The 202913-nt window shown below is 42.6% G+C and overlaps 1 long non-coding RNA gene across 3 annotated transcripts; it reads left to right on the forward strand.

The window, feature by feature from the left end:
- The first annotated feature begins 42254 nt into the window (after positions 1 to 42254).
- Positions 42255 to 166952, forward strand: LOC309841137. Of its 3 annotated transcripts, XR_014298970.1 has the most exons (9): positions 42255 to 42473; positions 106498 to 106629; positions 124124 to 125696; positions 127690 to 127805; positions 133838 to 134002; positions 147097 to 147182; positions 158405 to 158579; positions 164702 to 164761; positions 166835 to 166952. It is a non-coding gene; the product is annotated as an uncharacterized lncRNA (long non-coding RNA). The 3 variants fall into 3 exon arrangements; XR_014298971.1 differs by lacking the exons at positions 42255 to 42473; positions 124124 to 125696; positions 127690 to 127805; ... (3 more) ...; positions 164702 to 164761; positions 166835 to 166952 and adding exons at positions 103987 to 104113; positions 111303 to 111465; positions 115456 to 115529; XR_014298972.1 differs by lacking the exons at positions 42255 to 42473; positions 124124 to 125696; positions 127690 to 127805; ... (3 more) ...; positions 164702 to 164761; positions 166835 to 166952 and adding exons at positions 103987 to 104113; positions 111303 to 112083.
- The last annotated feature ends 35961 nt before the right edge of the window (positions 166953 to 202913 follow it).

Genomic DNA, 202913 nt, shown 5'->3' on the forward strand with positions numbered 1-202913 from the left:
GCTCTACAATGAAGAAATAAACTCTGCTTTTGGCTCTGGTTCAGCTAAATCCAGTTTTCTTCCTATATCCCACTGACACAAGGACAGTGGTATCTGTGCATCCTCTGATGGGGCACCAAGGGCTTTCCTGTGCGAAGGATGTTGTGTGCAACACCGACGCTGGACTGCTTTGCCCTTTCGACCAGCATCTGAGGAGGCATCTGCGACAGTCTTCTCGTGAAAGCAGCTGGCTAGAGCCACATGCTTCTGAGAAGTAGCTGGGATTTGATGCTTTTTGCGCAGTTAAAATGAGGACCCCATGAGACGGGTGATGGCCTTGTGCCCACTGGTAAAACCTGCGCATGTGCACGTGTGTGTGTGTGTGTGTGTGTGTGTGTGTGTGTGGTTGTGTATTCGGGAGGTATTTGGGAGGTCCTCAGCTGGTTTGGCTGTAAGGTTGTGGTCTCATGGAAAATGAACAATTACTGTTTTTGTGATCTTGGACAGCAGCTTAAACTCTCTGGGCCTCAGCTGTTCCATGATATGTTGAGGGTAAAAGTAACTCAGGGTTATTTTGAGAATTAAGTAAGCAAGCTTATGTAAGCATATCTCAAAAGGTGTATTGCACACAACAGGCACTCGGGAAACATTTGTTCACTTACTCTACAAACACTACACACCTGGGTCTACAATGTGCCAGACTCAGGGTTATAAAGATGAATGAGACACAGAAGCTAGTCGGATGAATGGCCAGTGATTCGAGGTCTTTCCGTAGCACTCATAGCCACAGCCGTTTGCAGCCGTGATTTTACCTGTTCTGGGAGTACCTTGCACATTTGTATTGTTTTAGGAAAACTTCTTATTTATTCTGATTTCATTCCCCCTACAACTTCTTGTCTTTCAACTTTATCCTAATTTTTATTTTATTTATGATTTTATTTATTTTTTTGACAGAGAGAGCATGAGCAGGGGAGGGGCAGAGGGAGAGGGAGAAGCAGACTCCCCCGAGCAGGGAGCCTGACAGGGCTCGATCCCAGGACCCTGGGATCAGGACCTGAGCTAAGGGCAGATGCTTAACCCACTGAGCCACCCAGGTGCCCCTTAACTTTTATTTTTGTATCACACCCTATTTTTGTGCTTTGTTACTTTAATTGCTTATGCTCTTTTTATTTCACAGTTCCAAATCTGACCAAAGTCATCCTTTAGATCTTATCCTTAGTGTTCCTTTAGTATTGGTCATTTTAAATTTTAATTCTTTTATTTAATTTTTTTTTCATTTTAATATGTATCTTAATATGTTTTTATGTCTTATAATTCTTAAAGCTTTCTTTGCCATTTCACCTTACTCTTTCTTTTCGGAAAGTGTGATTAAATTGAGTTAATTAAATTCATGATTTCCTTTCCCAACAACAAGGAGGGGTCGTGGGAGAAGCCCATAACACAAATAAAGAGAAGCTGAAAGTCTTCCTCCCACCAGTTCTCTGTAAAAACACGCATCCAGCTATGGTCCAGTAGAGGTTCCCACAGGCTAGGTAACTTGTCCAAGGAATGCCCTGTGGTACCGCCGTGAGTGGTAGGCAGAGCTCATGAGATGAGTCAGAGATGGGCGGCTTTGGAGTATTTAATGACCCCAAGGTGTTCCTCATTCTCCTATCCACGTCTCTCTACCATCCAGCCTCCCTTTAACTGACAGATAATTAACTGTATTCCATAGTAAGCCAGTCATTATCTAAAGGCAGAATTTGCAATTATTGTAACTTGACAAGTTCCCAGGTGTTCTGTGAAGTTCTGTTGGTAGTGGGGAGTTCTCTTGAGCTTTTTTTCTTTTTTTTCTTTTCTTTTTCTTCTCTTTTTTCCTTTTTTTTTTTTTTTAAATAACTATGTTAGGAAATAAGTAATGCCTGCTTATATTATTTCTCAGCTGGAGTGTGAAACTTTAGGGCTCCGATAATGTAAATTGTCCATGTTTTGAGGCAGATCCAGACTCTATCTGGGAGAAAATTTTGCCTCGTCTGCAAGTGTTCCCTCAGCCAACTTCTCTTCTTATGCAGTGACGAGTCATTAGGAACAGGTCATAAACTTAATGTTTATAACAATGTTTATAACAACCCAAATTTTCAGTTGATTGTTAAAATACTATTGGTGCTATGGAGAGTTTTTTTTAAAAAATATTATTTCACTTGCAGGCGACAGAAGCCCAGTTTGAACTGACTTAGGAAAAACGGGATTTAGAGAAGAGTGTGGCAAATTATATTTTAGATCACTGAGGCCATCTTTATGGCGACAGTGATTTATCTCGCCATTCGCACGTACGCATCTTACAATGTGATTGACACTCTTCCTGTCAAGGATGGGATTTTATATTCTATTCCCTTGAGTCAGAGCTGGAGCTTATGGTTGACCCAAGCAGCAGAGCGTGGCAGAATACTATTTGACGTTGAAGACTAGGCAAAAAAAAAAAAAAAAAGAAGAAGAAGATAGAGTTTCCATCTGACATATCTGTCTCTCAGGAGCTGACATTGGAGCCCAGACTCCTGCTTCACTGAGGCTTCCCATAATTTAGCACTGGCTCTCCCATTTCCTGGGAAACTCCTCAGTTCCAGGTAAACCATGATGGCTGGTCACTCTATGTGCAAGAAGCGCACATCACATGAAGAGGTCACATGAAGGTGTTCCAACCAACTCTCCAAGCTAACTAAGGTCTCACCCACCAGCTAGCACCAACCACGAGACATGTGAGTGAATAAGATTTAGATGGTTCCAGCGTCCAGCCTCTGTATCCTCCAGCTTAGGTACCAGGCATCATGCAGCAGAGACTAGCTCTTCCTGCTGTGTCTGAATTCCTGACCTATAGCTGTCACCAGATACAATGCACAACTATTGTTGCTTTAAACCATTAAGCAACATTGTTACACAGCAACTGCTAATATACATACCGAGAGGTCGTATAGAAGTGTAACTGAATTTGAGGAATTATTAGAATAACACAAATACTATTAGGGCTATTTTCATATTCTGTGTGGGCTTCTTATTTTTTTATCTGTTACTGGTGATTCATACTCTCCCACGTACCATAAAGGATTCTCACATTTTCTATCTTATGACCTCAACCAGGATGCTTAAATCTCTGGTCCTAGAAAACAGCTCTGATCAGCCTGACATAGGATAGCTCTTTGGGACCAATCACCTATGGTTGGAGATGAGAGGAAGGAGTAGGAATAAGTTTGTATTGTGGGAAATGGTTGTCCTCAATAGCCATGCAATACAAGGAGAAGAAAGGAGCAACTTCCAAAAGAGTGCAGAGTCTGAGTAAATCCTAGGATACTAGGAATAAGCATCCTAGGATACTAGGAATAAGCATCTGAACTTCATGATGTTAATTAAACACCCATTATCAAACTTTTAGCTGAAGCTTACTTTTGAGAAAAACCATTCATAAACTGTTATCGAAAACATGAGCACATCAGCACTTTTGCTGATCAGGTTAAAAATAAATATTCTTATTTATGGAGTACGTGGCTGGCTCAGTTGGTTAAGCATCCGACCAATTCTTGGTTTCAGCTCAGGTCACAATCTCAGGGTCCTGAGATCAAGCCCCATGCTGGGGGTCCCCACTCCATGGGGAGTCTGCTTGAAGATTCTCCCCCTCTGCCCCTCTACGCACTCATGTACTCTCTCCCCGCCCTCTCTAAAATAAATAATTAAAATATTTCTTAAAAATTAAAAAAATATTCTTGGACCTCACTTCAAATTAAGCAAGTAATTAATTTTAATTTCTGAGAAAAAGAGCACAGCAGGGGGATCTGCAGGCAGAGGAAGAAGCAGCGTCCCCATTGAGCAGGGAGCCCAATGCAGGACTCAATCCCAGGACCCTGAGATCATGACCTGAGCTGAAGGCAGATGCTTAACTGACGGAGCCTCCCAGATGTCCCTCTCTTCAAATTTATAATTTCAGAACTCTGGAGATCAAACCCTAGAATCTGTATTATGAAACAGAGGTTTGTGTTTTGCACAATTTGATATTTAAAAATTGTATCTTAATAATTTTTGTGTTTTAGAAGAAAAAAAAATGCCCTGAGAATCATTTTCTTTCTTCCAAATTTTTTCCTTGAAGATCTCATAAAATCAACTCTTGGAAAACCTTCACAAACTGACACTTAACAACTCTGCCTCACAAATAACACTTTCTTGTAAACTCTGGGCAACTAACGATTTATGCCCAGAATGCAGTAACAAAGGACAATCTCATCTATTTTATTACCTTCCTCTTTCTCGGAGGAAGGCAGGAGCACCAAGTTTTTAGAACATGGTACATTTTATTTTAGTACTTAAGTTACACAACTGAATTAAAGTGGTGCAGGGCTTGTCTGAGGATATCACAGCTGTAGCAATAAATCAATAAGATATAACCTGTCTTTGAAGATCTGCTGTTTCTCCTTTATTGGTATGTTTCTAACATGGGCATAACGGTCCCAAGAACTACAAATCCATGCTTCTACTCTTCCTCTGTGACTCCTGGCCAGGGCATCCACATCAATACTTCACACAGCATTCACAGGGATCCTCTAAAAATCTAAGTCAGGCCACATCACTCTCTGGCTTAAGACCTTCCAGTAACCTCCAGTCACTTCTAAAATTATGTTCAAATTACATTTCACAGTCTAGCAAGACCTGGCCTCTTTCCAACCTTCTGACCCCTTCTCCCCCTTCTTTCATTCTGTCCTCTTTGCTATTTCTGAAACATTCCAACAGGCTTCTGCCTCAGGACATTTGCATCGGCTCTTCCCTCTGTCTGAAACCTGTTCCCTACGTATTCCCTTGACTTACTTTCTCACTTCACTCAAGTCTCTGCTAGCCTCCTATTACCTTCTTTCCTGTTACTGTTATTTTTAATTCATAGTATTTTTTAGTACCCCAGTGCCTGGAATATAGAAAGGATTCAATAAGTATTTCTCAAATGAATGGATGGATGGATGGATGGATTATAATTTAACGGCTTCTTTGCTTTGTTCTGGGGAACTCACAGTTGTATCATTTTCTATAGCCCCTAATATGCTCTCTGAAAATACCTTTCTTCAGAGACAGAGGTTGATGTTATAAAGCTACGATTCCAAATGTTCTGGAAAAGTGTGGCTGATGAAGTATGTTAGAATTTACAGTATTTCTACAAATCAGAATTGTCAAACCAGTTTTCACTAATGAAGGGTGGAATACTCCCTCAAGGCAGCGACCACAGGAAAGGCTTGGGCTTGAAACTGTGAGAATTACTTCACGTCTGTGACAAGTGATGAGGCAGGGACATTGACTTTCAAAACCGAAAGACGAAGGTGAATGATGCGGCTGTTCAGAGACTGTGTCACTCACATGTTGGGAGTCTGCCTGGTCACTAACCCAAACTGCTGTTCGAAGTTCCCAAAGTGTGCGTAGGCTTTGTTCACAATGCATCCGGCCTCAACATTTGTGACGAATATTGAGAAAGGTTGAAACATCTTCCAGGAAGGACCTAGAGTTGATGTCTCAGGAAAATGTGTCTAACATAGTATTTAAAAACAGTTCCTAGACTTTCAAGGGCAAAGAGTTAATTCACTTTGTTATACTCTGGTTCCCACTGGATGGCGAAACAGGGGGAAGCCTCGCCATTTACACACTTTGCATATTTCCTGATACCATAGAAATCGGATCAGACCACAGAAGCACCATCAGGGGTGCTGATGACTGTTGGCGCTGCCCTCTGTGTTCAAGGCTACCTCCAACCGAAATCAGAAATTTTGCAAACTGATACTACTGAAATAGAGGTGCACAGAAGTGACTGAGTCAATCCCGTGTATTTGCCTTCTCAAAAGAGGCTGTTAACTCTTACTTCTGTTCAGTGAACCCAGAAGTGTGAATACCATGCCCGGGGGCCACAAGTTCAGGTCCAATTTTAATCCAGTCATTGTTAGCAAAGCTCAGGTCACTGCCTTGGTGCTGGTTGAGATCGTAGCGTGTTATGACTGATGCGTAGTGTCAGAGGGAAATCTGGGACAGCAAAACTTCAGTGCCATCTGACAGTTCAGTAATGGTGAAGATGTTATCAGAGTTACAACAACTGTGCACTTCTGCGCTTCAATAAGATGAGAGCCCGAAGGCAGTTCTTCCCAAACTGCAGAGGACCAGCTGAGTCACAGGGACGGCACCAAGCGTTTTAAAAATACTTCTTTCTAATTTCCAGCCTCAATATTCCAATTCAGATCCAAGTCAGAGTCCAGAAGTATATACTCTTGTAGAACTTTCTAGATGACCTGGTGCTGGGACGGGTTTGGTCTTAAACTCTAGGAAAAAGAAATATGATGTAAAAAGAAAATTTTGATTTTGTTACCCTCTCTGGCTTAACTGTAAACAGTATTTCTGGGGTTATAGTAATATAAAACCCACGTTATATGTCACCAAAATTATGACATACATGAATTAGAAGGTGGGAGTGGGGAAGAGAAGTATGTGTGTGCGGGAATGTTATTGGCAGGGTTGGGGATAAAGAGCCAAAGCCTAAAATTGAAAAATTGAAAAAGCAATATAAACACACAAGTAGAAGTACAGAGTTAAGTTCCAGAAGAAATAGCTTGAACCCTTTCAAGTGATTGATTCTAGGGGACAAGTACTAGGGATGTGGGAGCTAGCAACTGTTCCTTTTCCACTGTAAACATTGTAGTTACTGATTTATCAATCTATACATAACTTCTTGAGGAAGAAGGAAGACCCATTGACCATCTCACTTGAAACAATTTTTAAAAAGACAAAATATAGGAAACGAGATTGTAAAACACTGTACATCAGGCATAGAAGGACAGTGATCCTGGAAAGACGGGGGAAAAAACAAAGTGAGCTCTCAGACCACCAAAGTCTACTGCCTGGAGACAGTTTGTAATGGCAGCACAGGTAGGAGGGGCTGAGCCGAGTCCCGCAGATCCTGGAGGTCAGGAGACAGACTTGAGAGCCTGTGCAGACGAGCCCTACAGTTCTCAAAACAAAGTACAGAGGATGAGAGTTCACAGAGGGGAGCCGTTGTTATGTACAGGGGAACCCCACATGGGATGCCACTGAATACTGATGAGCACATGCGTGTGAAGAAACCTACCCAGGGCTCAGGTAAGAACCACCTGAGGAAAGAGAAAACAGATTTCTCACCACTTTCTGTTCAACATTGTGCTGGAGGATCTAATAGAGACAGAGACAAAGGGCCAGGGGGGATGGTAGGAAGGAAGGGCATCCAAATTGGAAAGGAGGAAGTGAAACTGTCCTTATTCACAGACCACATGATAATCTATGTAGAAAACCCGATGAAATCTACAAAGAAGGTCCTAGAACTCATGATTGGGAGTAATAAGGCCCCAGGATAGAAGGTCAATGTACAAAAATCAGTTGGATCTCTATAGTAACAGCAAATGATTAAGAACTGATATTTTTAATGTATTCTTTATAATATTAAAAATATGAAATTCTTAGGAATAAATCTAACAAAAAAAAAAACATGGCATGACTATACACTGAGAAATACAAGACATTGCTGAGAGAAATTAGGGAAATCCTAAATACAAGAAGAGAAACATTACGTTCACAGGTTGGAAGACACAATTGTCAATTACCAGGTCTCCCCAAATTGATCTCTATTCAATGTCATACTGGTCCAAATTCCAGAAGTATTTTTTTGTAGCAATGACAGACTTATTCAAAAATTTATATTGAAATGCAAAGGATCTTAATTAGCCAAAAATCTTTGAAAATGAAAACCGAAGTCTCAGGATTAGCCCTAACATTACTACTTAAAGCAGCAGCAATCCAGACAGTCGTACTGGCATGCAGATAGAAAAACAGGCCAACGTAACAGACCAGAAAATCCAGAGCTAAACATGGACAACTGATTTTCAACAAGGGTGCAAGGTAATTCCTTGAAGAAAGAATAGTCTTGTCTTTTCTTCCTTTTTCTGTTTAAAGATTTTAATTATTTTTGAGAGCAAGTGAGTGAACAGAGGGGAGGGGTAGAGGGAGAGAGAGAAGCTCAAGCAGGCTCTGCACTGAGTGTGGAGCCCGACGCAGGGCTCTGTCCCACAATCCTGAGATTATGTGCTGAGCTGAAATCAACAGTCTGATGCTTAACTGACTGAGCCTCGCGGGGAACCCAAGAATTTTCAACAAATGGTAGTAGAAGAATGAGATTTTTCTTACGCAAAAAATGAAATAAGAAAGAATCTTGATGATAACTTTGTACTATGAACAAACATTAACTCAAAAGAGATTATGGAAACTGAGACTATAAATCTTATGGAAGAAAGCATAAAAAGAATTTTGCTGTTTTGGGTTAGGCAAATATTTCTTTAAGACAATAATGAAATCAAAATTCATGAAAGAACAAACCGTTAAATTGAACTTCATCAACTCAAAAACCTCTTCTCTGAAAAAGACACTGTGAAGAAATGAGAGAACCACAAGCTGTGAGAAAACACTTGCAAATTATATATATCTGATAATATACTTGTACCAGAATAGGTGAAGAACTCTCAAAAGTCAAAAACAAACAGTCTAATAAAGATGGCTAAAATATTTGAATAGACACTTTCATCAAAGATGATATATGGATGACAAATAAGTTTGTGAAAAGATGCTCAGTATCGTTAGCCACCAGGAAAATGTAAATTGAACTAAACCAAGAGACCAGCACACACCTGTTAGAACTGACAAAATTAAAGACCGTCCATACCAAGTGTTAGCAAAGTTCTAAAAGAACTGAAACTTCCATACCCGCCAGTGGGAGTGTAAAATGGTACACCCACTTTAGAAAAGAGTAGGGCCATTTTTGAAAACGTTAAAGATATACCTACCGTACCATCCATCCATTCCACGTCTAAGGATTTACTCAAGACAAGTAAAAGTGTATGGTCCAAAGGCTTGTGCATGAATCCTCAGGTCAGCTTTATCTGTAAGACTTAAAAACTGCAGATAACCCTGTAGGTTCACCAACTGATGAACAGATAAACTGTGGTACACCTGTATGGTAGAAAACAACACAATAAAGTCAGACAAAAAAGGGTACAGTGCATATTGTGTGAATTTGTTGATATAAAACTCTAAGGAATGCAAACTAGTGTGTATCTGAAGACAGATCGGTAGTTGCTTGGACACAGGGACTAGGAGAGGTGTGATTAATTTTATCTGTCAACTTGACTTTGCCACCGAGTGCCTGGACCTTGGCCCAGGTGTGTCTGTGAGGATGCTTCTGACTAAGACTAACATTTGAAGAGGTAGATTGGGTGAAGCAGATTGGCCTCCCTAATGTGGGTGGGTCTCATCCAATCAAATTGAAGACCTAATTAGCATAAAAAGGCTGAGTAAGAGGAAGCTCCTCCTATCGGAACATTTGAGCTGGGACTTCAGTCTTCACCTGCCTGAAGAATCAGCTCTTCTGGGGCTGGAGCCTGCCAGCCTTTGGCCCAGAATTGACACCATTGGCTCTCCTGGTTCTCAGGCATTTGGTCTCAGACTGGAAGTATACCATCGAATCTCCCAGGCCTCCAGTTTCCCAACGACCAATCTTAGAACATCTCTACCTCCACAACTGCATAAGCCAATTTGTTACAACGTATGTCTTATTGGTTCATTTCTCTGGAGAACCCGGACTGATAAAAGGGATAAACAGCGGGATTATAAAGGGGCACCACCAAACTTTGGAAGGTGATGGATATGTTCATGGTCTTGATTGTGATAATGGTTTCATGGGCATATACATATGGCAGACTTAACAAATTATACATTTTAAATATGATAAGTTTATCGTGTGTCTGTTAGACCTCATTATATCTCAGGAAAGTTGTTTCCAAAAAAAAAAAAAATAGCTTTTGAAAAAAGTGTATAATGAGGAACAAATCCACCTATGAAAGCATTACAACAGAGTTCCACGTGGAGTGCTCTGGGCTCCCAGAAAAGAAGTTGGTTGTGATTGAAGGTATTGAGAATACCACACATGGAGAAGATGGAGACACAGGTGTGTACCTCCAATCCCAACAACCTCTATCCAAGAGCCTCCTCTGTTTCACGTGTTGGTCCATCTTGCCTCTCTCTGCCTCCCCCTCAGGAGAATGCAGTCATGTCAAGTTGGAGCTCTCAAGTCCAATGGCTGCTGACCACTTAGGTCAGCATCTCCAGCCGTTTGTACAGTTCCCAGAACACGGCACATGGTAATGTTGGCTGCTTTTATTCATGCCTGGCCTTCCTCCGCCATCAGCCCAGAAGACTGCCTTCCAAATTAGCATCATCAACGCTCTCTCTCATTCATCATTTACTTCCTTGCTAACCACCTGCGGTGGTTAATCCACATCTCGCTCTTTTTCTCTGCTGGGCCTTGTGACATCTTTCCTCCCAAGTCCTATTTCTTAGCCACAGCATTTGCAGCAAGAACTGATTAAAAGCCATCTGAATTATTCAGTATTTGACAAACACATACAATTTGGAATCCTAATCTGGCTTTAAAATAAAAAGCGCCTGTGAGTAATTCATTGCTAAACTCAACATTGGCCAGAGCTTGCATAGATAAATGTCAAATTACCCTTGGTGATTCTTATGAAGACATATGTAAATACACACATGGGCATAGCCCGGTTATTGAATATTTTAAATTATTTTGCCCATTACTAATGAATGACTGGCCAGAATCGATTGCATACTCAAAATCAATCGTGAAGGATATTTCACCGTGATTTCCAGAATAAGCGAGGGATTTGTTTCATCACATTTCATGGTATGTCATCAGAAACTTAGTACAGGGTTTAGCAGTATTGAATCTGAAAACTAACCATGAAGGATGGTGGGAGAGTAACACCTCCTCTCAGGCTTGGCCTTGGGCCCCTACCCAAATGGCAAGATTAAGCCTTGGAGAATTGAGGAGCTGATAACATTTGAGTTTCGGGTCCTGTGACCATTTTTGGATATGTCCTCATCTCTGCGGTGCTTCCCCCTTCCCTCCTCCCCTCAGCACTCCGGAGTTTTTGCAAGGAAAAAAAAAACCTGATGTTAGCCACTTAAATTTCAGTGTGAGCAAGGCTTCATGTGTCCTTCCTAAGGGAATTTGCTTTTTAATGAGAAAATCAAAAAATGTGGAAGTTGGGAAGACTCATTGCCTACAAGAGAATTTGGGGAGAAGCATGAAGATTCTTTCCTTTCCAAAATCACAGTACTCATGTTGTTACTTATATATGTAAGAATGTCCCTGTTTCTGAATTTTAAGCCAAGCTTAAAATTGCTTGTTTTCACAGTCTTGTTTTCCTGAAAAGTTATGATTTCTTCTTATGTCCAAGGAGGAGGATTGAAAAAATTCTCAAGAGATTTCTTGAGAACGCACATACATAAATGATAGGAAAAAACCTATTAAATACTTTGGTTTTTCTAAAGTAAAAAATCAGAGATGGATTACCATGTGTCATTTAAAACTGAGCAAGATATATACCAGAGGTGAATTAGAAACATATAAATCTTGTGCCGCGAAGCCCCACTCAGTTTTCTATTATCCAGGAAGACTGGTTGCCCAGAGCCATTTCAAGTAGAATGGAATTCAGTTTGAATTGAAAAATGTAATGTACTTCTAACAAGAGAAAACACAGCCACATGAAACAACCCTTGGTAGTTCATGTCATCAGAAAAAATATATATATTTTTATAGATATTAAAAATACATGGCAGTATGACTCAGCTGAATGAGGTGAAGTCAAAAATCTGAATCTAAAACCACTTAATCACCCTTATGCACTCGTCTCTAGTGTGTGAGGGCGGAGCATGTGTCAGACACGGTGCTGGACAACGGGTTGTCAACGGAGAGTGAGCCCCCACCTTCAAGGAGCTGACCCCCCGGTGGGGACAATGGGCGTGTCAGGGACAAGATAGCACGAAAGATCTATGAGAAAGGGAAGCTCAGGGCGCCATGGGACACAGAGTAAACGTTGCGGAGTTCTAATCAGAGGAGGGAGCCAGGGTCTGTTTCTCTAGAGGGGAGGACTTGGAGAAGGGGATCCTAAAGGAAACCTTAGCCAGGAACTCAAGACACAAGGCGGGCAAGAGAGAATTTGTAAGTATTCTACGTAGAATGTCCAAACCAATGACAAGACCTAGGGTATCTATTAAAAACGAGGTAGATTGGACAACTGACGAGGCCTAAGTGAATAAGAAGAACCTGGATGGGGGGAGGGGAATCTAGCAATAGGGACCATGGACACGGTCTTGGGGAGATTCGGGTAGGCACATTCCCTTGGCCAGGAACGTTCCTCTCTTGGAATTGGAGAACATGGTAGAATATGAAGGAGCACACGCCTGTGTCACTCACGACTTAGCGTGTTTTATTTTCTTTGTGGCATTTGCCAATAACTAAAATAATCTCCTTTGTTTACTGATGCTCTTCTGTATTTTCAGTGTCTCCCCCTAGGCTGTAAGTTTTATGAAGGCCTGTTTCATAAAAGGCATCTGGCAAACATTTGCCGATGATTGTTAAATGAAGGATGCTAGAGCCAGGGGCCAGGCGGGAAGGGGCAGGGGAGCTGGGAAGACTGGCAGGTCGTTAGGGCCGTGGGATAAAGACTTTTCATTCCAAAGAAATTGAAAATTGAATTAGACTAGCATGGGCTCACAATGTCAAGACATTGGTCGATTTTAAATGTCTTTTGTTCAGATCTTCCTTACACAAAGCTGGATTTGGGGGGGGCGGCAGGGGGGGATGTTCATCTGAATTTGCTGGAGGTCTTGTGTTTTTCTTATTCAGTTGATGGTGGGTCAGTTCTAAGGTTGATCAGCCAGCTAAGACACAACTGGTCAGAAGTCAGGGTCTTTCTTCCTACCTTCCTGTGCTATCTGTCTGAGATATTGCTATGTATGTTGTGTGTGGTGAGTTCCTTTTATCTCCTTCCAAGGTATATGTATTTTAGAAGGTCACATTTGTTCTTTGGTTTGGTGAATTCCTCAGGAGAAATAAAGATCTTGTGGTGTTGGCTGTCCTTTCCTATGATATCAAGAGAGAGCTTGTGTTCTCATGATGTCTGGGATAATTCCTCAGTCTAGAGAGTGACAGACTAGATTGAATTAGCTTTGGTTCTTTCATCACTAATGAGGTGGCAAAGCAGACCTGCCTCGGGGCACACAGACATGGACTCTGTTACCATAATTAGCTTAATGAAAGGATGGTAGTGCTGGCAAGAGATGGCCTTGCATGATCTCCAGATTCAGAGTTCACATTAGACAGTGGGCCTCTCAAGGACAGGAAGGTTGCCTCATTCTCCGTGTGTTTCAGGTATGAACACAGGGTGGTTTCCAACACACGACAGGTTCCCAGCCAACATTTGTAGAATTTAATGTGTTTCTATGAAGGAAGTTTCTAGAAATACATTACTGCATTCTTCCCTTAGCCTTGTTTTATTCACTATTTTTATCAGTGTCTTAAATAAAGACAGACATGCTCATCTATTTTTAAAAGGATACAGCTGGGAGAAATAAGTAATGTGATGGTTGATGAAATAAAGCTTCAAAATTATCCCAACAGAGTAGAAAAATCGGCTACAGCCAACAGGATAAAATTTAATAATGTTACGTGGATATTTGCATACATAGGTGCAAAATATCAATTACAGCATGGTGAGGAGAAGCAAATACGATTAGCCATAGTTTATGTGGAAAAGGCCTGGACCGTCTTCTTAGTCATCACCGTAGGGGGTATTAACTGTGTGAGGCATTTGCTGGAAAAAATAAAAATAAGACAATGATAACAGATTGAATACAGATACAATGTACAGAGCCAGATAAATAATCTCACTGCATTTTGTGGTCCTCAGAACACACTTGAGGGATTTGCATAATTCTCGTTGCCGTATTTAAGACACAGTCCGACAAACTACAAACTTTAAGGCTCATGCAGACCGTCTTGTCAGGAGGGCGGGCATGGGGTCTGAGAGTCGGCGTTTACAACAGGCTCCGGGACGCTGGGGCTGCGGGACGCAGACAGCTTTTTGAATAGCAAGGAACTCGTGTCTTTCCAGAGAAGAGTCCACACCCCCTGGGGGAATTAGGAACCTCAAAGTCAGCCCGCGGTCACCGCTCAGAGAACCGGACCATTGAGCACAGAGAAGATTTGTAGGGTGGGCACCTATATTGTCCTTAAGCTTTGAATAACTTTCCTATGACTAAAGAACAGACTTGTGCTTTCTTGTCACCAAAGGCAAATGCCGAAGTGGAAGGAGTTACAGGAGGCAGATTTTGGCTAAATATAACGGAGTACATCCTAGCAGATGGAGACACTCGATGATGGACAGCCCTGCCGCATCACCTCGACACGTCCCTGCATTAGGAATGCGGGAGCGAGAGGCGCCGACTGTCAGTTCGACGGACGAGGATAATTCTTTGGTGGATGAGAGGCCGGCCTTGAGGGAAATTCAGCCGTCCTCCCAATGTTAAGACACAGTGACTCTGTCCTTATCTGTCTTCCCTGTCTTTTTTCAGCCAATCGTTCCAGACCCCTCGACGTCATGGCAGATTCTTCCTTAGGGGAAACACAACACAGTGTGTAAAATATGGGTTTATATGGAGAATTTTGTATTATCCCATTAATTTTCTTTCATTTCTACATATCTGGTTGTCAACCTCACCCGGAAGTTTCTTGGATCAAGATAGTATTCGGCAAGTGGGAGATACTTATTTGTGAGTAGGAGTCATATTTCACACTAATGAGGCTGGCGAAGGTTGTTAGAAAGTTGGCTTGGCTACAGAGCTGTTGTGGCACCTTCAGCATGTAGAAATTTAGAAGAGATCTTGACTCCTTGGGACATTTGGAGCCTCATCCACCGTGGAATCTGAGGGATAAATCCGTTGCTCCCGGGGTGCCTTGCAAACCTACCGTTGGAGAGGATGCGAGTGTATCCTGTAAAACATCTGTGTAACCTTTTCTTGTTTCCTGTTGTGTCTCTGAATTGATTGGGCAGCTCCTGAGTTTCCGAAGCTTTACATTTCAGGGCGATTTTTAGAGAATGGGCACCCGGAATCAGGCTGAGAGTACTTCATGCAGTACTCATGCTCTTATGCCCCGGGGCAGGCCTGCAGGGCCGTCTGTTTAGTGATGGGCGAACCAGAGCTAATTCAATCTCGATTGTCTCTCCTGGGACTGGGAAATTGCTCTGGACATCCTGGGAACACAAGCTCTCTCCCTCCGAGGATTATAGGATCAGGGTCAGTCCAAGAAGTCACGGGGTCAAAGCACGAAGGCCCTTGCAGGCCCCACACCTGAAAAAACCAGTATGGCTTGGTTGGTGGGAATGCATGTCACCCCAACAGTCTTCCAAAGGAAGGACAGCAGAAGCAGTGTATTCAAAATAATTTGTCACTTTTCCTTTGACGTAACGTACCTACTAGAGTCACTGTTCTCCTGGGTTTGAGACTCAAAGTTGACAATGGAGACCCCAATTCCTCACCTCCCCCGGTAAGCAGGAAGCAATGCTAGATACGGGCAGGTGTGCGTAAGAATATAGTGCGGGGGAAAAAAATTACTTTCACTTTCAGAAATCCATTTGTCTTTGTAACGACATATACAGAAGGTAACGAGGGTAGATGATCTCATTTCATTGATGAGGACACCGAATTTCAAAGAATCTAAGTGGCTTCCTCAATGTCACAGAGCTGCTAAATAATAGAGCCAGGACCCCTTTTAACTCCTAACTTAATTTTCTTTCCGTTACAATAGAAACAATTAAACGTCATATTTTCTTTGAGAACTAAAATATGCCATTAGGTTATGCCCCTATATTGCTACAATAGGAATATGTTTAAATATCTCTGCCATTAATACTTTTAATGGAGTTTTTTTTTTTTTTATTCTCCCCTTTAAAACATAACTCTCAGACACTTGAGAAAATGTTTTCTAAATACCCATGGGAGCTGGGTTCCCGCTATGGGCACTTCCTCTCTCAAAGTCCTCCCTGTGTACGAGGATCATTCCATCCTCACGAAAGCCCCATGAAATAGGAAGCACCACGTCCATTTTGAAGATGCAGAAACGACTTGGAAAGGTTGAACAGCGGAGGGTCTCACAGCGAGCGCCCCTCCCCCCTCCCGTCATGCCCCTCTGCTTGGTACAGTGAAGTCGGGAACCAAATCATCTGACCGAGGGTTTACTGCATCTGTGTATCTTGCAGTAGAATGAGAGCTCCGACGGGCAGCTGGTGGTCGTTTGACCCAACTGACTTCCGGCAGCTTAAACAATGATTATTTTCATGGTGAGTTTCGCATTTGTACCTTGCCTTTTTCTTTTTCTTTTTCTTTTTTTACCACTTTGAAACTTGCAAGGGTGAGTGAACACATAGTGTGCCGTTCTGTGTTAAACCTTGGAGAGACTGAACCAAAGGGTGACAGAGATACCAGGGTGGGGGTGGGGGGTAAAATCCACTGATCTGCTCCGTCCCCCTGCCTTGTGCCTCGCCCTGAGAGCCCATCATGAGGTGTGAAGGATGGAAATGGGACAGGAAAGACACGTGACAATTACTCTCTCCTTTGGGGCGTCCAGAAATCACACATCAGAAGTTGCTCGGTGGTCTTGGCTGAAAAATAACCTCTCCAAGCCTCAGTCTCTCGAGCTATGAAAGAGAAAGAGCACTACTAGTTAGTTCTTCATTCCCCCTTGGAATTGCTGAGAAGCAAATGCAATCAGGTCTAAAACACTTTTTGTAAACTGATGGGTATTACAAATAGAAGAAATTACATACCGTTATAAGGTGTTCCCATGTTTTGGTTTTTATTAGGGATTTTAACTGACTTGACCCTGAATCACCTTAACTCCTTAACTTACCTTCTCCATTTAAGTGCTGGTTGCTTTGGGCTGCATCCCTGAAACAGAGGATGTGGTCATAATTAAGCCAGAGAAAGGATAAGGATTGGGGGCGAGTCCTACCAGCGGTGCCTATGAGGCTGCTCTGTCGTAAGAGCAGTGTGACCCCAGGGAAGTTACTTATGTATCCTTGTCCCCCTCTGTAAAATGGGGGGATAGCACCTGCTTTTCATGAGCAGGTGATGTATTTAAAGCACTTAACCAAATTTGGGATTCTTAGGATGTCTGCCAATTGTTAGTCCATTTCCCATAGCCATCCAGTGAGCCAGTTACTTTTTAAAAGCTGTTGTGACCCGAGTCTTAGCTCCAATCCCTCGCACGCAGGGTCGGTGCCCTTGTAAGACAGGTCTCCATCTGGTTACCATACACAACTAATATGGTAAAAAAAAAAAAAAAAAAAAAAAAAACATTGCATGCTATTTCTGACTCTGACATTTATCCCCAAAGATGCCATGGGTGATTCTGAGATAGACAAATTCACATCTCTATTTCTAAACCAAGAGGCTGATATCATCTTCATTTATGCTTTTATCAGGGAGGAGAAGGAAGTGACTCGCAAAAGCTACGAAGGCCAAGATATACTAACTGCAACCAAAATTTGGTACAACCGTACCAGTACTGTTACAATTCTCCGTTGTCTTAGTCATGCATATGAATAGTAGGAATCCATGGAAAAGTTTTGAAATTTACTACTGACTGTTTCTCCCATTACAATCCTCTCCCCTTGAATTGATGTTAACTTGATGTTAATATCATTTTAGATGTTTTGCTTTCCATTAAATACATACCATCAAAGAAAGCTATACTTTCTGAGATGTGCAACAGCCCTTAAAAGGAATAGTATTGATGCTTTCCAATCAATGCCCCTAATAGTGCATACAGAAAAACAGTATAGCTCTCTGTGGGGAAGAAATCAATATATCTTAAGTAATTCACTCCAATAAGGAAAGATAGCTTCAGGAACTGGCATGTTTTTATTGTTGTTGTTAGGTTTGGGTTTTGTTTTGTTTTTTTCGTTGTTTCCTATAATTAGCTGACTGATTTTTACAGTGGATGTGATCATTATTCTACCCAAGTGGCCCATGTGAATTTACTGTAATTCCACTAGCTCCCACCAGGCGGAGACATAGCACTAGAAATGAGCAAGTTGGCCAGAGGAACCCTACCCCCCCAACCCCATCCAACTGAGTACTTTTTTTAGTGGGTTCCTACCTGAATAATTCCTGTTTTCAGTTGTGGATATTTAACTTTCCTCAAGTAGAGCAATGAAAATACACAGCTATGCAGAGACAAACACTGGCAATCCGTGTGTCTTGAAGAATCTCAGGCCACTGCATTACCTGAGTAGAAGAGCTAACTTCCCTATAACTAAACATTCATTTTTAACATCCTGTCCGTTAAAGTTCAAAAGATGGTTGGTTATAGAATCATTGCTTACAGAATGGTATATCCTATACCATTTGAAAATCATATGCAAATAAATTCTTGTCCATCATTTTAGCTAAATCCTATCCTTTATTAGGGTCATAACAAATCTTACTTCCAATAACCTCTTTCCTGATGACATCCACCACATTTCCTCTCTTCCTGTTTGGTATTTTGCAAGAGGTATTGCTTATATAGGAGAGGACACAGAAAAATAATTAAAAATTGAAGTAAGATATACCTATGTTTGAACCTTAATTCTGACAGTCACCATTCTTGTGACTTTGGGCAAATTATTTAGTCTCATCTTTGAAAGGAAGGTAGTGATCTCTATTAAGACTGTGGTTGTGAATATTTAAAAAACTAAATGCAGGTGACATATTTAGCAATGCCTAGAAAGCATAAAAGCACTAAGTATAAACTAGTACTATATAACAAAAATTTAATTAGATGACAAAGGTTGTACCCTTTCTCTGAATAAAATTTCTTTGCTAAAGAGAAAGAAGAATTTCTTACTAAATGTATGGTGGCTGCAAACCTTTGCACAGTGGCTTGGTGGGCCTCAACTAACGTGATATAAATACAAAGTCCTATGAAGACATTTTAAAAAAAAGAACAAAACAAGTGAATGATTTTCTAGTGGGGGGAAACCCAACTTGGCATGTCTTCTGAAAACATCGAGCTGACCATTACTTCCATGAGTTAACAGCTTGACAAGAGCTACCCTGAACATCCAGAGATGTTGTAAACACTATCTTCCACTCTGTACTTGTCTTTTAACTTCAAGGTATTTTCTGTCTTCCAGACAGTTTAAATGCTTGTGACCTCATTAACGGGTGGTATGCCTCATGTCAGAAGAAGTGGTCACAACATATCATATACAATAACCGTGATGACTGGCTAGCTGTCTCCCAAATTCAGTCTGTCTTGTTTCTAGGTACACTTCTTTGCAATTAGGTGTGGCTATATGATTTTTTTAAGATTTTATTTATTTATTTGACACAGAGAGATAGAGATCACAAGTAGGCAGAGAGGCAGGCAGAATGAAAAGGGGAAGCAGGCTCCCTGCTGAGCAGAGAGCCCAATGTGGAGCTCGATCCCAGGACCCTGAGACCATGACCTGAGCTGGAGGCAGAGGCTTAACCCAGTGAGCCACCCAGGCGCCCCTGGCTGTGTGATTTTATGAAGCAAAATGATCCACACTATTCCAGGCTGGGTCCATAAAAATGCCCATTTGTTTCGAGCTCTCTCTCTCTCTCTCTCTCTTTTTTTTTCCAACTTGTAGTGAGCATAATGACCCCTAAGGTCATGTTTTAAGAATAACAGAACTATAGGGGGTAATAAGTCTGGCATCCTAAAGCAATGCTTGGGAGAGAGCCACCCACCAATCAGGAAAGGCCTCTTTAAACTCCTGTTTGAGGCTTCCGTTGTGTTTCATCCTTGACCATCTTTTGATTTGTTCGCTACAAAAGCTAGCAAACCCTGACTACTTCAACTGGTCCACACATATCTGTAGTGCTTATTTGGATTAGCAAAGCATATTCTAAGGAGGGTATTGGCAAGCATGAAAAAGTTTTAGAAATAACTTAAGATACTAAAACAATTAAAAATTTAAAAATCAGCTGGAGAGATTTTTCAAAATGCATGCTTGTTAAGAATTCCCAGATGATTCTGATGTATTCTATGTTAAAAGTCATTAGTTTTGAGCCCTGACATGGAGAGAGTGATTGAATGAAGTGGGGACCGTTACCCTAGACCATAGAAATGTGATGATAGTGGTCTTCACGTACCTGAAGGATGAACATGAGAAAGATTTACATTTGCACTGTGCAGAGAGAGTGATTTATACTCGTGCTGAAGAGATTCAGCTGAATCAATGGGTGGAAGTTACAGGAAGGGAGATCTGTGTTCATGAAAGGAAAATGTTACCATAATTATAGATTTTCAAAAAATGGAGCACCTGCTTTTGAAGTAAGGGGTTCTCCCACTCTTATGATACCCAAGCAGAGAAGATATGAAAGCATCATCACTATAAAGCTCTTTCAATCACTATTTTATCTGAATTCATAACCACTCTGTGGGACAGGCCCAATTTTTATAGATGAGGAAACTAAAACCCATAGTCATTAAGCTGCCCACCTAGTCACAGGGCCAGAAAACAATACAGGTGAAGTGTTAACCCCTGTCTTCGACTCAGAAATTACTTCTTTTTTCCATTGACCATATATATGTGAGTGGTTCCTCTCAGATATAAGATTCTCTGAAAAAGATGGGGAGCTGTTTAATGGCAGAGATGTTATCTTTGTTTTTATTTATATTTTCATTTTGCTAATTATATACTATGTGCTTATGCAGGACATATTTAACTGGATTTAACTGACACCATTCTTCTAAAATAAAAATGTCATAAAAAGTAGGCCTTTTTATTCCATTTTCACATGTAGGAAAGCAAATTTTGCCATCCCAAGATAGGTATTTTCAGCATATTGATTAGTCAAAGCTGGTTATTTTTTTTTTTTAAGATTTTATTTATTTACTTGAGAGAGAGACAGTGAGAGAGAGCATGAACAAGGAGAAGGTCAGAGAGAGAAGCAGACTCCCCATGGAGCTGGGAGCCCGATGCGGGACTCGATCCCAGGACTCCAGGATCATGACCTGAGCCAAAGGCAGTTGTCCAACCAACTGAACCACCCAGGCGTCCCGAAGCTGGTTATTTTTAACACAGACACAGGACATGCTCTGAAAACCTTTTTGTAAGAGACATTTACATGTATAATGCAAATCTCCATTTATTAGGGTGTCTCCTCCAGTACGAGGAAGAGGGAGATGACTAAATCTCTAGAGAGACTCTAAATCAGTAGAGAAGGCACGGACTTACATCCTGCATAACAACCTTACTCTCCTTCACTGTGCTTTTTCTTGTAACCTCCCGTAACTGATTCCCAGCATCTTTCAGCTGGAGATGATATTTAAGGAGATAGCTTCAGCTATTTCGGGGACCAATCCTGGATCTCTCCCAGAAAATCTATATGTACAGGGGGTATACACGTTGTTAAACTTTTGTTTGATTTTCTACTGCTCAATCTGTCCCCTATCACTTTAATATTAGTCCAGCTAGAAGAACCTTGAAGGGCAGAGGAAACTTCTTCCTGCCCAACACACACAAAACCACTGTCATCGTAAATAATGTGCACGATAGGACCAGTAAAAAGAACATGGCCCATGCCTTCCAGATGAAACCCAAAAGCAAGAGTCAGATACTTATTTCACCAGTAACTAAAAATATACTTGAATTACCCTCAGAAATCACTGTAAGTTTCAGTGCTGGTCTGTAGTGCACAGGAGTAGATTCCTGGAGACCTCGGCTCTGCCTTGAGCACTTGGCCAAGTCACTTAACCTCTGTGTGCTTCTACATCCCCATCCAGGGGCCAGGCAATGATTTCCCCATGGCTAATGACACCGCAAATAGTGAGGCCAGACTTTATATATCTCCTGAATCTGATGAAGCCACTACATCAGACTATCAATTTTACAGAATTGACAGGCACATATCTAAAATAATAATAATAATGATAATGGACATAATTAGTAAAATCAGACTGACTATAGGAGATTCTACAGGCTTAGCATCTTCGTTTCTCTTCTAAAAAAGTCAAAGAAAAATAAGAGATGACAGGATACATATAAAAGATGTAAATGGCATCACAACCGATTTTAATCTTCTTTGGATCCCAACTTCAAATTGTAGGGGGAAAAAATATTTTAAGCACAAGAATGTAAATTGTGTGATTCTATCTATATAAAGTTTGAAAATAAACAAAACTCATCTGTTCCTAGAAGTTACTATAATATTTTGTTTCTTTATCTCTGCTCTCATTCTGCGGGTATGTTCAGATGAGATTTAGTGAGTTGCATAATTATAACATGTGCAGTCTTCCATACATGATCGTTCACTTTAAAGTGTTTAAATGACATAAGTCTGGGTCCTATAAAGGCAAATCATAAGAAAGCTAAATAGAAAGAACTATCAACTTCCTTTTTTTTTTTTTAAAGGTTTTATTTATTTATTTGACAGAGATAAATCACAAGTAGACGGAGAGGCAGGCACAGAGAGAGAGAGGGAAACAGGCTCCCTGCTGAGCAGAGAGCCTGATGTGGGGCTCGATCCCAGGACCTTGAGATCATGACCTGAGCCGAAGGCAGCGGCTTAACCCACTGAGCCACCCAGGCGCCCCTCAACTTTCTTTTGTTTGTCAAGGACGCCTTCATGGAATGATAGAATTGTTTAAAAACATAGAAAAAAAAGAATCTTGCTCAGTAAAACTAGATACAAAAGGCATAAGATTACATCATATGTAAGAGCAGACATAAAGGACAGAACGTTGGGAAAATGGAGAAAAAGTGAATTTCCAGGGGTTATACACACTGAGAAGGGAGGGATCAAAAAGATAACCTGTATCAACCTGGAAACTCAAGATGAAAACTAACATGACCTATAATTATATCTGTATCCATATAGACACTATGCAAAATAACCTCGTTTTACGTAGGCACCGTCCCTGCTGTGGACATTGGCTCTATTTTAAAGACGTGATGACTTTAAGTGGCTCTCACAAGGACGTTGGCTGGAGTGCAGCATTAAACGGCTGTGATCTGGCTCTGCCCCTGTGTCTTTCATAAACTGGCCTTGTCAAGATGAAAAATGTCATGCCACCCACAACCTGAAGAGGCATGTCTGAGAAAGGACAATAGGAACAGAGTCTGTCACTTCTCCTCATTATATATACAGATGGATTCTTTCTCATACTTCTAGCCAGATTGTTTCCATTCTACCCGCAACTGAGTTGTGAGCGATGCTGAAAATGTTATGCCCAGAGTACCAGAAGGCCCCCTCAGGTCAGCACACACTTTATGGCAAATAATAATTGTAGCAGTTTTCCTTTGTCATTGTAACTCTCTTTGACGTAAGTCAAGCAAGTGACTCAGAATTCTGGGCCCACATCATGGGGATGTGGCAGCAGTAAAAGAAAAATGAGCAAGGCCTGAAACAAGAAAATCTGTACAAGGACTGATTCACACAGGAAAAGCCATCTGTCAACCAAAGACCTTTCTGCCCCAGGCCTGCTGATATCAGATAGAAAACAAGGTCACAAGGCTCTAGGACTGAGATGAGCGAGACAGTCATCCGGATGCAGAATTTGCCAAGGCTTCCATCACGGAAGTGCTCAACCTCGTCCTCAGGAATCGAAATGGGCAAATACACACCTGGGAAGAAAACATATTTTCTGACCCCGGAGGAGAAAGAGGGCAATGAGGGGTTACTGTCTCAGTCTGGGAAGATGGAGAATTCTGGAGATGGGTGGTGGGTGGGTGCACAGCAATGCGACTGTACTTGATGCCATTGAACCCTACGCTTCAAAATGGTTAAAATGGTAAGTTGTCGTCATGCATACTTTACCACAGTACCAAAAAAAAATCTACAGAAAGAGTTCTGGTAACGAAGAAGTGCAGACTAAGCAACGAGGAGGTGGTCAGGCAATCCAAGGCCCATTTTTAAGAAGTCAAGAGGCCTGGCTCCCAAAGCAGACGCCTAGATTCAAATCCAGGCTTCTGACCTCCACCCTTCTTGGCTCGGAGACATTCGGCAGATCATGTAATCGATCCAAGGCTCAGTTTCCTCGCCTGTAACATGGGCTGGCGATTGCGTGTGATTTCGAGGATGGCCAAGAGGGGTAAGCCAGATAATCCACATCGATGTGTGGGTGCGAAGTAGGTGCTCAGAAACTCTTAACATGTTGTTACCATTCCCGTGCCCTTCTTACTGTTGACAAAGCGCCGCTACGGTGAGAAGCTTCGAGAAAGCCCTCAGGAGAAAGGCATGCTACGACTACACGTGCAAATCAACAGGAGATTTATTGAATGCCTGTGGCAGTGCAATGCTCTGCTAGGTACCGCGGGAAAGAGAGCGAACCCCAAACACACCAGATGCTCTGAAGAACTTACATTCTCACCGGCGAGAGGAAGCACGCGCAAGAAGCACCTCGACATCGCCGAGCGGATGCCGAGGTCCCAGCCTCCCTCTGGTGTCACACCTGAGCGAGTAGAAAGGCCTCCCACGAGCGGCGGCCTCCGCCTCTGAAAGGAAAAAAGTTCCTCTCTCCCTTCAAGGTCTTCCAGCTGGAGGAAGAATTAAATTTACATGAGACAGATGAAGAGAGGGGAAAAAACCCAAAGCTTTATTCCATGCACACACAGAGGGCAATTATGAAATTGAGACCTAAAGGAATGACCGAAGCGGCAGTTTTTATACTTTTGAGACAAAGAGACAATAAGTCTGTGAAGAATTGACAGGACAAAAAAAAAAAAAGAAGAAGAAGAAAGAAAGAGAAAAGAAAAAAGACCCTTAGCTCTGGGAGGAGGGAATGAAGGAATTCCAAACAGCATTGGGGCTGGGGTAGCAAATTAGTAAAAAAGCAAGAAGGGCTAGTTGTTGACACAAGCTCTCAATTTCCAACCTCTGGGGAGAAGGATGTTTCTTCACCTCCTGGTACAGAGTAGGTGCCTTTTACCTGGGAGACTTATTTCCTGCCTTCAGGGGACAGAGGAGGGTCTGAGTGTTCCTGCACCGGCGGGCTCTTAAGTACCTTTTATTTAAAATAATCAACATGCCAAAATGGCACACTTAGGGACAGGCTGCCTTGGTCCTCAGAGCCCACGTCCCGCCTCCATGTCCTGCAAGTGCCTTCATCTCACTGAGCCTCAGTTTCCCTGTCCACGTAACAGAGAAATTAACAGTAGCCATCTCAGAGGGTGGTTTTGATGAGGTTAATACACATGAGGAATTTAGGACAGGACTGGGCACAGATGAAGCCTTCAGTAAAAAATTGCCTTATTTAATCGATAATCAGAGGACGTTGTGTGTGCTCTGTTTAGGGTGAGGAAGGTTAAAGACTCCCTGCGAGTGTAGCCAGGACATAGCCGAGTCAGCAGTCCTACCCAAAGCAGCAGCCTCAGAAGCCTGGGCCCTTCCCAGGGTAGCATAGACACCTGTGGTGCCGGCATCAGAGGAGATCTGAGAGTAATTCCTTCCTACAGCAGAGAGTAATTCCTTCTCTACATTAGAGAAACAGAAAACACTTCATGAACGAAGTGGAACATCAGGAGAAAAAGGCAGGATGTTATTCAAATCAGTATGTGATGGGGATTACCTGCCGGTCTGTGTAAACACTTCACATGCCTCATCTCTTTTCTCTTTACGACTCTTTGAGACACGTGTTATCAACCCCATTTGACAGATGGTAAAATGAAAGCCTGGAGTGATTTAGAAACGTGTGGAATGTCACAAGGTTAGTAAGAGTCAGAGTTGGGATCTGAACCCACTTCTGTCTGATTTCAAAACCACAACCCTGGCCACCTGGGTGGCTCAGTGGGTTAAGCCTTTGCCTTCAGCTCAGGTCATGATCTCAGGGTCCTGGGATCGAGCCCCGCATCGGGCTCTCTGCTCAGCAGGGAGCCTGCTTCCTCCTCTCTCTGCCTGCCTCTCTGCCTGCTTGTGATCTCTGTCAAATGAATAAAAATATTTAAACAAATAAACAAACAAAAAACCCACAAACCTTCATCAAAGAGAAGAGCCCTCTAGATGAGGGGGAAACCCTGAGCTCCTTACCAGTTTGTTGGGTGAGTAGCCAAGGTTGTGTGTGAAGGACAAGTTCAGGCGTGTGGGTGGTCAGGCAGAGCACCACGGGCAGAGGGGCCAGGGAACAGGAGAGAGAGGGGAGGTAAGATTTCAGACAGAGGACAAGAGCTGGGATAACCTAGGAATGAGAGGATTTTTTTCTTTTGTTAAAGGGAGACTTTCACTATCACACTCCCTTTCTCCCCACAAGCTTGGACAGTACTGCTCCTCTTTTTAGACCTGTTTTTTCTAAGAATCCAATTTAACTTCTGTGACTAACTCTGGCCAGATAGTGAGTATCTGCGGTGGTCCCGAGTTCATTCACCTCATCAAAGGAAATGGCTTCATCCTAAATCAAAACTGAACCTGACTCACCACAGAATCAATAACGGGCATGGCCACGGCCAGAATCATGTCCTTGAAGGCCAGAATCCCCGACACCACCCATGAACAGGACACTAGAGTAACAGTTCAGGGATGTTACTAAGAGCCACTCTGAGAATCTGCTTAAATAAAAAGCCTCTATGGGTTTATGATGTCATCTTTACATAAGGCCTTTGAAATAAAGGAATAGCTTTTAAATATCTTTAATTTTAATTAAATTGAATCACTGAAATACAATTTATTATAAAGGACAGGAGACATATTTATTTAAATGGATATATTTATAGATTTCTGCTTTTTTAGGGGCAAGTTACTAAGCACTTCTGTCTGAGTCCTCCAAGGACAATCTTTCAGCTGACCAAGCTGTTTCTACAGACTAGTCTCTGAACACCCCCGAGGAGGAAGCCACGTCCCATGTTCTCATCCTGATCCTGAGAAAGAAGGCAGGTTCCTCCAGGAACTATGGGACATTATACCTCAGAAGGAGCCCATACGTTTTGTGAGAATTTGAGAGGAAGTGGTGAATGCCAGACTGCTTTTCTTTTTTTTCCCAGCATTGGTCTCGTTCCCCTGCAGTGACTGCCCCAAGAAAACCCCTCATCTCCAGAAGATCTCTCCCTCTTAAAAAAGTCTGATGCATTGATGCCAAAAAACCACTTGGGTACAATCTTCCCCATTGGTTGAGAAACAGTGATCAGGATGGCTAGGAGTTGGGAGTTGATTCCTGGGGATATGCACGCTGACAAATTACTTCTCTGCAATCCCAGTGGTTAAATATCCTCAAGACAACCAGTCCTTTCTGTACTGGCACATCAAAGACTATCCCCAGCATAGAGGACCAGTGACTGAGAGAATGACTAGTGCCGACTACAGTCAAAGCTTCCCTTGCCTACCTGTGGTGGCTCTCCAAACAGGAAAATAGTGCTTCTACCTCTGTTTCTTAGCTGTCTCTTCTGAGCAGTAAATTAAAATGATCTACTTCCTGATAAAGATACAAATCCAGAAGATTGGAATTGTGAAGCTAGGCTGTTCTAATTCTGTTTGCTGTGATCCTTACAGGACTTCCAGTCAGTAGAACCAGGCAAGAGCAATTCAGAGTTTCAGGTTCTGGATTTAGAATTTGGAGGGAAGAGACTTACAATCTAATTGGTTTCGCATTATGATCACAAAGCAAACGATTATTAAGTGAACCCCCCCCTTTTTAACAGTGTAAAATTATATTCTGTAAGTTGAGGTTCCACTCTTGGGATCTTGACTGTGCGTCTTCATATATATTTGTTAGGTTCATAAAGTAAGTAACATAAGGTCTACTATACAGTGTTCCTTTTAGGAGCTTTTTCTACACAGGATGAATTAGCTGAGGCTTCTTTAAATGTAATTTTGATGATACTTAAAGTGAAGATGGCTATCTTTTCTTAGTTAATATCCCTAAGCACTCTTCCTATGTCCAGAACCCTCTTAACTGTACTCAAAATTGGGTCATCTTTAATGTTTTAAGGAATAGCCACAATGTGTCATATCCATAGCCTATTCCTTACTGACATAACTGTTCTCACACTACAAACCACACGGTACTGGACATGAAATATGTGTGTGAGAAGGCACCAGTGGTTTGGAGGTGCGGTTTAGTCCTGAGACCCAAACACAAACACTGACCAAGTTGGTTAGGTCTATGAATTTAGGCTTCAGTGTTGTCCTAACCAATGTCATCAACATCCAAAATCTATGGATGAGACGCAGATACGTATGTATGTGTGTGTGTGTGTGTGTGTGTGTGTATGTATGTATGTATAGTATGGAACCCAAGTAGGAACCAAATGGTAGGTACAACCTGTTTTTTTCATAATGACTTGGTTCTTAGATACTTTAAGGAAACCCACTTTTTCAAAATTAAGAAGTGGGTTTTTTTTTAAAAAACGCATTTTAAAATATTCAGGAAAAAAATGTTTGATAAAATCAGGAGCACTAATGTGAGAATTTATTCGTTCGGTGCATGCCTATTATGTGTCGAAACTACACGACACGCTGGCAATGTAAGATGACTGTGCTTTCCCTGTTTTGGGGAAGTTGTAAGACTAAACACGCACACGTCCACACAAGCTGGTAGGTCCTTACACACAGGGGTGGAGGAGGTTTTCGCTGGGAGCGTAGAGGAGGAGGAAGAGGAATAAACACAGTGGGTTGGGAAGACACCTCCTGCCTGCCTGGTATTACCAAGCTGTGGAAATGGATTATACCCTAACCTGGAAATCAGAGAACCAGTGCATCGGCCAGAACAGTGAAGGAGCCTTGGAAATGTGTGAGACCAGCACCCTCATATTAGTACTCGGGCATAAAGAGGTTAACACATTGAAGTTTATGAGTTGGGAATTCAGAGCTTATAGTTAAGGTTCACCCAGAAAGACGAGGAAATGCGTTCAATGAGTTTAGGGAAAGCCTTCACATCAGCAAGGGCATTTTGTAAACAGGTCTGTCCACTCCAGAGGGATCAAAGGCGACAGAGAACAAAGTCCAAAAGAGATCTTTTGCAACTAAAGAGATCTCGAGTCCAAAAGTACCAAAATAAGGGCTAACACTTAACCGTGTCTCAGTCTATGTCTGTGATGAGTTCAAGGTCTCCAGAACCCTTCCAGGGAAACCATAGCTAATGAGTAAGAGTAATGCACATTTCGCCAAAAAGTGTGCCTGAACCATTGGGTTTTGCCTTGACTTATCTAATCCCTAAAACATACTAATCAAGGATTAGCAAGTAAGTTAGCTAATAAAAAGGTTTGTTTTTAAAAACAATATTATTTAATTACATGATTATGTTCGTTCATGGCTTGTGGTACATTGTTTTGAAAAGAGTTTGTCTTGCGTTTTATATATATGTTTTCTATTTATAGGTATTCTATATAAATATATATAAAACTGCTGAACGATGTGCTATTCCCTTTCCTCTGGCTACCCTGAGGGAAACTTGAATTACTGACTCATGTGGCCAAAAGTCAGACAAAATTGTTCCCCTGGTGGTGGCTGTTTGAGATGTGGAGATAATATCTAAGATGAAAGAAAACAGCCTGTGAAAGTCTAGGTCAAGGGTACAGGAACTTTCTCTTACGAGTCTGGACTGAGAGCTTCTCTTAAAGAGATAAAAGCTCTGACAAGGCCAGGCCGCCATTTCCGCATGGAAACAGATGGCAAGAGCTAGCCCCTCTAGATAATCTGAGTGCTCTGCAGACCATCTCGGTCCTCACAAGCCCAAATTACCATCCCTGGCCTGACCCTGGAGACGTTTGAGTTTGCAATGCCCGACGGAAGCTTACAGACTCTCATCCAGAGTTGCAGTAAGCATCGCACGTACGTGATGCTCTTATCCTTTGGAGGAAAATCTATTTTTATTACTTTGGAATAGACTGCATTGCCTTCTTGAAATATTTTAGTTCTTTGAATTTTAACCAGAGATTGGAACGCCAGTGGTCCTTGTTTGTACCAGCAAGCCACCTCTGGCCATCAATTTTCCTTCAGACATACTGTAAAAAGTAGATTGGAGAACCTCTGAACTCCAGTGTCCACTTGCTCACACCAAATCCCACACATTTCTGCTTTACCTTCTAGGTTAATCCAGGAGGAACGTTCACAGCAGCTGATGGAGGAGACTGGGGAGTAACTCCTTAGAAACAAGCACTAAACACCGGGTGCGCCTGCCGTCTCCAAAGCCAGACACCCCCTAACATCTGGTACCTAATGGTATGGCCTGTATATTATTGGGAAAATTAATGAGCGCATATTTCAAGGAAAATCCAGTTAGGAAATGAAAAATGTTTTGGTTCTACACCATTATCCCCAATGCAGGTAGACCGACGTGTACACAGTGGTGGAGTCAGGAACGGGAATGAGATTCACGTCACCAAGTAGGGAGGTGGTGAGAGTCAGTGCTGTAACGTGGTGCTGCCTTTGCGTGCCAGGGGAAGTTCTTAATGCCTTTACGTTTCCTGTAAAGTTGAGATCATTGTGCAGAAAGAGCCCTTAGCGTAGGTAGATGCTCGGGGATTAAGAACCTCGAACTCAGTCATTTATTTTCCTACTTGTGTTTCAGAAAATAAAACAAAACAAAAATCTTTACGTGGGAAGTATTCCAGCATAAAGGGTTAAGAAATGTGGTTTCGTTTTCCCCATATGGAGATGTCCCCCTACCTCTGGAGTATGCTGTGAGACATCGGGAACACAAATATGCGATCAAGTAACTCCTATGTAGAAATCGTTGAGGCAAATCAAGAAAAAAATTGGCTAAAACGCAAGAGGATTTGGAATCCCTGAATGTGCTCATATGAAGTTACCAGCAAACGAAATGTTCCTCTTTTGAGATCATCCTGGCATTTCGATGCCCATCCCAGACACACCTTCTCTGTCAGTTTCTCTTCAACAAAGAGGAACTTGGAGGCTCACTCAAGCATTTCGGTGACCTCAGAGGGATAGCAAGAGCCTGGGGGCTTTTTCTGAGTCAGAAGGAAACTTCTGTAGGGTGAGAGAACCCGAAAAGGTACCAACGGCGAGAAGAAGGCGGTACCGAATGGAGCAAGTTCTCACTGTTTCCCAGGGGGCGGCCTTTTATTTTCTGAAATCACAAGTGTGCGTGTGCACGAGCTAACGAGCCAAGTCCCACGGAGCCGTCCCACTGGGAGCCACGTTGGTGTGCCATGGCAAGAGCTCCGGGGGACACTCGGAGAGCAGGACGTGCTCTCCCAGCCCCCCACCCAGAGCCAGCAGCTGCACACACCGTCCCTGGAGAATCTCCAGTCCCTGGAGAAGGGGATCGCCGGGGCTCCCGGATTCCCGGCCTCGGTGGCAGCATGTCTCCGCCCCCAGCTACCTGCCGCTTGCCTGCCCTCGGACCAGGCCACTGGCTTGCAGGCTTCCTACATTTCAACAGTGACACCGTGTGGCAGTGACAACAACCCGAGACTCCCCGAGACCAAATGGATTTCTGGTTTTTTTTTTTTTGTTTTTCCTTGATATAAATCTCTGGATTGAGTAAGACCCAGAGATTCTTGTTATGAGGGGACAGCGCACCCCAGAGGGGGAAAGCAACGTCTTCTACCATAGACAAGATGCGGGCTCAGTCACCTCACCCGGACGTGGGAAGAAAATGGGACCATGTGTTGTACCCCGAAGTGCACATAGTACTTAGACGAGAGGTGACGAAAGCCCGGGCTGAGGACCGTCCCTGCAGAGCGCGGCGACAGAGGACAGGCTGCGCTTCCCGCAGCGTCACAGAACTGTGGAGAGCACGAGCGGCCATCGAGGACGAGAGACGCGCCAGGGACAGCGGCAAGTCGCCGAGGAGGGCGCCGGTGGGAAGGGGAAGGCTGCCCCGCGCCCCGAGAGGCTGCAGGGCTGGGTGCGGGTGAGAGAACGGTGTCGGGAGAAAACAGAGGTGCTGAGTGAGGCACCGGGGCCGAAGCAGGAGACAGGTTAGCAACAGGGAAGGTCTCTGTGTTCACCACGAAGAGGGCGGCCCGCGGCTGGACTGTAGATGGAGCTGAAGGTAAGGCTCGTGTCCTGACCGGTTGGCTGTGATGTCGAAGAGAAGACAAGAGCCACAGCAGGACCCCAGGAACCTTGGCCCGATCTGGAGTAGGTCAGGCCAGACTGGGCAGTCGCAACACGTGGCCATCCCCCAAAACGCCCCAAGACAACAGGTGCCTAAAAGAAGGGGTCGGATCTGGTCACTAACTGTGAGGGCGGAAGACGGGGGAAGCCAGAGGACCCCCAAAGCTCTAGCTCCGATCCTGGAAGGCCGAGGGAGCTCTGTTCCTGGGTTACACCTGCCGCTCTGTACGGCACCTGTCCTCTGAGACTAGCCACACGTACGTGTTGGGTTATCGTTCTGCTTCCCTCTTACTTGCACGGAAGAATAAATTAACTTATTTTGCTTTTATTTATTTATTTATTTGACAGAGAGAGAGAGAGAGAGAGGAATCACAAGTAGGTACAAAGGCAGGCAGAGAGAGGGGGAGAAGCAGGCTCCCTGCTGAGCAGAGTCTGATTCAGGGCTTGATCCCAGGACCCTGAGATCATGACCTGAGCTGAATGCAGACGCTCAACCCACGGAGCCACCCAGGTGCCCCTCATTTTATTTTTTTAAAGATTTTATTTATTTGAGAGAGAGGGAGCACAAGCAGGGAGCAGGGAAGAGGTAGAGAAGCAGACTCTCTGCTGAGCAGGGAACCTGACTTGGGCTCTGAAATCATGACCTGATTGACCAGAGCCGATGGCAGATGCTTCACCAACTGAGCCACCCAGGCGCCCCGGGAAGAAATGACCTTAAACATGGTGTGGGAAAGCACACTCTGTAAGGCTGCGTGAACACACACAGAGCAATTCTTACTTACCTTCTCCGCCAAGCCGTGAATTAGCAATCTTCAGCCGTCACCAACCCCATCTTCTTCATAACCTGCAGACACACATAACTGATGAATTCTACTTTACGCAGGCGTTCCTAGAGAATCCGCTCACGACCTCTGTCCCATGTCCCATACATCAGCCAAACCATTCCTAGTGTGTTCCGCCCTGCCCTCCCTCCCCCGACTTTCCCGAAAGCCAGCAGGCCAGTACAGCCTCATGTCTGTGCAAATTCAGCCTCTTTTCCGAGACTCTATTGCTTGCCTCTCCTGTCATGCTTTTTTAGGCCCTTAGGTTCTCCATCCCCGTGTCTGCACTGGAATTCCCTCTAATCCTCTTCGGAACAGGCCAACTGCATCATTCTTTATAGGGTCTCCTGGTAGGTGACGCGCCACCAGTTTTCATAATAAAACAACTTTCTTAAAAGCTCTCCCCCCATTACCCTAACACGCACACGCACACACGCGCGCGCGCACACACACACACACTCACACATCCATATATCCCCCGTGGCTGGCAGCTTGTGAAATCAGGGGTCCCACCCACCCATTCATGTTGACCGTGACATTACAGCCACACTTCCCTCCTGGGAGTGGTTACCTCAGAGAAACTGACAGTTCTACCCTATGTGCTTTTGCAGACGCCGGAGAGGTGAATCAGGATGGTGCTTTGCTCTGAAGCTCCCTGGGGACGTTCTTGGAGCTCTCCTGGCATTCTCCGTGCTCCCCTGGGTTTGGTGAGTCGTCACCCTGTTAGATGCCGAGGTTGATTTTTAACGAAATGCTGACTGTTTAGCTTGTAGGGTATCTGTCAAGAGTGACAACGATCCAAGAGAGCATGGGAAATAATTCACAAGTGAGCAATCCTGTCTTGAGTTTTCTCACAAATTGCCATACCTTGAAGCTTGTCTGGGTTGGCAATAGAAAATCAATGCACATAACAAGAGATGGTTTAATCTCCTTAGGTATGTTGTAACTCACATCACTGCACACGTCTCCATTCCTTGCAAACACACCGGAAGGTGTGGCGCGTGCACAGAACAGTTTCAGAGAACAGAGAAAAGGCAGGAATTCCACTGGCAAAAACGAAATGCCCCTCAGGGACCCATGTGCCCCCCACCCGGTGTGGCCAAGTAAGATTTGGGGGGTCTGTCTCACTAGACTGAGCACAGAGCACCCCTGCCCTTCTCAGCTGCTGAGAGAAGTAGTGGGTGAGTCGGCTGAGTGTGGAAGCTGGTTGTCTGCGCTGCTCTGGCGTGGGTGGTCCCCCATCGGTGAGCTCAGGGGTGCCAGCGCTCATGACCTCCTTCCCCACTCTAGCCAACCCTGCTTCTCTGCTGCCATGACCCAGGAGGAGACACTGTGGCAGAGTCACCGGTCTTGGATTCTGGAAAATCCAGCGGCCGTTATTCTTGGGATAAGGGGCATGATTCTTAGGAATAAAGGATCGAATACTTTTGTCTTCTGCCACCAAGATTTTCCATGGAGTAGAATACTTCTAATTCACATTTCAAATCCTGCCATTGGCCTGAGACAGTTTCAGAAAATTGTCAAAAGGTGGTTTGAAGATTAGTGAAATAAGCCAGACACAGAAAGACAAATACAGTTAGGGTTCCCATTAGATGGGGTCCATAGAACAGGTAAATTCCTATAGACAGAGGGAGAATAGAAGGTACCGGGAGCTGTGAGGAAGGTGGTGGCCAGTTACTACTTTGTGGGTACAGAGTTCTGTCAAGGGGCATGCAAAAGTTTGGAAATCGTGGTAATGATCGTGCTATGTAACAAGTGTAATAAATGCCACTGGATTTTACACGTAAGATGATTCCAGTGGGACATTGTATGTGATAAATATATTTGCTACACTAACAGATATTTTGAAAAGGGTGATCTAAAGAAATTAGGGTGGAGTTTTTCCCCTCCTCCTAAAAGAAAGGGGCTTTTTCTCCACCCCCCAAAACTAAATTATTTAAAGAGTTTGTACCATCACTCAGGAGAGGTTCAGATCCTCATGTCATCCGATGACGGAGGCATCTATGCTCCTCCTTACAGACTGGACACCAAGAAGGCTCAGAAATTTCCTTGGGATACAAATGTCATGTGTATAAATTGTTTAGCACCACAGGCTTATTCTAATGGAGAAGACCAGTTATTCGGCCAACCCATCCACGTCTGTGATGTCTTTTTCTAGAGGGCACTGCTTTTAAATGACTCTTCCGGTGGTTGTTTGTAAACCTCTACCCAGTATGCTTACAGGGCTCGTTCATGATGTGTCATCGTTAACAATTATCTGCAACGTCCTGCTATGGTAGAGGCGTCAGTGTATAGTCGTAACCCGTCCGGCTTCCTCCGCCCCCTGCCTCCCCAGCACCGTTAGATCACTGTTCTCGCTTTGCGTCTGTGACTTCCGAGTTAACCCTCCACATCTTATTCAGACGGACAATTCTCTTGGGAGCTGGTGGTCTCAGTGGATTCCCACTTTCCTTCACCTTTCAACCCCCGTTTACCCTCTGACATCTGTCAGCTCGAGCTTTCCTTTCGTGTTGTCGACGCTGAGAGCAGTTACAGTGGTTGCTGGTCATCGTTTTCACGATGATTTCTTTACACATTGATTGCCAAGGTCAATGCTAGTGAATGGCGTTTGCATGATCGTAATCACATAATATTAGATGCAGAGACGCTGGGTGTGCCACGAGTCTTCTTCTTGCTCCAAGATTGTGATGTTATAACCCCTTTGCTGCTCAGAGAATAATCCTAAAATTTAGTTCCAATGAATTCTCCTGCTTTATACCTACCGATCGCTAAAAGTCATGCCACATTTGGTTTACTGCAATTTTGGATTATAACCGTCATATGTAATTTGTTGGTTGGTTGGGTTTTGTTCACTGGAGTGTCAGAGAGCCTTACTTTTTTTTCCTTGCATTCTGTGCCCTGATCATTTCCCAGAGTTTCTCAGAGTTTCAGTCTTGTTACCTAGTCACTCCGTCATGTTCTCTTGGCTCCAAGGACATACCTTGCAGAGTCCTCCGTGTTTCTGCTGCTGTGCACACCATTGCTTTCTCAGCTTGCTGCAGAAATCCCCCTTCGCTGAGCTCAACACGGATTCCCCCATTTGTTTGAAGTTTTTACGGCTTAGCCTGACTTCCTCTGGGGTTACTTGTTTCCGGTTTTGTTTATCTTCTTGGGAGCGTAGAAAGAGGTCTTTCTTTTATGTTTCCCTATTTCCTAAGTATCTCTAGAGTCTTGATGCTCTAATCTTAATTTTAAATGAAGCAGTAAGTCCACCATGTGCATGGGGCTTGTTGGCCAGCAAGATTCACTCTGGGGTAAGAGACCCAGAGAATCCCAACGGCCAGAATTGGGAATGAATGTATATGTCCACCATGGTACCGTGTGTCTCCCTAGCAACTTAATTAAATTTTGTAATTTTTAAAGATTTATTTATTTATTTGTCAAAGGGGGGTGTGTGTGGGCGGTTCCATGGGGTAAGCCTCTGCCTTTGGCTCAGGTCATGATCCCAGGGTCTTGGGATCGAGCCCCACATCGGGCTCTCTGCTCAGCAGGGAGCTGCTTCCTCTCTCCATCTGCCTGCCCCTCTGCCTACTTGTGACCTCTCTCTCTGTCCAATAAATAAATAAAATATTATAAGAAAAAGACAGAGAGGGGCGCCTGGGTGGCTCAGTGGATTAAGCCGCTGCCTTCGGCTCAGGTCATGATCTCAGTGTCCTGGGATCGAGCCCCGCATCGGGCTCTTTGCTCAGCGGGAGCCTGCTTCTCTCTCTCTCTGCCTGCCTCTCTGCCTACTTGTGATTTCTCTGTCAAATAAATAAATAAAATCTTTAAAAAAAAAAAAAAGAAAAAAAGAAAAAGACAGAGAGAAAGAGACAGAGCACAAACGGGAGTGACAAGCTGAGGGAACAAGGAGCCCAGTGTGGAACTCGATCCCAGGACCCTGGGATCACTGACCTTGACGCTTAAGGGACTGAGCCACCCAGGTGTCCCTAATTCAATTATTAAAATAAAAACTGATTTTTTGGTTGTTGTTGTCCAGAGCTGTACCTGACCACCTATAACAAACTGTCCCCACACCCAGTGACCCTATTAACCCATTGTGTCTCCTCCATGACTCTTACCACCCTGAAAACTGCCTTATTTGTCTCCTTGCTCATACTGTCAGGAAGACAAAGTCCATGAAAGAACAGCTCTTTTCTTTCTGGTTCACTGTCACACCCTTAGTGCCTGGAAGTTATATCTGAGCGCATAGTAGATGCTCACTGAGGACGGCTGGAATTAATGAAGCAATGATCAATGAATAAAAATGTGATGTCTGGACGAGTACAATCTCAAGAAGAAAATACAGAAAGTTGCACAGCGGGAGGAGGGTAGTTGCTTGATGTCGTAGAAAATTGAGCATGCTTCCTACTTCAGGATATTTCTTTATGAAACCAGAAACAAAGCCAATCCTTAGGCCCCAATAAAAAATGAAAACTTCTGTTTGGGTGTCCCCACAGCTGGTCGTCACCTAGAGGGAGCTCATCTCTTCTCACAGTAAGTGGAGCCCAGACTCCGTAGCCCGCTCAGTGCTCACAGCTTCACCTTGGAAGAACCTCTCTTCATCTTCCCCACATCAGGCACTCTTCGGACTTTTAAATAATTCAAGAAGGAAAATTCTTACCAAGAGAGGGCTGAGATATAGATACTGGTATATCAGATTATTGCTTAGGGTTCTCCTGAGTAGAAAATAATCGAATTTTGTGGAAAGACTTTTGATTTAAGAGTGCCTCTTGGAATCTGAATTTTTCATTAACTGCTTTAAAAAAAAAAAAAAAGTACAGGTTTTCCCTCCTCTCTGAGGTAGGGCGTTCCCATGTGAGCTTTTATTAGATGAAATAATGTCAAGCGACGACACGATTGCCGTTCAAGTGTATAGAGACATTTTTGAGCATTCCCAGACCCAAACAATAACCTCCTTTAGGTTTTCCTGATACCTTAGGACACATCGAGCTCACAGTGGCACAAAATAAATCAAGATAAATCACAGATGCTCACAGACACAGTGCAAAGCCACGGAGGCTTGGTACAGAGCTGCCGAGAAGAGTTCCCAGGCCAGGAACTTGCTGGGGGCCACTCTCACGGCTCGGGGTGCAGACTCTCTTTCTAACAGCTCACTGCAAGACAAATACCGGATGCAATTTGCATTTCTTGCCTTTTTTTGGGGGGTGGATAAAAATGAATACACTCTTTGGATTTCCTTAGGTCAGTGCATACAGACACCCATGCAGGTCTTTGGTAAAAGCGATGTGCTGTATCTTGAACTTCCAAAAAGTGGGGGATAGACCAGGCAGGGAGCAAACATAAGACATTGACTGGACCATTTACTAAGACTGTGCTGTGAGGATGCTAGAAATCACTAGAAGGCGATCATCTTCTGATTGAGGCCATGACAACTAATACAGTTCATTGTGTCCCATGTTGCTTTTACTGCCTGTCCTTCCATTGTATTCCAGGAAACCACCCTCTTTCTGTTCGCTTCAGCCAACATTTAGGGCTTGCCTACTGTGGATTACAATGCAGTTATGCAATCTCTTTTCCAATCCCACAACTATCTTGGGTTTTTCATTTCCTGTTTCCACTTTAAGTGGCTTTTTCCATACGTGATTACCTCCTGAACACCGCTAAAGAGTAACTTTTTTTTTTTTTAAATCCCCCAGTTAAACTGTGGTACATCCAGGCAATGGAATATCATTCAGCACTAAAAAGAAATGAGCCATGAAAAGACATAGAGGAACATAAAATACATATTACAAAGTAAAGGAAAACCAATCTGAAAAGGCTACATGCTGTGTGATTCCTGCTGTGTGATAGTCTGGAAAAGGCAAGATTCAGCGGATGGTGAAGGGATCAGTGGTTGCCAGGGGTTAGCAACGAGTGAGTGATGACCGGAGGGAGCACAAAGAATTTTTTGGACGGTAAAAATACTCTATAGGATATCATCATAATAAATACACTTTATTATACATTTGACCAAATGCATAGAATGTTACACACCAAGAGTGAGCCCTCATCTGAACGATGGACTCTGAGCAATAATTATGGGTCAAGTGTAGTTTCATGCGTTGGTGCCTAGGTGCCCGCAGTGGGCAAGGCCGGGCCTTTATGGGGCCAGGGTTGCATAAGAAAACTCCACCTTCTGCTTGATTTTGCTGTGAACTTATGCCTGCTCTAAAAAATAGACTATTAAAAAAATCCTCAGTTCTCCCTACATAAGTCATCCCACAGTATGATTGTACGTGGTTATTCAGAACACACTCATGGAGGAAAATATTGCCTATAATTCAGTTTTATTTCTTCTGAATTCACCTTCCTTTTAGACACACAAAGGCATCGCGAGTGTGTACCTATGCCTGCTGGAGCCTGTGCTGCCCGAGCTCCCCGCTCATGGCCAGGACAGGAAAACATGTTTGCGTCTGCATCTGTCATTTTAAACTCTGGGCCAATAAACCTCCAAGTACAAAATGTACTTGTAAACCACTGACCTCTGATGAATTACTGTGCAGACACAACCTTTAAAATGTTGGAAAGCCTTTGAACTAGGGGGAAAAAAAATTAGTTGCTTAAGGCAGTGATTAATCAATAAGCCAACTAACCCAAAAGGGCATTATATTACCAGGTAAATAAATAAGCACTAGAAATTGGAAAATGTTGTACCTATTTTTACCTTGTGAACCTGAGACACAGCCAAGAATCAATAGCTGAAAAGATCACCCAAGTGTTCCAACAGTTGCATTGGTATGCAAAAGCCATATTTCTTTTTTTTTTTTTAAGACTTATTTATTTTAGAAAGAGCCACCCAGGTGCCCCCAAAACCATATTTCTATAGTATAGTGTTCTAGTTGCTTAACAGAGGAAGACATTTCCCTGAATTTCATATAACCAGAAATCAGTACTGCAAGGTGGATATTGCTGCATTTCCAGAACTAATTCTGTGTGTGTGGAATTTGAAATGGAACTCCCACACCCATTTCCCCTCTTTCTTTGATGGAGCTTCTGACTGGCTCCTGAGCCAGCCATTGAGAGCATAACACCAAGCTGTGGGGGGCATCCTGGGGTTGTTGGATTTGCAACCCAGTAACTCCACAGTAGCCTCATGTGGGCTCTGGAAGGTGGACTTGTTTCTGACAAACAAAGGTGGAAGTGAAGGGGCACCTGGGTGGCTCAGTCAGTTAAGTGTCCAGCTTGGGTTTTGTCTTGGGCTGTGATCTCATGGGTCCCATGGGTCATAAGATCCAGCCTCTCATCAGGGTCCACGCTCAGTGGGGAGTCTGCCTCTCCCTCCGCCTATTCCCACATGCTCGCTTAGTCTCTCACTCAAATATATATATTATTATATTATGCTATGTTATAATACAATAATATATGTATTATTAAGATATAGATAGATAGATACATAGATGATAGATCTTCTTTAAAAAAGGTGGAAGTGGAAACGTCAAGATTATGCATGTAACAGATAAAGGAAGTAACTCTAGGTTTCTTTTCTGGTGTAGTCCCCACTATATCCACAACTGCTTACAATTCAGGAGATTTCCTTCATCTTACTTAGTTGTAAAAAGTAAAGACCCACCCACTGCTTCCAGTAATCGGGAGTGGGACGGATCAGGAACATTGGTCCATACAGAAGAACTCCGATCAGAGCTCAGAAAATCAGGGAAGTAGGAACAGCTCGGCCTCAGAAGAACAAACACTGGAGCATCGAGAGATTTCCAACGCAGAGATATTTGGTTTTCGTTTCTGATTCGGCTAGAAGAAGAAAACACAAATCCTCTCTAAGGAATTCCTTCCTCAAAACAGGTCTCAAAGGATTTCTGTGAACTCAAAGTAAAGGAAAGAAAGAGAAGAAAGAAGGAAAGAAAGAAAAAAGGAAAGACATCATTAGTGACATTAGCAAAAATGTAGAGGAACTACAACTTCCTACATTGCTGGTTGGAATGTAACAATGGTATAGTTATTTTGGAAAACTGCTTGGCTCTTATACAGTCAAATGTACACTTGCCACACATCCAGCATCCAGACAGTTCCACTTAGGATTTTACCCACGAGTAAAGAAACCACATGTCCACTGAAAGATTGGGACTCAAATCTTCATTGCAGTTTTATTCCTAAGACCCCCAAGCGGAAAGGGCTCAACTGTCCTCCAAACAGATGAATGGGTGAACACATTCGATACAAGCATACAGTGGAATACTACTTTGCAATAAAAGAAAAAGAAATGAATTACTGATAAATACAAACATTATACTTAGTGAAAGAAGGCACAAGAAAAGAATATATCCTATATGATTCCCTTTATGTGAAATTCTCGAGCAGGCAAAATCAATAGTCCATCAGAAAGCAGAATAGGGCTTGCTCTGGGCAGTGGGTAGGGAGGGAATTAGCTGCAAATAGACTAGGGACATTTTGGTGGGATAGAAATATTCTTTATCGAGATTGTGGTAGTGATTACAGATACATACATTTGCCCAAACTGATCAAACTACATGCTTAAAACACATGTTATTTGCATTTTATTATATGTAAACATACCACAGTAATACAGTTTTTTAAAAGTAAAAAGTTTTAATTCAAAAGTAAGAAAAAATAATTATTTCATCCTTTATGAAATAAGATATTGATGGGTTCTTTGTCCTCTTTCTGATTTATCACAGGTATTTGAAAAGATACCCGTGAAAAGACTTGCTTTTGTTTTTAGCTGACTGTTCTATTTCTTTAATATTTAATGTTAAGATTAGTGGCCTTTGATGTAAATTATTCCCATGAAATGAGTAAGTCATTCCCTCAATAAGCTAGATATTAACCTCTTTGCTCTCAATTTTTTCCCTATTAATTTTTAGCCTTGGGCAAAAAAAAAAAAAAAAACAGCAAAACACAAATTATGAGTACAGTTCCTTGAGCAAAGAGAAACTGTACATTTTCCAACTAAAATTATGTATTTCGAGTCATCCAGACTGCAACATGGCTTTGGAAGGAGATTGCATTTTTTTCTCTTTAATACGTTAGATAATGAATATTTGAAAGACATAGCAAGTCGCCTTGGCACTCATCAAAACACTTACATGGTTTTTTTTACATTCCTGTGGATTGAAGTTGAACGCTTCGTTATGTATGGGCAAATATGTATCTATATTTATTTAGACTTTCAACAGCAACAGTAACATTAAAGAAGCTTCCTTCGTTCTGTAACATATGCTTCTCAGGGATATTCATAGGACACTTATTACCTATTGCATTTATTTTATTTTAAATGGTGTCATACTGACTTGTTCAGCGGCAGCCGACCGGAAGCAAATGGGCTCTGGTCGTTAGTTCTTGGTCGTGGGCATCCAGAAATCCCACCTCCAGGGGTCGCTGTTGCTGCCTCTGAGTGTCTCCCTGAGGTGTGATTCTCAGCCCCCTCAGGCCTCGCCCTGAAACCTTGGCTCTTCATCTCTGCGATGCACCATCTCCGGAAGTTCACAGTCAAGCCCCAGACACAGGGCCAATTCATGTGAGATAAGCACGGCCCATTCTGGGTGCACGTTCCTCTCCGCTGGGAGGGGACCCGACGGACCTCCTGCTGCTTGGCCTTCTGCCAGCACCCCCTCCCCGCCCCCAGGGCAGGCCCTCTGTGCGCCTGGCTCTCGCTGCTCCGGGGATGCTGAGTCATGCAGGAAGAGATCAGAGGCTGGGGCCCTTGGAGACTCCCACCACAAACAGGTACTCTCTTAAGCTCTGCTAATCCTCTCCAGTACTTGGGAATTACTGACGGTCTTTGCTGTGGGATATTTAGTGGCTATTCTGATTCTTTTCATTCCTTTACGTTTCTGATGATTAATCTAGTCTCTATCAAAGAACAGATTTCACATGAAGATAAATATGATGTATCATGATATTATGGATCTTGATCCTCATTGAAGAATTCTCAACATCTTTCTTCTCTCCCAACTCTCTCACTCTCTCCTCGACTTTCTTCAGCTCTTCTGTCTCTGCACCAGCTTCTCCTGTTCTCAGAGGCAGTACCTCCCTCTCCGCCCCTCTTTCCCTTTGACCTTCTCAAGCAGGCAATGGCGCCTACACCTCTCTGTATGAGGGTAAGGCTCCCCTCTCCACCTCCTCAGTGGGGGTCCCTCCCCAGTTCCCTACATGGGGTTAATACCCCCATTAATTAATTAATGCAGTCTAGTGACATTATAGAAAGTAGTTAATGATCAAAAAAAAAAAAAAAATGACCACTTTCTACGTATGGGGTCAAATACAACTCCTTCCATAAAAACTGTACTCCCAGGGCACCTGGGTGGCTCAGTGGGTTAAAACCTCTGCCTTCAACTCAGGTCATGATCTCAGGGTCCTGGGATGGAGCCCCGCATCGGGCTCTCTGCTTGGCGGGGAGCCTGTTCCCCCTCTCTGCCTCTCAGCCTACTTGTGATTTCTCTCTCCCTGTCAAATAAATAAATAAAATCTTAAAAAAAAAACAAAAAACAAAAAAACTGCACTCCATAGCTTCTGACACATTTCATACATGTTAAGCCCCATGTGTTCCCAGTGCCCTTCCCTGCCTCACGGGTCTCTTAGATATTTAATGCTGGAACCTACACAGAGCATGCTTCCCCACCGTGATTTCCCGTCCTAAGGATCATATCTGACTTCGGGCGCCATTTCTTTTCAATCTGGACTGTTGTGACAGATTTTTAATTTACTCTTCTCCCTTCTAAATGACATTTCACCGTCGTCTGTGATCCAAAATACTCAATAACTAATCATGTGTTTCCCATTGCTCCTCGAATCCATGGTCTGAATTCACCTCTTGTTTTCCCTCCCCCACGTTTATTTAAGCTATTCCTCCTGTTTAGAATGTTCTTCCCCGAATTAACCCTGGGGAAATTCCATTTATTTTTCACAGCTTGGTCCAAATACTACTTCCTCCATGGAGTTTAATCTCATTGACAGTTTCCTTAAGAATTCCTCCATGCCAGGGCACCTGAGTGGCTCTTAGCAAAGCATCTGCCATTGGCTCAGGTCCGAGCCCTACTCAGGTTGTGATTCAGGCTCCTGGCATCAAGCCCCCTGCTCAGCAGGGAGCCTGCTTCTCCCTCTCCCTCTGCCCCTCCCCCTACTCCTGCAATCATGGCTGTCTGTCTGTCTCTCTTTCAAATAAAAAAAAGGAACTCCTTTATGCCTACTCTATGGCCTTTTCACAGTCTGCTTTGTTTTACTATTGTTTTTATAAATTTCTTAATTCTTCTGTAAGATCGTATGACCCTGGAGGGTGCAGGACCACATGCTTCGTTCGCATTTGTATTTCTCATGCCATTAAGTATAGTGACTTCCCCATTGTAAGAGTATGTTCCAGTTTTCTTTTGTCGTGTCGCCATTAACGATACAATATATTGAAGAAAGTCCCATGGGAAAGCAGCACATACTTCTTAACTGTGTACTGAACTTCGTAACTTAAGATGCACACCATTAACCAACATTTCTTTCTGTGACTTCAGACGTTTTTAGTCACAGACCTTTTGAGAGACCATTCCATGTAACTAATTTACAGATCCCATAAAGCCAGTCATAAACTTCAGCTTAAAAATAACTGCTTTTTCATAGTTCGTTGTTATTATCATTATTATAAACATGGTCAGTTGTCTCTACAGCATGAGAGATCAGAGTGGCCCGTGTCTGGGGAAGAATTTTTCCCTTGCGGTCCAGGAGAGGGAGAGACACTTTCTTTGAGAAGAATGTCTGTCCCCTATTACCATACTGACTAACCCAGAAACAGGAAGTTGGTGGATCTGAGTACAGATCTCCAAAAGCAGCAATGCTGTGTGTAATACTATTCGCAGTTGCTGAGGTCACCATGGGGAAGCAGATCTAAGAACAGCTAACCCCTGAAGAAGGAAAGGTACAAAGTCTGACAGCCATGCTTCAGACCTACGTGAACTGTTTGCTCTTCTGATTAAATTCTAAGTCTTCATGCTGGTGTAATATTTTTCTTATTTTACATAGCACAGGTTATGTCTCCAATATTCAAAAATAATGAATAATAGTTAAGGAGATTAAAAGGGCAAAGCTTTTAATTTGGGGTATTATTTATGTAAACCAGACACTTAAGGCAAGTGCAGGCTACTGCGGAAGGTTTTCAGTTGTGTTGGCTGGGGTTATTAGTGATGTTTAAACGTATTATTAGGATAGTAATTCAATATTCACTTGTGGAATGCAATTTAGAAGAGATGCAGGATGTAATTATTAGTTACCCTGAAGCTAATTGTTTAGACAAGAACAAATATTTCATTATCAGTTAAAACGATTACACATTCATCGAGGTGGTCTATTTTAGGACATTGCTGTTTCAATTTGCCTAGACCGAGATACGCAGTTAAGGGATTTTTCAAATGTCCTGACTCAGAAATCAGAAATATGTTGGCCTTTCTACTGACAGTGTTTTTCTTCCATATATTACGGTTTTTATTAATTAATATCATCCATTTGCAAGGGATTTTATAATTTGCAAAGAACTTTCATACACATTAGTTAGCGCATTTACTCTTTTACCCTTTGAGCTTATTTTAGATGAAGAAACAAGATACGAGGTCCTATGGACTGAATTATATACCCCCCCAATTTCATATGTTGAAACTTTAATCCCCAGTGTGACTATATTTGAATATAGGGTTTTAGGAGGTAATTATGGTTAAATGAGGTCATCAGGGTAGAGTCCTAATCTGATAGGATTGGTGGCCTTGTGAGAAGAGGAAGGGAGACCTAGCTTCCTCTCTGCCATGTGAGCACATAGCAGGAAGGCGGCCTGTACCAGCCCAGAGAAAGCTCTCACCAGAAGCCAACCACCCTGGTGTCCTGACTTCCAGCCTTCTAAACTGTGAGAAAATTCACTTCTGTTATTCCAGCCAAGTCTATGGTCTTTTGTTATGACAGGTAGAACAGACTGTACACTGGGGAATTTGCCCCAAATCTCGTAAGGGGTGACACTGAGCCCGGGACCTTGATCTGCCTCTTACCTCAGGGCTGTTTGCACCAGAACATACCACCTCTGGAGAAATCATCAGACAGGCTGAGAGTGATTTATTTTTGCTCAAACTGTTACATAAAGGGCAAGAAAGAAATTTGTACTAGCATGAGAATGAAGAAATCAATGCATTGGAAAGAAAATAATAAATATTTAACTGACTGAAATCCCATGGCCTTTGAGAGATGTTCATCTTCTCTTGTGGTTTTCCTTTATCTTAGTGTGTGGTTAGGTCATGTTTCACTTTTACCAAGTGAAATATCCTTGTTGCCCCAAGGTCTCCTGATGGCCCCACTCTGCTCGAGGCCCCACCCAAGGTGGACTTCCTGCCTGAAACAGCAGCAATTTCAACTAATTTTTTTAAAACCCCAAGTTATGAAAGCATGGGGGAAGCTGTTTCTAATACAAAGGATAAGAGAAATAGTTTCAGGTCAACTATGAGAAGGCAGATTCGGGAGAGGAATTTAATAGCACTCAGGGCTGATCCTGTCTTTATGAGAAGCGGTGAACTGTCTGAAACACAGTCGTCAGGACACAGCCTTTGAGCTGGGAAGAAACATTCTCTTATTTTAAAAATGGCCCCATGGATAATTTCATCCACTTAGTGTTTGTCAGATGTTTTGTGTTTAGATGGGAGCAGGAGCCCTCCAAACTGGCCCAGTGCCCACCATCGCTTACAGACATCTGGCCCTCTTAACTTTTCTTCAGTGCTGAAGAAGAAACAAAATTCTGATTTTCTCCTCCATTCTCCAATGCACCCCCCCACCTGGCCATCCCACTCTTGCACATTTGCACATATTTGTACATATTTTTTAAACTGTGCACACTTAAGAGTGTGAGAGACACACTCTTCTTTTTGACAGAGAGAAAGATCACAACTAGGCAGAGAGAGGGGAGGAAGCAGGCTCCCCGCCAAGCAGAGAACCTGATGCAGGGGTCGATCCCAGGACACTGAGATCATGACCCAAGCCAAAGGTAGAGGCTTAACCCACTGAGCCACCCAGGTGCCCCTCCCCACTTTTTAAAAATAACTAAATGGAGTTTCTATTTCATGGCCCCAGTGTACCTGGTGGTAAACCTTGTCAGTTTTAAGGATTCTTTCTCTTAGTCCTCTTTTCCTTGAGGTTAATTTGAAGTCCTGGCATCATGGTTTTTGTCTGTAGTGAGCTCTGGGAGCACTGGCTTTGAACGTTAGTCGTGTTTGTCTGCCTGGGGAAGCATGTGCTAAGGCAGGGTCGTCCGACATGAAATGCTGGGGTATCAGGTCATTGCACAACCTGCTCTCAAGTGTGGGACTCATTCAACTCAACCCACTCTCTGTGCTCACTAGTATTTGTACCTTCTTCACAGCCCATGGGCCTGGGAGAATTGGGGTGCTCTGCTGCTTCCATGCCTTGATGACACATGATTTAAGTCACATGCCAACTTCCAGGTCTGTCTTCAGATCTCCGAATATACAGGAGGCACCAGTCACCCATCACCCGCCTCTGCTTGGCGCCTGAAGCTATTCTTTCGTGAGAGACACCCATCAGCATCTCTTTCTCTTGCCTTTTGTCTCACGTGGTCCTCAGTCCCCCAGGCTGGGGAATTTGCTTCCTTGTCCTGACCTCCCATCAATTCTGGAACACTGCTAGATATTGAGGATATTTAGGTCAACATTCTGCTCTTGACATTTAAAAAGATCCAGGATCTTGCAATTCAACCCTCTCCTGCCTTTTTTCCAAACCCATTGTCCCTGCTAGGGTCTTCAGATGTCAACTGTGACACTCAAAGCCTAAATCATACCTTCCCTGAGGAGTTTTTCTAGGAAGGAGGTATGTGTGGCTTGCCTAGCTAATTCCCAAAGTGAGGTTAAAAGGGAATGTGAGGACGGCACCAAATATATACTCAGTATATTGTCCTATCACATATGCTATTTTGGGAATATAATTATTTTGTTCTCTCCCTACCTAACACCCTCCTCCAAACACACACACACACACACACACACACACACACACAACCACCCAAAAGATGTTCTAGGCATACTTTGTCAAGAAGGGAAATGAAAGGAACTAATATTTATTTAATGTCTGCTCTATGTTCCAGGCTCTTTGTTAGCTCCTTTTATATAAATTGTCTCTTTTCTTTTTGCCAAGAGAGAAGAACTTGTTTCTACATTGTCCCAGGGTGCACTCTTCCTAGTTTTCCCTAATCCACCTCCATCCCATGAAGAAAGCCTAACATTTAGCAGAATGTCCCTACGAAAAGATGTGTATAACTCACTCTTCGTGCTTCCACATCTACTGTCCTTGTTCAAGTTTATCACTGGGATTGAAAGCAGACAGATGTTATTCCAAGAGGGCCCTATCTAGCCTGTTGAAAGCAGACAGACGTTATTCCAAGAAGGCCCTATCCAGCCCGTTGAAAGCAGACAGATGTTATTCCAAGAGGGCCCTATCCAGCCCGTTGGCCAAAAGATCTGGAAGAGACCAAGACACACCCAGCACCAGGCCAGAGGCTGTCCTGAGGTCACTTTGCATTCAAGTTAGATTCTGAAGCCACCCCAGAGACAAACTGGCATGAACATCAATTTAATTCCAAAGTTAATGCAATTATTAAGACTGTCCTCTGGCCCAAGTGGTTTCATTCATTCGAAAAATATTTCAGTGTCCACTCCACCAAGAGCTAGATAGCAGAAGTTGTCACATTAATAATACCCACCTCTTGGGAGTTCTTTGACCTTCCAAGTGATCCAGTGTGTCTGTTTCATAATTGTTTTCATCTAAACATGCCCTTTCATGTCATACACAATTGGTACATCCAAAAAAATTTTTTTTCATTTTTCTCCAACTCAATTAACTAATTTTCTGATTAAAACTTGGCTGAATTGTGAGTGATTTTGATGTAATGTGAAGACAGTCCCATAACTCCATCTCACCCATTGTCCACTCAGGAAAGACTCAGGAATGGCCAGATCCACGGCAGACACCGTAGAAGAGAAAGCAAGACTCTGTTTTACTGAGGACATTCCATGAGACTTTCCGTCATTTCTCATTGAGATACCCCCCAGTTAATTTCCCTAAGAGCTTCATAAGATAATGAATAAATAAACACAGCATTAGTGAAAAAGAAGAACAGGACCGATGTTTACTAATGCTGCTGATGGCATTTTAATTCGGGTTTTGCCATTACAGACGCTTCCTCTTATTTAAAATAAATGTCAGTCAACAGAGTTGTTGCTCTACTTTGAGAATTTTGTGGATTCCATTAATCATGTTTAATGATTTATATCTTTCTTAATGGTCCAAGGGAAATAATTTAGAAATCCATACCATAATTAAAATACTCTCTTGAGTATCCGTGCTGAGCAACTCTGAAAGATGTCTTCCTACGTTCTAACCATTAGTAGTTAAGCGATGTCTTGTCTCCCCTATTGAACACACATGTTCCTTGTCATCATCACCAAAACTTTCAGCATGAGTTGTGACCATAAAATAATGAGACTGGCTTTCCATTTCATCACCCATAATCACATTTTCTGCACTGTCTTCATTCTCCTTAATAGCAAACATCAAATAACGTAGAACAGAGAAGCGGGGATGTGTAGAATATAAAACTTGAATTGGCCACACTGCCAGATTGCAGCCTGGTATACTGAGACCATCACAGAGATTCAGAAGCAGAAGACCCAGGCTTGATTCCTAGGTCAGCCTCTAACTCAGTGCAGAGTCAAGTTGCTCATTTGGGGCTCCCCCTACCGCCTTTTTCCCTGTGAGATGAAAACAATAGCTATTTCACAAAATTCTTGTGGGAACAAAAGATTTCATTAATGGTGTGTGATGGTGTCTAGCGCCTTTTGGGTCAAATAAAAGGTATGCAATAAATGTTCATTTCCTTCCTTTCTACCTCTCTTTCTTTTTATGAGCCATGTGCAGGGTTCAAGAGATATAGCAATTAAAAAAGAATTCAATCTAGAGAAAGAAATATTCTCAACAGAGTAATGGAGCTCCCAGCATGGAGGTGTAGTGTAGGAACTGGATCTGGGGGGAGTCATGCAGGATTCATCTTGATGGAGATCTGCGGTTGGGCCCAGCCACACAACCGGTGTTTAAGAACCAGCTCCATTCCTAGGAGGTGGCCTGGCAGAAAAACATGGCAGGGTCTCAGTCGGGGAGGACACTGGGATACTAGATAGAAACCACCACTGGATAGAGAAGGGGTCAGGGAGAATGTCAGGAATATGTCTTAGAGCACTTGAGACAGAGTGGGTTTTAAAGACAAAGAGAAACCCAGTTACCAGGATTGAGACACATGAAGGAGGAATTGGGCCTTGGGAATGATAGAGGAACCCAACCACGAGTACCAAAATGTCCCCATAAAGTCACCTTGGTGGCTGGGTGATTCAGCGTTGAGTCCACAAGACAAGCAATCCTGAGCACGCAGGTGGGGACTCAATGACCCTAGCTCCGGGAGCAGATCTAGAAGATAGGCTGGACGTCAAAACCATTGTTGAGATCCAATAGAAGCCTTAAAAGCAGATTTAGGTGACTGTATTTAAATGACTTCTAAGCTTTTGTTGTGAAAAATGAAACAATGAGAGCAATACTGCTCTGGGGAAGATTTATTAGTCATGCGCTAAAAAAATAATAACTAAAGAAAAAGTTAACTTTCCATGCAAAGAGAAGACAAGCTCCACAGTGAAATGGTAGATAAAGGATTCTTGGCAGAACAGGGGATTTTGGAGTGACTTGGGCAGCAGGAGGAAAGGGTATGAAAGGAGGGTTGCTTTCTGAATATGAAATGTAGGTTGAGAGAAAGCACAAGAAACTGTAGGAAGAAGATTAAGTAAAACGGATGTTTATAAGACAGAAGGTATGAAATCAGTAGGAAATGTTCTCAGAATCAAGGTAATCTGACACCAAAAGGCACAACATCTGTCTGACAAATCCATGTAGTACAATCCGAGAAGGATTCATATTTACTTTTTTCTAGGACTGATAGCCCCCTGCATTTTTGTAGTACATATCATCCTCAAATTCTTTATATGGACTCTTTAAAAGGCAGCATATTAACAAAAGGGGGAAACCGTAATATATTCCGCACAAACCTGGTCTTAAAAGGATTTGCTCACATTGCATTCCAGGCTAACCTTCTGAGAATATAGTGTTCTTTTCATTCCTATAAAGATAGATTTAGCAGCTACATGCATTATGTACTAATTGGTCAGTTCAGGAAAAAGACATATTCATTAAAATGGTAATGTCTTTTATAGTAGAACTGTGTGCCTTTGATGAAAAGTGACTTCTCTAGGGATGACTTACAGTAGCTATTTAAGAAAGGTAAGCAATTCTTGGTTAAAAGCATGAAATTTTTGTATTTTTAGCCGGGTATGTGAAATAAATTCTGTCAAAACCTGCTAGGGCCTTCCCACTGGGGCTCCTTAAATAAGTGTGTAAGCAGAAGGTTCATCTGGGTCAAGAAAAAAAAAAAAAAAAAAGGCATGAAACCAGATACTTAAAAACAAAAGTTTTTAAATCTGAGCCCCATAAACACAAAAGTGTGATTTTTTGCTAAGTCATTTAACCTTTCCTTTCCTCTGTTGTGTGTGTGTGTGTGTGTGTGTGTGTGTGTGTGTGTTTCCCATCTACAAAATATCATGCCTCTCTGCTTTTCCATAAACCTTCTAAAGCAATATTTAATGTCTTAACTGTCTGCACTACTCCCAGAATATGACTTACACCTTGAGTCTCTTCTTCTATGTCCTCAGAGATTATCAAACTTTCCAAAAATACCATCTTATATCTTACTGTTGAAAATATAAATTCTATAAAATAAGAGACAAAATTAAGTCTTTTCTACTCTTTGAAAGACATAAGTAATGACTTTGATTTCTGTTATGTAGTAATAGAATTTTGCAAACAGATTATGGCCAGAATAAATGCTGGAGAGCTAAGATACACTAAATAAGGATTTTGACTTCAAGTATAAAGACAAAGATCCATGGAGAAACCTATAAAATTCAGGAACAGATTTTTTATATTGTTTTTAAAGCATGAATAGACTTGTAGCTGACTTCCAGGTAAATGCAGTAGATGGAGCATGCATTTATCTGTTCCTTTCTGAAAAAGGAATTCTTTTTTTCAATTAAATTTAATTTAATTTAATTTCTTTTCAGTGTTCCAGAATTCATTGTTTATGCACCACACCCAGTGCTCCATGCAACATGTATCCTCCTTAATACCCACCACCAGGCTTACCCAGCCCCCCACCCCCCTCCCCTCCATACCCCTCAGTTTGTTTCTCAGAGTCCACAGTCTCTCATGGTTCGTCTCCCCCTCCAATTTCCCCCAACTCATTTCTCCTCTCCTTCTCCCAATGTCCTCCATATTACTCCTTATGCTCCACAAGTAAGTGAAACCATATGATAATTGATTCTCTCTGCTTGACTTATTTCACTCAGCACAATCTCCTCCAGTCCCATTCATGTTGATACAAAAGTTGGGTATTCGTCCTTTCTGATGGAGGCATAATATTCCATTGTATATATGGACCACCTCTTCTTTATCCATTCATCTGTTGAAGGGCATCTTGGTTCTTTCCATAGTTTGGTGACTGTGGCCATTGTTGCTATGAACATTGGGGTACAGATGGCCCTTCTTTTCACTACATCTGTATCTTTGGGATAAATACCCATTAGTGCCATTTCAGGGTCATAGGAAATCTCTATTTTTAATTTCTTGAGGAATATCCACACTGTTTTCCAAAGTGGCTATACCAACTTGCATTTCCACCAACAGTGTAAGAGAGTTCCCCTTTCTCCACATCCTCTCCAACACATGTTGTTTCCTGTCTTGTTAATTTTGGCCATTCTAACTGGTGTCAGGTGGTATCTCAATGTGGTTTTGATTTGAATCTCTCTGATGGCTAATGATGATGAACATTTTTCCATGTGTCTGTTAGCCAAAAGAAGACATTTGTATGTCTTTTCCCCCTTTTTTAACGTGATTATCTGTTTTGTAAGTGTTGAGTTTGAGGAGTTCTTTATAGATCTTGGATATTAGCCCTTTGTCTGTACTATCATTGGCATTACATTCTTCCATTCCATGGGTTGCCTCTTTGTTTTGTTGACTGTTTCCTTTGCTGTGCAGAAGCCTTTGATCTTGATGAAGTCCCAAAAGTTTATTTTCACTTTTGTTTCCCAGACCCCAGTTTCATTCTCTGCTCCTCTCTCAAGAAGCTGGAGCACAAGTTTGTACCCTCCCAGGGGGAAATGGGAGGATTCCTGTCAACCAGCCAGGAGTAAAGGTCTGCAGATGCTCACAGGTGCAGATCTCCCAGTGAATCAGCTCAGTCCGTGCTCACCAGTCTCAGGGAGACCCGCCACTCAACACTCCCTGCTGTCCAGTTGTTTAATGTCCCACTCTGAAAGTGGACAGCCAGGTATCACTGGCCATTTGAGGAAAGGCTCTAAAAAAAGTATATTTGATGAAGGAACTTAGAGAAAGATATAAGGTAGATAGCAGGAAGAAAAAATTTAATTGAAAGTAATGTTACTTTCAGAAATTAAAAGAACACAAAGACTAAAATGAAAACAGAAGAGCTAGAATATAATATTGAAGAAATCGTGCAGAGAGTAAAACAAGAGATTGAAATTAGAGAAAATGTGAGGATCCAACCAAGAGATCACATACTGAATAATGAAAGTTTGAGAAGGAAAACAAGAGGAAATGGAAGAGAAGAAATAATGGAATTATTAATGCAAGAAAGTTTCACAGAAAGGAAAGAGATAACTTTGAAGATTGAAAGAACAAATGCAATGAAAACTGGAAACAAGGAGAGAATCCTAAAAGCTTCAAGTGATGAAGAATGGGCCGTGTAGAAAGAATTGCAATGAGAATGGCCCTAAACATCATGCCAGTGACCCTTGAGGCAGAAAGCAACAACCTAGTAATCAAGTGCAAGTAGAAAAACAACCTTGTAGATTTGGAGGTCTTCAAAAAATTTACTTTTGTCTTTTTTCAGGAAGTTGCTAGAGCAGTGGTTCTCAAGGTGTGATTCAGAGACACCTAGGGATTTCTAAGGCTTTATCAGGGGGTCCACTAGGGCAAACTGTTTTCATTACCATACTGAGATGTCACCTGTGTTTCCCCCTTATTCTCTCATGAGCGCTGAGTAGGGTTTTCTGAAGCTACATGGGATTTGATGTTACAGCGGAATGCAGAAACAGATATGAGAATCCAGCTCTCCTTTATTCAACCAGACATTAAAGAGATTTGCCGAAATGTAAAACAATAAGATGTGTCTCTCCGATTTTTGGAGATTTGAACATGTAATATGTTCCTTATCCCTATTTTGAATAAATGCATGAATATTTTTAAGTTTCTCAGTTTTAACTTCTAAACACATAAAAATTAATAACTAAACACATAATAATTAATAGACGAGAGATGTAGCTTTCTCTCATCAAGCCGGCTTTCAAGATGGCACTGAAAGACAAGAAGCAGAAGAAGTCGACTTGGAAATTTAATTTGGACCTTACCCGCCCAGTAAAAAATGGCATTTTTGATTCTGGAAATCTTGAACAGTTTCCACAGGAGAAGGTTAAAGTCAATAGTAAAACTGGAAATATGGGGAATGTTGTTCACATTGAATGCTTCAAGAATAAAATCACAGTTGTTTCTGAAGAAGGACGATCTTTCTGATTGGCTTTGTGTGGTTGCTTCCAGATTAGTTACTTCCAGATTAGTCAAGATGAAGATAGGTCTGAGTCTGAAGACTATGTGAAGCTGCCCCTTGCAGGGTTTTGCTCCCTAGTAAAACAAATGAATCATGCAAAAGAAGGAAACATCTAGAAATAGACTTTTAGCTTATTGGTGAATAAAAAGCCTTGTACTGTGTAAAAAAAAAAAAAAGAATAGATGTCACTCACGGAAACAAAAGCTCTTTGGGAGTGTCCTTAGTAATTTGCAAGAGTGTAAGAGCCTTGAAACCTAATAGGTTGAGAACTAGTGTTCTAGAGGATGCCCTCCCCCAGAGAAGGGAAGAAGAAGCCATGAGGTCTAGGAACAGACAACAGAAGAAGATGAACAGTTCTCAGCAGGACATCCACGCAACAATTTTTACTGTCCTAGTTAAAGCAGCTTCTTTAGGAAAGCTAACTGAGTTGCATACTTTCTGAGAACTTGCATATAAGAGAACACATTTATTGAATGAAAGTTTACATAAATAAACAAACAAACAAACAAACAAACAAACTTAAAAAACAACGACAACAAAACCCCAAATATTTACTAAGTGCCTGTGGTATGTCAGGAATTTAGTTTTTCTGTTTCCCTCATACCTGGAAATCCCTTTTTCACCCCTCCGAGTAAACCTGATTTTGTCGTTCCTTTGTAGAGAATCTGTTTTTTGTTTTATTGTTAAGAGTTCAGTCTCTCTATACGGCGATGTTTGTAACACTTCACTAGGCTATGTCCAAGTATGGATTTCTTTTCATACATTTTTCTCGCAACATGATACCCCAGTATCTGGACAACAAAAAGGTATCATCAAACATCACGGAATCCACACAACAGATGCGCTGCATGGGATTTGTTAAACTGTAACTCTCATGGTCTCCAGCTGCTCTCCATCCCTTCTCCTGTGGCGCTGACAGGGTAAATCCTCAACCGCAAATACAATCTGGACAACGCAGAGGTCTCATCTACTCTATGTCTGTAATTCAAGCTATTTTTATTTCTGAGGAAATAGCAGCTAAGGATGTTCTTCCGCAGTTCCATAGCTGTGTTCAAATGAAAACCAGAGGCCCCAAATGGAGTCCCTCATGTTAAGAGCCCCACAGCAACAAAACAAGACTTAACACCCAACCTCAGTGCGGTTCCGCCCAGCCTGGTCCACGCCAGGAATGCAGCCTGTAGCCAGCCCACCTGGGATTTCCTGATCAGCTCTAGGAAATTTCTGCTAGACTCTTCCCACTCCCCTTAGAAGGCCGACCTGGCCTGGAACAGTGCATCCCTTGCTGCCTGTAAAAACCATTCCCTTTCTGCAGCTCCGTGGAACTCCTTTCCTCTGGCTAGATGGGATTCCGCCCAATTCATGAATTGCTTAACAAGGCCAATTAGATCTTCAAAGGTCCTCCGTTGAATTTTTGTTATTTAACGGGTGAATGGAGACTATATCATAAATTGGAATTTAGCTTTTTGTCAGTTCTGTATTCATTCACGAGCCCATCAGTATAAACCAAGAAACCAATGTAAGGGTTCCAGCACAGAGCTGGGTACAAATTGTATCTCCACCACTCACTGTGTGACATGGGACAAAGTATTTCACTACCCCAGCCTTAATTTAAGTATCTATAAATGGAGATAATATTCTTGTTGATTTCGGGGAATTGTTGAAAGCAGGGCAGTCCCAGGGTGAAATGAGTCGAGTCCTCTGGAATACAGCGTTTAAGGAGGTCACATAGGAATTAACCCTAGTGGGTCACTTACCTAAATGCAAGAGCTAAAGCTATAAAATACTTAGAAGAAAACGTAAGAGTGCCTCTTTCTGACCTTGGGTGAGGCAAGGTCTTCTTGAATAGAAGACCAAAAGCATAAGTAACACAAGAAAAAATAAACTGGATTGAATTAAAATTTAAAAATTTGGTGGCACCTGGGTGGCTCAGTGGGTTAAGCCTCTGCCTTCCCCTCAGTCATGATCTCAGGGTCCTGGGATTGAGCCCCATGTCAGGCTCTCTGCTCAGCAGGGAGCCTGCTTCCCCCTCTCTCTTTGCCTGCCTCTCTGCCTACTTGTGATCTCTCTCTCTCTCTCTCTGGGTCAAATAAATAAATAATATTTGAAAAAAAAAATTTTTGTGCTTAGGGATAACTGGATGGTTCAGTCAGTTGAGTGTCTGCCTTGGGCTCAGGTCATGATCCCAGGGTGCTGGGATTGAGCCCTATGTCAGGCTCCCTGCTCGGCAGGAAGCCTGCTTCCCCCTCTCCCGTTGCTTGTGTTCCCTCTCTCACTGTGTCTCTCTGTCAAATAAATAAATTAAATATTTTTAAAAAAATTTTTGTGTACTTCAAAGGGCACTGTAAAAAATGAAAAGATACCTACAGGATTGGAGAAAATGCTAGCAAATCATGTCTGATAGGACTTGTATCCAGAACATACAAAGATCTGTTACAACTCAGTAATAAGACAAATAACCCAATTAAAAGAAATGGGAGGGAAGATAAATACATGAGGTGACGGGTGTGCCCTTTAACTAGGTGGGGTGAATCTTTGCACAGTGTGTTCACATTACACACCCATGTACCTTGTGTGCATAATGTGCAATTGTGATTTACAGTTTAAATCTTACAACTCTGTTAGTTATACCTCAAGAAAACAGAATACTTTTAGAAAATGGGTAAAAGATCTAAGTAGATATTTCTCCGAAGATAGACAAATGGCCAATAATCACATAAAGAGATGCTTAACCTCATTTGCATTAAAGACACGCAAGTCAAAACCACAGTGAGATACCACTTCTCACCTGCCCGGGAGACTGTTACAAAAACAGATGGAGACTAACAAGTACAGTGAGGACGCGGAGAATCCGGACAATTGCTGGCAATTTTTCAGCAAATGGTGCAGCCCCTTTGGAAAATGGTCTAGCAGTTTCTCAAAATGTTAAACACAGAGTTACCATTTCACCCAGCAATTCTAGCCTATAGACCCAAGAGAAATGAAAACATACATCTGCACAGGTGTTCATAACAGCATGATTCGTAATAGTAAAAAAAAAAAAAAACATCCAAATGTCCATGAGCTGATGAATGGATAAACAAATGGTGGTCTTCCATACAACGGAATGTCACTCGGTAATAAAAAGAATAAAATAGGGATAGAGGCTACAGAGATGAACCTGGAAAACCTTACAGTGAGTGAAAGACACCAGTCACAGAAGACCACATGTTGTGGGATTCTCTTTACATAAAATGTCCGGAATAGGCAAATCTGCAGAGACAGAAGGTAGATCAACGGTGGCACAGAGCTTGGGAGTCTGGGGGACGTGAGGAGTGACTGATAACAGGCATGGGTTTTTTGGGGGTGATGAGAAAGTTCTAAAGTTGGTTGTGATGTTTGCACAACCCTGTGAATACACCAACAGCCCCGGAACTGTGCACTTGAAGTGCGTGAATTGTACAGCGTGTGAACTTTGTCTCAAGAAGGCTGTTCGGGGCGCCTGGGTGGCTCAGTGGTTAAGCCGCTGCCTTCGGCTCAGGTCATGATCTCAGGGTCCTGGGATCGAGTCCCACATCGGGCTCTCTGCTCAAGGGGAGCCTGCTTCCTCCTCTCTCTCTCTCTGCCTGCCTCTCTGCCTACTTGTGATTTCTCTCTGTCAAATAAATAAATAAAAATCTTTATAAAAAAAAAAAAAAAGGCTGTTCGGTAGTGGATGAAGGCACTGGTTGTTAGGGCCACGCGAAGGCCGCGTCAACAGAAGGCTCTTGTCAACGCTGAGAGTGAGCACTTCCTTAAATTTTGTGCCCCACGTGCCTGCTAGCCTCACCCAAGTCTTGGCCTTGAATGTGTGACCTAACGAGACCTCGCATGAAATGTACTTAACGCTAATACATAGCACTGTTTGCTGTTGGAGGGGTAGAAATACAATTTTACCTCTCTCCTTCTGAGCCCTTGGCTGAGACCCCTGTAATGAAAGACAAAACAACAAGAGGAAAACATGCCGTTTATTAACGGGTGTACCTTGTGCGTCCTCTGAACTGCTACCTTAAATACCATCATCAGTCGAAGACAGAAGAAAGAAGCATGTGGTGAGACCAGTCATGGGGAAGTTACGGGAAAAACACAGTAACCAGGGGTGAGGTTTGTTATCTGGAGTCAAGTTGTGCCTTTTCCACTGATAAGATTCTCTTGTGATTTGGAGTCACGGCTCTTCCTGATGCAGAAAGGGAGACACGGTTACAAAAGGAGATTGGATTTGTGAATGCACATTTCCTTTACAAAACGGAACTCTTCTGTTTCCAGACATTTTCCCATGTCCGCTGTTTCTCAAAACAATCCTTATGCCAAAGAGGCATATTTTGGGGTAACATATTCTGCTTCTCTTCCCCGTTAGGATTATTAAGTATCAGGAACTTGCCAGGCTCTGGGCATATATAGATAACCAGAAGGGCTAAAATATGCGGCATCCATAGGGCCCGACCTTATACTAAACGGTTTCTGTGAAGCTGAGGCCCGAGGGCCTAGTTTATACAGTAGGAGATGGCTCAGCCTGTGGGCAGGGACAGGCAGCCTGAATCCATCCAAACCTAAAGAGTGTCGTCCAGAAGACTGTCAGAAGGAATAAGATATTATTTGTTTTAATTAATAATCCAACATGAGCCATAAATATGTGTGTCAAGGCTGGGACAGGCTAACATGGCATTAGAAATCCCTCTGCACGCAGAGAAGAGTAATTTCATCTGGGGATTTGGGCAAGACCTCAGAAAGGGTCACTGCTCCTCCCCCACCAAGACCCCCCCCCCCCCACACCACCACCACCGGGGTTGAAAAGGAGGAGTGCACTGGCTGGAGGGGACGGAGAGCATTCCAGCCGCAGTGAAAGTGAGCCACCGGAGAGCTCCGGGCAGGCCCAGGGGACACGGCTGTGCTGTGGGGCAGACTCCAGGGTCCAGACTGATCCTGGGTAAGGCGGCGGGCAGGGAGGGGCTTTCCATGCTGCATAGGAATCTGAGATTGGTCCAAAAGGCAAGTAGGACCCCGCAGAAGCCCTGAAGCAAGCATGCACCATAATCAGACGGGAGGACAAGAGAGCTTCCGAAAAGAAATTCAAAGAAAAAAAAAAAAATCAAGTCACGTGACAATAAAGAGACAATGGACATTCTTTCCTATGGTGCTGGGAAAATTGGACAGCCACATGCAGAAAAATGAAATTGGACCATTTCCTTACACCACACACAAAAATAGACTCAAAATGGATGAAGGACCTCAATGTGTGAAAGGAATCTATCAAAATCCTTGAGGAGAACACAGGCAGCAACCTCTTCGACCTCAGCCGCAGCAACATCTTCCTAGGAACAACGCCAAAGGCAAGGGAAGCAAGGGCAAAAATGAACTATTGGGATTTCATCAAGATCAAAAGCTTTTGCACAGCAAAGGAAACAGTTAACAAAATCAAAAGACAACTGACAGAATGGGAGAAGATATTTGCAAATGACATATCATATAAAGGACTAGTGTCCAGAATCTATAAAGAACTTAGCAAACTCAACACCCAAAGAACAAATAATCCAATCAAGAAATGGGCAGAGGACATGAACAGACATTTCTGCAAAGAAGACATCCAGATGGCCAACAGACACATGAAAAAGTGCTCCATATCACTCGGCATCAGGGAAATACAAATCAAAACCACAATGAGTTATCACCTCACACCAGTCAGAATGGCTAAAATCAACAAGTCAGGAAATGACAGATGCTGGTGAGGATGCGGAGAAAGGGGAACCCTCCTACACTGTTGGTGGGAATGCAAGCTGGTGCAGCCACTCTGGAAAACAGCATGGAGGTTCCTCAAAATGTTGAAAATAGAACTGCCCTATGACCCAGCAATTGCACTATTGGGTATTTACCCTAAAGATACAAACGTAGTGATCCAAAGGGGCACGTGCACCCAAATATTTATAGCAGCAATGTCCACAATAGCCAAACTATGGAAAGAACCTAGATGTCCATCAACAGATGAATGGATCAAGAAGATGTGGTATATATACACAATGGAATACTATGCAGCCATCAAAAGAAATGAAATCTTGCCATTTGCGACAACATGGATGGAACTAGAGCGTATCATGCTTAGCGAAATAAGTCAAGCAGAGAAAGACAACTATCATATGATCTCCCTGATATGAGGAAGTGGTGATGCAACATGGAGGCTTAAGTGGGTAGGAGAAGAATAAATGAAACAAGATGGGATTGGGAGGGAGACAAACCAAAAGTGACTCTTAATCTCACAAAACAAACTGAGGGTTGGTGGGGGGAGGGGATTTGGGAGAAGGGGATGGGATTATGGATATTGGGGAGGGTATGTGCTTTGGTGAGTGCTGTGAAGTGTGTAAACCTGGTGATTCACAGACCTGTACCCCTGGGGATAAAAATATATGTTTATAAAAAATAAAAAATTAATTAAAAAAAAATAAAAGAATAAAGAGACAATGGGCTGTTCTTCAAACCAAAGCTTAAGTTTCTCAAGTTTCCTGTTCAGGGTTGTTCTCAACTAATACCTGTAGGAATTGAGGGACTCTTGAGTTCCTTCATAGAAGACCTTGGAAGAAGGTCAGTTTTCCCTTCGTAGATTCATGGCAATGACCTTCATGGTTTTTATATAATTAACATAATATTTCCTATGGGGTTGCTTTTTATTTAAATCTGTAATGGAAACTCAGCAAAATGAAAAGCTTATCTCTTCGTGCACCCTTTCGTTAAGTGCTCTGTTTCAACCCCTCTCCCTTACTCCAGATGTGGGTTTCAAGTATCACTTAAATAAAATGAGTTGAATGTCAGTGACCCTCTGGGATTTTATTTGTCTTCAACCTTGCAGGTGAAACATGGTGTCTGAGTGAGCAGGCCTCTGGGAGAGTGCGTTGGGGTGGGACCCTTGTTTATCTCTTGAGAATTTCTGGCCCACACACTTGGCTGCTGGTCAGCCAGGAAATAACTATTTCTGTCAAAACCACTTGCAAGCAACAGCTCCATCCCCTGGATGTGAACCACCATCTCCTAATAGCATCTGACCTTCCGCCACCATTTCCTATGTTGTCAACAACAGATTCTCCTGGCTCCAACGCAGCTCCCTCCCCCCGGCCAGCTGGTGAGAGGTTATGCACAGAACTGGGATTTTGCATCAAGCCTTAAAGGAAGTTTGTCATATTTGTCCCGAGGCTGCTGCTTGGTATTGCCCAGGCTGATGTTCTTTCTCTGGTCTCATTGCTAAGCCCTCGAGTTCTTTCCTTATAACTTGTCCCAGAATTTCTTCTCACATTTTGCCTGAGCCATGGAAGGGAGCTACGCAAAACTGTGACTCATTTCACCCGTATTTAAGATAGTTCTTGGGTATTTTGTTTTGTTTTGTTGTCACTTGAGGACTTAAAATGTTCTTTGGAACAAGAAATGGGGTACATGTCTTGGATTCGTAGATGAGTGGGTTGTAAGAATCCCTGGAATTTCGTCTCTGGCACCCCCTCTGTGACACGTCTGCCTGGAGGCCACTGGTCCAGTCTCTGCTGCACCATTTCTCGTGATGTCACTCCTTAGCTGGCCTGCTGCAGTTTGGGATGGATCCAGCTGTTTCAAACATCTGTCTCACTCTGTTCGTTGCAGTTAAGCTTATCCTTCCATAGACTGCCCTTGAAGTATCAAAGTCTTCATAGGATGTACCCACATCTTCCCTTTCTTCCAGACTGAATTAAGGTGTCGGTCGAATCCATATGCTTTGTAGGATTACTATTATCTTTGAAGTATTGAGGCTTCCCTTCTTGCTAAAGTATCAGATTTCCTAACGTAATAAGAAACAGAGATAACAATGATGATACCTTCCATACTCTGCTGTGAAGGCCAAGTAAAATCATAAAAATGAAATCACTGTAAAGAAAATATAGGCTTCTACAAATATCATACAGAGAGTATTAGTATTAGAAACAGAAACACCTGGGATCCCAGTGCAGATATCCCATGACTTAGAGCAAAGGACTGACCAGATAGTGACCCAAAAGAAGCTGAACTTAAGGACCCAGTCTTTAACATTGGGAAAGAAGCCAAACTGTCCCATACTCTCAGTCACTTCCATTCATACAAGAGATATTTTACTGAGCCCCTACTCTGTGCCAGGCACTGTTCTAGAATTAAAAATGGAGAAATGTGCAAAGCAGACAAAGGCACTGCCCTCTCTCAAGAAATGTATATCTTGATGTGAAAGCCTGGCAATATATAAACCAGTACATCTGATATTGATGATACAGGTGGGAAAAAGTGAAATAGGATGAGGCTGTTTGTGGGTAAGGAGAGAGATATTTTATATAAGCTGTAAGGTAAGGCCTGATTCACAAGGTGACATTCAAGGTGAAATAAGGAAATAAAGGAGTTAGTCATGTAACTCTCTGTGGAAGCATGCTCAGGAATAAGAGATGGCATGTGCAAAGGTCCCGATGCAGGAGGAAAAGTGCAGCATGTGGCTGAAGCAGAGTGAACTAGACAGAAAGTAGCAGGAGCTTTAGGGCCATTGTAAGGATTCTGGATTTTGTTTTAAGTGAATTGGAAGTCATTGGAGGACTTGAGCAGGGGATAGGTTGTAAGAGAATCAGGATCCTACTCTATGATGCATAGACACCTGGGAAATGAGTTACAAATTTTCCAGTAAATTATACAAGAGATCATTATGGTGAATTGGACTAGGGGAGTATCCATGTATGTGGCTAGACAAGGTGTGACTTTGCTTATATTTTGCTTTTGTGTTTTGTTTTAGCTTGTTGTGGGGGAAAAAAATTCCCAAATTTCTTCTGCAGCAGATAGCATGAGCAGGTGGAAGTGGAGGGGTTTCTCAGTAGAGCATAATATTACAAGCTGTTAATGGCTTAACAGTGAGAAAGCCTCTGGTGATTTCTATGTACTGTCAAGATAGAGCCATCAGGATTTGCTGCTGGGGTATATATGAAATATAACAGAAACCAAGGAGTTGTGGATGCTCCCAGGTTTGGGGCCTCGGAGCTGGAAATTATAGAGTGTTTGGAAGCATGGAGAGGAGAGGAAGAAGTCGAAAATGTAAGCCGTGGTTAAACTGTAAACTTTATCTCATGCTAAGGATCCTGGACTTCAGCCTGTGGGCAGTAGGCTTCAGGCATAGGAAGCGATATGACAAGCTTGTGTTTTCTAGAAACAACTTCAGGGGTGCCTGGATGGCTCAGTCATTGGGCATCTGCCTTCTGCTCAGGCCATGGTCCCAGGATCCTGGGATGGAGCCCCAAAACGGGCTCCCTGCTCAGTGGGAAGCCTGCTTCTCCCTCTCCCACTTCCCGTGCTTGTGTTCCCTCTCTTGCTGTGTTGCTCTCTGTCAAATAAATAGATAAAATCTTTAAAAAAAAAAAAGTAAAAATAATAAAAAAATGAAAAATAAAAAACAACTTCAGAGGTACATGCAGAATAGAAAAAAAGAAAGGATTAAGACTAAAAGATGAAAGCTAATTTAGAATGATATTGAAGTAGTTCATGTGAGACATAGTGAGAGCCAGAACAGGGGCTGGGTGTGGCAGGCTGACCTCAACGTCTCCTGGCCCAGCAGTGCACTTACTGTGGAATTACTGAGGAAAGGAGAAAAACAACCTTAAAAAAACTATTTTCACCAAGTGATGGTGAGCAGACGCCAATGTGTCCTGATTTATCACCTGATCAATGCATCTCTCACCCGGAGAGTTCTAGAAAATGTAATGATGAGTTCACACTCTTCCAACTCAACCAGCATTTTTCCAGGAAGTGTTTATTGAGTGCCAGCCACTAGTTAGGTCCTAGGCCAATACCGTGTCTAAAACTATGGCTTCAAAAAATGTAACAGGTTAGAAATCAAAAGAACTTGAGTTTTAGTTGCTGTTGTGTTTCTGGCTAAATCACTTCACTCTTTTTGACCCTGGTATACTCGTATCTCACAAGGAGTTGAGTTCTCCCTCCCAAGCACCTGAATTATCCGACACCCAACTGTGCAGAATAAAAAGTTTATTGAAATATTTTTTGGTTGCCATTCATATGCATTATTATTCTCAAACCTAGGTTTCTATCCAACAAGCACTTTCAGGCATATAGTGTATGTCAAGATTGAACACATTTTGATTTGAACCTTTTGTTTAAGGGTGATGAAGTGGTAAATTGCTTTCATGTTGCAACTCAGTCAGAGTTATTTTTTCTCTTGCCTTTTGCTGAACAATGAAAATATAAACTAATCATGTAGATAACCCTTAACATTTTGTCAGTAGTCTCATATTAACAGATAAAGTCAATGGTGAGTATTTTTAAGCAGCGGGAATTCTGGGTGTGTTCACAATTTTTGTGTACTGACCCACATCCTTACCTCATCTTTCCTGCTAAAGTGTAAGCCAAAGAGCTCTTTTACTACTTTTTTAATTGAATGTTGGACTGTTGTTGTTGGTTTTTTTAAATATAATTTGTTTTTAGAGCAGTTTTAGGTTCAGAGCAAAATGGAGTGGAAGCCACAGAAATGTCTAGAAATGTATAGCACCTATCCCCACATGCACACAGCCTCCTTCACTGTCAACACCCCACATCGGGCAGTACATTTGTTACCATCAATAAACCTACACTGACACACCATCACCCAAAGTCAGCAGCTGATTCACTCTCAGGGTTATACACTCTGTGGTTTTAGCAGACGTATAATAACGTGTATCCAGCATCATAGTATCATACAGGAGAGTGTCACTGCCAAAGCCAGCTCCTGTGCTTTGCTTGTTCATCCCTCCCTGGCCCTAACCACTGTCAACTACCGATCCTTCCGCTGTCTCCGTAGTTTTGCCTTTTCCAGAATGCCATGTAGTTGAAATCACATAGTATGTAGCTATTTCAGACTTCTTTCACGTAGTAAAATGCATTTAACTTTCCTCCACATCTTTTCATGAATTGATGGCTCATTTCCTTTTAGCTCTGAATAATATTCGATTGGATGTACCACAGTTCATTAACCCATTCACCTATTGAAGGACATCTTGGTCGCTCTCAATTTTGGCCATTATGAATAAAGCTGCTATAAACATCTGTATGTACGTTTTTGTGTGGATGTAAGTTTTCAGACCCTTTGGGTAAATACCGAAAAATGTACTTGCTGGGTCATTTGGCAAGAGTGTGTTAAGTTTTGTAAGAAACTGTCAAACTGTCTTCCAAATTGCCTCTATCATGTTGCATCCCCACTAACAATGAATGAGAAGTTCACTGACAGTGAAAGAGAAGTCTGAGTGCTCCATATCCTCAGCGCCATTTTGCATTGTGTTTTGAATTTTGGCCATTCTACTAGAAGTATAGTGGTATCTCGTTTTTCTTTTTTTTTTTTTCCTTTTACTTCCAGTGTGATTTGCATACGGGGTTATATTAGTTTATAGTATACAATATAGTGATTCAACCCTTCCATACATTACTCAGTGCTCATTACGATAAGTGTACTATTTAATCCTCGTCACCTATTTCACCCGTCCCCCCACCGCCCTCCCTATGGTAGCTATCAGTTTGTTCTCTAGAGGTTAAAAGACTCTTTTTCATCTTTTTCCTTTGTTTCTTAAATTTCACATATGAGTGAAATCATATGGTATTCGTCTCTCTCTAACTGACTTATTTCACTTAGCATTATACCTTCTAGATCTATCCATGTTGTTGCAAATGAGACGATTTTGTTCTTTTTTATGGCTAAGTAATATTTCATTGTGTATATACCACATCTTACTTATGAATTCATCTATCAATGGACACTTGAGTTGTTTCCATAATTTAATTGGACTATTGTAGATAGTGCTGCAATAAACACAGGGATGTATGTCTCTTTTTGAATTAGTGTTTTCATTTTCTTTGGGTAAATACCTTATGGTAGAATTGTCAGATCATATCATGATTTTTTTTTTATTTTTTTAGGAGCCTCATACTGTCAGAAGGTTGTCTTTTAGTTTCTTTGATTGCTTCCTTTGCTGAGCAAAAGCTTTTTATTTTCATGTAGTCCCAATAGTTTATTTTTGCTTTTTTCCCCCCAAGAGACAGATTTAGAAAAATGCATCTGTGGCCAGTGTCCGAGACATTACTGTCTGTGCTCTCTTCCAGGATTTTCATGGCTTCAGCTCTCATATTTAGATCTTTAATCCATTATGAGATTGTCTTGTTGTGTATAGTGAAGAAAGTGGTCCAGTATCAGTATTTTGCATACAGCTGACCAGTTTTCCCATTTGTTGAAAAGACTTTTTCGCATCACGTTTTCTTGTCTCCCTTCTCATATATTAATTGACCAAATAATTGTGTTTATTTTATTCTGTTCTTTTGACCTAAATTTTTATTTGTACCAATACTATACTGTTTTGATTGATACAGCTTTGTAGTATATCTTGAATTCTGGGATTGTGATACCTACAGTTTTTTCTTTTTCAAAATTTCTTTGGCTAACCAGGGTCTTTTGTGGTTCCATACAAATTTTAGGATTATTTGTTCTAGTTCTGTGAAGAATGCTGTTGGTATTTTGATAGGGATTGCATTGAATCTGTAGATTGATTTGTGTAGTATGGCCATTTTAATGATCTTTGTTCTCTAATTCCATGAGCATAGAATATCTTTCCATTTCTTTGTAGCATGTTAAATTTCTTGCATCAGTGTTTTATAGTTTTCAGAATACAGGTCTTTCACCTCCTTGGTTAAGTTTACATATTGGTATTTTATTATCTTTCATGCAATTATAAATGGGATTGTTTTGTTAATTTCCATTTCTATTAATCCATTTTTAGTGTATAAAAAGGCAACAGATTTCTGTATATTGATTTTGCATCCTGTGACCTTACTGAATTTATTTATCAGTTCTAGTAGTTTTTTGATGGAGTCTTTAGGGTTTTCTGTATTTGCATCATGTCACCTGCAAATAGTGAAAGTTTTACTTCTTCCATACCAATTCAGATGCCTTCTATTTCTTTTTCTTCTGTGATTTTTGTGGCTAGGACTTCCAGCACTAGGTTGAACAAAAGGGGTGAGACTGAACATCCTTGTCTTTTTCCTGATATCGGAGGAAAAGCTCTTGTTTTTTTCACCACTGAATATAATCTTAGCTGTGAGTTTCTTGTATATGGCCTTTATTATGGTTTTTTTTTTAAGATTTTATTATTTATTTGACAGTAAGAGTGGAAATACAAGCAGGGGGAGTGAGAGAGGGAGAAACAGGCTTCCCACTGAGCAGTGAGACCAAAGTGGGATTCGATTCCAGGACCCTGGGATCATGCCCTGAGCCGAAGATAGCCACTTAATGACTGAGCCACCCAGGTGTTTTTGGCCTTTACTATGTGGAGGTATATTCCCTCTAAACCTACTTTATTGAGGAATATTCTTGTCAAATGCTTGTTCTACATCTACTGAAATGATTGTGTGGTTTTTATCCTTTCTTACATTGGTGTGATGTATCATGTTGATTGATATATAAATATTGAACTATCCTTGCATTCCTATAATAATTCCCACTTGATTGTGGTGAATGATTTTTTTTAGTGTATTGTTGGATTTGGTTTGTTAATGTTTTGTTGAGGATTTTTGCATCTATGTTCATCAGAGATATTGGCTTGTAGTTTTCTTTTTTTGTGGTGTCTTTCTCTAGTTTTGATATCAGGAATGCTAGTCTTATAGAATAAATTTAGAATTTTTCCTTTCTCTTCTATGTTTTGAGTAGTTTGAGAAGATATTAACCTTTCTTTAAATGTTTGGTAGAATTCTTCTGTCCTACACCCGTCCTCTGGTCCTGCACTGTAGTTTGTTGGGAGTTTTTTGACCATTGCTGTTAATCGATGTGTTCAAATTTTCTATTTATTCCTGATTTGGTTTTGGAGGGTTATATGTTCCTAGGAATTTATCCATATCTTCTAGGTTTTCCAATGTGTTGATGTACAATTTTTCATAATATTCTCTAATTCTTTGTATTTCTGTGGTATCAGTTAATTCTCCTCTTTCATTTCTGATTTTGTTTATTTGAGTCCCCCCTCTCTCTCTCTTTCTCTTTTGATTAGTCTGGGCAATGAGTTATCAAAATATTGGTCTTTCCAAAGAAATACCACCTGGTTCCATTCATCTATTCTATTGTTTCTTTTGATTCTATTTCAAATGTATTTCTTCTCTAATATTTATTACATCCTTCTTTCTCCTAGTTTTGGGTTTTATTTGTTCATCTTTTTCTAGCTCTTTCAGATGTTGGGTTAGATGGTTTACTTGAGGTTTTTTTGTTTTGGTTTTGGGTTGTTGTTGTTGTTGGTTGGTTGGTTTTTTGCTTCTGAGGTAGGTCTATATTGCTATAAACCTCCTCCTTAGAACACTTTTGTCAAATCTCAAAGATTGGACTGTTGTGTTTTTATTTTAATTTATCTCCATGTATTTCATGTATCTTTTTATGTCCTTTTTGATTTCTTGGTTAACTAATTCATTGTTTTTTTTTTAAAGATTTTATTTATCTATTTGACAGAGAGAGATCACAAGTAGACAGAGAGGCAGGCAGAGAGAGAGAGAGAGAAGCAGGCTCCCTGCTGAGCAAAGAGCCTGATGTGGGACTCCATCCCAGGACCCTGAGATCATGACCTGAGCCGAAGGCAGCAGCTTAACCCACTGAGCCACCCAGGTACCCAACTAATTCATTGTTTAGAAGCATGTTATTTAACCTCCATGTATGTGGTCTTTTCCATAGTCATTCTTCTGGTTGGTTTCTGGTTTTATAGTGTTATCATATAACATAACCATAACATTCATGGTATGAATTCAATCTTTTTTATTTTGTTGATATCTTTTTTAATTTGTTGATATTTGTTTTGTGGCCTAACATGTGACCTATTCCTGAGAATGTTCCATATGCACTTGAAAAGAAGTGTATTCTGCTGTTTTAGAATGGAATGTTCTGAATACTTCTGGTCTAAGGTGTCATTCAAAGCCAGTATTCCTTGGTGATTTTCTGTTTGGATGATCTATCCATTGATGTATGCAGGGTGTTAAGGTCTCCTACTATTATTATATTATTATCAATTGGTTTCTTCATGTTTGTTATTAACTGCTTTATATATTTGGATCTCTTATGTTGGATGCATAAATATTTACAATTATTATATCTTCTTGTTAGATCATTCCCTTTATGACTATTTTGTGTCCTTCCTGTGCCTATTAGAATTTTTGTTTTAAAGTCAACTTTGCATGATATAAATATTGCTACCCTGGCTTCCTTTTCACTTACATTTGCATGCTAAAACTTTTTCCATCCATTCACTTTTGTTCTGCATGTGTCTTTAAGTCTGAAATGAGTCTTTTGTAGGCAGCATACAGATGGGTTTTACTTTTTTATCCATTCTGTCACCCTGTTTTTTTCATTGGACTATTTAGTTCATTTACATTCAAACTAATTATTGATAGGGGTATACTTATTACTATTTTATTATTTGTTTTATAGTTGTTTTTGTAGTTCTTCTCTGTTCCTTTCCTCTCTTGCATTCTTCTTTCCTGGGTTGATGGCTTTCTTTGGTGATACACTTGGATTCCTCTCTCCTCATTTTTTGTTTATCTATTACTGGTTTTTTATTTATGGTTACTATTAAGTTTATAGATGACATCTTAGGCATCTAGTAGTCTATATTAAGTTGATGTTCACTTAAGTTTGAACCCATTATTTATTCCTCTCCTCATTTTAGATATATGGTGTCATCCTTTACATCCTTTTATTTTGTGAATCCCTTGACTGATTTTTATAGATATTCTTAACTTTATTGATTTTGTACTTCCTTCTTTTCTTACTTCTGATTATGGTCTTTCCTTTCCACTCAGGATCCCCTTTACCATTTCTTGTAAGGTTAGATTAGTGGTGATGAATTCCTTTAACTTTTGTTTGTCTAAGGAACTCTTTATCTCTCCTTCTATTCTGAATGATAGCCTTGCTGGATAGAGTACCCTTGGTTGCTTGTGTTTTATTTTCAGCACTTGGAATATACCATGCCACTTCCTACAGACTGCAAAGTTTCTGTTGAAAAAAATCAGCTGATAGCCTTATGGGGTTTCCCTTGTTTGTAACTGTTTTCTTTTCTCTGTCTGCTTTTAAAATTCTCTCTTTACCACTACTTTATGCCATGTTGATTACTATGTGTCTTGCCATGAACCACCTTGGGTTGATTTTGTTGGTGTTTCTGTGCCTCCTGGATCTGAATTTTGTTTCTTCTTTGAAGAGTTTTGATCAAGAAAGAATACTGTACTTTGTCAAATGCTTTTTCAGCATCTACTGAGAGTATCATATGGTTCTTGTTCTCTTTTTTATTAATGTATTTGTCTGTAGTTCTTTTTGATGGGGTCTTTGTCTGGTTTGGGATCAAGGTAATGCTGGTCTCATAAAATAAGTTTGGAAGTTTTCTTTCCATTTCTATTTTTTTGGAACAGTTTCAGGAGAATAGGTGTTAATTCTTCTTTAAATGTTTGGTAGAATTCTCCTGGGAAGCCATCTGGCCTTGGGCTCTTGTTTTTCTGGGAGAATTTTGATGACTGCTTTAATCTCCTTACTTGTTATGGGTCTATTTAGGTTTTCTATTTCTTCCTGGTTCAGTTTTGGTAGTTTATATGTCTCTAGGAATGCCTCCTTCCCAGTTGTCAAATTTGATGGTGTATACTATGTATACTATGTCTCTAGGAATGTCTCCTTCCCAGTTGTCAAATTTGATGGTGTATACTTGCTCTTAATATATTCTTATAATTGCTTGTATTTCTTTGTGTTGGTTGTGATCTCTCCTCTTTCACTTGTGGTTTTATTAATTTGGGTCCTTTCTTTTTTCTTTTTTCTTTTTAATAAATGTGGCCGGGGGTTTTCAATCTTACTAATTCTTTCAAAGAACCAAATCCTACTTCCGTTGATCTGTTCTACTGTTCTTTTGGTTTCTATTTCATTGACTTCTGCTCTAATCATTATTATTTCTCTTCTCCTACTAGGTTTAGGCTTTATTTGCTTTTCTTCTCCAGCTTCTTTAGGTGTAGTGTTAGGTTGTGTATTTGAGACCTTTCTTATTTCTTGAGAAAAGCTTGTATCACGATATACTTTCCTCTTATGGCTGCCTTTGCTGTGTCCCAAAGATTCTGAACAGTTGTGTTTTCATTTTCATATGTTTCCATGAATTTTTTTTCAATTCTTTTTTTAATTTTCTGGTTGACCCATTCATTCTTTAGTAGGATACTCTTTAGCTACCATGTATATGCCTTCTTTCCAACTTCGCTCTTATGGTTGAGTTCCAGTTTCAAAGCATTATGGTCTGAAAATATGCAGGGAATAATCCCAGTCTTTTGGTACCAGTTGAGACCTGATTTGTGATCCAGGATGTGATCTATTCTGGAGAATATTCCATGGGCACTAGAGAAGAATGTGTATTCTGTTGCTTTGGGATGGAATGTTCTGAATATATCTGTGATGTCCATCTGGTCCAGTGTGCCGTTTAAAACCTTTATTTCCTTCTTGATCTTTTGCTTAGATGATCTGTCCATTTCAGTGAGGGGGTGTTAAAGTCCCCTCCTATTATTGTATTATTGTCGATGTCTTTATTTGATTTTGTTATTAATTGGTTTATATAGTTGGCTGCTTCCATGTTAGAGGCATAGATATTTAAAACTGTTAGATCTTCTTGTTGGATATGTCCTTTAAGTATGAATACAGTGTCCTTCCTCATCTCTTATAATAGTTTTTGGCTTCAAATCTAATTTATGTGATATAAGGATTGCCATCCCAGCTTTCTTTTGATGTCCATTAGCATGATAAGTTGTTTTCCAATCCCCTTACTTTAAATCTGGAGGTGTCTTTGGGTCTAAAATGAGTCTCTTGCAGACAGCATATTGATAGGAGGTGGTAGTGGTGTTTTTAATACATTCTGATACCCTGTGTCTTTTGATTGGGGCATTTATCCCATTTACATTCAGGGTAACTATTGAAAGTTATAAATTTAGTGTCATTGTAATGCCTGTAAAGTGACTGTTACTGTATATTGTCACTGTTCCTTTCTGGTCTGTTACTTTTAGCTCTTTTAGGTGGCCTCCCAGTCTCCAGCCCTGGAGGATCTGAGAGCTCAGGGCCCTGCTTCTCAGTGCACCCTCAGAGAAAAGAAGTCAATCCCTCCCATCTCCCTGATCTCTCTGGCCACACTCTGAGCTCTCCCGGCCTGTGACAGAGCATTTTTAATCTCTGGCACACAACCCCATTTGGAGTCTCCAAACCCAGCAGATTCCTGCAGCATGCTCCCACGCCACTCCTCCCAGAGTAGGAAGGAGAGGTTCTCTCTGGATCTGCCGCAGTGGGCAGTGGCCCAACTGTACCTCACAATGCAATTTAAGGTAACCCCGAACTGAGAGCCCACTCCTCAGCTCTGTCTCTGTAGCTGGCTTCCCTGCTCCAACACCTGGGAGCTCTGCCAAACTTAGGCACCCCTGGTCTTTTTGTGACCCTGTAGGTCCTGAGAATACACCGTCCCTGCAAGTTCCACCCCCAACTTAGCCTCTGGAATGATGGCCCTCTGTGGAGCAGACTTCTTTTAAAAGTTCTAATTTTGTGCTCCACTGCTCTCTCATTTGTGGGGAGCCCGCCCCTCCTCCTCCCCCTGCAGTCTATCTTTCCATATATTGCTTCAGATACACTTCTCTGTACATCCTACCTTCCAGAAAGTAGTCGTTTTTCTGTTCCTAGAATTGCTGCTATTCTTCTCTTTGATCTCCTCTTGAGTTTGTAGGTTTTTAGGATGGTTTGATAACTATCTCAATGAATTCCTGGGGCCAGGCAAAATTAAGTCTCTTAGTCCTCCACCATCTTTCTCCTCCCCCAATACTGTGTTTTAAATTTCAAACTCTACTTGTTGATTGTTGGCATTTAAGACAGTAATTAGCTTTTATATTTCAATCTTATATCCTGTAACTGTATTATAAATCTCTTAACTAATTCCAGGAAGCTTTTGTGTTATTGATTTTTCAGATTTTCTACATGGGCAATCATGTCATCTGTGAACAAAGACAGTTTTATTTCTTCTTTCCTAGTCAGAATTCTTCTTGTTTGTTTGTTGCATTAGCTAGGATTTCCAATACAGTATTGAACAGGAGTGATTAGAGAGGACATACTTGCCTCATTTTTTACCTTAAAAATAAGATGTTAAAGCTTCTAATTTCTCATTATTAAGTACTGTATTAACTGTAGGGTTTTTTGTAGGTATTTATCAAGTTGAGAAACTTACTCTCTATTCTTAGTTTTCTGAGAGTTTTTGATCATGAATTGATATAAGAGTTTGTCAAGTGTTTTTTTTTCTGCATTTATCAATATAATCATGTGATTTTTCTTCTTTAGCCTGTTGATGTTATAGAATTACATTCATTGATTCTTTAAGGTTGAACTAGCCTAGCATAGCTGGAATAAATACCACTTGGTTATGGTGTACAATTCTTTTTATATACTGTAGGATTTGATTTGCTATATTTTATTAAGGACTTTTGCATCTATGTTTATGAGAGATATTGATCTATAATGTACTTGTAATATTTTTTTTCTGGTTTGGGTATTAAAGTAATGACAACCTCACAGAATGAGTTAGGAAGGGTTTCCCCTCTTTCTATTTCCTGGAAGAAATTTTAGAGGATTGATATGACTTTTTCCTTAAACATTTGTTAGAATTTATTAGTAAACACATCTGGGCATGGTGCTTTCTGTTTGGTAAAGTTATTATTGATTTCACACACACACACACACACACACACACACACACACACACACACACAATCTTAGTCAATTCAGCCCACTATAACAAAAATAGCATAAACTGGGTGGCTTATAAACAACAGAAATTTATTACTTACAATTTGAGAGCCTGGGAAGTCCAAGATCCAGGTGCCAGAATATTCAGTATCTGGCAAGGACCAATTTCCTGGTTCATTGACAGTCATCTTTTCACTTTAACTTTACATGGCAGAAGAGGTAAGTGAGCTCTCGGTGGTCTGTTTATAAGAGCACTAATTCTATTCATGAGGGCTCTTCCTTCAGGACATAATCCTCCCGAAGTTCCTTATCTTAATACAATTACACTGGGGGTTAGGATTTCAATGAATAAATTTGGGGTAGGGGGAAGGCACAAACATTCAGTCAATAGTATAGACCTATTCAGATTAGTCTGTTTCTTCTTGTGTGATTTTAGTAGATGATGTCTTTCAAGGAATTGGTCCATTTCATCTAGGTTATTAATTGTGGACATATTGTTGTTTACAAACTTCTGTTCTAGAGGTGGCTTATTCCCAAAGAATATTGAGAATATATTTTAATTGGCATTCCAACGAGACCTTTACTTTAAAACTTCTTGTATATTGATACCTACATTGCACACGATTAGGGCCAATAACATGATAGAATGGAATAGATCTCTCTTGACTAGATTATAGTCTTTATTCTAACTGTTACTTGGTAAATGATCCTGAAAAGTTCAATCCCCATTTTCACATTTTTGTGTCTCACTCACCTTTAATTCTACAACATTGCAAATATTTACTGAACATTCACTCTATGTCAAGCACCAGATCAGGCAAGCAAAGTAGACATAATCCCTGTCCTTGAGGCTTTGCATCTAGTTAAGAAAGCAGAAAATAAATAAAAAATTTCAATACAATAAGCATTGAAGTAGGAGTATAAAATGCTATAGGAGCACATGGTAAAGAGATCTAAACGTATAGTAAGACTTCACTGAGGGATAGACTAGATACCGTTAAGATTCCCATCAAAAACTTCTAGTAGTTTGGAAGTGGAGTTTTTTGGGTTTTCTAATCATGTCATCTGTGAAGAGAGTTTTCCTTCTTTGCCAATTTGAATACCTTTTATTTCTTTTTGTTGTCTGATTGCTGTGGCTAGGACTTCTAGTACTATGTTGAACAAAAGTGGTGAGAGTGGGCATCCTTGTCATGTTCCTGATCTCAAAGGGAAGGCTGTTTGTCCCCGTTGAGAATGATGTTCACTGTGGGTTTTTCATAGACAGGTTTTATGAAGTTGAAGAATGTTCCCTCTATCCCTATACTTTGAAGAGTTCTAATCAGGAATGGATGCTGTATTTTGTCAAATGCTTTTTTGCATCAGTTGAGAGGACCATGTGGTTTTTCTCTATTTTCTTATCGATTTGTTCTATCACATTGATTGACTTGTGAATGTTGAACCATGCTTGCATTCCACGGAAAAATCCCACCTGTTCATGGTGGATAACCTTTTTAATGTACTGTTGGATCCTATTAGCTAGGATCTTGTTGAGAATCTTGACATCCATATTCATCAGGGATTTTGGTCTGAAATTCTCCTTTTTGATAGGGTCTTTGCCTGGTTTGGGGGTCAGGGTAATGCTGGCTTCATAGAAAGAGTCTGAAAGTTTTCCTTCTGTTTGTATTTTTTTGAAACAGCTTCAGGAGAATAGATATTATTTCTTCTTTGAATGTTTGGTAGAATTCCCAGGGAATCCATCAGATCCTGGGTTTTTGTTTTTGGGGAGGTTTTTGATCACTGCTTCAATCTCATTACTAGATATTGGTCTATTCAGTTTGTCAATTTCTTCCTGTTTCATTCTTGGAAGTTTACAGGTTTCCAGGAATTTGGTAATGTGGCAGGATACAAAATCAATACACAGAAATCAGTTTCTTCCTTATACACTAACAATGAAAATACAGAAAGGGAAATTAGAGAATCAATTCTATTTACTATAACACCAAGGACCATAAGATAATTTGGAACAAACCTAACCAAAGAGGTAAAGGATCTGTACTCAAGGAACTACAGAACACTCATGAAAGTAATTGAAGAAGACACAAAAAGATGGAAGACCATTCCATGCTCTTGGATCTGAAGAATAAACATTGTTAAAGTGTCTATACTGTCCAGAGCAACCTATACTTTCAATGCCATCCTGATCAAAATTACACTGGCATTTTTCAAAGTGCTAGAACAAACAATCCTAAAATTTGTCAGAAAAGACCGCAGATTGCTAAGGAAATTTTGAAAAAGACAAATAATTCTGGGGGCGTCACGTTGCTTGATTTCAAGCTTTACTACAAAGCTGTGATCACCAAGACAGCATGTTACTGGCACAAAAACAGACACATAGGCCAGTGGAACAGAGTAGAGAGTCCAGATATGGACCCTCAACTCTATGGTCAAATAATCTTCGACAAAGCAGTAGAAAATATCCAGTGGAAAAAAGACAGTCTCTTCAATAAATGGTGCTGAGAACACCATTTAGACAGATATGTATAGAAGAATAAAACTCGACCATCTTCTAACACCATACACAAAGATAAACTCGAAATGGATAAAAGACTTCAATGGGAGGCAGCAATCTATGAAAATCCTAGAGGAGAACACAGGCAGTAGCCTCTTCGACATCAGCCATAGCAACTTCTTTCAAAGGCAAAGGAAACAAGTGCATAAATGAACTTTTGGGACTTCATCAAGATCAAAGGCTTCTGCTCAGCAAAAGAAACAGTCAACAAAACAAAGAGGCAACCCATGGAATGGGAGAAGGTATTTGCAAATGACACTACAGACATAATATCCAAGTTCTATAAAGAACTCAAACTCAACACTCAAAAAACAGAGAGTTACATCAAAAAGTGGGCAGAAAACATAAACAGACACTTCCCCAAAGAAGACATACAAATGGCTCATAGACACATGAAAAAATGTTCATCATCATTAGCCATCAAGGGGATTCAAATCAAAACTACATTGAGATACCACCTTATACCAGTTAGAATAGCCAAAATTAACAAAACAGGAAACAAAAAGTATGGAGAGGATGTGAAAAAGGGGAGCCCTCTTACACTGTTGGTGGAATGCAAGTTGGTGCAGCCACTTTGGAAAACAGTGTGGAGGTTTCCTTAAGAAATTAAAAATAGAGCTATCCTATGACCCTGTAATTGCACTAATGGGTATATACTCCAAGGATACAGAGGTGGTAAAAAGAGGAGCCATGTGTACCTGAGTGTTCATAGCAGCAATGGCCACAAGTGCCAAACTGTGGAAAGATCCAAGATCCCCTTCCGCAGATGAATGGATAAAGAAGATATGGTCCATATATACAATGGAATATTACGCCTCCATCAGAAAGGATGAATACCCAACTTTTGTATCAACATGGACGGGACTGGAGGAGATTATGCTGAGTGAAATAAGTCAAGCAGAGAAAGCCAATTATCGTACGGTTTCACTTACTTGTGGAGCATAAGGAATAACATGGAGGACATTAGGAGAAGAAAAGGAAAAGTGAAATAGTTTAAATCAGAGAGGGAGATGAACCATGAGAGACTGTGGACTCTGAGAAACAAACTGAGGGTTTTGGAAGGGAGTGGGGTGGGGGGATAAGTGAGCCTGGTGGTGGGTGTTAGTTAAGGAGGGCACATATATTGCATGGAGAACTGGGTGTGGTGCATAAAAAATGAATCTTGGAACACTGAAAAAATAAAATTAAATTAAAAAAAATAAAGCCCCCCCAAAAAAGATTCCCAACAAAGAAGTAAAAACACAGTAATGTACGTAAGACTTTTTTTTTTTGGACTTTTATTCTAGTAGAATGGACCAGATTAATTGATTTTCTACAAAATGTCAAGATAATTCAATAGGGTAAAGAATAGTCTTTTCAACAAATCTTGTTGAGACAGCAAGCTATTCTATATGTGAAAGAATAAAGTCAGTCTCCTTCCTCACACCGTACACTAAAATTAACTAAAAATTGATCAGGGACATAAGCAAAAGAACTTATACCATAAAACAGAGTAGTAAATAGGCATTATCCTGAGTTGGGCAAGGCTTTCTTAAATTCAGCACCAAATACATAGCAACAAAATAAATAAATTATTAGACTTTTAAATAAACTGAAAACATTTATGCTGCAAAATAAAACAAAAGCCTTCAAAAAAGTAAAAGTACTACCCATAAAATGGGAAAAAACATTTTCAAATCATTTATCTGTTATTTATCTGGTAAGGTACTTACTTCCATAATAAATAGAAAACAAATATAATGAAAAGACAGTTTAATTTTTTTTAATGGGCAAAGAATCTGAGTACACATTTTAATAAAGAGGAGATAGAAATGATGAAAAACCACATGAAAATATACTTAAAACCATTCTCCATTATGGAAATGCAAATCAAAACTGTAACAAGATTCTGCATCATATGAATTAGAATGGCTATAACCAAAAAGACAAGCCAATAACATATGTTGGCAAAAATAGGGCAAAATTGGAACCCTAATATAGTGTTGAGAATATAAAATTGTACAGCCTCTTTGGAGAATACTCTGACAGTTCTCAAAATGTTAAACATAGATGTACTGTGCCCAAGATAAGTTAAAACATATGTCCATATAGAAACTTGTACATGGGCGTTCATAGCAACATTCTTCATAATAGCTGAGTGGTGGAAGCAGCCCAAATGCCATAGCTCCAGCTGGATAGATAAATTAGTGTGGTATATATCCATCAATGGGATATTATTGGCAATAAAAGGAAATGAAATATTGATACATACTGTAACATGAGTGAACCTTAAATACATCTTAAATCAAAGAAGCCAGTCACAAAAGACCACATACAGATGGTCCCCGACGTATGGTGGTTCGACTTACGATTTTTCAACTTTATGATGGTACGGAAGTGATGCACATTCAGTAAAAAAAAAATGTACTTTGAATTTTGCTCTCTTCCCAGGCTAGCAATGTGTGGTGCTCGCCACAGCCTCAAGTCAGCAATGCCGTCATGACTGTAAGCAGGTGATAAGACCATTCTGGGCCCTTTCAATGATTCTGTTTCTCAGTTTCAGTACAATATTCAATAAACTACAGGAGAGGTTTAACACTATTGTAAAACAGGCTTAGGGTCAGATGATTTTGCCCAACCATAGGCTAATGTAAGTGTTCGGAGCACATTTAAGATAGCTAGGCTAAGTTGTGATGTTTGGTAAGTTAGCATATTAAATGCACTTTTGATTTACTGTATGTTGAACTTAGGATGGGCTTATTGTGACCTAACACCTTCATAGGTCAAGGAAGATCTGTATCACATGCTCCCATTTATACGAAATGTTCAGAATGGTACGGTGAACCTGTGGAGACAGAATTAGATCAGTAGTTGCCTGCAACTGGGCAGGGTTGAGAATGGGAAGCCATTGCTAATGGTTAAGGTTGTTTTGAAGGTCATGGAAATGTTCTAAAATTGATTGTGGTGATGGTTGTACAACTTGGTAAATACACTAGCAGATATTGAATTGTCTGCCCTAAATAAATAAATCGTATATCACATGGCCAGTGTCTCTATAATCTTTTCCTACAATATAGGAAAACATTTTGTTTTATAACACCACCCTTCTATTTCTCTCTCTCTGTCTCTATCTCTTTCTCTTTTCCTCTGACACACACATATATCATAAAAATTTTTATAAAGCAACACTTATCCTTTACATCTTTCTATTATTTTGTATTCTATTTTATTCTATCTCATTAAAGAACAGTCTTGACCTGTGCGCTGGCTTATCTTTTGCTGCATAACAAAACACACCTCAGTTTGGGCTTAAAAACAATATGCTATTATTATTACTTCAAGGTGTTCTGTGGGCTGAGTGGTCTACCCTAGGTGTCTTGCCCTTGAATTTTTTTTTTATGCAGTTGTAATCAGGTGTAGGCTGAGCCTCCAGACTTCTGATGGCTCAGCAGGGTTGGGTATCCAAGGGACTCTCTCCGACGGCCAACGGTTGCCACCAGCTATCAGCTGGAAACTGAGTTCTGGTTGTCAACTAAGCAATTAACACTTGCCTTCTCCACTTGGGCTGTATTCTCACAGCTTGGCATCCAGGTTCTCAGAGACAGTGCCCCAAGAATGAGCATTCTGAGCTCAGGAGCCCTGAGTGGAAGCTGCAAGGTTGTTTATGACCTAAACTCTGAAGTCCCAGAATGATACAGGTGATGCCTTCTATTGATTAAAGACTTGCTAAGACAACCCTGATTCAAAAGGAGGAGACATAGACCCCTTCACTTAATGAGAGCAGGAGCAGAGAATTTGGAACCATATTTAATCCGTCTCAATTCATTGGACTGATTTTACCACTCACGAATGGGCCACAACCTCTAGTTTGAAAAAGACCACTGTAATAGGATGAGGTAATGTCTCTTCTAGTACTAATATTTCTTGAAGCTGTGGATTAATTAGATCTCGTATCAGGTTATAGAAGCTAATGACTTCTTCCACTTGCAACCAGAGGAAAAGGAGGACCACAAAGCAAGAAGTGTGGCAGGATCTGATGTCTGTGCTCAGGTTGCTGCCTAGAAGGACATCACAGTGTTCTCCAGGCTCCCGTGGCTTTTATTCATGCCCAAGTAAATCTAGGGTAAATCATTAACTATAGGGTTACGCACAGTATGACGCGCATGCGTGACAGCAGTGCGTACCCTTGGCAACGCTGCCTGTGTGCTTGGAGGGATTTTACACATCTATCAATGGGGCTAAGAGATCAAAGATTTGTGGAGAGACACCCACATTCTTTAATGTTGTCCCCAAACTCAGATGGCTGTGGAAATGATATTCTTGGTAAAATGCATCAACTACAGGGTGTCGAAAAGAAACCTGTTTTACACTCCCTGTACTATCACATCAATGTGTATTATATCTTAATTTTCAGAGTAGTCTTTATATATTAAAACTCCAAGAGGACTTGCTATGAACACATGTTTCCTGTCCTCCTGGTTCATCAATGCGAGACTGAACCAAAGGCAACAGGGTGATTGAGAACAGAAAACTAAAGGGGTGACATGAACAGTGGGTTTGTGAACCAGCTAGGATGTTGCTGAGCCAAAGCATTTGGAAGGCTAATTTGCAAGCCAAGGTAAGCTGCGATTAGAAGGAGTCTTAGTCAGTATGAATCATACCCACATGATTAACTACAACACAAACGTAATCTCTGAGAAAAAGAAAAACGCATTCTTCGTCTGTAATTTTATTCTACCGGGTATCACGAGATGCTTCTAAATGGACAGTCAGGCTTCTAAGTGACCATGTAATTCCCCATCTCCACGTGGCAGGAAGAAGAAAAATATAAATATGCAAAAGCCGGTCTCTTACATGGTTGCGTGGATACCAAGCAGATGGGTAGATGAACATAAAACTGTTCTTTATAAACAGAGAGAAGCCCTGTCAATCCAGGCTGTGTCCGTCTGGCTGTGCGGCTTACGACACTGCCTTACCCGATAGGGATGGCATGTGAGAGAAGCAGAGAGACAGTGCACCGGGAGAAAGAGCTGTTTGAGCTTCAGAGTCTAATTAGTGTTAAAATAATAAAGTAGCTTCTAATTACACAAACTTTGGCCTGTAAGCTCTTGTGGATGCACCTTGGGGACTAAAGGTCTTTGGATTAGATATTTCAGGGGCCTGTTGATAGTCCCAGCACTACTTACTAGCTAGCTACTTAACCGCGCCAGAGGCTCCATGGTCTTACCTGTGAAATCAGGGGCGGCAGGATGCCCCCTCCTAGGGCTTTTGCGAGGGCTACCTGAAACCAGGTTTGCGAAACTCGTTGCACAGAGTCGGACACATCATACATGTTCAGTAATGATACAAAGTAATACTAGCAACTTTGTGATGACTGTTGCCTTCACAACGACCTGCTCTTTCTTCCCCTTTCTCTTCCAGTTTCTTATCAGACCCTGTGTGCTCTCATGCTCTCTGCTCTTCAGTCATCAAAAACACCCATTTGGGGACGCCTGCGTGGCTCAGTGGGTTAAGCGTACAACTCTTGATTTCGGGTCATGATCTCAGGGCTGCGGGATCGAGCCCCGCGTCCAGCGCTGCTCTGAGAGTGGAGTCTGCCCCTTAAGACTCAGATTCTGTCTCTCTCTCCCTCTGCCCTCCCCCTCTAGACAAAACAAAACAAAAACTGCGCGTTTCTGCCATGCAACCTCACTGTGGCACAGTAGCCTCCGAGAAAGAAAACTCAGATGGCAAAGGAGGTAAGATCGAGTCTACTCACCCGTCTCTCCAACCTATCATGAGTGGCCGTGACCTCAAGAGTCCTTTGGCCGTGACTTTGTTTCTCAATAATTTTATTTCAGTTATTGAAGTAATTAGACCTGCTGCTATCTAATTATGGGGCAGCACGTGCTCTCAGGAGGTGAGATAACCTAGAGCCCCAGCAGCCCACTCCTCCTCCGTCTTCCTCATCCACCGCCTGCCCCCAGTGCCAGCCCTGGGCGTCCACGCGCATTTCCCTACCACAAGCTCCTGGCCGACGGTGGCCCAGCTCTCCTCTGAAGGTCCCTCTGAGCACGAGGCAGGCTGTCCCTCTTTATTCAGCTCAAACTATGACACGCATCTTTTTTAAGCTGAGCCCGAGTCTGACTTCTCCCCAGTGACCTCCTTCCGATGTCTGAAGTGGAAGAGCTAAAGGAACTGTCTCCCACATGCTGCCCTTCCAGATGTTTGGAAACCTTAATCCTGCCTCCTGTGAATCCACCCCGAGCGCGACCATGCTCTGCTCCTTCCTCCTGCAGATATGAAATAATCCTCCAGCATCTTCCTGTCCTATTACCCGTCCCCTAAACGCCTTTTCACTTGAGCTACGTGGTTCCTAAACATGAGACCTGGGGTGGCAGCTTGTTGAATTATCCTACTTATGGCTCCACCAGAGAAGATGGCGGGGCTCCCGCTTCCTAAGGAGGAGATGCTGCATGTGCACTCAGTCGGGAAGCTGCAGGAGCCAAGGCCTCTCCTGGCTTGGCCGGCGTTCACCAGCCCACATTACCGAGCTGTTGCAGGTCTGGGAGCCTCGCTTACCCCGCAGTCCCACAGCCGCATGTAGCAGGTGCCACGGAGATGTCCCTCCAAGATTTCACAGAAGAATGGGTTTTACATAATGAAGTCTTCATCATTTCCTGCTCAGATGCTGACGGCAGCACGTGTTGATCTCTTGTCCCAATTTCATCCTCTCCTACACTTGGGGCCTTGCTGTCATCCATTATGTCTTCTTATTCTCATTAGCTCATTCTCTCAGGGAAACCCCCTTTCTGAACCCGTGACCAGTTTGCAGACTCCGGGAACGGGGCTGTGGACATCTTGAAGATGCACGTGCAGAATGCTGTGTGGGAACAAAATCCAGTCGCTCTCGACAGGTTAAGAACTAACGACTTATTTATTTATTTATTTTTTATTTTTTATAAACATATATTTTTATCCCCAGGGGTACAGGTCTGTGAATCACCAGGTTTACACACTTCACAGCACTCACCAAAGCACATACCAAGAACTAATGACTTATTGAGGAAAATTTCAAGGGGCGCCTGGGTGGCTCAGCCGCTTGAGCACCTGACTCTTGATTTTGGCTGCACTGTCATGGTCTCAGACCTCAGCGTGGTGGGATCGAGCCCCACGTGGGTCTCTGAGCTCAGTACCGAGTCTGCTGTGGATTCTCTCCCTCTCACTCTTCCTCTGCCCCTTCCCTCCCCAAATAATGAATGAATAAACAAGCAAGCAAACAAACAAATAACATCTTTAAGATCAATTTTCAAATAGTTTATGACCAGGACAACTGAGGGGTAGTTGAAACCTTAATTGGGGGGGAAAAAAATCAGGGAAGGGGAGTTTGGGGAGAGGTGTTGATTGAAAATCTTTACAAGGGATTCTTTCTGCAGTGGAACCGGTTGGGCCCTAAATCTGCTAAGTGCAGCCGTTTGTACCAGCTTCTCCTCTTTTCGCGGTTCAGACCCTCACCACCTTTCCTGACCCATCTCCTTGTGTGCATGGTGAACGCTCGTTCCAGCCACAGAACGATCCTGAGAACTGTTCTTTCCGGATTTGGCCAGCTGGCCCCTCTCTGTGAGTCATAGCAGGTTTGTAGTTAGCCTACAGCACCTGGTTTGGGGGCCAGACTTTCATTCCTTGCCTTACCTCCTAGCTTGAGAGATTTGGACACACATTTTTAGGACCTCTTAAATCTTCTGTGTTTGTCATCTTTTAGAAAAGTGGAGAAAATACAGTGCATCATAGGCCTGTCATAGAGGATTCAGTGATCTGACATCAGTGTCGTAGGTAATTGTCAGGTTTTCCAGTAACGCAGCCTATTTTGAACACTCATGCTACGTATGAGGGTCTTCTGAGTCCTGTCTCCTCCAGCAGAACCCAGAAGTCTGTACCCTCCTTACGGCGTGGGCTCCGCCATGTGATCTGGGTTCCACCAAACACAGGTTCTCGCCCACCCAGGACTGCAGCTCCAAAGGTACCTTGAAAAAGGAGGTCTTGCGACGCCCTCATTTTCTTGATGACGCTAGTGGAAGAGACAAGGAGTTGCAAGGGCCAGGTTGTGGCAAGGAATCTTGATGGAATCTTGATGCGGCAGAATCAACCATGGCGATCAGTCTCCTTCTCACTGGACCCGGCTCCACAGTGGGGTTCTGGATATTTTTGCTAGAAATTCACTCTCGAGTATGGTTCTCCATGCGGACAGCCATATGTTATGTTTTTCTGCATAATAGCCTCTGTGGCTTGCAACCCGATACCGGACTGATGCAACGAAGCACGGCCCTTCGAATGGTGCTCCCCATAAAACAGGGACACAAAATCCCCCACTCTGTGATGTCATCCCGAAGACAGTCACTCCTTGGTGTCCCTGGCACAGCTTCAGTGGAATATGGTGATTTGCACTTCTTTCCTGAGCTGTCTCTGAAACCTTCTTAAATGGCTTTACCTCCCCAGGGCCCGGCAGAGGCTGCGGGAGTCATGAGGTCTCGTGCCTGTAAGGTTGTTTGTAACTGAGTGAACGGCTCAACCAGCAGCGACTCTACCGAACTATACCTCAGCCAGGCAGTGTTTTTCCAGTGTTTTTCATAATAAAATATCATGAGAAATTTTGTCAATCACTGAACTGAAATAAAATTGATAGGATGACAGGGGCACCTGGGTGGCTCAGTGGGTTGGACCTCTGCCTTCCCCTAGGTCATGGTCTCAGGGTCCTGGGATCGAGACCCACATTGGGCTCTCTGCTCAGCAGGGAGCCTGCTTCCTCTTTTCTCTCTGCCTGCCTCTCTGCCTACTTGTGATCTCTCTCTCTCTGTCAAGTGGATAAATAAATAAATCTAAAAAAAAAATTGATGGGATGACTGAATTTCCACCAACCCCGCAACATTTGAGAAAAGCAAAATGAGGTCTGTTTGGCGAGACAAATTTTAAACACACACATATACACACATATACACTTTTCTCATTGTGAAACAGTACACCCTTCTTATTACAAGCTGAAGAAATTCAAGAAGTTTAAGGCAAAACTAAAAAGAGTCATAATCTCACTACCCAGATACCATAGTGGGTTTTATCTTGTAGGAAAATATTCCTATTTTTATCTACTTGTTAATTATTTCTTTTCCATCTTTTTTCCAGGTATATATCACATAGCTGAGATCATAAAATTATACTCACAACTTTGTATTCTATCTTTTGTTTAAAATCTTATCACAAAGATTTCCTCATACCTCCCAATATTCTTTGCACATATGAGGATAGGCCATTGTATAAATTATAGTAACTTGTCAATGGTCCTCAAACTGTGCTCTCAAAGCCCTATGTCTCTCCCAGATCGCCCTCCAGTGACGTCTGCTGTGGGACCAGAAAGAGGCAGGTCTTGCCGTTCCCAGAGCAGATCTGCTCTTACGGCTCTTAACTGCTGAGGTTCTAAGTAAGATTTTGTTTGATTGTTTCACTGATTGTTTTGATGGTTTGATTGATTTGTTTGATTAAAAAGACTTCCGTTAGATTTTTCTCAAAAGTGGAAATTCACTAATTCAACATTCCTCTGTTATTTGGCTCTTAGGCTACTTTTTAAGTTTCTGATAATACAAATAAGGCTGAAGTCAACTTATTTTTATTTATTTTTAATTTAAATTCAATTAACATGTAGTGCATTCTTAGTTTCAGAGGTTGAGTTCAGTGATTCATCAGATGCTCATTGCATCATGTGTCCTCCTTAGTGTCTGTCACCCAGTCACCCCATCCGCCGTCCCTTCTCCCCCCAAGCAACCCTTGGTTTATTTCTGATAGTGAAGAGTCTCTTACGGTTTATCTCCCTCTCTGATTTTGTCTTACTTTATTTTCCCTCCCTTCCTCTATGATGCTCTGTTTTGTTTCTTAAATTCCACATATGAGTGAGATCATATGATAACTGTCTTTCTCTGTCTTATTTCATTTAGCATAATAAATCCATGTTGTCACAAATGGTGAGATTTCAATATTTGATAGCTAGGTAATATTCCATTGTGTATATAGACCACATCTTCTTTATCCATTCATCTGTCGTTGGACATCTTGGTTCTTTCCAGTTTGGCTATTATGGACATTGCTGCTATAAACTTGGGGACATTGGGGTGCAAGTGTACCTTCAGATCACTATGTTGTTTCCTTTGGGGTAAATACCCAGTAGAGCAATTGCCGGGTCATAGGGTAGCTCTATTTTTAATTTTTATTTTTTTATTAATTAATTATTTTTATTAACATATAATGTATCATTTGCCCCAGGGGTACAGGTCTGTGAATCATCAGGCTTACACACTTGTCCATAACCCAATGTCCATAACCCAACCACCCTTTCCACACCCCACCTCCCCCGACAACCCTCAGTTTGTTTTGTGAGATTAAGAGTCTCTTATGGTTTGTCTCCCTCCTGATCCCCTCTTGTTTCATTTTTTCCTTCCCTGCCCCCAGACCCCCCACTCTGTTTCTCAAATTCCTCATATCAGGGAGAGCATATAATAATTGTCTTTCTCTGATTGACTTATTTCCCTCAGCATAATAACCTCTAGTTCCATCCACGTTGTTGCAAATGGCAAGATTTCATTTCTTTTGATGGCTGCATAAGTATTCCATTGTGTGCATACACACACACACACACACACACACACACACACACACAGACACCACATCTTCTTTATCCATTCATCTGTTGCTGGATTTCTAGGTTCTTTCCATAGTTTGGCTATTGTGGACATTGCTGCTATAAACATTTGGGTGCACATGCCCCTTCGGATCACTACATTTGTATCTTTAGGGTAAATACTCAGTAGTGTGATTGCTGGGTCACAGGGTAGCTCTTTTTTTTAACTTTTTGAGGAATCTCCATGCTGTTTTCCAGAGTGGCTACACCAGCCTGAATTGCCGCCAACAGTGTAGGAGGGTGACCTTTTCCCCGTATCCTCTCCAACATCTGTTGTTTCCTGACTGGTTAATTTTACCCATTCTGACTGGTATGAGGTGGTATCTCATTGTGGTTTTGATTTGTATTTCCCTGATGCTGAGTCATGTTTGGCACTTTTTCATGCATCTGTTGGCCATCTTTGCAGAAATGTCTGTTCATGTCTTCTGTCCATTTATTGATGGGATTATTTGTTCTTTGGGTGTTGAGTTTGATAAATTCTTTATAGATTTTGGATACTCACCCTTTATCTGATATATTATTTGCAAATATCTTCTCCCATTCTTTCAGCTGTCTTTTGGTTTTGTTGACTGTTTCCTTTGCTGTGTAAAAGCTTTGGATCTTGATGAAGTCCCAATAGTTCATTTTTGCCTTTGCTTCCCTTGCCTTTGGCAATGTGTCTAGGAAGAAGTGGATGTGGCTGAAGTCAAAGAGGTTGCTGTCTGTGTTCTCCTCAAAGATTTTGATGGATTCCTGTCTCATATTGAGGCCTTTAATCCATTTGGAGTCTATTTTTGTGCGTAGTGTAAGGAAATGGTCCAGTTTCATTCTTCTGCATGTGGCTGTCCAATTTTTCCAGCACCATTTGTTGAAGAGATTGTCTTTTTTCCATTGGACATTCTTTCCTGCTTTGTCAAATATGAGTTGAACCTAGAGTTGAGGGTCCATTACTGGGTTCTCTATTCTGTTCCATTGATCTCAGTGTCTGTTTTTGTGCCAGTATCATACTGTCTTGATGATTACAGCTTTTTAATACACCTTGAAGTCTGGAATTGTGATGCCACAAACTTGGCTTTCTTTTTCAACATTCCTCTGGCTTTTTGGGGTCTTTTCTGGTTCCATATAAATTTTAGGATTATTTGTTCCATTTTTTTGAAAAAAATGATGTTATTTTGATAGGGACTGCATTAAATGTGTAGATTGCTTTAGGGAGAATAGACATTTTCATAATATTTGTTCTTCCAATCCATGAGCGTGGAACATTTTTTCATTTTTTGTGTCTTCCTCAATTTTTTTCATGAGTACGTTATAGTTTTCTGAGTACAGATTCTTTGCCTCTTTGCTTAGGTTTATTCCTAGGTATCTTATGGTTTGGGGTACAATTGAAAATGGAATCAACTCCTTAATTTCTCTTTTTCCTGTCTTGTTGTTGGTGTATAGAAATGCAACTGATTTCTATGCATTGATTTTATATCCTGAGACTTTACTGAATTCTTGTATGAGTTCTAGCAGTTTTGGAGTGGAGTCTTTTGGGTTTTTCACATAAAGTATCATATCCTCTGCAAAGAGTCAGAGTTTGACTGCTTCTTGCCAATTAGGATGCCTTTTATTTCTTTTTTTTTTTGTCCGATTACTGAGGCTAGGGCTTCTAGTACTATGCTGAATAGCAGTGGTGATAGTGAGAATAAAATTTGCTGTGGGGTTTTAATAAATGACTTTGATGATATTGAGGCATGTAGCCTCTATCCCTACACTTTGAAGACTTTTAAATTTCATTAATTATTTGTATTAACATATAATGTATTATTTGCCCTAGGGGTAGAGGTCTGTGAAGAGTTTTGATCAAAAAAGGATGCTGTACTTTGTCAAATGTTTTTTAAGCATCTATTGAGAGTATCATATGGTTCTTAGTTTTTCTTTTATTAATGTATTGTATCACATTGATTGATTTGCGGATGTTGAACCAACCTTGCAGTCCAGGAATAAATCCCGCCTGGCTGTGGTGAATAATCCTTTTAATGTACTGTTGGATCCTATTGACTAGTGTTTTGGTGAGAATTTTCGCATCTGTGTTCATCAAGGATATTGGTCTGTAATCTCCTTTTTGGTGGGGTCTTTGTCTGGTTTTGGGATCAAGGTAATGCAGGCCTCCTAAAATGAGTTTGGAAGTTTTCCTTCCATTTCTATTTTTTGGAGCAGTTTCTGGAGCATGGGTATTAATTCTTTAAATGTTTGGTAGAATTCCCCTGGGAAGTTGTTTGGCCCTGGACTCTTGTTTGTTGGGAGATTTCTGATGACTGCTTCAATTGCCTTACCGGTTAGGGGTCTTTTCAGGTTTTTTTATCTCTTGCTGGTTCAGTTTTGATAGTTTATGCATCTCTAGGAATGCATCCATTTCTTCCAAATTTTCAAATTTGCTGTTGTATAGTTGCCCAGAATATGTTCTTATAATTGTTTGTCTTTGGTGTTGGTTGTGATCTCTCTTCTTTCTTTCATGATTTTATTAATTTGGGTCCTTTCTCTTCTCTTTTTGATAAGTCTGGCCAGGGATTTATCAATCTTATTAATTCTTTCAAAGAACCAGCTCCTAGTTTCATTGATTTTTTTTCTATTGTTTTTTGTTTGTTTGTTTGTTTCTATTTCATTGATTTCTGCTCTGATCTTTATTATTTCTCTTCTACTGCTGGGTTTAGGCTTTCTATGCTGTTCTTTCTCCAGCTCCTTTAGGTGTGGGTTAGGTTGTGTATTTGAGACCTTTCTCATTTCTTGAGAAAGGCTTGTATCACTATGTACTTTCCTCTCACAACTGCCTTTGCTGTGTCCCAAAGATTTTGAACAGTTGTGTTTTCATTTTTCATTTGTTTCCATGAATTTTTGAAAATTCTTTAATTTTCTGGTTGACCCATTCATTCTTTAGTAGGATGCTCTTTAGCCACCACATATTTGTGTTCTTTCCAACTTTCCTCTTGTGATTGTGTTCCAGTTTCAAAGCATTATGGTCTGAAAATATGCAGGGAATGATCCCAGTCTTTTGGTACCAGTTGAGACCTGATTTGTGATCCAGGATGTGATCTATTCTGGAGAATGTTCCATGGGCACTAGAGAAGAATGTGTATTCTGTTGCTTTGGGATGGAATGTTCTGAATATATCTGTGATGTCCATCTGGTCCCATGTGTCATTTAAAGCCTTTATTTCCTTGTTGATCTTTTGCTTAGATGATCTGTCCATTTCAGTGAGGGGGATGTTAGAGTCCCCTACTATTCTCTTATTGTCAATATGTATTTCTTTGATTTTGTTATTAATTGGTTTATATAGTTGGCTGCTCCCATATTAGGGGCATAGATATTTTAAATTGTTAGATCTTCTTATTGGATACATCCTTTAAATATGATACAGTGTCCTTCCTCATCTTTTATAATAGTCTTTGGCTTCAAATCTAATTTATCTGATATAAGGATTGCCACCTCAGCTTTCTTTTGATGTCCATTAGCACGGTAAATTGTTTTCTACCCCCTCACTTAAAATATGGAGGTGTCTTTGGGTCCAAAATGAGTTTCTTGTAGACAGTATATTGATGGGTTTTGGTTTTTTATCCATTCTGTATACCCTGTGTCTTTTATTGGGACATTTAGCTCATTTACATTCAGAATAGCTATTGAAGGATATGACTTTAGTGCTGTTGTGTTGCCTATAAACTGACTGTTACTGTATATTGTCTCTGTTCCTTTCTGGTCTATTACTTTTTAGGCTCTCTCTTTGCTTAGAGAATCCCTTTCAATATTTACTGTAGGGCTGGTTTAGTGTTTGCAAATTCTTTTGTTTTTTTCTTTGTCCTGGAAGCTTTTCGTCTTTCCTTCTATTTTCAATGATAGCCTAGCTGGATATAGTATTCTTGGCTGCATATTGTTCTCATTTAATGCTTTGAATATATCATGCCAGGTCTTTCTGGCCTGCCAAGTCTCTGTGGATAAGTCTCCTGCCAATCTAATATTTCTACCATTGTATGTTACAGACTTCTTGTCCTGAGCTGCTTTTAGGATTTTCTCTTTGTCACTAGGACTTGTAAGTCTTAGTATTAGATGATGTGGTGTGGAACTATTTTTTATTGATTCTGAGGGGATTCTTTCTCTGTGCCTCCTGGATTTTGATGCTTGTTCCCTTTGCCATATTAGGGAAATTCTCTACTATAATTTGCTCCAATATACCTTCTGCTCCTCTCTCTCTCTTCTTCTGGACTCCCAATTATTCTAATATTGTTTTATCTTATGGTGTCACTTATCTCTCAAAGTCTTCCCTTGTGGTCCAGTAGTTGTTTATCTCTCTTTTGCTCAGCTTCTTTATTCTCTATCATTTGGTCTTCTATATCACTAATTCTTTCTTCTGCCTCATTTATCCTACCAGTAAGAGCCTCCATTTTTTTTAATTGTACCTTATTAATAGCTTTTTAAAATTTCAACTTGGTTAGATTTTAGTTCTTTTATTTCTCCAGAAAGGGATTTTATTTCTCCAGAGAACATTTCTCTAGTATCTTCCATGACTTTTTTGAGCCCAGATAGTACCTTGAGAATTGTCATTCTGAACTCTAGTTCTGACATACTACCAATCTGTATTGATTAGGTTCCTAGTCGTTGGTACTGCCTCTTGCTCTTCTTTTGTGGTGACTTTTCTGCTTTGTCATTTTATCCAGATAAGAATATATAAAATAAAATAAAATACTAAAAGGGTGGCAAAGACCTCAGAAAAATGTATGCTAACCAAAACAGAAGAGATCCAAAACTGGAGGGAGAAGAAAGGGGGAAAAAGAAATTTTTAAAAAATTAAATAAATATATATATATATATATATATCAGACTGGTGACTAGAACAGAGCCACCCACTTGGTTTTGGGTGTATTTTTTTGTCTCTTAGAGGAAACTACCTCCCAATATTTTAAAGAAAGAAAAACTTATATAGATACAAAATTACAAAATGTATATATATACATTGTGTATAAGTTTGTGTGTATGTATATATATACATTTTGTAATTTTGTATCTATATGTGTGTGTATCTTGTATTTTGTATCTATATATAGAGATACAAAATAACAAAATAAGGGTAAATATGATGAACAGATGGAATAAGACTGTATAGATGAAAATTTTTAAAAAATTCTAAAAAAGGAAATGATAAGATAAGTTGGTTGAAAAAAAAAGAGAGGAGGGAATGTGCTCAAGCTGGAGACTAGAACAAAGCCATGTGCTAGATTAGGTATATTTTGATCTATTAGAAGAAATTGTATCCCCAAATTTTTTAGAAAAATAAAATCTATATGTTTACAAAAAATAAGTTTAACTACAATGAAGATATAAAATAGGACTATAACAATGAAGGTTTAAAAAGATTTTTTAGAAAGGTATTGTTATGATAAACTAGTTTAAAAAAGTTAAAAGAGGAAAGGATGAAAATTTTAAAAAAATAGAATAAGAAAAAAATAAAATTAAAAAAAATTTAACTTTGTAAGACTAAAGGATCATGGGGGAAAAGACATGAATTCTATGTGTTGCTTTCCCCTAGCTCTGGAGCTCCTCTGTTCTCCTTGATCGCTGAGCTTGGTCTTGGCTTGATGTTCTTGCTGATCTTCTGCTGGAGGGGCCTGTTGCAGTGACTCTCAAGTGTCTTTTTGCCCGAGGTGGAATCACACCACCCTTACCAGGGGCCTGGCTAAGTAATCTGCTCAGTCTGCTCTTGGTAGCTTTTGTTCCCTGAATGCTTTCCATAGAGCTCTGGAGAATGGGAATGAAAATGGCGGCCACCTAATCTTTGGCCTGGAGGAGCTGAGAGCTCAGGACCCCACTGTTCAGTGCACCCTCAGAGAAGAGCAGTCATTCGCTCCTGTCTCCCTGGTCTCCAGCTGCACTCTGAGCTCACCTGCTTATGACCGATAGTTTCTATCTCTGGTGCACCACCCCATTTGGAGTCTCCAAACCGAGCAGATTCCTGCCATGCTGGAGGAAAAAGGTAAGCCTCCCCAGATCTGGCACTTGTGGGGTCCCTGCTTGAGGATCAGTGGTCCAACTGTGCCTTGGATCATGGTTTCAGGTAACCCCAAGCTGAGAGCTCACTCCTCAGCTCTGTCTGCAGCTGGATTCCCTGCTCCAATACCTGGCAGCTCTGTCACATTTAGACACCCCTGGTCTTTCTGTGACCCCGCAGAACCTGAGCCACACTGTCCTGGCAAGGGCTTCACCCCTGCTTAACCTCTGGAGCGATGTCCCTCAGTAGAGCCAACTTCTAAAAGTTCTGATTTTGTGCTGGGCTGCTCTACTGCTTGCCAGTAGCTGCCCCCTTTCCTCTGCAGTCTATCTTCCCATCACTTTGGGTTCACTTCTCCACACATCTTACCTTTCAGTAGTGGTTGATTTTCTGTTCCTAGAATTGCTGCTCTTCTTCTCTTCTATCTCCTATTGAGTTTGTAGGTGTTCAGAATGGTTTGATACCTATCTAGCTGAACTCTGGGGTCTGATGTCATTTCAGTCTGCTATTCTTCTGCCATCTTGTCTCTCAGGACCTACTCAATGTTCCCTTTCTCTTTTTTTAATTTTTTGAGAAACCTCCATGCTGTTTGCCAGAGTGGCTGCACCAGCTTGCATGCCCACCAACAGCGTAGGAGGGTTCCCCTTTCTCTACATCCTCACCAATGTCTATTGTTTCCTGACTTGTTAATTTTAGCAATTCTGACTATGTGAGTTGGCATCTCATTGTGGTTTTGATTTGTATTTCCCTGATGTCGAGTGATAGTGAGCATTTTTTCATGTGTCTGTTAACCATTTGTATGTCTGGAGTCAATTTATTTTACTAAAAGCTTTATCTATAGTATTTTTGAGAGTTTCCTTTGCACGGAGTCCTAAAATTTGAATTAATGGAGCATAAGTATGAAAAATCTTAAGTTTCCTAGTATGTATTTACAGTTTCCTTTAACATAGTTCTACTCATTCACAGTCTTGCCAACAGAGAACCAACACCAAACTCTTTCTAGCACTATTAGTAATTTAAAAGGCAAAAATATTTTTAATCACTTTAATTTGCACTGATTTGATTATTGATATTTGGATAAACAACTTGGATATTTCTGTAAACTTACTACTCATTCGTGTTCCATCCTCTGTGAATTCCTTTCTTCTACATGACCTTTTACCACTTATCTCTTGCCTCTTAATGTTTTTCTTATTTATTTAAATGATTTTATATATAAAGTCAGAATAACACTTTGTCTCTCGAAATCGTGCCAAAGATGTTCCCCACTTGTATAGATGCCTTTACCTAAAAAAAAAAAAAAAAAACCTTCATCAAGATAACAGTTTTTGTGCAGTAAAATGCACCAAATTGGAGGGCATAATTTGATGTGTTTTGAAAAACACATACATCAATGTATCCAATGAAGATGGAATATTTGCATTGCCGGAAAACCTCTCGTACATCTCTTTGCTGCAAAATCTCCATTCATCCCCAGGAAAAAACTTTTATCTGCTTTCTGTTGTTATTGATCATATGGAATTATGTAGGATGCATGTTTTGTGTCTGGCGTCAGATTTTTGAGATTCATCCATGTTGGTGCTGAGCAGTATCACATGCAAATATGTCAAAATGCATCCATTTGATCACATTGGAGTTGTTTTAGTTTGGGGTTATTATGAAAGGAGCTGTCAGGGAAGTATGTGTACGAGTCTTTCTGTTAACATCTGTTTTTATTTTTATTGGATCAATGCCTGAAATGGAAACGATGAGTCATTTGATAAGCAGACAGTTAACTTTGTCAGAAACTGCCAAACTGTTTTCCAAGCTGGTTGTAATTTTTAACATTCCAACCAGCAAAAGATGAAGGTTCCAGTGATCCTGCACATGTACTCACATTTGCTATGGTTAGTCTTCTCAGTCTTAGGAGCCGAGTTTGTGTGGTGACATCAGACTGTATGTTTAATTCCCATCTCCCCAATGATGAGCAGCGCCGACTCCCTCTCCATGGGCCTCATGACCATTTATATCCATTATTTTATGAAGCCTCTGTTCTCTTTTGCCTATTTTTACAGATTTTACTGATTTTTTCCTTGTTCTCTTTATGATATAAGACTTCTTTACACTTTCTGTGTACATGCCCTTTATCAGATATATCGCCAGTATTTTCTCCTGGTCTGTGACTTCCTTGTTCATTTTCTTAAAGATGGCTTTCCAATAACGGAAGTTTATCATCGTTGTAAAATCCAGATTCCCATTGCTCCCGTTGATGATTTATTTGGATTGTGTCCTGTCTGAGAAATCTCTCTGTGCCAGCATTGTGAATGCCTGCTTGCTCTAAGTTCTATAGCTTTAGTCTTTATAGGTACCTCTGTGATGCATTTTGAGTTACTTACGTGAACAAACTGAGAATGAGTCAAGGTTCATTCTTTAATGAAGATAAACAGTTGTTCCAGCAATATGGCCAGGCTTTCTCTCATGGAATTACTACGGCACTTTTATAGAAAATCAACCAGCCATATGCGTGAGTGTATTTCTTAACTAACTATTTTACTACATTGACCTATACCTCTCTCCTTAGACAAATCTACACTGTCTTGTTTACTGTAGCTTCAGTAAGTTGGAAGTCCTCCAACTTTGCTCCTCTTGGTTAAAATTGCTTTACATATTCTAGGTCCTGGTGGTGCCTGGGTTGGTTAAGCACCCAAATCTTAGCTTGGGCTCAGGTTGTGATCTCAGGGTTGTGAGATTGAGCTCTACATCAAACTCTGTGCTGGGCACGGAGTCTGCTTGAGAGTCTCTCTCCCTCTTCCCCTCTGTCCCACTTGCGTTCTCTCGTGCTCTCTCTCTCTCAAAAAAAAAAAAAAAAAGTAATACTCTGGGTTCTCTGTATTTCCATATAATTCTTGGTATGAATTCTTCAGTTTTTACTGTGCCCTCCCTCAAAAAAAAGCAGCCAGATCTTATTTTTATTGGGATTAAATGAAATCTATACGTTAATTTGGGAAGAACTCTTATTTTCACAATGTTGAGGCTTCTAATCCATAAACATGGTATCCTTCTATCCTGGCCTCATAAAAACAAGTTATGAACTATTTTTATTTTTCATCTGAAAGAATTCACGTAGCACTGGTAATTTTCATCCCTTAAATATGTGGCAGAACTGACCAATGAAGCTATGTTGGCTGGGTATTTGTGGGAAGATTTTTAAGTATAAATTCAGCTTTTAAAATAGATATAAAAGCTTCTGAGGTTTTCAACTTCTTCTTGAGTCTATTTTGGCAATTTGAAAGCTATTTGGCTTTCAAGGAACTGTCCATTTTACCTAAGTTGTCAAATTTATTGTCAAAACTTTGCTTAAACTATGTTCTTCTTATTATATTAATGTCTGTAGGATCTATAGTGAAAGCTCCTCTTTTGTTTCTTACATTGATAATTTATGACTTTCCTCTTTTATTCTTGACCAGACTAGCTACAGGTATATCAGTTATATTGATTTTCTCTATTGTCTGCCTTTATTATCTCTGGTTATATTCCCTTTTTTGAAGTCTATTTTGTGTGATGTTAATATAGCCACTCCAGTTGCTTTATATTAGTATTTTCATGGCATAGTTTTTTAATCCTTTTACCTCTATACTTTATATTTAATCCTTGTGTATAATCCTTATAGATAATCCTTATGTATAATCCTTATACCTACATACTTTACATTTAAAATATGCTTCCCTATAAATAGTGTAAAGTTGGATCTTCCTTTTTATATAATCTGACATTCTCTGCCCTTTTGTTGCAATATCTTTATGAAGCCCAGTGTGGATCTTGTTTGCTTCAGATAGAGCAGAACAAGATAGATTCATGAAGTCAAGTCATTCTTCTGAATTAATAATACCCAGAAGGATGCATACTTTTAAAATTGGTATGTTGCTTATAAGTATTTACATGACTGAATTTCAATAAATTAAGATAATTGCTAAAACGGGTAGCTACCAAGAACCATCACAAGTTGTATGTTCTGTAAAGTCATCAACCAGTTTTTTTTCAACTCCATAATTCTTAATTCAAGCCTTTCTTCAATTAGAACAATGGAATTATCTTAAAACCAGTAATCACATTTAAGATGTCTATTTTATGAATTTTTCTATTTAGATGCTTGGGTAAACAATCTTTTATTGTGGCTAACAAGGTTTGCCAGAGTGATTTAAATAAACCATTTCACTTCTAATTCACTTTCATTTCACTTGTATTTTCAACTTCATTCTAATTTTCCATGACTTCTTATTTACATAAGTTTATTTCTGCCTTCTTTACGACTTTTCAGTGATCTGTGTGTCTGATTTTGTTCTGGTACCACACTTTCTATTTTTGTAGCTTTGTAACATCTTTTGATGTCAAGAAAGAGAAGACCTCCTCATTAGTGATTTTTGTTGCTGCTGTTGTTGTTCTGTATGAAATTAACTGTATATCATCATTTTAATCCTCCTCCAGAAGACGTTTAAACTCTTTACTTTTTCACATGGAAAAAAATGTCATTGTGATTTTCACTGAAATAACATTAAAATACTAAACAAATTATAAGCATTTGATCTCTGTTAAATACCAAATATTTTCATCCAGTGACACAGCATGTTTTTTCTAAATATTTAAGTGATCTTCTATATCACTTCTTACTATTTTGTTTACTCCTGTAGGTTTTCATTCCTTTCTTTTAAGTTTATGTTTTGTTGCTATTGTGAAGGACATAATTTCCATACAGTTTTCAGTTGTTCACTTCTGGTATAAAGAAAAGCTATTGTTTTTCATGTATTTTCTGTCATCAAGATTATAAATTTTATTCTTGAAAAACTTCTTTATGAACCTATGTCTATTCATTCAGTGTTTATTGGACATGCCTCTGTGCCAGGTCCTGTGGGTTCTCACCCACATCGCTATATTCTTTCTCATCGCTGCATTTTTTTTTTCCTGTACCTTTGTAAACCAGGTGCTTTTTAAGTGAGCTCTAAAATTTTCTGCATGTTCAAGCTGCAGTCTCTTACTGTGGCTCCTAGGCCAGACCCTCTCTCTCTCAGTTCTAGCCCACCTTTCTGGGTTTACCCCATGTCATTTTCTCCCACACATGCTCTGTTCCACCTACCCAGACAGGCACTGCAATTCTCTCGTAATTTGATTATGCGTTTCTGCATACCTGTGATGTTCCTTCTTATTTGACTACTGGGGAATTCCTAGTCATTATTTGAAGGGCAACTCAAATGTCACTTCCTGTCTATGGCTACGCGGGACCACAGGCTCAGACAGAATTAGTTCTTCTTTCATTGGTTTTACTATAGAGCAGAGTGGGCATACATCTGTTAGAATACAGGCTACATCATATTCCATTTATTTTTTGAAGCCTCTGGTTCTCCTCCAGAGATTGTGTCTTCCTTCTTTTTCATCTTTATATCCTCAGTAGTCAGTTGATTTTTATAAAATAAATAAATGGGGAATGAATTTATTGTTCTGTGATTTAAATAAAAATTAGTGACTTCTTATTTCTGGAGCCTAACATTCTTTTCCTCATTAAAATTTTCTAAGTCAGCAGCCCATTTTACTTACTGCAAAATGGAAGAAAAGTGGAACTTTAAATCTATTAATTCAAGTATTTATTCTGTCTATTTATTCTAATGCTATGCAAGAGAATTAGTCTGGTTAAGTCAATAGTTACAAACACCAAAGTAAAGGCAGAGTGTGGCAGTAGCTAAGCCAGAGGTTCAGACACGATGCCATGGGACAACAAAGGACAGATTTCCAGCTGGGAAAACTGAACAGGGTTTCTTGAAGGAGACAGATTAGGGTTGGTTTGTCGAATGGGGTAGACAAGAGGAAGAATTTTTCAGGCAAAGAAGTATAAGCCTTTCTGATCTGCAATTTAAACTATACAAGACATTGTCTTAACAAGAATTTTTTATTAATTAATTAAATGGTAGTCAAGTAACATTTCAGGGAAAATTCAGATGTTCTTCCAGTATTTTCTGTTTCAGTTTCTCTAATCACCCAGAAGCTCATCCTAAAATGTATCCTTGACGCGCTCCTTTCCTTTATCCCCGGTCTATAGTCAACCATCAAGGCCGTTCTTCCTAACTCCAGCATGTCTTTCATATCTGCCCATTTCTCATGATGCCCACGGCCACCACCCAAAACCACTTCTTTCTCCAGAACGGCTGGCCAAGCTGCCTCCCCCACCTCCCCAAGGCCACTCTTGCTGCCTCAAAACTCCTCCTTGCACTGTACCTGGAGTTGTCTTTTATAAAATGCAAATCGTGTCATGCCTTGTCTTAAAACCTTTTGTTGCCTTCCCATTGCCCTTAAAACAAAGCTCCTCTTCCTTGCTTTATAAAGCCTTCCACAGTGCGTTCCCTGTCTATCTTCAGAGGGCCACCTACAGTGCGCCATTGTTTTTTGGTCTCTGTATGTGTTTTGGTTTGGTTTGGTTTGGTAAATGAACATAATTTTTTTTGAGTATGCTAATTGTTTGAGATTCAGTGAGTGGTAGTGGAAAGATCCTATTATTTTGAATCAAAAAACTTCGGTTCATGTCAAAGTTCTGTCACTTAAAATGTGGGTGACCTTGGACAAGTTACATAGCCTCTATGATGTCCTTTGTTCTTCCTATCTATAAATTGGGGATATTAATAATCCCTAGAAAACATTATTGTAAGATTAAATGTGATAACATATGTGACAAAAAGCTTTCTGTGTACTGTGCCATATTATGCAAATATTAGGAAAAATGTCCTCACCCAATAAGAAACATGTACCATACGGTGAATAAATACAGCCTTACTTTGGACATTGAAGAGCCATCATGAGCTAATAGCTGGAAATAGCCTAAATTCATATACTGAAAAAAAAATTTTTAATGAATTACATTTAATATACAGTTTAAAGGGGGATATGGCAGTTCAACGCTGTGGAAACATTGAACCAAACTTCTACTAAAGATTTTAAGAAGTGAATAGCCGTGTAAGTTTGATCATTTCCTGTAAAGAACCTGGCAATGTACCATATTTTCTTTCTTAATGTTTTGTTTTTTTTTTTTACTTACTTGGAATATAGCCCAATGTTATTGATATTTTGGAAATATTTGTAAGTACTTTTTATACTACTGTCTGTGGGTTTTGGCAGATTATTAGTTTCCTTTAAATGAGCTATTTCTAAAGATTTGCTGCTTTCCCATGATTTAATAATATTATGAACAGTTTTTTTTCCTAAAGGACTATCTCCCCAATGTAGTAATGAAATTCAATAAGGAAAGAATAGGGTTTATTTAATGAAAATTAATTTTATGGCTTAAAAAGAAAACAGAAATGCATTTACTTCATTAAACAAGAGACAAGTGAACTTGGAAAACCTTTTCCCTGTGTGATATGAATACCAAGCAGACAGAATTGATGAAGCAGCATTTAGCTAACTGTGCTACTTTTTCTCTTTTATAGTCTCTCTGCCTTTAATTCAGGTAACAGTAGGGAGCTGGAAGTTGACCGTTTTTCATATGCATTCGCTTTGCGCAGCGCTTCCAACTGCCCGGAAGGAGTTCCTCTACTGCCATCTTGTGCATTTTAGAGAGGGATTCACCGGTCTGAGATGAGCGGGTTTATATTTAGTTCAACGTGTGGGAGGGAGGGAAGTGGAGGGCGGGGGTGGCAGAGAGCTAAAACTTTTTGAAACACTTTTTTAAATGAATTACGTTAATTAGCAAGAGGGGCTGAGTCACAGACAATACATTATGGGCATAGGAATTAGATATTTCAGGGGAAGTGGCAGGAAATTGAATAACAGGGACAGTGAAGCCCAAAGAGACTCTTTAAGTTTGGAAAGATCGTCATGATGGGGAAGAGCTCAGCTGAGAGCACAGGAGAATAGATTTGATTACAGTGACACAGTGGCTGAGTCCATTTCTCTGAAAACAGTAAGATACATCCTTTTTAGGGCCACCCCACTCTTCAACAAAACTATTACACGGCCAGCCAGGAAGACCAGCCTTGGCTCTCTTTCCTCAGGCCTCCATGCCCCCAACACCTGCTCCAAGAACCCCTTCCCCCGCAAGTTGAATGCACTTAAGTCTCATTCCTTGCCAGAAGTTGGTGTCCCAACAATCCCTACTACCCCCGTTTTAAAAAATTCACTATCACCACCATCACCAGGGTCTCTTGCTTTTTTATAGGAGGCACCTGAATACTCTATAGGAATTTCAGATTGAAAAGGTTGATGGGGGAGGTTGGGGCTAACAGCCCTCCATTTCTTAAATTTTTCCACATAGGCATTTAAAAACATGCTATCATTCACAGAGTTGCTAGTTAAGAGATGTGGGAGTCATCTTTGACGTTTTCTTCTTCCTCACGCTTCCACCACTTAGCCAACACCGTGTACCCACCCCCACAACACACACACACAAGTGCATACACGTAGACCCAACTGATCTCTCCGTATTGTGAAATCTAGCTCCTAAATGTCCACCAGGGTCATCCACTGGTCTCCATTGCGACTGACATCACACCGTGATAGGTTACCGTCACTGTTCACACAGCTAACTTATCTCTCCACAGGCAATATTCAACATGGAGCTGGAAAAATCTTTTCTTAAAAAAAATTTTTTTATCATGTTGCATGTGATCATGAAGCACATGATAGCCTTGAGTAATTTTCTAATGATTTTAAAATAAATTCCAGACATTTTTGCATGACTGAAAGGCCCCTACGTGATCCAGCCCCCGCCCGGTTCCACAGACGAATCTCTCACCGATCTTTTCCTTCCATTTCCACATCAAGGACATCAGTCTCCCGTGAGTTTCTCCAAACACCAAGCTTGTATCACCTCGGGGCATTTGAACGCGGTGTTCCAGTGTTCACCTGGTCCAGTCCTGGCACCTTGTACTTCTTTACTGTTGCACTCCTCACAAATCATCTGTATAATTTAGTGCTTAGTAGCCGTCTCTAAGCCCAGACTTTAAATTCTATGAAGGCAGAATTTCCCAGATCTGTTGCATTCCCTTCTATCCCTAGGCCAAAAGAGGCAATTAATAAAAATGTGTTGAATGAATCAACATATTAATTTTTGCCTCCTATGATTTTTGGTTGTCTGAAATATGTTCTCTTCTGGACAGTAAGCTCCTCAAAGACAAACGGTCATCAAATTTTTCACGAGACCTTGCATTGGAGATGGTTTCGGAGACAACCCAGACATGATCTAACCACCTAATGGAGGTAGAGCATAGAGACAAATACGTATACTAGAGCATTAAAAATGTCATAATACGCAACATGGGCGTATGTCTCTGGAAACATGGATGGGAGCTGTCAGTTTGGCTGAATTTGGATAAACATGTCAGAGAAGGTGAAATTCCAGTAGAGGTTTTATTTATTTTTTTTTTAAGATTTATTTATTTATTTTAGAGAGCGAGATTGCAGACAGGGGAAGGGACAAAGGGAGAGGGAGAGAGAGAACCCTCAAGCCGACTCCACACTAAACACAGAGCCCGAGGCTGGGCTCGATCCCATAACCCTGAGGTCATGACCTGAGCTGGAATCAAGAGTTGGTTGTTTTACCCACTGAGCCACCTAGGTGCCCCTCAAGCAGAGGTTTTAAAAGACGTAAGAGTTTACAAGCAGTAAGGAGGGGAAGAGGGATAGAAGGAGCCAGATCAGAGAAGCGAGGAAGAGGACAGTGGTTTTAATGTTGGACAAGGGAGGGGGCATTAGATCTCTCCCCACCCGAACGTCCATCCCAGTTAGCAAATGCTAAGAGCACACACTTCATTCGTGCTCGTGATTGGAATGGTCAGAAATGTGGAAATAACGGTATGCAGGATACTTTGGTAAAGTCGGAATAAGAGACTAAGTAGAATGAGCTTTCTTCCGTTTTTAATATTCGACAACATTGGGACAACTATATTTGATACAACTTCTAGGAAGCACCCATATGAATGACGTTTCTGGGATTTCCCACATGTGCCCTCCAACCAGCTTGCATCTGAAACCTTTTCGAAAGAGGCTGTTGAGCTCCGGCTGAAGCTGGAGTTTACTCGTGAGAGTGAACTGGAGTTTTCCCTCCATGAAGACTGTTCTGAATTGTCCTCAGTTCTTCCGTCCTCAGAACTTCCTGTATTTCTGGCCTGAGAGAATGCGAGGGTGACATGCTCTTAACTGTATGCCAACACTTTTAAACAAATCCTCAATCATTCTTCTTAAGCCACCTGCCTTTGTAACATGGTTTACTGGTCCTTGGTGTGCTTTTATCCACGCGTATCAGCCTTCCGATTTCTCTGCTTCGGGCGACTATTTCCTGAAGCAAAGCATAAAATGCAGATAGAACCAGCTAAGCCTCCCTTCAGAAATCTCGTCCCACACTAACTCTCTCGTTGTTGCGTAGAATTGAGTTTCAGGAAACCAGTCCCTTACTGTTTCCTCAATTTTTGGAGAATTGAAAAAGTTAGCAAAGGAAGTCAAGTCATTTATGTTTTACGAAGAGAGATATTCAGTACTACATGTGAATTCTCAGTTGTCTGAATGAGATACAAGGGAAAATCCTGAACTGCTGCTTATGGAAATAAAATGGAAGAAGGAACATATTCATACAATGTTTTTCTCTAACAGAGTAGGTTGTCAGCCTTCCAGGAGCAGGTAAGGATCAGGAGCAAATTACAGAATCGTGTTGCTCTGCTCGTGTAATAATTTTAAGTAAACAGAAAGTAATACAAAGTTTTAATTATGAGTATCTTAAGTAAATAACTTACTGCTTTCTTACTGAAGACTCACCATTCTTTTGTCTGGTTTGGGTCTTGCTGCAAAGTTTCCTGTTCCTATTGTACTTTTTTTTTTTTCCTATTAGTACAATTTATTACAGAGAGTATAGTGTGCACTGTGCTCAACACTGGACGGTCCCATTAATGTCTTATTTATGTCTGTGTTGGAGAATTCTATTTCTGTGCCCGAGAACCGAAGGGTATTATTTATCATTCCTGCTCTAATACTGGAGCACATTCCCTTTCCACACATGTGTGTCTTTTACAATATTGAATGGGTCTCAGAGGAAAAACTGGGGAAGGCTTGAGTCCTCGGGTACTGAGGGAACAGCTCAGCATGAAGATTGGCTCGAGTGTCCCAGGCAGGGATTCTAGGCTCTGCTCCAATCCAGTTGGCCACAGGACTTTGAGCAAATACCTTGAGAAACACGCTGGCCCTGGAGGGACACAATGGTCCCGAGCTCTCACCTTCAAACTGCAAGGCAGTGCTTCTAGAGTTAGGCAAGGAAGTACTTGCAGATTCAAGTTAGAGCTGGAACCAAGGGCAAAAGTGAAGGTACACTTTGATGATTTAAGAAGCTGTTCAGTTGTTATTTAAAAAAAAAAAAAAAAAAAAAGTAATGTTGTTTTGTCCAAACTTGCTGATTGTTATGAATATTTTTCTGCTGAGTTTCACTTTAGAAAGGCAGTATGCGCATCAAAATTGACATAGCCATAAGGAATTGTAGAAGTGTTAATATCCTTTGATGTGGATGAGAAAATAATACAATCTCCATATTTAAAACTGTCAGATGACTGTTAAGTGGATAACATTAGATTACTGTCAGAATTGTTCAGTATTTTCTCATCTATGTACGATTGTTTCTTGGTAGAGGAAAGCTGCAACCTGGTTTCTTAGGCTAAATGGCCGTTTTTCTGCTTTGTCCCCAAGCTTGCTACTGAACCTGTACCAATGCAAGGGTATGAAATTAAGTGATTTAAGAGGGTGTGTGTGTGTGTGTGTGTGTGTGTGAAAGAGAGAGAGAGAGAGGGAGAAAGGGAGAAAGAGAAGTAGAAGGGTAAGAAGATATCTCTGAAAGGTATATTTAAAATTAAGATGATTTTCCCAAAACCATGAGTTTTGGATTTTTTAATGACACATATAAGGAGGACATTTGGAATGAGAGGCTCAAAACAAGTATTCTTCTGTTCAAAGACTTTCAGGTTGCGAGCGTGCGTGTGTGCGTTTATGTATTTATTACGTAACAGCTGGGAATCCAAATCTCAGGATTGATTTTTTTCCTCTTCTCGTCCAACAGCATCAGAAAAAGTAAAGATACATTATCCTGTATTAGCCGTCTTAAGCTAAATACATAAAAAAGAAAGAAGATAATGGGGACATTATGATGGACTCAGTTACAACCAATTTCTACTTAGAATGGAGCAGCCAGGGAGAGGGATGGAGAACTTGAACACCGGAGTGTCATTTCTCAAAGAACTGTAGGGATCCCTTGTTACACAAGCCAGTTACTACCTCCACGTAGTCTTACAGTTTTTGTTACTCTTCTTTTCTCCAACAGCTCTGAGCACCGTACCTAGCACATGTTAGGTCTAAATACTTCTTGATCGAGGGCTTGCTAGAAGTCATAAATACCCAAGGTTTATTAGTAATGACTAATTTTTCTAAGCAGGTTCTAACTAAGCCCAGCTAGAGAGAAGGTAGAGGAGGAGGTAGCTCTTGCAAGAGGGACAGAGGTAGGAAGAAAGAGCGGGTGGGAGGGAGGAAGAACGAAAAATATTTTCATCTGATTTGGGGAAATAAAACAGGGTAGCTTCTAGGCTCTTAGATTCAGAAAGGAGAATGGAAATAAGAGAAGTGGATTTGTTGAATACCTATCATGTGCCAGATACTCTGATAGGTTGTCGGAATTTTAAAATTTGATCTGTAGGCGTGTCTGCCTTCTTCCTGATATAAGGGTACCTTTCAAAAGTAAGTATCAAAGAGACTAAGAAGAAAATGTTTCTTTCACAACAGACCTTACAGAAGTCTTAACACTTAGCAACACCAAATCCTCAGTCATGTACACTTTCCTGGATTTTGACACCAAAGTAACCTTTAAATGAGTAATAAAATATTATTCAACTAATGATATTATCAAGCTTTGAAGTTAAATAATATTAGGTACAGCACATACATTTTTCTTAGGCATTTAATTCTTAAAAGCTTGTCTTCGCTTTTAACTTTTTTTAAAGATTTTTTTTTTTAATTGATTTATTTGACAGAGCACGAGTGCACGAACAGGAGGAGCAGCAGAGGGAGAAGCAGGCTCTCCACAGAGCAGGGCTCATCAGTCCCAGGACCCCGGGATCATGACCGGAGCTGAAGGCCGACGCTTAATCGACTGAGCCACCCAGGTGTGTGCCGCTGCTTGTAACTTTTAAAGTCTAATTATTTTAATTAATTTTTTTGAAAAATACCAAAAGTAGGAAGGAGTCTCTACTTTAATCAAGGTCTCTAATACAATGACAGTCTCCCATGATCCTGAGATCAGGACCTGAGCCAAAACCAAGAGTCTGCCCGACTGACCCAGGCACCCAGCCCCAGGCCCCAGAGACAAGGGTTCTAAGCTACGAGCTGAGCTGGGCTGAGCTGGGCAAGCTTATTGCCCTAACCAATGTTAACCTCTCCGTGATGCTTAACATTTAATGGCCTTTAATTCTGCATTTAAAGAACGGGGCTTGGAATGTATTTCCGTTGGGAAAGGGAATCTGTTGACTTAATTTCACAGAGAAATCCAAGCCTGATACCAGATCACAGATCTCTATGAGGGCAAATGCACTGAATTCTTAACGTGCCTGTGATGGGCTGCACTCACTGGGGAGAACTGGGAGATCTGACAGCGCAGGGGTTAAAGCGGGTCTGGAGGAGAAGCTTCAAAGGCAAACAGGCCTCTAGAGAGTTTTCCATGTGGTTCACTGTTTACGGACCATAACCTCACACGCCCTCACCATCACCTCTTGGCACCTATAAAGCCTGACTTATTTTATAAGCCTTGAAAATGTACATCACATGAACATCATATGCTGCTAGTTTGGGACCTAACTGAAAAAAGAAACTATTTTGTTGGTGGTGGGTTTTTAGCTTTGATTTGTGCAATTTCCAAGAGGCCCTTTTTCTTCATTCTGCAGCTCAGACTCTGGCCACTAGAGGGAGCTGCTGCCTCAGTTGTAAGACACACTGACCGGCAGGCCCTCACTCTCATCCCTGTGACTATTGGGTATGGTTTTATACCGATTCCCTCAGAAGCATAAATCGATCATTAATCCAGTCAGCTCTTTCATGACTTGAAAAATAGACTGTCCTGGCCTCAGAGTCGTATGGATGGACACAGCCCTGCTCGCCAGGATGAGTTCTCGGGGACCTGGTTTCTTTCTGTAGCCTAGCTGATGATTGTCTGTCTCCTTGGCAACAAGACTGTTTCCCTACTTAGAGAGGGAGATGAACGGAGCGAGTCCCCACAGGTAATCCCATCAGTAAGCAGGTCAAAAGTATAACCCTGCTTCCCCCAAACAATACTCATCTCCCAAAGCCTCCCCAGGTGCTAGATGACATAAAACAGGAACCCGGGTTCGATATGGACGTTTGGAGTGGGCTTTGGTGGCTGCTGTGCTCTGTGCCAGCGGAGACCCAGATCTCAAGTATGTCAAAGCAAGAAGAAATTCATGAAACTATGATCTTCAATGAGGAAGGAAGGACAGGTTGAATAAAATTTCTTTGGGAAAATGAAAATCTTCTAATTGGCTTCTATGAGCGATTTGTGGTCTCAAGCACATTCTAACAATCTTTCCATGGTCCATCCACAAGAAGAATGAACAGAGAGGGGAAGAGACCTTAAAATATTTGTAGAAAATAGAAGAGGAAAATTTCTACCTCTCCCGGAAGTTTTAAGATTTATGAATCTTAAATAAATATCAATTTCTGAATCATTCGTTTGTTTCAAATTCATGTCTTATTCATTCATTCAAGAAAATTAAGTGCTTTTTATCTGCCAGGTTCTAAGTACTAGATATAGAATCTTTATTGCTTTTTTTCTCTTTATGCTTTTTAAATTTTAAATTTTTATTTTGAGATAATTGTAGATTCATATTCAATTGTAAGAAAAAGCAAATCAGGGGCACCTGGGTAGCTCAGTAGGTTAAGGGTCTAACTCTTGATTTTGGCTCAGGTCATGATTTCAGGGTCGTGAGATCAAGCCCTTCACTGGGGTCTGCACTGAACATCCCCACCGGCTCACGAGTGAGCTCTTTGTCTCTCTCTGTCTCTCTCAAAAAAAAAAAAGAGAGAGAGAGAAAGAGAGAGAGAGAGAGATTGAGAGAGAAAGAAAAAGAAACAAGCAAACAAATTTAATTTTGCCATTTTAAAGTACCTTATTTCCTTCTGGTTTAGAATTTAGTCTTTGGGTTAATTACTCAGAATTTAAATTTCGGTGATGTGTTGTTACTTAATTTGTTTAGTTCCCCACCCCCCTCCCATCAGTGGAATTGGGGCTGTGAGCAAGTTGGTTTCTCTATAGACAGGTAAAGAATAATTACATGTTTATACACAGGAGGTTTAGAGGAGAAATTTCTACCCTGCTTAACCCTGGGGTCTTGGAATGGACTTTGAAGTGTATCTGGTCCGACTGACACTGCGTTGAGAGGACTCAGTGAGCATATGTGAGGACATTCCCTTAGCTCTTTGCTTTCACTGAGAATTCCCTTTGTTGGTGACTTTCCGTTTTCCGCTGCGCCAGCTGGTCGTGACTGGTTGCAACATCTCTAACAAAACACACTGGATTCTGTTTTAAAGTCCCAGGGTCGTGTTTAAAAAGCCAAAAATAAAATGATGTTGTAGCATCTGATGTTTTCAGATACTTACACTACTCTCCTCCTTTCTAAAAATAACAGAGATAAGTAGATTTTTAAAGTTCTGTTCTTCAAACAGCACAATTCAGAGACCAATAAAGTTCTAGCTTAGGCACACCTGACTCCAGAGAATTCAGCGGTCTAGACGCAGCCCATACCCTTCCATCCAGCATGACAGACAGACGGATGGAGACAGAGTTTGACTCTCTCCTCCTGCCTCATGGTCAAGCACAGTCAAGACAGCCACTGAGTAACTACTTTCTCTTTACCTTCAAGAGATTCTCATCGGGGATTCTTCCCCCCATTTCGTGGGCCTCTGAAATATATAGAACCAAACGTACGTGACCACCTCACTTGAGTGTGTACACCAGTTAGCCTGAATGAGCGCCTGCGTGTGTTATGCAAGTCGGGTGTGTCTGAAGCGGGAGCTCACACTTGGTTTTGTTTTCTTTTCTGTCTATATTCCTCTAGCTTGACTTCTACACCTGTCTTTAAGTTTTGTTTTACGTCATCAAGTATTTTTGTTACTCGGCTTCCCCAGAAGACCAGGATATTAATCAACTTTTTGCTCTCAGCTGCTCAGCCAAACATTTATTTACCTGTCTTCAAATTATTTGCTCAAATTATATCTTCTAAGAAAAATGAAGTAGAGGGAAAATAAGTAAGGAGGAAAAAATCCTGCTCTTGAGGACTAAAATCACCTTTCATAAAATAACTAGTAAATACTGGAAACTGTGACTACAGGTAGCAACCAAGTACACATTTCAATGAGGCATTTTTACTCAGTCCATGTGGCTAGAACTTCGGTTTAAAGTTGTAACCAAACTCGAGTGAAACAAGAATAAGGTTTCATCTCTATAAGATCAGGAAGCATGTCTTCTTTTAACACATATTTCTGCTTTCTTTTCATGCATACTCACCCAGGTAGAACAACCACATTAACTTATTTCTAAAGTGAAATGAATGTGTGATGTACCCTCCAACAACGAGAGCCTTAAGAACCAAAATGACAGTGCTCACGTGGCACATGACGAGTTGCTTGAAGACTTTTGGCAACTCAAAGGCAAATTCAAGGTCAGAGTTGGAAAACCTCTTCTGGTAAACTGTAAAATAACTAGGACCCCCTCCCTTTGGGCCATATACACAATCCTAAGACTCACTAGGACATATCTGTACTGAGATAAATAAGATAATCTGGACTCGAAGTCCGAGTGCCCAGCAATACCCCTCTCTGATAATCCTTCACTTTAAAATGACAAGTTCTAGTTCATTGTCGATTCCAGTGATTTGTTCTTTATCTCTCTTGTTAAAAATGCCTATATTCCTTAGCTTTTTCCAGTCAAGGGACTGAATGTCTATCTTTGAGGTCCTGGGGAAGACTGTAAGCATCATACCATGCTCTGTGGAATGGGCTCAGAATAGCTTGTCATATATTATCATAAAAACAGGTTGTCATCAATAGAATAATTGCTGCATGAGTACATCTTGGAACAAGTGAGACGTCTCAAGCTTTTCTATTGTAGTCAATCCTTATGCTCCCCACATAAAACAAATGCCTTCTGGGATTTTTTTTTTTTTTTTTTTTTTGCAAGACACAACTTTCTCTGGTTCATATTTCTTAGTTTTCAGCATAAGGTATCTGAATGATAAAAGAAGCCAGTGGTTCTGGCTATAGAGAAGATACTGTAAGCAGCCACTGATGATTTATACAGTGCATGAATGAAAAAAGTTGCGCACATAATGAAATACTGGCGAGTTGTCCTCATTACCATCATAATATTTGGCCCTGAAATTCAATAACTCCTTCTGCATATAGATGCTAGGGAGCATTTTAACATTAATTAAAAGCCCCAGTGGTAGTGGATGAAAGGGATACTGTTCATGCAACTTTACATATAAGAAACAGTCACAGAGATTAAGAAAGTGACCTGGACAGATTTTTTTAATTATTCATAATGCCACAATATGTCACTGGTAAAAATGGAAATAAGCGTAGCCGCCCACAGCCACCACGGGACTCGGCGGTGGCCTCGTAATGGAATAGAGGCCTGGTAATTAGGCCTTCTGGTTTCTACAGATGTTCTCACTCACTCTTCTGCCCTGCATTCCCTCAGCACTAATGAATTCGGGATTAATTTGCAATAGATGATTAAAAAGTAAAAAGCTTTCTTCAACTCCTTTAGGGCAGAAACCGGTTCTTTCATTTTCCCTGAAATTTCCCTGGATTTCGCCAGCTCAGCCTCACGACGTGTGAGTCAAGAAGGCTTCCTTACTTCAAGATTCCTCATGGTCTCTGCTACGCTGCTGGACACCATGGAGCTCTGAGAAGGAGTATTGTTTGCACGTGTATGTGACCATTAAACCCCTATGTCATGGGTGCGGCAGGCGGAGTAATGGCCTCCCAAAGATGTCCATGTCCATGTCCATGGAAACTTACACCGTAAAGGGAATTAAGATAGCAGATGCAAGTAAGGTTGCTAATCAACTGACCTCAAAATACCGAGGTTATCCTGGATGGCGTAGGAAGGATCGATGTAATCAAAAAGGTCTTTTTATTAAAAAGTGGAATTGGACGGCAGAAAAGGGTCATTTTAAGAGTGATACATACAGAAGGAACCCTCGTGTCCTGTTGGTGGGAATGTAAATTGGTGTAGCCCCTGGAAAGCAGGTTCCTCAAAAAATTAAAAACAGAGGGGCACCTGGGTGGCTCGGACAGTTAGGCTGACTCTTGACTTCAGTTCAGGTCATGATCTCAGGGTCGTGAGATCAAGCCCTGCACTGGGCCCTGTGCTCAGTGGGGAGTGTACTGAGACTCTCTCCCTCTCCCTCCGCCCCTTTTCCCCCATGTTCACACTCTCTTTCTCTCAATAATAATAATAATAATAATATCTGAATCTTTTTTAAAAAATTAAAAACAGAAATACCATGTAATCCAATAATTCCATTACTGGGCATTTACCTAAAGAAAACAAAAACATTAAATTGAAACAATATGGTGCACCTCTATGTTCACTGCAGTATTATTTACAGTAGCCAAACGGAAGCAACGTTTAGTGTCCATCGAGAGATGAATGAATAAAGAAGATTGAGATCGTTCGATCTATCTATCTACACACACAACGAAATGTCACTCCATCATAAAACAGGATGAGGTCCTGCTGGCTGTGACAACATGGCCGGACCTAGAGGATATAATGCTAAGTGAATTAAGTCAGACTGAGAAAGACAAATACCATATGATTTCACTTCCGTGTGGAATTTGAAAAACAAATGAATAAACAAGAAGCAGAACCAGAGCTATAAATACAGAGAACAAAGTGCTGATTGCCAGCGGCTGGAGGGCAGGGGGGTGGTGGTCAATGGTCAAATGAGTGCAGGGGAGTGGAGGTTACAGGCTTCCAGATACAGAATGAGTGAGTCATGGGAATAAAAGGCACAGCGTAGGGAATATAGACAGCGACATCGTACTAGTGTTGTATGGTGACAGGTGGGTAGCTACACTGTGGTGAGCACAGCCTAACACAAATGCTGAATCACTATGTCATTTCCCTGAAATTAACATATCAGGGTATGTCAACTATATCCGAATTCAAAGAAAAAAATTATTTTAAATATTGTATTTATTTATTTGATGGGAAGGGGGCGGGGAACTCAAGCAGGGGCAGCAGCAGAGGGAGAGGGAGAAGCAGGCTTCCTGCTGAGCAGGGAGCCCGACACAGAGCTCGATCTCGAACCCCAGGATCATGACCTGCGCTGAAGGCAGACACTTCACCGACGGAGCCACCCAGGTACCCCCAGAGAAAAATGTTTTAAGAGTGATGCAGTATAAGAAACACTACAGGCCATTGCCAAACTTGAAGACGAAGGAGACAAAGGAACGCGGGCAGCCTATAGAAGCTGCAAAGGGGAAGGAAAGAGAGCCTTCCCCAGAACCTCTAGGGGAACACAGCCTGGCCAACACCTCTATTTTAGCCCAGGTGGGCCCATTTCAGGCTTTCCACCAGCACTGTAAGCAAAGAAAATTTGTGTTGCAATAAGGCACCACGTTTGCGGGATTTATCACAATAGCTGTAGGGAACGAATCCAGCGGGCCACCCATTAACATCTCACTGACAGCTCTCAGAATTACAGTTCTGTGTTACAGTATGGGGAGGAGAATCTATTCTGCCTGCAACAGGGGCCCACAGCAGACTGGCAAGCAGTAAATATTATAGATTGAATAATTCATCTTTATGGTGTGAAAATTATGGGTACTTGGTCTTTGGGCCAGCCAGTCTGTTAGCCTCCCTATCCCACTACCTGCACATTTTTCATTGTATAATAATAATTCCCATTAACCATTTTGAGTCGTGCAGTAAAAATGTGTTGACTTTAAATGATGTTGTTATAAGTGGTGTGAAACAGGTTGGTGCATCTCAAAGTGCCATGTGCTTGCAAACCATCGGGAGAACGCCCTTGAAATGCAGCTCTGATCCCATAGGTCTCGGGAGAATCTGGAAGTATGTATTTCTAACAGGTGCCCGTGCTGGGGATCTGTGCCCTGCGGCTTAGATAGGACAGAAAAAGGGGACAGCACATGTCAGACCCCGCTTGAGTCCCTGTTCTAGAGTGTTCCTTTTTTTTTTTTTCTTTTAAAGATTTTTATTTATTTATTCGACAGACAGATTACAAGTAGGCAGAGAGGCAGGCAGAGAGAGAGGGAGGAAGCAGGCTCCCTGCCGAGCAGAGAGCCCGATGCGGGGCTCCATCCCAGGACCCTGAGATCATGACCTGGGCTGAAGGCAGAGGCTTTAACCCACTGAGCCACCCAGGCGCCCCCTGGATTGTTTCTGTCCTCACAGGTAGAATTGGTAGCAACCTCCCTTTGCCTCTGCTGTTCATGATCTTAAGCAGAAGATAGTCAAGCAATTTTAGTTTAATACTTAGAAGACTCCGTTAGAAGCTTCTAGTTAATATAGAACATCTTTAATTTTAAAGTGAATGTATTCTCATGAGAGACAATTTGTAAAACAGAAGAAAGAAGAATAATATTAATCATCCACAGCCCTAGCACCCAAAGATATACCCTATTAACATTTTACTGCTTTTCCTTCAAGTCTTCTTTCTCTGCATAGTTTCTGTTTTACATATCTGAAATCATGTTGCATATCTCAAGTTTTTATCTACGTTTCTGTACATAAATACATATAGGCGAGGCGGATTGAATCATTGTTCACAATTCCTCACTCCCGCCTAATGGAATTGCACATCCGCACTGTTGCCGCTCTGGTGAAGGGTCCAGTCCCTCACCCCCTTCTAACAGAAATATGCATTCGCTCTTGTCAAGCTGGGACACAGAGAGTACTTACCCTCCATGCCTTGACTTTGAACTTGGCCAAGTGACTTAGGTCGATCAAAACAATATTGCGGTCAGTATAGGTTTTATCATTGGGTATGGCAAGGCCCACAGATAAGGAAACAACCTTCGCTGGCAAGAAAGTTTGTTCTGGCCACAGATCTTGAGAGAAGGGGGATTGCCGTACCACTGGCCACACAGGGAAGCCCCGGGCTCAGTCAGGAGGCGAACGGCCTGATGGGAAAATGTGAGCAACAGCTCTGTGGTGGTTTCTGTGGGGAGGAATGAGCAAAGATGGATCTGCAGGGTTGGTGAGTTTGAATAATTTCAGTGCGCTCTGTGGCCTTGGGGCGGCCCCTTAGTTGTTTGGTCCCTGGCCACAGGGCCATTGGGCCAAGGGGATGTCTGCCTCAGAGCTTGATAAAGGAGATGGTAGGGGTTAAGGCCTCTGAATTGGCTTGCATCTGAAAGGTGCTATCTCTAGGAATCAGCTAACCTTGGAAGAGCAGTCCGTCCAAGGTCAACAAGACAGAAGCTGTCAAAGCCTCCAAAATACAGAATAAAGATGCCATGAAGACCTCCTGGCCCAAGCAGAGGCTTGGAATGTGCTGTGGTGGGTGGACGCATTCTCTTGAAATGCGGTTGTCCTTGAGGAGAAGCGCTCACACGGCCAGCGCCGGAGAAGGACCACCGGCGGAGCGGACTCCCTGCTCAAGGCCGGGAGCGAGCCGGGCCCTATCCAGTGTACACAGTGAGAAACCGGTGTTTACTGCTGCAGGCCGCTGAGAGTTTGCAATGGTTCGTTACATGGCAATAGCTGAGTAAGACAGAAATTATTAGCGGAGGTGGGGTGCTGCTGTAACCAATCCCCAAATATGTATCACTGGCTTTGGGACTGGGGAGAAGCCAACCAGGAAATTGTTATTGGAGCTTGGAAAAATGTTGATCCATGTTAAATAGCAATGGCACTTTTTTTTTTTTTTAAACTGTTACTGCCCCAGAGTGAGAGACAGACAATGGCCGTGATAAAGTTGGAATGATGAGTCCGCAAGTCTCCAGGCACAGTGTGGACGTGGTGAGTGACTCACTGCAAATTTAAAAACATATGATAAGATGTAAGAGATGAGGTCAGACAAAACATGGTTGGTTTGTAAATAAAACTGAGAATGAATAGCCACAGCTCAGAAAGCCTAGGATTTACAGGGAGGAAAAGTTACACTGTATTGAGAAAAATGCTGTCAGTTGAATTAAAAGTGATCGTGACTCTTTGAGATATACAGATACCTCTGGGTTCCTCCCTGACCCCAAACTCCCTTTAGACAGGAAGCAAGCTGAGAAGCCTGCCCAGCCACTGAACTGGACATATGCTCCACTGCCACGTTCAGACGGGGCCAGGGAAGGAATTTTGGCAAAGAAAGACTTCCTGAAGAGTGGAAACAAGGGTCTGGGGAGAAGTGAGATGGGTCTGGGAGCAGTTCCCGGGGAGCAGTAATGGAGTCTAGTCCAAGAACATTCCCTACCCCCAAGGTAGAGGAACCTGGCAGCATTTGCCTACCAGGATTTCACCATCCTATAAACTCATGACTGCTATAGGCTTCTCCCTCTTCCCCTGTTAGAGTGGGGGTGTTCATTGTGGTCATCTTGTCCCTGTTCCACTTTTCTGGGTCGTGTGTGGGAGGGGACAGATAACTTGTCTTTTTGGTTCAAAGGTCTCCAGACCGAGAGGAATCACATTTGGAGTTGACGTAAATAGAGCAATGCTATCTTTCTAGCCCGATGGCATCATAGAACAAGATTTGGGGGATGTTGGGTTGGGAACGAATATCTGTGGGAAGGATGTGAATAACAGTGATGGAGACCAGACTGTGGTAGACCGAATGGATGGAGACCAGACTGTGGTAGACCGAATGACTGGCGCCAGTTCTTTATTCCCTAGCAGTAGAATGATGTACCCACATTCTCGCCACACTCTCATGGCAGGAAGCGTACTTCCTTCCTCACCCCTTGACTTTGAACTTGGCCCTATGACTTATGGTGGCCAATGAAAAGTCATCAGCCTTGAGGCAAGTAGACACTTAAAGTGTGCTGCATATATGCTCTGACCCTCTTGCTGTCTTCTGCCCCGGGAGTCTGCCAGGAGAGGAACTTGCCCTGGGTAACAGGTCCCCCTTCAGCCTTGGGCTCCAAAATGAATACAGTGTCTCATACATGAGCCTGAAATCAAAACCAGCTTTTCTGAGCCCCAAAGCAGAGCCCCACCCCAGCTCTCCTGCAGACGTGTGCATGAGAACTAGATGTGTGTTGTTGCTCCGCGCCCGGATTTAGTGCCTGTTTGTTATGCGGCGTTATTGAGCAATGGCAGACTAAGACATGCATCTTTCTACACCATTACATATTCTTTCCTTAGGAATACTTGGGTGAATATATCAATTCTTTCGAGTAGTTTCACTTAGCTACCCATTCGATTTTGAGACATTAAGGCTTATTCTCAGGTGTTTGGGGGACGGGGTTGGGGCACGGATTAGAGGGCCTCTATTTTTTGCCTCTTTTAACAACCCTATAATAACATATTGACACGTAAAATTTTTCCATACTTTGGTTTATTTTTATAGGGTTCAAACTGGATAATAGTAGCTCCATCCTACGGTTGTTGTGGAAATTAAAAGACACAAAATACACAAAGTGCCAGGCATATTATTTGTGATATAAGGAACACTCAATAAGTGATTGTTTTTACTATTTTTTGTTGTAAAGTCTTAGAAGTTCAAAAAAAAAAAAAATTCAAAGCTCTGGACAGGGAACGTAAAGCTGTTCTCCCAAAGAGCTATAACAGTTTACATCACGAGTAGAAGCATAAGAGTTTTAACCTACCAAAAAAAAACTGCGACTGTTAAAGCCTTTCGCAATTTTAACAGGTAAGAAATAGTATCTCACGGATATTCTAATTTGTATAGCTTTTATTACAGAGAAGGTAGAATTTTTTTTAATGAATTTCCTAATGGATGTATGCTCCTCTGTGAATTTTCAGCTAACATATCCATTTCCGTTCATCGTTCTGAGGCTAGTCTTCCTCGGGTCTGACAGGCTTCCCTGGTGCCAAAAGCCTGACTAATTTCTGGGTGATTCAGAGTCACAAACTTTTAGCTAGTGCCGTGTGTTGATGGGATAGTATGTCAGATGAACCAGGGTCAATAAAATATATCATTGGGATGTATTTGAACTGTTTCTTTTTACTTTTTTTTAAATCTAACTACCAGAAAATGTGAAATTCCATATTTCTCTAGAGCAGTGGTGCTCAGACCTTTGAATGCTGCTTGCCTGAAATTGTCTATGGTCACACCTCATCACCCTCCTGCTGGGTCCTCCCGACACTGTCTCCCGCACAGCGCATCAGCTATGGCCTATCTAGAATGACAATACCTTCTAGATAGCGCCGTGCTGAGTCCGGACCCCCCACTTCCATGTCTCTGCTCAATTTCATCCCTATTTTACCCACCTCTTCCTCATGCAGTTTGCTCCTCTCGTGACTAACCCCCCGTGTCTAGGAAGGATCTATTCCTGAGCGAAATAGCAAACTTGATAAAGATTTTCAACCGTACAAAGTATGTTTGTCTATTTTTCTATTATCGATTTGTGCATATCTCCTTATTCTGTTTCTTTCATTTGAAACGTATGATTCTGCAAAGGCCTTTTTACTGTTTTGCCGTTGAAAGGTCACAAATATACGAGGCTACTAAACAATTTTCTATGTTTTCTATGTTTTCCAAATTCCCCTGCCTCTGCGCCCCCCTCTCCGACACAACCCTGAATCTTCTGAAACCACATTAGTGTAGACAACCATAGGTTATACATGTGGCTACTGACACTCAAAAGCTCCCCCCCAGCACCATCTCCCCTTAACCAAAATGTCACAGACATTGGCTCTTAATTCCTGGGCTTTTTTAGTCTAGAGGGCAGGGTAGGTATGTGTTAACCCCACAGAGACTCTTGAAAAGCCATTCCTGAAAGAGTCCAGAAAAAGAAATCCTTGCTAAGGTAAGACAGAATTCTGAATGTGTCAAAAGAGATGATCCTATGTCACTTGGAAATTCAACCTCGTTTTTTAGAGACATGGCTCTTTCCTGGTGGTCTAAATCGTCATGTTTGTGGGACTTTTTCACCGCAGGGAAATATCTGCAGCACATTTTTAATGCCAGACCAGCTTCCTCCTGGGCTCTACCCCTACCTGGCCCACTGCTTTTCTCCCTCCGCTGACATCCCCCTGGGCCCTGGGGAATTCAAGCCAATTTGAATATGTAATCATGTGGAGTCCTCAGCTCAAGCGTGCTCTCTGGGGGGTTCTCTGGCTTCTACCCAGTTCCCTGCGACTAGTTTTCTAAGTGTCTTTGAGAGATGCTGAGAAGACCATGTTGACTGTTAACCTTTTAACAGCTTAGTCATTTTCTGCTCACACTGGCTGGAAGCCCAGCCTCTGCAGAATGTACAGGAAGTGGGCAAAGGAAGTTTCTTCCCTTCTAAGATTCACTAGGGCTCACTTTCCACTGCCTGAGGGAGAGAATTGAACAGGCTTTGACTCAGTGTAATTTTTAAAGCATTCATTATTCCGACAACAGAGTTCCATGAAACCAGCATTTATTCCTTTTGTGCAAGTCCTAGAGAGTTCCCCCAAAACATATTATAATACCAGGAAGTAAATAATCATTGCCTTGTTTTCAGAATATGAGAAATTTCTGCAAAGACGCCTAAATATTATGATTGACTTAAAACTAGATGAGTTGATGTGTAGGAATTTACAACATCCAAGTACTTCTCTGATTGAATCTGTTTCTAAAACGTAAAATCTCAAAAGGTAGGGCATTCGTCTTAAATAGCAATTTAGAAAGGGGTGCCTTGGTATTCCAGAATGTGATTTAAACACCAGGGTGCTCAGTGCAGAGGGAAGGGCCTCCCTCTGGATTTAACAGACCAACATGCACCTGCTACCAGTCTTGAATATGTGACAATGGAGAACTATACCAGTAAACGTCAGGATGGCACTCAGCATTCTTTCCTCCACGTAGTCTCATCGGTGTGGACCCATTTAACCTTCGAGGACATGTCTGGGAGACGGATATTATTAGTCTTAATTGTGGATGCTGTGAGCGTTGAGACTTTGTTCCCGTTCCCACTAACGGTCTAAGAATAACCCATCTTTCTTGAACTCGAGCATAGCCACTCGGGTCAGAACTTCTCCAGGTGGAGCACGCACTATTTTTAGGTGGGGCTCCATGAGGCAGCTGTGATGCAAAGTGTCACAAGTGCATGCCTTTTTGACTCGTGCTCTTCCCCTTCTCCAAACTCCTGGCACCGTGGCACCAAGGGCATCTGGGACACGCCGTGCCAGCATGGTGCACATGTCCCATCTCTTCAGCGTGGCTGTAAGTCGCCGGAGGCTTATGATATGTGAAACCTGATCGCCGGGCTCTGATCAACCTGCATCAGCGAATGTTCATCCATAATGGGCTTCCGTCAAATTTCTGAGGCCGCCATGTTGCATCACCATCCAGAGCCCAGGGCAGGACCATGGATGGAGAGAGACACCCAGTCAAGCGACAGTTCGAGGAGAAACTGGAATGGAAGAGTGGCTGGGCCTCCCTGTCATGGCTAGAGGATTCTAGATAGGAGGCAGAGTCCACACCAAGGCATCAGAGAAATTTTCGGTTTGGGTGACCAGTATTTCTTAAGACTCTTGCCAAGGAAAAAGTGCTCCATATCACTCAGCATCAGGGAAATACAAATCAAAACCACAATGAGATATCACCTCACACCAGTCAGAATGGCTAAAATCAACAAGTCAGGAAATGACAGATGCTGGCGAGGATGCGGAGAAAGGGGAACCCTCCTACACTGTTGGTGGGAATGCAAGCTGGTGCAGCCACTCTGGAAAACAGCATGGAGGCTCCTCAAAATGTTGAAAATAGAACTGCCCTATGACCCAGCAATTGCACTACTGGGCATTTACCCTAAAGATACAAACGTAGTGATCCAAAGGGGCACGTGCACCTGAATGTTTATAGCAGCAATGTCCACAATAGCCAAACTATGGAAAGAACCTAGATGTCCATCAACAGATGAATGGATCAAGAAGATGTGGTATATATACACAATGGAATACTATGCAGCCATCAAAAGAAATGAAATCTTGCCATTTGCGACGACGTGGATGGAAGTAGAGCATATCATGCTTAGTGAAATAAGTCAAGCAGAGAAAGACAACTATCATATGATTTCCCTGATATGAGGAAGTGGTGATGCAACATGGGGGCTTAAGTGGGTAGAAGAAGAATCAATGAAACAAGATGGAATTGGGAGGGAGACAAACCATAAGTGACTCTTAATCTCACAAAACAAACTGAGGGTTGCTGGGGGGAGTGGGGTTGGGAGAAGGGGGTGGGATTATGGACATTGGGGAGGGTATGTGCTTTGGTGAGTGCTGTGAAGTGTGTAAACCTGATGATTCACAGACCTGTACCCCTGGGGATAAAAATATATGTTTATAAAAAATAAAAAATTTTTAAAAAAAGACTCTTGCCAAGGACTCTTGTATCTAGAGCCCTTTCCCTGACAGCACCCTGCCCCCCACCATTGCTGTCTGCCTCAAGTGCTACCCATGGCTTCTCCTCTCCTTTCTGGCAGCACAAACCAACAGGCCTTGCCTGAGAGCAGTAGAATTAGAGAATCTCCAATTTGGCAGGACCCTTTCATGCGAATATCTAAGACCCTACCCCGTTCTTGTCGTCGTTGTTTTTAATTTTGCTGCTACAAGAATAAAGAATTTGATGTGGGTGTGGGGATAGGGCCACGTTGGCACATTTTTTCTGGCTGTTTCCCCTTTTCCAAGGCTGTGGGTAACTCTGAGCTCATTGCCTCGGGAAGGGCTGCAGCTGGTCAGAAAGTGGAAATAACCAATGGACACTTTTTGTCTCTTGTCTGGGGGTGGGGGGTTGGCACTTAGGGTTTTGGAGATGACTTGAAGACAGAATGTGTGGGAGAAGCAGGGGTCAAAGGGACATCACTTCTTCCAGTCCCTTCCTAGAATAGGATATCCTGTGGTTTGAGGGAGGAAACACTGAGAACTGAGAGAATGACGAGTCCAGGAGCCAAGTAAGTGCCCTTCTTTCTAGGCAGTACCCCCGGGGGAGGTGGCAGGACCCTGAAGAGGAAATGGCTTCTTACAGAGTCTCAGCACAGTGGCCCGTCACCTCTTAAAGTTTCCCGGCCTTTAAGTGATGCAGCCACAGATTGATGTGTGTGACCCCATCCGGGGTCATGATGCAGGCCAGATGCTGTCTCAGGGTAAGCCAAGGTGAGCAGGCAGCTGAGGCCCAGAAGGCTCCCGCTCCCCTGATTTCCTGGCCAAGGCACATGTAAATCCCTCCAGGGCCTTTTTCTCAGCCCCCCCAGAAAGAGGGTGAAATTAAAAATTACCTGAGCTTGTTACTCTTCACCTGAAAGGAGGAGGATTGAGTGTAGAATTGAGTTGAGTTAAAAAATTCTTGTTTCTCTAGAGTAACTGAGTCTGTGAACCAAGAGCCACCCATCTACTGTACATGTAAAACACCTATAACTACATAATAAATGGCCAGCTGTTATCTGTAATAACATAATAATAGTATCTATTAATACTATTATATCAGTGAATTTGAAGTCACCTACAAAATCAGAAAGGTGATCTTTCACACAGATGACAGCCAGTCGGCCGCCACGTGGTTCCTACGTCCAGATAGAAAAACGTTGATCGAGTTTATTGCTCTTTCAAAATCCACTCTTAAAAAAAAGAAAAATGTTAAAGACGTACTGTCACTTTAGGGGAAAGAGGGAAGAAGAGAGGGCGGAGTGTAGGGCTTCGTTCCCTGGAGACTGGTCCTTGTCTCTGTTTCGCTCAGCCCTCTGCCGGTTCTTGGGCAAGTAGAGGAACGCGCATGTGTTTCTGTTACAGTTGGCACTCTGCTGGGTTTGACCGTTCATTCCAACTGTGTGACTTCTGAGTCCCGGTTACATTAACAAGATTCTGGCCGCCCGCTTTATGTCAGAGCATCAGCTCATCCAAAAAAAATTTTTTAAGGAGAGAAAGAAAGACTACCTGTGCATGAGTCGGGGTGGGAGTTGTGGGGCAGAGGGAGAGAGAGAGACTCTTGTGCTCAGCACAGAGTCCACTGTGGGCCTGGATCTCACAACCCCGAGATCATGACCTGAGCCTAAATCAGAGTCGGACGATTAATGGACTGAGCCACCCACGCACCCCACCTCATCCAAAATTTGGTCAACACATGTCTCTCGGTCCTCATCACCAGCCCCTTTGTTCCTTCCTGACATAGCAGCGCCACCTTTGTTCTAGTCTCAGCTCTCCTCCACACCCCTCTGAGATACCCCGGCCCTGTGAAAACTGAACAACCGTGTGAGCTGATGATTCCCGGATCAGCGTGAGTGGAGTGAACGGAGAAATACAGATTGCAGAGTTGGATGAGTCTTCAGGACACTGAATTGATATGGATTGGGGATATCGTCAAACTTCACTAAAGTCGAAGGCCCAAGGACCCAGAAGTATAAGCGGAAAGGGAACAGGAAGACCTGTCCCTTCTCTCTTGGTACTCTCCTATGAGACTGGAAAATCGGTCCTTAGGGAGAAGTTCTACCCAAGGCATCTGGATGACAGCTGTCTATTTAGTGAGAAATGTTGGACAATGATGCAGACAAAGAATAGGACTTCATTTTCATAGAAGAATTGAGGACTTCATACCTTCTTTCTTTGTGGGCCACCCTTTTACTAGAAGTCTAAGTGGAGCTGCCCCTGGTTTAGTGGTGATAGGAGTGAAGCTACTGACGGCTAAAACTTCCAATCACTCCAAGATACACACACACACACACACAATGGGAGCAGGACTTCCACTACTACTATATTTTCCAGGGTTATTAAAATAAACTGACCTGGAATTTAGAATTGATGTTGAGGAAACATTATCTATATTATATGATGTTGAGGAAACATTACTATATTAGGTGTAGAAATTGTATAATAATGAAATGGTCTGTAGGCAAAATATATCCTCTCTCTGGCTACCGTTCTCTAAATAGAGCTTTCTTGGTTAATACTGAGTACATTAAAGTCAGTAATGATAGCAGTTTATAGAATGGAATATCACTGTTAAATTCCAAATAACTGATGAAATACCAACTTAAATTAATGTACGTCACGTTATTTATTTTTCTGCTCCACAGCGGTGAGTTGGCACGAAACTGAACTGCTCTCTAAAACAGAACTAGAAATTTCTTTCTTGCAAGGTTATGGAGAAGGAAATTAAGCCAAAAAATATAATTTAAATCTGAAAGAGGCAGATCTAATATTTATCAACCATCTCTATTAGATTAAAATATTTAACCCCCTCAAAGTCACCTGAGGCATAGTTGGGAAGACGAGTGCATCGAGGCAGAAACTGAGACTTGGGAATGTACGTAGCTAACTGAACAGCACGCAGCCGGTGAGTGGCAGAGGCAGGGTGCCCACCGAGGTACATCTCGTGCAGGTATCTGATTACTAGCTCTGCACTCCTTCCCAGGGCGCCCCATTGACCGTCTGAGCCATTTTACGGGGAACAGAACCAATAATGCATTTCTTCTCTCTCCTGACAGATGAGAAACCTACAGCTCAGAGCAATGAGTGTCTTCCCAGAGTCAAACCCATTTTTTTTCACAACGGATTTGCCACCAGAACACAGATATGAAAACCATCCCTAAATCTAAGCCAAAAGGGAAAAGGAAAAGATTCGCGTTAATATCATTGTCTCTAGACACGTGGACTAGGACAGGCCTACCAGCACTCGATCTCCAAAGTGGTGGGATCAACAAAAAAACCACAGGAAAATTGGAGCAGGAAGCTGCTAAGGTGAGAAGGGGCTCCTTGAAGTATGTCTGGGTCTCGGATACCCCGAAAGTGGAATGTGAAGATGGTATCACCATTGATACACCCCTGTAGAAATTCCAGACCAGCAAGTGGTACGCGACCATCACGGTGCCCCGGGACACTGACTTCACAGACGCACCTTCCAACGACGGGACTTCTTGATGGTTGCTGCTGGCGTTGCTGACTCTGAAACAGACATCTCCGAGAGTGGGCAGATCTGGGAGCGTGCCCTTCTGGCCTACACACTGGCTGTCAGACGACTCATCGTTGGTGGTCACGGAGTGGATTCCACAGAGCCACGCTCCAGCCTAAAGAGGGACAAGGAAATCAGGAAGAAGTCAGCACCTGCATTAAGGACTTGGCTACAAACCCAACACAGTAGCATTTGTGTCCATTTGTGTCCAGACTCTATGTTGAATGGAGACCACATGCTGGGGGCAAGTGCAAACATGCTCCGATTCGAGGGCTGGCCAGTCATCTGTAAAGACGGCAGTGCCAGTGGAGCCACGCTTCCGGAAGTTCTAGACTGCGTCCTGCCACCAGCAGACAAGCCCTGGCATCTGCTCCTCTGGGACATCTGCAAAGTCGTGGTATTGGTACTGTCCCTGCAGAGACGGGTGCTCCCAGACGGCACCTTAATGGTCCCGCTGTTCTAGTCAACAGCACAGCTAAAGTAAACTCTGTTGAAATGCTCATTGAATGAAGCCCTTCCTGGAGACAAGGGGGGCCTTAATGTCAAGAACATGTCTGTCCCAGAAATGTCGTGGCACTGCAGCTGGTGACGGCAAAAACGACCCACCATTGGAAGCAGCGGGCTTTACAGCTCAAGGGATCATCTCGAACCATCAAGGCCAAATTAATGCTGGCTGTGCACCTTGCTGGATTGTCCTCTAAGCTCCTGTTGCTCACGGGTTTGTTGAGCTGGAAGAGAAGATGAATTGTCATTCTGGGAAGGAGCTGGAAGATGGCCACGAGTTCTTGAAATCTGGCATTGCTGCCGTTGTTGATAGGGTTCCTGGCAAGCCCATGCATGTTGAGAGCCTCTCTGACTATCCTCTGCCTCATTTTGCTCTTCGTGACATAACACAGATGGCTGCTGTGGGCGTCATCGAAGCAGTGGACAAGAAGGCAGCTGGAGCTGGCAGGGTCACCAAGTCTGTAAGCTCAGACAGCCAAATGGATATTGTCCCTGATACCACCACCACAGTCGTAATCAGTGGTGGAAGAACGTCCCAGAACTGGCCATTTAAGTTTAATAATAAAAGAGTGGTTCATGATAGTGCCTCGTAAAACCATCGGAAGGTAAGGAAAATGTTTTGTGGACCATTTGGGGTGTGTGTGTGTACGTGGCAGTTTCAACTTATTAGTTTTTAAAATCAGTACTTTTTGATGGAAACAACTTCATCAAAAATCTGTCACAGAATTTTGAGACCCATTAGAACAAATTTTAATGCGAAAACTGTATCTTCTTTTGGCCAACGCTATGAATCGCTATAGTGTTACTGAGGGAAAAAAATAAGAGTTGTCCATAATCTGTTCCTGTTGTTCAACCGATGAGACTTCAAAATTTGATAATTCTGGATTAATATTTCTTTGTGGGGTGGAAATTTTTTTGTTGGTTTTTGTTATTTTTTTTCACATTGTCTGAAAGGATGAATCATCTGTTTTTTAAGGACATGGTAAAAAGTTCTATGGTGGCAACACTTCGTAAGGTTGGACAGAGAAGCAAAGATTATCTTTGTTTATAGATAAGCTTGTTATCAGACGGCCAAAATCTGCACTACTGAAGTTCCATGTGTTGCATATCAAATTTTATGTGGCTACTTCCATCTCGAGTGCATACGTAGGTATGACCTCAAATTTTAGTTTCCCACTTATATGGGAAACATACATTCTCACATCTACAAATACTGAAGTCATCCAAAGAACCCAAAGTAGAGAAAAATAAAAATAAATAAATTTTTTAAAAAGAACCCAAAGTGGGAAAGTAAAATTGTATTGAAGACTATCCTGCTAGGGTTCATTGTACCTAGATTCTAGAGGAAAAAAGGCTACTGAAAGTTGGAAAATAAAAACAAAAAAAAACAGAGAATTAAAACTCAGAACTAATTTCCTCTCCAGGACGCTCTCCATCATGCACGAGACTGTCGCGTTGTATGAAGCCAGTGTAGCATAGGTCATTGTTTGATGTCCTCCGCGACCTTTGTCCAGCATTTGCTGTTTAAACTAGATGACATCCCGGCCATCCTGACTCCTGAAATCTAGGCAAGACTGCTTGTGGTCTCCACACACTTCAGCGTTGGGAGCTGCGTGCCCTCTCCACGATTTCTGTGGGTCCCGGGGGCTGTTTCTCACGACCACCTCTTCATCCCGCTGCCCTTTTGTTCTCTTTGCCTCTGGCAGCTTTTTCTTTTTTGCCACTTGGGTTCTTGAGGTACCTTCCTTAGTTTTACACACAACTACAAATTTTCACACAAAAGGCTTCTTGTAGCAGAGTTTGCAGAAAGTTCAGAGAAATTAAGAAATAGATGGGGTTGCCTCGCTGACCCATAAGCTGTTAGAATTGAGTCATAGTCCCCCTGTTCTATGAGTCTTTTGGCTGATTTCCATGTTGCTCAGACATTCTCTTTGCTTTCTGTTCCCTCCTTCCCACTACCACCAGCTGTTTTTTAAACACAAAGTGATCCTGCTCTCCATTTGTTCTGCCCAGACTTCTGAATCTTGCTGTACACCTATTTTTTTCATACTCCAGCTCCAAGGAGCTTTCTTTATTGAAGACCATTTATTCCCAAAAGGAATTCTACTATCAGCTGTTAAGAAAACAATACGATTTTTTTTTTTTTAAACCACCCACCAGCGATACCACATGTTCTGAGGAGTACTCCCAGAGAAAATCTCTCAAAAAGGAGCCAAAAAAATAGGAAATAAATACACATGACTCAGAATTCCCTAGGGCTTTGCCACCTTATACGAGCAGAGACCACACATGGGGCGTGTATAAGAGCTCGGCCTCTACAACCTGCTCCCCTTTGCCCGGGAACCCTGAGCCTGGTGTCCTGACAGATAGGAAGAAGGTAAATACAACAGAAATGTGCCTGGTACCACTATGAAAATGATCTGACTTACCATCCGAAGGGGTAAGGTACCTGGTGGCGAAGAAGGGACAGTTACTAAGATGACCACAGGCAAAAGACAGCCCCCACCCTGAGGTTTCAGTCAGCTAGTTACGTTCTGGGCTTGAGTCACCAGGGTTCAGTGGTAACATCTAACCGTCTTCTTGTTTCATCTATTTTAGCCTTACTCTCTTCCCACCCCCAAAACTCTAGGGTTCTCTGGGGTTTCCATTGCTGACCAAATGGAAAGTGTCAACACTCAGAACGCAACCGACAGTGGAAATCCACGTACCTTCATGTGAGTGCGTCTCTGCTATGAGCGATGAGAAGAACTAGTCAGGGCACGATCAGTTGTGCCCAAGTTTTCAATATCGCTGCTTCCCTGCCACTCCCCAACCCCCTCTTCCATTCCTCTTTCTGCAGCTTCCAACTTGCAGAGCTCCGAACTCAGAAAGGCTTTATTCATAAAGTTTCTAGTGATGTCCTCTGGTGGCAAAGCCTGACCTGCACAGATGGGAGGCGTCTTGTGGTCTTTCTGAGCCCCCCTCCCAGGTGTTTCCTGCGCAAACATGAAAATACTTGTTTACAGGGTGTTCCTCCAAGCTCACCAAGGGAGGGCCCCCAAATTATGGAATATAGAACGTACCTCTCCGAAGTCTGAGACTTTCTGAATTCCAAACCACTTCTGGCCCCAAGGGTTTTAGAGGAAGGTTGTGTGTCTTTACTGGCATCTGCTAGAGGAAACGGAGCTGTTGTGGCTGCTGGGGGAGGCGTGGATGCTTCCAGGGGTCCTATTTTCAGACGGCCTCGTTGGAACTTGTGGTCTGTCGAAAGGAGAGAAGACTTAGATCGGGACTGTGTTGTAGACACATGGAGTCATGTGGAAGTGGTGGCGAGTGACAGTATCTGGGAAACCCCGCTGAATCCTTCAGCCCAAGCCAGACTGCCTTTCGGGGCCTGCGGTCCAGCCGCTCCCCACCACCGACAGTGCTGACAGATGAGGGCAACACAAGAAGGTCACAGATGTTCGAGTGGATGTGCCTTCTTTTGATTTTAAGAAATAGGGTCATCAGAATTATTTTTTCATTGTTCATTTAATTTTCAGAAAAGGGATTATTTTATTTTTAAAATTTATTTATTTATTTATTTGACAGAGAGGAAGAGGGAGCACGAGCAGGGGGAGCAGTAGAGGGAGAGGGAGAAGCAGACTCCGCACCAAGCTGGGAGACCGAAGCGGGGCTCCATCCCGGGACCCTGGGATCATGACCTGAGCTGAAGGCAGATGCTTAACCGACTGAGCCCCACCCCCCAGGCACCCAAAAAGGGATTATTTTAAAAGGGAAAAGGAGGAAGGCCTGGGTGGCTCAGTCAGTTAAGTGGCCAACTCTTGATTTCAGCTCAAGTCATGATCTGAGGGTCCTGGGATCGAGTCCTACATGGGGCTCCATGCTCTGTGGGGAGTCTGCTTGAGGTTCTCTCTCTCTCTCTTGCCCTCCCTGTCTCCCCTCCATGTTCTCTTTCTTTCTCTGTCTCTGTCTCCCTCTCTCTAAAATAAATATGTAAAAGGAAAAAGGAAACCAGAGGTGAGTTACTAAAGTGGTTCTCAAACTTAGCAACACATGGGAATCACTTGGAAAGACTTTGAAACTACTGATTCATAAACCCAACCCAGCCCCACTGAGGAAGGAGTCTCTGCAGTGGTCCCAAGGCACCTAGAGTTTGCAGGGGGCCCCCAGGTCCTTTTGATGTGGGGACAAGGTTCAGAACTACTATCTTAAAAAAAAATTTTTTTTTTCATCTTTAAAGAGAGAGAAAGAAAAAGACCTTCTCCCTGTTTCTGTAGAAGGAATGAAAGTGCCTCAGATCCAGAAAAACCCAAACAGGGTGAGGAGCACGCTCGGCAGTTCTTGTTTTAGTCACATGTGCTAACCACACAAAGGAAGTTTCATTTCTGTGAAAACTATCAGTTTCTCTTTTATGCTTAGTGTTCACCATCCTAGACCCATAAAACACTTCCCAGCCGATGATTTCATCTTCCCATTCCTGAGGGCGTGGATGTGCCCTGAGTTTATAGACCATCAAGGATGAAGGGAACGTCTGCTCTCTGTCAGAGAGAAAACCAGCTTCCCACGTACTCTCTGACGTGCTGGATGGAACGTAACAGAATCGATGCCTTGACAGGGAGCCAACTTCTTTCTCTTTCTTCTGCTGCAGCATCTGCACTATGACGTTTACCTTCCTCATCTGTATGCTCACAGAGTTTGGTTCTCTCTTCTTTTTGTCCGAGCCACCCCAAAATGAAGGCAGTGTCGCAAGCTAGTCTCTCTCTTCTCTTCCATTAAATGTGGCTCCGCAAATGCTTTCTCTTTGGTTCGTGTCTATCACCATGAGGGTTTGGTGTCTTTGTGGTATCGGACGGTTCTCTCCCTCTGCTGCTCGGGGGCAGTGACCTGCCAAACAGGACCCGCGGTCTTTGAGTGTTGTCCAATCAGACATCATTTTTCTCTCTCTCTTTGGATTTTCTTCTCCCTTCTCCCCCTGCAGGTCTCCTCCTCAGGGAGGCTGCCTTGATTTCCCAGTTTAAACCAGGTTCCATGTTCCTCAGGCCATCATGTGCTTCTCTTTGATAGCTCTCATCACAGTGTAACTCGATGTTGATTTAATGTCTGTCTTCCTACTGGAAGTCAGGAAACAAATCTGGCCTTTTGTTATTGTTGTTTTCTGGTTTGGCTTAGTTTTTGCTTTTCTTTTTTCACCAAAACATTGTCTAATGCTAACACAGATTGGGTGATACATACCTCTTCGCCGAATTGATGAATTACATGCTCCAAAGACTCAAGTAAGCTGGGGCCATTGGATATGTTCACCCGAAGGTCACTATAGACTTTATGAAAAGGTGTCAGCAAAAGCAGCCGTAACCACCAAAACCAGAAAGCAGTGGACTGAAGGACAGGAAGCCCAGGGAAAGGAGGCACGCAGCAGGTGCGGTTATCATGGTGAAAACAAAAGCATGGAAACTGGGGAGCTTCAATCAGTGACTCAACCAACATGAACATTTATTGCAGAGCAGCACTTGCTACATTTGTGTCATTGTGATTCAGAAGGAATACCTGGATGATGTTTTAAATGCTGTAGCAAATGCTTCATTGCAACTTGTTTTGTTGGCGTTTATTTAAATGCCAGTAAAACTCTTTCCCATGGATATTAAATTTTATAATTAATCATTCATGAAGTCTTCTTTAATCAACTTTTCCTTAAGTATTTCAGATTCTTGTCAGGCCTATTCATTTCCCCCGTGAAGATCTAAGAACTGGTTTTAGGTGATAAATTGACTATGTTCTCCCCGAGCGCATTTTTCTTAAGCGTTTGAAAACATTCATCTACGTTAATCTGAGTTGTGCAGTGGGGCCCAAGCCACAGTAAACACAGTCTAATGAGCAGCATCTGTCAACCCCTATGCAAATGATGTCGCGCATGCTCAAGTTCCTTGCATTTTTATGATAAAATGAGTTGATCTATGCTATTCGGTGAGTCAGTCAGCCAACACTTGTGTGAGCGCCAACCACCAGTCACGTCTGGGAATGACACGGTATAGACCACGCTATGATGTGATTTATAACACTGTGCCTGCCCTCGTGGAGGGGATAGTTCAAGTGAGGAGAGAGACGTGAGCACAGATAGGAGTAGCGCAGCGTTACAGCAGCGGTCATGGAGGCAAGTATAATTCATGGAGAAAAGGCTGGAGTTTAGGATGCCGGGGGATCCGAGCAGCGCTCTGACGGGAGCTGCATCTTAAAAACTGAGTGAATAAGGGGATTGGAGTAGGAAGAGTCACGGGCAGAAAGGGCGGCCCAAATACGGCAAAGACACGGAGCAAAGATGCAGGGGCATGAAACAGCATGTTTGCCTTGGACATGCCGGTCGTTCGGCATCTTGCAGGTCGTTAGGGAGACCCAGTGGAAAAGGAAACGGCAGAGACACGCAGAGACGGGATCACGGAGGGGCTTGGGGGCTGTGCTAAGCAATTTGGATTCTATTCTCTTGGCAAAGTATGGCCTCTGGAGTGTTTCAAGGAAGGAGGGGTGGCTTGGTGAGATAAATATTTTAGAGATTTCACTCTGGCAGTTTAGAGACTGAATTAGCCAATTGGGGCCCTAGAGACATTTTATTCATTTATTCAAATGTTTCTAAAGCATCTTTTAAGTGCCAGATACTGTCCTAAGCTTTAAGAATACAGCAACGAACCAAAGAGACAAGATGCCTGCTCCCACAGAGCATTCTAGCAGAGACATACAGACCATAATCAGAGAAGTGAACGGGTAAACAAGAAAAACGAAAGCTAGCGTCATGCACTGTGCAGATATGAAAACAGGCTGATGTGAGAGAGAGCAGCCAATGGCTATTTTAAATTGCATGGCTACAAAGACCTCTCTGAGCACAATCAGAATGAGGAGGAAAAAGGTGGCTCTGTACCCCAGGGGCAGGCCCTTCCCAGCACAGGATACAGAGGGGACAGAATCCTGAACACAGAAAAACTTGGCCAGCTCAAGAAATGGGAAGTAGGCCGCTGTGCCCAGAGAATAGCGGCGAGGAGGGGAGGGAGGAGCCGGGGTTGCCCAGGTCAACACAACGTGAGTTCAAAGGCCGTGTGACCCAGACATAGGAAAATGTGTTTGAATTTCATTTTGAAGACTATAGGAAGTCACATATGTAAGTCATTGCCTGGTTTTAGGCAGGTGAGTGATCTGTCCAGGTGTACATTTTTAGGTGATCCCTGGCTGCTTTGTGGAGGCTGGACAGGCACAAAGCCAGGTGAAGTCAGAAAGCGATGACCGTTGTCCTTGCGGGAGAGACTCAGGGGGACGAAGGTGATGCTGGTGGAGACGAAAAGAAGCAGACGGAATTGGGGCATGTTTATGTGTGGAGGTGAGAAGCCCTGGGTGATGGGTTAAATAGGGAGAACGGGAGACAAAGTGGCATCAAAGAAGACCGCTGAATGTGTGGCACGTGCAGCGAGTGGACGGTGGCAGTGATTGCCGAAGGAGGAGCAGATCTGAGAGGAGAGGGGGAATTTCTGGGGGGCCGCGTGCAATCTGAGGTAACTCTTGCAACCAAGTGGAGGTGATAAGTTGGCAAAGCAAGTCCGTGTCTGGAGTTCCAGGGAGAAGTCAGAGCTGTAGATAAAATCAACCCCTGAGCTGTGGTTAAAGCCCCCCTCGACTGGGTGAGGGGAGACGGTGTCCCTGGGGCGGAGAAGGGTGCCTAGGAACCAGCTCCGGCTGCTGAACAGTTGTGAATACGGTTTTGGAAAGCTATTGTGGAATCCTAGAAACCGGGAGAAGAGCAAATGGCTTTAGAATATGATTGGGAGTGGAAAGTAAGGCAGCGTTATAAGACACAGGGTCTCTTTTCCCGCAAGCTGGCTTGTCTGCATCTCTTGACCATCTATCTCTGAGACCTTAGTGCCATCAGAGTGTCTGTCCAGTACAGGGCACAGCGCAGTCCCTAAATAGATCTTGCTGACCTTAAAGCTGAGGCTAGAAGCCTGGGCTGGAGATGTATACAGGCCTGGGAAACTTCAGATTGAAGCCATGGGAGTGAGTGACTGAGATTGCGGGAGGTGGAATTCCTGCAGTGAGATCAAAGCCAAGGGCAGGCGGAACCCGGAAAGCAGCAGCATGTACAGTGTTGAGCGGCGGAACATGTAGCGACATCTAGCAATGGAAACCAGCAGGAATGCTCAGCCCACAGGAGCAGAGCCAGGAGGGCGTCGTTGTGGGGTGGCGGGGACAGGGGCCAGAGGGCAATGCTACGGAGAAACAGAGTCTGCTCGCAGACGCAGGGAATGGGGGAGTAAACGCGGGAATCCTGGTTGTCGTGGGGGAAGGAGAGGTAAGAGATCAGGAAAGTTAAGTGTGGCCGTTCTTTGAGGAGGTGGCGAGTTACCCTCTTATGAGTATAGAGTTTCAGTTTTGCAAGATGAAAAGGGTTCTGGAAACGGAGTGTGCAATAATGTGACTGTACTCAACACAACTGAGCTGTATCGTTGAAAACGTTGAAGATGGGGGCGCCTGGGTGGCTCAGTGGGTTGAGCCTCTGCCTTCAGCTCAGGTCATGATCTCAGGGTCCTGGGATCGAGCCCCAAATCAGGCTCTCTGCTCAGCGGGGAGCCTGCTTCCTCCTCTCTCTCTCTGCCTGCCTCTCTGCCTACTTGTGATCTCTCTCTGTCAAATAAATGAATAAATCTTTAAAAAAAATAAAAAATAAAATATTGAAGTTGGGAAGTTTTATGTTATTTTGCCACAATTAAAGAAACACTTTTTAACGCAGGTGAACAAAAAAGCTAGAACTAGATTGAAGAGAAGGGACCTCCTTGTTCTGAAGCTGGAGCAAAAGAGGAGACGCAGATGCTGAAGAGGATAAATTTGCAGACACCAGTGCAGGACGTGGAAAGAAGAGAGTCCCTTAACCTCCCATTTCTCGCTGAAGCATGAGGTGAGGTCATGGGTTAGGACCGGAGGGCGGGCAGGGTTCACTCCCGTGTCTGTTATCCACGAAATTTGAGGGAGACAGCATCGTGAGATGAGTTTGCATGCTTTCCCTCTCCTCTCCTGCTGGACATTCCCCCCCCTCCCCGCCAAGTGTGTAACATGCTCTTATAGTTGGTCAAGGAGAGTCATGAATCTCTTTTCGCACAGAATCCCCAGTCTCGTAACCGAGACTCTTCAGACTTCTGTCAAAGTCAACGTGCAATTTTTTTCTTCTGTGGTTACGTAGTATCAGTAAGATCATGATTTCACAGACAAGTCATCTTTTTAAAAATATCTGTTTTATCTTCATTCCAATATAGTTTACAGACAGGGTTTTATCAGTTTTGGGTGTAGAAGGTAGTGATTCTGGACCTGCATATGTCACGCGGTGCTCATCACGACAGGTGCCCTCCTTTCTCCCCATCACCGGCTTCACCCCTCCCCAACCACCTTCCCGCTAGTCACCATCAGTCTGTTCTCTGTAGTTAAGAGTCTGTTTCGTGGTTTGTCTCTCTTTGTCTCTTTTTTCCTTTGCTCGTTTTTGTTTCTTAAATTCCACATAGGGATGAAATTATATGCTATTCTCTGGCTTATTTAGCTTGGCATAACATTACCTAGCTCCATCCACCTTGCAAATGGCAAGATTTCATTCTTGTTTATGGCTGAATAATATTCCTGTGTGTGAGAGAGAGACAGAGAGAGAGAGAGACGTGTCCTTTATCCTTCCATCTCTCTATGGACATTTGGGCTGCTTCCAAACTTCAGCCATTGTAAATAACGCTGCTATAAACATAGGGGCGCATGTATCCCTTTGAATTGGTGTTTTTATGTTTTCGGGGTAAATACCCAGTAGTGCAATTTCTGGATTGTACAGTAACCTTGTTTTTAACTTTTTTGAGGAACCTCCACACTGTTTTCCACTGTGGGTGCCCCACTGTGCCTTTCCACGAAGGTGCCTTTCTCTCCACATCCTCGCCAACACTGGCTGTTCCTTGCATTTTTTATTTTAGCCATTCTGGCCGGGGGTGAGGTGATCCCTCACTGTGGTTTTGATTTGCATTTCCCCGACGGTGAGTGATGTTGAGCATCCTTTCAGGTGCCCAGATGAGTAGTTTTGAGAAATTTTGTGGACAGCTCACTTTGCAATCTCAGCCTGGTCTTACAGGAATCTAGAGGAGTGAAAGAAGAATAGTAATAATTTTATTTTAAATGTGAATTACTTAAGATATCTAAGAGTTGCTTGCATTTATTTTATGACATCAGAAAAGAAGTACTGATGAGGTACAGAAAATGTTAAAAATTCCTTTAGTGGAATGTCATGGCCCAGGGTTACTCTGCTGGCTTAGTAAAGCCACAAGAATAGAAACGGACAGATATGCCTGCACCTTCCCTGACATTTAATTTATCCCAGTTCACATGTATGGTAATATCTTATTTCCTTGTCAAATTTTGTTTGTATCTATGTATACAGGCTGGAATTTTTAAAAGAGCACTGTATATCTTATACCTTTTTTATCAAGAAAATGTTTAGAAGTGACTTTTTTGTATCATTCACAAATATATCGGTATATTTTCTAAAAGCCAGGAACGCGATTTTTTTTAAATGCAACAATATCATGATTACACCTAAAAATTAATAATTCCTTAGTATCGTGAAGCATCCACTCAGCATTTAAACTTTTCAATATAGTTTGCTGACGTTTGAATGAGGACCCCAAAACGCTCCATATGGAGTTGGTTGTGTGTCCTCCACGTCTCTTCCGGTCTAGAGTCCCCTTCAGTCGTTCTTCCCCCGACCCGGCCTCTTCCTTTTACACTGAAATTGACAGTGGGCCAGGAGTTACGCTAGATGCTTAATGGAGATTTTTCTGTTTATTCTTCAAGTAGCTATTATAATTACCCGATATGAGACCAGGAGTAAAGGGTTAGAAAAATGAATACACTAGCAACGGCAGAACTGAGGGGAAACCTGCAGGTCTACTCAGCTCCAATGCCCATTTCTTTCCATCAGCTCTGGCCTCCCAATTCACTTGTACCAGGGCCCCCAAAGCCCAAGAAGACCTCCGTTTAATTTTGAAATGCCATCCAAACAAACTGGGGTCCAGGCGTCCCAGAAATTTGGGTTTCTGTAATGAATGCAGGAAAAAGAATGTCAAACCTTCCAACCACCTCGTTATTTCCAAATTTCAGGATCTTTATAATTCCGACAAAAGCAACAAAAATTACTGAGATAGTAGCTGAGAGACTGCCCCCCACACACACACTCCGCAGTCACTCATTCTTGCCTTCACCTTCCAGTAGCAGCTTTTAGCTTTTCAGGGCTCAGAAGGCACTGAAGAGGTTGTTGTGACTGGGAATGGAGGGTCACAGGAAACAGAAATCCAGAATGGCATCTCTCACGGATCTCTGCTTGTCCCCTAGTTTGCAGAGCTGACCACTACCGAACATAAAGGAAATCAGGCAGACTTTGTTTGTCTCAAAAAAAATTAATGCTTTAAAACCTTATAATAAAGCAAACTAAGTTTAAAGCACTTGCAGTCTCTCAGACAGACAATATTTTAATCAGGGATCATGTGCTTGATCAAAGAGTCATCTCAAAAAAAAATGAAGATATATCCAACAATACGTCAAAAAAACAAAACACAGCTTACGTATTTGCAAATGTTTCAAATAATAAAACAATACTCCTAGTACTATAAATGAGCATAAATTTATTTTGTATATTGATTTTTTAAAAGATTTTATTTATTTGAGGGAGAGAGAACATGTGTGAGAGCACAGTGGGGGGAGAGGCAGAAGGAGAAGGAGAAACACTCCCCACTGAGCAGGGAGCCAAGTGAGGGCTTGTTCCCAGGACCCTGGGGTTATGACCTGAGTTGAATACAGATCCTTAACTGACTGACCCACCCAAACAACCCCGTATACTGATGTCTAAAACAGTCCCAATTTACTAGATGGCGTGTAGAGCTTACCAACAATATAATCCTACCATTAATCTCCATATTTACTAGCATTATACTTACATTCAGTCTCCTAGACTTAGGTCTGTCAATTTCATGTTACTTTTTGATATACATGGTGAATGCTAACTTTATGCCTTAACAAAAGTTGATTTTATTCCCGTATGTTCTCAAAGCACATTTAATGAGTCAGTCTTTGGTAGCAGATTCAGTGTTAGATGCTAGACACCAGAGATCTAATGAGCGATAAAACAAGGTTACTGCCATCAAGTGGCTCAGCCTGAGAGAGCCAACATGAAAAGGAACAGACAGTGTGGTGTGATGAGTGCTGGGTGTGTACCATGATACAGGGGTGTGTGCAGTCCAGGAAGGCGTCACAGAGTAGATCATATATGAACCGATGGTGGGAAGACAATGGTGATGTTGTTGATCATGGTGATGGTGTTGATGGCGGGTTGATGATGGTGGTGGTGGTGATGATGGTGATGATGGTATTGGTGATGGTGGTGATGGTGGTAGTGATGATGATGATGGTGAAGATGGTGCTGATGATGGTGATGGTCCACGGTCATGATGATGATGGTGATGCTGGTGATGATGGTGATGATGATGGTGGTGATGGTGGTTAGTGATGATGGTGATGATAATGGTGAGGATGGTGGTGATGATGATGGTGATGGTAGTGATGGTGGTAGTGATGATGGTGAGGATGGTGGTGATGATGATGGTGGTGGTCCACAGTCATGGTGATGATAGAAGTGTCATCGCTGAGCACTAGCTAAGGGGCTGTGCCTGTGCTATGTTTATATATTTCCTCACTAAATCCTTACAACAGTCCATCAAGATCAGCTTTACCCACATTTGTGTAAAAGAAGTAACTGAGATCCAAGAAGTTAAGAATTTTACCTAATGTCATATAAAGAGGTAGGTGAAATGAAAACCACCTACTCAAACTTCTCATTAAATCAAAGCTTCTGGTTCCAACAACAGCTTCTCATAGGAATCCCCTCAGCCTCCCTGCCCAGGAGTTTGTTGGCTAGACAGGAGAGGGGGACCTCCCAGGCAGAGGTGCAGGTCCTTACCAAATCTTTGAAGTGAGGGACAGCAGTCCACATCTACCTCAAGGGGAGCCTGGTGGAGAGGAGAGAAAAATTATACTCCTTGCTGAAAGCTTGTTGTGGCACAAATAGATACACTAAACTAGATTTTACCTCTGCCACCTGACTCAAGATGAGAGCCATAGGAAAACAAAGAGGCCTCCAAACACAAGCAAATAAAAAGGTTAGTTCTGTTAAAAGTGTTGGGAATGGGTGGAGTGACCAATGGAGTTCATTTACGGTGAAACTGAAAACTAGATGTATTGTCCTCTGTCTTCTAAATGGCAAGTTATTTTCAAGCAGAAATGAATGACCATGTTACCTGGTTTATTAATTACTTAATGTATTCATTCATTTGACAAATCCCCTTGGACGCCTCTATGTGGCTGACACCGCTGGGCCCTGCCGAGCAGAAGTTGGAGACCATATGAAGCCTCCCTCCACTAGACGTGGTTGGAAGGAGGAGAGTGACCTCTCGGCAGGTCATGGCAGGACATGTGCGTCGAGCACACGGTGAACACGGATTCAGTGCACAGTGTGTCCTCCCTTCCGCAGACGGTCCAACGGCAGGAACAGGGGTGTTGTCTCCAGTGTCACCCCAGGTTTGCAAATGCACAAAACATATCACGGTCCAAACTTAGAAGCTACTCGATTGGAAATTAGCTTCAGGGGCGAGACCGAGTAAGGGGAATAACAGCGGACCAGAGCCAGTGGTGGGTGACTTTTCAGAACCTAAACTCCTTTGTCTTTCTTGAAGCCTCTGCCTCCGTCCTGGGGCGCCTGTCATGTCACAATCAGAGTATATCACCTTTCTGTCCTTTGGGAATCAACCTTCCTGACAGATACTGCCGATAACACTGGGAAAAAAATGTTTGCTTGGGAAAGAAAAAGAATTAAACCTTGCAATTATTCGTGTTTAAAGGCCCCCATTTTCCCTCAGTTTTCTTCAGCTAAAAGCTATCTGGCAGGGTTTGGGATTTGAAGGGTAATAGCCAGAGGAGTCAACAATTGTTAGCAAAGTAATACTTAGATAAAGTAAACGAATAAATAATCCGACACTGAAATCGCAAGATGGACACACGTGGAGGGCATTAAGCAGCAGAGGACCACAGGGAGGCAGCCCGCCTTCCATGGAGGCAGACCGTGGTCTCTCCAGACGAATCAGCACATGCGTGGGTCCGGGCGGGGGAGGCAAGAGGACAGGGCATGAAGGACGGTGCCGCCACCAGGGTGCCGCGACCATTGGAACCAAACATGCCCTGGGTCTTCAGCTTCAAGGATGCCTCCAGCCAGCCCCCTCCTCCTGTCCGGAGCCCTGCAAGTGGCGCTGGCATGTTTCTCCTGCAAACCCCCATACCTGGGGTGTTTCCGCATCAGACTCACAGGGGAGGCGACTCTGTATAGTGCTTCCCAAGGACACGCTGCTCTCACACAGATTTGACCCTGATAACCGGCTAGGTATGAAAGCAGCTGAAAAGCAAAAGAGTGATGAATTCGAGTAAATCTCAGTGCTTCAGAGTTTATGGTTTGAAGACGTTTGTAATGAAACCATCTTTGCCTATTCACGCATCACTCCAGGAGTGTTCCCTTCTGGGTCACCATCCATTTCCCAGCACGTATAAACACAGTTTTATCTAAATGGCCTTATAAAAATGTCTTCTCTGCACGTGACTTCCCCCTTCAGCTACTCCGCGTTTTTCTTTTCTCCTTTGTGGCAAAACTTCTCGAGAGATCGGACTGTTCACTGTGTCGTCCTCCAGCTCCACCGCACTCAACCATCAGCACGCTTCTGCCACCACCACTCCCCAGAACTTCTTTTCCAAGGTCATGAGTGACTGCCAGAGGACAGAGTCGATGCTCAGTGCTCATCCCACTTGATGGACCAGCGACACTTAGTATGATCGATCATGTTCGACTACTTAAAGACACTCTTCTCGCTTGACATTCATGCCCACACACAGGCTGCCTCATTTACTGGTTTATATTCTTCTCCATGCCCAGTGCTTGATTCTTAGGCCCTCTCCTCTTTCTCCCTATTCTCCCCTGGCATCTCATGGCTTTAAATAGATCATCCCTGTATTGGTGACTGCCGGATTTAAACTCCCATGCTGCACCTCCCGGCCTGGGATCTTGGCTAATCCATCCAACCATCTACTCAGTAACTCCACTGGAGGTCTGAAAGAATATCTCAAAATTAATATGCCCAAAATGAAATTCCTGATCTTCCAGCCACTCTCAAATTTTGTTTACCCCACAGTCTCCCCCATCTCAGTCAGTAGCACCCATACTTCCACCTGTTAAAGCCAAAATCTCAGCATCTCCTTAAAGTCAGAGTTTTTTTCTTTTTTTTTCCATATGTAGATGAACCCCAATAAAATGTCCTTCGAGGAGGGACCCAGGGCCACAAGTAAGGGTAGTATGAGGATTAAATGAGCTAGTATTTGTCAGATGCATAGACCAGTACCTACGCATAGTGTAAGTGCTACATCAGCGTTGCTTAAGTTAATAAAATCCTTATTCCCTTTCTTTATCGCACACTGTCCCTCAAATCAGTCAGGAAATCCCTTTGGCTTTGTATTCAGAAAGTATCTGCAATTTGATGACTTTACACTCCACCCCTCCCTGCCACTGCCACCAGAGAGCCCGCCACCACTGCCTCTTGACTGGATTATTGCAGTAGCCTCTTCACTGATCAGGCCTTCCGTGACCTCTCTAACCCCATCTCTTAATATTCTCCTCCAAATTTACTCCACTGCCTTCCAGTCCCGCCAGCTGCTTGCTGCTTCTTGAATACTCCAGACTTCTTCTCACCTCAGTGCCTTTGCACTGGCTAGCCCCTCTGCCTGGGATGCTGATGCCTCAGAGAGCCTCATGGCTCAACACTCTTCTATGTTGTGCACCTAGGAAAGCCGCCTCGGACCATTCCTATTTAAACTGCGGCTGTACCCTGTACATGCTCCCACACACGCACATGAGCTCCTTGCCCCGCTCTATCTGAACAGCACACGTACGTCACCTTCAGAAACGTGTATGGGTTCCTGGCTTCACCCAGGGATCCCACAGAAAATCATGAGTAAGTTCTGAAGGATGAAAGATCCACTGGATGGAAAGGATCAGTCTGGGTGGCTGGGTCCTTGCATGGAGAAGAATTGTCCAGGAGACATTTGACCATGAGCAAAGGCTGACTGCTTGCCAGGAGCTACATCCCCCGTACCTCACCCCTGCTCCACTCAGCTTTGCCGTCATCGTTCAAGAGCCTCCTCACCTGCTCAGCAAATAGCCCAGAGGGAACAGGGCCTTGAACGGGAAGAACCGTAACAGCAGCACCTATAGGACCGGCAGCCAGAGGAGGAAAAACAAGCAGAAGGCCCCAAACTAGCAGCTCCTTGTAAACAAGAACCACAGGAGAGGAAAGACAACTTTAATTTTTCGATGACATTTGAAAAAAATAACAATTGCTCTTAAAGAAATTCCATCTCCATATGAGAAAAAAAAAAAAGGCTCGACCTCAAAAGAGGCTCCCCCCAGCTTTTTTTTTTTTAACTTTACGTGTTCCAGAGCTGAAGTGAAGGCGCTGTTGTTCTCTGCTGGGGCTCACATTGGGGCCTGTATGATCGAGCGAAAGAGAGCTTCACACAAAAAAGGAAAAACACAAAGAGATGGAAATCATTATGAGAAATTTTTAAAAAGGGTCGGAGGACAGATGCAGAGACCTAACATGTGAATAATAGGACTTCCAAAGGAGGGAAAGGGAACAGATGCAGGAATGCATTAATTCAGGAAATAATAGAGGACATTTTGCTGGGTTAGAGAAAGCCTCGAGTCTGCAAATTTGAAGCGCTCATGGAGTTTCAGACAGAACTGTTCGGGGAAGATTAAAAACAAGCAAACAAAACACGCTTGGGCATGTGGTGGAGAACTCCGGAAGTCATTAAAAAATGTGTAGGACATCAGACATGACAACTGTGTTCCGCACAAAGGAGAAGGTCAGCACGATCAGGGAGAAGACAGGAGATTGAGACGCATGGAACAGAGGGAGGAGGGTCCCAGCCCCAAATCTTAGCCCTCGCTGAGAGAGCCCTGCCAGGGTCGGGCGGAGGCTGGGAGCTGCTGTGCCGACACCCAGGGTTACTTCACCCTTCGAGATTTATCCCGAAATACTTCAGAAAGGACTGTAAGCTGACAAAATGCGGAACAGAGTTTCCAGTGGGGCACAAGATGGCGAGGAAACCGTGTGGCTGTGAGTCTCGGTCTTTACGGACATGTGCATGCGTATGTGCGCATCTGTGTGCATGTGTGCGTGCATGCGTGTGAGTGTGTGTGTGCATTTTTCCACCGAGATACATATATTTAAGTCTGAATGGAGAATGATGGATGCCTGGGAATTTGTAAGGCCGGTGGTTAACGATGGTCATACAAATAGAAGAAACGTCCTGCAGGGAAACCTACAAATGTCTGAGAGCACTAAACTACCTCATCAGTCCTTGGGAAGGGAGACAGGAGCAAGTGGAGAAGAAAAACCTTTCTTAACCTTTTATCCGAGATACGAGCAAGGAAGAAAAAGCATTATGAAGGTAGAAAGGACAATTAGAAAATAAAACACTCTGATGGAGAGATATAGCTGAAGCCTTGTTTTCCTATGAACCACAGAGAAAGGAGGGGTTCCGTAGAAGTGAGCAAACTTCTGTCAGTTCTGGTAGTATATAAATCTTATACTTGGGGTTCATTTGGCTGGGCTTTTTTTTTTTTTTTTCCTTGTCATTTACTTTTGCCAGTACTTTTGTTTGTCTGTTTTTGTTTGTATACTTTGTAAGTCTTACCTTTGGGGCCCATTTGGGCTGAGCCTTCTCTCTCTTTTTTCTTTTTTTTTTTTTTCCTCTCTCTCTCTCCCTATTTTTTTTTTCTTTTCTCTTTCTTTTTGGTGGGGACTCCTGATTGCTCAGAAGCTTCCAGGGTGCACCTTGCCTGGATCATGGTTGATATATTCAGCTACACATTCCCTCAGCCACCTCTCACCAAAAAGACTAGTAGGAGGAACACCCAACAGAGGAAAAATTCGGAGACTGTGACCTCTCCATCACAGCTATTGGATATGGACATAAACAGTTCAGGCTAACAAGAATCCAGGCAATGGCTAGGCTGGAGAAAGCCTTTAATGACAAAATGGAATTGATTAGGGCAGAAGTGAAAGCCACCAGGGAAGATGTTAACAATGATCTCAATGAGTTCCAATCGAATCTAAATTCTCTAACAGCTAGGGTAATGAGGCAGAAGATAGAATTAGTGATCTGGAGGACAAACCAGTAGCAAAGAAGGATCAGGAACAAACAGTTTTTGCCTGGAAAAACAGTGTTTGCCTGGAACAAACAGTTTAGAAGCCATGAAAACAGAATTAGGGAAATGAATGACACCATGACATTCCAACGTCAGAATTATTGGAATCCCTGAGGGGGAGGAGAAAGAAGGAAGACTAGAAGATACAGTTGAACAAATTCCCCACGAAAATTTTCCCAGTCCGACAAATGCACCCAGCGTTTGTGTCCTAGAGGCAGAAAGGTCCGCCCCCAAGATCATAGAATCTAGAAAGACCTCGAGACACCTGCTTGTGAAAATGATGAATCGTAATTTTAGACAGGAGCTCTTGAAAGCAGCTAGGGCGAAGAGATTCCTTATGTACAGAGGAAAGCCCATCAGAATAATGACAGACCTGTCCACAGAGACCTGGCAAGCCAGAAAGGGCTGGCGAGAAGTATTCAGGAAACTAAACGAAAAGAACGTGCAGCCAAGAAAACTTGATCCAGCAAGACTGACATTCAAAATGAATGGAGATATAAAAATAGGTTTTTTTAAATAAGGCATAAGCCCTGATTTTTAGTGGGGTATTTTAATAACTGCTTTTAGTACATAAACTTCCTATTTTTGTTTACGCCTGTGTTCAATGCAGTTGGCCTGTTCATGTTTTAATGTAGGTCCTCAGGCGCCATTAGTCTGAGGAGAAGAACGTCTGTAGATGTTAATAAGATTCCAGCCAGGTCTGCTTATCTTGAAAGCTGGTGATCTCTGCAGGACTCTACGGAAGGTCCCAGCCAGAGGATCCCAAGGCCCGTTGAGGCAGAGGATGGCGTGGGGGCTCCTGAGGGAATGCTCGGTCACTGTGAGCAGCACGGCCTCAGTCTGGGCCTTGGGGCTGACGGGCTGGTGCCTGAGGGGAGGGCTCTGACCTTCATGCTGCAGCCCCACCCCCATGCCTCCCAGCAGTGCACTGAGGGGAGTGGGCATCCTCAAGGGAGCCCTGGGGTGCTCCCTGTCTGCCTTTCCTCAGCTTTCTTCAGTTGCGACAATGAACACTTTTCGAGCACACCGTATGCATAAGACCCTGTTCTGGGCTTTTTTTTTTTTTTTTTTTTTTTTAGGGCACTTTTTCCAGACTTCCCTCAGGTCTGGTGAGTGAGCCAAAGTTCTAGGACTTGTGTGTGGCTTCCAGACGCTTCACTGTCCAGGTTTGTCTGGCAACAGTTCGCGCTGACCCATGACTTAGTTCGCGACAGGTGGAGGCCAAAATTAGAGCTAAGCGCCAGATAGTGAGTTTTTAGGGAAGGTAAACCTACTCCATTCAGAAGGCTGTTCTCTCCCATCTCAGCTCCTTCCTTGTTTTGTCTTTAAAGTGGCCTTTCATTTCTGAAATGATGACAAGGTTTTGTTTTGTTTTTTTTCTTCTTAACAATTTAGTTGAATAATAAAAGATTGACAGCCCTATGGCCCCCAGATAAATTAATGTATGGATGGGTGTAAGATGTATTGCTCTATGAATCCCAGTCTTTGGGGACCTTCCCGTTCTGCATGGTTTCCTTTCTATAGCTCTAAGGGCTGTCCATGCCCCAAGGATATAACGTTTCTGCGGTTGCTTTGTACCGCTTGCACACACACCTTGGCCAGCCATGGAAGGGGTCCAGTCATTCAAGGAGCCAGATTTACTCTGGTGGGACGGGGGCCCCATCACAGTCCTACCGCGGGAGGCCGGAAGAACACGCTACAGTGTTAAGCATCGCATGCTTCCGGCCCTTTTAAAATCTCTGCAGGAGTCTGTCCCCACATGACCAACTGATGTCAAAAACCTGAATACGTGGTCCCCCACATATTCCACTTAGGAAACTCGTCATAATCCAACATCATTCTGGAAGGAAAATTGTCAGATACACATAGAGCGATCATCACTAATATGACAAAGTTGCCCTGAATCTGTCTTCAACATTCAAAAGGAAAAAGGATGAAAATTGGCAGTTATAATTTTACCAGGATCAATCCAAAGACAGACAGGTACCATCTTCATTTACATTATACTTTTATCTTCCAAAATTTCGAAAATGATTTCTGATGTTTTATCTCCATCATTTAGTGGTTAACATGGTTAGAGTTTACTCTAAACCCAAGTTGAGTTTGGAAGTTTGGCTCATTCGACATGGCGCTTTGCTTCTTTCTATCGCAGGAGACAGCACGGTTTAGGGAATTTTGGTCTGTCTGACAGCAAGTATCTGAGTTTAAATCACGACTGAAAATTACTTATTAGCTGTGTTGCTTTCAGCAAGTTTGAAATCTCTCAAAGTCGAGTTTCACATCTGTAAAATGGGTATTATGGGACCAACACATAATTGTGGTGTATCTGGTGTGAAATACTCAAGAAATGCCAGTCCTGTGCTTTAAAAATCCAGTGAGACTTCCAGTTTTAATTTTAAATGAACTTTCACAAGATACCTCCTTTTCTGCTTGAATTATTTAAAAAAAAAATGATGGGGAGGAAGAGTTTAAATTTGCTTTTCAAGTCTGTGAAGAATTACACAAATGAGCCTGGAGTGAAACGGTTTTGTGCCAAATGTTTTGCCTACTCATACCACCAAATACCCACAAATACGAACCACAGGTGGTCCGAGCCTTAAATTCACACCACTGTCTCTTTAAACAGTGTCCTTAGCACTCTGCTTTGGCGCTGAATCACCACTGACTCAGAGGTTTATAAATACTGCTACTTGAATCACTTGGAATTTTCTTCAGTGGTCCCCTACTTCCCTTTCTAAGTTTCAATTGGACCTGACCTGCGAAGGGAGTGATATCTGACAAGTTCACTTCCCACGTTACTGGGGCTGCTAAGTCTCTATGACGTCTGGATGCGTTTATAAGAGGGAACATTCTAAAAATAAGCTTAATATATTCTCATTCCGTGCACTATATAACTGATGTAACTTGAAGACAGTAAGCTCCCTCATCAGTTGTCGCTAACAGCTTACTAAATGTCAGAGAGAGATGGAAATGTTCTAAATCAGGACACCACCCTTAATGCTTTACCTGATAAATTAGAATGCATACATTTTTCTAGGGGGAAAAATGCTTCAGAAAGATAATGTAAGTATATAACATTCAAAAAATCTCTGTCTCATGTGGTGGAAATAGTTAAAAGGTAACACTCAGGAAAACAGCTAAGGTGCCGTGTTGAGAGCAGCCCAAATGTGATTGCTGGAACATGAAATCCTTTCAGTAAGGGATTTATTTGAGGACTCAGGGCTGAGGAATTAGAGACAGAATGTTCAAATCATCTCGTGCTCTGTGCTCGCTGTAATGTATGGCAGCAAAGACGATCCGAAAATCTTTCGTATTGCTTTTGTATTACAAAAGCAAGTTATTTGCAGTAGCTTTATTTTCCCAGGTTTATTGAAGACTTGTTTGCTTTTTTATGTAATCATTATCTGATAGATGGTTGGGGGGGGTGGGAAATGCCCAGGAGCACCCTCAAGGGCACAGGAAAGCCAGGGAGATAACATTTGGCCAGAGATAATCCACAAAAAATAAGTTGTGTCTGGCAGTGAGTGAATGGGAGGCATCTGGAGTGAAGCTGGTCGCAGTGCTTGACGGCTCGGACCTCTGTCAGCCACCCTCCAGGTGACCCGGGGTGTGAAACACGCTTGCTTGCACGCCTACTCCTACTCACGTGCTGCTCTGCTTTCCGTCAGGCCCGCGCCCGCCACTCCAGAGAGGTCGTGGTTAGAGCACTGTGGATGACAAGCCTCAAAAAGGGAGAAGCCTTTCCGTGGCCCAGGTAAGAAAGGCTCACCTGGGTCCTGGGGAAGAGCCCCCTGGGCTGCTTCAAGGCCAGAGGAATCCTGAAACCGGGAATCGTGAGACACACTTGAGATGTTTGTTTGCTTTTCTGCTTCCACCCTGCTTTTCTGCAGTCACCCTGAAAATCGAACACGTTGTAGAACAGACATATGTAGTCTGGGTGGTGGCAGGAGTGACGGAGGACTCCGCGTCATGGCCTTCTGGAAAAACCCCCCAGCTCGCCGCTGTACTGTTCAGGATGGCTCTGTCCCTCACTATGCTGTTGAATATCTCAGGGGTGTCCACACGTGCTCCAGACCAGCAAAAAAATTCAAAATCAGATATTGTCCTCACAGAAAATCTTTGTTGGCATTTTTACGGTAGCCAGAGAGGTCACCCTGTGATTGCAAAAAAAGCAGAGTGATCCAAAAATCCAGCATTTGTAAGGAAGCAATTGGTTTGCAAGGAGACAGAGTGTTCCCTCATAGTTCATCAGATTAAAAGTTATAATTATGTGCCAGTGGATTGTGTTTGATTGGAAGGTGATAATCTACAGGACCCTGCAGATTCCATGTCCTACAGACCTCTTCCATCTGGACTAATCAGAGGACGGATCTTAGGATTTGGCATCGGAGTGAGTTTGCAATCCTAAGTGACAGCCCTAAAGGCCACAGATTTTTTGATCATCAGCCAGCGTGTATTCTCTCGACTTGATTGTTGTCTTCTGCTCAAGTGAAGTCATTATTGCCGCTGAAGGCATTTACTTACCAGTCAAATATTTACTCTTCAAAACAAAGGAGCGCCTCCAAGTTGGGGCGATAGAAGCTGACTTGAATCAGTTGAAAACTGCATGAGCTAAGGCCACCTTGCTGAAGGGGACCAGAAAAAAAAGAATTCTCAAAGGAATCGTTCTGGCTCTCAAGAAGGAGATGAGCTGTGAATGATTTTTTTTTTTTTTTTTTTTCAAAAAATGTTCTCTCTAATCTTCGCAATTCTAGGGAAGGTGATACTGGAATGAGTTTCAAACCCTTCCTCCCAGAAATGGACAAAATTTAATACCAGAACCAAGTCCTCCATGCTGAAAGCGAGATGTTGCCCAGAGAGGATTATCTGATCTGTAAAGTCAAGGAGAAATAGGATCAAAAGATCTCTCTGGAAGCCGGTGGTTCTCCCCCGCTGGAGGTGGTCCTGACCACAGGAAGCACCACAGGTCTTGGCAGATCTCTCCAGCAACCCCGGAGAAGGAGGGTGAGAGCGAGAGGCAAAGCTGAGCAACCTCTAGGACAGAGGTGGCAGGACCCGGGCAGAAAAGCAAACCAGGGGGGATAATGGAAAACCTCACAGCGACTCCACTCGCGGCCTCCTCGTCTTCTCGACGGCAGCCCCCATCCCTTCTGCCATGGAGAAGGAACCTTCCTAAGTTGGGGAAGAAGGCAGGACCCTCAACCCCCTCCTGAAAGGGCAAAAATGACCATGAGAAAGAGGAAGACCACTCCCATGAGGACACTTTGTCTACAGGAATGAACCACGGCATGTAGTCACGTCAGAGCACTGAGGGGATTCTGCCAGATCTGTTTTCTCTCATCCAGAATTTTCTCCACCGGACCGCTTCCTCCTGATGGATCAAAGTGCACTCCCCAATTAGAGATATTTGGGACACTCTGCATAAAGGGACATCCATCACAGTGACAAGTCACTCTCCCAGTTCGGTGGGTAAAAGCCCCAGGGAAGATCTCAGAGAAAGCTGTGTCCATCATCTATACTTGGAGACTGAACAACAAAAAAAAAAAACGAGTGTAAACTATCTGCCGTGATTTCAGCGAAGAGTGGAAACACAACTTCCATGACACACCTCCGTCCCCTCCCTTCCTCAACCACATGTGACCCCATTCTCTTCCCACCCTCGTGAGGCTGCGGAACAATCCAGCTCATAACCTTATCCAACACCCAGCACTCTCGTTATCTATGCGAAGATGAAAAATCAAAACAAAGCAAAACAAAAAAACCAGACTGGAGTCAGACATCTTCTCTGCAACATTCAATGCCAGAAGTAAAGGGAATCCCATCATTTTTTTTATGTCTCCTTTTTTACCTTTATTAAGTTTTTAATTTTAATTCCAGGTACAGTTTATGTACAGTGTTCTATTAATTTCAGGTGTACAATAGAGTGATTCAACAATTCTATACATTACTCAGTCCTCTTCTTTTTTTTTTTTAATTAACACATAATGTATTATTAGCCCCAGGGGTACAGGTCTGTGAATTGTCAGGCTTACACACTTCACAGCACTCACCATAGCACATAACCTCCCCAGTGTCCATAACCCAACCACCCTCTCCACACACACACACCCGCACCCCAGCAACCCTCAGTTTGTTTCCTGAGATGAAGAGTCTCTTATGGTTTGTCTCCCTCCCGGGTCCCATCTTGTTTCATTCTTCTCTCACTTCCCCCACAACCCCCACCCTGCCCCTCAGATTCTTCATATCAGTGAGATCATATGATAATTGTCTTTCTCTGGTTGACTTAGTTCGCTTAGCATGATAACCCTCTAGTTCCATCCACATCATAATTCTTTAAAGTAGAAACAATCAATTCTAGGGGCGCCTGGGTGACTCTGTCGGTTAAAGGTCCAACTCTTGGTTTGGGCTCAGATTGTGATCTCCTGATCCATCAAGACCACCTCCCCTCCTTCCATTCCGCTCCCTCTGCCCCTCCCCCTACTCATACTGTCTCTCTCTCTCTCTTTCTCTGCCTAAATAAATAAATCTTGAAAAGAAAGAAATCATAAATTCTAAAACACTACTATTTTAACAATTCAGCAATCATCCAGGAAGAACTCCCGGAGGATACCAAGATAAACCTGTGAAATGGAAAGAAATATTCTCTCTGATAAAGTCTTCATCTTAATAGCTCTCAGTCATTAGATATTATTTCATTTTAGTAACCTGAGAAAGTTTATACCTTGGGATTTAGAAGACATCAATGGTGAGACTAAATATGGGCTTTAATCCACAAAATTACTGGAAGAAAATTAAAGAGGAAAAAACCACAAACATTGATCATATCAAGATAGACAACAGAAGCAGCGAAAAGACAGAAACGTGAAATAAAAGAAGTAATAAACCGATCTTATAAAAATAAATGTGAAGGAAATAATCTCATTATTAAAAGAAGCAAATTTTAATTGGGTCAGAAAACAAAATCCAACTCTACGTTGTGTGTGAAGAGATATACTCAAAAGTAACTCAGAAAAGTTAAGATAAACAGTGGAATAAAGATACATTATGTCAAAATTCACTGCAAAAAAAAAAGTTAACAATGCAAACATCAAAGTAGAACTTAAGGAAAAAAACATGAAAGAGAACAGAATCATTTTTGTTAAGAAGTGCAAATTCACAAGGAATGTTATGGGTCATAAATTGATGTGCCCAGTAACATGCCATAATGAATATCATTTAGAAGTTTAAAAATAGATTACTGCAGATGTGAAGAAATTAACGTAATTAGTGCATTCTTAAAAGATTAGGTCAATAAAAATATTCAATAATAAAATCACATACATGTCTTCATACATGCCACATTTGTTGAGAGTACGGCTCCCTTCCACGCTGCCATGGTATATGCACAGAATCTTACCGAGTGTTGGACGGTAACAGAAGTCTGGACAATTTCAAACCACTGAAATGGTACAGCCCCTATATGACCATAATGCAGAAATAAATTAGAAATAGTCATTAAAAGAGGTGCCTAGGCGTCTCTTGGTTAAGTGTCTGGCTTCAGCTCAGGTCATGATCTCAAGGTCTGGGGATGGAGCCCCACACGGGGCTCCCTGCTTATCAGCCAGTTGGCTTCTCCCCACTCACTCTGCAGTGCACCTGCTTGTACATATTCTCTCTCTCTCTCTCTCTGTCAAATAAATAAATAAATAAAATCTTAACAACAACAAAAAGACTCATTGGAAAAAAAGCAAATCTCCAATTAGTTAGAAATTTTAAAAGGAAAAAAATGGAAAGAAGGAGGGGAGAGAGAGAGAGAAGGAGGACATGCTGTGTAAAGAAGGAACATTTGTTTACATAACTCTTGGGCCAAAGAGGAACTAAAACCTGCAGCTGGAGGTATTAATTATGACATAATGTTAATTATAATATGGATATTAATTATAGTGAGACATTATATATGAAAATTTACGAGATACAATTCTAGGTCTTTTCTTAAACAAAAGCACATAATCTTACTTGCTTTCTTTAATTACTTCTCACCATTTTTCCCTCTTTATTCATCTTGAATGTCTGTTTGAAGGACTATGACAATGAGAGAAAAGATAGGAAAAAATGTAGCCAACGTGAGATACCGATAAATCACCGGAGGAATTTTTTAGCATGGCGGGACTTGATCATGTCCATCATGGCCGGCTTCGGCTTCGTGGGTCTCCAAGTTAGTGAGAAAATGATGTGAGGTTTTATGATCCAAGTGGTCACAGCTCTGGAAACAGACTTCCCATGTCCTAATGAAGGATGAACTTTGGAAGCAGCCAGCCATTGTTCCAATCCCTGTGACTACATGAAACGACCCACACAGAGCTCTCCCTATATACCAGCCCGTCTGAAGAACTTTTCATGTAATAATTCATTTAATCCTTACCACAAACTAATGACACAATGCAATGCCCCAATGTAAGCTTCTTTCTAAGTACTAAATTGATTTATTACTGAAGATTGTATTCTCTGCCCTTCCCACTTCCAGTTTATAAAAATGTGTGGCCCTTTTCTAATCTTGTAATTAAGTGATCACCCAGCGAAGCATGTCATGTAATCAGTAAGCCTCCTGTTTTTCCAGAATGCCCTCTATTTTTCTAATATATCCACCATGTGTTCCTTAAAGGACCATCCCAGAACCTCTCTTGTTGTCTAAAACTATGAGAAAGAACCAAGTTTATTAAAATTATCTTCTTTAGATTTAAAGAACATCGTGTTTCCCTTCTAGGTGATGTTCAAAATTTTTCCCATGTGTGATGACAGAGATGAATCAGGGTCTTGACATATGTTCAAATAATAGAGCTTTTCCTTTTTAACAATATACTTACAGGGAGCAAAACCAAATAAATAGAGCCAAAGAATGTTAAAGGCAGTGTTCAGTTCTGACACACTGTTGCAGCTAACCAAGGAGCCACTGCAATGTTATTTCACAATGAATCATGTTTTAATATTTCACAGAAAATTATTAAAATTAAAAATTAGATGAGTATAGCTTAGCAATCAAAAATTGTCCTATGAAGCCTGTACAAAATCAGCCTGAGAGGTCACTGCAAACTCTCCTAGCTCTCTAAAGATAATTAGTTTCTTTTGAATAATGCTTAAAGGAAAATCGTCTTTTAGCTCTATGAGTGAGTTAATCTTCTGGGATTCTTTTTCCCCAAACAGGAAATTTCTCTGAAACTCTATGGGGCAAAACTACAAAAAGAAAGGGGAAAAAAGAATCCTAAGCTAATGAACAAATAAGAAATCGAAATTGCCTTGTTCATTCAACTACATAATCCCTTATTATGTCTGAGACCTACCATGCTTTAATTTTTTACCAGCTAGAAATGAGAGGGGAATGCTTTTAATAGAAGTTGGAAATGCACATATTTGGGTGTTCACCAAAGCCCAGTATGAGCACATTCTGCAGACAGTTGAGTGGATTCCATAAAATGGACCCTCCTAAGCTAGTGAGGAGACCCTTAGAGACGGAATAAGGGTCTATCTTGCTCCAGCATTTTACCCTCCTTCATATCCCAGCATCCATTGACTATCAGTAATAAGGTACCCTGGTTAGTACATTCATTCAACATACATCCTTCGTAATGATTTCTGTTTATTATTCTTGCTACAAGTGAACTATTTGTTGTAGTGGTGGTGGCGGTGGTCGTTGTATTATTGTTAATCATTGGGAAAAGAGTCGCTTCCACTCGTAGAAGGACTGCATCCTACCTAGGATCTCTTCCTGGTTACTCCCAGGGCTCCCCTTCCCTGGAGCAAGGAGCATTGTTGCTATTGCTGGACAGAGCCAAAGGGGCAGCTTCGAAGTCCTATAAAATAGAAAAGGCGCCATATCTTAAGAAGACAGATCGTAACCCTGAATTCAGTGTAGCAAATGGAAACCACACCCCTAGAGTCTAAAACTATGTCACTTGGATTAGAGGATCTGGCCTCCCTGTCCTCTGAGGGGCCCTCTGGAACCGAGACGCCCCGCGCACAAGTGTGGTGGGAGGCCCGACCACAAGACCAAGAGTGTTCGCCAACTTCAGCTGCATCCAGTTGGTCTTATTCTATATCGGGATTGTGGGGTCTTTGTGGGGACCTGTGACAAATATGCTTTTTCCAGAAAATTTTGCAAACACAGTCATTGAAACGATGACATGTATGAGGCTGGCAGAGGAGGATGCAAATACTGGGAAGGAAATGTAGAGTTTTCTTAAGAAGAACGTTTTAGTTAGAACTTCCACTTCTGGCCCTGAGAGATTAACAGGCTCCAGAATTACCCTCCCACCACAGACAGCTAGAACCCTGGACCAAAAACATAACAGCAGCAGCCGCTTCAGTATTGAACCACCGGTAGCACGGCACGGTGGTGTCTTCGAGAAGGGAGACAACGGGTTGAGCCCTGCAGTTACCTCAGCTGTTAGCCTGGAGACAGTTTCTGGAGAACAGTGCAGGGAGGGGAGGCCAGGCAGGACCCAGAAACGTCCATGAGTTGAGGAGACAGGTTGGGCTTGGGGACGTTGAAAGGGCCAGAATTCACAGGGTAGAGCACTGGAGAAGAGGGCGATCTGCAGAGAAAGAGCACCGGAAATCTGCCTGGAGTCTGCTTGAATTGTGGGCTGAAAACCAGTCTTCACAGGCAGTGGCTGAAACTCCATGAGGCCCAAAAGGGTTAACTTCTGGAGAACAAGTAATTACCAGGCAACTTGAAGCAGGATGAGTCAGGAGCTCACACAGGACTAGGAATCAATCATTCAAGTTCCCAAAAGCCAGAGTAAAGAGATGCTGATGAATGCAGGGGGCATTCAGTCAAGGTCCCCGAGAGCTCCTGCCTCTGGGATGATTTTAAATTTTAAAAACCTACTCCAGATATTTACAGTGAGGAGTTTAGAAGCAAGCCTCGATCTAATCTGCATATAGCTTAATTGTATGCTAGAGTGAAGTCCAACCCTCTTCAAAGAAATACAGTTAAACCCAGCATGCAATAACATAAAGTTCACCATGTTCATCGTCCCCCCAAAATTACCATAAGAATAAACATAAGGAGCAGGAAAAAAATGCGATTCACAATGAAGAGAAAATAAGTTAATGGAAATATAACAAAAATAACAGAGATGATGGAATTAACAGGCAAGAATACTAAAATAGATGTTATAAATATCTTCAATATGTTTTAGTGTCTATAGGAAAAGATGAACATGTGAGAATTTCTAGATGGAACTTCTAGAGATGAAAAATAAAATATCCATTTTATAGGGTTAATATCAAATTAGATATTGCAGAAGGAAAGATTGATGAACTGAATTATATAGCAAAAATTTATCCAAAATGAAACAAAGAAGAAGAAATAAGGGAAAAAATTGACCCCTGAGTGACATGGGAAGATGTCTAAGAGTGTAACACACATGTGTTTGAAGAAATGATGGCCACAGGTGTTCCAAATTTGTTCAAAACTGTAAATGCCCATACCCGAGAGTTTCAACAAACAGCAAGGTACACACACAGAAAACACCAAGGCACAACACAATCACATTACTGAAAAACAACAACAAAAAGAAAATCCTGCAGTTACCTAAAGAAAATAAAAAGGCACCTTACATAGAATGAATTAATTCTTAAAATTAAGAATTTTAAAACTATGCAAGCCCCCCAAATTGTGTTAGTATCTACTGCAGTTTAACAAATCACCCCAAAACCAGCGGCTGTCCACCAGAAAGACAGATGATGTCTCACAGTTTGGGTGCATAAGGAATTTGGGACTGGCTCATTTAGGCAGCTCTTTGAAGGCATCTCACGAAATTTCTGGACTGCGGCCAGAGAGTCCACTCCCAAGGCATCAGTCTCCTGTCTGACAAGCTGATTGATGCTGACGAGTTTCTCTCTCTCCACATGGACCACTTGGTGAGAAGGCTGGAGAGCCTTGTGTCATGGCGAGCAGCTGTGTCCAGAGTGAATGGGACAAGAGACCCACGGCAAGATGTTCTGACCATATAGATAGCCGGTCCGAAAAGTGACGGACACCCTGCAGTTTCAGTCATATTCTGTTGATCACGTGGTTAGCCCTGATTCAGCGGGGGTCAAAGTTGCACAAACACGGGAACACCAGGAGGTGAGGAACCTTGGGGGCCATCTTGGAGGCTGGCCGCCATAACCAGAGAACAATTTTTGAGTGCTTGAGAGAAAGAAAAAAGCCCCAAAACGTCAACCCAGTACTTTATATGTGACAAAATTTTTCGAAGATAAAGCCAAAATAAAGAATCTGTCAAATAAGAACTATGAGAAGTGCCACCAGTGAACTTGCACTGCAAGAAACATCAAAGAAAGTGCTGCTGACAAAAGGAAAATTGCGCCAGATGAAAACTTGATTCTACCCAAAGGAATGGAGAGTGCTGGAAATGACAGATATGTAGGTAAGTGTCAAATACATCTTTCCCCTCATTTTACGTTTACGTAAAAGATAATTGACCACTTAAAACCAAAATTGACAATAATGTATTGGAACTTATCATGCATTTAGGTATAAGAGGGTAGGACAGCAGTACACAAAGAGTGGAAAGAGAAAATGGGAATGCGCTGTTGTCTGACCTTTGTGTTATACGTGAAGGGACATGGTATTTCTTTAGTTCGCACGCTAATAAATTAAAGATGCATATTGTGGGGGCACCTGGGTGGCTCAGTGGGTTAAAGCCTCCAACTTTGACTCAGGTCATGATCCCAGAGTCCTGGGATCGAGCCCCGCATGGGGCTCCCTGCTTGGCGCGGGGAGCCTGCTTCCCCTCTCTCTCTGCCTGCCTCTCTGCCTACTTGAGATCTCTCTCTTTTTCTGTCAGATAAGTAAATAAAAATCTTTTTAAAAATGCCTATTGTGAACATTAGAACAACTGCTGGAAAATATGTATCCGAGTAAATTTCAGAAGAGGTTTACTTGAGATAAAAAGGGATATTTCATCATAATAAAGAAGTCAATTCATCAAGAAGACAACAACAGTGTCAGGCATGTGTAGATTTGATAAAATACAACCCTGAAAGCCGACCAAGCAGAAGTCTACAGCCGATGATGGTGAAATACATAAATCCCTCATGTCTAAAGTTAAGAAGACTCTAGACACTGTTGTTGAGGACGGATAGCAACTTGAACTATCACATGCCGCTAGTGAGAACGTAATAAGGTACAACTGCTTTAGAAAACTAGTGGTTTCTTAAGAATGTCTCTGGGTTCAGGATGCCTGGGTGGCTCAGTTGGTTAAGGTCTGCCTTTGGCTCAGGTCATGATCCCAGGGTCCTGGGATCGGGTCCCACATCGGGCTTCTACTCATTGGGGAGCCTGCCACTCCCCTGGCTTGTGCCCAATCTCTCTTTGACAAATAAATAAAATATTCTTTTAAAATTTTTTAAAAAATAGAAAAGAATCTCTCTGGGTTCCTGTGGCCTCACTGGCCAAGTCCAGCAGACGTAGTTAGCCGGTCGGCTAGCACCTGCCAAGGACGCTGTCACAGAGGAAACTCTACAGAAGGAGGAACATGGGAAACTCAAGAGAAGACAAATCCAATCTCTAGAGGTCAAAAAAGAGATCAGTGGTTGCTTGGGACCACGGAGGGAGGACTGACTGGGAAGAAGCATGAGGGAAGCTTTTGAGGTGGTGAGTCCACTTCTCGAAGTTCATCCTGCTCTAAACTGATAGCGGGCGGCTCACACTGTCGGCAGAGTGTGCTTGAGTACGATTTATTTTTAAAAAACACTTTGGCCTCATCGTGTGTCTGGTGTATGTTGTAAATACAATTTTCAAGGGTTCCTGAAATTAGTTTGTCACCTTAAATAGATCAAATAACTTCTGTGTGTCTCAGTTATTTAGCAAGGTGAAGTAAAAGTCATCTGCTTAAATTATACTAAAAATCTGAGATTTCACTCTTTGAAAAAGAGTTTTATTTAAAGATGTATGGTTGTGACCTGTAACTTTCAAATGTGAGTTTGCTTTTAAATAAAAGTGTTTTTCTGCTGTAAGGTGCTTACAGATATTCCCTTGTAAAATCTTAAAGGAAAGTGAAACCGGGACAGACAACTCGAAATCTACGCAATGTTCTAAACAAAAAAACAATAATCCTGGTAGAAAATACCAGTCCCATAAAGCGACGTTTCATTCCTAATAAATTAAAATATGCTATTATGAGTATGGAAATCGCCCCCAAAGCTCAAGTTCTATGAGAAAGTGGGGTGAAGAAGGGCTGAGTCTCCCCATTTACAAGGAGAAAGGACAAATGCTCAGAGATCGAACGAGCCACCCCAGAGGTACTTCGGAGACAGAGCACGTGGCCAGCCTGGACAGGGGAGGGTTACAGGACGGGGAGTCAACATGCACAAGCTGTATTCTCGCACACCATGCTGTGTGCTCCTCTTTGTGCGGGTTTTGCCTTCCGCGGCATTACTTGGTGGCAGTTAAACCCTGGGGAATCAAATCAAATCAAATAAATAAAGTGCTGGAGAAAATCTACATCACCAAAGAATGTGACTTTCACCGTATCTGGGCACCATTCTCCAGTTTACCGATCCTGCGTAACTTACAGAAACAGGTGTCAGACTAGAGACTAGAGTGTACTTTTTTGTGTAATCTTTGAGCCCAAAAGTCATTTTTCATGGGGAAACTTTCCCTGCCTTCTTGCCCCAGGCCAGGGCAGACCCAGCCAGGCTCACATTCCCGGAGCTGTCCATACTTTTCCCTCGTGTTTATGTCCTTGTTTATTACCTTTCCTGTTGGATTATCAGTTGTCCTTTTCCTCATTAGTGTACCCCAACACCTGCCATAGTGCCGAGGCTCAAGCGCCGGCCCAATATTGGGTGACTGAAAGAAATAATTAATTAATTATATGTTAAGACGCTCTTAAAGGAAAACCTTACTTGCCCTCAGCTATGGCAGTTATATACACTTTACAATACTGTTCTTTTCCCTTATGCCTTTGTTTTCTTTGTATTTAAAATAAGAGATGGAAATCCCGGATTATGTATGGCTCTACCCAGTGGGTATCAGTGACAAGGAACGGTGGGAAGACACAGGCAGAAAGATCATGAGCTTGAAAGATCAAGAGAAAAATAATTGTCCCTGCGGCTGCCAGACTTCGGTTGTAAACGATTATCAAGTGAGCCTGCTTGGAGCAAGGTAAGTCACCTGACTTCACCTGTCAAGCCCATCCTTTGGGCTGAATTAAGAAAGTCATTGAAAATAATATTATTACAACGATTTGCTTCTGCAAAATTCACTTGGTGATTTACCATCCACTTTGGTTTTCATTGTGAATGGCACTAGAGAGGATTAGACCACAACACACAGCTTTGTAACGAGTAGAGGGAGAAAAGGAATCAGATTAATAAATATTGCCTTATTTTTTTCCCCTCCAAAATGCTATGCCACTGTTCTTTCCTCAAAATTCTACAGAGTACTGAGGTGCCTGGCTGGCTCAGGTGAGAGAGTTTATGCAACTCTTGATCTTGGGGTTGTGAGTTCGAGCCCCACATTGGGCGTGAAGGCTATTTAAAAAAAAAAAAAAAAAAAGATTGTTCCAAAATTCTACAGATTATTGAGATTTAAATTACCATAGAATTCACTGATGAACAAACTAAGGCCCAGAGAAGCTACTTTGGGTCCTGCCTAAGGCCATCTGATGACTTTATGGAAGAGCTGGGGTTAAGAATTCAGATGGTCAGACTCCCTGTTGGGTAGGACTGAGTAAGTTTTACTTGATCGTGAGTCTCCTCTCTTTGTGATGAAGTTCTAGAACCTAGGTGAGGTTCGGTGGGCTGAGGTCCGGAGCCGATGACCAAGAAAGAATTCTTGAGACATCTTTGGTGCAAAATGGTGGTTTATTAAAACACAGGGACAGGACCCGGGCAGGAAGAGCTGCTGCCCTGGGTTGTGAGGGATGGCAGGTTATGTACCCTGCAGTTGGGGGAAGGTGAGGGGAAGGGAGGTTTTAACAGAGTTTTCATATGTTAAAGAGGGCCTACAAGGTGCCAAGATGTCAGAGGCCTACCGGAGGCCTTGCCCTTGCTGTTGGATCAATGTTGTCTTTAGACCAGCCATTAACATTAAGATAGTTGGGAGACTTTTTGGTGGGGTGTGGCAATCCTGCTATCAATTTAGGACATTTGTAAGCCATGGGAGACTCCTGTCTAGCAGGATTGTGAGCTCTGCAAGTTAACTATTTGCTTATTGTTCATGGCAGTCAGGGCTGCCTGAGGGATGCTACACGTATGACAGAGGGGGAGCGGATGGAGAGGGGGGTGCAAGGCGCCAGCTTTTGCTTTGTCTTCAGCCAGCCCCGTGCTCCCTCATCATTTGTAGGGAGTTCTGCATGTCTTCCTTCTCTCTCCCCTTTCTAGAATTGGGTTTTGATTTCTGAAAATCTGCCATAAATCACGACAGCTCGATATGAAAACCTGATGCTTGTTTCTGCTCTATTGCCATTTGCCGGGTTAGTTCTTCCACGTGTGGAAGGTGAAACACAGGAAGCTCATACCCAAAATGCACACAGCAAAAAACAGAAGGTGTCACGGAGGGGAGAGGTCAAAGAATTTGTTTTGAACATATAATTTAAAGTCATAGTTAACCTAAGGCAAAGTCATGTCCCTAAATTCCAAATTTTCCATCACTCTTCAAGAGGTATTAACCTAGCCAGCTGGGGATCAGATTTTTTGCCTCCAGATGTGGCTTAAGGCTTGGGAACTTGTCCGGGGTGTTTTGCCAGATGACTGGCAAATTGGATCCAGGGAGGGCTCCTGCGCCAGGTTCCGAATTAAAGGTCCTAAAGTAACATAAACCCAGAACCGCACAGTTGGAGGCTCCGCTCCAAAGTAAGATGGACGGTGGCACCTGGATGGCTCAGCGGGTGAAGCCTCTGCCTTCAGCTCAGGTCATGATCGCAGGGTCCTGGGATCAAGCCCTGCATGGGGCATCAGGCTCTCTGCTCAGCAGGGAGCCTGCTTCCTCCTCTCTCTCTGCCTGCCTTTCTGCCTGCTTGTGATCTCTCTCTCGCTGTGAAATAAATAAATAAGATCTTTAAAAAAAAAAGAAGAAGAAGAAGAATGCATTTGGAAGACGAGCGCTTCCTGGGAGGAAGGATGCCTCGTGGTTCTGAGCACGAACCCTGACCCACAAACTCACCGTGCTCCAGGTCCACCTGCTGCTCAGGAGAACCTCTCTCTTTGGGCGAGTCATTTACCCTCACTGTACCTCCGTTGCCATGGCTATAAAACGAGGGTATTGAAAGCACTCCCGTCACAGAGCAGTGGTAAGGGTTAAGTTAACTGGTATTTCATGCATTCGAAGTACTCCCTGAGGCCTATGTCAGTGTTTGCCCAATAAATAAAATGATCTCCCTGACAGCATTTAGGGGACTTCTGTTAAGGAAGTTCTTTCTCTATAGTTCCTGAAAGTGTAGCCTGTGGTCCTGGTTCCTCACATGGGGGTGACAGTTTGGAAAGAGTGCTCCCTGTCCCACCTCGACACACAAATGAACAGAAGCCTGGCATAGAAACCCCAAAGCCTGCCTCACCGCACTTAGCCGCCAAAGCTAATCTCTTAGGAAAATGAAAGAAAACAATCTTTCAGAATAAAACAAAAAACAGAAGGAATGAGGTCTGCACCTAAGAGATGAGTGAGGTCCTTGATCCCAGCGTTATCCCTGATGAGAAATCGGGGCATTAATTCCTGTCCCCTGAGTCTCCCAGAGGTACTTTCAGTGAAAGGTAAATTGCTTTTGCCTTAAGGCAAGTTAGCTTCACAGACAACTGAGCTCATTCAAAGAAGGTCTTCTGAGCTGTCCATCCGTGGGAGAGGCTCCTAGTTGACATTCACTGAATAAACACATAATAGCAAATATATATTATGCAAGTGTTTTACATTTACTTAATTTACATACAGTGTATACTTTGTCAAGCATTTTTCTAAGTGCTTTACAATAATTCTATAAGGTTATTACTGATCTTATCTCCACTTAATTTTTAAGATATTTTTAATTTACTTGAAATTGAAAGAGAGAGAGAGTGAAGCAGACTTCCCGCTGAGCAGAGAGCCTGACGTGGGACTCGATCCCAGGACCCTGGGATCATGACCTGAGCTAAAGACAGACACTTTATTGACTGAGCCACACAGGGGCCCCAATTTTATCTCCACTTTAAAGATGAGGAGTATGAGGCACAGAGAAGTTTAAAATGTTTCCTAAGGTCACACATAGAACTGGGATTCAAACCTACACTGGCCCTAGAGTCCATGCGTGGAGCAGTTGTGCGGTGGCCCGAAGCTCTCCCTGCCCTTCCTACCCCTCAGGGAAGCTCTTGCGCTCCTAACTCTGCCAGAGGAAGCAGCCGGCATTCCCAGGCGAGCGCCTGCCTGAGAGCTCACCGATAAGGGAAGAGGACGCAGCTGTAGTAACAGAAACCTGAACTCGAAGGCGAGGCGTGCCGACCCAGCTCCCTGAGCTGTCCGGCTAGACGTTGAGTGGCCCCGCTGTCTCACGGTGACACTAACACTCTGGCTTCTTGGGGCGTCACCAAGGGTGACGCCACGTTCACCCTCCCTCCACAGCGGCTTTTAACCTTATGCTCCCATACCTGCTTTCCTTTTGTCATTTCCACACCGGCTCGAGGGTGAGATCTGACTTAATTGCAGAATATTGACAGTTTTGGCAGATGCAAATGCTCCTCACTCCCCCGGTTTTCCTTGGAAGAGAGCACAGAGGCTTGCACCCCACGCAGTTCCACAACGGAGCCGACTTGCTTCCTGTTTAAAAGGCAGACGTTTTGCCTTTTCAAAAGGCCACTCATCTTTTACATTCCGTCAAAATTAGAGGCTCGAATTTAATTGACTCCTTGGTAAACATTACGGAATGGTATTGTAGGAAGGCCGGGGAGATGCGAACACATTCCGGTTTCCCTACCATGGAAATAGAGATAGCACCGTATGGTAAAAACTAAAAGCCAAGAGATAACTTCCAATTTTTTTTTTTAATTATACGAACACGTAGTAAAGAAACCTTTAGGGGGGCACCTGGGTGGCTCAGTGGTTTAAGCCTCTGCCTTCGGCTCAGGTCATGATCTCAGGGTCCTGGGATCGAGCCCCGCATCAGGCTCTCTGCTCGGTGGGGAGCCTGCTTCCCCCTCTCTCTCTGCCTGCCTCTCTGCCTACTTGTGATCTCTGTCTATCAAATAAATAAGTATACTTATAAATAAGTATAAGTATACTTATAAATAAGTATAAGTATACTTATAAATAAGTATTTTTCTTAAAAAAGAAAAATAGAAACCTTTAGGGAGAGATGCTGCAGACTATTTATGTAGTAGATTACCGACCACCGAGGACATGGTAGGAATACCAGCGGCCTTCTGTGATTGCAAGCGACAGATTGCACCTGTGGCTAACGGAAGCCAGCAGGGTGTACTGGAAGGGTGTCAGGCTCAGAGGATGCGTGGAAGGCTGGCCATCAGGAGCTGTAGTGATCAGACTCCAGACCAAGAACAGTCTGACCAAGGAGCCTTGCTAGTGCGGGATGAGAGTCCAGCTACCTCGGCGTTAGCGTTCTCCTGTGTGAGGTTTCCCGCTCCAGGCAGAGAAGAGCAGATCGGGCTGGCTTGCGTCACTCCCCAGTTCTTGGGGAGGAGCCCACAGGACTTCTGATGACAATCCCAGCAGACAGACTCTACTGGGGAAAAGAGAATTCCTAAAAAGGAAATCAGGTTGCTTAACAAAAAAAAAAAAAAAAAAAAAAAACTGCTGAACGGTCAAACAACGTTAACCGTTTGATAGGTTATGTCACTTTCCAGCTGGTACTAGTGACAGGTTCAGTGAGAGGGAGATGACTGTTCCCCGCCCCTCTCGAGGCCAGTCGGGCTTCAGCTGAACACATACAACACGAATCAGGAGAAGCCTCTTCGTACTATTGGCTCAGTTCTCTGAGAAAGGTACGGGTAAATTAGAGTGTCTTGGGGGGCAGGGAGGGATGGACACCAAGATGGTGAGAGAACTATCCTGATAAAACCTTACGATAAAAATCATATTCTACAAAGAAGAGCGGAAGGAAGACGACTATTTCATTAGGAGAAGGAAAGGTCTCTGGAGAGAGAGGGAAGTTGCCATCACACGTCCGTCTTGTGTTGGTGGCTTTCCCTTGGGGCGCCTGGGTGGCTCAGTGGGCTAAGCCGCTGCCTTCAGCTCAGGTCATGATCTCAGGGTCCTGGGATCGAGTCCTGCATTGGGCTCTCTGCTCAGCAGGAGCCTGCTTCCTCCTCTCTCTCTGCCTGCCTCTCTGCCTACTTGTGATCTCTCTCTCTTTCTCTCTCTCTGTCAAATAAATAGGTTTTTTATTTAAAAAAAGAAAAATAGAATTCCCACTTCCCCAAGGAGTAGATCCAGAACCAGTAATGTTTGGAACCAAGGGATTAATTTTGAATGGATGGCAGGAGTTGGGGTCTGCTTTCACTGGGCGCCAAATGCTGAAAGAATTCCTGTTTTAAAGAAACAAAACAATACCCCAAAATTAGACCTACTATGGTTGAGAAATTATAGAAAAAGAGAACTGAGCTTTATAGAACTATAGTAACAATAATAGCTATCTTTTCTAACACATACTCTACGCTAAGCACTGTGTTCTTTAAAAAAAAAAAAAAAAAGATTTTATTTATTTATTTATTTGAGAGAGAGAGAGAGAGAGAGAGGGAAAGAGCACAGAGGAGAGGGAGAGGGAGAAGCAGACTCCTTGTTGAGCAGGGGACCTGATGTGTGGGTTCGATCCCAGGATCCTGAGATAGTGACCTGAGCTTAAAGGCAGACGCTTAATTGACTGAGCCACCCAGGCGCCCTCTAGGCACTACGTTCTACTCATTAAATATCCCTGCGTCTCAAACTTGCACACCTCAGCATCCTTCCTGACAGAAGAAAGGGAATTCTTATTACTTCCAGGTGCCCCCTGGGAGTGGGCAGGGCAGAGGAACCCGTGGTGAGATTGTCGAAGGCTCTCAGATTCGACGTTTAAAATTTATGGGACTTCTGAGGCTGCTTCCTAAGATATCAGTGTTTAAGTTTTTTACACATTTTTAAAAAATTATCAACAACTTAATTTGAAATGCTGGGAGCTACCCTTGTATTTATCTTATGGACTTGTTTGCGGGGGGTGGGGGGTCCCCTTGATGCATCATTGAATAACTCCATGGGTCTGCATACTCCAGTTTCTGAAGGGCAGTCAAATATTTAGGAAATAATTTTTTTTTAAATGTTTCAAACTCCTGAAGATGGAATGGACCACTGAGAACAGCCTGCCCATGGACGGGGTGACTTGCGGCTCACTAAGGGTGAGTCTGAAACTACGCCCATGAACAGGACTCAGTTCCTTCCATCGCTCCTTCCATTTCTCCAGCAGAGTCTCTCTCGGCCCCTGTCCTCAGAATTAGCCCAGCCCCGGAAGCACTGAGCACAGTGAGACGCGCAGGGGAAATGTAGCAGAAGGTCGACGACCCACAGAAGCTTTCAACAGGCTACCAAATAGACAACCAGACAGACAGGAGAGAATCGCTGCTTTGCTCCTGATTTAAATATGCTCTAAGTCCTGTTTCTCCTATTCTTACCTAAAAACAATAATAGGTGCAGAGAACTTCTGTGAGTAAGCCAGCAAAAATATTACTTTTTTTAAATTATTCAAAGAATTTAGAGCTGGAAGGAATCTTAAGATTAAGGTAGTCTGTTGCCCGGTGAGCTGGGATCAGTTGGAGTGGGGAAGCAGGATTTTGGCTTTTCCTCCTAATTTGGTGAAGGGCTTCCTGTCTTGGCGTCCACCATCTTGGGCCCGTGTGGTTGGATATGGCTTCTTGTGGAGGGCTGCAAGGGCAGGCCTCTGACCTTCCCAATAAGTGGCCATGACTTCTTTGTTGCTGACAGTCAAGTATCCTAATAGCCTCCCCTAACATAATCTCCCTCATTTTATGGTCAAGAAAGCCGAATTCCTAGCAAGTGAAATGGCTTGACTGAGATCACACAGCCTTCGGGACAGAGTTGGGCCTTTTTATTCCCAACGGAATACTGTTTTTGCAATGACAAGGTGTGCGATAGAGAAGCTTCAAAATGGCACATTCAGGCACAGCCGATGTCCTGGCCCTGTGACCTTGGGCAAGCTGCATATCCTTTCTGATCCTCTGTTTCTTCGTCTCTACCTGGGAACGATGACCCACTTCAGGGGATTCCTCTAAGAATTTAAAGAGAGAATGTTTGCAAAGCAGTTTGTGGGGGGCCCGGCAAATGGAGGTGGCCTACAAAAATACTTCTGTTCTCCAATTTTTAGCCTTTCTTGTTTGGTTGCTTCCCAAACCTTCTTGCTGATACTGCCCCCATGGTTTTATTAAGAAGCACGGGCTTGGGATGCCTGGGGGGCTCAGTCATTAGGCGTCTGCCTTCAGCTCAGGTCATGATCCTGGGGTCCTGGGATCAAGCCCACATCAGGCTCCCTGCTCCGCAGGAAGCTGCTTCTCCCTCTCCTACTCCCCCTGCTTGTGTTCCCTCTCTTGCTGTCTCTCTCTCTGTCAAATAAATGAAATCTTTTAAAAAAAAAAAAAAAGAAGAAGAAGCATGGGCTTTCCTCTCTTGTTTCCAAATCACACCATTGACAGACAGACACACAGAGAGAGGGAGGGAGGAAGAGAAGCCAATGCAGTGAAATATTAGCAGTTGAGGAATCTGAGGAAAGGGATTTCACACTTGTTTGCAGTTGACTTCCAAGTGTTCTTTTTTCTGGTAAAGATTTATTGATTTATTTGGGAGAGAGAGAGAGAGGGTACGCAGGGGAAGAGCAGAAGGAGAGGGAGAGAGAGTCTCATGCAGACTCCGTGCTGAGCGTGGAGCCTGACATGGGACTCGATCTCATGACCTGAACCGAGACCAGGAGTTGGTCGCTTCACTGACTGGGCCACCCAGGCGCCCCCAACGTGGGTTTTTGTTTTTTTTTTTTTTAAGTTGGAAATCTTTTCAAAATAAATTGTTTTTTAATGGAAAGATAAACCCCATACCTCCACATCTTATTTTTCTTCCATTCCAAAGCCCTGTTGCACAGTAGCTGAACCAAGGTTTGTAACCACACATGCATCTTAAATTACCCATTAGTAAGTGTGCCCTCTGCTCTAGAGGAAGTCAGATTTGTGATTCCTCTTTCACTTGTCCAACACACGAAACAAAGAGGAACAGTACCAGGCCCAGGGCACAGGCTGGAGCTTTGAATGCTAAATTTGTGGTTACCCTATGTCAGCCACCGATGCTGAAGAGGTCATGTGCTGAGCTGGAAAAGTCCCAGTGTCAGGGAAAGTAATTGAGAGCTTTTCTTATCCCAAATAGCATAGATTCCCACCAAGAAGAAACCCAAATCTGTTTTCCTTTCACAGTGATTTAATGCAGCATTTTAAAAAATGATTTGGAAGATACGTCCACCAGCAACTGAATCCGAAACATACTTTCCTTCGTCTGATGGAAGCACCAACATCCTGGTCAGCCATAGCTTTGGTAAGCAGAGACGGTCCCTACATGCATTATTCTTAAGTTTACGAAGAGCCCTCCGTGTTTCGACATTTAAATAATCTGTGGACAATTTCTACTTGAGAAAAGGAGAACAATATTGATGTTATCCTAACAAGGATTTTTTTCAGGTCAGCAGAACGACCATGTTTGTTGTAACTTGACACATGAGGTAGGAATGCTAGGATAAGCCAAAGCGACTTCCCAGGCCACAGACCTCAGCATACAATTCATCCCCTCACCCACATATGTAAGAAGAACTTCCCGAGTTTCTCTTAGTCACCAGTTATCATGGTATTCGCCATGGAACCGCAACTTCTAGGTGAGGCCCCTGCTTTCACTGAATTGACAACCTAGTGGGGAAGAAAAGCGTGAGCAAGCAATTGTCACAAGTGTGGTGAGCTCTCTGGCAGGGTGCTGTGTGGGAGCCCTTGAGAAGGACACCCCGCCCGGCCTAGGTGGGGCTTCCCAGGGAAAGTTTACATCTAAGGTGACACCTGAAGGCCAAGGAAGAAGAAACCAGGTCTGTTGAGCAGAATATCTTCCAGGCAGAAAAAAACAACCATGTATAATTATCTAGAAGTTAGAGATTCCAAGGAAGGTTGGGGTGAGGAGGAAAAATGAGACTGGGAGGTGAGTGGAAAAGCCAAATGCCACCCACCCACGACCACACACTTGCCCCCATCCCAGAGCTTGCCTCGAAGAGAGGACATCTCCGCAGTGTGGCCAAACGAGGGCTGCGTCCCTGGCTTCGCTCTGACGCACAGTCTTTCCTCTAGAGGTAAGACTGCCTGGATCAAGTTGACTTTGGGAAGACCTGTTTTTGGGGATCACTCTTCTTTACTGCCTTCTCCCTGCCCTCTTCAAGTCTGTTTTGTTGATGCTGATGTTAGAGCCGAAATAATTACCATTCATGGAATCCTGCAGATGTGCCCGGTGCTCTCTCAAGTCCCTGGCAGGGATTATTTAACCAAGTCTCAAAAATAATCCTAAGAGCTGTAATTATTATCCCTATTTTACAAATAAGGAGACTTGCAATCGCATACACGAGCTGGCTGACTTTCCCAAGGTCAACATACTAATAAATGGCGGAGTTGATGGTAGAACCTGGTTCTGTCTGAACCCAAAGCTCCCCTTCCTAACCATCCTGGTACCCGACCCCACGGTTCCTAGTTTATATGCCATTCCCTACAGAGCCTTCTTCTCAAATATCTATTGACTAATAAATTAAAAGAGGTAAAAAAGAAAAAAAAAAAAAGAGATCATTATGGGCCCAGCACCTAGGAGGTATTCAAAGCGCAAACGAAAGTATTAACTGATAGGATTAAAAACATCAACTGTGATTTTTAAACAGGGAATTCTTAAGGTGACAAATGACTTCAAGGGCCAAAACAATGAGACTCTTCTTATAGAAAGATGCCTGGCACGGGTGTATGGAATGGTAACCATGGCACCCCCTTAAATCACACCATGGAAACTACTCCCTACCTTCCTGCTTGTTGCTATGCTACTTCCTCTTGGATGATGCTTCTGAGGTCTTAGCAGAAACCCACGCCACCACCACCACTTTCTTCCCGTGTCTCATGAATCAGGGTGTTATATAGGGGGGAAAAATTAGGCCCTCTCCCAAACCATAATTATAATAGCAGATAGAGAAGTAGGAATTTCCAACCCCAGACAGGAGGACAATTGAAAACACCTTCATACCATAAATGTTTTTCATATCCTGTAACTATAGAGCAGGTCTGTTTTGTTGGTTGTGATTTTTTATTTTCCATAAACACAACTAGCTGTTTTTAGAAAAAAATACTTCACCTTTTGGAAACTAATTTTCTTGTTCGATGAGCAATAATAATAATAATAATAATAATAAGTTCAACAAAAATGATCCCTGAAGATCACTCCAGGTCAAAAACTCTGAAAAACAAGCTGTGTTTAAGACTTGTCTTGGAGGTCTGAGTGTACGCTTGTAGACATGGGCCAAGGTTGGAAGGGATCCTCTACTCTAACCCTGCTAGACTGGCTTACTTCTGTTCTCTTTCCGTATTCCTAGCATAAAAAGTACTCAAGTGTTTGCCACTCTTGAGCCACCGCTAATCGGATTCATGAATCCTTCTTGACACTGTCTCTGACGTGCGGCCATTGGCCGATGCACAGACCATATGCTGAGGAGGCCAAGAAGCTTCCCGCTGCTGAGACAGCCCGCTTCTTTTTCAGGAACCTGTAGTTGCCATTGGCTTGTCTTCATCCTGAGCCAAAACCCACTCCCTGTAATTGTACTTCCCAGAGGGAAAAACACCCTAGGCCACAGGACAGGTGGGCAGGTCACAAGGCTACGTGGGATTTAAAAGGCCACAGAGAAAGGAGGGTGCTTACACATCTTCCTTGGGTTTCCTTTTCATCAGATATGTAAAAATAATCTATGCAGGGAACGAAGACAAAAATACTGACCTTGGAAACAAAAGGGAATGGGGTGAAGGTGAAGCAGGCCTCCCTATGAACAGGGAGCGTGTTCATGCTTTTTTATAAATAAAGGAAGAGGGGGCCAAGGTCCAAACTCTAAATGACCCAAGGCTTCTTCTAGTAATGAAAGAGAGAATGTGAAAAACCCAAATGAATCACTATCTTGATTTAGGCGAGGAGGCCGACAGGGCCGTGAAAAATGGGTCCCAGGAAGAAAGGTCGAGCCTGTGAAGACAAGTGTGGAGTCGTTTCAAACACAGCTTCCCTGTGCTCTGATGAAAACCTTGTGGGTCCTTCTCTACAGGGAACACTCCCATCACTGCCAGCCACCCTGGGAGAGGAAGCAGAGGCCGCCTCTGGAAAGATAAGTTGTAAGTCAAGCGCTCTACAGAGTGGCCACCTGCCAAGGGTCAAGGGGTGGGTTGAAGGGCATTCTTTTATTGGCTCCTTTGTGTCTCGGGAGGGCATGAAATATTTCTGGATGTGTGTAAGGAGTGACATTCTTTGGACAAAAGAGAGGGCAGCTCCCACTCTGACTGGCTGCAAACTTGAGCCAATCTCTCCCGCTCTCTGTGGTTTAGTGTGCTTGTCCCAGACCAAAAGGTAGAAGGATGCAACTGAGGCCTTCTATGGGGGTGCTGGCATTTACTATACTCGTCTTACTTTCTCTATCATGGATGCTCTGCTCCCAAAATTCTGAGAAGGGAATATGTAACCTTCCCTCCCTGAATTGTCTCTGCCTAACAAATAGCCGTGGTGACAGATGACATTGTTCGGGGACACCTGGGAGCCCTACATTTGCTGTCATCCCCATCTAAGGTCTTTTATTGTTCAGAGCCAAAACCGGTCCCAAGCTACTGAGAGGGTAAGCTGTGTCCAGAGAGCACACATCTCTCACAAGACCTATTATCATCCCTCCTCCAGGGGATTTGGGGACTTCCTAAACAAGTCCAAAGCCAAGGTCGGTTTTCTTCCTATTTTAGGGTGACCTTACCCACAGTCCGTACTGGACCTGACATGATTACCTAATGAGAGTTCCCAAGGGCTCTGAAACCAGAGACAATCAGTGTACCAAGGAATCTAGAAGTGACTACAGAGCTACCCACTTAGCTCATTGGTGTCAGAGGACAGGTTCCAACTTGGTAGCTAACCATACTCAACCTCAGGTCTAATTCGCACTCCTTAAATAAATGTTTCTTTTTTTGTAAAATATATTTGTACCTCCTGGTTTAAAAACAAAAAGTAACCTCAGTTTAAAAGTTTGTAGTGACATATTGATCCTTGACTTTGTTCTCTGTTTTGTTCTGCTTTGTTTGACTTTATTGTGGTGAGAACACTTAACATAAGATCTAACGTCTTGGGGCGCCTGGGTGGCTCAGTGGTTTGGGCTGCTGCCTTCGGCTCAGGTCATGATCTCAGGGTCCTGGGATCGAGCCCCGCATCGGGCTCCCTGCTCTGCAGGAAGCCTGCTTCCCTCTCTCTCTCTCTCTCTCTCTCTCTCTCTCTGCCTGCCTCTCTGCCTACTTGTGATCTCTGTCAAATAAATAAATAAAATTTTTAAAAAAAAAAAAAAGGATCTAACGTCTTAGCAAAATTTTAAGTGTACAGTACAGTATTGTTGACTACAGGTACAATGTTGTATGTCAGAGCTCTAGGACTTAGTCATTGTGCTTAACTGAAACTTGACCCCATTTCCCCCTCCCCTTGGCCCCTGCCAGCCAAGATTCTACTTTTTGATTCTGATCATTTTGTTATTTTAAGTACCTCATATAAGTGGGATCATGCAGTATATGTCTTTCTGTAACTGGCTTATTTCACTTAGCATAGTGTTCTCAAGTTTTCTCCATTTTGTTTCATGTTATGGAATCTCCTTTTTTAAAGCTGTATAGTATTCCATCATGTCTATGTACCACATTTTCTTGATCCATTCATCTGCCAGTGGGCATTTAGGTTCTGTCTGCATCTTGGAGATTGTAAATAGTGCTGCAGTGAACAAGGGAGTGCCAGTATGTCTTCTAGATCCTAATTTCAAATCTTTTAGATAAATATCGAAAAGTAGGATTGCTGGGTCATATGGTGGTTTTATTTTTTGTATCTTTGGAGGGAATTTGCATACTGTTTTCTACAGTGTCTGCACCATTTTGTAGTCATACCAATAGTGTGCAGGAGTTCTACTTTCTCCACATTTTCATCAACGTTTTTTGTCTTTTGTGTTATGTTTTGGTTTTGGGGTTTTGGATTTTTTGATAATTATCTTCTGGACAGATGTGAGGTGATAGCTCATAGTGATGATTTGTTTCCCTGATTATGAGTAATATTGAGTACTTTTTCAGATACCTGTTGGCAACACACCGTATATCTTCTTTAGAGAAATGCCAATTCATGTCCTTGGCCCATTTTTTAACTGAGTTCTTTCAGACCTAAATTTTTTGTGTGTGTTGTCTTTCTTTATATCACTTGTGCCAGCAAGAACCAGAAGTAATACTTGAATGAAACAAAAGAACAATTTTGTGATCAATGATCCCATCTTCTCCCTAAATCTCCTTCATGTGAACCACCCAGGAAACATCAAACGGACTGTCCATTTCTGCCAGCCCACACGGGCCCTGGGTGGACCGTGGCTGGGTGGCCTGTAGGACCCTGCTGCCTCTTAGATTGCCGACTCTAAGCAAAATGGACACATAGGTAGTTATCTGCCTCTAAAACACTGACTGAGCTCTTGGTAATAGTCATGAAGCCTTCTGGCTTTTATTCATTTTATAACTTTTGACCATGGTCAGACCTTCCCAATTATTTTGGGTCCTAGACTTTGCACTTAGAGCCAGAGTATGTGGAATTGCTGCAGGGCAGAAGACCTCAGAAAGAAGCCATCCCTTTCTTTTCTGCATTTTGTTACTCATTCAGGTTTCAGTGGACCACAGACTCTGTAATTCGGTCTTATTACTAGCAGAAGTATCAGTGAAAACCTACTGATTGCCCTAAGTACATACATGTTAGTAAATCTGTGGTAATTATATTACCTGAAGACAGTTCCTTTCTTGTGACTTTCATGAATTACACAGATTATATATTACTTCATTTTTGTGGTTTTCCAAATAAATTCGACCACATGCTATACCACTACAGCTAATTAATAATGTATTAGGTCTAATTCCATTAAAGGCATTTCTACTCATCATTCTTGGCCAAGTAATCCCAAGACCCTAAAGTATTTCAAAATGTATTCTTAAAAGAGTTAATATTGTTTTCCATTTCGGCATATGATTTCCCCATAATCCAGGCTTCACCTGCTCTTTCGGACTATTTTTGCGTCCATTCTCTTCTCTGACCCGTGGGCCATGTTGTGCTTTTCTGTTCCTTTCCCACTATTCTCTCTCCGTTGCTGGTGGCTTCAGCTCCGTTCCATTCACCAGCATTTTCATATTCTTCCTCCTGGACATCTGCGGCCGCCGCTCTCCTTTTGTGTCCCCGGCTTCCCTTCCATGTCCTCCCTCCCTCCCTGTCCTCCGTTCTGCCCGCTCCTTTGTCTTTGGTGCTGCTGACCCGACGCAGCTCGGGCTTCGAGGAGCCAGCTTTCTGGCCACCGCTGAGGATCCAACGGCTCTCGAATCTGTGAGCAACTTGTAATATTCAAGCAAGGAAGAGAAGCTCGGAGAAAACCCTCCTCCACGACCGTTCCAGTAACGCTCGTGTTCTAGCCGTGGAAGAGGGACCACCTTGATTTAGCGTTCAAGGTGACTTGTGTCCTTCGACAGACAGATCTGGTGGTCAGCCTGCCCGAGTGGGTGCTGGAGGCTTCCCCCCCCCCCCCCCCGCGGCTGCGTGGTGTGTGTTTTCTCGTTTACCAAGAAAGTCCTTTCACATCTTTGCACTCCACTTTGCGCACCTGCCTGGCTGGGAGATTTCCCGGCGCCTACTGAATCCTGAGAGTGGAGGCAATGGTTTATTCCTGCTGCGGGCACCCCCCGGGGGAGTGTGCAGGGAGCTGTGGGGGGGTCCCCGACATGGTCTCCCGGGGCATTGCCCAAGCTGTCCTTGCCTGTCAGTCCACACGGACGTCTGAGCCCTGAACGGTTCTCTGTCCGACTTTGGAAAACCACGCAGGGATGTCTTAGACACTCGCTGCTTTCCGGGAGGCAGGCATTAGGCCGGGCGACAGGACGCAGGCAAACCGAAAAGACAGAGTCAGCAAGGGAAGCCACAAGCAAGCAAGTGACGGAGACAGTTTGTAAGAGCAGCTGGGATGGAGATAAGGCAAAATCAGGGTTGACTGGGAAAAGGCAAGGAGAACATTCTCTTTGAATGAGGCCAGGAAGAGGGTAGCTCTAGGTAAGGAGCCCAGGGGGTCCGGAAGATGCCAGATGGTGACCGTGCCACGTAGTGCCCCACAGGCTGTGTGCCCCGCGTATCTGTCCTTGGACCTTTCACCTCTCTGCTTCCCCACAGCTTCAGTGTCTCCTAATCTAGTGGGCTCATGGTTCTCCAAATCCACTCTCCCCAGAAGTGTTATCCGTGCAATTACATGGTACCATCAGTCACGGGTTGCTTGGGCCAAGAATCTGAAGTCATTCTTTTTTTTTTTTTTTAATGCCAGTAGACAGTGTTACACTAATTTCAGGTGTGCAACACAGTGGTTCAGCTCTTCACACCGCACTCCGCGCTCACGGTGGGAGGTGCACTCGCAGTCCTCCCCACCTGTGCCCCCACCCCTCCCCCCACCTCCTCCCTGGTCCCCACCAGTCTGTTCTCCTAGGCTAAGAGTTTGTCTCTTGGTTTTTCTCTTTGTTTTGTTTTTTTTTTTTTCTTTGTTCATGTGTTTTGTTTCTTACGTTCCACAGCTGAATGAAATCATACAGTGTCTGTCTTTCCCTGACTGTGGAGTCGTTCTGCTTCTCCTCCTTCCCTCACGCCCACATCGATGAACGCGTCGGACGTTCTCCTCTAACACATATCCGTTCCCTCCCACGTCCGTTGCTGCGGCCCTAACCCAAGCCCCCATCGTCTCTGCGGGACAGCGGGATGATGACTCCTCCCTCGTCAGCCTCGTTCCCCCTTCCTCCCCCTCCAGTCCTTACCCACACAAGCCTCACAGGGATATTTCTGAGGTGAACATCAGAGCATTCGTCGTCCGGCTGAAAGTCCCCCAGTGGCTTCCCACTCCTCACCCTGGCCCTGCGTGACCTGACCCCTGCCTCTTTCTCTGACCTTCTCTCTCACCACCCAGCTCCGTTCACAAGGGCCTCCTTTCAGTCCCTCAGACCTCCCCAGCTGAGGGTAGCCTCCATCTTTGTGGCAGCTGTTGCCTCCATCTGAAAAGCTCTCTCCCCCCAATTTTTGTGGGATTCTAGTCTCCGTTTAGTCTCTTCAATTGAAATGTCTTTCCTTGACCAAAAAAAAAAAAAAATTTCCTGACCATTCTGGTTAAAGAAAATCCTTCCTGCCCTTCTTCACTCTCTTTCCAATGGCTACATGTTATTTTTTTTTCAAAGGACTTACCTGGAATTATCCTACGCATCTAGTTACATTTGAGTTTCCTGTATGTCCCCTCCTCTGGGTGTATCCACTGCAACTCTTCCAATAGTTAAAGTGATGCCCAGAAGTGCCTGATAAATGACAGTTCATGAAAGAAGTAGCTATGGAATGAGGCCCTTTCTGCATGTGGGAGAAATTCCACCTGAAGCTCGGCATGAGGACAGAACCCAGGGATGAGGACGCATCCTGTGTGTAGACTCTGGTGTTATCTTCTCATCCAAGCAATTGGGGTTTTAGACTTTGGAGAAGCCTTATGGAGAAGTAATTGGTGAAAACCAGATAGCAAAAGCATTTCTGTACACTCGGAGGGCAAACCACCAGCGATCACTTTGGCAGGTCATTCTACCCACCAGTGTGATGGGAAGTGGTTAGAGCCTAAAGCGCAAGGAGGACTTTCAAGTACAATGAGCACAATCAAGTACTTACTCCACGGCACATCTCCGCCCGGGCACCCTGTACTTCTGATCTTATTTTGCGCTCACAGTTACACTGTGAGGTGGTCATGTTCCCATTTTGTAGATGAGAAAAATTGAGGCTCAGAGACCTCATATAACACTTAGTGTCAAAGAGCTGCTGAATGGCAGGAAAGAACTCAGACACAAGACTGCGTGAGGCTAATGCTGGTGCCTCTCCCAGTCTGGCACATTTCCCACGGGGAGACACAACCCTAGTGATGAGTCACGAGCTAGCTTTCGAGGGTCAGAGACCGTGGAAGACATTCCAGTCATAATGCCCTCTGGGGGGAAGTGGACACCTTGGCGGGCGCAGAGAGCTCTCCTTTAGGGCTTTGTCACATTGATGGGAAGCAGCAAAGAAGGAGGCTGGGAGACAGTCGCCTCAAGCCTGTGATACAAGCTTCCCACAAGCCTGTGGAACCACCTTGAGCTAATCAGAGATGTGACTGAAGTGAGGTTGGAGAGGGACAGGCAGCAGGAGAGCCTCAAAGAGTTGTATGAATTCCGTGATTGCCTGTCACCCCAGGCACTGTGGTCCTGGCTCCTCACCCGAGGTCTGGCCCTGTTAGACCCTCTCCTGTCATCACAGACCTTTCTTTCGGGGCACTTAGCACAGTTGCAATTCTGCACTTTATGTGGAATTTCACATAGTTAAGGACATTATCGATCTTATACCCATGATGATGGGATCGTGATCATCACATCAAAAAGTGCATAATGTCTGGGAATTCTCAGTACGGTGGTGCCAAATTTAATCACTGGGTCGAGGAACTAACAGCCAGATCTTTCCGTGTTTCTCCTTGTGCCATTAACTTGAATGAATGAATGAATCAATCAATCAATCAGTCAGTCAAATCTGTGGGGTGGTATTTTGGCAGCAGTGGTTTCTAACCTGGGCTCTCATGAGAAACCACCTGGGAACGGCGAAATATTTTGATGCCCAGAACCCTTCCTGACCAATGTTATCAGAATCTCTGGTGGCTGGATATAGGGGTCACAGTTTTCAAAATCCCCAATGATCGCAGGGAGCAGCTAACTTTAAGAATGGCTGATCTCACGGTTTTAACAACTACCAAGGATCTCTACCTGATCTTTAACTTACTTTTTTTTTCACTGGAGGTTGAAAATTGGTGATTTCCTAAGTCTATAATTCCTTCTCCCTGTATCTTTTTTTTAAAAGTTTTTCTCAATCAGTTGGCTGTTCTAAAATACCACTGTACTGAAAAGGTAGATACTTAATTCTTTTGTCATATACCTTCTTGCTTTGGGAAACTCACATGGTGACATTACTCAGATGTCCTTGAGGGCAGAAGGCCAAAATCCACTTCAGTGGGTGGAAATCAAGGGTCGGGGGTGCCCTGCTTCCTCCAGGCTCTGGGGGAGAATCCAGACCTGGCGTCCTCAGCTTTGGTGGCTGCTGGCATTCCGTGGCTTGTGGCCACATCATCGCCATCTCTGCTTCCGTGGCCACATTCGCTCTTCCTCTTCCGTGTGTGCCTCAGATCGCCCTCTGCCTCCCTCTTACACGGGTACCCTTGTTTGCATTTAGGGGGAATCCAGGATAATCTCTCCCTCACGCATGCGCCCTCCTGCTCCTGCTCTCTCGCTCTCGGTCTGTCTCTATATCATGGACATCTTGTGAGGAGTCCGTTTTCAACCCACCACAGTCTTCAGGAGACAGGCCATACCTGCTGTTGGTCAAGGTGAGCTTTGTCTATTCTCCATTCTTTCTCTCGCTCCTTCTAAGTCATCTTAATATTACCTCTTTGCTTAGAGCCCACCAGACTGATCTGTCTCGGCTCCCAGATAGATGATAGGTAGATGGTGGATGATAGAGGGGGTGCCGGCCGGTCCTCCGTTCTGCTCTGTCCACCCAGCCAGCACCTATATCAGAATAAAGCATGGGACGCCTGTCTCCTACATGTGTCAGCAGCTCAGTTTCCTCAGTTTCTCTCCTTTCATCTCTCTGCTGCTTTGCCTCTCTAAAAATGATCTTTGTTTCCACTGAGGCTTCCTGTCCACAGGCTTCCATCTCTGTCTCTTATAGATGTTATTCTCTGTTTCTCCTCGTTAGGGTAGTTAAGCCTATTTCTTTTCCTCTCTGCCTGGGAGATATTTGCCCCAGAGTTCATCATCTCAGAATGCGTCTTCCTCATGGCTTCCATTGCTCCTCGATGAAGACAGGCAGCACTAGATTTCAATAAAACCAAGAAAGTGATTCCCAGAGACTAGCCCCCTTGATTCTAGACCTGCAGGATTGTCCACAGGACAGGTTAACCCTGCCTTTCTGGAAGTTGGCTGGGCTCGTCAGATCTCACTAGTCCCACCCTCTTTCCCCCTACTTGAGTTCTCAAATGGCTCTGTTTAACATCAATATTTCTTTCTGTGTTCGTGGCAGGTGGTAATTCATCTGTAAATGTTCATTTGGCCTTGAACGTCTTTCACAGAGGCACCTGCCGCCGTGCCAAAAAATAATTCTATCCTTATGCTAGGCAGCCTTTCCAAGAAACTTCACACCAGGTTTTTGAAAAAAAAATCCCCGGCTTTCTAGTTTCCCAGGGAGGTAGAGGAGTGTCCTCACATCTTATAGGGGAACAAGACCTCATATTTAACTGTAGCAATCAAGGTACTAAATTACAGGAACATTATTATTTTGTTTGTTCTTTTCATTTGTAATAGTTCAAACCCTTCCTGTCAGTTCAAATGAAGACTTTTTTTAAAAAAATTAATTCTTTTGTATCAAGCCAGTATCACTGCTGTGTGATTCTCTGCTGCTGGAGCTCAATTATTTAGAAAACTCAAAAAAATGGGGACACCTGGGTGGCTCAGTGGTTAAGCTTCTGCCTTCGGCTCAGGTCCTGATCCCGAGGCCCCGGAATTGAGCCCCATGTGGGGGCGACGGTGGGAGTCCCTGCTCAGCTGGAAGTCTGCTTCTCCCTCCTCCTCTGCATCTCGCCTGACTCGTGTGTGCTTGCTCTCTCTCTCTCAATCTCAATCTCTGTGTGTCTCTGTCTCAAATAAATAAAATCTTTAAAAAAAAAAAAAAAAGAAAACTTGAAAAAATGGAATATATAGATAATTTAATTTACTGGTGACTCAAAGGAAAGCTATTTTTATTCCTAATGTTCATTATTAAATATCTCCCCAAAATGTACGTCCACCCCTTACTCCATTTCTACGTGACAATGCGGACCTTATGCAATATTATGGGATGACTATTCTGACAAGTAAATGTTAACTAGAGCGTAAGTTCTTCATCTGGGGGTTTATGATTGAGCCTCACAGTTTTGAACTGTCTTAAATTACATACAAAATATTGCACATTTTTCTGTAGGATAATTGGCTATAATTTTCATCAGATTTTCAAAGGTGCTGTAATGAAAATAGACCACTTCTTTAGAATATGCAATGTATGTAGAGCATGATACTATTTATATCGTTTTTAACATGCAAAAAAAGAACACCCAACTCCATAATTCTGGTTCATGGATCCCTATAAATGTAGTAAAAGTATAAATCGTGCCTGGGGTCGATAAACACCAAATTGAGAGGCGTTCTTGCTTCTGCGTCTCACTTTGCTCAGACGGCTACAGCAAAATGCCATAAGGGGTGGATGAAACAGCAGGAAGTTCTCGCAGTTCTGGAAGCTGGGAGGTCCTGGCTGGAGGGGGCCTTCCTCCTGGTCCAGCTGGCCACCTCCGCAGCGTCCTCACACGGCAAAAGGAGAACTCTGGAATCCCTTCCTCTCCTGTAAAGACACCAGTCCTGGATGGGGTTTCCACTCCAATGACCTTGTTTGACCTTAGTACCTCCTTAGAGACCCTATCTCCAAATACACTAAGAGGCAGGGCTTCCACATAGGACTTTTGATAGGACACATTTCTGTCCCTAGCACTCTGGGAAGGGGGGATATGACAAGGGAGTAGACTGGAGCCTACATAGAGGGTTATGACCCAATATGCATTTTTTTTTCTTTAAAAAAAAATAAAACTGAAACGAGTGTGGCAAAATGTTGAGATCTGACTCACAGGTGGGGGATATGAGAGTCTCTATACTGAAAATAAGAAAGAAGGAAGGAAGGGAGAGAGAGATAAAAGCAAACAAAAACTTACTTAGATTTCTCCAGAACGTGATCTCCATATTGTCCAGGATTTTATTTGTTCCTTTCACTGATATGTAGTCAGTGTCCGGTCCAGGTTTGGTATTCAGTAAATATCTGTTGGATTGAGTGAAAGGAAATGAATAGAAAATTAACTTGTATCTTTACTGAGCTTTAAATATTCAGCAACCCAAAACCTTCATGCTGTGTTCACTTTCTAGAATTTCTTTACATAGGTGAATATTATAAATCACATTAACATACTGGATATAAGGTCCTAAGTGTGAAAATGATAATAATAGTGAATCTGGATATGAGACACAGTGTCTTACCTATCCTAGAATTGATAAGAGTTAGAAGAGGTTTTGATTAAATCTGATTTTTTTTTTTAAATGATTCTTGCCAACTGCATTCACTTCTAAGGGAATATGACTTCCCCACAGCCCTGCTAAGGAACAGGAGTGTTGTTTCCTAACATAGAAATTTACGGCTCACTGAGTATACCTGGTTGTATCAGGATGGGGAGCTAATCTTAGGGTCCCTCTTCTATTGACTGGCCAACAGTCCATGCCTGGGTGAACTGTTCCAGAAAGATGAACTGTGCCAAGCAGATTCCTTTCAGATTTAAGGAATTACATGGAAACCAGCAAACTGAGCAATTGACAGCAGAGGTAGAAACTAAAACTTAAGAACTGTCAGAAGATAGAGAGAGGTGGGACCATCACAGCGCACCAGGTAAAGGTCAAAGTTCTAAAGCAATAGACACTCAGAGGACACAGAAGGCGGCCAGTGGTAGAGAGAGAGAAAATAGAACATGCCTACAGAAAAAAAAATTGTTGAGAGCATGGAGGACAGATGAAGTCTGAGGGCATTTCTGAATGCTAAAATCAGCCCAACTAAAAATCGTCCACTGAACTTCCTTACTTTGTCAGTGAGAAAACTGATGAGTTTGGTAATTTACCCAAGGTCAGCAGTGACCGGCAAAGGATGCGTCAGTGTTCTTACTTTCCTCCAGTGCTTTTCTAACTCGTACAGCAGATTAATCCAGTGGCAGAGGAGAACAAACCACTCGCAGGGGCTGACAGCACAATATAAAGTAGGTTCCCTTGAGTGCAAGATTCCCGTTTTTAAAAAATGAGAGCCAGTCTTGGATTCTATCCCATGGCGTCTCTGACTTCACATACCGTGACATTCAGGTACATGATACCTGACAGTGTAGCCTCCTTGACCCCATGGCTCTGTGCTCTGCCCAGCCTGTGGCCTAGCCTTCCAGTTCAAGGGAGCTTCTCCAGCTCATCCAGACTCTGCATTCCCAGAGCACATCTGGCAGTTTCAGATGAAATTCCTTGGATGGCAAACTCTCTCTGCGCTCCTCATAGGTACTCATCTGTATCGGGTCGGAGGGATGGACTTTGGGAGAGCTCTCGCCTCCTCACATATCCCCCGCAGCTGGGAGTCCCAAGGGCCCCCAGATGGGTGCATTACCCTTCCCTTAAGGGAAAGGCTTATTTCAGCAGCTTGGTCTGTCATTCCATACGCTGCGAGAAGGTCGATGTCCTCCCCGAGGTTTCCCGGAGGTGTGCACATCTTCACTGACACCATTCACGTCAGGGGGCTTTCCCCGCTGGTTCTCCATCTTCCTGGTGCGACAACATAGCCGCATTGCTGCCCTGTCCGTGGACAGCTTACCCCGAGCAGGAGACGCCCGTGCTTCAGTGCTCGCGGACCACCCCTGGGTCTCGCTGGTGCCATCTCCCTGCTGTTCCCACCGGCTCCCGGGGGCCTCTGTCCCTTTGTTGGGTGCTGCCTACATGAACTTTAAATTCCTCTCACTCCCTCAGCACGAGCCTCTCAGATCCCTTGGCTTCTGTGTTTCCTTTCAGCCCATGTGCTGAGGGCGTCTGCTTCCAAACGTCCGCCTGAGCGTAGGGAAGTGTGCGGTGTTGTAAACACGCGGTTCAGGGTAGGTCTTGCTGCACCTGTGAGGTTTCAGCAAGGACTTGAAGGTGATAGGGCCACTGGCCGCAGGTTTACTGGAGGAAGAAGCTTTCTAGAAGGAAGAGCAAAGTGGTCCTGGTGAGGCAGAGAGCAGTGAGCGAGGAGGGAGAAGGAACACGGGAGAGAGGAGCGTGGAAATGGGGCCTGGGGGTGGCTAGGGGGGGTGGGAGCAAGCGGATCTGCCTCGCGCCAAAGCTTGTACCCTATGCTATGGACTCTGGTTTTACTCTGAGTGAAACGGAGCCACTCTGGGGTTTTGAGCCAGAGAAGTGATATGATCTGATTTGGGTTTTTCAAAGGCCTCTGCCTGAACAAGCTAGGAGGGTGTCTGCGTGGGGAGGGGGCTGGCACAGGATGCCAGAGAGAGACAGAGGAAGCCGACTGTCCCAGGCAGGGCGGCCTGGTACGGGGACTCGGGGCCTCGAGGAGGAGAGAAGGGGGTCTTGGGCAAGGGGGGTCGTCTACAAAAAAGAATCAGAATGTTTGGGAAAGCTGCCTGAGTCCAAGGGCTAGACAGGAAAAGAATAAAATGAATCTGGAGCACCTTGTGCAAAAAAACCACAGGAGAATATTAAAAAAAAAAAAAAAAAAAAAAAAAAAGATGGGCACGTGGCAAAAGGACATAGAAGCCTGCTGGAAAGAATTCCCACTAACCAAACGGGAGCCCATTTGAGCATTAAAACAAGCGGTGAGGGGAGCCTGGGTGGCTCAGTGGGTTGAGCCGCTGCCTTCGGCTCAGGTCATGATCCCAGGGTCCTGGGATCGAGTCCCGCATCGGGCTCTCTGCTCAGCAGGGAGCCTGCTTCCCTCTCTCTCTCTCTGCCTGCCTCTCTGTCTACTGTGATCTCTGTCAAATAAATAAATAAAATCTTAAAAAAAAAAAAAAAAACAAGCGGTGATAGCAAGATGTAAAATAGGGATGAAATAGTAGAATAATAAAATATAAAAGTTTTTAGAGTTAAAAATTAAATACACTTGGGAACTGAGTCCATACTGATACCAAAAATATAGATGACTTTTAAGAGCAATGAGAAATGGAACCTTTACATAGTTTCCAAGTACCTGTGTGCAAAATACTGCTCAGTTACAAAGGACACGGTAGGAACTTCAAAGTGGAGAAGTCTGGCAGACGCTAAGTGATCAAATTGAACCTCCTCGGTGATGGATCAAACTGAAGTTACACCCCACCTGGTAGGAGGCCCTGAGAACACAGCTCACATCTGTAAGACTCCCGCAAAGCTGCATAATTTGAATCTGTTTATGAAGAAACATGAGACAGACCCATGTTGGGAAACATTTTACAAAATAGCTGGTCTGTGATCTTCAAAAAATATCAAAGTCTTGAAAGTCAAGGAAGTGCTGGGGAAGTGTTCCAGACTACAGCTGTCTAAAGAGACATGACAGCTATGTGCAACCCAGGGTATGAGACTGGCTCTTTGCTTTAAAGTTGCTGTTGGGACCAAAGTGGTGAAACTTAACATGTGGCCTGAGGGTTAAATAATCACGACATTTTATTGTTAATTTCCTGATTTTCACAGTTGCACTGTTGTACTTTAGGATAATGTCCTTGTTTGCAGGAAATACACACTAAGGTATGGGGCGGGGAGTGGTGTGGTATCAGGTCAGTCATTTGTGCTCATCCGGTTCAGGAAAAATAAGTTCTTTGTACGGAACTCACAACTTTTCTGTAACTCTGTGGTTGTTTCAAACTAAAATCATAATAATAAAAGCGGCAGAAGACTCCGTGCTGAGACCACAGTCCTAGAGAGACATGGTGTGGTTTAAAGCAGATGGTAGCTCTGGCGGGAGTGAGGAGGGGTCAGATAGGAGAGCAGAGGGAACTACACAGCATATTGGATGTTCTGCATGACTTCCTGATGGACTAGACAAGGAACGTGAGAGAAAGAGAGGTGTTCAAGAATTCCAGTGCCCGAGCAGCTGGAAAGATGAAGTTAACATCAACTGAGACAGAGACAGAGAAGGCTACAAACAGAGCAGACTTGAGGCCGGGGGAGGGGGGAAGAAAGATCAGGAATTCAGTTTTGAACACATTGACTTCGTGGGACTGTTGGACATCCAAGTGGCGATATCAAGTAGGCCTTCGAAAAGACGAGTCTGGAGCCCAGGGAGGAGGTAGGAATATGGGAACAGTCCACACCTAAGCATCATTTAAGCCAGGGAACTCAATGAGGTCATCAAAGATATGACTATAAATAAAAGAAAGAAAAGAACCATATCCAGGGGTTTGTACACACAATCCACAAACATTTATTACTTTACGAAGAGAATATAGCAGCTTTATTGATAATTGCCAAGACTTGGAGGCAACCAAGATGTTTTTCAGCAGGTGAATGGAAAAACAAACTGTGGTACATATGGACAAGGGAATGTTATTCAGAGCTAAAAGGAAGGGAACCATCAATTCATGAAAAGACATGAGGGCATCTTAATGCATTTTATTAAATGAGAGAAGCTTATCTGAAAAGGTGACATTGTATGATACCAACTATATGACATTCTGGAAAACACAAAACCGTTGTGACAATAAAAAATCAGTGCTTGCCAGGGGTTGGAGGGACGGAGGAAAGGGATGAATAGGTAGAGCCCAGAGGACTTACAGGGCAGTGAAATGACTCCATGTGATACTGTTTAACAGTGAATAATAGGTCAGATGTTTTTCCAGACTCGTAGAGTGCACCATACCAAGAGTGAGCCCTGATGTAAACTATGGATTTGGGGGGATAATGATGACTCATTGTAGGTTCACCAATGATACACGTGTGCTTCAGACGGGGATGTCAGTAACACGGAGGGCTGTGCATGTGTGGGGTCAGGGGGTTATGGGAAATTTCTGTACTTTCCGCCCAATTAGGCTATGAACCTAAAACGGCTCTTTAGAAAGGTCAGGAAAAAAAGAGTGAATGTTATCACAAAAGAAATGTTCCATCTCTTTTGTTTACCACATCAAAATCTTAGTTCGGATAAACTGAACAATATTCTACAAAGAATTCTTCTTTCCTCAAGATACCTAGAGAAAGAGAGGGTGACTAGTAATGATGAAATAGCACTTCCTTTCAAACTAAATTCTCCATCTTTTTTAAATGTCCCTTGTTTGTAAGATAACTAGTGTCTCCCATTGGCCTGACCTGTCCTAGATTTTACGTCCTTGTCCCAGGTGGCTCTCTGTCTTGGATTCTAACCCGGATCATGTCTTATGAGCCCTGCCAAAAGCTACCTAATTCTAGGACACAAATGTCCATCTCATCTCATGAAGGGGAATCTGAAGTCAGAAATAGAGAAAAAGGAAGGTGAATATTTTTACAGATTTTCACATAATAGACAATAGAAAATGTTGATGTGCGGTCGACATTAGTTAAGAGAACATAGGCAGAGAACAGATATTAATTCAATGATTCAAAAAATGTGGTTATTGATTTGTAAAGCAAGTGAACTCTCTGCTTATAATCAAGGCTTGTTTTCTTACTCAGTTTGGGCTTAGAGGTTGTACCTCTCTAGGCTTACTTAATTTCCTGCCAAAGAGGACGTGTTGCCTTGGGTATTAATCCAACTTTTAAATTTATTTTAAACATCCTTAAACCTAGCCCTCTTGTTTTCCCATTTTCCCATTATTGTGAGTAATGTTGTCATTCTGTTCTTATGTTACCGTGTATGTGGAACTCCGGGGCCTCTGGCAGTGTTGCAAAGAGTTTAACTCAAGAGACTCTTAAATGATAGAAGGCAAAGTCGTGGCCTTAGCCAACAGAACACTTGCTCCCAAAACAGTTCCGTCTATGGCTGAATTCACCAAGAAGTCTCAAATCATTAATTAAAATGCAGAATTTCAGAGTCTTTGGGGGGAGAGAATGGGTATTTGCTTTAAAAAAAAAATCTTAATGAAAAAATTAATTTGAGATGAATCATACATGTACCAGTAAAGGCCAGAACTATAAAACTTCTTTAAAAAAAAAAAAGACGAAAATGTCTTCTGTGACCTTAGGAGTAAGCCAACATTTCTTGAAAGGGACCAAAAAAAATGCATTAATAAAATATTAGTAAATTAGTTTTCATTAAAACTTAAGATGTATACTCTTTTAAAAAATCATTAAAAAAATAAATAGGCATATCACAGACAAGGGGAAAAAGAGTCATGGTATCAGTATAGAGACAGAGTATATTTGTATCCAAAATATAAAAATATCCCTCAAGAATCAAGAATAAAAAGATAACCAAATAGAAAATGGGCAGAAAATTTAAATAGTCACTTAAGGAAAGAAGATACATGATTGGCAAATATGCCCATGAAAAAGTGCTCAATGTCATCAAGGAAATTCTAATTAAAACCACAATGAGACAGCATTTCATCTACACTTAAAGACTGGCTACACCAAATACTGGTGAAGATGAGAAGCAACTAGAACACTGACACATTGCTGGTCCGTATGCAAAATGTACAACTACTTTGGAGAACTCTTTGGCAGTTTCTTAGAAAGGAAAATTCATGTTTACCTCTGAACCAGTAATTCCACTCCCGGGTATTTACCAAGGAGAAGCGGAATGTATGTTTTCATACACACAGAATGTGTATGGAAACCTTATTTATAACAGCCAAATACTGGACATAATCCCAAACATCCATCAACAGAAAAATACAAAAAAAGCAAACTGTGGTACATTTATACCATGTCCTGTTACTCAGAAGTAAAAAGGAACGACTGTGGACACAAGCAACAACATGCATGAATCTCACAGTCATGGCGTTGAGTGAAAGAAACCAGACACAACCGAACACACACCGTGTGCTTCCGTTTAAACGTCGTCTTAGGCACGTAAAACCCATCGATTGGGATCAAAGCAGAAAGCAGACGTCTCTGGGCAAGAGTGGAATTGACTGGAAGGGGCGATGACGGAATTTTCTCAGTTCACGGCAATTTTCTTGGGTGGTGGCTAAAGGGGTAAATGCGATTGTCAAAACTCAGTGAACTAAACCCTTAAGATTTGGGCGTGTTAGTGTATGTACATCATGTAACAATTTTTAAAGTGTGACTTAAAAAAAAATAGAAAGCTAGGATAAAGCTGAAAGAAAATATCCTTTTCTTAAAAAATATTTTATTTATTTATTTGACAGAGAGAGATCACAAGTAGTCAGAGAGGCAGGCAGAGACAGAGGGGCAGGGAAGCAGGCTCCCTGCTGAGCAGAGAGCTCAATGCGGGACTCAATCCCTGGACTCTGGGATCATGACTTGAGCCAAAGGCAGAGGCTTTAACCCACTGAGCTACCCAGGCGCCCCAAGAAAATGTCCTTTATTTGATAAAGAGTATGTTCCCACAACACCCAGCAAACATCATACTTAACTGAGAAACATTAGAAGTGTTCCCATTAAATTCAGACATAAAGCAAGGATTCTTAGTATCACTTCTATTCGACATTATCCTGGAAATGTTTGTCAAGCAATAGTCCAAAAAAGGGGCACCTGGGTGGCTCAGTCAGTTAAGCGTTTGCCTTCGGCTCAGGTCATGATCCCAGGACCCTGAGATCAACCTCTATTTCCCCTCCCCCAAGTCAGGCTCCTGCTCAGTGGGGAGTCTGCTCTCCCCCGGCCCTCCCCGCACTAGCGTGTACTCGCTCGTGCTCTCTTTCTCATTCCCTCTCAAACAAGTGAATATTTAAAAATAATAATAACAATATTCCAAAAAAAGAAATCAGAAGTACAAATTATGGAAAAGAAAAGACAAACTTCCCATTTGCCAATGATTGTCTAACTAAAAAACTAAGGAGAATCAGCTGAAAACCCATTAGAACTAACAGGAATTTTAGTAAGAGGGTCAGACATAAGATCAATACACAAAAAACCAATTTCATTTCTAATTGCTTAGTAATTTCAAAGCATAATGAAAAACCATTCCATTCACAGTAGAATCAAAACTACAAAATAGCTATGAGGAAGCCTGTCAAGAAAAAACAAAAGAAAACAATAAAGAAATAATAAGAAAGCAGGTGTTTTGTGTTTTTTTTTTTTTTTAATCAAAGACCAAGCTAAATACAAACATTGTAAGTTTCTGGTTGGGAAAACTCAAAATCAAAAAAACATCCATTTTTCCCAATTAATCCATAAATTAAGGTTAAAGGATAAAACTTCAACAAGAATTTCATGAATCTTAAGCTTAATGCTAAATTTCAGATGATAGAGAAAATACATAATAGCCAAGATTTTTTAAAAAAAGAATTGTAATAGGATAAGGCTGTCCCAGATATTCTCTGAAATACTTTGAAGCTATAGTGTAGAAATATGTAGATAAATAAAACAAAATAAGAATAAGGAGTCCAGAAACAGACTCAAACCTAAATAGAACTTCATAATATTCTATACAAGTAGCATTAGATTCAGGAGAGGATAACTTCATTAAACAAAGAACATTAGAATAAATAATCTATATTCGGAAAAAATAAAATAAACCTAGACTATTGTTTCAAATTATACACACAAAAAAATCACAGCAAATGTAATAGAGAGCTAAAGGTAAAAAACAAACTTAAAAATTAGAATAAAAAACAAAAGTAAATCAGATTTGTAATCTTTTTATTCTTATTTTTTTCAGATTTGTACTCTTAAAATTGAAAATGCCTTCTTAGGTTATAAAACACCAGAATTCAAAATGGGAAAGAATAATTGATTGAATTAAATAAAGCTTAAAAACTTCTTAACGATGAAATTAACTATAAAATAAGTAAAAAGATAACTGGTAGAAAAGAACATAAAACAAATAGGAAATTAATATCCAATCTACATACAAATCAAAGATTGTAAAAGATAATTGGCAGAAGAACTATAAATGGCCAATGAAAACCCATCAAAAGTTGTCTGACCTCACTAGTAATCAAGGAAATAAAAATTAATGTGATATATTTCTTCCATCGAGGTTAATAAGAATTTAAAAAATTCATAATACCTCCTATAAGCAAGGAGGCAGGAAAGTAGGCACTGTTAGTAGATAAACTGGCCAACTTTTTAAGAAGGGAACTGAAGAGTACTTGATAAAGTTTTAAATGCATGTACCTTTTGTCCAGCTATTATATTTCTAAGAATTTATAATGGAGAAATTTTGTCCATGTGTACAAATAAATACTCATTAGAATCTTCATTCCAGAGTACCCAAAACATTTAAAAATGGAACTACATATTAGTAAGGGAATGGTTACATAAACCACGCAACAGTCACATGGAAAACTCCTGCAACTATTACCAGAACAAGGCAGACCAGATTTTCTGACGCCCAAAATCTCACCCTAGTAGTGCAGTTTGTAAAACAATGCATATAGAACGAGCCTATTTACACAGTAAAAAAATACATGTTTATCATGTAAATGTTTAGAGGAACGTGGGAGGATATGCTTCAAAATTTTATTTATTTTTTTAAGAGAAAGTATGTTTTATTGAGTATATGTATAGTGAGAGAGAGATATGGACAGAATGTCTTAGGAGACTCAGAGGAAAAGAGCATGAGTCTTGTCTTTGCATGGGGTCTCAAGGGTTTTATTAGCGGTTGTGGTCTGGTGTCCTGTTAGGTATCCAGGAACTGGTCAGAACAAGGACAGGGCTTAGGTGTCCTTCCTAAGTCATGCATTCCTTGAAGTCAATGATCTTGGTGCCAAGGTGTTTGCAGCCAGTGGTCTTGGAGAACATTTATGATGCCCTCATTCCTTGGATGTTTATATTGTGCTGGAAGACTCCAAGGATATCATCCTCTTTTTGTCCCTTACAAGGAGGACACATGCTGTTTGCTTGACAAGGCATGTGCAGAGTGGGATGGGGGTGCAGACCCTCCCAAGAGTAGAAGCCACAGCAAGGAGAAAAAAAAAAAAAAAAGATTTTTTTAGGGGGTTCCTTCAGTTTCCCTGTCTTGTTCACTCCTATAGTATTTTTATCCTCCTTATTCTTAAGGGGTGTTCGGAGGTTACTTCTGGGAAGGGTAACAGCAGCAAATTAAGGATGGCGAGCTTTTATCATTTTGCTCTCTATTTTCTATTCTTGGAATCCGTGATGAGGTTGCACCTCTTTTATTAGATTGGATTGTTTGAAATGGCTGCTGTCCTTTCTGCTGTTTGTCCAACGGTTTTAGTTGCATAACCTCCACACTGGAGACACAGGCCCTCCTGCCTTCTCCCTGACCCCACAGTCCTGCCTACTGAGTGGGACAGTGGTCTCCGCAATGTATTTCTACGTGACACATCTTGACATTTTTGCACACTATTAATAAAAACTCCACATTTTACAGGCAGCTCTGAGAAGTGTGATAGTCACTCTTTCTACACCTCCGTTAGTAATTTTCTAAAGTCACCCTGAGTTCTGTGGCAAATTACTGTAAAAACGATCACCCAGGCATCTTTTTTTTTTTTTTTGCCTTTACCAAAAACCCCATTAGCAATCTTATTTGAATAGACTGAACCTTTTCCTGTAACCATTGCAAACAGTTTAAAATCAATCTACATTTTTCTAAATAGAATATATAGTTGTCAAAAGCTTCATTTATTTTTCTTTTAAAAAACGTGCTTTTTTATGATCCTTGCACTGATTTACTGAGAATATATAATCTTAGTTTTTAAAAGAAGGATCTCTTCCTAGTCTTTTCAAAGATGACAGGCATAATAATTCACTTTCTATAATTTTACCAGAATACATTTGAATAAGGTCTGTAGGTTAGATAATAGTACGAGATCAGTGTTGATTTCCTAATTTTGATAATTGCTCTGTGGTTATGTGGTTGCAATGTTCTTGTTTTTAGGAAATATACACCAAAGTATTTAAAGGTAAAGGATCGTTGTATCTTCAACTTATTCTAAAACGTGTCGGGGGGGAGAAATGATTCACGTGCACATAGAGAACTAAGTATAAAATAACTAACGAAGGCGGAGCGCTATCGTGTCAACAGGAAATTATATCAGGATGAAATTTTTTCAAAAAATCTATAGTTTCTCCCAGACTGATTCATGGACATAATGCTACTAGAGACTACCCCGAGCCTCCATGTGCCTGGTGCCGGGGTGAGCCTTTACAAGCCCACCAAACCTCACCTAGGTTCTAGAACTTCATCATTTCCACCCCCAGTCCCCGTGAGGAGATCCATTATACCCACGCACCAGTGCCCCAGAGGGCCTCTGCCAACAGCTCAGCACGCTTTCCTGTCCTCGCTCAGCCCCAGGTCCATGGCTTTAGGGGCTGTTCTTTCCTTCACCACCCTCTCCGGCACCCCCCCCCCCAACACCAGCCACACACCAACCCCCCCCCACACGACATTAATTCATTCCTTTGTTCATTATGTAATGGTTCCCTCTCTCTTCTATGTATTTGGAATCACTTCCTCTTGTTAAAAACAAACAAAAACCAGCTGCATGTCCCAAGTGATATTACTTAGGTTAAAACCCCAAGTCAGGAAATTAAGACTTAATACCTAACCTAACTGCAGGTTCAAAGCCCCCCAACATACCTTTAACCAGTCAGCGCAGAATTGCCTGGGCAGCTCTAGGAAACTTACTGATAGACCCTCCCGCTCCCCTCAGGAAGGGAACCTTGCCTGAACAACGTGTTCCTCGCCAATAAATTCCTTTCTTCTTCTTCTTCTTTTTTTTTTTTTTAAGATTTTTATTCATTTATTTGTTAGAGAGAGAGAGAGAGAGAGAGAGAGCACAAGCACAGGCAGACAAAGTGGCAGGCAGAGGCAGAGGGAGAAGCAGGCTCCCTGCCAAGCAAGGAGCCCAATGTGGGACTCGATCCCAGGATGCTGGGATCGTGACCTGAGCCAAAGGCAGACGCCCAAACAACTGAGCCATCCACGCGTCCCTCTTCTTTTCTTAATGCCTTCTCTCTGCCCTTAAAAACCGTCCTCTTGTATAGCTCAGCGGACCTCCCCTCTACTTGTGATGCGATCCTGCCCAGTTCATGAATCATTTAACAAAGCCAAGTAGAGCTTCAGGTCTATCCGGTTGAATTTTATTTTGTGACACTCTCCAGTGACTCCCCTCAGGCCACGTGTGCTGGTAGAGTCCCTTCATCCTAATTTAAAGTCCGCTCTTGATTCAACGTCCTTCTGGCTTTCACCTCAATCTCTGGTGTCCCTTCACACTCAGGCTTTGGGAAAGAACAATCCGTGTCCTCCCCAAACCCCCCCTTCCAGACCGAGTCTGCCTCCCACCGTGTAACTGATGTTTGCCAACCTTGCCATAGAGGCTTCTAGGAAGCAGAGGAAAGCTGAATTCAGAGACTATAGGGATGGTGCCTGCAGGAAGAAGAAGACAGACTCCCTCCCTGCTCCGCAAAACCCACGATGAATGGAGTAAATGGCTCCTGGGCATCCGGGTGCAAATTGCCCTTGTTAGGTGTGAGCTCCTGGGTGTTTGAGATCCTTGTTCATAATCAGCTTCCGGCTATAAGTATAAATCTCACGACCCAGAAACAGAATAACTGCTAAAGTCAAGATTCTTGAGGTCGTAGCATGGTGTCAAACAATCTTCCAGTTTCTTAGGTCAGATAAGATATGGCAACAGTGATGAGGGAGCAGGAGGCTGGCTGAGGACAAAGCAAGAGCTGGCGCCTTGCACCCCCCCCTTCACCCGCTCCCCTCCATAGGTGTAGCATTCCTCAGGCACCCTTGACTGCCATAAAACGATAAATAGTTAACTTGCTGAGATCGCAATCCTGCAAGACAGGAGTCTCCCTTGGTTTGCAAATGTCCTTGAGATTACAACAAAGAAGTTACTTTATCAATAGCCCAATTTCCAAAGACACAGAACTCCGTTCCTCAAGCCTAATGTTACCCTCCCCTCCATAAAAACCGAAGGAGGTGGAGGTAGAAGGAAAAGTAAATAAAGTTAAATTTCTTCTAAACCTAAATCTCATTGACAAGGATGCTTGATAGCAGGAATGTAACATTCCACTAGACTTCCAATTGTCTTTACTTGATAATAACTAAGCCTTCAATATCCTGATAGTATTCTTTGCCCCAATAGCCCTTCTGAACACCCCTTTGTCCTCACCTACCCAACTCCTGTGTATATAACCAACCACTCCTAACAACCCGGGGCGGCAGCCGCAGCTCTTCCTGCCCACGGGTCCTGTCCCCGTGCTCTAATAAATCACCTTTTGCACCAACGACGTCTTAAGAATTCTTTCTTTAGTCGTCGGCTCCGAACCTCCTCACCCCACCGAACCTGACTTAGGTTCTGGGACTTCATCAACAGGGATAAGGAAGAAAACGCGGCAGGTGCCTTCAAGCTGTGACGCTCTTCCCGTCCAAGGACAGTCTGACATCCTCACTTAAAGAAGGCTTCAGCCCCAGGACAGTTTGGGGCTTTGCTTGTTCCTTTGGGCTCATGTAGGGCTCCCCGTGCACCCTAGTCCCGAGCTGAATGAGCCCCTCTTAGTTGTCTTCTCCTCTCAAGAGGGGGTTGTAAGGAGTCTCCTCCCCATCCCCTAGGGCTGCGTCTCCGCTCCCTGATGCTGGACACTTACCCCTAAGCAGAAACAGCTCGGAGCTACGAGAACAGGGGGCAGCATTCAACGCAGTTGAAGGAAAGCATGAATGAATGAATTGTATCTCTAGCGGCCCACGCATAGATGACATTCTATGAATATTTGTTGGATGAATTAATAAACTAAGTCTGACAAATAAAAAGCTGGGACAGAATTGCTGGCCTTTCGATGATAATCCCAAATTATCCCCACTGCCCTCCCCAGCCTACAACCCTCCCCCTCCCCGGACTCACCCCATCTTTGGAAATATGTGAGGGATCAGCGGAGGCTGAAGACTATAAATTAACCACGTTTTCAACTAGGACCATTTCTGAGCCAAATGTACGTAAAAGCGGACAACTGTCCCAGCCCCCACAGAGGCTCTGGGGCAAGGCTGGGTGGCCCCGGGCCACAAGATGGTACTGTACACTTCTTAGTGTTTCATTTCATGTATCCATTCATTCAGCAAATAATTATTGAATAATCGTTGTGAGCTAGAGATTGTACTAGTCACTGGAGGCAGAGAAATGGATGAGGCAACAGTGTCTCTACTCTTACGGATTTACTTCTTCATTCATTGAAATGAAGTCAGTCGGAAAGGGAAGAGGTGCGTTGAGAGAAAACTAGGTTGGGCCTTGTTGGCCATCTTGTAAGTTTTGCCCTTTCCTCTCTGACGGAGATGGAAATTCGTCAGGTGATGACTAACAAAGGTGACTCCCCCTGGCTGCTGAGCCAAGAAAGGGCTGTGGGGCAGCAGGGAAAAGGCACATAGCTGTAGGATTTTGTAGGTGGTTGGGAACGCTCTAGTGGAAAGATAGGAGGGGAAACTCAAAGGAAGAGAAGGGAACACTGCTAGAGAAATGTCCTTGAGTCGGCAAGAGGGGCGCCGTTCTCGTGCTCTAGTGAAGGGGCTGGGGGTGTCACAGGGGGTCATAAAAGAAGACGGAGCTTATGGGCATAGATCAACCCAAGGGAGCCGAACTGGTGGCGGGAGCTTGTGTTCGCTTCCATTTGCCTCAGTTTCCCAACGAAGTCCAGGAAGTAAGACCACCAACTGAGAACGAGGGGAAGGTATCGCAAATGTGAAGAGAAAAGGATAATCCCGACATAAATGCATCTTTAAATAATCCCTTGAAAAACTCCTAAAACAATACACATCCTACTAAACTTTGGGCTATAGATGTGGTTCCAGGAAGAAAAAAAAAAAAAAGACCAGAAAATATTTTTACACATACAGCATATGTAAAGCCATCTGAGTACAACAACACGGACAGACGAAGTGACATGATTTGGCACGTTTCCATGAAGCAATGAAAACTGTAAGTCAATTCTCTAAATCTATTGAGATTGGAATCAGGCAAACATCCCTTTATGACTGGAAGTCATTTAAATATAGGTCACTGCATTAAGAGTTCAGCGCTGTGGGGTGAAACACGCGTCTGGAGTTGAGCAAGTGAGAAACACGGGCAAAGCGGCCTCATTGTAGGGCTCTGCTTCCCGCCCCGCACTGAAGTCCAACTGCCTTTCTCACTGGGGCCTGTGTTAGGCGTCCCCCAGAGACTGGGAACCTGGGATTCCCGGGATTTTTTCAACACTGTCTTCTCTGGTAATAGCTCAGCCCACAGTTCCTCTCTAGAAGAAGAGCTGAGAATATACTCAGCATCACGACTAGAATTCACCAGCTGGGTGAGACCGCTTCTGGGCGCACCACACAAACCCTTAAGGTGAATTAAAGACCCCAATGCGACCGTCTACTGGGTCTTTTCAAACCTGGAACATTTTAAAGCGTGATGCACCTTCCTGGTCTCTCAGGAGCCTGTCCTCCAGCTCAAACTCGGACGACATCACTCAGCTTCCCAGGCTGGTTGTCGGTGCACCTTGGCTGGGCTGCATACGGCTGCTGTCTGAGGTAGGTGAGCTCAGCTGCCCACAGCCCAGAGAGCATCTAACCAAGTGGAAAAGGGGACGTGGCGGGGGGACCAGCAGGGCCAGGGGCCAGCAGGAGGCCAGACGTCTTTGCGCTTGGCCTTCAGCAGTTTGGGACTCATCTTGGACGTTAAGTAGCCTCATCTTGGAAACTTTGGAGGTGTGGAGATGATAGCCCTAGCGTTGGTATCTCTTATCCATTTTTACTTCCATTTTTAACTCTGGATTTTTCTTTTTATTTTTATAGTCTCTTGGCTTAACTGAATCCTTGTAACATATCATGTTATTATTTTTATCTTTGAAATATTTTCTTGCCTATCATGGCTTTCTTTTACCTTAATCACAGTTCGTCTCTTTTTTTTACTGTTTAATTTTTACATTTGAGTATTGTGAACAGTATTCAAAAGCCTATATTTTTCCTAGTTTTCTAGTCACTTTCAATTTTCTTACCCCTTTTTATCATAGCTGTATTTATTTATTTGTTCTTCTTTTTTTTTTTCCCTAACAATATGGCTGCTGATTACTTACCAACGTCCAGTGTCCCTATTTCTTCCAATTTTAACAGCCCCTTCCCATCCCCCACCCTGGCCAGCTCCCAGCTAAAACCTTTAAACCAGACAGTTCAGGAGATCCGACAGCCACAGTTCCTTCCCTGGACCACAAGTTTCCTCTTCCAGCCGTACACACTTGCACATTTTGAACGGGATTTGTTTCTCAAACTGTGTTGTAAGGTCATCTGTGATGTCCTTCTAGAATCCGTGGTCTCTGCTGCACAGATCAGTGGGCGGAAGCAGGAGAATCACGATGCAGAAGGAGGAGAGGGAGGCGTCGGCTTTCTTTCAGAGACGAACCCCGACCCGCTGTCCCTGGACTTACTTTAACAAGGGGATTTTGAAACTTGTAACATCTGTCCTAAGACGGAGCCACATAAAGACCTACAAAACTCCCAACTCCCAACTAACATTATTAATTCTACTGGTGAGTAGGTCTTCTACCTCCGTATTGAAGTTTCCGGGAGTAATGAGCTCTGGCAGGAATTATCCCCATCAGGGTTTGGGTTTCATTTTTGGTCTGGTGTTTCATAGGCATATAAATCGAGTTAGATATGTATATATCAGATTCGGATGTTATTTTGCTTCGAATACGAATCACTTGGAGACCAGAACGTTAGTAAGCAGCCTGGGGGTTCTATGTACCCCAGGGCCCCACAAGAATGCCTGATCTGCTTCTATCCTGGACTGAAAATGAGTCATTCTTTGACAAAGGAGGGTCTAAGGCAAGATGCTTACATGCCGGTGCTCCGTGCTGTAAAAGAAAGCAGGATGCCATCTTGATTAGATCCGACTTTCTAAACACAACCTGATTATCAGGGCCTAGACCATGTCTGAGTCCCCTAAACTAAGGGAAATTTCACCAATTAATCTTCCACTTACATGGCCTGGAGAATGTGTTGAATCAAGAGTCCCTCTCCCCCTACCCCTGCACTATGCACTCCACCATTAGCGTTATTATTCACGTACTTCCTTTCCTTGTAAAACTTCATTTGGCGCGTAGAGCCTCAACCTTCTCATGACAACGGGTAACTCCTATCTCCTCGAATGCCTCGGTTTGTACTGCTGTGTTTCCTCTCCCCTGGCTGGTTCAGGGTCAAGGGACCCCTGGATGCCAGCTCAACTTCCACTGGTCCCTGGTCTTCACCTCAGTGGACTTTCCTTCATGCTCTGCCTTACATCCCTCAGCAGTGATAAGCCAAGTCTCGCCAGGGCTGGTTCCCATTCTTAGCCAGCCGTGAAAGATCTGTGCAGCCCTGGACTTCGTGGCCCTCATGGGCATCTCCTGCAAGGTCAAGGGGTCAGGGTCCGCAGGAGCATTCCTACCAATGCAGAGATTTCTCTCCTACAGTACGATAGGACGCTTTGTGTGTTTTAGAATATTATTCCATTGACCGATCCAGATTCTAGGGGGAAAGAAATTCTCTCATTTGCAAGAACTGAAGCCTTCTTAATTTCCTTACAGAGGAAAATGTCAGAGAAAAGAAAGAGTCTATCTACTTTAAAGCCACGGTGAAGGGACTGTCATCATCTCCCAGGATCATAGAGCAGCAACGGCTCATCCACACCTGCCTCTGCTCTCCCCTGAGATGAGCCTTAGTGTCTGTTCTGCAGAGATGCCCAGAGATTGCTCCAGTCCTGGCCTCTGACATGTGTGATGGTTATCTTTGAAGTCTGTCATGTCAAAATTGGGTCCGAAAGATGGCTGGACCGGAAGGATTATTTCCACATGGCATGGGCTACTTCTCTACAGAGAGTTATTTTAACCTAAATGAAGAAATCCCCTGCCAGGTGCATACATTTCACCAAAATATTGCAGAAAGGTAGTCTCTGGTAATGAGTTTAGTATAAATTTTTCATTTACTTCTCAAGTCTCTTGCATTTGGGAAGGTTGAAGGGAAAATGACTAAAATATATGGCAGGTGAAATTTGAAATGTTACAGCCTTTTTTTGGGGGGTGGGGGAAGCGATCTGGTAATATCTTTCCAAAATGAAAATTATGTATACTTTTCAGCTCATTGATTCCATTTCCAGGAGTCTACCCTTTGGAAATAAAAGTGCCAGTATAAAAGGATGCCAAGAACTGAAAACAAAGTGGAAATTCACCAGTGAAGGTGACTGGCTGAATACAGTGTGGTATGCTCGTGGAATACCACACAGCCATGAAAAAGCATGAAGGAGAGCCGTACAAGATGATCTGGAAGGATCCCGTAAGAAATCTTGGAAGGAGAAAAGCCAGGAACACAAAAGACAAAAAACAGACAAAGAGTGTATAGAATATAATTTGTTCCCATTTTTAAAAAACTACACTCAAAATCTATATGTCATAGATACATAGATAGATAGAATATATCTATACAGAATTATATGAATGTTGATAAATATATAAATAGACATTCCCTGGGGGTTAGCATGCATCACTTGGAACGGTCAGGGATCAGACATGGGATACTGAAGTCTAGACAGGGTGGGAGGGTAAGTGTCCATGATAAAAGCAATATAGGATATGATACTGTTCATGTAAAATCATACATACATTTTTACTTTTTATTTTATATATATAATCCTAAAATAATGCATAAAAACAATGATCACCAATGATTAATGATTATCTCAGAATAGTAGGATTTTAGATGAACTTGACTTCCCTTTTTTTTTTTCTTGTAATTTATTTGAGAGAGTGTGTGTGACTGCGTACACATGCGCGTCCTTGGGGGCTAGGGCCAGAAGGAGAGCAAGAGAAGCAGACCCCCCACTGATAATGGAGCCAGGTGGGCTCAATCCCACGACCCTGAGATCCCAACCAGAGCTGAAACCAACTGACTGAGCCCCCCGGGCACCACTCCTTCTTCTTCTTCTTTTTTTTTTTTTTTAAGATCGCATTTTTAAGTAATCTCTACACCCCACGTGGGGCTTAATCTCACAAATTGAGATCAAGAATTGCATGGTCCACCTGGGACCACCTGGTACCTCCCTTTTTTTTTGTTTTTATATGTTGCTTAAATTCTTTAGGGAGAACATGTGCTAACTGCTTATATTTTATATAAATTTATTTATATATTATATCTGTGGAAGCAAAGACCCACCAAAGTAGAAAAGCAAAGCCTACTTATTCAGAGCTGGCTCCAGCGAGGTAGACAGCCACCTTCACGAACATTTTGGAGCCTGAGGAGTTGGGAAAGCTTTCTGGTGGAAAGGAGGGAAGGCCTCAGGCGTGTCCTGATCAGAGGCTGTTGTTATGGGGGAAATGCAGGCTAAGCAGAGGGGGCCATCGTCCTGTGTGATTGCTCAAGAGTGAACATTTGGCTTTCTTTGGTCGGTGTTAAGTTGGAAAAAGGGGGAAAAAATCAAGGCAGCTATTAGTTATTAATCAAGTTACCCCCATCTTGGAGGGATAGTTCCAGAATTTATTGTTTTGTTTCGTGGATCATTTCTAGAGATAGCAATCTGGCCTCCTGCGGGCCTGACTGACAGCAGGCTGGCTTCCAGGGCTGACTTGGTAGATAAGTGGGTTGCTTCCTGGGCAGGTTGCTGCAGGTTGCGGGTCAGAGTTCTATTTTTATAGACGGTCTGGCCATTGATTGTCTGTATATTCAGTCTCTCATATTTTATTTTATTTGTAAGTAAATATATTTTTACATCTTGACAAATATATTTTATAGTCTATAATTTGTATTTTATAAAAATTGCCAATTTACATTTTACATAAAAATTAAGTTATTTAACTAAAAAACAAAACAAAGAAAAAGATTTTTTAAAGATTTTATTTATTTATTTGACAGAGAGAGAGATCACAAGTAGGCAGAGAGGCAGGCAGAGAGAGAGGGAGAAGTAGACTCCCTGGTGAGCCGAGAGCCATCGCGATGCAGGGCTCCATCCCAGGACCCTGGGATCATGACCTGAGCCGAAGGCAGAGGCTCAACCCACTGAGCCACCCAGGCTCCCCGAAAAAATTTTCAATTAAGTAGGCTAATGAATTGTGTAAAAGAAAACAAGTTCTGTCTTCTTAGCCCTTGCCATAATGGGGTAGTGGTTCCCAAACCTGTTTGTGCACATTATTGCACCATTTAAAATAGGAGTTTACGGGCTCCTGGGTGGCTCAGTTGGTTAGGCATCTGGCTCTCGGTTTTGGCTCAGGTCATGATCTCAGGGTTGTGAGATGAAACCCTGCATCTGAGCAAGGAGCCTGCTTGGGATTCTCTCTCTCTTTCCTTCTGCCTCTTCTGTGCTCCCATCTGCACACACTCTCTCTCTGTCTCTTTTTCAATAATAATAATAATAATAATAGTGTATTATACTGAAATGGGAGAATGTTCCTATTTCTACAGGAATCTTGTTTTTAACTAGAAGACCTTCTAAATCCCTGTTCCATTCGCCCTGCCTACCTCCTATTGCTGGACTGTTCACTGTGTCACCCTCTCTATGGGGTTCATGAGGACTGTCACAGAGAGAGAATCAGCCTGGCTTGGTTAGCAAGATAAAAGGGAACAAGCCACGATGGGCTGAGCCGGCCTAGAAGCACCAGGATCAACCCCCAGGGCCTTGCCCCAAGTGCTTTCACTGGGGAAGTTGAAGGTGAGAACCACCCACAATGTGGGGAGGCTGAGACCAGGGAGCCAAAGGTTACTGCAGGGCTGCTGCAAGCTCCTTAAACAAACTTAGGGTCCCTGGAATGTGTCTTTTCTTTGCAACCTGAAGGAGTCAGCCTAACACAAGTGGTTATCCAAGAACTACCTCATATTTAACTATATATATAAAACTATACACACACACATACACACACATAAAATAAATATAATAAACCAAGATAGGAGACTCTATGCTTGGTTTGTATAATGAATTATACAGTCATATTTACTGACAGTCTTCTACTGTATAGCTTTCAACAAAAGGAATTGGAAGCACAGAATTAAAGTCTGGAAGACCTATTTCTTCCAGCTTTAGAAATCTGAAGTGACTTTGTAGGTTTCAAGGTCAAAAGGTTTCATATACGCTAAGCTCTTCTCACACTGAACCTGGTCTTACAGTTCATCTGAACACACCTCCTACATCGAGCTTTAGGGTGACTAGTCCTTGTCACAGAGCCATTTGTTCTTGTGCCACCACAGACAATGTTACACTCTCATCTCAAAAAAAAAAAAAAAAAAATCAGAGAAGAAACATTTAAGATTTGTGGACAGAATGCCTGCTGGACCATAAGTTTGTATTGTTTCCCTTCTGGTTCTCCCTGAAGATCCCTCCTGAAGAAGGGGGAGGGGAGCTTGAGATTTAGTGCAGCTGCCCCGGACCAGGGTGGGATGGTGGGGTTAGGTTAGGCCACCTTGAAAGGAAGATGTAAGGATGCAGGGGGGCCCATGCGCAGGGGGATGTGGGTGGTTAGGGCGGCCAGCTGGAAAAGGGAGAGCAGAGTCCTGTTATTTGGAGAAGAGGGTGTGAGGAGGGAGGGAGGTGACTGGAACTAAGAGAAGGGGGGGACAAAACTGTTGTGTCTGGGGGTTGGATGCCTGAACCTCATTCCCAAGAAGGTCCTAATTCAATCTGCGTTACCCGGGAGAAACTCTGTGTGGGGCATCTCACATGAGCTGTAACGCGGTGGCAGGCTGTTCCCTGCAAAAAAAAAAAAAAAAGAAAGGAATATTAAATCTCCCGGGCATCGCCAGGACATGACAGGAGAGGGCCCCCACTCGTGCACACCAAGATATTGGGTCCCGTTCAGGCGACTCCACACCTCAGTCTAGAGAAACTACTGGATACCTGGCCGGCAAAGGTGAGGAGAGGTGGTCACATCTGGATTTCAGAACCAGATAAGGCATGGTTCCCTAGAACGCTCTATCCAGCGGGGAGAGAGCAGAGTGGGCACATTCACTACTGCTGCTTACAACGTTCAGCGCCTCGTCACTGCCCTCCTCTTGTGGAGTCAGGAAGTGGCTCTGGACCAAATGCAGGAACTCTGGTTATGTGTGTTCACATGTTCGCACAAAATGAGGGTGGGCTCAAGTGGTCTCCTGACAAATCAGATGATAATCTCTAGTAGAATGCATTCTGGCCCCACGTTCCTAATTTGAAATTCCTTGAGATGATCCGGAGGGTGTCCTGTCTTCAACATAAGAAGAAGGCAAGTATCCTCCTTCATGCGATTAATGTTTTATTATGAACCAGAGGATGGATTCATGAACAGCTGGCCTTTGAGTCTATTGCCAGAAAGAGATGCAAAAGCTACAAACACGGACTTCGATAGTCTCCAAAATTAAACTCCAAAGTTTAACCTAAAATAATGACTTACCATTAATGTGATTTGTAATCTGGAGATACACTTTGCTGTTAATTTATCCAGGAAAACAGCCGCCCATCTTCCTCTTCATCAACTGTGACCCGCTCTTGCTCTGTAGTGTGTCTTGACTGGACAAGTAGAACTGAGTTCCAACAAGTCTCCATGCTTCTGGTCTGTCTCATCCTGGCTACTTCCAGCGAACCCATTCTGCCCACAGAAATGTGTGAAAATATGTAGCTGTGCTTAAGAAATGTGTGAAAATATAAAAGTCCCACCACATAACAGTCCCACTGCAGTACTGGCTTCCATTCTTGGACTTCTGCGGGCTACCGCCTGTTCCCGGTATTCTAATCTGGTACTCTTTACTCTTGTCTCTTCTGGACCCCTGACCCCAGCCTTGATGATCTTCCACTCCAATCAACCCCAGCATCTCTCCCAGACATAATCCTGGTTATTTGCCTTCCAGCATTTGCTACCTGGCACTTGGGTAAGAGAGACTTCTAAACCCGACCCCTCCCCCCCAACACACACCCGTCTTTAGGCAGCTATGCCAAGGGAAGCTGGAAGGTTTCCAGTCTTATCTCCTTCTCAGCTATCCTCACTGAAGCCAGATTCATTTCTCTAAAATGAAATTTTTATAGTGTTTCTCCCCTGCTTAAAATTCTTCAATGGTTCGCCTGTGGCCTCCAGGATGAAATCCAAACTCCCCATGGCAAACATGGCAGACAAAATCTTTTTGGACATTGCTCCAACAACACTTTCCAGCCTCTTACTTGCACCAATTCTACACCCACGTTTCATCTTAACCATCGTAATGTATTTGCACTTTCCCCAGTGCATATCCTCCCTCCATATCCCTCTTTTGAGAAAGTTCTTTCCTGCACTGTTTACCAAGTGACCTCTAATTTAGTCTTCAAATAGAAATGCTTCTTTTTCCCGAAGGCTTTTTATAATTTCTCAGAGCAGAGCTTACCATATCATTCTTGGAAGTCCTACAATGCTTCTTACTAACCTTAGTATATATCACTGTAATCATTTGTTTTTAATGTTTGTCTTCTCACTAAGCGGTCTTTAAAGTCCCTTGCATAATATCTGACCTATATTAATTGCTGAGGGAAGGAACAAACAAATGAATCAAGGAATGTTAGAG

This window comes from Mustela nivalis (assembly GCF_964662115.1).
Source record: "Mustela nivalis genome assembly, chromosome: 9".
In the NCBI taxonomy this organism is placed as follows: domain Eukaryota; kingdom Metazoa; phylum Chordata; class Mammalia; order Carnivora; family Mustelidae; genus Mustela; species Mustela nivalis.